Genomic DNA, 244,717 nt, shown 5'->3' with positions numbered 1-244,717 from the left:
TTAGACTTCCCTGGTGGTCCAGTGGTTAAGACTCCGAGCTTCCAATGCAGGGGGCTCTGGTTGATCCCTGGTCTGGGATCTAAGATCCTGCATGCTGTGCAGCATGTGTGTGTGGGGTGGGGTGTGGTGTGGTGGGGGGGAAGCAGGACTGTTTTGCAGCCAAAACTTATTTGGAGACTCACTGGAAACATAGTTGATCTTTTTGAGGCAATTAACCAAAATGACTTCCAAGTTCAGATTTTTGGGTTCAACTTGAATATGAATTTATTTTCTATTTTAAACAGTCTTATGTGTGTTTGTTCCTTTCCTGTTTTGGGTAATGTAGACTCTTCCTTTCTGGCTCTTTTAGTGCTAGTTATTTGTCAGAAGTTCTGCTTTAGTTCTTATCAGTACTGAAAATGTTTTTGGTTGTTCAGTGACTCCAAAAGAAAATCATTGCATGGCATCGATATAGTTAGGCTCAAATATCTATTTAACTTGAAATCTTTAGCTTTTCTAAAAAGTTGAAATTTCAGATGTTTAAAATTAATTATTTAGAATGAAAATATGGGACATTTAATTGAAAAAACGCTAGACCAGGTAGACTGGTCAGAGTAGGCAGTTCTGGGAGGCCCTCCTTCAGTTAACATGAACAATAACCTGATGTTTAGATGCACCCATGTAGAAAAGAAATGGGTAGGGGGAGAACCTGCCTTAAAGCACCCAGAGGCAAGAAAAGCCTGGAGACTTTGCACCCACTATACCCCTAGCCATTCCACTCCTAGGTATTTCCCGAAGATAAATGAAAATATACGTTCACACAAAAAAACTTGTACACGAATGTTCATGGAAGCATTTTTTTGGTAATAGCCCTAAACTGGAAACAACCAAACATGCCCACCACCTAGCTAGTGAATGGATAAACAAATTGTGGTACTACTCAACAATGAAAAGACTCGAAAATGGGTGAGTCACAAAAATAATAAAAGCGAAAAGAGCCTTGAAAGAGTACATGCTCATTTATACGAATTTTCTGAAAAGGCAAATCTAACCTAGGGTAATAGAAATCAGAATGAAATGGGGGGGGGTCGACCAGTGGGACACAAAGGGCACTTTTTGGGGTGATGGAAATGTTCTATGTTTTGACTTGGGTGGTTACACGGGTGTATGCATTTGTCAAAACATCGACTGTGGACTCGTTAAATCCGCATTTCATTGTATGTAAATTGTCAGTTAAAAATATTGGAAAAAAAGAAAGCAAAACAAACCCTAAGTCTTAACGCTTCTCACCAAGGCAGCAGTTTGGAGGAAAGTAGGGTCTTTAAACTCTCCCAAACCCGTCTCTGTTCTCCTTTTAGACACAGAGAGTGGTGCTTTTGAGGACGAACTGCAGCCGAACCCGCTCCTCCCGCGCCGGCAGCGTGGGGCGCCCGGCAGGGCTCTCGGACTTGCAGGGTTCCCGCCGTGGCCCTTCCTGTTTCGGCCGCGCCCTCTCCAGCGCCGGCCGGGGGCGGGGGCGGGGACGGAACTGGGGCAGCGCAGGCCGGAGTGCGGCCGATACTGGCAGCTGCGGGACATGACGGCAGGCCGCCAGGCCGAGGGTGAGGGTACGGACCACGCCTCCGCGCGGCTGCCCTCCCGGGTGGCCAAGCTACTGTCTGCACTCTTCTACGGGACCTGCTCCTTCCTCCTCGTGCTGGTTAACAAGGCGCTGCTGACCACCTACCGGTGAGGCGGGCGCCAGAGGTCCGGGCGGAGTCCGCGGGGGCCCCCGGCTGCTCCGCGGCGACCTGTCCCGGGACCTTCCCGTTACGGCGCCGCGCTGTCCGGCGGGAGCTGCCCCGACCCCCGAGGTCCCCGGGTGGGGGAGAGCGGCGGGGCTGCCTCTGCCCTCGGTGCACCTTGGCAGCGCCCTGGTCAACGGGCGGGCGGGAACAGCGAGCGGGGAGCCTCACTGCTGACTCCCGTGCCAATGTGGGCGGCTGTGTGCTCGGCACATGGACCACGTTTTCACAGGGTCGGGACCTTCAGAGTGTTCTGAAAACCAAACCACAACCTAGCAAAGTCATTCTACTCTCAGTGAGTGCGGGCACACCTCACCGCCACTTACTGCTGTAGGACATTCCTCGCAACTGTGCTTGTAGAGCTACCTCCCAGTGCTTTCACAAGTGCTGGTGAGCTGGAGCAAGTGATCTGAATGTGTTCTTCAAATGTGACTGTTCTTTATACAAATCAAGATGTTCAATCATCAGAAAAGTCCTGAGTGGATAAGTTTATTCGCATTGTTTGACCATTCATTCTCAGATTATCAGCATGTTCATGGAAAAATGGGGAAAACAATTAAAAATTCATATTCTATACTTTTTTGGATGAATGTGCAGTAAACCAGCAAATTTGTAGTTCCTTGAACCTATTTGTAAAGACTAGAAAATCCTGTTTAATTCTCCTTTCGTTGTATTGGCATTGAAAGAGCTGTGAATTTAGACCCAGCTCCACCATTTAATAGCTGTGCCTCTTAGGCCAGCCTCAGAGTCGTTTTTTCAGATGCAAAAGCTGGATAATTACAACTCTGTGAATTACCTCCCAGATCTCTGTGCGAGCTGTCAGAAGTGAGGGCTCCTTGTAAACTATACTGTGCTGCAAAAATGTAAAATCAGAATTTTATAAAGAGCCCAAAGAGACCTTAGAGTATCTTCAGCCCAAAGAGACTGTCAAGAGTATCTTCTTTTTATTTTATACTTGCAAAAGCTGAGACCTACATGAGCTTGGCTGGTTCCACCTGTAACAGATATTTACCAAGCACCTACTATGTGCCAAGCCCATCACTGGCACCAGGGAAGCAGCTGTGAAAAACGCAAAGCTCCTGCTGTGGAGATTCCATATCAGCGGTAGAGAGAGAAAATAAACAGGTGGGCTCATGAATAAGCAAGGTGATTTCAGGTATGCTATGAGAGTGCCTGGGGTGGAATGGTTGGGGCTAGAGCATTACACACAGAAGAAAATGTGCTGAAGTGGGCATGAGCTTCGCCTGCTGGAGGAACAGAGAGAATGTCATTCTGGCTAGAATGAGCAAGTGGTAGAAGGTAGGAAAGACAACGTGGAGGTAGGCAGGGAAGGCAGAATCAGTTCCTTCATTCATTCAATAATATTCACTAAGCACCTGTTATATGCCAGGCACTGTTCTAGGCATTTGCGATACAGAAGTGAACAAAGCAGATCAAAATTCCATATGTCGTGAAGCATCCATCCATATTCCTGGAGCATACCCAGAGCCTTCTAGTGGATCAGTAAATAAACTGGTAGAATTTATATTAAGTCAGATGCAGCTGTGTGGTCAGGAGAAAAAAATAAGGAAAGGGAATTAGGGACTATGGGCATGGGGAAGAGTTTTCAGTCTCAGCATGATCAGTGAAGTCTCATTAAGGAGGTGACAGTTGAGCCAAGGGATGAATAATGTGAGGGAGATGGGGGAAGAACATTCCAGCATGGAAGAGTAAGGAGTTTAGGTGGGAATGGTACTAGATTGTGTAGGGCCTTTGTGGCCACTGCGGAAGCTCTGAGGGAGCTTCTGGAAGGTGTCAAGCAAAGGAGTAACATGATCTAACTCCTTGTAGCTGCTGTGTTGAGAGCAGATATTGGGAGACCAGCGTGGAGGTAGAGAGACCATGATAAATAGTTTTCATTTTAGTCTAAATGCAGTTGGGAGTCCCTTGGAAGGTTTTAGCATGGGTAGTGACATGGCATCATTTGTATGATTAACAAGATTTCTTTGGCTCTTGGGTGGGTGAAAAACTGATGGTATTGGAGCCAGGAATGGATTGTAATAGTCTAGATAATTTTAAGTGGTGGCTTGGACTGGGGTGGAGGGTAGCAGTGGATATGGAGGGAAGGGATGGATTTGGGTTAGTTTCTGGTGTTCCTAGGGCTATTGATATTCTTTACAAGGTCTATTCGTGTGTTGCAGCATGCTTGCTGGTGTCCGTGGGGAACAGAAACCCTCCCTCAAAGAAATTAGAATGAATAGATACATAAACATGGATCATTTCATATACAATGCAAGCAAATGAAAGAAAAAGAAAACTTAAACACCTACCGTAAAAAACAAGAGAATGCTATTATAGGCTTTGGGGGAGTGTTGACAGTTACGTCAGTTGAAGTTTGAAGATAAGTCTCTGCTTTCTGCTCTTGACTAAGTAGTGTGCTCGCTGACCACGGCAGTCAGTGCCTCCAAAAACATATGTCTTCTTGTTGGAAGCAGGACCAGTGAACACTGGTTAAGTGCTGGGAAGATGAAGGATAGTGTCCGACCAGAAAGAATTTATATGAGACATCTCATGCTCTAGCCTTTTCATCTTTAAAATTTTGAGTTCCATGATTGAAGGAGGAAGTTGAGTTTTTATCTCAGCAAGGCAAAGCCCCTTATAACCTTATAAGCAGATATTTCACATTTCCGTAATGTAATATACAGTTGGAGGGCCCTGTTCAAAAAACATTGTTTATTCTCTCATTTCAAAATAGTTTAGGAGCACGTTTTTGAGGGGAAGAGGGTTGGGGTGATTTGGTTATAACAATAAACCATAGAAATCTGATCCAATCATTAGCTGTTTGAGGACAGAATGTTGTGTTGTAGGATAGAAGGAAGGACCTTTCTGTAGTCACCTAATTTGCAGGACTACGGGAATGTAGCTCAGGGGATGTTTTTTTCTCTTACGGTTTGAGTAGATTGTGTCTGGTTGGGGTACAAGACTGATGGGTGGTCTTAGTTATTTGTTAGTTTTAGGTCGTTGAGATGCTAAATTTACCTGGCTGGACAGAGAGAGCCTTTGAAGGACTTGGACTGTCAGACCCTGTTGGGGTGAGACGGAGAAGCACGAATCTGTGGCCACTTGGTGACACTAGTGGTTCTTCGGAATCACATTCATGAGGGTTGTGCAGGCAGTCTGGAGTTGTTATTTTTGTTGCTTTTTTTTTTTTTTTTTTTTTTTTGTGGCACGCAGGCCTCTCACTGTTGTGGCCTCTCCCGTTGCGGAGCACAGGCTCCGGACGTGCAGGCTCAGTGGCCATGGCTCACGGGCCTAGCCGCTCCGCGGCATGTGGGATCTTCCCGGACCGGGGCACGAACCCGTGTCCCCTGCATCGGCAGGCGGACTCTCAACCACTGCGCTACCAGGGAAGCCCTTGTTGCTATTTTAATACTGTTCTCTATGACATGTGAAGATTTACTAATGATGCTTAATAAAAAATATAAACTTAGCTGTATTCAATTCAACAAGTATTTGCTCCATATTTGCTGTGTGTCTACTTTTATGCAATCGAAGGCTTTAGGATCATTTCACACAGTGGTTTCCAAACTTGCTTGGTAATGTGAATCACTTGGAGAGTTTTTTTTTTTTTTTAAAGCTATTGAATCCGAGTCTCCAGTGGTGGGTGCTGGAAGTCCATATTAAAGAACAAAAACAGCCCTAATTTTCTCTTACTCTGATGAAAACCGGCTCTCTCCCAAAGATGCTGTTCCATTTGACCCCTGGAAAGGAGCTGGATCCTGGTCACACCCCAGGTGTGGCCAGGAGGTGGGGTTGAGTCCTCGTAGCTTCCCACTGCCCCTGCTCTGTGGAGAGTCCAGACTCAGCACTCACTTTCTGCCCTCTCTGTAATGGCTTCTGAGCTTCTGTGGCTCATTTAGTGGAGTCCTGGTATTCCTCTCCACTCAGACTCGCATAAGCCTTCAGGACTTTGAGATACGCACGCTGAATCATCACAGCCCACCTTGTCCCACATCCTGTGGTCACTCCTAGGGCCATGTGCTCAGTGTGACCCTGCCAGCCACTCCAGTTCCTGTGCAGGATTGTCCACACTCTGTGCTGCAACCCCGCTCATTTCTGCCACATCACCCTTCAGGCATCCCTTCCCTCCTGGTCCAGCAGGAGGGCCCCTGCGCTGGAAGCCACAAGGCTCCTTTCCAGCTCCCGTCTTGGCTGGTACTTGTCCTGCACAGCCTACCTTCTGCATCCTTCCTTCAGCATTGAGCAGCTCCGACTGTCCTGGGAGAAAAAACACTTCCGGGCTGGCTGGGTTGATGTTGAATTGATGATCACAAGCTTCAACCGGCTCTAGTACCACCTGCTCGTTCCTTCTGGGGGATTGCTTTCCTTGTCACAGAAAGGACTCCTTCCCATTTTCTCTTTTACCCTGAAACCTCCCACACCCCCATCCTCCACTCTCCTCTGATACTTCCTTGAGGAAATTGAAACCGTCAGATGATGTCCCCTTTCTGCTGTGATGGAGGGAGCATCTTGTTCCTGTGGAAGGTCCAGCTCCCCACTTCTGGATGTCCCCTTCTCCCGGCTCCTTTCATGATCCTCCTCTATTCTGCGTCAGCAAGCTCTCTCTACCGGCTTAAAACATGTTTAGGTTTCTCAAGCAAAAATAACCCTCCCTTGATCCACATGGGTGCTCATTTCTCTGTTCCTTTCAGAGTCCGACTCTTCAAAGAGTTGTGCACACATACTGTCTTTACTTCCTTGCATTCACTCCTAAAATAATTCAGTTAAAATTGGGAGTTATTTAAATACAGAAATGTACGAAGAAGACAGTAATAATATTGCATATTCCCACTACCTAGAATCAATATTTTTTTTAAAGAAAAGTCATTCTGTGTGATCATGATAAAGAATTCAAACAAAAGAAAAATATTAGGGTAAAATTTTAAAAATTACTAAATTGACATTAGGCAATAACTTCAGACATCTTTTTAGATAGATGGATGGATTGGAGAAAGATTAATAGACTGAATTACTTTTTATATAAAGTATATATTATAGATGCTACTTATTTACTCGTTTCTTTATAAATTGTTTTCTTTAATCCAAAAAGGAGTGGGAAATGGAGTGCGGGGGCTTTCATTTATTTAATTTTTTGAGGATCACCTAAGTCCCTCCACCACTTTTTTTTTTTCCTCCACCACTTTTTATTATGAAAAGTTTCAAGCACACAGAAAAGTGGAAAGCAAAGTACAATGAACACCCATACACATACCACTGAGGTTCAGTAATTAACATTTTGCTATATTTGCATTTTCCCCTGAATGATTGAATATAAGCTGCATACGTCATGACACTACACTCAGATATTTCAACATGCCTCTCCTGAAATATGGATCTTCTCCTACATAGTATCCTTTTTGTTCTTAACAAATTTAACAGTAATTTCCTAAAATAATCTAATACCAAATCTATAATCATTCCAATTATTCCCCAAGATGTTTTTATGGTTGTTTTAAACATTTGAATTAAGATCCAATCAAAATTCATGCAACACACACAGTTATGTCTTTTTCGTTTATTTTCATCTAGAAAAGTCCCCCGTTCCACCTCTTTCCCCTGATACTGAATTTGAAAAGCCTGGGCCAGGTGTGTTGTAAAGTGTCCCATATTATGGGTGGTCTCATTTATTTTTTGAAGTCTCACTTAACTTACTCTCTGTTTTTTAAACTGAAAGTTAGATCTAAAGGCTTGATTACATTCAGATTAAACAGTTTTTGGCAAGACCACTTTATAGCCGACCCTGTAAACTTCAGCTTGCCTCATATGAGGGATTGTGCTACCATTAGTCATGCTGGCTGTGTTTGAAGGCTTACTTAAGGTGAGGACTGCAAGTTGCATGCACGTATGAAATGTAGTTTAACTGAATTGAATGGAGAAAAGAGAAATTAGAGTTCAACAAAAAGAATTGTTGACGTTCAAATATATATATTTTTTCAATTTCTGATGGTATATATGGCTTCTCTGCTATGAATGATGACGTTTGCATACTTCTTCCCATGTTTCCACCCCTCCGTGTCTTCTTTTACAGTGTAGCATCCTATTGTGTAATTATAATCCCACAGTTGTTTGAATCTGTTCCATATTAAATGGATACAGTAGTCAGCACCCTTTTATCACAGTGCCTCCATTCCAGAGTTCATTATTTTGATTTGATTCCTAATTGGTTGATTCTGATGTATGGTAGTATTTTTATGGAGAGTTCATGGCCGCTGTATTAATCGTGTTGAATATTCTTAACAGCTTTTTCTACAAGTGTGCTTTTAGATCTGGAGAGTTTACTTATTCTCCCCGTGTCAAGGAAACAAATTTGCCTTTTATCTTTTAATCATTTTCTCTCTTTACTGAGAGAACAGCACAGCAATTAGCCCTCTCTGCTGGTATCTATCTTCTATATCTGTTTATGTTTGAGAGTTTGTCTTTTCCCTACTCATTCACTGTGATTACCTCATCTTGGTAATTCAGTTGAAAGCAGTGGCCATTTAGTTCTGTGTTGTTTCTAAATGGTTCATGTGGCAGTTATGTGTGTTTTTTCTTACATCTTTATTGGAGTATAATTGCCTTACAATGTTATGTTAGTTTCTGCTGTATAAAAAAGTGAATCAGCTATATGTATACATATATCCCCATATCCCCACCCTCTTGCGTCTCCCTCCCACACTCCCTATCCCACCCATCTAGGTGGTCACAAAGCACTGAGCTGATCTCCCTGTGCTATACGGCTGCTTCCCACTAGCTATCTATTTTACATTTCATAGTGTATATATGTCCATGCCACGCTCTCACTTCTTCCTAGCTTAACCTTCCCCCTCCCCGTGTCCTCAAGTCCATTCTCTACATCTGCGTCTTTATTCCTGTCCTGCCCCTAGGTGCTTCAGAACCTTTTTTTTTAGATTCCATATATATGTGTTAGCATACAGTATTTGTTTTTCTCTTTCTGACTTACTTCACTCTGTATGACAGGCTCTAGGTCCATCCACCTCACTACAAATAACTCAATTTCGTTTCTTTTTATGGCTGAGTAATATTCCATTGTATATATGAGCCACATCTTCTTTATCCATTCATCTGTTGATGGACACTTAGGTTGCTTCTATGTCCTGGCTATAGTAAATACTGCTGCAGTGAACATTGTGGTACATGACTCTTTTTGAATTATGGAATTCTCAGGGTACAGGCCCAGTAGTGGGATTGCTGGGTTGTATGGTAGTTCTATTTTTAGTTTTTTAAGGAACCTCTATACTGTTCTCTATAGTGGCTGTATGAATTTACATTCCTACCAACAGTGCAAGAGGGCTCCATTTTCTCCACACCCACTCCAGCATTTATTTGTAGATTTTTTGATGATGGCCATTCTGACTGGTGTGAGATGATATCTCATTGTAGTTTTGATTTGCATTTCTCCAATGATTAGTGATGTTGAGCATCCTTTCATGTGTTTGTTGGCAATCTGTATATCTTCTTTGGAGAAATGTCTACTTAGGTCTTCTGCCCATTTATGAATTGGGTTTTTTTTTTTTTTGATATTGAGCTGCATGAGCTTCTTGTATATTTTGGAGAGTAATCCTTTGTCAGTTGCTTCATTTGCAAATATTTTCTCCCATTCTGAGGGTTGTCTTTTTGTATTGTTTCATTGCTGTGCAAGAGCTTTTAAGTTTCATTAGGTCCCATTTGTTTATTTTTGTTTTTATTTCCATTACTCTAGGAGGTGGGTAAAAAAGGATCTTGCTGTGGTTTATGTCATAGAGTGTTCTGCCTATGTTTTTCTCTAAGTGTTTTATAGTGTCTGGCCTTACATTTAGGTCTTTAATCCATTTTGAGTTTATTCTTGTGTACGGTGTTAGGGAGTGTTCTAATTTCATTCTTTTACAAGTAGCTGTCCAGTTTTCCCAGCACCACTTATTAAAGAGGCTGCCTTTTCTCCATTGTATATTCTTGCCTCCTTTATCAAAGATAAGGTGACCATATGTGCATGGGTTTATCTCTGGGCTTTCTATCCTGTTCTACTGATCTACATTTGTGTTTTTGTGCCAGTACCATACTGTCTTGATTACTGTAGCTTTGTAGTATAGTCTGAGGTTCAGGAGCCTGATTCCTCCATCTCTATTTTTCTTTCTCAAGATTGCTTAGGTTATTTGGGGTATTTTGTGTTTCCATACAAATTGTGAAATTTCTTGTTCTAGTTCTGTGCAAAATGCCAGTGGTAGTTTGATAGGGATTGCATTGAATCTGTAGATTGCTTTGGGGAGTATAGTCACTTTCACAATGTTGATTCTTCCAATCCAAGAACATGGTATATCTCGCCATCTGTTTGTATCATTTTTAATTTCTTTTATCAGTGTCTTATAGTTTTCTGCATACAGGCCTTTGTCTCCCTAGGTAGGTTTATTTCTAGGTATTTTATTCTTTTTGTTGCAATGGTGAATGGAAGTGTTTCCTTAATTTCTCTTTCAGATGTTTTCATCATCAGTGTATAGGAAGGCAAGAGATTTCTGTGCATTAATCTTGTATTCTGCTACTTTACCAAGCTCATTGATTAGCTCAGGTGGTTTTCTGGTAGCATCTTTAGGCTTCTCTACATATAATATCATGTCATCTGCAAACAGTGACAGCTTTGCTTCATCTTTTCTGATTTGGATTCCTTTTATTTCTTTTTCTTCTCTGATTGCTGTGGCTGAAACTTCCAAAACTATGTTGAATAATAGTGGTGAGAGTGGGAAGTCGTGTCTTGTTCCTGATCTTAGAGGAAATGGTTTCACTTTTTCACCATTGAGAACAATGTTGGCTGTGGGTTTGTCATATATGGCCTTTATTATGTTGAGGTAAGTTCCCTCTGTGCCTACTTTCTGGATGGTTTTTATCATAAATGGGTGTTGAATTTTGCCGAAAGCCTTTTCGGCATCTATTCAGATTATCATACGGTTTTTACCTTCAGTTTGTTACTATGGTGTGTATCACATTGATTGATTTGTGTATATTGAAGAATCCTTGCATTCCTGGGATAAACCCCACTTGATCATCCTTTTAATGTGCTGTTGGATTCTGTTTGCTAGTATTTTGTTGAGGATTTTTGCATCTATCTCATCAGTGATACTGGCCTGTAGTTTCCTTTCTTTGTGACATCTTTGTCTGGTTTTGGTATCAGGGTGATGGTGGCCTCGTAGAATGAGTTTGGGAGTGTTCCTCCCTCTGCTATATTTTGAAAGAGTTTGAGAAGGATAGATGTTAGCTCTTCTCTAAATGTTTGATAGAATTTACCTGTGAAGCCTTCTGGTTGTGGGCTTTTGTTTGTTGGAAGATTTTTAATCACAGTTTCAATTTCAGTGCTTGTGATTGGTCTGTTTATATTTACTATTTCTTCCTGATTCAGTCTCAGAAGGTTGTGCTTTTCTAAGAATTTGTCCAGTTCTTCCAGGTTTTCCATTTTGTTGGCATATAGTTTCTTGTACTAATCTCTCATGATCCTTTGTATTTCTGCAGTATCAGTTGTTACTTCTCCCTTTTCATTTCTAATTCTATTGAGTCTTCTCCCTGTTTTTCTTGATGAATCTGGCTAATGGTTTATCAATTTTCTTTATCTTCTCAAAGAACCAGCTTGTAGTTTCATTGACTTTGCTATTGTTTCCTTCATTTCTTTTTCATTCATTTCTGAACTGATCTTTATGTTTTCTTTCCTTTTGCTAACTTTGGGTTTTTTTTGTTTTTCTTTCTCTAATTGCTTTAGGTTTAAAATTAGGTTGTTTATTTGAGATGTTTCTTGTCTCTTGAGGTAGGATTGTATTGCTATAAACTCCCCTCTTAGAACTGCTTTTGCGGCATCCCATAGGTTTTGTGTCACCGTGTTTTCATTGTCACTTGTTTCTAGGTATTTTTTGATTTCCTCTTGATTTCTTCAGTGATCTCCTGGTTATTTAGTAGTGTATTGTTAGCCTCCATGTGTTTGTATATTTTACAGATTTTTTCCTGTAATTGATATGTAGTCTCATAGCGTTGTGGTCAGAAAAGATACTAGATACGATTTCAGTTTTCCTAAATTTACCAAGGCTTGATTTGTGAGTCAAGATATGATCTATCCTGGAGAATGTTCCATGTGCTCTTGAGAAGAAAGTGTATTCTGTTGTTTTTGGATGGAATGTCCTCTAAGTATCAATTAAGTCCATCTGGTCTAATGTGTCATTTAAAGTTTGTGTTTCCGTTTTTATTTTCATTTTGGATGATCTGTCCATTGGTGAAAGTGGGGTGTTAAAGTCCCCTACTATTAGTGTGTTACTGTCGATTTCCCCTTTTATGGCTGTTAGCATTTGCCTTATGTATTGAGGTGCTCCTATGTTGGGTCCATATATATTTATAATTCTTATATCTTCTTCTTGGAATGATCCCTTGATCATTATGTAGTGTCCTTCCTTGTGTCTTATAACAATCTTTATTTTAAAGTCTATTTTATCTGATATGAGTATTGCTACTTCACCTTTCTTTTGATTTCCATTTGCATGGAATATCTTTTTCCATCCCCTCACTTTCAGTCTGTATGTGTCCCTAGGTCTGAAGTGGGTCTCTTGTAGACAGCATATATACGGATCTTGTTTTTGTATCCATTCAGCTGGTCTATGTCTTTTGGTTGGAGCATTTAATCCATTTACATTTAAGGTAATTATCAGTATATATATTCCTATTACCATTTTCTTAATTGTTTTGGGTTTGTTTTTGTAGGTCTTTTCCTTCTCTTGTGTTTCCTGCCTAGAGAAGTTCCTTTAGCATTTGTTGTAAAGCTGGTTTGGTGGTGATTGATTCTCTTAGCTTTTGCTTGTCTGTAAAGGTTTTAATTTCTCCATTGAATCTGAATGAGATCCTTGCTGGGTAGAGTATCTTGGTTGTTGGTTTTTCCCTTTCATCACTTTAAATATGTCCTGCCACTCCCTTCTGGCTTGCAGAGTTTCTGCTGAACGATCAGCTGTTAACCTTATGGGGATTCCCTTGTATGTTATTTGTTGCTTTTCCCTTGCTGCTTTTAATATTTTTCTTTGTATTTAATTTTTGATGGTTTGATTAATATGTGTCTTGGCATGTTTCTCCTTGGATTTATCCTGTATGGGACTCTCTGAACTTCCTGGACTTGATTGACTCTTTCCTTTCCCATATTAGGGAAGTTTTCAACTATAATCTCTTCAAAATATTTTCTCAGTCCCTTTCTTTTTCTCTTCTTCTTCTGGGGCCCCTATAATTTGAATGTTGGTGTGTTTAATGTTGTCTCCGAGGTCTCTGAGACTGTTCTCAATTCTTTTCATTCTTTTTTCTTTATTCTGCTCTGTGGTAGTTATTTCCATTGTTTTATCTTCCAGGTCACTTATCCATTCTTCTGCCTCACTTATTGTACTATTGATTCCTTTTAGAGTGTTTTTAATTTCATTTATTGTGTTGTTCATTATTGTTTGTTTGCTCTTTACTTCTTCTAGGTCCTTGTGAAATGTTTCTTGTATTTTCTCCGTTCTATTTCCAAGATTTTGGATCATATTTACTTTCATTACTCTGAATTCTTTTTCAGGTACACTGCCTATTTCCTCTTCATTTGTTTGGTCTGGTGGATTTTTACTTCGGTCCTTCATCTGCTGCCTATTTCTCTGTCTTCTCATTTTGCTTAACTTACTGCGTTTGGTGTCTCCTTTTTGGAGGCTGCCGTTTCGTAGTTCCTGTAGTTTTTGGTGTCTGCCCCCAGTGGGTAAGGTTGGTTCAGTGGCTCCCTGAGGCTTCCTTGTGAAGGCGACTGGTGCCTGTGTTCTGGTGGATGAGGCTGGATCTTGTCTTTCTGGTGGGCAGGACCACGTCCGGTGGTGTGTTTTGGGGTATCTGTGAACTTAGTATGATTTTAGGCAGCCTCTCTGCTAATGGGTAGGGTTGTGTTCATGTCTTGCTAGTTGTTTGGCATGGGGTGTCCAGCACTGGAGCTTGCTAGTCGTTGAGTGGAACTGGGTCTTTGTGTTGAGATGGAGATCTCTGGGAGAGCTCTTGCCCATTGATATCATGTGGGGCCAGGAGATCTCTGGTGGGTCAATGTCCTGAACTTGGCTCTCCCACCTCAGAGGCTCAGTCCTGAGACCTGGCTGGAGTACCAAGTGTCAACCACATGGCTCAGAAGAAAAGGGAGGAAAAAAAGCAAGCAATCAAGAAAAAAATAAATTAATAAAGTTATTAAAATAAAAAATTATTAAAATTAAGAAGGTAATAAAAAAAGAAAGAGAGCAACCAAACCAATAAACAAATCCACCAATTATAACAAGCATTAAAAACTAAATTAAGATAATCATAAAAATCAGAAATTAGTCATTCACATACAGCAAACCCCAAGTCTACAGTTGCTCCCAATGTCTACCTCCTCAATTTGGGATGATTCGTTGTCTATCCAGGTATTCCACAGATGCAGGGTACATCAAGTTGATTGTGGAGATTTAATCTGCTGCTCCTGAGGCTGCTGGGAGAGATTTCCCTTTCTCTTCTTTGTTTGCACAGCTCCTGGGGTTCAGCTTTGGATTTGGCCCCGCCTCTGCGTAGAGGTCGTCTGAGGGCGTCTTTTCTTCCCTCAGACAGGAGGGGGTTAAAGGAGTGGCTGATTAGGGGGCTCTGGCTCGCTTAGGTTGTGGGGAGGGTGGGGTACGGAACGTGGGGTGAGCCTGAAGCGGCAGAGGCCGGCTTGACATTGTAACAGCGTGACATTGTAACTACTCTGGCAGTGGTGGGCTGCACGGGCTCCCGGAGGGGAGGTGTGGATAGTGACCTGTGCTTGCACACAGGCTTCTTGGTGGCTGCAGTAGCAGCGTTGGCATTTCATGTCCGTGTCAGGTGTCCACGCTGATAGCTGTGGCTTGCGCCTTTCCCTGGAGCTTGTTTAGGCGGTGCTCTGCCCTCTGTGGGCAGACAGGCAGGGAATCCCCTCTAATCCCGTACCCGGAAACAATGGTCTCTTGCCTCTTAGGCAAGTCCAGCCTTTTTCCCGGACTCCCTCCTGGCTAGCCGTGGCACACTAGCCCCCTTCAGGCTGTGTTCACGCCGCCAACCCCGGTCCTCTACCTGCGATCTAAGCCCCGAATCCTGAGCCTCAGCTCTCAGCCCCCACCCGCCCCTGCAAGTGAGCAGACAAGCCTCTCAGGCTGGTGAGTGCTGGTCGGCCCTGATCCTCTGTGCAGGAATCTCTCCGCTTTGCCCTCTGCATCCCTGTTGCTGCGCTCTCCTCCCTGGCTGCGAAGCTTCCCCCCACCCCCACCCCCCGTCCCCACCAGTGAAGGTCCTTCCTAGTGTGTGGAAACTTTTCCTCCTTCACAGCTCCCTCCCACTGGTGCAGGTCCTGTCCCTATTCTTTTGTCTCTGTTTTTTCTTTTTTCTTTTGCCCTACACAGGTGTGTGGGGATTTTCTTGCCTTTTGGGAAGTCTGAGGTCTTCTGCCAGCATTCAGTAGGTGTTCTGTATGAGTTGTTCCACATGTAGATGTATTTTTGATGTATTTGTGGGGAGGAAGGTGATCTCCACGTCTTATTCCTCCACCATCTTGAAGGTCCTCCCCCAGTTATGTTGTTTTTTTTTTAAAGAAGATGTTGAGGGTAGGAGTTTGTTAATTAATTTATTTTTGCTGTGTTGGGTCTTCGTTTCTGTGCGAGGGCTTTCTCTAGTTGTGGCAAGCGGGGGCCACTCTTCATTGCAGTGCACGGGCCTCTCACTATCGCGCCCTCTGTTGTTGCAGAGCACAGGCTGCAGACGCGCAGGCTCAGTAGTTGTGGCTCACGGGCCTAGTTGCTCTGTGGCATGTGGGATCCTCCCAGACCAGGGCTCGAACCCGTGTCCCTGCATTGGCAGGCAGATTCTCAACCACAGCGCCACCAGGGAAGCCCCCAGTTATGTTGTTTTGATCCTCAGTTGCTTTCCTTAGATCTGTAGGTCCCCTTTTCATCTCACTTGATTGCTTTGTTATCTCAATTTTGAGCTCTTGTTTTATTGATATCTTCTTATTAAGGTGTTCCGTAGCTGGAAGCAATTACAAAGGGTGCCTTCTCTCTCTGTGTTATATTCTCTTCTAGGCTGATCTCTTTGTCTTCCTTCTGTAAGCCTTTTGTTGTTGTTGTTTGTTTATGTTGTGGTTTTATTATTTTGCTTCATGTTGCAGGTTGTATTACTGGGCAAGGAGACTCTCAGGTACAGGGGAAGTATACTGGGTGGAGCTCTTGGGACCCACCCCTGTTGGGGAGTGAGGGAAGCAGGATTAGGTAGAGGGAGAAGCTGGGCTGTGCTTTATCACAACAAAGCCTGATCCCAAGCCCTCTGGAGCTGGAAGGGCTCTACAGAGTTGTCTTGAATTGGGGTGAAAGCCCCTGGCTTTTATACCCCTGCACAGACACACAGGCTTGGAACACAGGCTGCTCTCAGGGAGTGGGGGTGCTATTGGCAAGACAGCTTTCTTCAGCTGAGGTTGCTCTTGAGCGACTGGAGAATGAGTGCTTCAGTCCAGAAGAGGGTGTCTGGTGGCACATCTGGCATCCATTAGAGTTCATTTTATTCTCACAGTGGTGCTGTCTAGACAGTCATTCAGTTTTCTCTGATAAGGTAGGTTGGTTCTTTATTCTTTTCTTACCCTATCTGAAATAGGTATGTTTCCCTCTGACATACAGATTGAGGGCTGAGGTGTTGCTGTTGGTGGTGGTGGTGGTGGTTTTTTAGGTGATATTCCCCCTTTTTTAGTGGCCTGAGAGAATGACTGGGAGCCAGTGAAGGGCTGGAAAATGAGTGAGCCCGGTGAAGTGATGTGCTGCCTTGTTAAGTATGGTATGAGGTAGGGGTTAAGATTCTGATTCCAGTTACCTAGGGCCATTTCCCTACTGCTTGCATGGTCATCTTTGTCATGAATCAGGTTTCCATAAAGCTATGTATCTGTCCCCATGTGTGTTCTCTTGCTTTGTCCTGTTAGACTATCATTGTGCAAATACTGCACTCTCTCATTTATTGTAACTTTAAAATGAATCCTGGGGACTCCACTGGTTGTCCAGTGGTTAGGGCTCCGTGCTTCCACTGCGGGGCACAGGTTCAGTCCCTGATCGGGAAACTAGGATCCCTGCATGCAGTGTGGTGCAGCCAAAAATAAATAAATAAAAGAATCCTGGCATCCAGTAGAGTCATTCCTCCAACTTTGTTTTTCTTCAGGATTATCTTGGATCATGTTTGCTTTTTGCCTTTGCATTCAGTCGTAGGATCAGTTTGTCAGTTTCCACAAAATACCTGCTCGTGTTTTTACAGAGAGATTTGATTTTATAGGTCAGTGTGTGGATAATGGTTCACGGCAATATTGATTCTAATCCATGAAATTTATTTAGGGCTTCTTTAATTTTTTAAATATTGATTTATAGTTTTCTATGTAGAGGTATTTCTTGGAAATCTTTTATTAGATTTGTACCTGGGTATATTATTTTGAAGAAAGGAAAACCGTATAATGGATCTCCATGTAGCCATCATCCAGTTTCAACAACCTTGTTAAATTTATATCACTCCTCCTCTCAATCCCAACCTCTCCCCCAAGATTATTTTGAAGCAAATTAAAAATGTATTGTCATATGCATTTCAATATGAATTTCTGAAAGACAAGAGGGACTTTTTTGTTAAAAAAAAAACCTACCACCCCAATATTATTTCATGCCTAAAAAAAGTAAAAATAATTCCTTATTACCATAAAATACCCAGTTAGTGTTATTTGATGTTTTTTGGGTGCTATTGTAAATGAATACCTTTAAAATTTTATGTTCTTTGTGTTTTTATGATATATAGACATAGAAATGATTTTTTTCGTGTGTTCATCTTGTATCCAGTAACCTTGCTAAAGTTATTTATTATTTCTAGTAATTTATCCCCAGATTACTTTAGCTTTCTACATATACAATTGTGTTGTTTGTTAATATGACAGTCTGCCTCAAGGGGCAATAGAAGTTTGCCAAGTTTAGCAATGATCAGTTTAAAAAATGGAAAAGAAATGAACAAATTTGACAATTTCACTAAGACTGAAAAAAAAGTCTAAGACTTTTTAATAACTCCTATCATTATGTGTTGTATATTGTCTTCAACTTTTTTTATCAGTTGCTAATATTATTTGTTATTCTATATTTTTTGTAGTTTCCCATCACCAATTGTTCTTGGAATTGGACAGGTAAGTGAAAAAAAAAATTACCCTCTTAATTAGTTGTCAGTACACATCATGAAATTTTAAGTGCTTTTGTTTAAGACTGTGATTTACGAATTTGTTCAGCTGGCAGAGGACCATGGTACTTTCGGTGAAACAACATGAAGTAGTGACACACATCTTATTTCATTTTACAATTTAGGAGCACTTGTATTTGTAGGAAAAAGCAACTAATTTTAACTTCCTTAATAGAATTTAATTACTCTAAAGCAAGGGGGCAGCAGACTGAAAGCCTCCAAGGTCTGCTGGGTAACAGATGAGTGTGCACAGTTTAAGCCACTGTGCCTGAGAAGAAAAAGGTTAGGGAGATGAGGTGAGGCCCACTAGGGATCAGAGAAATCTAATTTTTACATCAAACCCCCTAATTTGTAAATGGTGGCAACAGATTCATATTTTCATAAAACTCTCTACAGGCCAAACAAAACATGTTTGCACTTGCCTTCCTGAAGTTTGTGATGTTTGTTCTCAAGTGTAAGGATAAACTTGGATAAACTTTCAAACAATTTTCCATTAATTTGTGGCTTTTTTACTTTTTTGGTCATATGCTGATGATTTCTAGTAGGCACGTGGTAACACAGGCACCAAAGTTTTTTTGTTTTCGTTTTCCTTTAGTCTATAAGGAGAAAAACTTAAAATTATAAAAATTGTATCTGTTAACTAAATTTTAAATTGTGAATCTGGAATTTATATGATTAAACATTATTCTAGTTAAATGTTTTGCTAATAAGGTACTCTTTGCACATCATTTTAGGGAGACAAAAATCATGAGGGAACAATATCTTTCCTTAAGGTCAAAAAATTGATATCTTTATGGTGCAGTGTGAAAATATGTTAAAAAGTACTTTAAAAGATCAATAATATGTGGTAATGTGCCCTTTGTAATGCCCAAGGCAAATAAATTCACTGGATTGTACTCAATTAAGGTAAAAACGTTTATGATTTGCAATTTGTGGGGGAAGAAGCCAGCAGACCAAATTTTAAAAGTCTGAATTGCAGAATATTTTAAACAAGTGTTGGTATATTTCTGTAAGAATTATAAAGTAAGTCATATATACAAACTACAATTATAATTCAGGGTGGGCTTGTGTTATATAAATCTATTATAAGTATTAAGTTTGTACACTCGGGCTCAAGGTTTAGGATGATAATCATTTTGAAGGAGACCTTAAATTTTTGCATCCTAATGTGGAGAAAAGTAAGTTCTAAAATGTGTGTAGAAAGATGATATTAAAACTTTTTATTTTATAATAATAATCTGGAGTATTTCTGATATACCTGGTGTAATCCAGATTAATAGCATTTGAATGAGATGTTTTTGCAACACCGGCTAGATTGGAGAGAAAAATAAATCCCTTTTAAAGTTGGTTTTCCTCTTAATTTGACTTTTGTGTTATAGAAATATTATACTTTACAAAATATGTTTATGTGTGGAGTTTGCCTCCCTTCCCCCTTCCTTTCATCCCCACACTTACTTTCTGGGGTAAGGTGACCATATGCTCAGTACATAGGAAGGATGGTCTAGGATCAACAAGCAGCCTCACCGACTGTGGTCACTCTGGTCAGTTTTGGGGACACAGTTCCTTTTTCCCACTGTTGTCGTTCCTTGAGCCCCTTGAGATATCGTATATACGTTATATTTGATGTTATACTTTTTGCCTATAGTTCTGGTGCAATCTATACGGTGGCAAGAAAAACAATTTTAATATTTCAAGGAATAATAGGTTTTTTGGAACCTAGAAAATGGACTTTTCAGATATATATATATTTTTGGTGAATCTCTTTTCTTTTGATGATGTGTTTGTACCTCAAATAGTCTTTCCAGATATTTTGCTGAAGTTTTTCTCTTCCCTTTTCTTTAGATGGCAGTTACCATAATGATACTATATGTGTCCAAGCTAAATAAAGTAATTCACTTCCCTGATTTTGACAAGAAAATTCCTATTAAGGTATGTGATGGAAAGTACATAAAGCTATGATGGAAGATGTAGAAATGCTATAGAATTACAAAGTGATCTTAAGAGTACAGGTCCGTTTCTATACACATGTGCTTCCTGCTGGCAATGGGTAGAAACTTCTTAATAAAGTTTTCATATCATTCAGTGGTCCACTAATGTAACATAATAATAGTAAAAGTATGTGCTTAGCAATGGATATTAAATAAATACTATGTGTCTTCTGAAATGACAAAGCTTTCTAATAGGAATTGGCAAGCTTATCTGGTAAACGACCAGATAGCAATTAATTCGGCTTTGTGGGCCAGACCATCTCTGCTGCAGCTCTTCAGCTCTGTACCATGAAAGCAGCTGTAGATGATACATATATACATGAATCGGTGTAGTTGTGTTCTAATAAAACTATTTGCATGAATAAAAGATGGGTTAGATTTATCTCTTGGGCCCTCCCAATTTGTTGATCCCTGTTTTAAATTTTCATTTTTAGCTTGGATTGATAACAGTTGTGAGTAGAATGACGAATAAACACATTTTGATATACGTAGGTTTTTTTCCACGGTGGAACTAGAAACATGAGAACTGCCATTCCTTCCTGGGAATGTGGAATGGAACTAACTTTTTTTTTTTTTTTTTGCGGTACGCGGGCCTCTCTCACTGTTGTGGCCTCTCCCGTTGCGGAGCACAGGCTCCGGACGCACAGGCTCAGCGGCCATGGCTCACGGGCCCAGCCGCCCCGCGGCATGTGGGATCTTCCCGGACCGGGGCACGAATCCGTGTCCCCTGCATCGGCAGGCGGACTCTCAACCACTGCGCCACCAGGGAAACCCGGAACTGACTTTTATTGTACAGTTGCTGGGTGACATGCATGAGGCCAGACATTTCATTCCTAGAGCAATCCCATACGACAGGTGGTATTAAATCGATCATGGTGACATTTTTTGATTTAGGGAGGTTAAATCAGACTGCAGTTCCTAGAGATTGAGGACCTCACATGGTTTGTTCACTGCCATGTCTCTCAGGCCTGGAAAAACACTGGCATCTAGCTCTGGATTATTCATCAGGTCGACTAAGCACACGCTTACTGCATCAATAATCAGGGACATCCACAAAAAGAGAAAAACAAAATATTGAAGTATAGGAAAGATATTAACCCAGTCATCAAAAGAAAAATCAGAGTATTGTTGGGCTTGCTTACACTTAGCTTATGATATAATTTTTAAATACTTTGAACAATTGTGAAATATGATCTAGACATAGGAAAAAAGGCATCATACATGACTGTGTAGTTGAATGAATAATTACCCTTGTAATCATTACCTACGTCATGAGATGGGATCACAAAATCCTTCTTTACCCACTATTCTGACTTTTGTATTAATAATTTTCTTGCTTTCTTTGTAAGTTTTCTAAATTTGTATGTATCCTTGAATTATGTCGTTTAGGTTTGCCTATTCTTGGATGTTATATAAAGAGAATTAAACTCTATATATTCTTTTGTATCTTGCTTCTTTCACTTAATATTATGTTGGTAAGATTCATCCACATTGTTGTGTGTAGCCATATTCTTTTATTTTCATTGTATAAATATATTACAATTTATTTATCTGTTTTACTGTTTATGGTAGTTGGGGTTGTTTCTAGTTTGGGCCCTAGAAAAATAAAAAGTACTGTTCTGAACATACTGATAGCTGGATCTTGGTGCACAAGTATTAGTCACCTAAGGCTCCCATAACAAAATATCACAGACTAGGTGGCTTAACAGAAGTTTATTTTCTCACACTTCCGGAGGCTGGAAGTCCGAGATCAAGGTGCCAACAGGGTTGGTTTCTGATGAGAGTTCTCTCCTTGGCATATAGACAGCTGTCTTCTCACTGTGACCTCATGTGGCCTTTACTCTGTGCCTATGCACTCCTGGTGTCCCTTCCTCTTCTTATCAGGACACAAGTCCTATTGTATTAGGACCCCACATTTATTACCTCATTTAACCTTAATTACCTCCTTAAAGGCCCTATCTTCGCATGCAGTCATTTGGGGGCTAGGGGTTCAAAATGTGAATTTCGAGCAGATACAATTCAGTCCGAAACAGCACATGTGCGTGAGTTTTTTGGGAAGCTTATCAAGAAGTGAAACTACTGACTCCTAGGGTGAGCATATTGTCAACTTGAGTAGATAATGGCAAACTCTTCCCCCAAGCGGTTGTACCAGTTCCTACTCCTGACGAAAGTGACGAAAGTGCATGAAGGTCCCTATTGCTCCTTATTCTTGCCAATCCTTGGTATGCCAGTCATTTTAAATTGTGCTGATCTGGTGGGTGCATAATGACATCTTCTTGGATTTTATTTGCATTTCCCTGTTTATTAATGAGGTTGAGTGCCTTTTCATTTTTTAGTGCCCATTTGGATATCCTCTTTTGTGAAATACTTGTTCAAGACTTTTGCCCATTTTTCTGTTGGGTTGATGTCTTTTTCTTACTGATTTGTGTAGGAGTTTTAAAAAATATATTAATGATAGTCCTCTTGTTAGTTATATACAGCATTACAAATATATTTCCCCACTCTGTTTCATATCTTTTTATTTTCTTTATTATTTATCTTGTATTCCTTTATCACGTATTCCTTATCATGAAAAGGAATCTTAATTTTAAAACAGTTAAATTTTATCAGTCTTTTCCTTAATAATTAATCACTATTTTTCTTATTTAGGAAATTCTTCCCTACTCTGAGGTTATGAAGATATTTTTCTAGATAAAAGATGTATTGTTTTTCAGAGTTAGGTTTTTAATCTGCTTGGAGTTGATTTTTGTGGATGGTGTGAGGTAATGGTACAATTTCATTTAATTTTTTCATTTGTCGCAGACTCAACTGAAAAGTTTATCCTTAATATTGTGCCACTTATATCATGGTACTATTGTTCACATATATTTCTAAGCTCTCCATGCTTTTTCATTTGTCTATTTGTGTTTCTGCACCATTACCTCACAGTCGTAATTACTATTGCTTTATGCAAAGTCTTGCTATCTGGTAGAGCAAGTCTTTCCTCCTAAGTTCTTGGTTCTTCACATTTTTATGTGAATATTAGAAGCAGGTTTCAAGTTTCATGAAAAATAACCTTTTGAGATTTTGACTGGAATTGCATTGAAGCTCTAAAGCAATTTGGAATGAGTTGACATCTTTAAAGTATTGAATCTTTCAATCCATGTACATGGTATGCATACCCCTTCTTTAACTGCCCTCAGTAAAGTTTTATAATTTTCTCTATAGAGTTCTAACAGTTTTTGTTAGATTTGTTCTGAGGTACATCTTTTTTTTTTTTTTTTTTGCTATTGCATGTATCTTTTAAAAACAGGGGAATTCCCTGGCGGTCCAGTGGTTAGGACTCCACGCTTCCATTGCAGGGGGCACAGGTTTGATCCCTGGTCAGGGAACTAAGATCCTGCATGCTGCATGGCACGGCCAAAACATCCCCAGATTATTTGGAAAGTTAGAAGTATATCCACTAAAAAATTATTCACAATGTGAAAGTTGAGAGTTATGTTTTATACGGCGGGAACTTTTAGTACTTCAAGCCTGGGAGGCAGCATCTCAAGTAACTGTGAGAGAAGTGCTCTGAGGAGGTGAGGTGAGGAGCCAGGACATATAGGAGTTTTGCAACAAAGGGCAGGTGGTCTGAACATCAAAAGATTGTTGTTAATTAAAGAAAACCGGATATGTCAACTTAAGGAATTTAGAGCTTTTCTATATATGGGAAGATGCAAGAGTCTGGGCTCACTGAAATCATTCCTTTGAGATGCATCTCAGCTATCTGGGACCAGTATCCTGTGTTTTCATAACCTGAGTTTCCTCAGGGCTCGCCAGCTCACCATAGGCTGTGGCTGCAAAGGTGGTGGCTGCAATGGCTGGTGACTGTGACATCCTTTGTTTACTGATATGGCAGGACATATTCCACTTCTCAGATACATATTTTTATCTTTCTTTTGTATATTGTCTTTGTATCTGCAACATTCTAACTTTCACTTCTTTTACTTGCCATACTGTATAGCACAGGACCTACAGTGCAATGTTGATAGAAATGGAAATGGCATTTTTGTCTGATCTCAAAGGGGAAACTTTTAATATTTCGTCATTAAGTGTATTGTTTGCTGTAGGTTTTTTTGAGATGCCTTTTTTCTGTGTTCCAGTTGCCTTTTGCTGTAGGGACATAGACACTACCTCTGGATGGAAGGGAGTGTCAAAGTCACATTTTAAGAGTATGTGAGAAGAGAGATATTGCTACAGCCATTATGTCTGATTATGGATTTGTCTATTTCTCTTGGTATTTCTGCCAGGTTTTTTGTTTTGTTTTATGTATTTTGAGGCTGTATGATTAGGTGCCTAATTTTTTTTTTTTTTTGATTGCACCTCGCGGCATTCGGGATCTTAGTTTCTCGACCAGAGATAGAACCCGTGCCCCTTGCAGTGGAATTGCATAGCCCTAACCACTGGACCGCCAGGGAATTCCCATAGGTGCCTAAAATTTTAAATTAGTTAAATCTTACTGGTGAATTATAGTGTTTAATTGTGCACCGTGGAACTCCTCTGTTTCAGTTCTTTTAGTGTTCCCCTGGAATTCAAAACAGGCATATCTAACTTATCAAATTATAAAGTTGATTAATTAATGCATTGATTAATCAGCAGGGGAACTAGCACAAATAATTTAGCCCGTGGTTACCAGAAACTAGAAGTCAGTACTGTCTTTATTTTGAATTGTATATGGAAATGGGGCAACTGATTCTCTTCAACACCTAAGAACCTCTAAAGTTGTAATATCACCAGCTGTGTGATTGTTGAGTCAGTTGTACACTGTTAACCAGAATGTTGTTGACCGAAAAAAAATGTGCAACGCAAAAGTTGAGAATTATGTTTTATTTTGAGGACAAAACAAGGACTTAAGCCCAGGAGACAGTCTCTCAGATAGCTCAGGTGGCTCTGAGGGACTGCTCTAAAGAGGTGAGGGAAGGGCCAGCATATACAGGAGTTTTTGCAAAAAAGACCAGGTAGTTGGAACTTCAAAAGATTACTGTTAGTTAAAGAAAGCCAGATAGTATCTCAAGCTAATGAATTTAGTGCTTTTCTATGTATGGGAAGATGCAAGAGTCTTGGCTCATTGAAATTACTCCTTTGATGTGACCTTAGCTATCTGGGACCAGTATCCTCTTCCTTTCCATCCTGAGTCTCCTCAGGGTGCACCATGGGGGTGACTGCACTGACTGAGGGCTTGGCAGTGAGGGCTTGGCAGTGGGCAGCCCGTTTGTCTCCATCCTGAGTTCCCTCAGGGCTCACTTTCAGGGGGCTGTAGTGGCTATCAAGCCATCAGGCTGCAACATCCTTTGTTTACTGATATGGCAGGTCCAAACATTTTTCACTTACAATGTTGATGAATAAAAGGGAAGGTCCTGGATCTATTATCTTGCTTATGTTTCTTGAGCAAATTTCCTAATAAAGAAATTCTGTAACTTTTTTGCAGATGACACATAGTATTTAAAAATCTTTCAAAAGGGGCTTCCCTGGTGGCACAGTGGTTGAGAGTCCGCCTGCCGATGCAGGGGACACGGGTTCGTGTCCCGGTCCAGGAAGATCCCACATGCCGCGGAGCGGCTGGGCCTGTGAGCCATGGCTGCTGAGCCTGCGCGTCCGGAGCCTGTGTTCCGCAACGGGAGAGGCCACAACAGTGAGAGCCCCGCGTACCGCAAAAAAAAAAAAAAAAAATCTTTCAAAAACTATCTGAGTTGCACGCTTAGTGTCTTTTTAGTGGAAAAAGAAATGTTGGACTCATCTTGATAGCTATGGAGTACTATATTAGTTAAAAAGTTCTTAAAAGTTGTATGAGCTTATGAAGGGATTTTTTTTTCGTTTATGGAAGACTAGGTGTTACATTTTGTCTCTTTTTCAGTGTGTTCTGAATAATATTTCTCTTAACAATCAGAAAATAATTCAGGAGCTCAGAGCTCGATAAACCTAATTCAAGTACAAGCTACATTGTTTAACCTTGGTAGATATTTAATTATTCTAGGCCTTTAAAGCAAATAAAGTAACTCCAAAGTAATGTGGCCAGTATACACTTTTTGAAAGTGTATAACTTTTTGTATAACTTTTTGAAAGTGTCACCAACTGTGTGACACATCAGTGGGATATAGACCTTTGCCTTTGTCCAGAAAAGTGCATATATGCATAGATAACAGAAGTTTGCACACTTTTTCAATGGCCTTCTGAATCTCATTCATAAACTATATTTATATAGTTTATAAGCGATAAACACCCATCCTCAACTCACCAACCTGGCTAGGGGTCTCCACCTAAGATAGGTGCTTATTCAGAGCTTTCTTTTAGGGAAATAGTCTACTAATGTGGGCAAGGTCAAGATTTCCATTTCTATCCAGCCTCCACACCACCACCATGATTATGGATATCACTTCCTGCCTAACTATTTTTTGATCACATGGAGAAAGTCATGATGTGTTCTGGATTCTGGAAAATATAGTCATTGCAAGGAAAGGAACTCAGAATGATTTGCTTACTGATGCGGAGTGAATGTCACCGTTTTTATATATGAAAGAAAATGTTATTGGAGTACTAACCAAATATTCTTTCTTTTTTTATTGAAGCTGTTTCCTCTGCCTCTCCTCTACATTGGAAACCACATAAGTGGATTATCAAGCACAAGTAAATTAAGGTAGAGTGCAGGATAATGGTTGATCGGAGTCTTCAATCGTTTGCTTTTAGTGTCACAAAGACCAGCTTTGATTTTTCAAGATATTGCTTGGGCTACATATAGAAGACAATAATATTCCATAATTTAAGAAAATAAGGTAGAGTTTTGAATTTAATTTGGTAATGCTTTAGAAATGTTAAAAAGCTGATATATTTTTCTTTATGTTCAAGTCTGAAGATAGAATGTGAGATCTATAGAAATCAAGATAGAGAAGGTTTGATTTATTCAGGAAGATTCATTTATACGAATATGGTTCTGTGTAACTTTTGGTTTCATCACAGTTTTATAAAAGCAGGAATAGGGCTTCCCTGGTGGCACAGTGGTTGAGAGTCCGCCTGCTGATGCAGGGGACACGGGTTCCTGCCTGGTCCGGGAAGATCCCACATGCCGCGGAGCGGCTGGGCCCGTGAGCCATGGCCGCTGAGCCTGCGCGTCTGGAGCCTGTGCTCCGCAACGGGAGAGGCCACAACAGTGAGAGGCCCGCGTACCGAAAAAAATAAAAAATAAAAAAATGAAAAATGGTCCACGTCAAAAAAATCTTTCTTTAAAAAAAAAAAAAAAAAAGCAGGAATATTCTGTCAGATTTGGTGTAGGTCAGCCTTGGTACAAGGAAAAATAAATGACAGACGTTATTTTCACGTATGTGATATATACTTCTGAAATCTGCATTTGCATTTATTTTATGGTCCTTTGACTACTCTGTTAAAAGTCACTGCAAAAATGAAAATAGAAGTGTACAAAGACCAAGTCATCCTATAAATTGGAAAACGTGGTGTGAAATATGTAGACTAATGAACACACATTAGGGTGACAAACCTTATGAAAAAGATGTGAATAATGGGAAAATAAAGTCTGACCAAAGGGTGACAGAAATGGAAGGAAACCTGTTTGTATAGGGAGAGAAGAAAAGTGGCAGGTAGGAGGTAGACCAGAAGGAGAAAGTACATATAAAACTGAGAAATGTGAAATTAGGCCTGTTGCCTTTCACTCTTGTTTGGAAAGGACAGATTGTGGTTGTTGTGAAAAACAAAATGTCCAATACTGTTTTTAGTTACATATTTTAGTTGTTTTGTTGTTTCCTTCTGGGATTAGGACCGTCAATTTTCCTTAATTGTCTTAAATTTGTATTAAAACTCCCTGTGGTAGGTGCTATTGCTGTGTTGCTACATATCCTCTTGCCCTGTCTCTGAGCCCACCTGCAGCGTGGGGATGCCTTCAGTTACCCTCATAGCTGCCCAGCCGCACTGGGGGTCTCTGCCTCGCAGATGAGGCCTTCTTGTTTTAGTGATCTTACAAACATCTTTATTACAAGTGTTCTTCAACACTTCTCTACATGCATAGCAGAAGAGGTAAGATGAAGGCTTTCAGCAAGTGAGACTGAGGAGGAAGGCTTTCAGCAAGTGAGACTGAGGAGGAAGGAAGGAAGATTGCTTATACGTGGTGTCATGTAGTATGTTTCTCTCTCTCCCCTGTTTTCCATAAACTGGTAGTTGGTCCTAGAGGCTTGATCAGATTCAGATTCAATTTTTCAGGCAACATCAGTTTATTGGTGATGTTGGGTTCTTTCTACTGCATCACCTCATGGGATACATAATGTTTTATCCCACCTTTAATGATATTTAATGGATCAGTTCCACTTTTAATGATTTTAAGGGGTCAGTCTGGTTCCTTCATTAGAATGTTTCCCATCAGTTTTTCCCCTAATGGTTTTAGCCTCTATTGATGATCATTGTCTAGATCCATTATTTCATTTCAAATTGAAAAATGATGATTTTCTAACTATATCACCCCTTCTACATTAATTGTCTAAAGTTCCTCAATAAATACAAACTTTCATTCACCATATCATACAGGAAAGGCAGCATAAAGCTTTATTTATAAATGTTCAGAGTAATAAATTAGTGTCCTGTCACCTTCAATAGTGAGTTGTTGTTTATTGTTTGTTTTGTTTTTTACCATCATTATTAACTCATGCATTTTCATTTATTTGAAACAAGTCCCTCATGAGATATGCATTTTGCAAATATTTTCTCTCAGTCTATGGCTTGTCTTTTCATTCTCTTAACACTGTCTTTCAGAGCAGAAGTTTTAATTTTAATGAAGTTCCACCATCATTTTTTTCTTTCACAGATTGTGCTTTTGGTGTTGTATCTAAAAACTCATTGCCAAACCCAAGGCCATCTAGATTTTCTCCTACATTATCTTCCAGAAGTTTTTGTTTTACATTTAGGTATATAATCCATTTTGAACTTAATTTTTGTGAAAGGTATAAGGCCTGTGTCTAGATTCAGGTTTTTTTACGTGTAGATGTCCAGTTGTTTGAGCACCATTTGTTGAAAAGGCTAGTCTATCTCCATTGAATTGTATTTGCTCCTTTGTCAAAGATTAGTTGACTATATTTGTGTGGGTATATTTCTGGGCTCTCTATTCTGTTCCATTATTCTATTTGTTTCATTTACTTAATGTTTTAATTCATTATATAAATACTTCTTTTGATGTTCAAATTATATCATCGCAGGTCAGTGGGAGCCTCTTTGAGTTGACTCCTATGTTCTAGAGCCCCAGTAGTCTTTGATTACTTCCTTGCTTCCTGGTACATGATGTCCCAGATTTATCTGGACTTTTCCTGCCATTTCTCCAAGGATGCCCTGGTTATTTTTAGTGTGAGGTTGAGGCCATAGTCTGGGTGCTGGATATATTTAGAAGAAAGGGCTAACACAGTATCCTGATGAATAACATGTAGGGTATAAGAAAAAGAAAGACCAAGATGCCTTCATGGTTTTTGGCCTGATGAAGTGGAAGAACAGAATTGCTATTGATTAGGTCTATACCTAGGAGTAGGATTGCGGGGGGTATGGCCATTCTGTGTTTAACATTTTGAGGAACTGCCAAGCTGTTTTCCAAAGTGGCTGTGCCATTTTACTTTCCCACCAGCAGTGTACGAGGCTTACAATTTCTGTACCTTCTTGCCAAATTTGTTATTGTCTATCTTTTTGATTATAGCTATCGTAGTGGTTGTGATGTCGTATCTTATTGTGGTTCTGATTTGCATTTCCCTGATGATTCATGATATTGACCATCTTTTTATGTGCTTATTGGTCATTTATATAGCTTCTTTGGAGTAATGTCTATTCAAGTCCTTTGCGCATTTTTTAACAGGGTTATTTATCTTTTAATTATTGAGTTTTAAGTCTTTAGGTATTCTAGATACAGGTCCTTTATTATATATATGATTGCAACATTTTCTCCTATTCTGTGGATTGTCTTTTTACTCTCTTGATGGTGTACTTTGAAGCACAGAAGTTCTAAGTTTTTAAAAATTCAATTAATAATTAAGGTAAAATATACATAACATAAAACTCACCATTTTAACTATTTTTAAGTGGACAGTTAAGTGTCATTAAGTATATTCACCATCTTGAGCAACCATCACCACTATCTATTTTCAGAAATTTTTCATCATCCCAAACAGAAATTCTGTACCCATTAAACCGAATGCCCCATTCCCCCATCCCCCTGGCCCTGGTAAACTCTATTTTACTTGCTATGTCTATGAATTTGCCTATTCTAGATATTTCATACAAATGGAATCATACAATATTTGTCCTTTTATGTCCAGTTTATTTCAGTTAGCATAATGTTTTTGTTTCATCCATGTTGTAGCATGTATCAGAATTTCATTCCTTAGTAAGACTGTATAGTATTCTATTGTATATATCTATCACATGTTGTTTATCTATTTATAAAAGTTTTACATTTTGGGGAAGTCTGATATATTTATATTTGTTATTTTTGCTTGTGCTTTTGGTATTGTGTCTAAGAGAATTTTGCCTGACCCAGGGTCATGAAGATATAATCCTATTCTTTCATCTACGAGTTTTATAGTTTTGGCTCCTACATTTAGGTCTTTGATATATTTTTACATAATTTTTTCTATATAGTGTGAGGTAGGGGTCCAAAATCATGCTTTTGCATGTGAATGTTGAGTTGTTTCAGCATTACTTATTGAAAAGACTGTTCTTTCCCCATTGTATTGTCTTGGCACCCTTGTTGAAAATTAATTGACCGTAATTGGAAAGATTTATTTCTTGATTCTCAATCTTATTGCTTTGATTAAATGTTTATCTTTAAACTAGTACTAGATAATACTGATAATTGTAGCTTTGTAGTGAGTTTTGAAATTGGGTCCACCAACTTTGTTCTTCTTTTTCAAGATTGTTTTGGCTTTCTGGTTTTCTTGCATTTCCACATTGATTATAGAATTAGTTTGTCAATTTCTGGGGGAAAAAAGCCAGCTGAAATTTTGATAGGACTGTGTTGAATCTATAGATTTATTTGGGGAGTATTTCCATTTTAACAACATTAAGCCTCTGATCCATAACATGGAGTGTCTTTCCGTTTAATCTTCTTTCACCTTTTAACAATATTTTGTAGTTTGTAGTGTATTACAATTCTTACACTGGTTTTGTTACGTTATTCCTAAGAATTTTGTTCTTTTTGATGCTATCATAAATGGAATTGTTAATTTCCTTTTTGGATTGCTCATTGCTAGTGTATGGAAGTACAGTTGATTTTTGTATATTCATTTTGTTTCCTGTACACTTACTTCATTTGTTCTAATAATATTTTTTAATGGATTTCTAGGATTTTCTCTGTATATATCATCTGAAAATAGAGACAACTTTCTTTTCTTTTTTCCAAACTGTATACTTTTTTTTTTTTTTGGCCTAATTGTCCCATCTAGAACCTCAACTACCATGTGGAATAGATGTAGTGGTGAGAGTGGTCTTATTCCTGATCTTAGGGGGAAGAACATTCAGCTTTTTACCATTAAGTATCCTTGTCTGTTTTTATTTTTTTATTATTTTTTTCTTCTTGGCTATGCTGCATGGCTTATGGGATCTTAGTTCCCCGAACAGGGATTGAACTCAGGCCCTCGGCACTGAGAGCGCAGAGTCCTAACTACTGTACTGCCAGGGAATTCCCCTTATCTGCTTTTAAAAGGCATCATCTAAAAATACTTTTTGAATTTAATGGAAAATAATAAGACTTTTTTTTTTTTTGTCTTGCTTTGAAAAAGGCAGTTCAGACCAGTCTCATAAGACATTTTTAAGTGAAGTTCCTGAAAATTCTTTCTGCACTGCTCTCTGGTTGTAGTGTGAAACCCCTCCTCAGGTCTGGTCAGGAGGAGCTGCCCATCCCACCCCCCAGACGCTGTGGTTCTGGCTTTCCTTTCTTTGGTCACCATCTTCTCAGGGTCACATTGGAAGCAGATGGAGGTGGGTTTTTCCAGCCCTGGCAGTCTGTGGCTGTGCATTGAACTGTGTCCTGGAATCTCTGGGTTTTGAGAGTGGGTGAAAGGTTCATAAGTATTTTTGAAAGGCAGTGAATGTGGTCTCATTACATAAAGTTTTAGGGAAAAATTACCCATAATTTTATCCTCTAACATACTATTTTAAATACTCACTTTCAGTCTTTTTCCATATACAGAATGTATTTTATTACAGTTGTAGACTGTACATAGTTTTGTCACCTCCTTGATTTATTTAACATTCGTTTTCGAAGAGTGGTAAAGTTTTATATTATAGAATTAATGTATAATGTTCCCTCAAGTGGATTTATCATAATTTATTTAATCATTGCCTTGTCTGATATTCAGGTGGTTTCTGATGTTTTCCCCAAAGACATTACTGCAATGAACATGTTTGTGCACACGATTTTTTTTCTTTCCTTTGGGTTATTATCTTAGGGTAAGTTTCCCAGCAAGAAGTAATTAGGTCCTAGGTTAGGACTGTTTAATGACTGTCCATACATAGTCCCAACTTGATTTGTCAAAGGCTATATTGGTTCACACTGCATATAATCTTTTAGCACAAACTTTGTAGTAGTTGGATAGTATGATGTTTTGAATTGCTAGTAAGTAAAAGTGGCATGAAATTATTGAATCTCCATTTCTTTTTATTATTTAATATGACTTATTAGTAGCATGTGTGATAATTAAGGTTAATTCCTTATATTTAATTTGGAAAATTAATGGGCTTAATTAAAAATGTAAGGCATTAAAAAAGTACCTGGTGTCTGATGATATTATACTTGAATCTTTTCCTGACAGCTTGCCGATGTTCACCGTGCTCAGGAAATTTACCATTCCACTTACTTTACTCCTGGAAACCATCATACTCGGGTGATTTTTGTTTTTCTTCTTTTCCTCTGGTGTCCTCTCCCCACACCCCCACATTATTTTTACCTAGCAAATTCTCAACATCTAGTCATCTTTTCAAATAGTTGATTTGAAGTGCTAGTAGCAATAACTTAAGGGCAAATGGTTTGTTCACTTAAAAGCAGTCTCCTATTTCCATGATTCCCTAAGAATGTAATGAGTGTTTTTTAAAAACAATTATAATTTTACATTAGATAAATAAAATGTGTGTGTGGTCAAAAATTATAAAAAAAAAAAAAAACCAACAACCCAAAACAGATGTAAATCTGTTTCCTGAGCCAGATGGAATATACACTGATTTTGGAATGTAGAGGAAAAGTTGTCCACGTATATAGTATAGAATAGGAGTAGCAGAAAATCAGGGAGATTCATTCTGATGCAGTAATTATGGTGTAACATCAGAATAAATTAATTTTTATAATGTTGGTTTAAAAATTTCTCATAAAGATACTCAGGCTGACATCTAAAAAGGTGATTCTTGATTTTGCTGTGGAGACAATTTAATGATGAAATTTGGATGATGGCCCAATGTTTTAAGTTTTACTATTGAATTTTATCTTAATCTTTGGATGCTTGATAAAAGTACATACCAACTAGACCCACCAGCAGGAGCTCTTCTGCATTTTGTCCCAGCGTCTTTCTAGTGAGAACAGAGAAATACATTTGTAATTAGATTAAGACAACTACTTAAGAAATAAAGTAAATTTGGTCTGATTTCCTAATCCATTTAAGGTACCTTTAGTACTCTTTTTACATAAAGCACTGTCCGTTAGATTTTAGCTATAAAACTGTTAACAATGTCTATTTGCAGTTTATTTAAAAATATAATCTATATTTTTTCCTCTCCTCCTCCTTTCCTTATCTATCTATCCATCTATCCATCTGTCTGCCTACCTATCTATCCATCCACTATTTATTTATTACAGGAAACAGTATTCCTTGAACATCATTGTCAGTGTCTTTGCCATCATTCTTGGTGCTTTCATAGCAGCTGGGTAAGACTTTGGACTATTTCTGCTCAATAACTCCTTTGTGTCTTTGACAATAGGCCTGGCCCCCTCCTCATTTTTCATTTTCCATCTGGCTGCAGTTGAATTGAGTAGCCAAGAGACAAATCTGTTGATGTTAGTGGAATCCCCATGTGTTCCTGTGAAAGTCAAACTGGGTTCCAAGTTGGCCAGAACATTTCTGAGAAATATATAGAGTGAACATTACAAGGTATTAATACAGCTTTTCTTCATAAAAGGAGTAAACTGTATACTTTTATTACTGAATGTTTGTCTTCAATATAAAAATTTTACAAAGAATTTTGAAAAGTTCTTAGGCATTTGACTAAGAAGAATAACAGATTTATAAAGCCCTTGTAAGCTGATTTGTTTTATCATCCTGTGATGCCTTATTGGTCAATATTTCCAAGGATGGAATACTCTCATTAAATGTTTGGGACATGAGCCAATACCAGTGCATGACTACTATCTTATTCATTAATATACCTGACCAGGAGTAAGGACTCCAAGTTTGCATTTGAAAGCAGGCGCTCGGACTCCTTTTATAGCATAGTGGTTAAAGCATGTGTGCAGTTACCTTCCTTGGTTTGAAACTTAACTTCTGTCAGCTATTTCTTAGCCTCTCTGTGCCTCAGTTTCCTCATTTATAAGGTAAAGGATACAGTTGGCCCTGTGTGTCCAAGCCTTCTGCATCTGTGGATTCAACCAACCATGGATCGAAAATATATATTTTTTAAATACCAGAAGATTCCCCAAAGCAAAACTTGGATTTGCTGTGCACTGGCGACTATTTACATAGCATTTACATTGTATTAGGTGTTATAAGTAATCTAGAGATGATTTAAAGTATATGGGAGGATGTATGTAGGTTATATGCAGACGCTGCACATCATTTTATATAAGGGACTTGAGCATCCGTAGATTTGGGTACCTGCATGCAGAGGGCGTGGGGGTGTGGGGTACTGGAACTAGTCCCCCGTGGATATGGAGGGACGACTGTAATAGAAAAGAAAAACCTATGTGAATGAAAGGAAGAAAGAAAAAGTTGGAGGAATTTCAGTTAAACTAGTTTCATTAACTCATTTAGAAACAAGAGTTCTGGATCATTAATTGCAAATTAAATAAGGTGTGGGCTACAGAGCCAGGATGTCTGGAACCCTATTCTAGTCTCCTCACTTACTGGCTCTATAACCAAGGACAAGCTATTTAACCTCTCTGTGCCCCAGTTATTTTGACCGTGAAGTGCAGATTAGAATATCATCCACCTAATAGCATCACTATGAGAATTAAATGAGATAATAGTAAACCAGGATTTACACTAGTTCATGGTCAAGTTCAACAAAAACATGCTGAAGCATTTACTATATGCCAGGCATCATTCTATGTGCTGAGGAGTCCAGCAGTTAACAAGACCGAGAACAATCCTTGCCTTCATGGAGCTTTCATTCAGGTTGGTGGAAACAGATAATAAGCAAAAGAAATTGATTAAAGATATAGCATGCCAGCTGGTGACAGATATTAGCAATAATAATGGTGTTTATTATTGTTATAAATGTGTTTAGTCCCTTGCCTAGACCAGGGTTTATTATTTGCCTTTTTTATCTGTAACTTCCTCTTCTCCAGTTCTAGCTGTGGCTGAGCTCATCCCCCTTAAAGGTGGCCTGTTTGGTTTCAGTGCTGTGTTTCATGCCTGATATGGTACTGGTACAGACATTAAGCAGCTACACTTAGAGCCTGTTTTGATCATGAAGACTTTTGTTCAAACAAAACATATGCGTGAAGTAGCTAAAAAAGGGAGGTGCTCTGTTAAAAGTGCCTTCCTCCCACAGGGCTGAGGTCTCCCCAGGGACGCCTCTCTCTTCTAGGTTTCTTGGAGCTCAGTTTGAAAACCACTAACTTAGAGCCAGTTGAAGACTTGTACAAAAATTGGTTTATAAAAATGTAAGTCTTTGATGAGGCATGGCACGTCAGACCCTGTGTGTATGAAAGCACATCTCCAGAAGCAGTTAGTAGGAATTCAGCTCATAGGTGATACTCTAGTGAGCTGAAAGGGTAAGTAGTGTTTCCCAAAACATCTAACTTTTACCCAAGAGCCAGCTTGGAATAGTAATTCTCGGCTTTCCCCTTCCTCAGCACCCACAGAATGGAAAATATCCCTGTGGGTAACAAGCACAGTTCTTAGCTGCAGCCCAGGTGTCACCGCACCCTTCTCTGCTCTCACTCAAATTAACTCATCAAAGGCAGGTAACAGATGAGCCAGTTTAGGCAGCTGTAACAAATAGCCCCTACATCGTGGTTGTTTAACATACCAGGTATATTCTGCTCACACTCCAGATGCATACTAACATCAGTGAATGCTGTGGGAGTGCTCTGCCCATTGTAGCTACTTAGGGACCCAGGGGGATGGAACCTCTGCCTTAAAGAGGGTTTCCTTGCTCATCCAGAAGGGAAGAAGGCATGTGGGGAATTGTCTGCTGGCTCTCCAAGCTTTCCCCCGGAAGTGATGTGTTACTTCTTCTTACATTGTATTTGCCAAAGCAAGTCACATGGCCAGCAAAAGTTGAAATAGAATGTCTGCGAACAGCCCTAAATGACAATCACACGGGTTGACCATGAATCTGCTCCCATTTATAACACAAGTAAATTCTTATCAAACGTCTGTGCTTTCACTACTGGCCTAAACAAATGATGTTGGGAATTCCTGGCCCCCTCAAGTAGGAGACCTGAAGACTCCAAGAATTCCCCTTAGGCTCCCTGAGGAAGTGAGTAACACTTCCTTTCCATTCCTCTGGATGGAAAGGTACCTCACTTTTTTGCTCATTCATCTCTTTGCCATCTTAGGGAATGGCAGACACTTCTTAACACTGAGCTGAATGTGGGTAGGAAAGATCTGGAAAACCCTTATTTTCAGAGATTCTATTGTGATTGAGCCAGAGAATTATGATTTATGATGATCTAAAATTAATTTATATTCTCACAAATATATTTGTAGGTAAATAATGCCAGTGGAAGCCTCAAGCAAAATCTGGTTTAATTTGCATTCAGATTTTGATGCAATTTTTACCTATTTCCTTCTCTTTGGTTAGAAATAATCTTATTTTGATACTGAAGGGGATAAGGATATGCCACTCCAATATATGCCACTTTGGCATAAACATTATTTTGAGTTGAAGGCAATTGAGAATCAATAGATATGGGAAGAGTTCTCTGCCCTCCCTTTTCTGCCTAAAAGTAGACCATAAATTTGCCTTTGTGAAGGTGTCCCTTGGTCCTGTACTTGAAATAGGAAAGCAATTCTTATCACCAGAGACAGAGAGTAGGCATCTAGATGAATCTGCATAAACAAACCTTATTAAAATAACCCTTATCTTCCATTAGTTTCCCCTATGTATTTCCTAGTCCCTTTCCCACAATTTATTTGTTCCTTAACACCCAAACCCTCTTTTTTGTTAAAATGGTATCTAAGCCCCAGAGTCTGACCACTTCTTTGAGTTTCATTTCTTTTCTGTGAACTCCTGTGCATGTAAAATATTTAAAACAATTTGTATTTTTCCCCCTGTTATTCTGTCTGTTGTCAGTTAAATTCACAGGCCCCCAGACACTGACCCAAAGAGGGTAAAGGAAACCTTCTTGACAATATATACTTATGAATTTGGACATGGGTGTGGTACTGTTTGCAAGGTCAAGTGCAGGTGAATGCATCACATCTGGGCTTAGCTGTTGTTCACTCTCTCCTCCCTTTGCCATATTCCCCCCAAACATTTTTATACTAGTGTTATTTATTTAAAATGGAAATTGAAGAGAAGATGCTTCAAAGAATGGGAAGAAAGGGGCCTTAGAGGAGTTGCAGAGAAGGAATGGATCCCTGCCTTGCCTTTTTGATGGACAGGCTAGTGGGGGTGCTAGTGGATGACGTGAGTGGGGACCAGATGGAGGTGTCAGTTCCTCATTTGACCCCTTTACCATGTCACTGCTCAGCTGTCCCCAGAGGGCTGTACTCTGGGGAAGGCCCTATTTACTACAATAAGCCACAGGTGGGTTGAACAAATCATTCCTCTTTATCAGTTAGCAAAAGAATGGCTTTGCAGTCAAAGGAAGATGGTTAATGTCCCTCTGGTTTTAAGCGGTTGTGATTAAGTTTAAGCCTCCTGAAGGCCTGGTTTTGTTTTTGTCTGGGGACAGGGCAGAAGAATTAACCATTCATCACCATACAGGGGGAATATATGCCAAAGAAAAGGTAGTTACTAGCATCACAAATGGATTTGATTAGGAAAGATGAAACAGAGAGTGTCTGAGGCCAAGTTGTGAGTTTCTGAATAATCATACTCCTCTGTGTTCTCCCTACCAGTTCTGACCTTGCTTTTAACTTGGAAGGCTATATTTTTGTATTCCTGAATGATATCTTCACAGCAGCGAATGGTGTTTATACCAAACAGAAAATGGACCCAAAGGTACCAGATCTTCACTCCTTTAGCTTTTAGGCTTTGTCATCTGGCCACTGAAATTACATGAAAAAATGAACTTGTAAAGATGACATGTAATTTAATTTACATGTTATGATCTACAGATTACTAATTTCTTTTTAATTATCTTGTCTGCATAGGTTCTTGTTACTCCTTGTCTTGCAAAGTTTGGGTGAAAATTAGGTAGGAAGGGAAAAATGGGCACTATTTTAGATGCAAAGTCAGAATACTATATAGAAAGGGGATTATTTTGAAAGGCAAATTAAAATTAGAAGAAGTTTTTTTACCATCATCATCAGTGACCAATGGGAAGTCAGGAGTATTCTGAAAGCAGCTGTAGTTTGAGAGTCTGGAGATGTGGGTTACAGATTCAAGTTTTGCTGCTGACTGGTTATTGTGACCTGGAACCTTCACTTCTCCAAACCTCAGTTTCCTCATCTGTGGAATGAGATGATTGGAATGGATAATTTATAAGGTCCTGTCACGAGGGCCGGGTGGGCGTATGAGCTCTCCTTCCTTGTGTCTGCCCTCAGGTCAGAGCTCCCAGCCCTCACCACGCCCCCCCACCCCCACCCCAGGCTGTGCAGGAAGCTCTGGAGGATGGGCCAGGCATATGTTTCTTTGTTCCAAGTTCTTTGTGTTGAGTGAGGGTGTTCTCTCTGATGGACAGGCTTATTCCTATGAGCTGTTTTTTATCTGCGCTGTATTTTTCTGCACTACCATTTGGTTTTTAATGGTGGCAGTTTTACAAAACTGGTTTTGCTGTCTTTTGAGAATCACAGTGTGTCACCCTGTATGGAAAGTGGCGGATGTAGCCTCTAACGAAAATTAAATTTATGCAAGCTTGGAAAACAAGATACCTGGTGTTTTAACCCTGCTGTTCCTTAATAGAAAGAGCAGATGTTTTTAAGGACTTCTGTTTATATTAATATTGTTAATGCTGTTTACTTTGTTCCACATTTCCCATTTTGAATAGCATGCTTTTAAAAAAAGAACAATTAGAATGTCAGAGATGGATGGAACCTCGGAGTCCATCCATGTCCATCCACTTTATCTGTCATTTTTTGGATAAAGCAAATTTTTTTTTGGAAATCACGGTACACTTGAAATGAATCATTTTACATCAGAAATTTGCTGAAAATATTCCAATACAGAGCTGGTCAGAATGCATGTTCTAACTCTGCATAAGTACATGGTTGTATAATTAGCTTCAGGGGAAAATAAAATAAAATAAATGGCTCCAGGAAGTCTGATGCTTCATATTTCTGAAATTGAGTGGAGTTTTCTTGGTTTTTGCAGGAGTTAGGGAAATATGGAGTGCTTTTCTACAATGCCTGCTTCATGATTATCCCAACTCTTATCATTAGTTTCTCTACCGGAGACCTTCGACAGGTGAGCTGATGACAGTCATTCATTCTTACTTAGCAGTGTTTAAAATTTTAATATTTAACCTGTGGTACTTACTGAAATAAAAAGTGTATAAAGGTAACTAGGATTTCCGAAAGCAAGATTTTTGGTATGCCCAGTAATACCTTTGACACTTTCCTTTTCTCGGCATTTATCTTTAGAACTGTGGGGAGTAGCAGGAAGTAGTCAAAAAAACTCTGGTCTTGAAGCATTTTGCAAAACAACAACAAAAATCTGAGTTTGAGTCTCCCTTTCCCCTTTGTTGGCATGGGGATCCTGAGAAAGCTAGTTAACTTTGAAGGGGATTTTGATAGTTTTAAAAAATGGATTTACTTATTTATTACCCTTGTTATGGACATTTGGAAAAATACACACAAAATAGAATAATTTAATGAACTCTCATGTACCTATCACACAACTTCAATACTTTTTGGCATTTCGCCCTTCTTATTTCATCTATCCTCATCTGCTCTCACTTCACCCCCCCCCGCCACCCCCGGAATATTTTAAAGTAAATCCCAGACATCATGGCATTTGCCTCTAAATATTCCAGGATCTACATTTGAATTTTGAGAAGGTTTTGTTCTTTTGGTATTTGCCCTGTTCACCTTATCTGCTGTACACCTGTCAAAGACAAATAAAATGATAAGTTAGTAGAAGGATGGGAGGCCCAGTTGGGGGGTGGGTATCTCTTAGGAAGAGTGAATGTTCACCCCATAACATCCGCATGGCTACCTTGAAATGTGCGGGCTCAGAAAATTACCAGACAAACCACTTTAAGTTCATGTGAGAAACGAGGTGCGCTGGGCAAAATCCTGGTCTAGTGTGGCCTCTGGCCTCTCCCACAGACGTCCCCCTCCACACCATGGGCTGGGCATTAACCTTCATTAACCCTGTTGTTGTTGCTGGGCCGGGGGTGGGGTTCACAGTCCCCCACCGTTGCCCCCACCCCAGCGGCAGACGTTGACAGCATTTCTGTATTTAACAGTCAGCATGGTTGTGTGGTGCACACGGGTTGAGCGTCAATCCCATTTGTCACCTTTTAGGGGTTTGAATGACTTTAGAAGCTTTCAGATTCCGGGGCCTCCTGGGGTGAATGTCAGGGCTCGTTGTTCTTTCTCAGAACTATACCTTCTCCCTTGTACAATTCCTTTCTCAGAACAAGAGAAAGGTTGATCGGCTTAGCAGCAATGTCCCCAGGGGTAAACATCCATTTCCATATGTTTATATTGAAAACTACCAAGAAACCCCAGTTTTGATTAAAGGGGTCTCAGTGTGTGAACCTGGGCCTCACTGTTAGTTCAGAATATTGGAAGTTAAAGCAAGCACCCCGTATACCTCTAGCAATGATGAACAGGGCAGAATATCTAAAAGCACATTATTTATTTTTCAGCTACCATCAATTAAACCAATTTAGTGTCAGCAGCATTACATAAACAAGGTGAAATTATGAGCCCTCAACGTCCTACCAGCTTGTCTCTTTTCATTATCATAAAAATGAGTTTTTCTTTTGAGTCTCTGGAGTTTATCTGTTCTGAGATTCTGGTACTTTATAGCCTTTCAGATATATATTTATTTCTAGAAATAGAAATCTAGAAACTTCTAGGAACTCTTAGAACACCTGATTGAAACTAAAAGCACATTTCCCTATGGGAACAATGTTATAAATGGCGTAGTGACCAGAAACTGAATTTTAGGTACCTTTTGAAAATAGACTACATGTATTATGTTAATAATTTATAACAGCATTTCAATAGGAATATGTATTTCCACATTTAGATCGTTGACTTACAAACTTATAGCATGGTGCTTTCAGAAGTTGCCACCTGCTTGTAATGATTGCCATGCAGAATTATTATACTTTCTCAAGTAATAGTAAAAATAGCTAATAATTGTTGAGGAATTATTCTATCAGACGTTGTTTGAAGTATTCTACATGAACTGTCTCGTTGCATTCCCACGGTAGCTTGAGGAGAAGGTACTATTATTATCCCCATTTTATAGACAAGGAATCTAGGGCACAGTGTTTAAAAAACTTTCCAAAGACAGTAAGTGATAGATCCAGGAGGCTGTCTGGCTCTAGAAACACATCATCTGCTGTAATCTCAATTTAAAAAAAAAAAATTTATTTATTTATTTTTGGCTGCGTTGGGTCTTTGTTGCTGCGCACAGGCTTTCTCTAGTTGCGGTGAGCGGGGGCTATTCTTCCTTGCAGTGTGCAGGCTTCTCATTGCGGTGGCTTCTCTTGTTGCGGAGCACTGGCTCTTGGCTCATGGGCTTCAGTAGCTGTGGCACACAGGCTTCAGTAGTTGTGGCTCACAGGCTCCAGAGCACAGGCTCAGTAGTTGTGGTGCATGGGCTTAGTTGCTCTGTGGCATGTGGGATCTTCCCGGACCAGGGCTCGAACCTGTGTCCCCTGCATTGTCAGGCAGATTCCCAACCACTGCACCACCAGGGAAGCCCCTCAATTTTTTAATTTGTATCAGTATATGAAAAGTGTTTGTTTCTTTCCTTCACATATGATAAAAACTATAACCTATCACTTATAGCTTAGAAAGTATAAGAGGCCTAACATTTACCTTAACTTATTCAATCCTGGTGTTCTAGGAGAATATTATGCTCCTATTCTGGCTTTCGATGCTGGAATATCTCAGTATTTACCCATCTAGCCTCTTCCATTTGATCAGTCTCTTAAGATTTCAAACAGAAGTTACTATAGTTACCTGAGAGCCCCAGCAATGATAACTATTCACTGAAATTCCAGATGGATCAGAGCTAAATATATGGATTTAATTTAAAAGTTTATAAGAAAAATTATAATCAGAAAAATATATTTATTTTCTGTAAGAGACTGTAAGAGAAGGCTTTCTATAAGATGACAAAGATACGAAAACCATAAAGTTAAAAATTTGGCTCTAATTTAAAATTATTATATGATAAGAGATGCCAAAAGAGATAACACTGTAATCAGTAATTTTTAAAACTCTGTAGGAAAAAATAGTAAGATTTTTCACTACTAATGTTGTTTTGCTCTGTGTTCATTGAATCACTATGAATTTCTTCCAGTTGGTCACTTTTAACCATGGCTGAATCCATTTTAGACTGTGAACCAAATACAAAAAAGTAGTGAACTTACATAATTAGGTGTGTTAGTCTGCAATATAAAATTGCATTTTATTTGCCAAGTTTGGTTTGATTGTATTGAAAGTTAATTGAGGAATTCGAGTGAAAGGTTAACTTCTCTTGTTAATGGAAGGAGTACTTTGATGAGTCATTATTCCCGGTTGACTGTAGGGGGTCAGAGATTGTGTTAAGACTCGTGTGTGTGACTCACTGTACTGGGGGTTCACTCTTGGACCTTGGACTTACAGTCATCGACTTAACACAGTCAGCAGATCTGGTAATAGCACCTTGATTCTATCTGTGATTGACAAAGTCAGTAATGCCAGCTCCTCTTGTTAACAAATTAGGTCCCTGGAAAATAGTGGGTGAACTTTCTTTAGTTATTTGAATCATTGCAATAAGTTCAAGGTACATTTAGTGTGTTGCAGTTGATGAATAGGGATAAATAATAGGACTTTTTTCTGATTAAAAAACACATTAATGAAAAATGAAAAAGATTCACACTCCAACATATTTTCATAGCAATAGTGAGTCTAAAGAAGGAAGTACTTAATATTGTTACTCATCTTTATTTTCTATGTTTTCTTTTTTTTTTTAACATCTTTATTGGGGTATAATTGCTTTACAATGGTGTGTTAGTTTCTGCTTTATAACAAAGTGAATCAGTTATACATATACATATGTTCCCATATCTCTTCCCTCTTGCGTCTCCCTCCCTTCACCCTCCCTATCCCACCCCTCCAGGCTTATGTTTTCAAATAAATGTCATGCCACATGACTTTTTAAAATGCCACCAGCAGAGCCTCATGATTATTAAAGAAACAAAATAAAACTAAAATCTATCAAAATTTAGGCTGGCAATGAATCCAAGTATTTTTATGAAAATTACTACATAGCTCTCAATGGTTTATGTGGTATCAAGAATATATAGTTTTTGTATACTGTTTTCATAAATACTCCCAGTTCTTTGAGTAAATAAGTGTTTTCCTACCTTTGGTTTGAAGTTTGGGGCATATGCTTTTCTCTTATTCACAATCTTATTTAATTTTTCAGACACAGAATGTTTTCCATAAGTTTCTGTTTAGTTTTGTTCTTTGACTGTCTTGGTATAAACTGTCCTGGATGTTTTATGACCCTTTGATCAGCTTGGGGCTTGCCAGTAAGACAGATTTATATTTATTATATTTTTTATTTCACAAGTAAGTGTTAAAAAGAAAGTTTTATTATGAAAACTTTCAAACCTGTTCAGAAGGAAAGAGAATAGTATAACAAATCCCATGTACCCATCAACCATGTTTGGCAGTTATCAACATTTAATGTGTATTTTTTCATAAGAGGTGGTCAAAATGTTACTAATGAAACGGTGACAGTAAAGTGTAATCAGAGAAGAGAATTCCATTTTAATTGGTTTAAAAATTTGAACTATAAACTTAAGAAAGATTTAAATAGTTTTAAATCTACAAAGTTACTAAAACTTGGCTAACAAAGTATTGCTTAATAGAAAGTGAATAGAATTTATATTTAATCATGTTATTCAGCATGTACTTACATATAGTCTTGAGTCACCGTAAAGTCATTTTTGGACGCAGGCAAGGGACAAATCATGAATAAAATACTCCTTTTTATTGTTACCTGAAAAGGGTTTTTATTTTCTCACCTAAGAGCAGAAGCTGTCTTAAACTTCTCTGTCTACCAGCTCCTCTACCCCAATTACTTGATTGCTTTGTAAATAGCACACAATAGTTTATTTGTTCATGATACTTCCTAAGCATTTGCAAATTCTTTTTTTTTTTTTTTTTTGGCTGCTCTTAGTTCCCCAACCAGGGATGGAACTGGGCCCTGGCAGTGAAAGCTCTGTGTCCTAACCACTGGACCGCCAGGGAATTCCCTTTTTTTTTCCTCTTGTGCAAATTCTTGAAAACAGTTTATGAACTTTAAGTTTTCTTAGTCTTGCCAGCATTATTAAATTTATAATAAGCTTTCTTTTAATATTATTTATTAAAAACACAACGCTGATCTTATGACTACAAATTAGTAAAGATTTAACGATAGCCATAGCAATAATAGCTGTCATTTTGCTCTTGCCACCTGTAAGTTTCTAAACAATTTCATTAAATCCTCACACTGACCTTCTGAGGAAGTTTTTAAAAAAATAATCCCCATTTGTAAAATGAGCCTGAGGTTCAGGGAGGAAAAATAATTAGCCCAATGCCACACAGCTAGTATTACCCAGGATTTTTGAAACTGTATTTTCTGTTTGCGAAACTGGAATTTGTACTAGAGTGTACACACTGGTAAAACCAGTATTATTAATCTAACCATTAGTTTTCTTTCTTTTTGATAATAGGCTACTGAATTCAACCAATGGAAGAATGTTCTATTTATCATACAGTTTCTTCTTTCCTGTTTTTTGGGGTAAGAAGCCATAGATAAGAAGAAGCTTTGGTCTGTGGTATCTCTTAACAAGTCAAATCAAAATATACATTCCGTCTGCTCTGTCAAAATCCCTTTTTGCTTCTCCAACTTCTACTGAAAAGTAGCACTGCAGCAGAGGAGTGGATTGGGACCCATGCTAAATGTGACCTCCAAAATATGATGTTGCATATTGATTTCTGAAAGTTAGTTTGAAATAAAATCAGCAGCCCTATCAAATTCAAATGTGTTTTTTGTCTTTGTCACAATGTCCCAAGGTTCCCAAGGTTCTCACCTCACATAAATATTTGGAAATAACCATTTTCTGTAGTGTTGTACCTGTTATATTCAGGGTGTTTTCTGAGGAGAGATGCCCAGGCCATTATATTGCCCAATAATTTTAGGCTTTTGTTCTTAAAATTTCCCTTAGGTTTAGCTTCCTGTTGAGTGGCCATGCAGTTTGTCTTTTTATATGTTCCCCAAACTTGTAAAGTCCTTTTCATAAATAGATAATACATACAACTAGTAAATAATACAAAAGCTGCAAAAGGATGCATAGGGAACATAAGCCACCTTCCCTTCTTCCCTGCCTTGTGACACTGCAGTTTTCCTCTCCAGAAGCAACTGCTGTTTGGAGTATCCTTCCTGGACTGGGCTCCATGTATACACAAGCACCTGTGTCTTATCCCATAAGAAAGGGTCTTTGAATGACTGTCTTGGAATTATTTGTCAAAAGATTTTTCCTGTGAAGAAAGATGAATTCCCCCTTATTTTTTTACATTACTAGTACTGTAATTTTCATTGTGTGTAAATGAACTAAGACAATTCATGAGTCTTTGATCAACACTCTTCAATTCTTAAACTTGATCTTAGTTGCAGTAACGTAATCACATCAGTAAAAGTATTTTTATGTATATCCTCAAGTTCAGTAATTCTCTCTTTAGCTGTGTCTGATTTAATGTTTAACCTGTTTCTTGGAGATTTTTTTAAATTTATTTTTTATTGAGGTATAGCTGATGTACAGTATTATGTGTTTCAGGTATACCACATAGTGATTCACAGTTTTTAAAGGTTATATTCCATTTAGAGTTATTATAAAATATTGGTTATATGCCCTGTGTTGTACTGTATATCCTTGTACCTTACTTATTTTATACATAGTACTTTGTACCTCTTAATCCCCTACCCCTATCTTGCCCCTCCCTGCTGGAGTTTTTGATTTTAACAATTTTTACTTTATTTGTAAAAGTTCCACAGTTTGTTTTCAAACTTGTCTGTTCATTCTTAACATTCTTTTGTGGGTCATCTTTGAGACTGTACCTTTTATTTCTTTAGATATTACACACATAGCTATTCTGTATTCTGCATCTGATGATTCCAATATCTGCAGTTCTTGAGAATCTGAATATGTCGTTGGTTGACTAAATATGTAGTTTGTGAGTATCATTATGGTTTGCTTTCTTGTGTATTTGGTGACCTGTGAGCATATTATTTAATCTTAATCAGTCCTGTGGACTGAAAATTGGAATTTGAGAAACTTTCCTGCAGGGACAAATTGTTTTTAGTCTAGTTGGTAGCCAGGTGTGCCCCTGACCTGGACCACTCTGGCCTTTTTGAGGGTCTGGCCTCAGTGGGCTAGTGTCCCTTCTCACTTGGGGTTTGGCCCAGGGCTCAGTTTACAGACAGTGCTGTTTTGCAATGGCCTCTGCCCTGAAGCACCCTGATCCTGTACCTATTGTCCGCTGCTCTGATGCCTGCCTGGCTCAAATCCCCTTATCACTCTGTACCCAGTTTCTCCCTTTTCCAAAGGGGGGATATTAGGCAATCTCTTGTGCCTCTTTCAAAACCAATAGTCTCTCAAATAATGTGTTCTTTCAGGCATTGGTTGTTTGGCAGTGGGTGAGTACTAAGTGCTGTCAGTACTTAGGCAGCCATTGTTGGATGCCTAAGTGTAGTAAGATATTTGTAGTTTTCCCAGTTGTTGACTGAGAACATGTAACTTTGAAAAAAATCTACTAAGCTGTGTTTGTGAGTTACCCTTGGTGAAATCATCCTTTTCCCCCCATTACAATTAAAAAAAAGTCAACCCATATCACACAAACTCAGACCAGCATGTTTCCTTGCCTAAGCCCATGTTCACCTGTGAACAGCAGAGCCAAGTTTTAGTTTTATCTCATGTCATTATAAACTTGATAATATTTTTGTTTTGTTTTGTCTGTTTTTTTCACTTGCACTTTACTATTTACCCATTCCATGAAGGAAATCAAGAAGTAAACCTTTTTTTTTTTTATTATTTTTAAAAATTTTATTTTTGGCTGCATTGGGTCTTCTTTGCTATGTGCGGGCTTTCTCTAGTTGTGGTGAGTGGGAGCTACCCTTCATTGTGATGCGTGGGCTTCTCATTGTGGTAGCTTCTCTTGTTGCAGAGCACGGGCTCTAGGCACGTGGGTTTCGGTAGTTGCAGCATGCGGGCCCTAGAGCACGCGGGCCTCAGTAGTTGTGGCACGCAGTCTCAGTAGTTGTGGCGCATGGGCTTAGTTGCTCCACGGCATGTGGGATCTTCCTGGACCAGGGCTCGAACCTGTGCCCCCTGTATTGGCAGGTGGATTCTTAACTACTGTGCCACCAGGGAAGTCCCAAGAAGTAAACCCTTTGACGTCAGCTGTCTGCAGTGAGTGGTGGGGTGGGCAGTGCTTGAGCTGGCACTTCTGGGGCTTCTTTGTCAGAATCTTGACCCTATTGATCTACAACTACATGCCTTTTTTTCCAATTAATAATGTGCTTCCTAGAAAACAAATACTCTCTTGATAAAAGTTGTTAGTATTTTATCAGTAGTCATTTTGCATGTAAAAATGTCATAAAGGCATAGTAATTAAAAATAAATCAGTAAATGATGAAAACATTAATATTTCAGATTCTACAACTTTAAGGGTAAAACCTAGGTAGGTCTCAGTTTTTTAAGTGGGTCTTTTGAGGACACTAAAATCATGGCATCATTCTAACAGGTGCCTGTACTCTGGAATCAGATGGCCTAGATTTGAATCCTGGCTTTGCCACTTTTTAGCTCTGGGTCCTTGGACAAGTTATTTACCCTCTCTGAGCCTCAATTTCCTTATCTTTAAAATGGGAACAGTGATGTAATGTAGCTAATTTATAAGGTTATGTGGATTGAATGAGTAAAGAGCCCTTAGTGTGGACATATAGAAAATGTTCAGTAAGTGTTAACTATTGTTTTTGTTGTTAATATTTCTATTTCTGAGCCCAGCCTGTTCAGTTTGGCTGTCCTTTTTCACCCCAGACAGATTTGGTTCTGCCTATGGCCCATGACTTCAATAGTTTTTCTTCTGTTATGTCTGCTTCATCTTCAACCACCATGTTTTAATTCTGAAACTGCTCTAGAAGGAAACTTCCATTTTGGCATGGTGAATTTTTCAGAATCCTGCTTTCTTACAGTTTCTCACTCAGAGGACACGATGATTAGGTCACTTGCTTCTTTGCAGTAATAGAAACCATTGTAAGCTTCTGAGCATACCCTTGCTTTTCAGAACAACTGGAACTGGCTGTCCCTTCTCTTCGGTTCATGCTCAAGGAGCCTCAGGACTAACATGTGCGTGTTCCGACCCTTGACTCCAGAGAACTCTCTCTCAGCTTCTTTCTTATTTTCACTGCTTTCAAGTTTGCATTTCAAATTTGCTTTCTCTGACCACCAACCCTCTAACCGGAGTTGAAAATATAATTTAAAAACTATAACACTTTAGAACTGTATGTTAAGAAGCCAGTGGAATGGTGAAAAGAGCAGACTTTTCTTCTGAGTCATGGTGAATGATTCAGCTTTAAGAAATGCTATTTGTAATCAAGAGTTTGTAAATAAAGCATATGATGAAGTGAAATTGCATCAGGCAGGTAGACTGGATTGTGGGAGCCACGATAATTTAATGCAGGTAGAGGTAAAATAAGACTGAAATGTAAGTTGACAAACTAGATTTTAAAAAGCTAGTTCTGCTGTTCTTTTTAATCTTGCCGAGAAGTGACAGGTTCTGGTTCATTCACACCAGCATCTGGCACCAGCCCCTAAGCCCTGGAGGCAATTATCCTAATCTGTTTCTGCCCTAGTAGCAGCCTCTTTGATCTCACTGAAGCAGTAATATATTCCTTAATAGAAACACAAATGTATCAATTTTCCCTACTCACAGCATAAAAAATGTTCTATTCTTTGAACCTTCACTGATCCTGCCAAGATGTAGGGTCCAAGACAAAATAGGATTCTGCTGATTGCTTGGACACAGGAGTGACAGAACCTTCAAAGAGTGTAGATATTTCCATCATTTCCCAACAAACCACATTGTAGCGTAAAATCGATGCTCCAGGAAAATAGATCATATTTATCCCATGACTTTGGCTTCCCTGGCACACCACTGAGGTCTGGGGTAGGAGAGAGTTCTTACCAGAGATGGGCAAGATGAGATTACTTGAAATTCTTTGAAATCTGAAATAAGAGAGTAATGTGCTTGGGTACAATTGTGGTTGGTGGAAGGAGTGTAAAAGTCACATTTTATTATTTGAACATTTGTGTTGGACTTCTTTGTATGCATGTACATGGAATGGTAACCAGCAACAAGTTGTAAACAAGGCCATTTGAGTTCTGCCTGTGACTCCCACGAGTGTGCCGTCCAACTTTGGGTTAATCAGTTATTTTTTGTGTTATTTTTCAGAAACAGGAAGAAACCTTTGAGCAAGGGTTCTGGTTCAGGGGTTTTCACATGGGTACCTCCATCCCTTGGGGCCCTACAAGCCAAAACACCAGCTGGTATCTGTTGTCTGAATAAATGTGTATCTTTTGTATGTGCCATTAGTTTTCAAATGTACACAGATGATAAGTACGATTTTATACGTACGTAATGGCAGAAATGTACTGAGAATTCAGCAGTGCTTTTAAATATCTTTACATTTTATTAATTCACAGATGCTAAAATCAAAACTGTCATGTGGAGGTTGACATTTTTGGTGTTAAAAGTGGTTTCCTTTGCATTGAGTTAATGGAGGGTCTTTTAATTCAGAACCTTGGTCTTAGCCAAAGGACAGTGTAGGTGCATATTTGCGTATAGAAATAAATCATGTTTCTTAGAAAAAGTTTTAATACACTCCTTTGATCCTCGTCATTTTATAGTTACCCTCTCTGGGGACACCCAGGTGGTATACTAAGAAGTGCAGCCTTTCTGTCTGCAGAAAGTGGCTGTTCCTGTGTCAGATGCCATCTGTCACTTAGGAGGACTGCCGCTAATTCAAACTCCCCCAGGAGGCTGGAGACAGGGACTCCTCCCCTCGCTCAGCCCAGCTGGTGGGTGAGTGTCCTAGTGGCCCACACTCATGCTAGATGGATATTGGCCAAGGTGGTTTCGCTAAAATGTGGAATGAACAAAACATTGCATGATTGGAAACCCTGGAGTAGGAAATTTTAAGCAAAAATAGGACATAAAGGATATTCATGACTGTCTAAGTTTAAGGCTGCGCTCCAGTTTAGGAAGCCTGCCGGAAGCTTTTCTGTGTCCTGGAAATTGGGTTGGGCCCCTCCTGGGAGTTGTGATCTCTGTTATTTTATTAGACTCTTAGCTCCTCCAGGGCAGATGCTGTGGGTTTATATACTCTTACTACCCAGGCCCAGCAGGGCAGGCACCAAGTAACACCAGGTTGAGTTTTTTAATCTTTTCATTTTACGCATAAGTTGGATTATTTATAGTTCCCTGGGACTCTGAATTAATGTTGAATTTATTAAAATTGTAAAAATTTTAAAAAACTTAGATTTTCTTAAGCCAATTTATAAATATTCTTGCTCTATTTATAAAGCTAGTAATTTTTATACTAACATAAGAATATTTACTTTCATTATTTGATTAATGGTTTGTTAACCCAAGTTTAACTGATTGAAATCTCCTAAGTAATTTACTGTAAATCAGTCTTGTTTACAACTTAGTGAATTAAAAAAAGTTAAACATTTAAAATGTGATTTACAAATGTAATTTACCTGATTTTTCCAGCAATTCCAAGCCTTAATAAGGCCCTAGAGAAGCTGATGGGCCAGGTTGCTTTACAAGCCTAGCAACTCTTTGAAATCTAATAAACCAAACTTGGCAATGTGGTAAATCAGCTTCTTTTAAACATTTGAATACTGTGTACAGACTTAGATTTTCTTACCCCATTCAAGTGAAAATTACAAATTTAATATCAATTGCACATTTTAAATACAAGCCACAAAGACCAGGATGTTGGAGTCTCTAACTTGCCAAATTGTTGTAATTACCTTAATAACAAAGACAGACATTATTTTGAAGATTACAGAATTTGTTTGTAATTGAGTTTATTCCTCAGCTTGATGTATGTCATCGCTAATATTTTTTCTCTATCATCCCGGGTGATGAACATACTCAGGACAAAAACGGTTACTGTTTGTGATCTAGATTCTGTTATTAACAATCAGAAGTTTGGGCCTGGACCTGCGACTGGGTGCTAAATTGCCCCAGGGGGAGTCTCCCTAATGCTTAGGGGCTGAGCCCTTTCTTAGAGTACAATTCCCAAGCTCATGCCTTCTAACTGGTGTTTAGCTTTAAAATCCAATACATCTTACGCTCTCTCAGTATCTTTCCAGTCTCATTCTCAACCAGTTTTTATTGTAACCTCTTTCAACATTTAATCACCTGATTCCAGTGGATGAAATTTTGCACCTCACCTAGGTTACAGCTAATTTTCATTACTACTTGAGTGAAATGAATATATTTCTTTATCTCTGATTGAATTCTACATTCCTGTGTATACGTATATTTTCTTATCTGGTGTTTGGTCATGATTCTGTAGTCATTTTGTTGACAAGTGCCAATATACTGGTCCGTGTTGAATGCCTGTCAGATTAACTTTAGTAATAAGGTACAGGAGTACCACTGGCATGTGGAATCCATTATTTAAATCTTCTTTGTCCAAAGCTAGCAATCATTCTGCTGGTTTTCCCTGCTAACACCAGTGGTTCTCAGAACTGGCTGCACATTAGAATCATCTATAGAGCTTTGATATGGCATATGGCTGGGTCCCCACCTCAAACCAGTTGGAGACCCTCTGCCGGGCATCATGGTGTTAAAAGTGCACCAGGTGATTCTGATGCACAGAGAGGATTGAAACCCACTGTTGTAACATCTGTTAAACGAAAGATTTCAGATCATTTAAAAAAACTCATTGTCCTTATCCCCTTTTTGTGGAAACACTGATGGAAAATGCACAGACAAAATGAAAAGGACATCTAAGGTAGACAGTTTGGCTAATGCACGACTGGACCATTTTGCTGAAAATATCGAATTATTGAGATGTTTTAAGATGTAGGTAATTTTAAATCTTTATGGTGTGTTTTTCTTTTTTATTTGTTTAAAATGCCTGTGTGGGTCACTTACTGGCTCTTCTTAATCTGTTTATTACCCAGACCAGTAAGGCACACTCAAGTGTTTTCTCCGTTGCCCCAGGTTTCTGTTGATGTACTCCACACTTTTGTGCAGCTATTACAATTCGGCCCTGACGACGGCGGTGGTTGGAGCCATCAAGGTAAGTGGTTGAAGCCTTGAAATGCACAACCAAATTGGGGAGTTGACTGTTTGATTTTATTGTTGTTATTATCCGTGCTGTAGTAAGAAAGGAGGCTTGTGAAATTTTCAGCTGTGCCTGGGTAACCCCTCCTTACGTCTTCTAATCTCCTAATCCACAAAAAGAGGGAAGACTTGCTCATTTAAAAGGAAGAGACAAATTATGACTTAAATTGGGAATGGTGGGAAGGGATGGTCTGGGAAAACCAAGTGAAATAGCTGAAAAAAATACCAAATTTCTGTGCTAAGATACCTTGTGATCTACAGTTTGGTTTTCTGGGAGAACCTTGCTGACTAAGAAAGGGAATTCTTGTGAAGAACTGTTTTCGGCCTAGATCTATGCTCAATTATAAGGTGATTAACTCTGGGACTGGTGTGTATGCTGCGTGTGTGTACATGCATTTGAACACACGCTAATGAATAGGAGGGTGGAGGTGTTCTAAATTCTGTTCTGCAGTTGCTTTGTGTTTCTGTTCACGTGAACTCCTACCGTGAGTGAGTGCTTCAACAGGTGACTTCTCTGTTGGCTGCCCAAGGGCCTCTGAGAATACACTGGACAGAGTACTGCTTGTAATTTATCAGATGTCTTAGTTTGTTCAAGTTTAGGACTAATATGATTAAAATTCACTACCCAATGATGGTAAAGAGATGAAATCTGGAAAGCTGATTACAACCCAACTCTTACATCTTCTTCCTATGTATTAACTGGAAGAGGGTATGGATAATGCAGTTTCTGTGATTATGGTGCTGTAGTTTATTTCATTTTCTTTATAAAGCCGTATGTAATGGTTTTTATCCACTTACTCAATATTCCATGAACCCCTGCTATATGCGAGTCTCTTTGAAAAGTAACTAAAATATTTAGTTTCAGGTTTCACTATATATATGAGTTTTCCCCCTAAAGCCTTTACTTTTAAAATCATTAATCCTCTCTTTTTCTGCAGAACGTATCCGTTGCCTACATTGGAATGTTAGTAGGTGGAGACTACATTTTCTCTGTATTAAACTTTGTAGGGTTAAATATTTGGTAAGTGGGATTTTTAAATGAACTCATTTTAGTAAAATATGAATTTTTAAAAGCCTGATTAATCTGTTATAAGTGAAAGAGCAGGAGGTGTTTTGACTTTACAATTTCTAGGATAAAATTCACTTAAATCATTCAGTTCATCTCTTTTTATGACATACTCTTTCATGTGGACCATGGGGCCATGTAATGAAAATTCAAAGGGTTGAGATCTAATTTTCTGTTTCCCCCTCTCAGAAAAGCCCTTAAGTTGTGTGTCTTCCTTTTGTGAATGGGTCTCACTAAATCTGTGCTCCATTGAAGCACCATGTGCTAAGGATATTGGGAGGAGTGACTAAGATACTTTTGAAAGGCATTTTGGGGTCTCAGAGGTGGGACACTATTTTAGGATAATACTGTATAGTTTATTCAAGTAATAACCAAGGGCTTATTTTTTCTCCAAGTTTCTCTATCAGACTTGATCTGCTCTTTTTCTGCCCCCACAGATTTGTAAATAAGAGGGTTAATTCTCATCGATTAATACACAAATTTGAGGAAGTAAAACAGGGGGCTCAATAATTCCCTTCAAATTAAGCTGACTGCATTGTAAATCACCGATACTTCAATAAAATAAAGAAAAAGAAACAAACAGCCAAGTTATCAAAAAAATTAAGTTGACTGTATTTGTAAAGATGTCAGTAACTGTTGGTTGTATCATCTATGGAATTTATTTTCACTCTTTTTTATTCTCCTTTCAGCATGGCAGGGGGCTTGAGATACTCCTTTTTAACTTTAAACAGCCAGTTAAAACCTAAGCAACCTGTGGACGAAGAAAACATCCCTCAGGATTTGAAGGGCTAGAACCTGGGGCAGAATTGCAGACTGGCTTGCAGACTGGCGGGAATGAGGGAATATTCCCAGCTGTTTTGGTTGTGGCGCTCACCCCTGGTTAAGGCACAACAGGAATGTCTGCAAAATGCAAAGAGAATCTACATCATGTGCTGCCTGAGGAGCCATCGTCAGCCCTGAGATATGTATCCGGGCAAAGCCTTACCAGCTGAAAGTGAATCTTCTCAAAATAAACCACTGGTGAAAGGGATTGTTTCCAAGGCACTTGCGTGGACCGCACATCTGTGTGCTGTTCCAGGTACTGCGAGTGCTTCAAAGGAGGCCGATGCTGTGAGGGTGCTTATCTGCACCTTGGCCTTAATTTCAAAGGTCCCAGCCAAAGCAGAGTGCCAGCGGCAACATTTTTTTGGTTTAAACAGACATGTCTTTATTTTAATAAAATCAGCCACTTAACTGCCAGTAGAGTTATTTGCTAGCTTTGATTTGATCTTATATGTTGGTATCTTTTCCCAATCATCAAAGTAAAATAAAAAATAATTTATATGCATACCTCATACTGTGATATTATTGTAGACAGGCAGAAAAACAGTAGGTCATTTATTCAGTCTGCCTTGAAGGGTAATATTCCTTTCAAGGCTTATGTTGGGAAAGATTACAAAATAACTCAATGGAAAAAACAATACTCAGTGTGCCCTGTCAGCATTTAAGTTGGTCGTATTTCTCTCCTCTTCTCCTTCCAGGTTTGTTCAGGGGCTTTGAAATTCAGATCATAGGGACTTTAACCAAGGTACATTTTTTTCCTGGGCTTGCCTGACCCCCCAGACCAGTGGTGTGTGGGAAGGAACCCCGGTTTGGATGAGAGTTATTATCATCTCCGTTAAGAAACGGACTGTCCCCGTTGGGGTCGTGGTGCAGGGTAGGGCCCCAGTCTGGAGGGGGCCAGTCAGGAGCTCTTCTTTCTAGTCTTGTCTTCACTGCTAACATACCAAGACCTTCACAGGTCACCTTGCCACTGTCGCCTCCATTTTTTAATCTTTAAAATGGAACTATGTCTCCAAATCCCTGCCAGCTCTGACTTTGTAAGTTTATAGAAGCTGAGCCAGATGGACAGGGCAGCAAATGAAGGAATGATTCTGTTGACATGTTTCAATTTACTTTAAAATTTAAAAAATTTTAATTGTAAAATACACCTAACATAAAATTTACCATCTTAACCGTTTCTAAGTGTACACTTCAGTAGTGTTAAGTATATGCACACTGTTGTGTAGCCAATCTCCAGAACTTTTTCATGTTGCAAAACTGAAACTCTATACCCATTAAACAATAATTCCCCATTCCTCCCTTTCCCCAGCTCCTGGCAACCACCATTCTACTTTCTTTCTCTGTGAATGTGACTACTGTAGGTACCTCATAAAAGTAGAATCCCACAATATTTATCTTTCAGTAGCTGGCTTATTTCGCTTAGGATAATATCATCAAGTTTCATCCATGTTGCAGCATGTGTCCAAATTTCTTTCCTTTTTAAGACTAAATAATATTCCATCATATGGATATACTGCATTTTGTTTATCCATTCGTCTGTCAGTGGACACTTGGATTGCTTCTACCTCTTGGTTGTTTGTGTATAATCCTGTTATGAACATGGGTGCACAAATATGTCTTTGAGACCCTGCTTTCCGTTCTTTCAGATAGTAAAAGGAAACTTGTTTCCTCTATACACAGAGGACTTCTGATGCCAAATGTGTGGGATCTTTCCCTCACATTAAGCGATTCTCCAACTCTTTGGACACCAACTAGGGGTCCTACAATTAAATGCAGACTCTAAGTACCCAGAGTTAGCACAGAGCCCACAGGTTAAGGGCTTAGTTCCCCAAGACTGCCCCCTACTTCAGATGCCAAACCCAAGTCCCAGGTTGTGAATGGTGCTTCTGACCAACTAACCATCAATCTGGGGTCTCCACACCCCCTTCCTCGGGTTTAATAATTTGCTAGAATGGCTCACAGAACTCAGGGAAGTGCTCTACTCTCTATTGCCAGTTTATTATGAAGCATACAACTCAGGAACAGCCAAAGGGAAGAAATGCATAGGACAAGGTATGTGGGAAATGGTTTGGAGCTTTCACGACTCCTCCAGGTGTGCCCCGCTCCCAGCACATCAGTGTGTTCATGAACTGGGAGCTCTCCAAACCCCATCGTTTGTTTTTCACGGTAACACATGGACCACAGCTGCACCATTTTATATTCCCACCAACAGTGCACGGGGATTCCAGTTTCTCCACATCCTCACCACTTGTTTCCTTTTTTTTTTTTTTTTTTTGGTAGTAGTAGTAGTAGGTGTGCTAATGGATGTGAAGTGATATCTCATTGTAGTTTTTTTTTTGCGGTACGTGGGCCTCTCACTGTTGTGGCCTCTCCCGTTGTGGAGCACAGGCTCCGGACACGCAGGCTCAGCGGCCATGGCTCACAGGCCCAGCCGCTCTGCGGCATGTGGGATCCTCCCGGACCGGGGCACGAACCCGTGTCCCCTGCATCGGCAGGTGGACTCTCAACCACTGCACCACCAGGGAAGCCCGCTTATTGTAGTTTTGATTTACATTTCACTGATGGTTAGTGATGTTGAGCATCTTCTCATGTGCTTGTTGGCCATTTGTACATATTCTTTGGAGAAATGTCTATTCAAATCCTTTGCCCAGTTTTGAATAGGGTTGTTTGTTCTTTTGTTGTTGAGTTGTAGGAGTTCTTTATTTTTTCAGTTTATTTTTAAATTGGGGTATAATTGCTTTACAATGTTGTGTTAGTTTCTGTTGTACAGCAAAGTAAATCAGCTATATGTATACATATATCCCCTCTTTTTTGGATTTCCTGCCCGTTAGGTCACCACAGAGCACCGAGTAGATTTCCCTGTGCTATACAGCAGGTTCTCATTAGTTATCTAATTAGTTATGTATGTATGTCAATCCCAATCTCCCAATTCATCCCACTCCTCCTTTCCCCCCTTGGTGTCTATACGTTTGTTCTCTACGTCTGTGTCTCTATTTCTGCTTTGCTGATACGTTCATCTGTACCATGTTTCTAGATTCCACATATATGCCTTAATATACAATATTTGTTTTTTCTTTCTGACTTATTTCACTCTGTATGACAGTCTCTAGGTCCATACACATCTCTACAAATTACCCAATTTCATTCCTTTTTATGGCTGAGTAATATTCCATTGTATGTATGTGCCACATCTTCTTTATCCATTCATCTGTCGATGGATATTTCAGTTGCTTCCAAGTCCTGGCGTTTGTAAATAGTGCTCCAGTGAACATTGGGGTGCATGTGTTTTCTTGAATTATGGTTTTCTTAGGATATATGCCCAGTAAGGGGATTGCTGGGTCATATGGTAGTTCTATTTTTAGTTTTTTAAGGAACCTCCATACTGTTCTCCATACTGGCTGTATCAATTTACATTCCCACCAACAGTGCAAGAGGGTTCCCTTTTCTCTACACCCTTTCCAGCATTTATTGTTTGTAGATTTTTTGATGATGGCCACTCTGACTAGTATGAGGAGATACCTCATTGTAGTTTTGATTTGCATCTCTCTAATAATTAGTGATGTTGAGCATCTTTTCATGTGCCTCTTGGCCAACTGTGTGTCTTCTTTGGTGAAATGTCCGTTTAGGTCTTCTGCCCATTTTTTGATTGGGTTGTTTGTTTTTTTGATATTGAGCTGCATGAGCTGCTTGTATATTCTGGAGATTAATCCCTTGTCAGTTGCTTCGTTTGCAAATATTTTCTCCCATTCTGAGTATTGTCTTTTCCTCTTGTTTATGGTTTCCTTTGCTGTGCAAAAACTTTTCAGTTTCATTAGGTCCCATTTGTTTATTTTTGTTTTTATTTTCATTATTCTAGGAGGTGGGTCAAAAAAGATCTTGCTGTGATTTATGTCATTGAGTGTTCTTCCTATGTTTTCCTCTAAGAGTTTTATACAGTGTCCGGTCTTACATTTAGGTCTTTAATCCATTTTGAGTTTATTTTTGTGTATGGTGTTAGGTAGTGTTCTAATTTCATTCTTTTACATGTAGCTATCCAGTTTTCCCAGCACCACTTATTGAAGAGGCTGTCTTTTCTCCATTGTATTTTCTTGCCTCCTTTGTCATAGATTAGGTGACCATAGGTACGTGGGTTTATCTCTGGGCTTTCTACCCTGTTCCATTGATCTATACTTCTTGTGCCAGTACCATACTGTCTTTCTTTTCTTTTCTTTTCTTTTTTAATTAAGTAATTTATTTATTTATTTTTGGCTGAATTGGGTCTTTGTTACTGCACGTGGGCTTTCTCTAGTTGCAGCAAGTGGGGATTGCTCTTTGTTGTGGTGCACGGGCTTCTCATTGCAGTGGCTTCTCTTGTTGTGGAGCATGGGCTCTAGGCACACGGGCTTCAGTAGTTGTGACCACTCGGGCTCAGTAGTTGTGGTGCACGGACTTAGTTGCTCTCTGGCATGTGGGATCTTCCCGGACCAGGGATATCCCATGTCCCCTGCATTGGCAGGAAGATTCTCAACCACTGTGCCACCAGGGAAGTCGCTACCACTGTAGGGATTTTGATCACTGTAGCTTTGTAGTATAGTCTGAAATCAGAGAGCCTGATATTCCTCCAGCTCTGTTTTTCTTTCTCAAGGTAGCTTTGACTGTTTGGGGTCTTTTGTGTTTCCATACAAATCGTAAAATTTTTTGTTCTAATTCTGTGAAAAATGCCATTGGTAATTTGATAGAGATTGCATTGAATCTGTAGATTGCTTTGGGTAGGGTACTCATTTTCACAATATTGATACTTCCAATCCAAGAACATGATATATCTCTCCATCTGTTTGTGTCATCTTTGATGTCTTTCATCAGTATTTTGTAGTTTTCTGAGTACAGGTCTTTTGCTTCCTTGGGTAGCTTTATTTCTAGGTATTTTATTCTTTTTGTTGCAATGGTAAATGGAATTGTGTCCTTAATTTCTCTTTCCAATCTTTTGTTGTTAGTGTATAGGAACGCAAGAGATTTCTGTGCATTAATTTTGTATCCTGCAACTTTACCAAATTCATTGATTAGCTCTAGTAGTTTTCTGGTAGCATCTTTAGGATTTTCTATGTATAGTATCATGTCATCTGCAAACAGTGACAGCTTTGCTTCATCTTTTCCGATTTGGATTCCTTTTATTTCCTTTTCTTCTCTGATTGCTGTGGCTAAAACTTCCAAAACCATGTTGAATAATATTGGTGAGAGTGGATATCCTTGTCTTGTTCCTGATCTTAGTGGAAATGCTTTCAGGTTTTCACCATTGAGAATGATGTTTGCTGTGGGTTTGTCATATATGGCCTTTATTATGTTGAGGTAGGTTCCCTCTATGCCTACTTTCTGGAGAGTTTTTATCATAAATGGTGTTGAATTTTGTCAAAAGCTTTTTCTGCATCTATTGAGAGGATCACATGGTTTTCACTCTTCAATTTGTTAATACGGTGTATCACACTGATTGATTCGTGTGTATTGAAGAATCCTTGCATCCCAGGGATGAATCCCAGTTGATCATGGTGTATGATCTTTTTAATGTGTTGTTGGATTCTGTTTGCTAGCATTTTTGTGTATATGTTCATCACTGATATTGGTCTGTAATTTTCTCTTTTTTGTGATATCTTTGTCTGGTTTTGCTATCAGGGTGATGGTGGCCATGTAGAATGAGGTTGGGAGTGTTCCTTCCTCTGCACTTTTTTGGAAGTGTTTGAGAAGAATGGGTGTTAGCTCTTCTCTAAATGTTTGATAGAATTTGCCTGTGAAGCCATCTGGTCCTGGACTTTTGTTTGTTGGAAGATTTTTCATCACAGTTCCAATTTCATTACTTGTGATTGATCTGTTCATATTTTCTGTTTCTTCCTGGTTCAGTCTTGGAAGGTTATACCTTTCCAAGAATTTGTCCATTTCTTCCAGGTTGTCCATTTTATTGGCATATAGTTGCTTGTAGTAATCTCTTAGGATGCTTTGTATTTCTGCAGTGTCTGTTGTAACTTCTCCTTTTTCATTTCTAATTTTATTGATTTGAGTCCTCTCACTCTTTTTCTTGATGAGTCTGGCTAATGGCTTATCGATTTTATCTTCTCAAAGAACCAGCTTTTAATTTTATTGATCTTTGCTATTGTTTTCTTTGTTTCTATTACATTTATTTCTGCTCTGATCTTTATGATTTTTTTCCTTGTACTAACCCTGGGTTTTGTATGTTCTTCTTTCTCTAGTTCCTTTGGGTGTAAGGTTAGATTGTTTATTTGAGATTTTTCTTGTTTCTTGAGGTAGGCTTGTATTGCTATAAACTTCCCTCTTAAAACTGCTTTTGCTGCATGCCATAGGTTTTGGGTCATTGTGTTTTCATTGTCATTTTTCTCTAGGTAATTTTTGATTCCCTTTTCGATTTCTTCAGTGATCTCTTGGTTATTTAGTAGTGTATTGTTTAGCCTCCATGTGTTTGGTTTTTTTCTTTTTTTTTTTTAGGTATATATTTTTTATTTTTGGTGTGTTGCATCTTCGCTGCTGCATGCGGGCCTTCTCTAGTTGCGGCAAGTGGGGGCTACTCTTTGATGTGGTGCATGGGCTTCTCATTGTGATAGCTTCTCTTGTTGTGGAGCATGGGCTCTAGGGCACACAGACTTCAGTAGTTGTGGCTTGCAGGCTCAGTAGTTGTGGTTCGCAGACTCCAGAGCGCAGGCTCAGTAGTTGTGGCACACGGGCTTAGTTGCTCAGCGGCATGTGGGATCTTCCCAGACCAGGGATAGAACCCGTGTCTCCTGCATTGGCAGGTGGATTCTTAACCACTGCGCCACCAGGGAAGTCCACACCTGTCATTGATTTCTAATCTCATAGTGTTGTGGTTGGAAAAGATGCTTGATATGATTTCAATTTTCTTAAATTTACCAAGGCTTGAGTTTTGACCCAAGATGTGATCTATCCTAGAGAATGTTCCATGTGTGCTTTAGAAGAAAGTATATTCTCCTGCTTTTGGATGTCCTATAAGTATCAATTAAGTCTGTCTGGTCTGTTGTGTCATTTAAAGCTTGTGTTTCCTTATTAATTTCCTGTCTGAATAATCTGTCCATTGGTGAAAGTGGGGTGTTAAAGTCCCCTACTGTTATTGTGTTACTGTCGATTTCCCCTTTTATGGCTGTTAGCATTTGCCTTATGTATTGAGGTGCTCCTATGTTGGGTGCATAAATATTTACAATTGTTATATCTTCTTGGATCGATCCCTTGATCATTATGTAGTGTCCTTCCTTGTGTCTTGTAACAGCCTTTATTTTAAAGTCTATTTTATCTGATATGAGTATTGCTACTTCACCTTTCTTTTGATTTCCATTTGCATGGAATATCTTTTTCCATCCCCTCACTTTCAGTCTGTATGTGTCCCTAGGTCTGAAGTCAGTCTCTTGTAGACAGCATATATGTGGGTCTTGTTTTTGTATCCATTCAGCCAGTCTGTGCCTTTTGGTTGGAGTGTTTAATCCATTCATATTTAAGGTAATTATCAATGTGTGTTTTCCCATTACCATTTTCTTAATTGTTTTGTGTTTGTTCTTGTAGATCTTTTCCTTCTCTTGTGTTTCCACCTAGAGAAGTTCTTTTAGCATTTGTTGTAAAGCTGGTTTGGTGGTGCTGAATTCTCTTAACTTTTGCTTGTCTGTATAGCTTTTTATTTCTCTATCGAATCTGAATGAGATCCTTGCTGGGTAGAGTAATCTTGGTTATAGGTTTTTTCCTTTCAACACTCTAAATATATCCTGCCACTCCCTTCTTGCCTGCAGAGTTTCTGCTGAAAAATCAGCTCATTATCTTATGGGGATTCCCTTGTATGTTTGCTTTTCCCTTGCTGCTTTTAATATTTTTTCTTTGAGTTTAGAGTTTAATTTTTGTTAGTTTGGTTAATATGTGTCTCAGTGTGTTTCTCTTTTGGTTTGACCTGTATGGGACTCTTTGTGCTTCCTGGACTCGGGTGGTTATTTCCTTTCCCATGTTAGGGAAGTTTTCAACTATAATCTTTTCAAATATTTTCTCAGACCCTTTCTCTTTCTCTTCTTTTTCTGGGACCCCTATAATTCGAATGTTGGTGCATTCAGTATGTCCCAGAGGTCTCTGAGACTGTCCTCATTTCTTTTCATTCTTTTTTCTTTATTCTGCTCCTTGGCAGTTATTTCCACCATTCTATCTTCCAGCTCAGTTATTCGTTCTTCTGCCTCAGTTATTCTGCTATTGATTCCTTCTATTGTATTTTTCATTTCAGTTATTGTGTTGTTCATCACTGATTGTTCTTTAGTTTTTCTAGGTTCTTGTTAAACATTTCTTGTATCTTCTCAATCTGTGCCTCCATTCTATTTCCGAGATTCTGGATCATCTTTAGTATCATTACTCTGAATTCTTTTTCAGGTAGATTGCCTATTTCCTCTTCATTTATTTGGTCTTATAGGTTTTTACCTTGCTCCTTCATCTAGAACATATTTTTTTTGTCATTTCACTTTTTTTTGATGAGTGGGGCTGTGTTCCTGTCTTGCTGGTTGTTTGGCCTGAGATGTCCAGCACTGGAGTTTGCAGGCAGTTGGGTTGAGCTGGATCTTGGTGCTGAGATGAGGACTTCTGGGAGACCTCACACTGATTAATATTCCCTGGGGCCTTGAGTTTGCTGTTAGTCCAGTGGCTTGGACTCAGTACTCCCACCACAGGAGCTCAGGCCCAACCCCCAACCTGGGAGCCAAGACCCTGCAAGCTGCATGGCACAGCAAAAGAAAACCAACAACAACAACAAACAAAAAAGAGCAGAATGATAACAAAGAATAAAAAATAAAGTTAGAAAAATAAAAAATATATTAGAAAAAATAGAAATGAAAATGAAATAACAACAAGAGGCAAAACAGAACCACAATAGCAAAAAATAAAATAAAAAGTTAAAAGATAAGAATAAAAAAAATAAGAAAAAAAACATTCCCTGGTGCCTCTGCTCTGTGTCCTTGCCCCCATGGTGACACACAGCCAACCCCCACCACCCCAGTAGGCCCTCAAAGACCTCTAGTTAGGCCTCAGGACCCGGCACATCAACCCATCTCTGTGCACATTCCTTTCACCAGCGTCTGCTCCTGAAGCTGGCCTGGAGCACACGTGCCTGCACGGGCCAGCTGGGGTGCAGGCCTCCACAGGCATGCCCGCAGGGGCCAGCACAGCAGGAGGAGCCTTGGAAGGGGGACAGCGCTTGACCCTCCTGGACCTGTAGAGCCAGAGGAGGCCTTGGTGGGGATGGGGCTCAGGCCTGGGACTTGTATTGCCAGAGGGTGCTTTGAGGGGGCCTCAGGCCCAGGACCCATGTGGCCGGAGTGGGCTTTGGGGACACCTGGGCCTGGGACCCCAGCAGGCTTGCTGGGGCCTAAGCATGCAAGGGAGATCCTGGCCACTTTCCCCTCTGATCCCATGATCCCTCAAAGGTCCCTCTCCATTCCTGCTGATCCCCTCACTGTGAGTGGGCCCTTCTGAGTGGGGGAATATCTCTTCTCCTGCAGTCCCTCTATCAGGGACACTGGTCCAATCCTGCCTCCACCCTTCTTCCCCTTGCTTCTTCCCTTCCACGTCCTACCTGGTTGCATGGGGATTCCTCCCGTCCCTTTAGGTGTCCGAAGTCTCCCACAAGTGCCCAGTAGGTGCTTGCTTGGAAGGCTGCCTGTGAGGAGATAAAAACTCCATGTCCTCCTACTCTGCCATCTTGACTCTGCCCCCTGTTTCAGTTTACTTTTTTTTTTTTTTTTTTTTTGGTATGTAGGCCTCTCACTGTTGTGGCCTCTCCCGTTGCGGAGCACAGGCTCCGGACGCGCAGGCTCAGCAGCCATGGCTCACAGGCCCATCTGCTCCACGGCATGTGGGATCTTCCCGGACCGGGGCATGAACCTGTGTCCCCTGCATCGGCAGGCGGACTCTCAACCACTGTGCCACCAGGGAAGCCCTCAGTTTACTTTTAAAAGGCTTCTAGAGTATTACCTTGGGGCTCCCAAACTGTGTAACCACCTTCTCTTGCATCATCAACATCATTTCTGAAACCCAGGGACCAAAAGTGGTAAGACTTGAAAAATGTAAACATCAACTCATTTTCAGCGACAAAACAAAAACAGGGACTTCCCTGGTGGTCCAGTGGTTAAGACGTCACACTCCAAATGCAGGGAGCCTGGGTTCATTCCCTGGTCAGGGAACTAGAACCTGCATGCCCAACTAAAGATACCTCATGCCTCAGCGAAGATCCCGCGTGCCGCAGCTAAGACCCGGCACAGCAAAATAAATAAATATTAAACAAACAAAACCAAGATTTGCTTTCTTGCAAAAATTTTTTTTCTAATTTTCATTTTTAGAATTCTTAAAGGAAGATGCTTTTGTGTTTTTCTAAAGTCTTAACATGGTCAGTCTTTTGTTTTAATAGCCAGAATGCCTTGGAATGGGGTTCTTACTTAAATGTTTTTCTTTTACAGTCACTTCAAATACTTGGCCTTAAATGACCCTTTCTTTTTACCAGTGTGGAAAGACTTCTGCTTCTATGTGTGGCCAGCAGAGGGCACCCTAAGAACAGCCCGGCAGTCCTTGCAGCTGGGTTGAAACTTGCAGTTTCTGCTCTTCCTCTACAGAACCAGATTCCCGTGGTGGGAGGTTGATGGTAGTGCCAATCTGGCTTTTGAATTAAGGTTAGCTGAGAATGCTGGATGCAGAGAGGTGGTGCAAAAGGGATCCATGAGTTCCAAGGAGGCTAAAGAAGAAATGTAGCCCAGTGCCCCAGGTCTCTGGATTTCTTAAAAAAAAAACAAAAACATAAAAACTATTCTGGGGCTTCCCTGGTGGCGCAGTGGTTGAGAGTCCGCCTGCCGATGCAGGGGACATGGATTCGTGCCCCGGTCCGGGAAGATCCCACATGCCGTGGAGCGGCTAGGCCCGTGAGCCATGGCGGCTGAGCCAGCACGTCCGGAGCCTGTGCTCCACAACGGGAGAGGCCACAACAGTGAGAGGCCTGCGTACCGCAAAAAAAAACAACTATTCTGGATGGAACAAGGAAAATTAGTTTAATATTCTTGATATTTTGCTTACGTCTGGCTATTTTACTGCTAAAAACAGTGACATTTGTTAACTTGGACTTTTTCTTGCTGTTTTAATATTTTTCTATATATTAGATATATAAGTACAAGTACAGGGGCACTGGAGTTTTGTGACAGCTAAGTTTGCCTAAAGAATGAAACCTAGTTTAGAGAAGAGTTATATATTTTATATATTATTATTATTGTATATTTATATATTACATATTATTTTAATTTATATATGTTTTCTGTGCTCTCAGGAAAATGGCAAACGTACATACGTCAATACTTTCAGAGACTTTAGTGACATTTTTCCTTTTGCATCATCGCGTCAACTTTTCAGTCTTGGTGAGTCATTTTTATGACTTGTGAGTAATTTCTGTTTTCTGTGAATGGATATGTGTACCTGTGCATACATTTTGAGTGCTGGGACTTGCCAAGGGTCAGCGATTTAGCTGACCAGTAGCTGCTATTCCGTGGTAGCTTTGGGAAACTGAGGACACCCAGCGCTCAGAATGTCCAAGTTCTCTTTCTGTCATTAAATACTGAAGCACATGGTAAAACAAAGCATGCCTTTTTAGGATGAAACCAGAAACCCCAAGCCATTCCTGGGGACTCCCACGGTCAGGGAATACCATCTGTGTGCCTCTGACTCTCACCTCCACTCCAGGTTGGGGTCTCCCATGATAAGCCTCAGAACCTTTTCTCTGCATTGTGACCTGGACCAGAACATCGCATTACCTGGGGCTTGTGACAAATGCAGAATATCGGGGTGCACACACTGAATAGGAATCTGCATTTTAACCCAGGTGATTGGAGAAGCACTACCCCAGACTTTTGGCCCAGACCATATTTTTAGTACCAAGGGGTTCACAGAATTTAGTGGGCTGGTGAACTTGGATGGGGAAAGAATACATCTAGATTTTCCCTAACCAAAATTTAGCATTTCTTTTCATTTGAATGTAGGCAAGACCACAGTAATATTGGCTGTGCTTGTGACTTTGTTATCAATAGAAATTGAAATACTTTCATATCACTTTATAGTTTTTGTAGAAAATCATTTATGTGCTGCTCAGTATTCTGGTAGTTATTAGTGCCTCCACTAGTTCTTGTTATTTAATATGTTCATAAAGAAGAATATTTTTAGTACATCATATTTAGAAAATATTGCAGTAACTTTTTATGGTAACTGGTTTTCTTTATAATTTTATGTATCTTATTTCATGTATTTAAAAACATTATTTGGAGAAGGAGGCTGTAGCCATCCCTAGACTACTGTTGTAGTTCATGGCACTGAAAAAAGTAAGGACCCCTGCCTTAGAGAGAAAGAAAAAATTCCAGATTAATATGTTTCCTCAAGAAGTTGTTCCTTTTTTTTTTTTTTTTTTTTTTTTTTGCGGTACGCGGGCCTCTCACTGTTGTGGCCTCTCCCGTCGCGGAGCACAGGCTCCGGACGCACAGGCTCAGCGGCCATGGCTCACGGGCCCAGCCGCTCCGCGGCATGCGGGATCTTCCCGGACCGGGGCACGAACCCGCGTCCCCTGCATCAGCAGGCGGACTCTCAACCACTGCGCCACCAGGGAAGCCGGAAGTTGTTCCATTTTTGGCCTTAGTACCAGTGGAGGCTTGCTCCTAGATGGGTATAGATAAGCCTGGGGAAATTTTTACATCTGCTACCTGGTGGGAAGGTATCATCCTCCAGCCAGTGTGGTCAACTGTCTGCAGCTAGAGGGAGAAAGAGGGAGAGGGAAAGGAAGGGGAGGAGAGGGGAGGGGAAGGGGAGGAAAAGGGAGGGAAAAGGAAGGGAAGGGAGAGACAATGGGACAGGATACCTAGGCTTCACTGCCACATCCTCTTCACTCAAAGATCAGAACAGAGATGTGTCTCGTCAATTGTGTCACAGTACCCAACCTTGTTCTTCAAATTCTGCTTACCTGAAGCGTGATGTTAAGTCTATGGAAAGGTGGGACGGCAGCATGAGATGCTCTGTGGGCCCACTCTCCGGTGAGACGAGAGAAAGTAGAAAAAACTATAAAAACCGTTTAAGGTCTCTGGAAATTGTCCTAAGGGCAATTAGAGATTAGAGATATGTTTTATTTAGGTCTATGCAGTGTTAAAATGTTTTCTGAGTTTGTTGCTTTATATTGCTCTGTCATTTAAATAAAATTTTTTATAAAAATTGAGAAATTTCACATTAGAAACTAGATTTCTAGCATCAGTTGAAAGAAATCACAACCTGCCAGCTGGGCCAGAATTTCCACAGGACAACACTCAGCTGGCACTGAGGTCGAGGGGGCACTTTTAATTTTGCCATGTTCTCCACCATTCTCCGTGTCGCCAGTGGTGTGGCTGTGTTGGCCTTCCACCAGTGTGCTTGTAGTGTTGTTTCCTTCAAACAGAGTTGAGAGGATAGGAGGAAAATGATAGCTGAATCAAGAGAGCCAACGTTTGTTACTTGTTTGTGGAAATAGAAATTATACCTACTCTGTGCCTGTGTTGAAAGAATATTAAGGTGTCTGGCCTACTTCCTTAATTTGTGTTACTTCTCTGCCTTGACTGTAGGCATTTGAGTTTTTGATTCCAGTTCTAGAGGCCTAGTTCTCAAACTGTTTTATCTCCATACTATGTAGAGTTGCTAGACATGTATGGCAAGGAAAATTTTTTGGTACCATTTATTGAACTCTAAAAATAATGTGTTTACAGCCAACATGTTGGTGGTTGTCAAGGTGGTGGGGTGGGGGTGGGTGAAATGGGGTCAAAAGGTATAAGAACATCCAGTTATAAAATAAGTAAGTTATGGAGATGTAATGCACAGCATGGTGATTATAGTTAATAATATGGCACTGCATATTTGAAAGTTGCTAAGAGACTAGATCTCACCATAAGAAAAAAATTTTTGAAAATTTTGTAACTTATGTATGGTGATAGATTATTTTGCAATGTGTACAAATACTGAATCATTATGTTGTATACCTGAAACTAATATAATGTTATATGTCAATTATACCTCAATAAAAAAAATCAAACATTAAAAAAATTTGCTGATGTAAGTATACTTATGGTGACTTTCCAGCTTATACAGTTGTTTTTAAAATATAAAAAGTGTAATAAAAATTTTTAAAAGATAAAAAAAAGTATTTAAAAGCTTTACATTGAAGTTAATGTTTATTGCTATAATAACATAACACATTCAGTTGCATTTCTTCAGTGGGAAGAAAACAGCTAACAGACTGGAAAAAATAACAGGTCTCCACATTGAAGAATTTAATTTTCAAATACATTGAGGTACTCTTGTGAATAGTGAAATACGAATTTATTTTAAGTCTTTTCTGAATTCATAGTCAGATATTGACAGGTAATTTCTCAATCTATTAAGTGGAGTTGAATACATTTTTTGATGTTGAAAAGTAAACGTAGGGGAATTCCCTGGCAGTCCAGTGGTTAGGACTCTGTGCTTCCACTGCAAGGGGCACGGGTTCCATTCCTAGTTGGGGAACTAAGATCTGGCCCAGCACAGAAAAAAAAAAAAAAAAAAGAGTAAAGGTGGGAACTTTGGTTTAAAATCAAGCACACAAGTGAACTACTACATACTTCCATTTCTGGTAATATGGAAGGCTAAGTTATCCACCCTTTAAAAAAAAATGTAAGATAAAATTTGTTTAAACTGAGGTACAATTTACATTCAATAAATTACACAGACCTTAAGTGTACTGTACATGAGTTTTGATAAAGTTGTACTCCCATGAACACACATATCAAAATATAGAACATCCTCATCACCATGGAAAAGTTCCTTATGTCCTCTACCAAGAAACCAGTGTTCTGATTTATTTTACTGAAGATTAGGTTTGCCTCTAAATGGCATCATGTAGTATGTACATGTGGTGGGTAACTTCTGAAATGGATCACAATGCCTGCCTCTTATATTCACTTCCTTGTATAATCTCCTCCCTTTGAATGTGGGCTGCACCTAGAATGTGAGCTAGCTTCTCATGTATAGAATACAGCAAAAGTAATGGGTGGTTCCTTCTAAGATTAGGTTACAAGAGAGTGTGGCTTCTCTCTTTCTCTCTCTGACTCTTCTCATTTGCTTGATCTGATGAAGCAAGCTACCATTTTCTGAGCTGTTTTATTAAGAGGCCCACATGTCAAGGAACAGCTGTGTGTGTGTGTGTGTGTGTGTGTGTGTGTGTGTGTGTGTGTGTGTGGCGGGGATGGAATTAATCTGGCAACAAACATGTGAGTGAGCTTGGAATGCATCTTTCCTAGCTGAGGCTTGATTCAGCCACTGGGAAGATCAGGAAAGTTTTAATAAAAGTGCTATCATCTAACCGGTTCTTCAAGTTTTGGTGGACTTTAATTCATATTAATGATTTTTAGTCACAAAAGTAATACATGTTCATTGTGGAAATTTTAAAAATATAGAAAAGCACAAAGATGCAAATTTAAAAAAAAACGAGCTCATAAATCCCACCACCTCAGTATAAAAACATTATTAACATTTTGGTGTACATTCTTATAAACATTTTTCTTCTAATCATCACATCTAAAAGAACAATTGGGACCATGCTGTTTAGTCATCTGCATTTTTAAAATTAATTAATATTTATTTATTTAACACCTTTATTGGAGTATAATTGCTTTACAATGTTGTGTTAGTTGCTGCTGTATAACAAAGTGAATCAGCTATACATATACATATATCCCCATATCCCCTCCCTCTTGCTCCTCCCTCCCACCCTCCCTATCCTACCCCCCCATCCCAACCCTCTAGGTGGTCACAAAGCACAGAGATGATCTCCCTGTGCTATGTGGCTGCTTCCCATTAGCTAGCTATTTTACATTTGGTAGTGTATATATGTCAGTGCTACTCTCTCACTTCATCCCAGCGTACCCTTCCCCCTCCCCGTCCTCAAGTCCATTCTGTACATCTGAGTCTTTATTCCTGTCCTGACCCTAGGTTCATCAGAACCATTTTTTTTTTTTTAGATTCCACATATATGTGTTAGCATATGGTATTTGTTTTTCTCTTTCTGACTTACTTCACTCTGTAGGACAGACTCTAGGTCCATCCACCTCACTACAAATAACTCAGTTTCGTTTCTTTTTATGGCTGAGTAATATGCCATTGTATATATGTGCCACATCTTCTTCATCCACTCATCTGTTGATGGACACTTAGGTTGCTTCCATGTCCTGGCTATTGTAAATAGTGCTGCAATGAACATTGTGATATATGTCTCTTTTTGAATTATGATTTTCTCAGGGTATATGCCCAGTAGTGGGATTGCTGGGTCATATGGTAGTTCTATTTTTATTTTTTTAAGGAACCTCCATACTGTTCTCCATAGTGACTGTATCAATTTACATTCCCACCAACAGTGCAGGAGGGTTCCTTTTTCTCCATACCCTATCCAACATTTATTGGTAGATTTTTTGATGATGGCCATTCTGACCGGTGTGGTAGTTTTGATTTGCATCTCTTTAATGATTAGTGATGTTGAGCATCCTTTCATGTGTTTGTTGGCAATCTGTATATCTTCTTTGGAGAAATGTCTATTTAGGTCTTCTGTCCATTTTTGGATTGGGTTGTTTGTTTTTTGATATTGAGCTGCATGAGCTGCTTGTAAATTTTGGAGATTAATCCTTTGTCAGTTGCTTCATTTGCAAATATTTTCTCCCATTCTGAGGGTTGTCTTTTGGTCTTGTTTATGGTTTCCTTTGCTGTGCAAAAGCTTTTAAGTTTCATTAGATCCCACTGGTTTATTTTTGTTTTTATTTCCATTTCTCTAGGAGGTGGGTCTAAAAGGATCTAACTGTGAATTACATCATTGAGTGTTCTTCCCTTGTTTTCCTCTAAGAGTTTGATAGCCTTACATTTAGGTCTTTTACCATTTTGAGTTTATTTTTGTGTATGGTGTTAGGAAGTGTTCTAATTTCATTCTTTTACATGTAGCTGTCCAGTTTTCCCAGCACCACTTATTGAAGAGGCTGTCTTTTCTGCATTGTATATTCTTGCCTCCTTTATCAAAAATAAGGTGACCATATGTGTGTGGGTTTATCTCTGGGATTTCTATCCTGTTGCATTGATCTGTATTTCTGTTTTTGTGCCAGTACCATACCATCTTGATTACTGTAGCTTTGTAGTATAGTCTGAACTCAGGGAGCCTGATGCCTCCAGCTCCATTTTTCTTTCTCAAGATTGCTTTGGCTATTTGGGGTCTTTTGTGTTTCCATACAAATTGTGAAATTTTTTATTCTAGTTCTGTGAAAAATCCCATTGGTAGTTTGATAAGGATTGCATTGAATCTGTAGATTGCTTTGGGTAGTATGGTCAATGTTGATTCTTCCAGTCCAAGAACATGGTATATGTCTCCATCTGTTTGTATCATTTTTTAATTTCTTTTAGAAAGGTCTTATAGTTTTCTGCATACAGGTCTTTTGTCTCCTTAGGTAGGTTTATTCCTACGTATTTTATTCTTTTTGTTGCAATGGTAAATGGTAGTGTTTCCTTAATTTCTCTTTCAGATTTTTTACTGTTAGTGTGTAGGAATGCAAGAGATTTCTGTGCATTAATTTTGTATCCTGCTACTTTACCAAATTCATTGATTAGCTCTAGTAGTTTTCTGGTAGCATCTTTAGAATTTTCTATGTATAGTATCATATCATCTGCAAACAGGGACAGCTGTACTTCTTCTTTTCTGATTTGGATTCCTTTTATTTCTTTTTCTTCTCTGATTGCCATGGCTAAAACTGCCAAAACTATGTTGAATAATAGTGATGAGAGTGGGTAACCTTTTCTTGTTCCTGGTCTTAGAGGAAATGCTTTTGGTTTTTCACCACTGAGAATGATGTTGGCTGTGGGTTTGTCATATATGGCTTTTATTATGCTGAGATAGGTTCCCTCTATGCACATTTCCTGGAGAGTTCTTATCATAAATGGGTGTTGAAGTTTGTTGAAAGCTTTTTCTGCATCTATTGAGATCATCATATGGTTTTTATCCTTCAGTTTTTAATATGATGTATCCCATTGATTGTTTTGCATATATTGAAGAATCCTTGCATTCCTGGGATAAACCCAAATTGATCGTCGTGTATGATCCTTTTAATGTCCTGTTGGATTCTGTTTGCTAGTGTTTTGTTGAGGATTTTTACATCTATGATCATCAGTGATATTGGCCTGTACTTTTCTTTTTTTGTGACATCTTTGTGTGGTTTTGGTATTGGGTGATGGTGGCCTCATAGAATGAGTTTGGGAGTGTTCCTCCCTCTGCTATATTTTGGAAGAGTTTGAGAAGAAGAGGTGTTAGCTCTCCTCTAAACATTTGATAGAATTCACCTGTGAAGCCATCAAGTCCTGGGCTTTTGTTGTTGGAAGATTTTTAATCACAGTTTCAATTTCAGTGCTTGTGATTGGTCTGTTCATATTTTCTATTTCTTCCTGATTCAGTCTTGGAAGGTTGTACTTTCCTAAGAATTTGTCCATTTCTTCCAGGTTGTCTCTTTTGTTGCCATATAGTTGCTTGTAGTAATCTCTCATGATCCTTTGTATTTCTGCATTGTCAGTTGTTACTTCTCCTTTTTCATTTCTAATTCTGTTGATTTGAGTCTTTCCCTTTTTTTCTTCATGAGTCTGGCTAAAGGTTTATCAATTTTGTTTATCTTCTCAAAGAACCATCTTTTAGTTTTATTGATCTTTGCTATTGTTTCCTTCACTTCTGTTTCATTTATTTCTCATCTGATCTTTATGATTTGTTCTGCTATCTTTGGGTTTGTTTTGTTCTTCTTTCTCTAATTGCTTTAGGTGTAAGTTAGGTTGATTATTTGAGATTTTTCTTGTTTCTTGAGGTAGGATTGTATTTTTATAACCTTCCTTCTTAGAACTGCTTTTGCTGCATCCCATAGGTTTTGGGTCGTCGGGTTTTCATCGTCATTTGTTTCTAGGTATTTTTTGATTTCCTCTTTGATTTCCTCAGTAATCTCTTGGTTATTTAGTAGCGTTTTGTTTAGCCTCCATGTGTTTGTGTTTTGTACAGGTTTTTTCCTGTAATTGATATGTAGTCTCCTAGCATTGTGGTTGGATAAGATACTTGATACGATTTCAATTTTTTAAAATTTACCAAGGCTTGATATGTGACCCAAGATATGATCTTCCTGGAGAATTTTCCATGTACACTTGAGAAGAAAGTGTATTCTGTTGTTTTGGGATGGAATGTCCTATAAATATCAATTAAGTCCATCTGGTCTAATGTGTCATTTAAAGCTTGTGTTTCCTTATTTATTTTCATTTTGGATGATCTGTCCATTGGTGCAAGTGGGGTGTTAAAGTGCCCTACTATTATTATGTTACTGTCAATTTCCCCTTTTATGGCTGTTAGCCTTTGCCTTATGTATTGAGGTGCTCCTATGTTGGGTGCATAAATATTTACAATTGTTATATTTTCTTCTTGGATTAATCCCTTGATCATTATGTATTGTCCTTCTTAGTCTCTTGTTTTAGTCTTTATTTTCAAGTCTATTTTGTCTGATATGACTATTGCTACTCCAGGTTTCTTTTGATTTCCATTTGCATGGAGTATCTTTTTCCATCTCCTCACTTTCAGTCTGTATGTGTTCCTAGGTCTAAAGTGGGTCTCTTGTAGACAGCATATATATGGGTCTTGTTTTTGTATCCATTCAGCCAGTCTGTATCTTTTGGTTGGAGCATTTAATCCATTTACATTTATCACTTATCAATATGTATGTTCCTTTTACCATTTTCTTAATTACTTTGGGTTTGTTTTTGTAGGCCTTTTCTTTCTCTTGTCTTTCCTGCATAAAGAAGGTCCTTTAGCATTTGTTGTAAAGCTGGTTTTGTGGTGCTGAACTCTCTCAGCTTTTGCTTGTCTGTAAAGGTTTTAATTTCTCTGTGAAATCTGACTGAGATCCTTGCTTGGTACAGTAATCTTGGTTGTAGTTTATTCCCTTTCATCACTTTAAATATGTCCTGCCACTCCCTTTTGGCTTGCAGAATTTCTTTTTTGTTGTTGTTGTTAACATCTTTATTGGAGTATAATTGCTTTACAATGGTGTGTTAGTTTCTGCTTTATAACAAATCGAATCAGCTGTACATATACATATATCCACATATCTCCTCCCTCTTGCATCTCCCTCCTCCCCTCCCTATCCCATCCCTCTAGGTGGTCACAAAGCACCGAGCTGATCTCCCTGTGCTATGCGACTGCTTCCCACTAGCTATCTATTTCACACTTGGTAGTATATATAAGTCTATGCCACTTTCTCACTTCATCCCAGCTTATCATTCCCCCTCCCCATGTCCTCATGTCCATTCTCTAATTCTATGTCTTTATTTATTTGTCCTGCCCCTAGGTTCTTCAGAACCTTTTTTTTTTTTTAGATTCCATATATATGTGTTAGCATATGGTATATGTTTTTCTCTTTCTGACATACTTCACTCTGTGTGACAGACTAGGTCCATCCACCTCACTACAAATAACTCAATTTCGTTCTTTTTTATGGCTGAGTAATATTCCATTGTATATATGTGTCACATCTTCTTTATCCATTCATCTGCAATGAACACTTAGGTTGCTTCCATATCCTGGCTATTGTAAATAGAGGAGACTTGCAGAGTTTCTGCTGAAAGATCAGCTGTTAACTTTATGGGGATTCCCTTGTATGTTATTTGTTGCTTTTAATATTTTTTCTTTTTTTAAAATTTTTGATAGTTTGAGTAATATGTGTCCTGGCATGTTTCTGCTTGGATTTATCCTGTATGGGACTCTTTGTCCTTCCTGGACTCGGGTGGTTGTTTCCTTTCCCATGTTAGAGAAGTTTTTGACTATAATCTATTCAAATATTTTCTCAGACCCATTCTCTTTCTCTTCATCTTCTGGGACCCCTATAATTCGAATGTTGGTGCATTTAATGTTGTCCCAGAGGTCTCTGAGACTGTCCTCAATTCTTTTCTTTTTTCTTTATTCTGCTCTGTGGTAGTTGTTTACACTATTTTATCTTCCAGGTCACTTATCTGTTCTTCTGCCTCAGTTATTCTGCTATTGATTCCTTCTATTGTGTTTTTAATTTCATTTAGTGTGTTGCTCATCATTGTTTGTTTGCTCTTTAGGTCTTCTAGGTCCTTGTTAAACATTTCTTGTATTTTCTCCATTCTATTTCTGAGATTTGGATCATCTTTACTATCATTACTCTGAAATCTTTTTCAGGTAGACTGCCTCTTTCCTCTTCATTTGTTTGCTCTGGTGGGTTTGTACCTTGCTTCTTTATCTGCTGCATATTTCTCTGTCTTCTCATTTTGCTTAACTTATTGTGCTTGGGGTCCCCTTTTCACAGGCTGCAGCTTTGTAGTTCCCGTTATTTATGGTGTCTGCTCGCAGTGGGTGAAGTTGGTTCAGTGGCTTGTGTAGTCTTTCTGGTGGAGAGGACTGGTGCCTGTGGTCTGGTGGGTGGAGCTGTTTCTTGTCCTGTTGGTCAGCAGGGCTACATCCGGTGGTGTGTTTTGGGGCGTCTGTGAGCTTAGTATGATTTGGGGCAGCCTCTCTGCTAATGGGTGGGGTTGTGTTGCTGTCTTGCTAGTTCTTTGGCATGGGGCATCCAGCACAGGAGCTTGCTGGCCATTGTGTGGAGCTGGGTGTTAGTGTTGAGACGGAGATCTCTGGGAGAGCTCTCACTGAGTGATATTACGTGGGGCTCTGAGGTTTCTGGTGGTCCAATGTCCTTGACTCGGCTCTCGCACCTCAGAGGCGCAGGCCCGATATGTGGCTGGAGCACCAAGGCCTTGCCGGCCACACAGCTCAGAAGAAAAGGAAGAAAAGAAAAGAAAAAAAAAAAGAACAGATAGAAGTCCAAAACAAATAGTAAAAGCAAAACTAAACACACAAAATCACACAAAGAAAAATACACACACGCTCATAAAAAGAAAATCAGGGCTTCCCTGGTGGCACAGTGGTTGAGAATCCCCCTGCTGATGCAGGGGACATGGGTTCGTGCCCCGGTCTGGGAAGATCCCACATGCCGCGGAGTGGCTGGGCCCGTGAGCCATGGCCGCTGAGCCTGCGCGTCCGGAGCCAATGGGAGAGGCCACAACAGTGAGAGGCCCGCGTTCTGCAAAAAAAAAAAAAAAAGAAAAGAAAATCAAACAAAACCTGAATAACAAAAACTAAACAAAGAAAAGAAACCCAAACAGACAGAACCCTAGGACAAATGGTAAAAGCAAACCTAAACAGACAAAATCACACTAAGAAACTCACACACACACACTCACAAAAAGAGAAAAAAGGAATAATAATAATTAAGTTGTTTTTAATGGGAAGATAGCAACCATACCAATAAACAAATCCACCAATGATAACAAGCACTAAAAACTAAACTAAGATAAACATAAAACCAAAAACATCTCAGACGCAGAAAGCAAATCGCAAGTCTGCAGTTGCTCCCAAAGTCCACTGCCTCAATTTTGGGAACATCTGTTGTCTCTTCAGGTATTCCGTAGATGCAGGGTTTATCAAGTTGATTGCGAGGATTTAATCCACTGCTCCTGAGGCTGCACAGAGAATTTTCCCTTTCTCTTCTTTGTTTGCACAGCTACTAGCGTTCCACTTTGGTTTGGGCCTCACCTCTGCATGTAGGCCACCCCCGGGCATCTGTTCCCCACCCAGACAGGATGGGGTTAAAACATTGGCTGATTAGGGCTCTTTTGCTCACTCAGGCCGGGGAGAGGGAGGGGTATGGTAGTCACAATTGGAATGCGGGGGGAACCTGTGGCGGCAGAGGTCAGCATGACATTGCAACAGCCTGAGGTGCAACTTCTCCCAGGGAAGTTGTCCCTGGATCATGGGACCCTGGCAGCGGCGGGCTGCACAGTTTCCCAGGGAGGTGTGGGTAGCGACCTGCACTTGCACACGTTCCTGCACTTGCACAGCGTTCTTGGTGGCAGCAACAGCAGTGTTAGCGGTCCATGTCCTTCTCTGTGGTCCGAGATGGTAGCCGCAGCTTGCGCCTGTCTCTGGAGCTCTCTTAAGTGGTGCTCTGCCCTCTGTGGGCACACGGAGTAGGAATCCCCTCTCTTCGTGCACCCCAAGACAATGGTCTCTTTCCTCTCCGGCAGGTCCAGAATTTTTCCCAGACTCCCTCCCAGCTAGCTGTGGTGCACTAGCCCCCTTCAGGCTGTGTTCACTCAGCCAACCCCAGTCTTCTCCCTGGGATCTAATCTCTGAAGCCCGAGCCTCAGCTCCCAGCTCCCACCCGCCCCTGCGGGTGAGCAGACAAGCCTCTCGGGATGGTGACTGCCGGTCGGCACTGATCCTCTGTGTGGGAATCTCTCTGCTTTGCCCTCTGCACCCCTGTTGCTGTGCTGTCCTTCGCGGCTCCGAAGCTTCCCGCCAGCCCACCCCTGTCTCCACCAGTGAAGTGGCTTCCTAGTGTGTGGAAACTTTTCCTCCTTCACAGCTCCCTCCCAGAGGTGCAGGTCCTGTCCCTATTCTTTTGTCTCTGTTTTTTCTTTTGCCCTATCTAGGTACGTGGGGATTTTCTTGCCTTTTGGGAAGACTCAGGTTTTCTGCCAGTGTTCAGTAGGTGTTTGTAGGAGTTGTTCCACATGTAGATATATTTTTGATGTATTTGTGAAGAGGAAGGTAAGCTCCACGTCCTACTCCTCTGCCATCTTGAAGGTCTCCCCTTAACATTTTTATAAATGTTATTTCATTTAATCTTCACAATAGCCCTGCAAAGTAAGAAGTATTTTCAATCCCATTTTATAATAATAACTTGAGGGACAGAAAGTTTAGTTTGTCCAAGTCACACGACAAAGCGAACATGTACATCTGGAATGTCTTTCTCCAGAGCCCATGCTCACCTCCCTCCCAGCTGCATCCCAGACGATGGGTAGTGTTTGGAGATGGCAGGGCATGAAAAGGAAAGGAATCACTCAGAGGGGTTGTTTGTAATGTTGGATTTGGTGACCACTTCTATCTACAACATAAAGGAAAGGGAGAAATTTAAAATAACGAATTTTCCCAGCCTGGGAAAAGATGATGTCACAAATGATACCAATTTCATAATCTGTTCAATAGTACATGTGATTTCTACTAGTCAAAAAGTATTCCTTCAATTCAGCCTTACCTCAACCTCAGACACAGGGCTCTATGCACTGTGTGATGCAGTGAGGTCTTATCAAATCTGCAGTCCAGTCACTCTGTGCTAAGGAGATCTGGCCCTGGCTGAAAATCTTCTGGCTGATCTGGGAGCCAGCGTGGGAGCTGGAGCACCTCGTTTGTGCAAGCCTGGGCCGACCCACACTGCTTTCCCACGGGGAGGTGTCTTTGTAACCAGGGGGCATCCAGGACAGGCACCAGGCTAAAGCAGAATGGCCCCTCTCCACTCCACACTAAGAGCACTTTATATCTGCCCCGGCAGGGATGGGAACAACAAGTTTTTGCCAAAAGGAAAGAAGAAATCAAAACGTAAAATATACTTCTCTGGGTTGCATGTTTCTGGCTTGACTTATGTCACTTACACAACAACGGTTATTGTTTGTTTGAATGACACAGAGGGTTTTAGGCAAGGCCAGAAACGCTAGCCCAGGATTTGGTCCCCCAGAGTTCTGACACCTAAAGAAGGGGAAGGAACAGTGGGTGTGTGGAGTCAGGAATGTCTCTTCTGATTCCAGCCTTCAGCTGCCTGAGCCCTCAAGCTGCATCCTGCCCCACAGACAAGAAAATGTAGCCACAGACAACAGTGGAAGAGGGGCTTTGAAACAAAGAAGGAAGAGTGGGCACATGTTTCCTGGGACTCTTGGGATCCTCGAACTCTTTGAAGGTCTGTCTGACAAGTTCAGCTTTGACAGGAAATACTGATTCACCGGACAAAGAGTTCTGGTTCGACACTGGCTGAATACACAGCACCCAGCTCCACCATCCACAGCCCCCAAGCCCAGGATAAGTTGTTTTGTTTCTACTTTTCTCTCAGGTTTTCTAAACCTTGCCACTTTCAAGAAATCTACTCTCAGGGAGCTAATTTTTACATAATTATTAGCTCTGCTTTTCCTTTGTGAAAGCCACTCTCCATTTTTGGTTGACATTTGATGACCTGCATCAGTAGAAAAGTTAGTTTTGTCCTCTTTTACTGAAAACTTGGTGACAAAGTCAAATTCTCTTCAGGTCTCTCTAGTGTGAAACTTCTTATAATCCTTTCCCCTAACACATACCACAGCTCACTTACACAGATGCTTTAGGGAGAAGGCCAGGCCCTTATGAACATCTTAGAGAGCCTTCTTCAGGCCTCTTTCTTCCTCTGAATTTCTACAGTTTGCCACCCCCTTTGCTCCCACTTCTGCATCTTACCATATTGTGTCCAACCATTCTGTCCTCTATTGAGTGCTGGTACAGATAAACACACAAACATTTGATAATAAACACACAAACATTTGATAAATGGGGCAATTGTGAAGGAACCCCTTCCCATCTTTGCCTTTTTCAGTTTTTTTAAAATTTCCTCTTCATTAACTCCGTATGCTATAGGCTTCCAGTTGAGATCTATCCCTGCTCCCTGAGACCCTGCAACTTGCCCCTTACCTGTACCAGTGTCTGTCACCTCTTTACCAAAACTTCTTTAACGGGAACTTAACTTCATTGCTTCCACACCGATAAACGTTCGTTTTCCTTTTTCATTAAAGAGTGAATATTTATTGACTACTTACTTTTGCTCTAACAAAACAAAGTCCCAATCCAAAGGAGTTTACATTGTAGTGGCAGGAGACCCGACCACAAGCAAATAAGATAAGCCAATAAATAATACGCTCAGAAGAAAAATAAAGCAGAGGCATAGGACTGCAGGATGGGCATCGGCCTGGCCTTTTCCAGGCCTTAGTGAAAACGGTAATTGTTGTTTTCGTATCTATCAAACACCTCAGCCTCTCACTCCTTTGGGGACAGATGTGGTTGTGCTGAGAAGGCTGATCTACAATATCTGCTTTGCCAACCAACCCTCAATGGGGGGTAATCCTTGTAAAATGCTTAATAAAACGGCATGGTTTAGAGAGGAATGCAGGCGGAACTTGACAGTAGCTGCTATCTCTCAGGGAGCTGGGGCTCCTCTTAGCCCACAGGAACTCGGTCATCACCTGACATACAGGCAAACCTGGAATTGAGGGAGGTGATACCCCACAGGGCAACCTTGATCACGGAGCCGGGAGCCAATAGATAAACTACTGTACTTTTTTACTTAAGGCAGAAGAATCTGAGGTGCATTCTACATTTTCTCAGAGGCTTTTCCAGCAGATGGAGCCTCAGTCACTCACAGCAGTGACCAGCTCAATGACATATTCATGTCTTTCTGTCCTTTCCTGTTCAATCTCCTGGTCCCAACCCAACTCCTGCTCATTGGAATTACTTCCCAAAATAACTGTCTTCACAAGGTCCTCATATCAGAAAGAACCCCGGCTAAGACAGTCACACTATCTGTGCTTTGGTCTTTCCTTTTAGATTCTATCTCCCAATATTATATATTCCACATATATATGAAATTATCTATAGTCTCTTCTCTTTTTCATAGCTCTTTCAAGTTAGGAAGTTTCAGTCATCAGGGAACTCCACAGTTTCCCTACCAAAGATCTCTCAGGTTGTTCTTTCAGTATATATTCGGTTAAGTTGATCATTACTGTTTCTGTATATGCAAACAAAACCCAGGAATCACATCACTTGTTACAGAAATTCTCTTTGATCCACAGTGTTTACATTGCCTCCTCTATAGCTGGTGGAGACAAGATCTTAAATTTTTCCAAGTTGAAAAACTATCATTTGGAGGATTGCAATGAACTTCCGTATTTTAGGGAGCAGGCTGTCCTTTAATTTTGGAGGCAACACTTTGATGACTCTTTTAGTGATGCTAATACACCTACCATTACCCCTCCCCATCATGTATATGAAAATGCTTTAGGCTGAGACATTACCTATTCTGTTTGGGCATATAGATTGAGTATAACTAGCAGAATTATTGACCTGCAATATTAGATTTTTCCCCCTAAATCTAGATTAAGTTGTCTTATAACTAAATGTTTTTATTTTCCCTTAGAAAGAAGAAGAAGGATAGCAGCCTGGAAAAGGAGAAAGGCGGCAAGGAGTGACCAGCAGAGCAAAGCACTGTCCCAGAGCCAGAGACCAGATTTGCTTGGCTAGAATGGGAGGATTGGGGCAACAGGTTCCTTAACGGTTCCCTAAAATTACATGAGGAGGAAAACCTAATAAAATACTGAACTCTTTGATGGCAGTAGAATAGAGACTTAAGACTATTGTCATTTGGGTATTAATAATCTCTGAAGACTGGAGAAGATGGGAACATCTTAATTACCCATGGTTCCCAATACTCCTGTACATATTTCTCCCTAACCCCCTCCCTTTTAAAAAATTCCATCTATTTAAACCCAAAACAAAAAGACAAACACAAAAAGTGCACCATTTCTCCCACCCCCACCCCTTGCCTCTGGCAAACACAAATCTGTGCTCTCTAACTATGAGCTTATTTATATATACATATCATATATATATATATATACACATATATATACACACACACACACATCGTTAAAGGACTCCACATATAAGAGAGATCATATAGTATTTATCTTTCTTCTCTGACTTACTTCACTTAGCATAATGCCCTTGAGGTTCATCCTATCCACAGAGTTGTCATTTAAGTACTTATGACTGCTTTTGTACTACAATGGCCAGGGTCTGTTTTGCAACAGAGACCGTATGTCCCACTAAACCTAAAATAAAATCTTTACTATCTGACCCTTTAAAGTGAAAGTTTGCTGACCTCTGCTCTAGATCTAAATAGTTTAGAAGAAATATAGGGAACAAAGGAACATGTTAAGAAACACCATGGAGATGCAATCAGCAAATTCAAAACGTGGAAAATTCTATAAGATTAACAACTTAATTTCTTAAACAAATAAATGATAGTAAACATTTTTTAAAGGGTGGGAGAGAAAACCTATACCACTTATGAGACATATGACTTTAATGCAATGTGTAGTCCTTTAAGAAGAAAATGATTCAAAAGTCAACTTAAAAATATGTATGTAACAATCAGGGAAATTTAAATACTGACTGTATATTTGATGGAATTACTACTAATTGTTAAATTGTAATAACTGCATTATTTTTATGTTATTCTTTTAAAGAGTCCTTCCCATTATAGGGGTTTGGGAGTAGGGAAAATGAGTATATACAAAGTAAAAATGGACATGAAATGATAGTTAATTTTGTTATTAACTGTCATCATGGTTACCTATACCTATGGGTAAGTGAGGGTTCATTAAGTTAGTCTCTCTACTTTTGCATATTTTTGATATTTTTCTTATTATAAATTTGTATAAGAGCAAGAATTTTTAAGGAAATTATAAACGTTATTGAGAGACATTAAGAAGATCTAAAAGGAGAGATATGCCAGTTTGTAGGTTGAAAGACTCAATATTGTAAAAATAAATGTCAGTTTTTTCCAGTTGAGCCCCAGTAGGGCTCACCCCAGGGAGTTCAACAGCAACCCCCCCGCACCCCCCAGTAGCTTTCCAGCAAGTATTGTCAGCTTCCCAGTGGGGATTTCTGGTCCCAGCCAGCAGTTCCCTGCTAACCAGACTTATCCTCCTGACTGTGAGCAGCTCTGTCTCGGGCAACCCAGAGAACTTCATCACCAACCAGTTGGCTGCAACCACACTCTCTCCAGTGAGGTCTGAATCCCAGCCTTGGCTCCAGGAATTACCTTCCAAGTTCATTTGTTTCCTAAATACTCTTCTTCAGCCTTTGAGTATTCTTTTATGCCCTTTTAGTAGCTAATTCCCAACTAATTTTTTAATATTGAATAGTCCATGTTCAAATTGCTGTGTGGTTTGTCTCCTGAGTGGGACTGACACACTAGTAACATTGAAGTTGTACGTGTATAACATGTATGACCCTGCAATCACATGTATGTGTGTGTGAGAGAGACATGCACACGTGTGGGAAAGTACAAATACAAGAATATCCATAGCAATGTTGTTTAGCATAATCTAAAACTGAAAACAAATACAATTGTTGGTCAACAGGAGACAGATTGGCTGCAGGATGTGAGAGAAAGAGAGGAGTCAAGGATATCTCTAAGGATTTTAACCTGAACAACTGGAACATAAGAGTTACCATGTTCTGGGATAGGGAAGTCTGCAAGGGGAACAAGTTTTGACATTTGCTGGTAATATCAGAAACCAGTACTAGACTTAAGCATGAGATGACAGGCATTCAAATGGAGGTGTTAAGTAGGCAGGTGGAAATGCAAGTCTGGATGAACAGCCTGGGTTACCACTGGACTTATATATTTGGGGGTCCTCAGTGCACAGCGTCCTTAGAGTCAAGAGATTGGGTAATGTCACCAAATGAGTAAGTGTGGACAGAAGGAGAAGGGGGCCAAAGGATGAACATGGGGGCACTCTTCTCAGATGACTGTCATAGTCTCTCTCCCCCTGCTTCAGTGTCATGACCACTCTCCATCCCCACCTCCAAAAGGTCATCTTCTCTCAGCATCCAGAGTGACTCGGATTAGATAACACCATTGTCTGAGTCTCTTCAGTGGTTTCCTGTTGCTCATAAAGTCCAAACTCCTCACCAGGAGTATCTGGCTCCTCCCCATGCCTTCACCTTACTTTATTCTTTCCTTCCTTTGTTCTCTACCGACCAGTTCCTCTATGTAGTGCTGTTTATTCCTCAAATACATGTATCTTTCTCATTTCAGGTCGCTTGGCACTAGCTGTTCCCTCAGCCTGGAGGGGGGAACCTATCTTTGCAAGGCTGTCTCCTTTTCCTTCAAATTTCAGTTCAAAATACCACCTCTTCACAGAATTTCTTCCTGTGCTCACTAGTCACTCTAACAAGTCACTCCGTAGCACTTTTTCACGGCACTGATATCTGACATTATCTTATTTATTCGCACATTGACTGTGAATCTCAGCTCCCCCATGGCAGTGCCTGGCCATGTTTACTATTATATATTCCCAGCGCCTCAAAGAGTGATGCCACCTGTAGGCAGTCGATAAATATTTGCTGAATAAGTGAATGAATGACTTATAGGATTTTGCATACTTTTAAGTATCTTTTTTAGCTTCCAAATTCAGGGAGGGAATGCTGGGCTGCCATTTTTCTTTGTCCAGCCTTTATCTTTCTTTATGTCCACTTCTTCACCAACTCCCTTGTGTCACAAAAGCCCAACAGTGCTGTAAAGATATTAGAAACAATATTTTATTCCGAAGCCTGTGAATCAGAGGATTGTGTAAAGAAGTTACTCCAATCTGAAAGCCTCGACACAGTGACGCGTTGGAATGTGCCCAGTGACTCCAGAAGGGGACTGACTGACACTCCTCCGGAGGAGTCACGCTCGCGCCTGGAGGCTGTGAGGGCCCCAACCAGGTCCCAAACAGCATCTGCTGCAGTGCCATCATGGGGGAGGTTCTGGCACAGTTCTTCATTTTTGTAGGGCTGCTGGTGTGCCTGGTCCACCTGGTGAAATGCGTGAGATTCTCCAAATGTATTTTCCTGCACTTCTGGAAAGTTTCGCCAAGGTCTTTCTTGAAGTCCATGGGACAGTGGGCAGGTAAAGAAAGTTTTCCATCTCTTGTTTTTTTTTGTTGTTCTTGCTTATTATCACTCAGGTCTCAAAAGATATATTGCATCTTTTCCTTTTGAGAGCAAAGATGTAATTCCTTTGGGTTATTTTCATTTGGGAGGCTGGAAAGCACGAATGAAATTAGGATTGTCTGAGAAATGAGATGTGGGGCGTCAGGAGGATAATTAGGGAACGATGTGACTCAGTCCTTGCCTGGGTGCTTCTCCTCTCATTCTCACTAGTTGGGTTTTCTTATTTTTGGAGTTTCTGATGATACAAGTAATAGATGCTGCAGAAAATTATGTATCCTCTTCTTCAGATTTTCAAAAGCCCAGGGTGCCTCCATTTTCTTAAAGGGTGTTTCAACATTCTGAAGTCCAATAATTTAAATTCATTTTATTAAAAAAAATTTCTCTGAGCCCTTGCAAGAAGTGAGGGTAATACAAAATCAAGACAATAAAGATCTCTGTGGAGACATGTTTTTAAAATGGTTATATATGGAATCTGGGTCTGGTTTGTGTCCCAAGTAGACTGATTAATTGCTGCCTCCCAATGGGATTTAGCTCCTGGAACTGCCATGCAGAATTTCAGCTCCCTACTGAGTTTAAGGTGAAGGACGTGAGGCTATGGTTTCGGCATCTCCTTGAACGAAACGCTAAGTTTGCATTTCAAAGTTGGTGTTATGTGCTGGTGTCAGTCTATCAATAACCAATACTGTGGTCGGGCTGGCCCTTGTGGTTCTTACTGTGATTGCAAGGTGGTTTTCAGCAATAACCATCAGGACACTTTAAAAAAAAAATAAAGGTTTATTACTTTCAGGACCTGGAAATTATGTAGGACACCTGGTGCCACATAGCAAGGTCATGGGCGCAAAGAGAGAGAGAGAGAGTGAATGGGCCTGGAGTTCTGCTTTTATTTTATTCTGGGGTGGGGGCCTAGGGTTTCACACGCTCACTCTTTAATGGTGAATTTAAAACATACAAGCAGGAATTTAAAGCACAGGAAGAGAAAAAACAAGTGGTCCAAATGGTCAGTTATTGAAATCAATCAAGATTTTTAAAACAAAGGAACCTCATTTGGGGGAGATGGCCTGGCTCTTTACATGATCGTGTGGCCAGCATAGCTTTTTTTAGAAATCACCATCTTTAAAGTTGATGCCTCTTTGAAGTTGATGCCTCATTGGCAATCAGAGTCAGGCACTTGCATTACAAAAAAGAAAAAAACAAAACCCAAAACCCAACTGTCAGGTTTTACACTACGGTTGGGCACCAAGAAATCCAATGATTTAAAAAAAAATAAGAATTTGTGTGGCTTTAGAAATACAATGCCAGGCTAAATAGGAAAGATTGTAAACAACCTTATAGGGCTGCCAGGTAAAATACAGGATACTCAGTTATATTTGAATTTCAGATAAATAAAGAATCATTTTTCAGTATATGACACCCCCAATATTATGTGCGACATTCTTATACGAAAAAATTATTTGTTGTTTACCTGAAATTCAAGTTTAACTAGGCATCCTGTATCCTTATTTTCCAAAGCTAAAAAAATTACTATATGAAAATTGTTTGGCGTGAATAAAATGCGTTTTTAACTGTTGCTTGTTAATCTGGGGTGAGAGAGAGAGAGAGAGAGAGAGAGAGAGGATATGTGTGTGTGAGCACTCCCTCTCAGGGCAGTATGATGTCTCCAGTGAACTTGCTAAGCAGTTTGAACTTGAATGTTCTGGATCCAAATACTCTGCATCACACAGATCCAAATGCCTGTGCTCTGAGGGGCTTAGAACTCTGCCCATCAGTGTATGGCAAAGCCCTTCTGAGGACACACATTCTAAAAGAAGTGCATGTGCGGTCATATGTGGTTGATTTCCTAATTTTGTCACTGGTATTCTTTTTTTTTTTTTTTTTGGCTATGCTGGGTCTTCCTTGCTGCGTGCAGACTTTCTTTAGTTGCTGCGAGTGGGGGCTACTCTTTCATTGCGGTGCGCGGGCTTCTCATTGTGGTGACTTATTGCGGAGCACGGGCTCTAGGCATGCGGGCCTCAGTTGTTGCGGCACGTGGGCTCAGTAGTTGTGGCTCGTGGGCTCTAGAGCACAGGCTCAGTAGTTGTGGTGCACGGGCTCAGTTGCTCCGCGGCATGTGGGATCTTCCCGGACCAGGGCTCGAACCCGTGTCCCCTGCATTGGCAGGTAGATTCTTAACCACTGCGCCACCAGGGAAGTCCCATCACTGATATTCTTTATAGATTTGTGACCCTAAAGTCAGAGCCTGGGTTCAAATCCTGTAGTCATCACTTTTAGCAGTGTGGCCTTGATTGGGTTAAGAACTTTCTCTCCCTTAGCTTCCTCAAATATAAACTAAGGAAAATGATGTTCCCTGAATTATAGGCTTGTTTTGAATATCAGATGAGATGTGGCTGTGGGGTTGCCCATCCACATGGTCTTTCTGCATTTCTGTAAGCCGGACACGGAAGAGCTTTATTGGACCTACAATGCCTATTCCACTTTCTCCCTGAATTCCAGCAGCCTCATCTGTCACCCTCACCTAGACAAACTGATGCCTTCACATTCCCACCACCCGCCATGAAGAAGCTGCTAGTGGGAGCCCTGGTGCTCTGGGGTGTCAGAGCCAGAACCTCATTTCTGGCTTGGAAGCTGTGTTCCGAGGCCTGACTTGGACACTGGGGCAGAGGCAGCACTGAAGACTTTGCTACGCACCGAGGAGGGGGTGGAGGTGGCCAGGAACCTCAGGAGCCAGCTTCCTCCCCTCTTCTCCCTCCAGTCCATCTCATGCTGTGTAATTTAACTTGTAAATAATAAGGTCCAAGTGACTAAAAACAAAACCCAAAAATATAATGCACGGCAGAAAGTAAACGCTCAGTAGGTACCAGCCACTTATTGACATTATCTTGACTGTAGTTCAGGCCTTGTACTGGGTGAGTTTGAGGATGCCTGTGATGGAGGGGAAGGTGAGGCAGAAGACAACAACCCTGAGCAAAGTACCTCTACAGAGTAAAACAAGTCATAAATGTGGAGTCACTTAAAAGTACCCAAATAAACAAGTAAAATCACTGGTAATTATTACAGTGAGGGTGCTTCTGCCTGAAGCACTGCCTGAAGTTTTTTAGCTTGGTCTGCTCTCCCTCTCAAGTAAACTAAATGTATACATAGCTTTTGTACACACTTTTGGAAAGCATATCCTCCGATTGTTGGTGCAAAGGTAAACTGCAGATATGTATATACTGAATTGTACTGTGTTTTGAAATTGTGACATTCACACGAATGAAGTTTACCCTAGAGCTCAGTCATTAAATATGTATGTGCTGTTGGCTATAAAAGGACTAGAAGGCCCATCTCATTGTTATCTATTAATCAATAGATCCAGTGAGCACAAGTTCTTTAGGTTCCTTCATGTCACTGCATCCTCTTTTTGCATTTCTGTATTTTCCTCTTTGTTAAGTTCTCTATCTTCAATGGGCTTTGATTGCTGCTGTCCTGTGAGAGTGAGGATAGGAAGTGGGGACAACTCAACTTTTAGTAGGAACCTTGAAATGTCCTTACAGTGATAATTGGGTGTGTGGGTAGAGAGATAATAGCATACACTGCTTGTCCTTGATGAATTAAGGCTTAGAAATGTCTAAACCCTTCTGGGGTCTGAATAAAATGTTCGCTGGCTAATGTTCTTTGTTTCATTTTGGAGCATGTTTTTCATAGCCTCACCAACCCTTCCCCCCAGACCCCATCCAAAAAAAGAAAAAAATGCTTCATTTTGAACATTTAGTGAAGGGAGTCAAGGCTGGAAACTTCACAGTTGAGCGGAGTAGGGCTGGAGAGCAGAAGGGCAGTGCTTTGGAATATTGTGTCCTAGAGAGTAGGCCTGCAAGAACATGTAGCCAGCAAGAAAGGGGTTTAAAGATTAATTCTATCCTTTAAAACCATTTCTGCTTTTTGCAGTGATCACTGGAGCAGGAGATGGGATTGGGAAAGCTTATTCATTTGAGGTAAGTTGTGTCCCTGGAGACTTTCTCCTCCCCTTTTATTAAACACATCATAGTCACATGACTCCCACCCCAAACACTAGTTTTCTGATTATAAAAGCAATGGACATTCCCTTATGAAGGAAACTATTTTCTATAAAAAAGGAAATTTAAAAATCATAATCTCACCGCCTGGCTACCTTTTAAAAAAAAATACAATGATATTCAAAGGTGGCAGTATCTCCCCTTAGGAGTTGTTTTAGGAATTTATGGGGACACTGTTATTTCCTAGGGTAATTGTACCATAAGCATTTATATACTTAAAGCAATAAAAAAATTATAAACTACTTTCCTTTTATTTACCCTTTACATTATAGCTAGGGCATATGTTGATTTAAAAATCATTTGTGTAGGTAGGAGATATATATATATATATATATATATATATATATATATATAAAACTTTCACTTCAAGAAGATTAATGGGCATTAAAAAATATAAAGAGAGAATCTGATAGGGCTGAGAGTCACTGGAGTGTGATTAGTGTCCTTGAGTGTTTCCTTCCAGGGTTTTTGTTTCTCTGTAGATAGATAGATAGATAGATAGATAAGTAGGTAGTTACGCTTTTCTAAAAATGTGTTTACAGCTTATGTAGTTTTGTATGCCATTATTATTAGTATTATTACAAGTTCGACATTTTCACTAATGAAGTATTGTTTCCTGGAATTCCTATATATTTTCTTTCTTCCTTGTGCCTATTATACTAACCTCTAGCACCATGTAAAATACAATAGAAGAAATAGAATCCTAGAAATTATGAGGATGGCTGTTAAAAATCAACACCTTAAAAACATAATGAAAAGCACTTCAATTATGAAAACTACATTCAACAATAGTGTAGTACTCATGTGGTTTCTTGTTCCTAAAGGCCTGTGTCATGAGAGAGGTCAAATCATCTTCTGTGAAATGAACATTGCAAGGTATATTGGAGGTACCTGATAGATACTTCTGGTTTTCTTTTTAGTTAACAGAGCTGAACCATACCACTTAAAAGCTCCGAGTGCTGGTCTTTTGGGTCTACCCCCCATCCTCCATGCCCTGAAGATAATTTCTTTGGTACTGACATTCTACTTCAACTCTGTTTTTTAATTCCAGCTAAAGAGTTCATCTTTGCTCTTATCCTAATTTGTATATAGCAACTTTCTGATGATCAGTAGTGCCCAACACTCAGTAGATGAGTGGTTATATTTGAGTGTTGAGGTTGGAAAGACCATGTGCCAAACCCTTTCCAAAGTCTTGTATCTTCCATACCCCAAATCAGAAGGAAAGTTTTTCTAGCTATTTGTGTTAAAACTATATCACCTCTTATATAACTGTTTTTTCACCTTAGACCAGTTTTCTGGAAAGGGTCTTATCTTTCATCTTTCATTTTATCTCTCAGTTCTCTGGAGAACTCAGGTTATTTCTTTATGGTTTTCCAGATTCTTTCCTCAAATTCATGCTGACCTGATATACCTATGGCCCCCTTGATATCTTAAGACTCAGACACTTTTCTTTCTTCTTAGAGGAGACCCATGTGCGGATTCCCCTTGGCAATTCATTTCCTTACTCTTTCCAAAAGCAATGGCCTGGGGGTCAGGAGCTATGAGTTCCAGTCCTCATCCAGAAACTAACTGTCTGCAGATTTTGGACAAGTTACACATCCTTTCTGGGCTTCCAGGTCTTTATGAGCACAAAAGATGTCTCCTAAGAGTCTTCAAATTCTAAACTCTGTTTCTCTTCTAGACTAATTCTTGCTTTGCTCTTCTTGTAGAATCTTATTCTTTGTTTCCTTTTGTTCTTTTCTAAGGCTGTGTTAAACAATTTTCTGGGATCCCTACCTTTCTGTCATGCAGGATTCCCTCTCTCCCAGAGAGCCTGTTCTTGTCTCCCTGTTAATTGCTGCTTCAAGGAAAGCAGTTCAGAGTCTGGAATGCTATGGATTGTAATGGTTAAGAATTCGAGGTTGGGAATGGATCAGATGTCTGTTCAAACTCTGCCTCCAATATGCTCACTGCAGAATTTCCACATCAATAAACTGGAGGTGATGATAATTCCATCTGGGCTTTTGTAAAAGTTAAACGGGATGAGACGGGCAAAATGCTTTGCATAGAGCAAGCTCTCCAAGTTTAGCCACTATTATTATTGGATATTTAATCTGTGTTTTCTTTCCCATATATTGCTTTTCTCTTTCTCTTCTTGAGAAAGAAAATGTGTTGTACTTACCCATATTTTTACTCTTTCTATTCTTTCTTCTTCCCTGATGTTCCAAGATTTTTTCTTTTGTTATTTCCTGTCTGTTTAGAGAAGTTCCTTTAGTTGTTCTTCTACAGTAGCTCTGCGGGTGACACATTCTTTGTTTTCCTTCATCAGAGACTGTCTCCATTTCCCCTTCATTCCTGAAGGATAATTTTGCTGAATATAGGATTTATAGTTGGCAATCCTTTCCTTTCAGCACTTGAAAAATGTTGTGCCCCTTCCTTCTGTCCTCTATGATTTCTGATGAGTCTGATGTTATTCAAATCATTTTCCCCTATAGGTAAGGTGTTGTTTCTCTTTCATTGCTTTCAAGATTTTTTTCTTTGTGTTCAGTTTTCAGGAGTTTAGTTATGTTTCTTGGTGTGGGTTTCTTTGGGTTTATCTTGTTTGAGATTCACTCAGTCTCTTGAATCTGTAGGTTTATACCTTTTCACAAATTTGGAAATTTTTCATTCATTCTTTCTTCAAATATTCTTTCTGCCTAGCTGCCTAGCCCTCTTCTCTTCTTCTGGGACTCTAATGACACAAATGCAAGACCTTTCTTATAGTCTAGTGGGTCTCTGAGATGCTGTTCATGTTTTTTCAGTGTATTTTTTCTCTGTTTAGATTGGGTAATTCCTGTTTTTTTATCTTTAAGTTCATGGATTCTTTCCTTGGTCTCTCCATTCTGCTATTGAGCCCATCCATTGAGTTTTTAATTTCACTTTCTGTATTTTTCAGTTCTAAAATTTCCATTTCATTTTTCTTTATATCTTCTATTTCTTTGCTGAAATGTCCTATTTTTCATTTGTTTTAATTGTGTTTGTGATTGCTCTCTGAAGCATTTTTACGATAGCTGCTTTAAAATTCTAGTCAGATAATTCTAACATCTCTGTCATCTTGGTGTTAGCATTTGTCCATTGTTTTTATCTTACTCAGATTGAGATCTTCCTTATTCTTGGTGTGATGAGTTTTTTTTTTTTTAATTGAATCTTGGACATTTTTGGTTTTATGTTATGAGACTCTGGATCATATTTAAATCTTTTGGTTTAGGTCTGTACTGACATTGCTTCAACAGGGGGAGGAGGGGGTGCTTTTTCCTACCAGGTGAGGTAGAAGCCCAGCTTTACTACTTGGCCTCCTTTGGGGGGTGCTGCCTCCTTGTTACTGCTGGATGGGTGTAGGAGTTCTGGCTTCTCATAAGCCACTCTGGATTTTTGGGGCAAGAGTGCATCCTTACTGCTCCCCACAAGCAGTACTAGGAGGAGGTGGTCTCACTATCACTGCGGTGATGGTATAAGTCCTGAATCTCCACTAGGCTTCCTCTGTCATCATCCCAGGGGAAGGAAGAGGGGAGAGATCAGAAGGGGTGCTCTGGCACTGTCAGGAGGAAGTGGAAGTTCAGGTCTCTGCTGACATGGTGGGTGGGGTGGCTGGGATGAAAGTTCCAGCTCCCTGCTCATCCTTCTCTGATGCCAACCTGGCAGGGGGTTAGAGTCCTTGTTAGGACTCAGCCTCACCAGAGTGGAAGTGTCAGCTCCCCACTCAGCCTTTGGAGGCAGGGGTGGCAATAGGAACATAGATTTTTTTTTTTGAGTTGTTTGTCTGGAGTACGTCAGTTATTGTCTAAAGTTTTCTGCCTTGCTAGGCTGCCAGTTTTTGGTTCTTTGGTTAGAGAGAGCAGGCTTTTATTGGGACTTTTTATGTCTGCACTGTTGGTGTTTCTGAATATCCAGCTTCTCCAGCAATAAGTCTGGGATATATGAGGCAAAAAGAAAAGCCAGGAGACTCACCACCAGTTTCCTCAGGTCTCAAGGCCCATAGCTGATCTTCTCACTATCTTTTGGAGTCTTCTTATATTTATTTTATGCATTATGTCCAGGTTGCATGTTTTAGTTGCATTTCATGGTAGAAATAGGGACTTTGACTCCAACTTTCCAGTAGCCTATTCTATATTACATTTTAACCTAATCTGTATTTGTATTTAGAGTGGCAATAGTGACTTTGCCTCCTTTTAAAGGAATTTCAAGCATTATTGGAAGCAGCGTGAAAAAAATTGTGGAGAGGGATGGGCTGGAGGAGGAAGGACAAGAATGGGCCTGGTCTTCATGCCTCTGAAGCCTCTGCTTCACTCTGTATTTCACACCATTTCCATTCCTTTGGCACCTGAATTCAAGCCCTTTATTTTATTTACCGCCACACAGAAGAAGCCCTGTCTTCCCTGGCATTCCCACCACCTGTTATAGATTAGCAGCGACAAGCACCTTCCTTGACCTAGGTCCTAACACACAGCAGAAGGAAAATGGTCTATTCATCACAGCAGCAGCCATTCTTCTTTTAGCACAGTGCCTGGCAGGGAATTCTGGGACAGGGCGTGCTTCTGGGGCTTAATTCCCTGAAGGGGGGTGGTGGCAAAACCCACGTATGGAGCCTGTCAGCCTGGACATTCTAGAAAGAAGATTGAGCCCTGCTCAAAAGGACAAAGGGAACATGCTGGCCCAGACAACAAGTGTTCTCCGTGCCCCCCTCCCGGCTCAGACCACTTCACATGGAACCTTTAAAAAGTCTATGGCTCTTGGGCTTCCCTGGTGCCGCAGTGGTTGAGAGTCCACCTGCCGATGCAGGGGACACAGGTTCATGCCCCAGTCCGGGAAGATCCCACATGCCGCGGAGCGGCTGGGCCCGTGAGCCATGGCCGCTGAGCCTGCGCGTCCGGAGCCTGTGCTCCGTACGGGAGAGGCCACGGCAGTGAGAGGCCTGCGTACCGCAAAAAAAAAAAAAAGTCTATGGCTCTTGAGATAAATGGCACAATTCAGGAGAGGCTGGAAGCACACAAGGCAGAGAGCATCCTTTGTGTTGAAAATGCAAATTGTTTTCCATTTAATGGACAATCTCCCCATCTGGAGGCTGATGAAGTGAATTGTGAGACGTAGGTGCTTAATTCTTTAGCCATCCTTTGATAGATTCCCAGACTGAAAATGAGGGCTGGAGGTGGGGGTGGGGAATTTTCCAGGAGAGAAAGAGAAGACTTCATGGTATCACTGGCCTTAAAATGGGACAGTTCTTATTTTTTATCTTTTAATTTTCTATTTATTTTTAAAGTTTTAAGATAGACTTTATTTTTTAGAGCAGTTTTAGATTGACCACAAAATCTTGCAGAAGGTACAGCGAGTTCCCATATACCCCTGTCCGCACACACACCCCAGAGTGGGAAGTTTGCTACAGTGAACATACACTGGCACGTCATTATCACCCAGAGTCCATAGTTCACCTTGGGGTTCACTCTTCTTGGTTTAGTTTTTCCGTGGTGGTTGTTTTTCAGGGGAAAGTGTGTTACGGGCCCAGCTGAAGATGAGTTTCTCTTAGAGAACCTGCTTCCCACCTTCTCCTTTGCTCAGTCTGGTCTGAATTAAGCTTTCTTTACCTAGGGTCAGTCAAAACTGACACAAAAGTCTTTGAGACATTTTCTGTGGCTTATTTCTTTTCCATAACTGTGTTCCAGCCAAAATGTCTGAGTAAACTTCTTTTTATGTCATTTAAAAATATACTAGGAAATCAACAATTTAAAGGAACAACAGATGCAGAGTATCACCCCTAATTACATTCTATATATGTCTAGATATTGATTGATTGTCTTTTTACAAAGTGAAACCTCACTAGATAGGATCCAGGCCCGGGGTGGGACTTGTTATAACACTTTATGGCTGAAGATCAGCTGTTAGACTGAATATAATTTACTTTAAAATACTTCAGCATGCATCATATGATATGCACGGGAATCAGTTTTTTATTTTAAATAGCTTCTTGAGATATAATTCATGTACCATAAAATTCACCTGTTTTAAGTGTATGGTACAATGATTTTTAGTAAATTAACCAAGGTTGTCACCATCGTCACCATCCAGTTTTAGCACATTTCCATCATCCTAATAAGATCCTAATGAGATCACTCACAACTGGTCACAGTTAATCCCCCATTCCCATCCCTAGTCCTAGGCTGCCACTAATCTTTTCTGAACACTTCATATGAATGCCACCACACAATATGTAGTCTTTTGTGCCTGATTTCCTTCATTTAGCACAGGATTTTTGAGGTTCATCCATGTTGTAGCATGTGTCAGTGGTTCTTTCATTTTTATTGCAGAATAATATTCCATCGTATGGATATACCACAATTTGTTTATTCATTTACTAGCTGATGAATGTTTGGGTTGTTCCCATTTTTTGGCTATATAATATGCTGCTGTGAACATTCTTATGTGCTTGTTTTCATGGACATATGTTTCCATTTCTCCTTTTTTTTGGCTGCATCGGGTCTTCGTTGCTGTGCGCAGGCTTTCTCTAGTTGCAGCGAGCAGGGGCTACTCTTTGTTGTGGTGCACAGGCTTCTCATTGCCGTGGCTTCTCTTGTTGGGGACCACGGGCTCTAGGCGCACGGGCTTCAGTAGTTGTGGCACACGGGCTCAGTAGTTGTGGTGCACGGGCTTAGTTGCTCCACGGCATGTGGGATCTTCCCAGACCAGGGCTCGAACCCATGTCCCCTGCATTGACAGGCAGATTCTTAACCACTGTGCCACCAGGGAAGTCCCTCCATTTCTCTTGGGTAGATTACCTAGGAATGGAATACACCACCACACCTAGAGGTGATGTGTGTTGAGTTTCTTCTACTTGCCCCTCGGGATTCACCCTCCGCCCTTCTTCGCCCTGCTGTGTGCCCTAGGAGGCTGCTCTGCACCAAGGACCTCAGATGGCTTCTGGTTTCAGTGGGGTTTGGTGGGGGTTGGGGGATACTGGCAACAGGTAAGAGAGAGAGAGGAGTGTGAGGTTGGGTTCCTTTCTGCTCTCTCCCTATGGGCTGGCTGTATCCCTCTGCTGAAGGCCGCAGCTCTGTCAGGCAGCCCTCTCCACCCTCTGGTTCTGGTAACTGTTCATCCCCCAACCCTTTCAGGTTCACAGGTGACAACAGCTCTGCCCTTATTAGCTCCAGAATCTCGTGGGTTCTCTACACGTTAGTCACACTTTGTAAATCATCCTTTTATTAAACTCTCTTCTAGTTACCCAATTTGAGTGTGCTGTTTTTGCCAGGACCTTGGCTAAATCCAGGTTTTAGTTAATTTTTAAAGATGCTAAATTAGAGTTCATCAATATCTGTGCTTTAGCTAACCTGACTTTCATTAGAGGGTTTGCCCCTTAGCCTAAGAGATGTTATAAATAATTTTCCTGAGGAAGTGCCTTCCAAGATATGTGGATTAGCTAGAGATATTGCACAGGTACTTCTGCCCTCCTGTGAGCAAGGATGTAAAATCTGTGAGCGTCGCAGAGTGGTGTTCTTGGCCTTTAACTGATTTGGCCCCATGTCCTGCTGACAGTGGGGGATTCTCTCACCCTACCCTGCTAGAAGTTTGACTGCACTCTGCCCCCAGAACATTATCATATCTGCCTGGGATGAGCCTTCACAGAGTGCCTAAGGGACAGAAAGCTGGGACTCCACTGAGCTATAAGAATAGGTTCATGACTATTTAGATGCCAGCTTACTAACGAATGTTTCTGTTGGTAGGATTTGGTCTGAGGCTTGTTTAAATCTTATAACACACCATCTGCTGGCTGGTTGTTGGGGAGGAGATCTGTAGCCAAAATCTATCTCTAATTACTGGAGGCAACAAGAAAACCCAGTGATTATGAACAACCAAACAGGCTTAGGTCAGAGAAAGACATAATATTTAATGCTTCCCAGGGTTCCAGCCATTCAGGTTTCTAGTCAGCTCTGCCCAGTCCTTAGGAGCATGTGCAGCTGCTCTGGTCTGTACAAAAAGCAGCCCAGCTGACCCCAAGCAGCGCCAGCCCCTCTGGCCTCCCAGCTCATCTCAGCCCCAGCTAAGCACAATACAGCCCCATACAGCATCTACTCACTTCACATCCCCAATTCTCTTTTAAAAAGCACTGTTACCTAATTTTCCTGTATTTATTTAGCTTCCTTTAGCTTCTTTTTTAAAATTAAACTTTTAATTTTGAGATAATTATAGATTCATATGCAGTTGTAAGAAAGAATACAGAGAGATCCCATGTACCCTTTACCCAATCTTGCAAAGCTATTCTACAACATCACACTCAGGATATCAACATAGATACCGTCAAGATACAGAACATTTCCACCACCACAAGGATCCCTTGTGTGGCCGATTTATAAACACCCCCACCCCCTCCTTCCTTCTTTCCTCCCTCCCTCCCTCCCTCCCTCCCTCCCTTCCTCTCTTCCTTCCTTCCTTCCTTCCTTCCCTCCTTCTTTCTTTCATTATTTCTTTCTTGACGTATAGTTGATTTACAGTGTTGTGTTACTTTCTGCTGTTTAGCAAAATGATTCAGTTATACATATATATACATCATTTTTATATTCTTTTCCATTATGGTTTATTACAGGATATTGTTTCCAGTTTTGGGCAATACTTATAAAGCTTCTATAAACATTTGTATATAAGTTTTGTGTGAACGTAAGACTATTTTTTCTGGAATAAATGCTCAGGAGTGCAATTGCTGGCTGGTATGATAGTTGCATGTTTAGTTTTTTAAGAAACTGCTAAACTGTCCCCCAGATTGTTTGTACCATTCTCACCAGCACTGTATGTGTGGTCCATTTTCTCCACATCTTCACCAGCATTTGGTGTTGCTATGTTTTATGTTAGCCATTCTGAGAGCTGTGTAGTAATATCTCATTGGGGTTTTAATTTGCACTTCCCTGATGGCTAATGATGTTTATGTATACATTTTTAATTCAAAGAAGTGTAAGGAAGAAAACAGCAAAAAGGCCATCATCTCTTTGCCCAGATAATTTCTGTTAAAGATAAAATAATACAGGCATAAAATGAGAAAACTCAAGCAGCACAGAAAAGCATACAAAGGGAAATAAAGGCCTCTCCTCCCTCACCCCTGCCCTTACCTGGCCCTTCTCTGTAAAGGTCACCAGTGTTCACAATGTCTTGAGATTCTTTTCAGAAAAGGTAAAGGAAAACCATGGCTATATTCATACTTACCTGTTGACATGGATGTTGATAGTACAGAGTAACTTCAGCGTAACAATCCAGAGACTTTCCTGATTAGTGGGTGGCTCTGTCCAGTTCCTTCTGTCTTGCTTCTTGTCTATCTTATAAGCCTTTGCGCTACTCTTCAAGGTTGGAGCTGGGTCATAAGCATGTCTGTGTCCTGCAGCCCACTGCCAGCACTCAGTCCTATGGCCAGACATAGGGCAAGAAAGGCCAGGAGTGTCATCTAGTCACATGCCCAGGAAGAAGGAAAGTAATTTATAGTCTCCTAGCAGAATTCACACCTGTATGTTTAGTTTTTGCCCACATGAACACAGATGGAATCCTGCTTCACACAACCATAAACCCTCTTCTAAACTTTGCTTTGTCCATTAAATAGTGTAATATGGAGATCTTGCCACAGCAAAGGCATACAGATGGCCTTCATTCTTTTTAATGGTTTCAGGGTTATCCTATCCCAGGGATGTACTATGTCTCTTTTATCGGCCTCTTAGGGATGGGCACTAGGGTTACTTTTGGTTTTTGTAGTTACAAATAATGTTTCAAGACACACCCTTGAAGATAAACTTACACATATCCAAGTATACATCCCTATCAGTAAGATGGCTGGCTCAATGGGTATGTGCATTTAAATACTGGATACCATCGCCAGATGGTCCTCTATATGATTGAACCAATTTTAACCCATCTTATATTACTATAAATTTTAATACTTATATACGTATATATTTAAACATTATAAAACTTACTCTTTGTCACTTTAATATATATAAACATGCATTCTTGGCTATTAATGCCCACAGAATGCTAGAAGCAAAATATATGACTAAAGATTGTCTGGTTTAATTGCTCCATATCTGGGCAATTCTAGTGCCACCCCCAACGTCTGGGATGGTATGGATGCTACAAGCTCCAGTGTGACAGGCAAGGCAGTTAGAATGCTTCTCAAGGCAGCGCTCCTGTCAGTTACAGGTAATGGCACAGTGTGGCCCCTTGCATTAAAATCCCTTGCCTTAGCCCAACCCAAGAAAAACCAACTGCTTTGCTCTATTCTTGAATATTATCACACATTTACTGTCAATATATGATGGTGTCTTACGCCACTTCAGCAAGGAAATTCTTCTTCCTAATGTCTAAATTACCCTAGTCTAAATTACTCCAGCTGCACTCTAAGCTTATTCTCTTTCATCTTCCCTTAAATGAAAGCATCAGCTTTTAATTATTTTTATGTTTCCTTGGATTCACTGCTTTGTTCCTGTGTGTCTTCACTTCAACCCTATACTTTCTGAACCAGGCTTTGAGTATCCTCAGTTCATTGTAGTATGTCATGGTTGTGTGCGTGCATGCGCATGTGTGTGTGTGTGTGTGTGTGAGAGAGAGAGAGAGAGAGAGAGAGAGATGTATCAAACAAGAGTGTACATAATATCTAAGTGTGGTTACGAAAAAAATTAAAATGAGTACAGGGTCTCTTATCACCAAACTTAAGAAATAGGGCATCACCAGTTTCCTTGAAGTTTGTCATATAGGCACATGTCATGCCTTTGTGTTTCCCCTCCTCACTCCCACAGAGGTAAGCACTATTAAGAACGTTGTGTTAATAATTTCCTTACTTTAAAAAAGTTGTTACACATGCATGTATCCCTCAACAACATTTGGTTGCATCACTTGTTTTGAACTTAATATAAATTGATTCATGTCTTCTGTAATCTGCTTCTTACTGATCAATATTGTGCTTTTGAAATTCATCCATGCTGATGTGTGTAGAACCTGGTTCATTCATTTTCAGTATTGTATAGTATTCCATTATATAAACTGACCCCATTTAGTTATCCATAGTAATTTAATTCACAATGGCAACAGATAAACATAGGATATTGGTGGCAGGAACAGCTAAGTTTCCCCCCAAATCCCTATTCTCCCATTGTATAAAGTTGTAGCTAGTAAGTGGCTATCCAGCCAGGGAACTTCCCAGATTCCCTTACATATAGCTGGGGCTATGTGACATTTTTCCAATGAAATCAGGCAGAAACGATGTGTGTCATTTCTTGGTCAAGGTGGTTGAGGGAGGGGATATATCTTCTCTACCCTCTTCTGATCCTTGCACTGGCTGGATATCAACAGCTAGGGCAATCTTAGAAACCTGGTGTTGAAGGTGGAAATGCCTTTCTCAGCTGTGGGTCCTGAAGGGCTGTGTAGAATAGAGTCTGTTATACAAGACAAAAACCAAACTTCATTACGTGAAGCCACTGAAATTTTGGAGTTATTTGTTACAACAGCTTAAGTTATCCCAACTAATGCAAACTAACAAGAAATGTCCAAGATTTACATGAAGAAACTTCTAAAAGTTTTAGAAGAATGCATAAGATCTGAATACATGGCATAGTACGGATAACTGATTAATGCAAAGATGCAACTTTTCCCTTAAATATCTCTAATTTCAATATAAAATGTTAAAAAATATAATCTTATCATTTACTTGGAAAATTAAACTAAGAAGATAACACAAGAACATTTTGAAAGAAAATAATAAATCATAGGGACTTCCTGTATGAGACACCAGATATCAAAGCCTATTATAAGATTATCAGAAGTGGCACTGGCACAGAAGTTAACATATAGGCCAGTGGAACAGAACAGATAGATTAGAGACAGATCCACGTACATATGAGAATTTGGCATAAACATTGCACATCAGGAAAAGAGGGACAAATAGAAAATTGTTGCCAAAACAATGAGCCACCCATTTTGAAAAAAATAATGCTAGATGATTTCAACCTCACACTATTCTCAAAAATAAACAACAACAACAAAAATAAAAAAACTACAAGTGTTACAGGAAAATGTATTTATATCCTTGAAGTTAGGGAAAATCATAAAGGAAATTCTAAAAAAAAAATAAGGAAAATATTCACAAACTTGGTAACATTAAAATTAATATTATGTAATGTATGGAAAGAACACCATAAACAAAGGAGAAAATAATTACTGCATATATAGTAGGCAAATAATTAATACCAAGTATATGTAAAAATAAAGCTCCTACAAACTTATAAAAAAATGACAACCCAACAGTAGAATGGGCAACGGGTATATTCTGGTTATATCCAGACAAAACTATAATTCAGAAAGATACATGTACCTCTATGTTCATAGCAACACTATTCACAATAGCCAAGACATGGAAACAACCTGAATGTCCATCAACATATGAATGGATAAAGAAGGTGTGGTACATATATACAACAGAATACTACACAGCCATAAAAAAAGAACAAAATAATGCCATTTGCAGCAACATGGATGTGTCTAGAGTTGCAACATACTAAGTGAAGTAAGTCAGAAAATGACAAATATCATAGCATATCACTTGTATGTCTAGAGTTGCAACATACTAAGTGAAGTAAGTCAGAAAATGACAAATATCATACGATATCACTTGTATGTGGAATCTAAAATATGACACAATGAACCTATCTATGAAACAGAAACAATCAGGGGCATAGAGAACAGAGCCGTGGTTGCCAAGGGGGAGGGAGTTAGGAGAGGGATGGATTGGGAGGTTGGGATTAGCAGATGTATGCTTTTATATACAGAATGGATAAACAAGGTTCTGCTGTATAGTACAGAGAACTATATTCAATATTCTATGATATGTACCATGTCTTCTTTATCCATTCCTCTGTCAATGGGCATATATACAATGGAATATTACTCAACCATAAAAAAGAACGAAATAGTGCCATTTGCAGCAACACTGATGGACCTAGAGATTGTCATACTGAGTGAAGTAAGTCTGACAGAGAAAGACAAATATCATATGATATCACTTATATGTGGAATCTAAAAAAAATGGTATGAATGGACTTATTTACAAAACAGAAATAGAGTCACAGATTTAGAAAACAGACTTATGGCTACCAGGGGAGAAAGGAGGGTAGGGAGGGATAAATTGGGAGATTGGGATTGACATACACACATTACTATATATAAGATAGGTAACTAATAACGACCTACTGTATAGCACAGGGAACTCTACTCAATACTCTGTAATGACCTATATGGAAAAAGAATCTAAAAAAAATAGTGGATATATGTATATGTATAACTGATTCACTTGCTGTACAGCAGAAACTAACACAACATTGTAAATCAACTATACTCCAATAAAAATTTAAAAAAATAAACATACTGGGAAAATTTTAAAAAGAAGATGCACTTAAAAGTTCATTGATGATGAATGAATAAACAAAATGTGGTGTATGCATACAATGCAGTATTATTCAGCCTTGAAAAGGAAGGAAATTCTGACACATGTTACAATGTGGATGAAACTTGAGGACATTATGCTTAGTGAAATAAACCAGTCACAAGAAGAGAAAAACAAAAAACAAATGAACAAAATATTCTATGATAAACCATAATGGAAAAGAATATAAAAAAGAATTTATATATGTATAACTGAATCACTTTGCTGTACAGCAGAAATTAGCACAATGTTGTAAATCAACTATACTTCAACAAAAATTTAATAAAAAAGGGTATATGCTGGTAATTCACATATAAACATACAAAAAAATCAGTCCCACTGATAGTTGGAAAAGTGCAAAGCAAAACAGTAGAGAAATGTAATTTCTTGACTTTTAGGTTGAAAAATTTGCTAATATAATATATGGGCCAGAGTGTGGAGAAGTAGAAACTGTATTTTTGATGGTACAGTTTTAAGGGAGGATATTTTGCCAATACTGTGAAAATTTAAAAAGCATGTACCTTTTAACAGCATTTCCACTTCTCCTTGGCTATCTACTCTAGGAATTAATTCACTTGTATATACAAAGAGCAGTATTGAAGGGTTTTCGCTGTAGCAATATTGGTAATAGGAAAACTTCAAAACAACTTAAATGCTCACCCAAGAGTGAACTATAGAGCACTATGAAGCAATAAAAATGTGGCTCAGCATGGACTGACGTAGAAATAGATACAATACTTAGAGATAAGACACATCATTAAGTTAAAAAGACAAGCTTATAATGCCATTTATAAAGTGTGAAAAGAAAGAAATCCCACAAAACAAACTTCTATTTCTGTATGTACTTATAGATGCATGTAGATGCAGAGAGAAAGTTAGAAAGGAGGATCAATACCAAACTAAAGACAGCGGGAGCCTAGCGGTGGTGGGGAAATGGAACCGTGGGTGTGGCTTAGTGACAGCTTTTACAGTGAGAATGTGCTTGTGCATTTAATAGTATAATTTAATAAATCAAAATAGCAAAAGATGTAAATACTGAAGCTCCAGAGATTCTTAATTGGATGGTTGTGGTGGGAATTGGTGTTTATTTTTGACGTCTTCCTGAATGATTCTGATACCACAGGTTTGAATATTGGCTATTGGAGACCATATAGTAAAGTCCTCAGTTCAGCTTCTTATGTGTTTTCTATAATAGAACTCCTTGTTAAAATCTGGCACAGTGCTTGTTTTGGCAACATATACACTAAAACTGAAGTGATACAGTGAAGATTGGCATGGGCCCTGTGTGAGGATGACACACAAATTGTGAAACATTCCATAATTGTGAGACATTCCCTATAGGTAAATTTTATGTCCTGTGTATTTTACCACAATTTAAAAATATAACAGTTTCGTTTAATTAAAACCATAGAGAAGGATTTCAGTTAACTGGGACCTTTGTCACTAACTCAAATGTTGTCTGTCTCTGTTTATTTTATTTTATTTTTTAAAATTTTTTTTGTCTTTTTTTTTTAACATCTTTATTGGAGTATAATTGCTTTACAATGGTGTGTTAGTTTCTGCTTTATAACAAAGTGAATCAGTTATACATATACATATGTTCCCATATCTCTTCCCTCTTGCGTCTCCCTCCCTCCCACCCTCCCTATCCCACCCCTCCAGGTGGTCACAAAGCACCGAGCTGATCTCCCTGTGCTATGCGGCTGCTTCCCACTAGCTATCTGTTTTACGTGTCTCTGTTTAAATGAACATTGGGTTTTCCATTTGTCTTCAGGCAAAGCTCTATCTTTTCTCACCTGTAGCATTTTTAGGTGTGAGGAGTCTGGGCTTGTCCATGACAACTCAGCACACTGCGTTTACCTGTCTCCTATGCTATGTTCAAGCACACCACTTCTGCACACTGTCGCTCGGCTCCCATGAGTCGAAACAGTGTCCAATCTGAAGAGAGTTCCTTCTGATCTCAGGGAAGCATCCGTTTACCCTCCAGTTTCCTATTCCATTTTCTGTCCTGTTGGGAGCCAGAAAACAGAAAGAAAGGGCTCAGGTCCATGACTGTGCCCAAGTGAAGAGAACCACAGGAAGAACGTTCTTGTGAATAGGAGACAGCTCACAAGGTCGCTGCAGAAATATTGTTTTTTATTATGGGATGCTACTCTAGACCCTGTTACATAAATTATAGTATAAAATCCTCCAAATTCTGAATTCCACCACACATCTGATCATAGGTGGTTTAGATAGGAGGGCATTCAGATTGTGGATCTGTGCAAAAAAGCACTTAGAATAATAATTCCCGGCACATAATAAACACATGCAAATAAACTACTGTTATGTCACATTTAGCCTGGCCCAGTGTGGCTGTTTTACTCATAACCCAGAAACCTTTGTCACATTCTGCATATTTAAACTCAGGAGAAGCATGCACATCACCCTGTGACCAACTGAGTGATGCCCCAACTCACCTTTAATGTAATAAACCTTCCCTGTCTGCTTATCACCTCCTTTTTGGTTTTCCCGTCTCTACCCTCAGTTAGCAAGACAGGGACTCAATGTCGTGCTTATCAGCCGGACACCGGAAAAACTACAGGCCATTGCTGCGGAGATTGGTGAGTGACCCCAAGAAATAAGGGAGATGTTTGTGGAGCCCACCAGCCAAGTCTGCTCCTGTCCTGCCCGTAGAGACATCTGTCAGCATCCCTACGTCTGCTCTCTGGAGGCTGGGGTACCAGCCTCCTTAGGGCAGCCCAGTTTACAAAGTTAAGTGCAGGATATAAGTGGCTTTAGTTCACTTCAGTTTAGTTCACCAGGGGTTCTTCAGGCTGCATGAAGCAGGGGCAGACTCATCCCACAAACAGGTCTACTCTCTTCTCTGGTCTAGCGTCTCCATATCTAGAATCAGACTCCCTCATCCAGAGGCCTCAGCTGTCTGATTGCTTCTGCTACTCCCTTCAAAAGCAGGATCTGGGCTTCCCTGGTGGCGCAGTGGTTGAGAGTCTGCCTGCTGATGCAGGGGACACGGGTTCGTGCCCCCCGTCTGGGAAGATCCCACATGCCGCGGAGCGGCTGGGCCCGTGAGCCATGGCTGCTGAGCCTGTGCGTCCGGAGCCTGTGCTCCGCAACGGGAGAGGCCACAACAGTGAGAGGCCCGCGTACCACACACACACACACACACACACACACACATACACACACACAAAGAAAAGCAGCATCTGTGTTTGGGACTTCACTTCCCTATGTCTATGCTGTGCTCCTTGCAGTAGGGTGAGGGACAATGCTTACTGCTAGTTGTAGATTAAAAAAAAAAGATTTGATCCAGGGCTGCCACGTATGGTTTTGAAAGTTGTACACTATGCAACCCCAAGAGACAGCATTTATATTATAAAGCTTTATTATTATGATCCACTCTGACATGTTCTTAGTTAATAATGATCATCCTATCCCTTTCTGGGCATTTGCATTTTAATAATAATTACTAATTTAGTAATTGATAAATTCCTGAACTCCAAGGAATGAGTTTTCAACTATGAAGACTCGTGAAGACCATAGCAGGCTGTCTGGGGGAGAGCCTTATTTCTCTGGAGAGAATCTGGGCTTAGAGAAGGCTGTGGGAGGTGTGGGGTTGAGCAGTCGCAACGAGGAGGCTCAGTGCCCTTGAACCAGTGAATTCTGCTTTTGTTTTCTGTCTGGATATCAGAAATAACTTTGACCCAGGACTAGGACATTCTTCAGTGTTTCCCTTACAGTGCTAAAGTGTACTTTTTATCGTCCTTTTGAAAAACAAGTAGTGTCTTTGAACTGCCCCCAAACTTTGCCTTAAGATCACTTGCCCCAGAAATATTGGGTCTAATTGCAGAGCTAAGCAGGCAGCAGCTGGTGAGATCTGCCCATTGCTTTTATATCTAAGAAAGAGCTCCTGCACAAGGCAAGTTCACATAAAACAGTGGAAAGAGGGTTGAACTTGGAGGGAGCAGAGTTTGGGTGCCCTTGGTCAAGCTAGTAAGCTTCTCTGAGCCTTAATTTTCTCCTCTGAAAAATGGAGAAAATACCTACTTTACAAGGTTGTTGAGAGGATTAAAAAATATATTGTGAGGGCTTCCCTGGTGGCGCAGTGGTTGAGAGTCCGCCTGCCGATGCAGGGGACATGGGTTCATGCCCCGGTCCAGGAAGATCCCACATGCCGCGGAGCGGCTGGGCCCGTGAGCCATGGCTGCTGAACCTGCACGTCCGGAGCCTGTGCTCCACAACAGGAGAGGCCACAGCAGTGAGAGGCCCACGTACTGGAAAAAAAAAAAAAAAAAAAAAAAAATATATATATATATATATAGTACATGTAAATGTTTTATAAATGCTAAATCGTTGGACAAATACAAAGGGTTTCTGAGTGTATGTGACGAGGACCTGACACTCACTGAGCAGAGGCATTGCACTTTGCTCTTACAGCCTTTAGTCCAGGGGTCTGAAACTTGAGCATGCACCACGGTCACCCCTAGCACATGTGAAAACAGATCACCAGGCCATCTCCCAGGGTTTCCCGGTTCAGTAGGTCTGGGGTGGAGCCTGAGATTTTGTGTTTCTAACAAGTTCTCAGTGATGTTGATGCTGTGGTCTGTGGACCTTGCTTTGAGAATCACTGCATTAAGTCTGTTATAATGTCTTTACTTGTCACTGTAGTAACTCTTAGTATCCCATCATTCACAAATCTTTTAACACATCCCAGCATTTATCCGAGGCTATTTCTTTTTTTTTTTTGGCGGTACGCGGGCCTCTCACTGTTGTGGCCTCTCCCGTTGCGGAGCGCAGGCTCCGGACGCGCAGGCTCAGCGGCCATGGCTCACGGGCCCAGCCGCTCCGCGGCACGTGGGATCTTCCTGGACCGGGGCACGAACCTGCGGCCCCTGCATCGGCAGGCGTACTCTCAACCACTGCGCCACCAGGGAAGCCCCCGAGGCTATTTCTTGTTTCTAATTAAGGTGATGGGCTTGTGCTCTTAAGTGTCTATTCAGGTAGTATAGGAGCATTGGGAGGACATGGGCAAGAGGGGGATTTGGACTCCTGTTCATTAAAAAATAACTGTTGTCTCTAATGCAGAGTGGACGATAGGAAGTAGTGTGAAGATTATACAAGCAGATTTTACCAAAGATGACATCTATGAGTATATTAAAGAAAAACTTAAAGACTTAGAAATTGGAATTTTAGGTAAGTAAATTATAAAATGCAAAGCGTGTTGTAATAAATCAGTGAGACAATTATCTTAGTGATACTTGATTATTCAATAGTAGCTTAAACTTAACCCATGACTATAAGCTGTAGCATTAAACCAAATATTAAAGTTCAGTTCTTCAAGAGGAATTACTGGATTAACAAATTTGTACATGACTTTGGAATGTAGCAAATCTACATATTTCAATCTTCCCAACCATATTTCCTAGTATTAAAATATTTTTCTTTCACTGAACTGATATTGACATTTGGCAGGAAGACGGAAACTTTGGTCTAAAGGAATTAGTTTAGCAAACAAACATCACTGCAATTGATCCATGAAATAGTGAGTCAGTGTGGTTATCTGAGGACTGATTTTCTCTTTTGGGAAATGAGATACAATTTTTTTCTGAGATAATTTATAGACAATCTGTTTTGTAACCATATCACAGTACAGTGCTTGTATTGTACATAGAAAGAAGATTTTGATTTCTAGAATAATTACATTTTTACTGATAAAAGTGTAAAACATGTTGCAGGAAAACTGGAAAGAACAGATGAGCATGTAAAAGAGCTATGAATTTCTTGAAATCCTGACAGCCTGAGATAGCATCTTGGTATATATCCTTCCAGATACATACACACATATTTTCAAAATCAGGATTAAACGTATGTACTGTTTTGCAACATTAAAAAAAGTCATACATCACTAGTGTTCTCCCAGGTTTTTAAAACTCTGAGCAGTCATAGTTTTAAATGACTCCATTGCATCCCACCCCCATGATTCATTTTATGTGCATTGTATTATAGGACCACAATTTCTTTCTCTCCAGTTTCCTCACTGTTACCAAATGATGTTGCAACGAACAACCTTGTATATAAATCTTTTGTACACGTTTCCTTGGAAAACTTCCCAAGAATTCCTGGGTTGAATATGACAATTTTTAAGGCTTTCAATAGACATTTGCCATGGGCTCTTCTGACATCTTTTTATTTTGCCTCTTTTGGTCAGTCAACAATGTCGGCATGCTTCCAAACCTTCTCCCGCGTCATTTCCTTAACACGTCGGATGACATCCAGGTAGGCCTATACTCTTCTGTGGATGTTTTCCTCTCACGTGGTCCTGAGCACCCTGGCTGGGTAATCACCAGGGCCAGGAGGGGGTAATGGGATTGTATTCTGTATTCCAGGTGGATGACTGGAGGTCTCCCTTTCTTTTCGCCTGAGTACTTGATACACAGTCAAGGGTACTGCTGTTCACGACTATCTCTAGGATAAGGACATCTTCCCTCTTCTCCACACACCAAAATTTACCTGTGCCAGTCTTTCGGGGATCTGCACTTTGCTTTCTAAGGGGGTAATTCTGCCTAACAAATTCATAGCTTTGTATTCATGGCTTTCTTTGTCTTCCCAGGTAATAAGATTCATTCCACTTTCAGTGTGATAGAAGCCCCTCGCACAGACTCTGTGGTTGGGGTTGTTGTCAGTTCAGCCAGCTTGACTCGGACCCATGACTGCCCTTGCTGGCCATGAGCAAATTTACTACGCGTTTAACAGTCTTCGAAGGCACTATATTTCGACACTTCCTCAGGCCCTGACCTTTGAAGTAGTGGGGTTATAGCAATTCTGAACAGGCTAGCATGCTTCTATTCCCTGATCCCGCAAGTATTCCTAAGGTTCTGTGTAGGCCCCACGTCTACTGTGTGGACAAATAATGCCAGATTCCTTGGACCCTGCTGAACATCCTCACCGGCCACACGTCTAACTCCACGGTCCCTGTTTCTGGCACAAGTTGGTGTCTCTCCATTAAGCGGGTTCCGTTCTTGCTTCTCTTTATTTACGTCTGCATTTGTACTTGTCTATGTGTCTGACCCTCTTTTCCTCTGTCTGTCTTGGGTGATTCTAGCAGTTTCTTTAACTGCCCTCTGTAGCCGGGTACCTGTATACCTTGTGTTATACAACCATTCACCTTTCTAATGTCTATGCTATTGTCTTCTAGATCACATATACTAACCTCCCTTCCTTCAGCTGGAAATTAACCATCTCCCTTTGAAAAACTGTTTCCGTATTCCTGCTGAAATTTTCAAGGAAACTCTTAATTGTTTTTGTTTTTGTTTTTGCGGTACGCGGGCCTCTCACTGTTGTGGCCTCTCCCGTTGCGGAGCACAGGCTCTGGACGGCAGGCTCAGCGGCCATGGCTCACAGGCCCAGCCGCTCCGCGGCATGTGGGATCTTCCCGGACCGGGGCACGAACCCGTGTCCCCTGCATCGGCAGGCGGACTCTCAACCACTGCACCACCAGGGAAGCCCGGAAACTCTTAATTGACTTCTGTTCAAGATCACATTCTTATAGAATCATAGTTTGGATGTCAGATGTTTCCCTGTTCTAGTGCATTCTGAATATCAACTAGGAGCCTAATTTGCAGGCTGCGGCAACCACTCAGACACACACTTTTGCCCGCTTCATGGTTGTTTAGCCCTGAACACTTTTCAAGAGAAGTTCTCAAATGATCTGGCTGATTCATGATTGTGATTATTTATTACAGAGCCTCGTCCACTGTAACATCACCTCGGTAGTGAAGGTACGTGATCAATGTATGTGCTCAGTGCATTAAAATGTAGTGGCTGTTGGATTTGGCAACTCAGGAGAATTGGCCCCTTCCCTGTAGATGCAGAATTCTTTAAAATTGAACTGTACTTTAAAATTGAAATGAGAGACCATGTAGTAGCCTTTTAATTGTCTTGTCTGTTTTCATCAAGAAAATACAGTGGATTCGCTCTCCCTAGTATCTGAATCCTTTTTCTGCATTCAGTTTTGTCACATGTCAGAACATATCAGGCCTGATGATGATGAAACTTATTCAGGATTCCAAAGCAACTTAAAAAAAATAGTATCTTCTTGTGATTTGAGTCTTTGTAAACGGAGGAAAGCTCACTCAGTGTGGAAAAAGGACGGAGGGTGTGGCTTGGATTTTATGGACTCTTGTTGTTCAAAAACTATTTGTTGAAGTGAAGTTCAAGTTCATATGTATTCTGATCCCAGATCAGTTACTGGACAGCATTGGGCCTGCTGTTTAGCCCCTTTGAACTTCAGATTCTTCATCTGCTATTAAAAGAGTATTGAACTAATTGATGTGTCAGGTGCCATTCAGCACTCAGGTCCTTTTATTAGAATTAACTGCATACGCGTTTATAGGCATGAGTACCACAAAGCTATCCTATGCTGTGTCTTTGTGTGAATAAGAAAAAGGGAGACAAATTGTCTGTGCAGACAATTTGGAGAAAGGTGCTGCTTAAGAGTGGACATAGCCCCATGCGTGGTGAGTAGATGATGCTTTTGTGTGAACACAATATTTCCCTTCCCTCTGGATGATGAGAGTCCTCTAAATGGCTTGTGAGTGAACCTTGGGCTTTCAGCGCACACTCACCCCCACAGCTGGGCACGTTGCTCGGTACACAAAGTTCACAGCTGTGCCTGGCAGCCCTCATAATCACTCTGGATGGTCCAATGGAACTTCAGCAATGACTCAGGTATGACTGATTTCATGGAACCGGGACCCTTATTGGGGAGCAGCGGGAGGCTATCTCGTCTTCACAGCATGGACTGATGGGGAGAACTGGTTTCCCAGAGGAAAATAGGTTCCTATCAACATCAAAAGAGGGGATGGATGCTGAACAGACCAAAAAAAAATGTTTTTCATGTGGCTAGAGTTGAGCTGACAAAAATTATTTTCACCATTGGTTGTTCTTTTTGTTTTTGTAAGTATACTGGTATTTTATAGTTTCCTGCTCAGTTTTTATTGGTACATACATTCTTTTTATGCTGAGCAATCAATGGCTTTTTAAAATCCCCAGCTGATGTAATTGAAGGTTTTATACGTTCCACTGTCGTCTGCAGCCTTACCACTAAAATCTTTCACATTAATGGATACATTGATCTTTCAGTCTTGGTTCATTTGATCACAGGGTTTCCCAAATGTATTTGACAACCCTCTGACTCTTTTAGCAGAGAAATGCTTTGATTTTCAAAAAAATTATTTTATATCTTGGTAGACACTAACTTCCTTAAGTAACAAAGAAAACAAATTGAAGTTTAGCTTCTAAGTATGCAATGCCCAAATTGGCCACGCTGGTTGGAAGCATGACTAGTATCACTTAATTATTCCAAAGGAACCATCTGGAAACACTAGAGTTCTCTATCAAGCGCAGAGATGGGAGAATGAGTTTGAGGGCAAAGGGAACATGGGATAAGAGACTAAATACTGGAACCTTTGAGACAGGGACCCACAAAGTCCAGTGTTGTATCTCTAATTGGGATCATTCACCCAGTCAGGCTTTTGGGAGACTGAGAAATGCTGTTCAACAATGCTCCAACTATATCCTTAATGAAGTTGGGAGAAGCAAGGAAAGGGTGTTGACATGATCTACTCCTCATGCTTCTCTCACCTCCCTCAAAATCCAGGGTTTCAGAAGGCAGTCCAGTCTAGGAAGCCCTCACCACTCCCACCCCTGCCGCTTCTCCAGAGCAGTGAAAACATTATCTGGAGGCTCCCAGGGATGAGCTTAGGGGCCTTCCTAGGAAATGCAGGGCCCCAGACAGCATGAAAAATTAGGCAAACTTGTCTTCTGGTCCCCAGTGTCCTCTATTTCTCTGCCTCTCCCCATCTGTTTGGATGTTCTCTGTCTCAAACCTGCTCCCAAGACAGGGCCTGATTCCACTCAATTGTACTTTCAAGAACATTTCAGTCCATGGGTTTGCCTCTTTCTTAATTCTTAAAATGAGTGCCTTAAAATTATGACATGAAAAGCTTGCTTAATGAAATATTTAAGCTCCAGAACTGGCAGGGAAGACTGCTTCCAGGGACAGTAGGTTGGGGTGGGGAAGGGAGTTTTCAACGCTGTTGTAATTCCAACAGACCAGCAGACATGTTGTGTCTAGGGAGCTACTTCACAGACCCCCTGCAGGCCGCCAATGAGGCTGCTGTTGAACTGAAGAGATGTCCTTCTCCATCTCATACCTTGTATGTGAGACACTCATGGACACTTGTTAGGTTTCCTGACAGTCCCCTAATTCTAACTCCTGTGTGAGTTTTGTAATGGCCAAACTACTTTTGCCTCTCTCCCAGAATGAAGGGTATCTGGGGAGCCTGTGTTGGTCCCACAGACATAAGCCAATTTCCATAGTTTTTCACTCCCTTCATTTTTCCAGGAAGACTTCAGTTTTATGAAGGAGAAACCAGAGGCCTCTGAACTGTTTGCCATTTGTCTAAGTTGCCTTTTATGGGTTCCAGCCAGACTCTAGTGTTGTCAGAATTACCTCCAATGAGTGTCAGCAGATTTTCAAGGCCATCTGAGAAGATGAACCTGTTTCTCCAGTTTCCTCCAGCACCTACTTGCTAAGTCCCCACGGCACATTGCTACATAGTTCCTCTGTCAGGGCTTAACTTTGCCCTTCTCTTATAGATGACGCAGCTGATTCTGAAACACATGGAATCAAGGTAAGGTCTTTCCTTGGAAAAGCCATGGTCTGCCTGGCCTGGCAATCAGCTGACTTGGGGACCAGGGGCATAGGGTTCATCTGCTGCTGCTTTAACAAATGATAAAACTATGATGAAAAGACATGGAGATTATGGTTGGACCAGGCCAGCTTTGCAAGCAGATAAGCATATTTGCAGGTCAAATGTAGCATATACTGGAGGGAGGAAGAGAACAGCAGTTTCTGCAGACATTGTGTTCGAAAAATTAACTCACAGTGAGTATAAAAGAAACTTCAGAAGTTGGCCTGAGACCAAGACCATCTCTTTGTTATTATGCATTTCAGCTCTTGTCAGAATGAATACTCCAGTTTTGGGGTAAAAATCACCACCCCATCAGTGTCTCTATTTATTCCATGTTTTAAATCACCCTATTACAATGCCCATTTGGGAGCTGGTTTTTCTCAGGTGGTATTCACTAAAAGCAAATGGTCACTAGTTTTATCTTACCTAGAGAAAGAAGGGGCTTGGCCTTGTATTCCAATTTGCAGTTTCTTAATTTTTCTGGATTGAATCCATCTAGTTGGGAAGGATTAAGGATATTGAATTTCAAAAGGGTAAGTAAGAACCCCAGAGACTTGTGTAGGAGTGCCTGTGTGAGCAGATGATGGACTGTCAAATTCCACCCAAGACAGGATTCTGCATATGACATCTGTCCTGTTGTGGGTCATCTTTATGAGTCAGAAGGGACCTTGAGCTCAAGTGGTCACATTTGAGAGAGAAGGACCACTTCCCCCTTGAGTCTTGTCTGAGCTGAGTTGGTTCTCTGCATTTTGGTGGTGGACCTTTGCTGTAGCAGAGCCCCTGTTTCCATTCACAAGCTCTTGAAGTCCACTGACTGCCGAGTGGCATCACGGTGTGGTGTAGTTCATGACTGAGGTGAAGTTCCACTCACAGTTCTTGGAAGCAGAACACTTAGCACACATGGAAACCTAGAGAGGATGGAAGTTTCCCAGCGTTCCCATGAGCCCCTCTATTTTCTTCCTTCTCAAGGTGTCATCAGGCAGCAGAGCAGTTGAAACTTTGTTTCTTGCCCTTTAGGCGGAAAGGTCTCATCTTGAACATATCTTCCGGGGCGGCCCTCTTTCCCTGGCCTCTGTACTCTACATATTCGGCTTCCAAGGTGAGTGACAGATGTAGTCCAAGCCTCCTTCTCCTTCTTCCTTTTGTTTTTCCCATTTAGCATTTTCCTTTGGATCATCTGGCAAGGTGACGGACTGATTTGCCTAGAGACACTCTTCTAGGTACAGGGAGGAGCGAGTCAGCCAGTATCTGGGTGCAAATTAGAAAAAGATGCTGCCCCTGGGCTGATGAAGTCTCGCAGCAGCACAGCCGGGCAAGCGCAGCCCCCATGGAATTCCGGCTCCCACTCACTTCCTTGCCTGGGAGCCCTGCGCTCCTCTGGCCAGCAAGTAACATTGTAGTTTCCCTCCATCCCAGAGGACTCATCAGGTGTCCTCTTGCCCTAGCCATAAAACAAATCTTTGGAACTGTTTGCGCTCTAGACAAGGCAGAGCTTCCCCCGGGTAGGGTATCTATACGCAGTGGCCCTAGGTATGTATTTATTACAAAACTTATGTTCCTTCTCATTGTGGGAGCTCTTCCCAGACCAAGAAATGAAGTTCTAACTCCCATCAAGACAAACCGCTGCATTTTAAGGTGAAGAAGATAAGCTCCCTGTGGTGTCCTTTGAAATCTGAGTGAATTGGCTCTGACAGAGAATCAAGTCCTTAGGTGTTTCTCCTTCTTGCTCCAGGCTTTTGTGTGCACATTTTCCAAGGCACTGCAAGCAGAATATAAAGAGAAAGGAATCATTATCCAGGTAAGGTCAACAGTTCTGAGTCCTTGGGAATGGGAACTCTGGATCCCCATGGTGCCTGGGCCACTGCTTCCTGCAGGACAGGCTGTGCATGTGTGACCAGGAGAGGGGGTCTGGATGACACCATGTGAATTCCTATGACCATAGAGGTGGCAGTGGAGCCACCGTGGTTCTGCCTGCTGCTGCCCTCACCATGCCCTGGGTGCTGGAGAAGGAAATGGGGTGGGATGAGTGAGTGCTCAGAAACACTTGCTACCCAATGCTGCATCAGGACAGAAGTACGTTCTTGTCTAAGCATCCTTTACTCTCCGACCTAGATAGAGGAGACAGGCTCATGTGGGAGGAATTGTGGAGAAGGAACAAAAGAAACCTGAGCACTTGGTCAATGTTGGAAGAGGGGAGAGGGTGCTTCGCCTGGGGGCTGTTCATCTGTGATGGAACACAGAGGTCTCCACACCCTGGTTCTTGAGCACTTGGGGAAGAGGTGCTCTGCTCTCCATTTCCCCTACAATGACAGAGTGGTCATGGAGTTGACCTTGTCCTAACTGTAAACAAAGCTGGGTTGTCACTGCTGTCTGTAGGCTGAGCAATATGACGTGCTTCCTTCAGCAACACAGTTAACTCTAAGTGGTTTCTGGAACCTGGAATAAACAGTTTACAGAGGTTTTTGGTTAACTGTTTGGGAAGAAGTTCTATGACATACTATTAGGGATGAAAAAGGCACACTCGGTTATATTTTTAAAATTACTGCTGCACATACTGATTTTCAATTAAAATACCCAGGTGAGAGTATCTCAGTATAAATTAACCAGCTATAGGATGAAGCTTATTCAACAGGCAGATGAGAGTTAATAGCAGGAGCTTTGTAAATAACATCATCTTCCCAGTTGTAGTGAGTGATTGTAACAGACTTGTCAAGAGACTACAGTCCCATTCTCTGCCCTGCTGAACTAAAGTCTCACCTAAAAGAGATTCTTCCCTTCTGTCCGTTCTCCAACTCCCAGCTGAGGACGGATTCCTTTTGCAACAGCTCTACCTTATATATGCTAAGTTTTCTGCAGTAAAAAAGAATCCCTAAAATCTCATTGGCTTAAAACCACAAAGATAGATTTCTCATTCATGCTACACATTCACTGTGAACTGTCAGAGGGAATTAGCTCACTGTAGTGACGCAGGGACCCAGGCTGATGGAGCAGCCGCCATCTTGGATATTGTCAGTTGACATGTCAAAGAAAAAGTGGTAGGAGTTCAAGAGACTTGCTTTGATAATTAGAGGCTCTGACAACTACTGAGTCTGTACTTTAGAGCCCATGAGCCACAACTACTGAAGCCTGTATGCTGCAACTACTGAAGCCCATGCACCTAGAGCCCGTGCTCCACAACAAAGAGAAGCCACTGCAATGAGAAGCCCGTGCACTGCAATGAAGAGTAGCCCCTGTTCGCTGCAACTAGAGAAAGCCTGTGCACAGCAACAAAGACCTAACAGAGCCAAAAAAAGTCACATGTCACTTTTGCTCACACTCATTGGTCAGATCTGGTCACATGGTCCCACCCAACCACAGGGACCCAGAAAGTGCAATTCTATCATGCGTCTGGAAGAAAGAAGAACTAGAAATATTTGGTGAACAACACTAAATATTAGTGTTGAGTATCAAGTCTTAGCATCATCTCAATCTTGATAATTGTGGGCCCAGAGATGCTGTAGCTGCTAAGTTAGTGGGTTCTGTGGGGCAGAAGGTGTGGGAGGAGGTGAGGAAGGGGGAGGGAGCCCCTTCCCTCATGCAGAAGCCTCAGAGCTGCTCCAAGTCCTGGAAGAGACACTGTGACATTCTGAAAACCATCTGGTCTCTCCAAACACGCATGTAATTGGTGCTCAATAAATATTTGTAAAATTCCTGAGGAAGTATGGACTGTACTCTTGGGTTTGATTTTCAAATCCCAGTGCTGCCATCTATCATCTGAGTGTTTTGGACAGCTTGCTTAAACTCTGAGTTTGTTTCCCCATTTGTAAAAAGGGGTTTATAATAGCTGCTTCTCTGGGTTACTGTGAAGATCTAATGAATAAATAAGTATGCAAATTTAACCAATATTTATTGAGCCCTTGTTTTATACATAAAGGTGTTTTGTCAACCAAAACTCACTGTAAGAATGGAAACACTTTTTATTATTTCCCTATCTGAAAACTGGGTTTGAAAATACAAGCTTCTTATATTTTTCTAAGAATACACTTTGAGCTCTTTGGAAGAAAAGTGTTATGCAAATTAATAACTGCATTCATTTCCATGAGAACCAATTGAATTGAATTGACTGACATACATTGGATTAAATTATGAAACAACATAATTTCAAGTATGATGAGGAAAAAAATGTGATGTGACAAAAATTTCAAAGGTGATGTGAAGAAAAAGAAAACAAGCATGGATTTTTTTTTTTTTCCCCTAAAGATGCCAAGGTCTCTGTGTCTGGGAATAAAGTAAGAAACCCCATTATGAAACCTCATGCCAGGCCACAAGGTGGTGAGACCACCAGTGGAAACATGGTATTGGGTTTTCAGGGTACAGTGTGCTGTTGTTTATTTGTCTTACCATGACAGGAAAGATTATGAGGTATGTGCCACTCCTGGCTCCTAACCGAAGTGTGAAAGTGGGAATCTAAAATACTTGAAAGTGCTCCAATTTGGTTATATGTGTTAGAAATAAATTTCTGTGATAAGGTTGCCAGGTAAAACACAGGACATCCAGTTAAATTTGAATTTCAGATAACAAATAATCTTTTGAGAATACGTGTGTCCCATGCAATACTTGGGATATAATTAAACTGAAAAATTTTTCCATTGTTTGTCTTCAAATATAACTGGGTGTCCTGCATTTTCACTTTCTAAGTTGGGGAACCGTGCTGTAAGACAGAGCTCCTCATTCACCCTGTGTGCATTTGAACCACTTGGTGTTGTGTGGCTAAGGCCTCATCTTGAGTTAGTTGCCACGTTAAGCCAGAAACTGACCTTTCTGATTCCCAGCTCTGTGCTCGTTCTATACCTTTAACTGTTCTATTATCGTATAGTATCCTGAGACTTTTTAGGGGGAGAACAGAGTTGGAACATGAAGGGATGGTAAAATGGGTATTAGTTTCTCAGGGCTGGGCAGATTGCTCCTGTGTTACGGTCTTTATTTCCCATTGTAGGTGCTCACCCCGTATGCTGTTTCAACCCCGATGACAAAGTATCTAAATACCAACATGATAACCAAGACTGCTGATGAGTTTGTTAAAGAATCACTGAATTATGTCACGATTGGAGACGAAACCTGTGGCTGCCTCGCCCATGAAATCTTGGTAATTGATAACTTCTCCTTTCTTGAAGCAAGGGAGGACAGACAAGCAGGGGGCCCTAGCAGGGCTTAGCCAGCTCTCCCTTGCTGTTGGAGCGTTCAGCCGTTCTCTGTCACGCAAGGATATTGATGCCAGAGGTATACTGCTGAGGGTAGTCCAGCCTGTGAAAAGGTGTATCTAGCAAGGGGAAGGAGAAGCTGAAGCGCTGGGTGCCCAGCCTAGAGATAACTCTGAAGTTGGCAAATCTCACCCTTGGCCGCCTCACCTCTGCCCTCAGAAAGTAAGGCGGCTCCCAGAGCTTTGTGAAGGTCAGGCCAAAACACGGGGTGCTTCCCTGTAGGGGCTGTCGATGTCCTTGGCCCTCTGTGCCAGGAAATGTTTAACTCTCCAGGAAAAACCCCAAAATAAAACAAAACACCTTGATTTGTAGCGTTTGCTGATTTCCATGACTGATGTTAAGTTACCAGTGTGTTGGCACTGCACATGAATTCAGGAGGAGGGTTCACAATTGGCTCTCATGAGAAAGTACAAGCTGGTTCCCGTACACCACGGACTTCATCAAACATGGAAATAAAGTCTGAAGTATATGGCATGAGGAGTTCTTACCATCCCTGGGCTGCTTTTAGGAAAAAACACAAACAGGAAACAAAGGTAGACTTGAGTTTCACACTAATACTGAAAACAGACAAACAGTGTCAGGGTAGTTCTGTTTCCATCATCACCAAAGAATTTTAGACAGATCTTTACTTTCCCTTCATATGTCAACTTGCTCCTCTGCCTCATACGTTTTTTTACCTTGGGAATTAGGCTTCTTTATTTCTCTCTTTCTCTTTCTGATGCTAGAGAGATTCATGGGTCAATGCACTAAATTCTCCCAAAGCATTCAGCTGTCTCCTGGGACTCAGTACTGAGACTCCGGCAAGAGATACTGAATTGTCTTAGCTGATTACTTGCTACTTTTACTGTAGAATCTCAACAACGTGCAGAATCGCCGTTTGAACGCACAGTGCAAAGTAGACAAGCAGAAAGAATATAAGATCTTTATTTTGCCTATTGTCGATCTGGTTTTTCTTCAGACCACTACTTGCTGCATGGCACGAAAACAAATTAGTGGAATGTCTAATGAGTTTAAACTTAGTTTGATCTCATAATCTAAACTGTCCATTTAGGAAATAGGCTGTCCATTATTTAGAGAAAAATGTTCGGTCTTGCCTGAGTGTCCCTTCTTCTGGCCTCTCTCACTAAAATGACACTGGGGAAAGAGTCCCTGTGAATTCCTGCTGGTCCTTAAGTGTGTGTGGCTGGTGTCCCTCATCTATCTGATGGTTGCTCACCTTGCTGGTTTATGTCTGTGGGGGGTGTGGGGATAACTCCTTCTGTCCTTTTGGCTAGGCCAATGCATTCGCCAGCTACTGATGGCTGAACATGCCTGAATCTCTGCTAGCCACTCATCCAGCCAGAGGCCAGCTGTCCATCTGCAGCTTTGGTTCGCAGAGGCCCTCTGGCTCTCTACTTTGCATCAGCACCAATTTGAACCTGAGGGATGCTGGAAAAGCAAGTCTCAGCACTTACCTCGCCACGCTGAGATAATATTCTGTGGCTGCACTCCAGAAGAGTGGAGGCAGTAAACCCTCCTTTGCTACCATTACTTATTTATCACACTTTCCTATCCTTCACCCCAGGCCCCCAGCCCTCCAGCGTAAGCTCAGAGGACACACATATCAGAGGACACACATCTGGCCACGTCTTCCTCTTTCTCTCTTGTACCTCCCACCATCTCCAGGGCAGAAAAAGTACAGGCTTTTGTATGCTTTCCCAGGGTCACATCCTGTTCATCTCAGAGGGATTTAGGTAGTTCCAGTGGATAAGACATCCTCTTCTCCCCTTAGCAGAACTCTATACTTTTAGTCCTCCAGGATATTGATGTTTTAAATGGAATCCATTAATATTTAGAAAATGTTTTCTGGAGACAATAGCATGGCTTGCAAGACAATTGTCTTGCTACATACATACTGTAATCCAATTCTAGATGTCAAAAGTTGAATTTTTTTTTTTTTTTTTACTTTTCTCTTTGATTTCTTATGTAACAAATTCTAATCTCTACTGGTAAACAGATGCCAAAAACAGTAGGAAAAAGTCTTTGTGCCTGGTGAAGCAAAAGAGAAAACAAAGGAAAACACATCAATCATTAAAACCAATTTTGAATGTGCCAGGGTTTAGAAAGATCGTGGAATCTAAAGTTATGGGTAATCAAGTGGAATCAACCAGTAAACAAGCAAGTCTTCTATTTCAAAGAGGTGAGGCAAAGACAGGATGCTCTCTACCCTCAAGGAGTTTTGGGGCAGCAGTTGAGGTGAGACTGGAGCCTCTACCTAAGAATCCGTGTGGAACTTGGGGCTTCATAGTTACCTCATTTAATTCTCCTAAACATCTTGTGAGACAGGACATTTGGCTCCCCTTTTACATTGAGGAAACCAAAGCTCAGAGCTGGATCAGATCAGATGAAGCTTAGATGGATCAGATGGCCCAAGACCACCTGGCTGGTAAAAGTGATGCAAGGGTTTAAGTCCATTTTTGCCTGATGCCAAACCTTTTCTGTTTCCTTCTACATGGCGTCTCCAGGTTGGAAGAAGGTAGATAAAGATGGGGATGGGAGAGGGGGCCTTTTAGAACATTTTCTGGGGACCTGGGATTTCAGTTTATTTTATTTATGGCTGACTTCAGTAAGCCCAAACATTTAGTTCAAGACAAAGCTAATGGAAGGGCTTGATTTTGCTGCGAAATAAAAAAAGCTCTGTCTGGGAGAAAAATGAAGTTCCTGAAGAAGATGTTGCATTGATTCATAGACTTGGCCAGTGGAGGAAGAGCTCTACTCTGGTTCCCAGGAACCACCTTTAGTTTCCTGCTTTGGGATACCTCAGAGGACTGCAAAAATCTGAAGGTTCAAGCTGCCTACAAGGCTCAAGTTTTCCTCTAGTTGAACTTCTGTTGTTTTGTAGGTAGACTGAGGAATGTTGGATTAACCGAATCACACTGTGGACAAAATGATTACTTCTGGGGGCCTGGACCTGCCTTATAGGACACAAGTGTAACTTGAGGGCAAGAACCTTCCAAGGCCTGTGCCTCTTGCCTGAAAAGCATTAGGCATTTGTGCCTCAACTTGAGGCTTCCCCCCCTTTTCAAAGCAAATACTCCATGATAATAATTTACACCTTGCTATGACTCATTTCCATTCATTAGCTCTTTAAAAGAATTTTTTTCTTCCAGTTTTATTGAGATATAATTGACATACAGCCTTCTATAAGTTGAAGGTGTACAACAAAATGATTTGATTTACATGAAACGATTACCACAGTAAGTTCAGTGAACATTCATCATCTCATATGGTTACAAAATTAAGGAAATAAAAAAATTTTTTTCGTTTGATAAGACCTCGTAGGATTTACTCTCTTAACAACTTTCATATATAACATACAACAGTGTTAACTCTATTTATCTTAACAACTACTTAAAAGATTTGGGACTTAACTTCAGTCATCAGATATACATTTTTCAAGATGATGAATATAAATTGAGATGTTTTCTTGCAACTTCCTTGCTCTTCTTTTCTCCCAGACACTTATGTTTTTGTCTCTTAAAGGCAAGCATTCTGAGCCTGATCCCGTCATGGGCCTTCTACAGCAGTGTGTTTCAGAAGATGCTCCTGACTCGCTACATGGACTACCTCAAGCAGAACGCCAACATCACATAGTCCTGGTGGGCTGATGTGCCACCCAGCATTGCTTTCTTCACCAAGTTCTGCACTGGCCACAGAGGACCCAGGAACAGACCAGTACCTGTCACCTCCCTGAAGCTGGAGGGCCCATGTCACAGACCCAGTACTTAAAATTCAACTTTGTTTTGCAATTTTACTCAAGTCTGGAGATCTTTGGGAGAGCTGTGATGTAAAAACATGTGTTGTGCAATGGGGTTTTAATAGTTAGAGAAGGTGAGGGTGTCTATAGGTAAAACTGGAAAATTTTCTGTATGGGATTATAATATAATGTGGTGAGAAGAAAGCCTCTGATTCTTTGAATATTGGGAACAATTGTACCTAGTAATCTACTTTTATAGCTATATTAAAGAATGTTTGAAATTACTAAACTTTATCAAGACTGCTGTAGTCCTAGGGCACTCACTGGTTCTCAAACTGGCTTCCTCAGAGACCCAGGAAACTGTCTAGGAGAAGGGGTGGGGGCAACAGCTACATCAGGACAGTTTCTGGGGACCCCTCATTTCAGCTAATGCAGCACCAGATTTTTCTATTTCAATTTTATTTGGGGTTCTATGGAAGACTGTGTTTATAAAAATAAAAACAGAAAATATGTTGCTAAAAGTAGTTTAAAAAACCATTGCTCTAATACAGGAGTTGGTATCTGTAGAAATGAGTTTTTACAGGCCTCCAGCCCTTGGGTTGCTGGACTGAGGGCTTTAATTGTTAATGCATATGAGGTGGTGTGTTAGGGAACTATTGTCCTTCAACTCTTGAGGGAGTTGGGGGAGGATCATGCCAGCTGGTGACCCTGCATTGTCTGGCATTGGTCAAGAGTGCTTCCCCAAGACATCATCATGTTCTAGGCACTGCCAATGCTTCGTGGCACTTATCTTTTCTGAGAAGGTCGTTTGCATTTAGATTGCATTTAGCAGCAAAGATTATGTGCTGCTGCTCTAGTTTTAAAAGGGTTCTGGGGGCTTCCCTGGTGGCGCAGTGGTTGACAGTCCGCCTGCCGATGCAGGTGACGTGGGTTCGTGCCCCGGTCCGGGAAGATCCCACATGCCGCAGAGCGGCTGGGCCCGTGGGCCATGGCCGCTGGGCCTGCGCGTCCGGAGCCTGTGCTCCGCAGCGGGAGAGGCCACAGCAGTGAGAGGCCCGCGTACTGCAAAAAAAAAAAAAAAAAAAGGATTCTGGTATATTTGGTTGGAATTTATGGGACATTTTTATGTTCTGGAGGAAAGCAGAGGATAGAACATTTAAAACCTTGGTAAGCTTAGAAAGTGGACTATAATATCATAACTCTTATTAGACCTTCTCTGAGGAAAAGACTGGGAAAATTTGTCCATTTTAAAGTATAGATATCTACTTATATTTTCTCAGTTATGGGTAACAGTAACAACTATAATACAGGACGCTTTTATGTACTGATTATTAACCTGGTGTCTTTCAGTCCTAAGCTCCACCTTTTATGCTCTGATCTATGGTGATGGTCTGGGGAAGCTTCAAACTCGAGTCCTAAGACACTCACACCAGCTGGCTTTGGGTTAGATTCTGCCTAGGGGAGGCAAATTTGGGAGAGTAAAAGGAGGTAGAAGGGGCTAGGGAAATTTCTTCGTGTTTGTACTTCTGTTGCCATCACTCTGCAGAGAGAACAGCTTTAGCCAGACTCAGCACCAATCAAGAGGCAGCCTGGAAGGATCTGAGCACCAGCCCCACAAAGCCCTCTTTAGGTATCTGCGCATTACCATGCAGGGGTCCCCCTCTAAGCATCCAGTTCCCAGAAGCACCACCTCCTCCTTTTTGTTCCACCAGCCCTGCAGTTACTGATATCTGGGTTACTTAGTATCCTCTTTTTGCTCTTTCAGCCTTTCAACTTTGGTGTTACCAATTCCCTCTCTTAAATTCCCTCTGTTTGAAATACTCAGTGTGCTTTTGTTTTGTTTTTGTTTTTTGTGACTGGACGTAACTGAGCCTGGACCTGACATAGTCTGTCACATTGATTATTTTGCTCGATCTCTGAAGCAGCCTGGATGGGTGGAATCTCCATTTTACAATGAAGAATCAAAAACTCCTTATCAGTCAGTATCCCAAGAGGAAACAAAAGACATGTTTGAGCAATTCGAGGAATTCATTGCAAATGTGTGGGAAGGGTGCAGGTAAGTCATCAGAGCTAGTGCTGGAGGGGCGCTTTTACTACCCAGAGGCCTGAAGGGGCTGGGCAAGGGCCAAATACTAGGAGAGAGAGAGAGAGAGAAAGGGAACTAACTGTGTAAGAAGCACTGCCTCAGAGGAACTGCAATCTTTGGCTGAGAGATGCTGCCAGGTGGTGGCCACTCTATAGAGAGGCAGAGGGAAATTGCGATACTGTGGTTTAGAATGAGAAATATATATTTCATTTTCATTCCCATTCTTTGGAATTTCCTAAGTGATAAGAGCAACAAATGTGTCAATTGTTGTTCATAATGAGCCCCTTTCAACTGCACTTGAGTTTAAGTTAATGAGGTGGCTTTTAGAAAGCCCCTAAAGATGACAGTTGGTTGCCAGGGGAACCAATCATGTGATTAGAGCTGGAACTTTTAGCCCCGCTCTTCAACCTTTGGGGAGGGAAGAAGGGTGGAGATTGAGTTCAATCACCAATGGCCAATGAGTTAATCAATCATGCCTCTCGTGAAGCCTCCATAAAATATGAACTATAACCATGGGGTTTAGAGAACTTCCGGGTTAGTGAACGTGTGGAGGTGCTGGGAAGGTGTTGTGCCCACAGAGGGCATGGAAGCTCTACACCCCTTCCCACATACTTTAACCTATGCAGCTCTTTCTTCTGGCTGTTCCTGAGTTGTATTCCTTTATACATAAACTGGAAATCTAGTAAGTAAACTGGTTTCCTCAGTTCTGTGAGCCATTCTAGCAAATGATCAAACCTGAGGAGGGGTTGTGGGAACTTCTGATTTACAGCCAGTTGGTCAGAAGCCCAGATAACAGCCTGGACTTGCAATTGACATATGAAGTGGGAGCAGTCTTGAGGGACTGAGCCCTTAACCTGTGGGATCTGATGCACTCTTCAGGTAGATAGTGTCAGAATTGAGTTGAATTGTAGGACATCCAGTGGGTGTCCAAGAATTGCTTGCTGTGGGAAAATCTCCCTGCATAGTCGGTGATCAGAATTACTTGAGAGTAGACAGAGGGTTGAGTGGAAAAACAGGGGTGTTTTACCTTTACTGGAATGATACCCAAACTTCATTCTCCTGCTGTCTTCTGGGCCTCCTGCTGGTGCCTCCCATTGGTCACATCCAACTGGAAGCTCACTGATGTAAATCATAAGGTTAATCTCCTGAGATACCAAGTTTGGGGTGGGGAGGGGGAAGGGTAGAGGCTGGATCTGGAGAAAAGGGATGCAACATAAGCCCCACATATTAGGTGATTTGTCCAAGTCGTACCATTAATAGTTGGTAGCACCTGGATTGGGACATTGGGCTTCTTTCTTACTACACTTCACTCTATGTTTCAAAAGGGGTAAAACTTTAAGCCCAAAGAGTAAGTATCTCATTGTGGAATTTATGATATCAGCAAAGTGGGGGGTATTTTACAGACATTAAAGGCTAATCTACTTAAACGTGAGACAATCATGGTTGCTGGCTGTACCAGTTATTATTGCTGTGTAATAAGTGATGCCCAACTTAGTAGCATAAAATGACAACAATTTTCTTGTGCTTACAGATTTTGTGCGTCAGAAAGGGCACAGTGGGAAGGTTTGTTTTGCTCCATGATATCTGGGGGCTCAGCTGGGAAGACTCAATGACTGGAAATGATTCAGCTTCCGGAGCTAGAATCATCTGAAGGGTTGCTTAGTTACGTGTCTGGCAATGGATGGGAGTTGCTGCCTGGGACCCCAGATGGGGCTGCAGGATGGAAACCTACGCATGGCTTCTCTAAATACAGCTTGGTTTTCCTCACAGCATGGTGGCTGGGTTCCAAGAATGAGCATCCCAAAGAAAACTAGGAGGAAGCCATACTGTTTATATGACTTAACCTTGGAAGTCACATGGCATCATTTGAAAGCCCTCCCAGATTCAATGGGAGGGAACACAAATGCCACCTCTTGATGGGAGAAGTATCACACGTAATAGGAAATATTGTTGTGACCATCTCTGGAAAATACAACGAGCCACACTAATTAATTCTTGTTTGTCCTGGCCTATATCAATTATGGAGAGTTACTTGGCATTTCAACTACTGATGGAGCAACTCATAAAAGTGTAGATACTGTGTTTCAAAACCTTTACTTCAAACTCTGGTAAATTGGCCTTTGGGGAAGAACTTCTACAACCAACAGCTTAGGTGAGAAAAGGAATGCAGTTCAGCTAATAAAACCTGGGGCAGATGTTAGAGATAAATTTTTAGTTGTGTGATATAGGGGTTTTTCCAATGTATTAATTCTGGGTAGATTTGAATGATTGATTATCTAACAAGCTTTTTGAGGGTCTTTAAGAGAGCATTTCCTCATAGGAAAAGCCCTAAGATGTTGGACTGGATGAAATGAGGGTAGAAAAATTCTGTATTTTAAGATCTTTATTCCCATCACCACTAGCACTAGATAATAACTAACATTTGTTGAGTACTAATAATGTGTCAGGGACTATGTAAATCCTTCCTATATAATAACTTAGGAAGTAGGTAGGAAATCATATTATTATTGCCTTCATTTTACAGATGAGGAAACTGAGGCACAGAAAAGTTGAGTAACTCATACCGATTCACCTGACCAGTGAGTGACAGAGCTGGGATATGAACGTGCGTCCTCTTCCAGCATCTGTAGGCTAAAGCACTATAGTATAGCCCTAACTGTCTGGATAAGGTTCTTTAATTGGGAGTAAGGGCAAGGGGTGAACACTATTGCCCCCAACTTTGTATTTTTCACTTTCACATGTCCTGGAGAGAGGGGAGGAATTGGGCTTTGCAACCAGGCCCACGTGTCTCGATTTCAACACTGACCATTTTCCAAATTCACCATCACCTGGGAATCATTTGGGAACAGCGAGACTTGCCAAACTTCACAGAACTTTTGTTTCTGCTGAGGAGTACTGAGCTCTTCTTTCTTGCCTGATTCTCTTCTTTTTGTTTGGAGGTCTTGGGAGCCCGAGGAACGGCATCAGCAGCTGGTCATTCTTCCAGCCTTCCATCTGTATTACCTCCCTGGATGCCAAAGGCGGAAGAATCCCTCTGACAACACTTGGAGCAGGAAAATGAGGTGATTATGGGCTGCTGCTCTGGAAAAGTTGGGAGCTGTTGCTGGGGCAGTTCCCTGAGGCACCATCCATTTCTTGTTCTTGTGGGATGGGAACCAGAACGCCCCACTTCAAAAAGACTTTTTTAGCCAGAGCTTGCCAGAGAAAGCTGAAGACGGTCATCCCAAGGTCAGCATGATTTTAATCATGTTTGTCTGCTTCCGATGCCAAAAAAGATAATTATTCTCATTGTAGTTTATCCACTGTGCTTAGGGTGCAGTCTGTTTTAACTTGTGACTGCCCTCTAATGGTCTAGGACAGAGATTGTTGGGTTTTTTTTTATATATAAACCTATAGGAGTTTAGAACAGAATTCAATTTGGGGAAAGAAATCTCTCAAATTATTTTTACTTCTTTTTTTTTTTAAATTAAGGTATACTTGACATATAACACAATATTAGTTTCAAGTGTACAACATAATTCGATACATGTATATAAAATGATCAGCACAATAAGTTTAGTTAACATCCATCATCACAAGTTTACAAAAGTTTTTTCTTGTGATGAGAACTTTTAAGGTCTACTCTCTTAACCCCTTTCAAACATACAACACAGTATTGTTACCTTTAGTCACCATGCTGCACATTATATCGCCAGGACTTGCTTATTTCATAACCTTTTGACCACCCTCACCCCCCCCACCCCACACCATGCCTCTGCTAACCGTCAATCTGCTCTCTGTATCTATGAATTTGGGTTTTTAAAAAAGATTCCACATATACAGGAGATCATACTGTATTTGTCTTTTCTGTCTGACTTGTTTATCTTAGCATAATGCCCTCAAGGTCCAGCCTTCAATTCTTTCTTTTTTTGAGCTACTTTTGTGAGTGTGTGTGTTTGTGTATCTGTGTACGGCATCATCGAGAGAGAAAGAAGAGGAGAGAAGAGGAGAGAAACTGTTTCAGTTTCACACACTCTGACAAGATGGCTGACAATGGGCCAAGGCACTTAGCCTCTTCAGTAAAATTACCTCAGCAGTAAAGTTAGAAGTTTTTATCACATGATCTATAATTTTCAATTCAGCTCTTATAGTCTATGCATCTCAAGTAAGTTTTGCAAATAAACTTTCTTTCTCAATCCTTAAAAAATAATTTTCCTGATTATAAAATACATGTAGTATAGGAAATATAGAAACTATAGAAGAAAGAGAAGAAAATAAAAACCACCATTTATCCCACCACCCAATATTAGCCATTCTTCATTGATTATGGATTTTCTTTTATAAATTTTCTCTGTGTGTGTGTCTAAGTGCAGATTTTATATTCTGCCTCTCCCCTTAAGATTATAGCATGAGATTTCTTTGTGTTAATCAGTATTCAGAAAATGATTTACAATGGTTACTTAAATGACTCAACATCGTTTATTTTACCATCTTTTTTTTTTGCTTTGCATTTAGGTATTTTCTTACTTTTAAAATCTTAAAAATAACTTACACCTATATGCATCCTTTTTTTTTTTTTTTTTTTTTTGCAGTATGCAGGCTTCTCACTGCTGTGGCCTCTCCCGTTGCGGCATGTGGGATCTTCCTGGACCGGGGCATGAACCCGTGTCCCCTGCATCGGCAGGCAGACTCTCAACCACTGCACCACCAGGGAAGCCCCACCAGTATACATCCTTTATATGCATCTTTTTTACAGTTGTTGATGTTGATGTTTTGAGTATTTTTATAATGGCTTTACTAATTCACATACTATACAATTCACCCATTTAAAGCATACACTTTGATTGTTTTTAGTATATTCAAAAATTTGTGCAGCCATTGGCACAGTTAATTTTAGAACAATTGTTTTACATTTCATCACCCCACATAGGAACGCCATGCCCATCAGCAGTCACTCCCCATTCCACATGCCCCCTCCCCAGCCCCACGCAACCACTAATCCACTTTCTGTCTCTATGGATTTGCCTATTTTGGACTTTTAGTATAACTGGAGTCATATAATTTGTGGGGTTTTTTATTGGCTTCTTTCACTTAGCATAATGTTTTCAAGGTTTATCCATGTTGTAGCAGATATCAGTACTTCATTACTTTTTAATGCTGAATAATATTCTATTGTATGAATAATATCACATTTTGTCAGTTGATCAGTTGATGGACATTTAGGTTATTTCTACGTTTTAGCTATTATAAATAATGCTACTATGAACACTTGCTTACAAATTTTTGTGTGGACATATATTTTCATTTCTCTTGGGTATATACCTAGGAGTGGAATTGCTGGGTGGTGTGGTGACTCTATGTTTGACCTTTTGAGGAACTGCCACACTGTTTTCCAAAGTGGTGATACCATTTTTACATTACCACCAGCAGTGTATGAGGGTTCCAATTCCTCGACATCCTCACCAGCACTTGTTATTGTCTATCTTTTAAATTATAGCCATCCTAGTGGATATGAAGTGATAGCTCACTGTGGTTTTGATTTTCATTTCCTTGGTGGCTAATGATGTTGAGAATCTTTTTAAGTCCTTACTGACCCTTCACTTTCTTTGGAGAAATATATACTCAGATTGTTCGCCCTTTTTTTTTTTTTAATTTAACAACTTTATTGGAGTATAATTGCTTTACAATGGTGTGTTAGTTTCTGCTTTATAACAAAGTGAATCAGTTATACATATATCTCCATATCTCTTCCCTCTTGCATCTCCCTCCCTCCCACCCTCCCTATCCGACCCCTCTAGGTGTTCACAAAGCACTGAGCTTATCTCCCTGTGCTATGCGGCTGCTTCCCACTAGCTATCTATTTTACATTTGGTAGTGTATATATGTCCATGACACTCTCTCACTTTGTCCCAGCTTACCCTTCCCCCTCTCTGTGTCCTCAAGTTCATTCTCAAGTAGGTCTGCATCTTTACTCCCATCTTGCCCCTAGGTTCTTCACGACCATTTTTTTTTAGATTCCATATATATGTGTTAGCATACAGTATTTGTTTTTCTCTTCCTGACTTACTTCACTCTGTATGACAGACTCTAGGTCCATCCAACTCATTACAAATAAATAAAATTTCGTTTCTTTTTATGGCTGAGTAATATTCCATTGTATATATGTGCCACATCTTCTTTATCCATTCATCTGTTGATGGACACCTAGGTTGCTTCCATGTCCTGGCTATGGTAAATAGACCTGCAGTGAACATTGTGGTACATGACTCTTTTTGAATTATGGGTTTCTCAGGGTACAGGCCCAGTAGTAGGATTGCTGGGTCTTATGGTAGTTCTATTTGTAGTTTTTTAAGGAACCTCCATACTGTTCTCCATAGTGGCTGTATCAATTTACATTCCCACCAACAGTGCAAGAGTGTTCCCTTTTCTCCACACCCTCTCCAGCATTTATTATTTCTAGATTTTTTGATGATGGCCATTCTGACTGGTGTGAAATGATATCTCATTGTAGTTTTGATTTGCATTTCTCTAATGATTAATGATGTTGAGCATTCTTTCATGTGTTTGTTGGCAATCTGTATATCTTCTTTGGAGAAATGTCTATTTAGGTCTCTGCCTATTTTTGGATTGGGTTGTTTGTTTTTTTGATATTGAGCTGCATGAGCTGCTTGTAAATTTTGGAGATTAATCCTTGGTCAGTTGCTTTGTTTGCAAATATTTTCTCCCATTCTGAGAGTTTCCTTTTGGTCTTGTTTATGGTTTCCTTTGCTGTGCAAAACCTTTAAGTTTCATTAGGTCCCATTTGTTTATTTGTGTTTTTATTTCCACTTCTCTAGGAGGTGGGTCAAAAAGGATCTTGCTGTGATTTATGTCATAGAGTGTTCTGTCTATGTTTTCCTCTAAGCGTTTGATAGCGTCTGGCCTTACTTTTAGGTCTTTAATCCATTTTGAGTTTATTTTTGTGTATAGTGTTAGGCAGTGTTCTAATTTCATTCTTTTACATGTAGCTGTCCAGTTTTCAGAGCACCACTTATTAAAGAGGCTGTCTTTTATCCATTGTATATTTTGCCTCCATTATCAAAGATAAGTTGACCATATGTGCATGGGTTTATCTCTGGGATTTCTATCCTGTTCCATTGATCTATATTTCTGTTTTTGTGCCAGTACCATACTGTCTTGATTACTGTAGCTTTGTAGTATAGTCTAAAGTCAGGGAGCCTGATTCCTCCAGCTCCATTTTTCTTTCTCAAGATTGCTTTGGCTATTCGGGGTCTTTTGTGTTTCCATACAAATTGTGAAACTTTTTGTTCTAGTTCTGTGCAAAATGCCAGTGGTAGTTTGATAGGGATTGCATTGAATCTGTAGATTGCTTTGGGTAGTATAGTCATTTTCACAATGTTGATTATTCCAATCCAGAAACATGGTATATCTCTCCATCTGTTGGTATGTTTAATTTCTTTCATCAGTGTCTTATAGTTTTCTGCATACAGGTCTTTTGTCTACCTCGGTAGGTTTATTGCTAGATATTTTATTCTTTTTTTTGCAATAGTAAATGGGAGTGTTTTCTTGATTTCACTTTCAGATTTTTCATCATTAGTGTATAGGAATGCCAGAGATTTCTGTGCATTAACTTTGTATCCTGCTACTTTACTAAATTCATTGATTAGCTATAGTATCTTTCTGGTAGCATCTTTAGGATTATCCATGTAGAGTATCATGTCACCTGCAAAGAGTGAAAGCTTTACTTCTTTTCTGATTTGGATTCCTTTTATTTCTTTTTCTTCTCTGATTGCTGTGGCTAAAACCTCCAAAACTATGTTGAATAATAGTGGTGAGAGTGGGCAAGCTTGTCTTGTTCCTGATCTTAGTGGAAATGGTTTCAGTTTTTCACCACTGAGGACGATGTTGGCTGTGGGTTTGTCATATATGGCCTTTATTATGTTGAGGTAAGTTCCCTCTCTGCCCACTTTCTGGAGGGTACTTTTTAAATCACAAATGGGTGATGAATTTTGTCAAAAGCTTTCTCTGCATCTATTGAGATGATCATATGGTTTTTCTCCTTCAATTGGTTAATATAGTGTACACATTGATTGATTTGCATATTTGAAGAATCCTTGCATTCCTGGGATAAACCCCACTTGATCATGGTGTATGATCCTTTTAATGTGCTGTTGGATTCTGTTTGCTAGTATTTTGTTGAGGATTGTTGCATCTATATTCATCAGTGATATTGGCCTGTAGTTTTCTTTCCTTGTGACATCTTTGTCTGGTTTTGGTATCAGGGTGATGGTGGCCTCGTAGAATGAGTTTGGGAGTGTTCCCTCCTCTGCTATATTTTGGAAGAGTTTGAGAAGAATAGGTGTTAGCTCTTCTCTAAATGTTTGATAGAATTTGCCTGTGAAGGCATCTAGTCTTGGGGTTTTGTTTGTTGGAAGATTTTTAATCACAGTTTCAATTTCAGTGCTTGTGATTGGTCTCTTCATATTTTCTATTTCATCCTGGGTCAGTCTTGGAAGGTTGTGCATTTCTAATAATTTGTCCATTTCTTCCAGGTTGTCCAATTTAGTGGCATATAGTTGCTTGTTGTAATGTCTCATGATCCTTTGTATTTCTGCAGTATCAGTTGTTACTTCTCCTTTTTCATTTCTAATTCTATTGATTTGAGTCTTCTCCCTTTGTTTTCTTGATGAGTCTGGCTAATGGTTTATCAATTTTGTTTTTCTTCTCAAAGAACCAGCTTTTAGTTTTATTGATCTTTGCTACTGTTTCCTTCATTTCTTTTTTATTTATTTCTGATCTGATCTTTATGATTTCTTTCCTTCTGCTAACTTTGGGGTTTTTTGTTCTTCTCTCTCTAATTGCTTTAGGTGTAAGGTTAGGTTGTTTATTTGAGATGTTTCCTGTTTCTTAAGGAAGGATTGTATTGCTATAAACTTCCCTCTTAGAACTGCTTTTGCTGCATCCCATAGGTTTTGGGTCATCGTGTCTTCATTGTCATTTCTTTCTAGGTTTTTTTTGATTTCCTCTTTGATTTCTTCAGTGATCTCTTGGTTATTAAGTAGTGTATTGTTTAGCCTCCATGTGTTTGTATTTTTTACAGATTTTTTTCCTGAAAATGATATCTAGTCTCATAGCATTGTGGTCAGAAAAGATACTTGATATGATTTCAATTTTCTTAAATTTTCCAAGGCTTGATTTGTGAACCAAGATATGATCTATCCTGGAGATTGTTCCATGAGCACTTGAGAAGAAAGTGTATTCTGTTGTTTTTGGATGGAATGTCCTATAAATATCAATTAAGTCCATATTGTTTAATGTATCATTTAAAGCTTGTGTTTCCTTATTTATCTTCATTTTGGATGATCTGTCCATTGGTGAAAGTGGGGTGTTAAATTCCCCTACTATGATTGTGTTACTGTCAATTTCCCCTTTTATGGCTGTTAGTATTTGCCTTATGTATTGAGGTGCTCCTATGTTGGTTGCATAAATATTTACAATTGTTATATATTCTTCTTGGATTGATCCCTTGATCATTATGTAGTGTCCTTCTTTGTCTCTTGTAATAGTCTTTGTTTTAAAGTCTATCTTGTCTGATATGAGAATTGCTACTCCAGGTTTCTTTTGATTTTCATTTTCATGGAATATCTTTTTCCATCCCCTCACTTTCAGTCTGTATGTGTTCCTAGGTCTGAAATGGGTCTCTTGTAGACAGCATATATATGGGTCTTGTTTTTGTATCCATTCAGCCACTCTGTGTCTTTTGGTTGGAGCATTTAATCCATTTACATTCACAGTCATTATCGATATGTATGTTCCTATTATCATTTTCTTAACTGTTTTGGATTTTTTTGTGTAGGTCTTTTCCTTCTCTTGTGTTTCCCGTCTAGAGAAGTACCTTTAGCATTTGTTGTAAAGGTGTTTTTGTGGTGCTGAATTCTCTTAGCTTTTGCTTGTCTGGAAAAGTTTTAATTTCTCCATTGAATCTGAATGAGATCCTTGCTGGGTAGAGTATTCTTGGTTGTAGATTTTTCCCTTTCATAACTTTAAATATGTCCTGCCACTCCCTTCTGGCTTGCAGAGTTTCTGCTGAAATATCAGCTGTAAACCCTATGGGGATTCCCTTTTATGTTATTTGTTGTTTTTCCCTTGCTGCTTTTAATATGTTTTCTTTGTATTTAATTTTTGATAGTTTGATTAGTATGTGTCTTGTCGTGTTTCTCCTTGGATTTATCCTGTATGGGACTCTCTGTGCTTCCTGGAATTGATTAACTATTTCCTTTCCCATATTAGGGAAGTTTTCAGCTCTAATCTCTTCAAATATTTTCTCATTCCCTTTCTTTTTCTCTTCTTCTTCTGGGACCCCTATCATTCGAATGTTGGTGCATTTAATGTTGTCCCAGAGGTCTCTGAGACTGTCCTCAGTTCTTTTCATTCTTTTTTCTTTATTCTGCCCTGCAGTAGTTATTTCCATTATTTTATCTTCCAGGTCACTTATCCGTTCTTCTGCCTCAGATATTCTGCTATTGATCCCTTCGAGAGAATTTTTAATTTCATTTATTGCATTGTTCATCATTGTTTGTTTGCTCTTTAGTTCTTCTAGGTGCTTGTTAAATGTTTCTTGTATTTTTTCCATTCTGTTTCCAAGATTTGGATCATCTTTACTATCATTATTCTGAATTCTTTTTCAGGTAGACTGCCTATTTCCTCTTCACTTGTTAGGTCTGGTGTGTTTTTACTTTGCTCCTTCATTTGCTGTGTGTTTCTCTGTCTTCTCATTTTGCTTAACTTACTGAGTTTTGGGTCTCCTTTCGCAGGCTCCAGGTTCATAGTTCCTGTTAATTTTTGTGTCTACCCTCAGTGGGTAAGGTTTGTTCAGTGGGTTGTGTTGGCTTCCTGGTGGAGGGGACTAGTGCCTGTGTTCTGGTGGATGAGGCTGGATCTTGTCTTTCTGGTGGGCAGGTCCACATCTTGTGGTGTGTTTTGGGGTGTCTGTGACCTTATAATGATTTTAGGCAACCTCTCTGCTAATGGGTGGGGTTGTGTTCCTGTGTTGCTAGTTGTTTGCCATAGGGTGTCCAGCACTGCAGCTTGCTGGTCGTTGAATGGAGCTGGGTCTTAGTGTTGAGATGGAGATCTCCTGTAGATTTTCGCCGTTTGATATTACATGTAGCTGGGAGGTCTCGGTGGACCAATGTCCTGAACTTGGCTCTTCCACCTCAGAGGCACAGCCCTGAGACCTGGGTGGAGCACCAAGAGCCTATCATCCACATGGCTCAGATAAAAGGGAGAAAAAATGAAAGAAAGAATGAAAAAAATAAAATGAAATGATGTAAAGTTATTAAAATAAAAAAAATTAAAAAAAATTTAAAGTAATGAAAAAGAAAGAAAGAAGAGAGCAATGAAACCAAAAAAGAAATCCACCAATGATAACAAGTGCTAAAAACTATACTAAGAAAAAAAGAGAGAAAGAAAAAAAAAATGGGCAGACAGAACCCTAGGACAAATGGTAAAAGTAAAGCTATACAGGCAAAATCACACACAGAAGCATACACATACACACTCACAAAAAGAGAAAAAGGGAAGAAAAAATATATATCGTTGTTCCCAGAGTCCACCTCCTCAATTTGGGATGATTCATTGTCTATTCATGTATTCCAAAGATGCAGGGTACCTCAAGTTGACTGTGGGGATTTAATCTGCTGCTCCTGAGGCTGCTGGGAGACATTTCCCTTTCTCTTTGTTCGCACAGCTCCTGGGGTTCAGCTTTGGATTTGGCCCTGCCTCTGCATGTAGGTCGCCTGAGGTCGCTATGTTCTTCGCTCAGACGGGACGGTTTTAAAGGAGCCGCTGATTCGGGGGCTTTGGCTCACTCAGGCCGGGGGGAGGGAGGGGTACGGATGCGGGGTGAGCCTGTGGCCGCAGAGGCCAGCATGACATTGCACCAGGCTGAGGAACGCTGTGCGTTCTCCTGGAGAAGTTGTCCCTGGATCACGGGACCCTGGCAGTGGCGGGCTGCACAGGCTCCCGGGAGGGGAGGTGTGGAGAGTGACCTGGGCTTGCACACAGGCTTCTTGGTGGCTGCAGCAGCAGCCTTACCATCTCATGCCCGTCACTGGGGTCTGCGCTGATAGCTGCGGCTTGCGCCAGTCTCTGGAGTTCCTTTACGCGGTGCTCTTAATCCCCTCTCCTCGCACATCAGGAAACAAAGAGGCAAGAAAAAGTCTCTTGCCTCTTTGGCAGTTCCAGACCTTTTCCTGGACTCCCTCCCGGCTAGCTGTGGCACACTAGCCCCCTTCAGGCTGTTTCCACGCAGCCAACCCCAGTCCTCTCCCTGGGATCCGACCAAAGCACGAGTCTCAGCTCCCAGCCCCTGTCCCCCCCCGGCGGATGAGCAGACAAGCCCCTCGGGCTGGTGAGTGCTGGTCTGCACCGATCCTCTGTGCGGGAATCTCTCCGCTTTGCCCTCTGCAGTCGTGTTGCTGCGCTCTCCTCCGTGGCTCCAAAGCTTCCCCCTCCGCCACCCCCAGTCTCCACCCGCGAAGGGGCTTCCTAGTGTGTGGAAACCTTTCCTCCTTCACAGCTCCCTCCCACTGGTGCAGGTCCCATCCCTATTGTTTTGTCTCTGTTTCTTCTTTTTTTTTGCCCTACCCAGGTACGTGGGGAGTTTCTTACCTTTTGGGATGTCTGAGGTCTTCTGCCAGCGTTCAGTAGGTGTTCTGTAGGAGTTGTTCCACATGTAGATGTATTTCTGGTGTATTTGTGAGGAGGAACGTGATCTCCGCGTCTTACTCTTATGTCATATTGAAGCTTCTTTTTTGTTTGCCCATTTTTAAATGAGGTTGTCTTTTTTATTCATGTGTGTATAACTTTACTGATTATTTTTTTGAAGTAGGGTTTCTGGAGGAAAAGGTCTAAACATTAAAAAAAAACTCCTAATGCTTATTTCTAAGTCGTTTGTAGAAATGTTGTATAAATGTATACCTTCATCTTTAGCAGTGGTTCTCAACCGTGGGTGTGATTTTCTACCCCAGGGACCTTTTGCAATATTTGGAGACATTTTTGGTTGCCTGAAGTCAGGGAAGGAGGATACCCCTGCTATATCTCATGAGTAGAAGGCAGGGGTGCTTCTAAGCATCCTAACAGTGCACGGTATAGCCCCCTCCCTCCACCCAAGACAGAATTACCTGGCCCCAAATATCAATAGTGCTGATGCTGAGGAACTCTGATCTTTGGTTTATGAGGGTGTCTATCTCAAGGTACCCAGGTTCCTGCCAGCTTATTACTACTCTATTTCTAAGGTGTCCAAGACGGTGGCTGAATCTCCAGCCATCACATCCACACTTAGGTAGCAGAATGGAAGAAAGGGATGACAAAAAAGGAACAAGTGTATGCCCGTTTTGTTTTAAGGAAGATTCCTAGAAGCTGTCACATGATATATTCTTTTCTTTCTCATGGGCAGACCTTAGTTTCAGGGCCACACTTATCTACAAGAAAGGCTGGCATTCTGTGACATCACATGAAAATCTCAAGACTTGTATTACTGTGAAAAAAGGGTAACTGAAATGGAGAGACAACAGCAGTCTCTGCACAGTTTTTGCCCTCTTTTTACAGGTAGGGATATGGAAGCTCAGGGACATACATAAATGTCAGACCTGAGATTTGACCCTAGCTCTGTCTGATAACAAAATTCATGGGTTTTTTTTTCTGTTATATCATATCACCTTTCACTTAAAGTTTTAATGATGTATCAAGACATGAATCAATTATAAAACAAGGCAGATATTTTTAAAGTGTTAGAATATGTGTCAGAGAGCAGTAGACCCCCAGTTCTGGCTGTGGTTTTAAAAGCTCCCCTGTGCCAGCCTCATACCGGTGCTGTGACTCAGCCTTTGGAGAGAGCACATAGGAATCTGTGCAGCAGAGGCCCCTGTCTGGGGCAGGGAGTTGGGCAGCTCATCAAAAAAGTTGGTTAAACCTGGGAATCCTGGAGGATAACACATACCTTAAACATTTTAACTTAAAAAATTATTATGGAAAATTCCAAACACACACAAAAGCAATCACAATAGTTTAAGGCACCCTCATTATACTTTTCAACAGTTATCAACATTTTGCTCTTCTTGCTTCATCTATAACTTCATTTTCTTCCCAGCCCCTACTTGAGTTTTAAAATTCCATTTTCTTTAGGTTAAATTTACATAATTAAAATATACACATCTTAACTGTACAATTTTGAAAATGGCAGGTGTGTGATCCACAATCTTATCAAGATATCAAACATTTTCATTACCCCAGAAAGTTTCCGGAATTCCATCCCTATAGATTAGTTTTGTCTGTGCTAGAATTTTATATAAGTGAAATCATACAGTCTGGGTTCCTTTGTGTCTGGCTTCTTTAACTCAGTATCATGTCTGTGAGGTTCACCCGTGTTATCTCACTCACTCCTTTTTACTTTTGAGTATTATTTCATGTAGGAACATATCACAATTTGTTTATCCACTCTTCTCTTGACGGACATTTGGTTTTCCAGTTTGGGTTATCATGACAAATGCTGCTATGAACATCTTTGCCTAAGTACTTTTGTGAACATATGTTTTCATTTCTCCTCGGTTTATGTCCAGGAGTGAATTTATTGGGTCAAAGGGTTGCTGTATTAAACATTTTATTTTAACTTAAAACATATAAAAGTGTATTTCTTTGCCAATCTTTTGATGTAGGGCCAAGTCCTTTCCTTTAAATATGGGTCCACTGATTGGAATTGCAACTTTACTTTCTTACATAAATCACACAATATAATGCGTCAATTACAGCATATATATTTTATTTCTTTAAAGGGAAATGAGAACTTGACATTTAAAAGCAATCTGAATGCAGAATCCTTTTGGAGTTTCAAAATCCCCCCAACGATATTTTACAGTTATCCACAACGAATTCTACTGTAGTAATTTTTACTGATTTCCTCTTATTGAGTCTTTTCAAAGCATTAACCTTAGTTTCATAATAATAATAATTCTCTTTCTTTTTATACCAAGATTTTGTTGGTTTATATAATTTTTAATTCAATAGCATAATTATAATAATAAATACAACTGACATAAACAGGTTTGGGAACAACACAATGCGTCTTCATAAGCACTAAACTCAACTGGTAGGAAGAAATGAAAGGGTACTTAACAGAGAGGAGCTTTATACTTGGTAGTAAATGTTTAGTAAGCATACTCACTGATTTGCAGTCAGTATGTTTTTCAGAGAGAACTAAGAGTACCCGTTTGCTCTGGTTACTATTGCTGTGTAATGAATACCCCACAACTTAGCATAAAACTATTATGCTCGTGGATTTTGCAGGTTTTGAATTGAGACAGGATATAGTGGAAAAGACTTTTATCTGCTTCAAGATGCATGAAGCCTCACCTGGACGGTTTGATGGATGGAAGTGACAGCGTCTAGCAATTGGCTAGGACCTCGGCTGGGGCTGTAAGTTGAAGCCTCCCCATGTGGCTTGAGCTTCCTCACAGCACAGAGATCTTGCTTGGCAACTTAGGGTTTCAACAGTGTCCCAGTGAATTTGTAGAATAGGCATTGCTTTTTGTTTTCGTGTTTTTTGATCTAGTGTAGAGTTACTTTTGTTCGTTACAAATAGATGATATTGAACGTCTCTTTATGGACTTTTTTGACCATCTATATATCTTCTTTGGTGCAGTGTCTGTTCCAGTCTTTTACCCATTTTCTAATTGGATTTTTTTCTTATTATAGAGTCTAGAGAGTTTTCTATGTAGTCTGCGTGCAAGTCTGACATTTGCAGCTGTGACTTGCAACCCCGTTCCCCAAGTCTGTGTCTTGTCTTTTAATCCTCTTAACAGGGTCTTTTGCAGAGCAAGTATTTTTGATTTTGGTGAAGTCCAATGGATCAAAACTTTCTTTTGTGAATTGTGCCTTTGGTGTCATATCTAAAAATTTTATGCCTAATCCTAGGTCACAAACATTTTATCCTGTTTTCCTTTAGAAGTTTTGCAGTTTTACATCTCAATTTATTGTCTATTTTCAGTTAATTTTTGTATGATGTGTGAAGTTTAGGTTGAAATTCATGTTTTTGCCTATGAATGTCCAATTGTTCAAATACCATTTGTTGAAAAGACCCTTTTCCATTGAGCTGCTATTGCATCTTTGTCAAAAATCAGTTTGCCATCCTTCTGTGGATCTATTTCTGAAAATTTTATTCTGTTTCATTGATTTATGTGTCTATGCCTCTGCCAATACCACATTATCTTTGTTGCTATAGCCATAGTAAGTCTTTTTTTTTTCTTTTCTTTTTTTGTCTGTGGTGTGCAGGCTTCTCTCTAGTTGTGGCTTGCAGATTTTTCTCCCCCTAGATGTGGCATGCAGGCTCCAGGGTGCATGGGCTCTGTAGTTTGCGGCACACGGGCTCTCTCCTTGAGGTGCGCGAGCTCAGTAGTTGTGGCGTGCGGGCTTGGTTGCCCCAAGGCATGTGAGATCTTAGTTCCCTGACCAGGGATCGAACCCACATCCCCTGCATTGGAAAGCAGATTCTTTACCACTGGACTACCAGGGAAGTCCCCAATTAAGTCTTAAAATCAGGTAATACTTAAAAAAATCATTTTAGTGATTTAGTTACTTTGCCTCTTCATATAAATTTTAGATTTAGCTTGTCTGTATCTACAAAGAATCCTGTTAGGAGTTTTTAATAGGAATTGCGTTAAACTCGTAGATCAGTTTAAGAATTGACATCTTTACTGAGTTGAGTCTTAATAATCTATGAACATGTTATGTCTTTCCAATTATTTAGATCCTCTTTGATTTCTTTCATTACAGTTGGGCAGTTTTCAGCATACAGATCCTGTACATTTGTTTTTAGATTTATACCTAACTCTCTCCTTCTTTCTCCTCCACCAATTATAAATGGTCTTATGTTTGAATTTGTTTCCAATCATCCATTGCTAGTATAGAGAAATGCAATTAATTTTTGTGTGCCGATCTTGTATCCTGCAGATTTGCTAAAGCCACTTATTGGTACTAATAATGTTTTTGTAGATTCTTTGGTATTTTCTACAAAGACAGTCATGTCATTTGGAAATAACAGTTTTATTTCTTCTTTTCTAGTCTGTATGACTTTCTTTTTCTTGCATTATTGTACTGTCTAGGACTTCTGATACTATACTGAATAGGAGTGATGAAAGCAGACATCCTTGCCTTATTTCTGATCTTAGGTGGAAAATTCAGTCTTTATCATTAAGTAAAATGTTAGCTGTGGGTATATAACATCTTTTCTAATGTCTGCATAACATTCTGGTACATTTAGCCAATGCTTCTTTTGGCATTTAGCTTGTTTTTTATTTTTTGCTATTATAAACAATATTTCAATAAATATTCTTACTGCAAATCTTTATGCATTTCATAGTTGCACCCTCCTAAATGTTCACACTCTCTATTTTCCTCCTTTTACTATGGATGAAAGGTCCCTGCTCTTATCCAAGACCACTGGTCCTCTGGTTTCCCTCCCACCTTTCCTATAATTATCTCCACTCCTTTCTTTACCATCAGTTAATCTCCCACTCCTGGATCACTCTCATCAGTATACAAACAAGCTCTAGCATGTGCCATTAAAAAATGTTTCTTCCTTGTCTCTATGTCATCCTTTGGCTGCTGCCTCCTCTCTCTGTCCCCTTTCACAGAACTTCTCAAAAGAGTTTTCCTTTGTCACTGTCTCCGCTTCCTCACCTCACATTTTCCCTTCAACCCATTCCAATCAGCCTTTGTTCTCACCTCTCCAATGAGACTATGCTTGTCAGGGACAGCATTGACCCTTATGTTGCTAATCCAGTGTTCAGTTTCTTATTGTGATTGTCACCCATATACTCTTCTCGGAACACTTTCTTTATGTGACTTTATGACACCACACCCTAGTTTTCTTTTACCTCCTTGGTTGCTCCAGCACATGTCTGCTAATTAATCCTCCCACCAGCCATGGCATCAGGATTGTGTTCATTTAGTAAAATGAACCGGGAAATTTTTCATTTGTTTTTATCCTACAGGACAGTTTAAAAACCAAAGGCATTTTCAATTCCTTGAAGGTTTGAAAGAACTTGCCTCTGAAACTGTCTGGGCCAGCATATGTTTTTTGGAGATGATTCTTAGCTAATAACACTCAGCTTGTTCTATTGCTATTGACTCATCAACATCTTCCTCTTTTTCTTTTGCCCGATTGTTCCCTGCTTGTTCGATAATGACTTAAAGCGTGGACTATTAGATTAGAAGACTTTATTTATTCTTTTTACGTTTAATAGTCCTTATTCTTTTAATTCTAATTTATTTTATTTCAGATAGGTCTAGGGGATGTTGTTGTATAAGGAGAATGAGGACATTTGTAAGGTTAAGCAGTGAATTTGCCCCACACAGACTGTAGAATTAAGGGAAATAAGACAGTTGAAGCATCTCCGTGGTCTTCTTCTCTCCTCTTCCACCTGGCACAAGTTGCAGAACTTTTCAAAGTGACCCTAAGACTCTGCTCTGCTTTGCCTGGAGAATGAGCTCTCTGGGATCTCTCCTCTCCTGGCAGGAGGTGCTGCATCAAACTTAGTCTCCCACAGGATCCTTAGCCTCTTCCCCTCTACTGGTTGGAATGGCTACAACTTCCCAAGGTCCCTAGGTGTTGGGCAGTTGGCTTTCCCATATAACTCTGGCACCCAAATCCATACTGGTGCCCAAGTGGTTTGCACATCCCTTTGTTGAGCTGGTTCCTCTTATGCTTTCCCTATAACAGAGGGCAACGAGGTGGGAGACCTTCCCCTGGAATGCAAACCTACACCACGTCTCCAGCAGAGAGCGTGGCCCTGGAACTCACCTCATGGGAACAATGCTGCTCTTTCCTATTGAGTTTCCCCAGCGGTATGGGCTCAGTTGTGTCTCCCACATTTCATATGTGGAAGTCTTAATCCCTAGGAACTCAGAATATGACTAGAGATAAAATCTTTAAAGAGGTGATTAAACTAAAGTGAGGCCATTATGGTAGGTCTTAATCCAATCTGTCTGCTGGCCTTATAGGAAGAGGAAATTTGGACACACAGAGATCCCAGGGGTACTCACAAAGAGGGAATGACCATGTGAGGACAGAGGGAGAAGGTGGCCATCTTCAAGCCAAGGAGAGAGGCCTCGGTAGAAAACAAACCTGCTAACACCTTGATCTTGGACTTCTAGCTTCCAGAACTATGAGAAATAAATGGCTGTTGTTTAGTTGCCCAGTAGGTGGTATTTTGTTATGGCAGCTGAGAAGACTAAGACACCCAGTAAAGCCTGTTCCTTAGCCCATAGTATAGGGTGTGTGGAATTTATTCTAATTCTACTGCTTGACAGGTTGGTAGTGTCTGAAATGGGCCAGATTTGCATGACCTGAACCTAAACTTCTGCCTACTCCCACAGTAATGAAGCAAACCCACTGATGCATATCAACGGATGTCAATAGAAGATGTCAATATTATGAAGGTAGGAGGAGGAGCTGAGGGAAAGGGAGCTGCTACACTAATAGCATCAGCACTTTAGGGCAACCAGCCCAAAAGATCTCATATTAAATTTATAGATAAGAAAACTGAAGCAACAGAAGTTAAGCAGACGGCCAACGTTCTACCCTAAGTGTTAGAACCGAGACTGGAACGATTACAGCATGGTCTTGAATATGAAGGTGCTTTACTGAACACCCCCAGTAGGATCACATGTGCATGCTGGGAAGTTTACTATAGCTGAGAAGGACCTGTAGAGATCTAGTCATTACCCGCCCTGCTGGCCAATGGGTGCATGTTCAACAAGACTAAGAGATAATATGGGCAGGGTCCCAACATGAACTAGCTGGGGAAGGATGTTTTATTTCCCAGATGACTCATGGTCATGAACCACTGTGCAGTGAGTACGGGTAGGAGTGTCAACCACTAAAGAGGAAAAAGGACTTTGTGGCTGAGAATTTCTATTTAAGAGAAAGGCACTGGATGTGCCATTATACTTAGATTGTATGTCCCTGGGGTGGTTCAGGATGTAGAGAGATGGCGTTTTTGAAAGGCTCACTTTCCCAAACTGCCTTCTACTGTTTCCCTGTTTGGTGTTGCTTGTCAGGGAATGTGACTGTTGATTGTCCCCAAACATTTCAGAGAATTCCTGGGTGTGGACCACGGTGCTCGGTGTCAACATTGGGGTCTGCCCTGTCCTCTTTGGTCCACCTAAATCATTTGTTTCCAAACCTGACTCTGCACTAGAGTCATTAGGACAAGTTGGAAAAGTGAGATTTGCAGGCTCTACTCCTGACTGCCCGAATTAGCCTGTCTCTAAGGGGAACAGTCCAGGGATATGACGTTTGTTGCTGTTCTTTAAAATAGCTTTATTGGGTTAAAGTTGACGTACAATAAACTTGTTCATATTAAAAGTGTGTAATTTGATACTGTCACCACAATCAACTACAACCGCCACAATATTGATTGCCACCTGTTAAACTGTTGTTTTAGGCCCCCCAGTCTGTGGTATTTTGTTATGGCCGCTCTAACAAACTAGGCCCCTCAAACTTCCTTGTGCCCTTTGTAATCCACCCCTCCTGCCCCACCCAACCCCAGGAAACCATTGATCTGCCTTGTCACTATAGATTAATTTGCATTTCCTAGAAATTTATATAGATGGAATCATACAGTATATATTCTTTTTTCAGTCTGGCTTCTTCCACTCAACTATTTTGAAATTCATCCACGTTGCTATGTGTATAGATCATTCGTTTTTGCTGCTGAGTAGTATTCCAGGGATTAACTGTACAACATTTTATTTATTCATTCACCTGTTCATGGGCATTTGGGTTGTTTCCAATTCAGGGCTATTACAAATGTAGGTGTTATGACCATTTATGTTCAAGTCTCTGTATGGACATATATTTTCATTTCTCTTGGGTAGGCTTGGGTAGCCTAGGAGTAGAGGGGCTGGATCATATGTTAAGTATGTGTTTAATTTTTTAAGAAACTGCCAGACTGTTTTCCAAAGTGGCTACACCATTTTATATTCCCACCATCAACGTGTGAAAGGCCAGCCGCTTCACATTCTTGCAGGATCTGAGTTTTTTACTAACCCCTTCTTCCCCCAGCAATTGTGAAGCAACAGGCCCTCTACCACCCGAGACCGTTCTTTGGCCACTACAGATCCAAGCAATGTTTCTAGGGACCCCATCAGCTGGGAGGAGGCGGGGAGGGTTTCGACATAGAATGAAGTGTCTCAGACTGAGACATGATGAAACATCACATTACACACGAGCTTTAAGCTACTCTAAGACCCTGCTGTTTTCTCGTCAGACATCCCTAACATCTATGCCAGTAGAATCCTAACATCAAAGCCTATCTCAAATTCTCTCTTCTCACTCAGAACCTTCTTATCACTTGACACCTCTTCTATATGATGCCACACACAAAAATATAAGGTTTAGAGGCAGGTAGGTGTGAATTTTAAATAGTATTTAGTTTCTCATGCTCAGTTATCTGCAAAATGAAGATAAGAGGATGTGGCAGTTGGATTGTTGTGAAATAATGCAGCCAGGTGAAGCCTCCAGTACCTGGCTCATCACAGGCAGCCAACAAATGTCACCTCTTTCCTCTTTTCTACTCTAGACATTTATACACTTGGCTTTTTTCCCCTCAAGGGCAGAAACTGAGTCCACTCAACTTTTTTATATACACAAGACTTTGTGTTTCCACAGCACGTGCTCCATAAACATGTGCTGGGTGGAGGAATATATCTGAGGAAACTGCCTGGTCTTTCTCTCTTGGAAAGGACATTTTGGGTAACATTCGTTTGGGGGCCATTAGAGTCACCGAATGGGGTCTGCCCTCCTGGGAGTCGCAGTGTCGTGACTCTGACCCTACTCCGGAGGCTTTGTCATCTTGCTGAGATTTTCTTTTCTTTTTTTCATTCAATCAACAAGTATTTATTGTGTCTAATATATACCTGGCAGTAAGCAAGGCACTGGAGATCCAGCGTGAGTTGTTCTGGAGCTGATGGTCCAATAGGGGAAACAGACAACCAAATCAGTACAGAAACTAAGGTAGAATTACAGCTATGACAAGCACCGCAGAGAAGAGGGCCCAGTGCTGTGAAAGCCTCCTGGAGATTTCTGCTAGTCAAGGAGGTTGAGAAGCAGGTCTGGGACTAGAGCGAGGCAAGTGAGGCGCCCAGGGTACAGAGTGTAAGGAGTCCCCACTCTCAGTCGTGGCCTCACCGGCCTCTGCTCCAGGTGCTTCTTTCACATCTATTTGGAAGTAAAGGCCAGCCACTGTTTGGACACAGAAGAGCTTGCTGATTTTCTTTATGTGTGTGTGTGAGCGGAAACGATATGGAAAGAATGGGATTTAGAAAAAGATCTTGATGAATCAGAATCTTTTATCCGTGGTGAATGCATGCAAACTGCAAGGGGCGGAGGGTTCAGGTCTGGTTCTGGGGGGCTGAGAAGCTCGGTCTGTCCTCTCACCTCCCTGGCGGGGCTGAGAACACACCTGGCTGAGCTCTCCGAGGCGCTGCTCCTCTAGGGGGCGCCGGAAGGCAGGCCTGCCCCGCTCCCGGCTATCAAAGCTTCCCTGCTGCCCACCGCGCCTTCTGTTCCCAGGAAGGTGTCTGTCTCTCCGAGGCTCACAGAACTTTCGTGAGGTGCAGCGGAGCCGCATCTTTCACAGTCATGAAGCTTTGCTCTCAGGGTGCCTTTGTAGCTCCTGGAACTCAATGAAAATCAAAGTACAAAGCTTACAACGTTAGCATCCAAGAGAGGGGTGAGGCCTTCACCCTCCGCACCTTCTACCTGAGTCTTGGCCCAAATCACCCCACTGTTTGACTCATGGTCCTGCAGAAAGGCACAAGCATATTTTATGCAAGGTCACACTATTTCTCTGGTCCTAGATGTGGTGCATCTGTAGGCTGGTCAGTGAGGCCAGTGGCCCGGCTCTAAAAGATGAGAGGGGCTAAACACATTTCTCTTTCGGGAGCGTGGGGGTTGTACACGGAGAGGCTGAGGATAGTGGCAGTGTTTTGTTATGTGTGAATGTGAACGGGATAGGATACTTTGAACTGAGACACAGCTTCTATAAGCCAGAAGCCAGGAGCACAACAAAGCAGTGAGTCAGGTGGAGGAGGGCCACTTGGCAGAGGCCGTGATGTGGTACAGGCCCCAGTGAAGTGGACACTCAACAGAGGCTAGGCCTCCACTGCAGCTGAAGGACCGGGTCTGTCCTTGGATTTCACCAGCGCCCACTACAGTGCTACAGCACAAAACCCCACCCTGTCCTGGAGCCTCATGGAGGTGAGTGGAGAGACCTCTGTTCCTTACAGCCAAAAGATTCCTGGTGAGCCTGAGAGCTGGAGTTGGAGAAGTGTTTTGTTGAAAATCCCTGGTGGGGAGTGGTAAAGCCGGTACCAGACACATTACCTTATGCAATCTTTACAACAACACTGTGATGCAAACAACACAGCTTTAACTTATTTTCCTCCCTTTTCAGGGAACAGAGAATTCCAGCACCTTGTCCAGAGTTCTAGAACCAGACCTTAAGCCTATGGCTTTAAATCCCCATTTGGAATGTTCTTCCCAGCTCCAGGTTGACCAGTTGCCCATACACCAATCTTAGTTGTGATATAAGCAAGCTATGGTTACAGTTTAACTTCCATACCTTTACGAGGCTGAGGCAAGGAGTGAGAGGCCACGGTGGGCGTGCTGGCCCCGAGGGTCGTGCCCAGAGCCACCGCACGAGGGCACTGTGTCTCCATGCTAGCGCCCCAGCGGCCGCCTCTCAGAGGCGGCTCACTGGCAATAGAGACTTCTTCAGCCTCAGCGTTCATTCAGTTCTTTCTCAGGATGAGGGCAAGGTATTGGAATGGGTTTGATTCATTGGTACATCTTCCAGAAGTTAAAAACAAAACAAAACAAAACACCTCTGGGCTGCATAATGAGGGGCCCCAATTAAAGTGGGGGAGAGAAACATCTTGTGTCTGTTGTGATCACGGCATCTGTTTGCTCTTACTGATCCAGCTGGGGTCTGTCTGTCCAGAGTCCCACCTAGATGCCAAGCTCCAGCCTCTGCTTAAAGCGGGACCAGGCACAGACTTGACAGTGTTTCAATATAACACCTCCCTGGGACAACTACTATGTCGTCAGCCTGGCCTGGAAAACCATTCGTGGTTGATGTGGAGAATTTGGTCCCCAGGCAATCAGTCCTCTGTTCTATAGCAAGCAGCGTCAGAGGTCAGTGGCCACTGAGCTGGCTGCAGCATCCACTCAGGCCTGGTGGGCATTGCCCAAAGGCTGGCAAAGGAAACGTTCTTCCAGGTCCACTCTTCACTGGACTTGATGAGAGAGATGCAGGTTTAGACCACTGGTGAGTTTTTGTAGCTTATCTTTTTACTAAAAGTGATGTGGGGATTTTGTTCAGTTTCCTGAACAGATCCAAACAGAATGCCATCCCTGTAAATCAGGAGACTCTGGCTGTGACCTCCTGGCCTCTCTGGGAAGGGGCGCCAGCAGTGCCCCCACTCTGGCGGGCACCCCGTTGAAGGGCTGCTCGTACCCAGGGGGGAGCACCAGCTGCAGCTTTTGACTTGAAAGAAACTTGCTCTGCTCTGGCTTATGTCGGACAGAGCTCTGGAAGGGCTGGCCTCCTCTCAGCTAGCTGGGCGGCCGGCGGCTGACGAAGATGACCTGCAGGCCTTATCAGCACTTATCTCTCAGTAAAGCCCCTCAGAGCCAGCTTTGTGTGTGTCTGGCACTCTGACAGCTCGGGAGAGCAGGGTGGGGCTTTTGTTTCTTGTTCTTCCCCAGCTGTTGGGAACTTTGCTGACAGCAGAAATCTATCCCATGGGTTCATAGCACAGGCTATGAACATCGACACATTTTCTTTCTGAAAAGTTCTTTAAAATTTTTTTTAAAGTTAATGCGCATTTCGTTTTTTAACTTACTATTTTGAAATAAGTTTGGGCTTACAAAAAAGTGGAAAAATTATACAATGTGTTCCCTTCACCCAGACCCCCTCAATAATAGCATTTGAGAGTGAGCTGCAGACACGATGCCCCTTTACCTCTCAATGCTTCAGTCTGTATTACCTAAAATTATGACCAATCTAAAGGTCAAATCGAGAAGTTAACATTGATGCAGTACTATTATTTCGTCTACAGACCTTATTCATATTTCCCCATTGCCCCACTGATGTCCTTTTCTGGATCACACCTTGGGTTAGCTGTTCGGTCTCTAGTTTCCTCTAATCTGGAATAGGTCCTCGATCTGGCTTTATCTTTTATGACCTAGACATTTTTGAAGAATATAGCCCGGTTATTTTGTAGGAAGTCCCTGAATTTGGGCTGCTTGACATCCTTTCATGATGAGACGGGGTGGGATCCCACAGGACTCTACCCAGGGCATCCCGTCAGGAGGCAGATAAGGTCTGTTTGTGCCTTTACTAGAGCAGTTACTTTATCATGCGATTAAGGGGTGTCTGCCAGGTTTCTCCACTGTAAAGTTATGGTTTCCCCTTCCTAATTAATAAGTATCTTAGGGATATCCTGTTTTTCATATACATTGTACATTTTAGATAATTTGAAAAGGAGAAGGGGGGAAAAAATCCCTCACAGGCCCCCACCCAGAGATCACCACTATTTTCATGTTGAGTGTTTACTCTTCTTGCTCTCACTGGTGTCTCTGCTGCCAATCCTCTAATCCAGCCAGAAGTGGTGGATTCCTGTGGCTGACGAGCTCATGTGCCCTGGCCCGGCACCCTGGGCCCATTCCTCTGTGGGCATTTGGAGACTACCTAAAACAGAGGTGCGATTCTATTGAAGTTTTAGGTCTGGCAGTGGGAGGAAGAGATGTTTTAAGTAGGTGAAGCTTTTTATTCCTGCAGAACGGGGGCATCCCTCCAGGTGGAGAATGAAGGCAGCCACTCAGGCGACCTGGGCCCTCATCAATTGAGGACTACAGAGGGCTTAGAGTTGGCCTTGTGTCCAGGGGAAGGTGGCCAACAGCGGGTGAGCACTAAACACAGTGGAAGGTTGGAGCACAGTCCCATGGGGAAATTCGGGACACTCACATTTCAGAATTAGCCAACCCAGGGTGCAAGGGAGCCAGGGGACTGACATGTCAAACGTAAGAGTAACTAACTTAGGATCATTAGTGGAGGTGGCAGGGTTGTATTAATTCCCCAGGCCTTCCTGCCTGCTGTAGGCACATGGCAGGGTGACTTCTAAGGTTCTGGGGGAAAAGACTAAGACCAGAGATGCAGATACTGTCAGTGGGAAGCCAGAGACCCTAGGGATGTGGCTGGGGCAGTGAGATGTATATTGTTTATCAGCAAGTCCAGTGAGCTCTATGTCCAAAGTATATCCTTGTCCACTCATTTCTCTCTAGTTCAACTGCTATGAGGGCCACTATCCTAGCCTAAGGCTCTGTCCCTGCAGTAATCTCTCAATGAGCCCCACTCCCATGGATCATTCTCCACACAGTAGCCAAAATAATGTTTTTGTTTGTTTGTTTGTTTGTTTCTTTGGCTGTGCCGCACAGCTTGTGGGATCTTAGTTCCCCAGCCAGGGATCAAACACAGGCCCTTACCATATGACGCAGCAATTCCACTACCAGGCATATACCCAGAGAAAAGCATAATTCAAAAAGACACATGCACCCCAATGTTCATTGCAGCACTATTTACAATAGCCAGATCATGGAAGCAAGCTAAATGCCCATCCACAGACGAATGGATAAAGAAGATGTGGTACACATATACAATGGAATATTACTCAGCCATAAAAAGGAACGAAATTGGGTCACTTGTAGAGACATGGATGGTTCTAGAGACTGTCCTACAGAGTGAAGTAAGTCAGAAAGAGAAAAACAAATATCATATATTAACGCATATATGTGGAACCTAGAAAATGGTACAGATGAACCAGTTTGCAGAGCAGAAATTGAGACACAGAAGTAGAGAACAAACATATGGACACCAAGGGGAGGAAGCGGCAGGGGTGGTGGTGCTGGTGTGATGAATTGGGAGATTGGCATCGACATGTATACACTAATATGTATAAAATGGATGACTAATAAGAAAAAAATAAGAAATAAAAAATAAACATAAACATACAAACAAAAAAACACAGGCCCCTGGCAGTGAAAGGCCGGAATCCTAACCACTGGACCACCAGGGAATTCCCCCAAAATGATTTTCTAAGAATATGGTTCAGACTAGCTATTTCCTTGCTTGAAACCCTCTGCCAGCTTTCCATGGGATCAGGGTGAAGTCCAAGGCTTTGTCCTAGTCTTTTGTCCCTGTGTGATCTGCCACATTTGACTGTACTTTCAATGCAAGAAACTTGGGAGTGTTTGGATACCATTGTACAGAGAAGGAAAGGAAATACAAGTTTACTGAACATGTGCTAGTGCCAGTCCCTAAGCTGTGTTTTCACATGTATACATCTATTTAATATTGCTTCTTGTTCTCCTGCCACACCTCCCTCATTCACCCCCATCCAGGGCACTGGCCTCTTTTATGTTTCTTGGACCTCCTAAGCTTGTCCCTACCTCAGGGCCTTTGTACCTGCTACTGTTCTGCCTGGAGTCCTCCTGCCTTAGATTTTTGCATTCAGGTCTCAGCTGAGAGGTTAGCAAACCTAGCATAGATTCCCCCAGTGGGGGGCAGTGTTACAGTGATGGGCCAGGAGCTCATGCTGGGTAGAGAAATCAGCTAAAGAGAGGTGAAGGGGCAGGGTATGGAGTACGCAGTCGCTTCAGCAGTGGGGAGGTAGAAGGTCCCTGAGCTGCAAGGGGACGGCTGGAAGAGACCAGGGAGCCCTGCTTGGTTCTGAGAGGTTGAGGGCTAGTGGTGCCACGGGTGGTTGACTTGAGTGCTGGTGAAAATTGTCGGGGTCGAGAAAATAGAGGGACTATGGACCAGACCTCACGAAGAGAAAATGGTTATTCAGAAAAGACTGTCAGTATCTTGAGGTAGATAAGATGGGTTTTGATCACCATTAGCCAAGCTGGTCAGATTAGCAGAAAACGCATTAGTTTCCGTGGAATGAACTTTGGCCAGATTAATCTTGAGGGTGTCATGAATGAGGGAAGCCTTCCAGGTCTTGGGGCACCAAGAGCAGGCTCTGGCAGGTTACTTAAAGAAAGGAGGTGGGTCCATCATTCACGGAGGAGCAGAGGATGCTGGCTGTGGGAAATATAAGGAATGTGGCAGCTTCTCTCATGATTTAGGTGGGAGTGAAAACAGCAGGGGAACAAAGAAAGGGACAGAAGAACCTCCCAAAGCACATCTTTAATTTTCCAGCAATCTTAAATTTCAGGGAATCAAGCTACCAGTCGACCAGTGTGAATCTGTGTGTTGGGGACAATTCCCTGGTCTAATGCTCTGTTCTTTTATTGGCTCAGATGTTGCCAGGTCTTGGTATGGTTGGATGTGGTCCATGTGCCTCTTCTGTAATAGACCTTGTAGGCTCTAAATGAAAGCCTGGCACCTTGACTTTGTTTCTGCTGCCTCTCGCTCATGATGCCTTTGTCCTGGTGTGCTTGGTTATTTTTTACTGTGTTACTTTTTGCCCTTAGAAAAGTATCTGTGGGAATTCTTTGAGGCCTAGAATGAGGGAGTTTCTTCAGAGACCATCTGTACTTTTCTCTGCCATCTGAGGCCACTGTCCATCTGGAGCACTTTTTAAAAAATAATTAATTAATTTTTGGCTGTGTTGGGTCTTTGTTGCTGTGTGCGGGCTTTCTTTAGCTGCAGCGAGCAGGGGCTACTCTTTGTTGCGGTGCTCAGGCTTCTCATTGTGATGGCTTCTCTTGTTGTGGAGCACGGGCTCTAGGCGCGTGGGCTTCAGTAGTTGTGGTGCATGGGCTCAGTAGTTGTGGCACACTGGCTTAGTTGCTCCGCGGCATGTGGCATCTTTCCGGACCAGGGCTTGAACCCGTGTCCCCTGTATTGGCAGGCGGATTCTTAACTACTGCGCCACGAGGCAAGTCCCTAGAGCACTTTTAACTAAATTCACAGCTTGACGTTTTGCGTGTTTGGCTGCAAACACTGCTGAGGGCAGGCTTGTTGGTACAGCTTCTCCATGATGGTTCTCCCTCCCCCTGCTCTGCTCAGCACAGAGGCAACTTTTCTTTGATGTTCCCTGGGAGAGGAATGGGGCAGCCTCATGGGTCACACTTTTATACTAGACTTCCCACCTTGGGTGGTTCCTAGGTGTCATCTTCTTCCCCAGTGCTTCCTGGGGCTGTAAAAATTGGAGCTCAAATGTGCCAGGTTCAGCAAATGCCCCCAAAACCAAGAGCTTCAAATCACAGCTCTCTCTTGGGTTTCTGGTTTCGTTTAGATTTGGCCTGATAATGATCAATTCTTTGATGCTTTTAAAGGGTAAAACAGTCATCAGCATTTGGGGATGTTTTCAGGGTGTCTGTGTGTGTGGGGGGTGGTTTAAATACTAGCTAGCCACAGTACCAGAAGTCTTAGCAACTCCACCTTGAGACCTCATGCCGTTCACCTTTTACCCCTGGGTCTTGCCCTCTATCCGTAGTGTGGGCAGCGGCTATGAAGCAAAATGATGCTGCCCCAAATGGATTTCGCCTTCTACCTTCCACATCTTGATGCCTTTCACGGTAACCCATGAGCTGAGCGATTCCTAAGTGCTCAGTAGTTTGGGGCAACCAGTGTGTTGGGCCTGGTAGTTGTGGGAAACGGCTTTCTTTTCCCTCCACCCCCAACCCTGAGATGTTGTAAGTGGCTTGTTTGACACCCAAGGGGCTTCCACTCTAGGGATTTGATACAAAGCTCAAGAAAGACAATGTTCTTTTCCTGGGGCATGAGACAGACTCTAAACAAAGGACTTTATACTCTAAGGTTTTAAACAAAGATTCCATAAAGCATCTTTTCCTCAATCTTACTTTAAACCAGATTTAAAGAACTTGCTCAGCTCATCCCCAGAAAGGAGGATTTCATTTTATTATTACTGTTTTGTGCCTGTCACAATTATTCCTGGAGCCATTGGGTGATGATGGGTCCTTCATGTTTTGTGTGTTTGTGTGTGTGCATGAGTGTGTCTGTTATAGATAATGGAAGACTCAGAATTTCCCTGTCCATCTGATTTCTCACCATAGTCCCTGGTTAGACAAATTCTTTAGTCTTTGGTAGATGATGAACAAAATTTAGGACTCAGAAGTGCCCTACTAATTACTGAGTGAATTTTGAATGGTTCACTTAGCTTTTCTGTAAATTGAGAGGAATAACACACACTTCTCTGGGTTGTTGAAGGTATAATGAGATAGAGCATGTGGAAGGACTCTGATGCTCTCTCCCCTATGTTGTTGCCATTTTGACTGACTGTATTTCTGCCTGTACCAAGCATCTTCTGTGTTAGGTTCTCTGTTCTAGGTTCAGGGCATTCAGAGCTGAGTGGGAGATTGTTTTATACGTCAGGACACAGGTCAGCTCAGTGTGTTATAAGGCCTTGTAGTGTGACATGGGTACCGCATCTTCAAACCATGTGAGGTTTGGCAGTACAGCTTCTCACAATGATCATTAGACTTCAGGAAAACTCATAGACAATAAGAAGATAATAATACATTGCATTTGTTTAATACTTTAGAATTTTAATAGTATTGGGTTTTAACTCAGTCGATTCTCATATTAGTCCTGAGTGATGGGCAGGGACCTGTATCTCCATTTTACAAGCAAGGAAATTGAAATTCAAAGGAAACCAGGGATTTATGTGACAAGTGATCACCCAGGCCTGTAACTCAAGGTTTTTTTTGTTTTTTTTTTCTTTTGTTTTGTTTTGTTTTTTTTTCCAGTACGTGGGCCTCTCACTGCTGTGGCCTCTCCCGCTGCGGAGCACAGGCTCCGGATGCGCAGGCTCAGCGGCCGTGGCTCACAGGCCCAGCCGCTCCGCGGCATGTGGGATCCTCCCGGACCAGGGCACGAACCCGTGTCCCCTACATCGGCAGGCGGACTCTCAACCACTGCGCCACCAGGGAAGTCCAAACTCAAGTTTTAAGTACTGCCCGAGAGAGACTGCTGGTGTGCCAGTGAACATGCTATCCTGGGTTAGCCCGGTGGTCCAGTGTCATTTCTAACAAGAATATCAAATATTCTTTGATGAAAGAATGTGATCGTTTTCTCCTGCCATGTTAGCCATGAAAGCTTAATGACGCTTTCACCGTAGTCTCACGGAATCCATGTTTGGTTCTTCTGAGCTGGTGTAGTTGAGGATGCTGTTCATTACATGGGGTCTCCGTGAAAACTCAATGCATGAGCAGTCATTATTCTCTTGACAATGGGCAGAGGCTGATAATTTAACTTTCTCAAGGTAGGTTCTGTCTGGGTGCTCATATTTGAATAAGTGAACTAGTTTCCCCGTTTGTATTGACTACTAGAAAACTCAAGCCAGTTTTAAGGTCCACCCACCAAGAATGTAGGACTCAATACATGATAGTATGCGCTCTTATACTGGTTCCACTTTACATGTCTCCTCTGGCTTTTCCCTTTTCTTTCCTATACTCTTGTAATGTGTGTTAGTTATAATATTAGTGTGTTAGTTATAATATAATATAATATTAGTTATAATATTAGTTATAATATTAGTTTCTAAAAAAACTTTTAGAAACAAGTTAAAGAATGACTGCCTAAATAAAGAAATAAATAAGGTTAGAATATATGGTACAAGACATAGATGTTAGAAGAATTTGAGAACAAATGTTATTATGAGCTGAACCAGTCACTGAATACTTCATGAGGACAGTGATAGTTGAGGTCAAATTAATTCAATAAATGTCAGACTTGCAGTTCTAGACCATTTAAGGAAAGATTTCCCTAGTAAGGCCTCAAGAGACAACCTACAAGTTGTACCTAATCCAAGTGACTCCCCAAACCAGGTGCCATCATAGGGGTGCCTTCTGCTGGCCCCCACTCATGGTTCTGTCCCTCAGCAAATCAACTGAGGGCCCTGAGGGAGAGTGGGGACCCCGAGGGAGAGGTAGAAATGATGACTCCTGCTTTAAACTCACAAAACCTCACTGCTTTCACTACCAAGGGTGCAGAGGGAAGAATTAAGGCCTGAGACCCCTTCCGGTAAAATCTACAAAGGGGGCCCCAGCTGTGGCATCTTAATGTGGGATACAGCAATACAGCAAGCCTTGTGGGAGGCTTCGACTTTTTAAAACCTGTCTGTACCTGTTCTGGTACTTGCCCTGAGTATTTCAGGAGTTCCTTCCTTCTCTTTCCCTTCATTTATTTGTGCTTCAGTCCAAGGTGTTTCAGAGTGTGGTGACAGTGCACACTTTTTCTTTACAATGTATTCCTTTTTATATGCATATGGACTCATTTCAAAGACAGCATTAGATTTGGATATCAGTACATTTTTTTTCTGCTATAAAATTGAGGCTTATTCATGGGCAAAATAACAAGACCACAAGAGCAGTTCCAAGTTGAGGAGGCAGGAGGGGGTGTGGGGTTGTGTCTGGGGTGAGGATGGGAGTGGGAGGGCACACGATGGCCTCAGATGCCGATACTGGGAGGGGAGGAAAGGAAAAAGAGAGAAAAAAAGCAAAAAACAAGAAAGAAGAAAAAGATTGTGCTGGCAGATGATAGTTTTGTGGCAAGGCAAGCATTTCCCTACTCCAGAGCCACTTGCCACCCGTATGGGCCATCCTTGCCTCTGCCACAGAATGCTGTCATTGGGGATGGAGACATCCTAGGTATCCTGGGCTGGCATCTGAAACACATTGTAAGAACCCTGTCCTTGTGGCAGAGGGAGTGTTGCCATTTGACACACGTAACCATATATGTTTGTGTAAACAGCACGAGTGCCCCCAATTCATGTTACTTTCACCTGTGAGAAGTGCACAGTTGTTAGCTGAACACTAAATCAGATGCAGGTTTTTCAGAGCCTCTTTGAGATGGGGGTGAGCCCACTCTTTTGTTAACTGACAACACAACGGAAAACGTGAAGTTCAGTTCTGAGAGCCAACTCGGGCATCTCAAGGGAACAGCTCATGAGAAAGATGTTTGGTTTTTTAGCAGCCGAACTGGAAATGTCCTGGTAATCAAATGGGAAGCATCCTGGCCGCAGGTAAGTCTCTATGTTCTCAGCCAGGGCTCTGGGGTAGGCAGGTAATCCTCATACCAGAAAGACACGCCGATAAGCTTGGAACTGATTGAGAGGAGCAGAATTCTGTTTTCTTCATTAACCAAAATAGGCACTACTGTTAAAGGTTGATTTTTACCAATCCATTGCCAGAAAGATTAGATTACACACCAAGATGAAAGTTTTGGAGATAGAGCCAGATGACAAAAAAAGCTCGCAGGTGTGTAAGGCAGAGAGATGCTTAAAGAACCCACTAGGACATTTTGTCCAACCCCCTCTCCTTGCCCTAAATCGCCATCTCATACCCTTACACCACGATATCATTTGTGGGGAGATTTGAGACTTTTTTGTCTGGGTCTACAACTTTTATTTATTTCTGTCACAAACACAATGCTTCTTAAGCAACCTTCTTGTGGTTCCAGGCCTGGTGCTCTTCTAAGTTGTGAAAACCTAATGTGCAATTGGCTTTAATTAAATCTCCTCCTCCAGTTTTCCCTCTACATTTTGTTGCTGCAAAGGAATTTTTCCTACTTCCAATTGAAACTTCTGATACCTCACAGGTGTGTGAAGGGCATGGTGGTGGTGTGGGCCGGAGAGCGTATCAGTCAGGATACACTAGGTTTTGCTGTACAAACAGACCCCAACTCTCGGTGGTTTAAAAAAACCACATCATAGGGCTTCCCTGGTGGCGCAGTGGTTGAGAATCTGCCTGCCAATGCAGGGGACATGGGTTCGAGCCCCGGTCTGGGAAGATCCCACATGCCGCGGAGCAACTGGGCCCGTGAGCCACAACTACTGAGCCTGCGCATCTGGAGCCTGTGCTCCGCAACAAGAGAGGCAGCGACAGTGAGAGGCCCGCTTACTGCGATGAAGAGTGGCCCCCGCTTGCCGCAACTAAGAGAAAGCCCTCGCACAGAAACGAAGACCCAACATAGCCATAAATAAACAAATAAATTAATTTAACCCCCCCACACACACATCATAGCGTTATTATGGGTTGGCTGCCACTCGGCTCCGTGTTAGCTGCGCTCTGGGATTCAGGCTTAAGGATCATCTGTCTGGAGCTTGCCAGTGTGGCAGAAGGAGAAGAGATACAATCAACCACATATGGCTTAGAATGCTTCTGCCTGGAGCCAGCACATTTCATTTCTGCCTGCATTTCATTGACCAAAGCGGGTCACTTGGCCATTCCTGCATTCTATGGGAAGGGAATACCTAACTCTTCCTGGAGGAGGGTCACTGTAGGGGGAAACCAGAATACTCCATGGAGTCAGCAGGGGCTGGTACTGAAAAGGGGCTTTCTGTCCGTTCTTGGTCTGAGGCCTGAAATTACTGTGTATCTAGGTATACACACTTTCAGGAAAAGCCTGAAGTTGATTATTCCATTGCAGGAGGCGCCCTGCAAGCCTGACGTTCCTGTTCCCTGAAGGATCATTTGGAGCAGGGGTAATTGTGAAGAACATTTTCTTTCAGTTCCACCGTTGTCGTTGAAGCTGAGCCGCTCAGAAAAGCCCCAGCTCAGGCCTGGGCCTCCTCAGCCTGGGCCAAACCACACTCTCCTCCCAGCCCTGGAGAGCCTGCCTGTATACCCTGGGTGGCCCAGCCCTCTGGAGGTACCTCCCTCAGGAGAGCAGGGCCCCTCCATCCCATCTGGACCCCAGAGCACAACCGTCTTGGCCGAGACTGCCCAGGGTGTCTGTCAAACTCAAGAATATTCTTTTAATACTGAATTACCATGTAGGGCTGGCAGGGTTCCCTCTGCCTGACAGATGGGGAACACATGCCTCGGGCAGCCCAGCTCTCCACATCAATCTCTCTCTGCTGGCTTTCAGCACATCCTTTCAGCCAAAGCCTCTTTCTAGCTAGCTCACGATTGTAATGCAGAGTCTCTTCTGAGGGCTGGGGGGTGGGGTGGGGCAGGAGGGTGGAGAGGTTTTTTGGAGGAGGGGTAGGAAGTTTGGGTGCTGCTATCGGATACTGTTAGGTAGATAATCAGATTTTCCTCTGGCCAAATCTGGCTGGTTCTCTGCTGATTGGCCGCTGTAACAGCTCCTGTGTGGGCAGAAGGGCCTGGAAATCATGCCAGCAACTGGGAACCATTTTGGGTTTGTAAGATCAGACCCTTCCCATTATCACTAGGCTTTTCTTGTACTTTGGATTTCAAAATCAATCTTTTTTCACATCCTTTTAAGAAGCTTCGAGCCTGTTGGAAAAGACAGCTTGTACAATTTCTCAATGATTGGGTGAGAGAGAGGGGGATTTCTGTGAGCCTGTTCAGTAGGGCAGTAGAGCAGTTGTGGGCAGGGCGTCTGGATAAGGTCCTAGCATCTGAGCCCCCAAGCTGTTCCCACTCATTCCCAGGGCCAGAAGGACCATCTGCACTAGCACCTTCCAGGTAACTATCTCCAGGTCAGACGTTTCCACAGAACTCCAGCTCCACTCTTGCGTGGCTAACTGCCTTCAGGATGTCTCCATTTGGATGTCCCACGAGCATCTCACACTTCCCATATTGAAAATCAAAGTCATGATTTTTATCTTGAAACTCGTTTCTCCACCGGTATTCATGATCTCAGTAAAGCTTGCCACCTTCTTCCTCTGCTCAAGGCTGAAACCTGAGAGTCAGTCTTGGTTTCCTCCTTTTCTCTCCTCAGCCTACCTTACCCTTCACACATCTGTTCCACCAGTGAATGCTTTCCAATCTGCCTCCAAGATATATCTTGAGTCTGTTCACTTCTCTTTACCTTCATGGTTGCCAGTCATGTGAGCCTCCATCCCTTCACCTCAGACCATTACAATAGCCCTCACTTCTGCTCTTGTCCCATCCCCACCCTGTCCAGCTTTATTTTCCATGCAGTAGCCATTGGGATCTTCCAACATGAACTAGGCCATTTCAGCATTGGTCTAGGAGCCCCTAGAATGACTGAAGAGGCAACGCTTCTCTGTGGCATGTACAAGCTGGTCCTTGGCTCTCAACCCCACCCCATGTTGAGCTGCTGCACCCCCTCCCCCCTTTTTTTTTTGGCGGTATGCGGGCCACTCACTGTTGTGGCCTCTCCCATTGCGGAGCACAGGCTCCGGACGCGCAGGCTCAGCAGCCATGGCTCAGGGGCCCAGCCACTCCGCGGCATGTAGGATCTTCCTGGACCGGGGCATGAACCTGCCTCCCCTGCATCGGCAGGCGGACTCTCAACCACTGCACCACCGGGGAAGCCCAACCCCCCTCCTTTTTTATATAACTTTCCAACAATACTGGCTTCTTGCAGTTTGTTGCTTTTGCCCAAACTCTGTCTGGCCCCAGCGATTTTGCACACACTTTCTCTAGTGCCTGGAATGCTCTTGCTAGCTCTCCACTTGATCAACTCTTTTTGGCCATTTAGGTCTTAGCTCAAAAGTTTGTAGCTTGGGAGAGGCAGCCAAGATGACAGAGTAGAAGGACCCTAAGCTCACCTCATCTCAAGAGCACACCAAACTCACAACAATCTGCAGAACAACCATCGTTAAAAAGACTGAAACCTACCAGAAAAGATCTTCTACAACTAAAGACATGAAGAAGGAACCACAACAAGACTGGTAGGAGGCGTGGACTCATGATATAATGAAATCCCATACTCCCCCAAGTGGGTGACCCACAAACTGGGGAATAAATATATTACAGAGTTTCTCCCAAAGGAGTGAGAGTTCTGAGACCCACGTCAGGCCCCCCCCCAGCCTGGGAGTACAGCATCAGGAAGAGGATACCCCAGAGCATTTGGCTTTGAGGGCCAGTAGAATTGATTGCAGGAGCTCCAAAGGACTGGGGAAAATAGAGACTCCACTCTTAAAGGCTGCATACAAAATCTCACATGCACCAGGACCAAGGACAAAAAGCAGTAGTTTGATAGGAGCTTGGGCCTAGACATAGGAGCTTGGGCCTAGACATAGGAGTTTGGGCCTAGACATAGCTACTAGTCTTGGAGCGTTTCCTGGGGAGGTGGGGAGTGTCTCTGGCTCACTCTGGGGACATAGACACTGATGACTTATATATCAGGGAGCTTTCATCTGTGTGAGCTCTCCTGGAGGCTGACATCTTGACACCAAGACCTGTAGGCTCCAGTACTAGGATGCCAAACAACAAATTGGGCAGGGACACAGCACTACCCATCAGCAGACAGGCTGCCTAAAGATTTCCTGAGCTCACAGCCACCTCTAGACATGCCCCTAGACATGGCCTTGCCCATCAGAGGGCCAAGACCCAGCTCCACCCACCAGGGGAAGGCATTGGCTCCTCCTACCAGGATGCCTGCAAAAGCCTCTAGACCAGTCTCACCCACCAGGTGGCAGACACCAGAAGCAAGAAAACTACAGTCCCACAGTCTGCAGACTGAGTCTGCAAAGGCAGGCCAGACACTACCCTGGGATCAGCTGGCTCCTGGCTCTTGGGTGATGAGAGGGGAGTGCACTGCTGGGACACATAGGACATCTCCTACAGAAGGCCAATCCTCCAAGGTTGAGAAATGTAACTAACCCACCTGATATGTAAAAATACAAATAGCAATTTAGACCAAATGAGGCAACAGAGGAATATGTTTCAGATGAAGGAACAAGATAAAACCCTAGAAGAAGAAATAAGTGATGTGGAGATAGGCAATCTACATGAGAAGGAGTTCAGAGTAATGATCATAAAGATGATCAAAGAACTCGGGAGGAGAATGAATGCACAGAGGCAGAAATTAGAAATTTTTAACAATGAATTAGCAAATATAAAGAACAATAAAACCGAGTTGAAGAATACAACAACTATGAAATACACTACAAGGAATCAACAATAGACTAAGTGAGGCAGAAGAATGAATCAGTGATCTGGAAGACAGAGTAGTGGAAATCACTGTTGCCAAACAGAAAAAAGAAAAAAGAATGAGGACAGTTTAAGAGACCTCTGGGACACCATCGAGCACACTAATATTTGCATTGTAGGAGTCCCAGCAGGAAAAGAGAGAGAAAGGGCCTGAGAAAATATTTGAGGAGATAATAGCTGAAAAGTTTGCTAACCTGGGAAAGGAAGCAGTCACCCAAGTCCAGGAAGTGCAGAGTCCCATACAAGATTAACCCAAAGGGGAACACACTGAGACACATTGCAATCAAAATGACAAAAATTAAAGATAAAAAAGAGAGTTAAAGATAAACAGAGAATATTAACTCAACAAGGGAAAAGCAAAAATTAACATACAAGGGAACTCCCAAATGGCTATCACATGATTTTTTTAGCAGAAACTCTGCAGGTCAGAAGGGAGTGGCAAGATATATTTAAAGTGAGGAGGAGATTGGGCGGTTGGTGCAGCAGATGCTGAATGACTTTGGGCCATAGTGCTACATTGCCAACCTGGGCCATGGACTTTACCCTGACAGGGACCCAGAACATGTGGGAGCCTTTGTGGATGCTGTGCACAAACACTTATGCCTGCTTCAACAGAAAGAGAAAAACCTGTAACCAAGAATACTCTACCCAGTGAGGCTCTTGTTCAGATTTGATGGAGAAATCAAAAGCTTTACAGACAAACAAACAAACAAACAAACAAAAAGATAAAAGAATTCAGCACCTCCAAACCAGCTTTACAACAAATGCTAAAAGAGCTTCTATAGGTGGAAGAGAAAAGGCCACAACTAGAAACAAGAAAATTACAAAATGAAAAAGCTCATTGGTAAAGGCAAACATACAATAAAGGTAGGAAATCATCCACACACTAAGCTAGTAGGGAGGCTAAAAACAAAAGTAGTAAAATAATTTGTATCCACAATAAGCAGTTAAGGGATACACAAAATATTTAGATGTAAAATATGATATGAAAAACAGTAGTCATGAGGTTAGGAGAGTACAAATGCAGGGTATCTAAAATGCATTTGAAATTAAGAGATTAGCAAATTAAAACAAGCATATATATATATGTGTATATATATATATATATATATATAGAGAGAGAGAGAGAGAGAGAGAGAGAGAGAGAGAGAGAGAGAGAGAGAGAGAGAGGGACTGCTATACAAAAACCTCATGGTAACTGCAAACCAAAAATCTGTGATAGATATACACACAAAAAATAAAAAGGAATCCAAACATAACACTAAAGATAGTCATCAAGTCACAAGGGAGGAGAATAAAAGAAGAAAGAGGGGAAAAAGACCTACAAAAAAAAGTGTAAAACAATTAATAAAATGACAATAAGAACATACATATCGATAATTACCTTAAACGTAAATAGAATAAATGCTCCAACCAAAAGACATAGACTGGCTGAATGGATACAAAAATAAGACCTGTATGTATGCTGCCTACAAGAGACTCACTTCAGATCTAGAGACACAAACAGACTGAAAGTGAGGGGATGGAAAAAGTTATTCCACACAAATGGAAATCAAAAGAAAGCTGGAGTAGCAATACTCATATCAGATAAAATAGACTTTAACATAAAGACTGTTACAGGAGACAGAGAAGGACACTACATAATGATCAAGAGATCAATCCAAGAAGACAATATAAAAATTGTAAATGTGTATGTGCCCAATATAGGAGCAACTCAATATACAAGGCAAATGTTAACAGACATAAAAGGAGAAATGGACAGTAACACAATAATAGTGGGGGACTTTAACACCCCACTTACATTAATGGGCAGATCATCCAGACAGGAAATCAATAAGGAAACACAGGCCTTAAATGACACATTGGACCAGATGGACTTAATTGATATTTACAGAGCATTCCATCCAAAAGCATCAGAATACACATTCTTGTCAAGTGCACATGGAACATTCTCCAGGATAGATCACAAGCTGGGCCACAAATCAAGCCTTGGTAAATTTAAGAAAACTGAAATCATATGAAGCATCTTTACTGACCTCAATGCTATGAGACTAGAAATCAATTACCAGGAAAAAACTGCAAATCCACAAACATGTGGAGGTTAAACAATATTCTACTAAACAGCCAATGGATCGCTGAAGAAATCAAAGAGGAAATCAAAAAATACCTAGAGACAAATGAAAACAGGATGATCCAAAAGTTATGGGATGCAGCAAAAGCAGTTCTAAGAGAGAAGTTTATAGCAATACAAGCTTACTTCAGGAAACAAAAAAAAATCTCAAATAAACAACCCTACCTTACACCTAAAGCAACTAGAGAAAGAAGATCTAACAAAACCCAAAGTTAGTAGAAGGAAAGAAATCATAAAGATCAGAGCAGAAATAAATGAAATAGAAATGAAAAAAAATAGAAAAGGTCAATGAAACTAAAAAGCTGGTTCTTTGAAAAGGTAAACAAAACTGATAAACCTTTAGCCAGACTCATCAAGAAAAAAGAGAGAGTGCCCAAATCAATAAACTTTGAAATGAAACAGGAGAAGTTACAACTGACACCACAGAAATAAAAAGGATCATAAGAGGCTACTATGATCAACTACATGCCAATAAAATGGACAACATAGAAGAAATGGACAAATTCTTAGAGAGGTACAATCTCCCAAGACTGAACCAGGAAGAAATAGAAAATGTAAACAGATCAATTACCAGTACTGAAATTGAATCAGTAATTTTTTTTTTTTTTGCGGTACGCGGTACACGGGCCTCTCCCGTTGCAGAGCACAGGCTCCAGACACACAGGCTCAGCGGCCATGGCTCACGGGCCCAGCCGCTCCGCGGCATGTGGGATCTTCCCGGACCGGGGCACGAACCCGTGTCCCCTGCATCAGCAGGCGGACTCTCAACCACTGTGCCACCAGGGAAGCCCGAATCAGTAATTTAAAAACAAACAAAAGTCCAGGACCAGATGGCTACACGGGTGAATTCTACCAAACATTTAGAGAAGAGTTAATACCTATCCTTCTGAAACTATTCCAAAAAATTGCAGAGGAACTCATTCTATGAGGCCACCATCACCCTCATACCAAAACCAGTCAAAGATGTCACAAAAATATCTGCAAATCAATCAGTGTGATACACTGCATTAACAAATTGAAGAACAAAAACCATATGATCATCTCAATAGATGGAGAAAAAGCTTTTGATAAAGTTCAACATCCATTTATGATAAAAACTCTTCAGAAAGTGGGCATCATAGAGAGAAAATACCTGAACATCATAAAGGCCATATATGACAAACCCACAGCTAACATAACACTCAATGGTGAAAAGCTGAAAACATTTCCTCTAAGATCAGGAATAAGACAAGGATGCCCACTCTCACCACTTTTATTCAACATAGTTTTGGAAATCCTAGTCACAGGAATCAGAGAAGAAAAAGAAATAAAAGGAATCCAAATTGGAAAAGAAGAGGTAAAACTGTCACTATTTGCAGATGACATGATTCTATATACAGAAAATCCTAAAGATGCTACCAGAAAACTATTAGATCTCATCAATGAATTCAGTAAAGTTGCTGGATACAAAATTAATATACAGAAATCTGTTGTATTTCTGTACACTAACAACAAAATATCAGAAAGAGAAATTAAGGAAACAATCCCATTTACCATCACATCAAAAAGAATAAAATACCTCAGAATAAACCTACCTAAGGAGGCAAAAGACCTGTACTCTGAAAACTATGACACTGATGAAAGAAATTGAAGACAACACAAACAGATGGAAAGATATATGTGTTCTTGGACTGGAAGAATCAATATTGTTAAATTGACCATATTATGCAAGACAATCTACAGATTCAATGCAATCCCTATCAAATGGCATTTTCCACAGAACTACAATAAAACATCTTAAAATTTGTATGGAAATACAAAAGACTCCAAGTCGCCAAGACAACCTTGAGAAAGAGGAACAGAGCCGGAGGAATCATGCTCCCTGACTTCAGACTTTACTACAAAGCTACAATAATCAAAACAGTATGGTTCTGGCACAAAAACAGACATGTAGATCAATGGAACAAGATGGAAAGCCCAGAAGTAAACTCATGCACTTACGGTCAATTAATCTATGACAAAGGAGACAAGAATATACAATGGAAAAAAACCAGTTTCTTCAGTAAGTGGTGCTGGGAAAACTGAATAGCTACATGTAAAAGAATAAAATTAGAATTTCTCTAACAGTGTATACAAAAATAAACTCAAAATGGATTAAAGACCTTAGTGTAAGACCGGATACTGTAAAACTCCTAGAGGAAAACATAGGCAGTACACTTTTTGACATAAATTGCAGAAATACTTTTTTGGATCTGTCTCCTAGAGTAATAGAAATAAAAATAAAGAAATGGGACCTAATTAAACTTAAAAGCTTTTGCACTGCAAAGGAAACCATAAACAAAACAAAAATATAATCTATGGGCTGGGAGAAAACATTTGCAAATGATGCTACAAACAAGAGATTAATTTCCAAAATATACAAATAGCTCATACAGCTTAATATCAAAAAAACAAACAACCTAATCAGAAAATGGGCAGAACACCTAAATAGATATTTCTCCAAAGAAGACATACAGATTGCCAACAGGCTCATGGAAAGATGATCAATATTGCTAATTACTAGAAAAATGCAAACCAAAACTACAATGAGGTATCACCTCACACCAGTCAGAATGGCCATCAATAAAATGTCTACAAATAATAAATGCTGGAGAGGGTGTGGAGAAAAGGGAATCCTCCTACACTGTTGGTGGGAATGTAAATTTGTACAACCACCATGGAGAACAGTATGGGTTTTTTTAAAAAAGCTAAAAATAGAATTACCATATGATCCTGTAATCCAACTCCTGGGGTCATATATCTGTAGAAAACTCTAATTTGAAAAGATACACGTACCCCTATGTTCATAGCAGCACAAGTTATAATAGCCAAGACATGGAAGCAGCCTAAATGTCCATCGGCAGATGAATAGATAAATATGTGGTATATATATCTACAATGGAATATTAGCCATAAAAAGAATGAAATATTGCCATCTGCAGCAACATGGATGGACCTAGAGAATATCATACTAAGTGAAGTCAGACAAAAACAAATACCATATGATATCACTTATATGTGGAATCTAAATAAAATGAAACAATTGAACTTATTTACAAAACAGAAATAGACTCACAGACATAGAAAACAAACTTATGGTTACCAAAGGGGATAGTGGGGGGGGAGGGAGATAAATTAGGAATTTGGGATTAACATATACACACTACTATATATGAAATAGATAACCAACAAGGACATATATTGTATAGCACAGGGAACTATATTTGATATCTTGTAATAACCTATAATGGAAAATAATCTGAAAAAGAATAGATACTTATATATGTATAAATGAATCACTTTGTTGAACAGTTAAAACCAATCCAACACTGTAAATTAACTCTACTTCAATTTTTAAAATGGCTAATAAAAAATATAAAAGCTGGCACAAGGTAATATTGGATTAGTTACCAGATAAATGGCACATACAATAAATGGTCAGGGGTCAAAGAGGAGAGAGGTCATTTAAAAAAAAAAAGTTTGTATCTTGAGGGAGATGTGGAGATGACTCTGGAAAGGGTGATTGGAGGCTAAGTGCCAGGGAAGGATTTATAGAAAGGCTGCATACTGGGGGTGGCCTGGCTAAAGTGGCCCTATTAAGTATTTGGAGAGCAGGTTAGATTGCAGACATAGTCCAGGCCAGTGGACCAGTTTGAATGGTGATGCAATAATCCAGGTGAGAGTTTAAAAAGAGCCTGACTGGGGAGGTGGCCTAACTTCAGCAGAGTAACAGGGGACTAATAGCGGGTACGTGGTGGGTATTGGTCCATCTGGGATTGCTGACACAAAATTATCTGAGAACCTGTGTCTGAGGTAAAGGGAAACTCTTGTACTAATTGGTTTTCTTTTCTGAATCCCTCACTGAACACTCACCCTGGGGGCCGTGGGGTGGCTGGCATTTCCCATTTATATGATGCTAAGGGATCATTTTGCATCTATGGTTCTTGGCTACACAGACTGCCTTGCCTGGGATTTGGGGTAAATTACCATTGCTTAAGTTAAGCAACTCTGGTGTCTTGCACATGTGCTTGAAGAAAAGGAATCTTCAAGGGGGAAAGTGGCCAAGTCCCCTTCAAGGAAGGGCTGCAAGATTCCCATGAATATTTTCTGGGACACCCACTGGACGATTCAGGGAGCCTGTGTTCCCAGGGGCACCCTTGGTGAAACATCCTGGGACCATCTGTCTGACACTTCAGCCAAGTAAAAACCTTCCAGAAATCATGTGAATCATTGCTTACCAAAAATAGTAATGGTGGGAAGAAAACCTAAAGCAAGGACCAGCCCTCCTTTGTGTGCTTTTGCACACCATGTATTTAAAGTCTGTTTCCATGTTGTTGATTGACACTGAATTTTGCATTTAGTGATTTTCCTCATTGTAAAGGCTTGTCTCAACTCAGTGCATCGCCTGCCCTTTGTGTCCATGGTTTGTCCACCGTCTGGATGAGTAACAAGCTACTCCAGGTTAGTGCAGAGGCAAAAGTCTTACTTATTTTCTCCCTTAGCTTGAATCAATCTACTAAGGAGAGAGTTTCACTACTTTATAATTCTTCATTCACTCCTGAGCATGCAAAGCCATGTTTAGTGGGGAATGAAAAGAAAATGCTAGTTTTGAGGAATAGACCTAAGGCCTCTAGCAAGAAATAGAGATATAGGGATGGACAAGGAGTCCCTGGCCGCTGTCTGGATCATAATCCACTTAAATGGTTGTAGAAATGCAGAGTTTAGGGTATTTTAACTCTTCTGATGCTTAGACATGAAAAGAAACCACAATTAGATACTATGAAAAAACTAGTCACAGTGGTACTTTCTACAGATAATTTTTGTAGACAGTGAATGAGTTATTATTCCAGAGGACATGCCCAAACCCTGAGTAAATTCACATTTGAGCAGATCATTTTATTTTATAGAATGCAAGCCAAGATTTGCCCCCAAGAAGATCAAAGGAAGGAGGCTGGGGTTGATCCATCTGTGGTATCATACTCTCTCATCTTGTGGCTCAATTCTGTTGAGATGTGGAGATAATGTGAGGGATGTAGGGTTTTGAATGAGATTTACTTTGTAGATTCCACCCCCCCCAACACACACACACACACACACACACACACACACACACACACACACATTTTAATCTTTGTATGAAGCTCAGAAAATATCCATGAGTTTTTTCAAGGGCTTAAAATATTTTATCTATACTTTTCCTCTATCTCTATTTTTTAAATTGAAGTATAATTGATTTAATAGGTAATTAGTATACTATAAAAAATGCACTGTTTAAAAGGGTATACAATGAAAAGCTCTCCTAACCCTGTCCCCTAACCAACCTCTGTTATCAGTTGCTTTTATCTCCTCCAAGAGATGACCCCCACACAGACATATGTGCGTGTGTGTGTGAATATATGTGTCTTTATATGTGCTAAAGAATGTAGCTGGTAGCATGCTATAGCCACTGTTCTGCACTTTTCATTGTTTACGTAAACATATTTCTTTGGGATTGAAATTGAACTATTAAATAAATGAGCCCAACTAGGAAACTCTCTTCTGTGAACTACGTTACTGGTAGCAGCTAGTAAGGGCGTGGTTTGCTCTGCATGTTACATATTTCAGTTGCTGAAGACAAAGAACTGTTATGTGCATATTTCCCAACTTTCTTTTAGCTTTTTTCTTCAGCTTCTGTCTGTTATTACCTTCCATTTTCTTGTGTTTTTCAATGTCTCTCATCTTTCCTTCTTTTTGCTCCCATGGCTATTTTGCTTCTCCCTCTTTCCCTCTTGCATACACTCTATCTTTATTTCAGGTCGGCCCCCTAAAAGCTGTTCCTGCTCCCTCTGACATGTTCTCATTTCTCTCTGGTGATCTTCCTTCTCCCTAAAGATTTAGTCCAGCTTTGCATGAGGCAGCCCCTTCATGGCAGTGATTGACACAAGATGCTCTTTTTGGCAACTGAAGGTCTTTCCTTTTGGTAAAATATATTAATCCAAGAGAGTTCTGCTTGGAACTGATGTTACTTCTGCTGTGTAGTGAAGGGTTGCTCATCCTTGCAGCTTTCCAGCTGTGTGGAGCGGAAGGAGGTTGAAATGACTTAGCCAGCATGTCAGAAAGGGAGTTAGCGATCGAGATCAGTATTTGTCACCATCCTGTCCCCCTTATGCCAACAACAAGCAATTGTCTGTGAGAGACAGAGAGACAGAGAGAAGGGAAAAGCAAATGGAGGAGGAAAAAGCAGAGAAGATGAGAGACACTGAAAAAACGTGAGAAAATGGATGCTAGTAATAGAAGGAACTTCTGCAGGAAGGCCCAGCAAGCAGGAGGAGGTCGCTGCAAATAGAGAGGACTCAGCATACTCCACGTTTAGGCCTTGAGGAGGAAGGATTGCCCCTCTCTGTCCTTGCATAGACCCTGCGTTCAGATATCAGTTATAAGTGCCGTGTCGTGGGCCCAGGGGTGGAGAATGACGTGGACAAGAGGAGGAGGCTGGCTGGTGGAAAGTGGCGCAAGTGGGAGAAGCAGGACCCTGGGGCGGGAGAAAAGTCGGAGGGGGTGATTCCGTAATATTGAAGGCAGGGCACTGTACTTGCTGCTCTACTCAGGACCTTCCAGAAGGCAAGAGGTGCTGGGTGGATGTGGATGCTTCTTCTCCCCTTGGGTGTAGCCAGGAGAGAAACCAAGGGGTTCCACAGAAGTGGTTTGGGCCTATCCTTCAGGCTTTGCTCGAAGGTCTCCTCCTCTCTAAGACCTCCCCTACCCACCCTGCTCCCCACACCAGTATTCCTGACCCAGTCACCCACTCAGCATTGTTTTTCTCCTTAGCACTTGTTACCTGCTAACATGCTATTTTCCTTGCTATTTTGTTGTATTTTGTAGAACTTTTCATCTTCCCCCATTAGAATATAAACTCCACCAGGGCAAAGCTTTTAGTCTTTTTTTTTTTTTTCTAATTCCCATTTTGTTCACTGCAGCACCCCTAGTGCTCAGGACATGGCCCGCACAGAGCAGGTACTCATTAAGCATTTGTTGAGACAGTTAATATGAGGACACTTTGCGATATAACCAGGGCAGGATGGCATATTCCCCTAGCAAAATTATGCCAGGCTTATTATGACATAAGAAATATGGCCAACATCACATTAATGAAGGAGCATGAATCTCTAGTACAGATTAGAAAGGAGCATCTTAAGAATGAAATCAATCCTCCCTGAAGCATGACATGTTTGTTTTTGGATATTTTGAGAGCAAACCAGCTGCAACTGAATGGAAGCTGCTGGCTGTTCCCCTGGGCTTTTTCCCCTACCCAGAGCTGTATCCGAGGTGCCTCAAGTCCTGGGACTTCCTCACCGTAAGGGAGGGATGACTCTTCTCAGGGAAGAAGAGAGAATAGGGCAGGGAGTGGGGAACAGCTCAGAAGCTCTGCCTTCCTCCCAGGAGTGAAGCCTAAGGGGGCGACCCCCACCTGATCACACCCACTGTACTCACCACTCCTGTGTGGCCTTGGGCAAAAGCCTTCTTGAGAGCAGTTCCTCAGAGGAAAGCGTTCTGGGTCACAAGTTTGATTTTCTCATCTTCCTCCCAGACCCACGACAGGCCTCATATTCTGTTTACCTCGGGCACCGCAGCCTCCTCAGTCACGCTCAACCTCCAAGGCTCCAAGCCTTCTCTCCCCCACACTCTGGGGGACTCTTGGTCTGGCATGATCTGATCCCCCCCACATCCCCAGTCACCTCCGAATGCTGTCCTGGCATCTGGCCTTTGGGGGTGCCTGCTTGCCACAGAGTGCTGGGTGTCACACTTGCTGTGCTGGGGCAGCTTTTCTCCTATATTCTGGGCCCTCGGGGCAAGAGATGGAGCTTGTGGCCTCCTTATTCCCTGTTTCTGCCTCTCGGGTGTCTCTGTCCCTCTTCCTGCCAAAATCCCTGCTGCTTTGAAGATCAAGCCTTGCAGTCATGTCTCCTCTGGTTCCTCCTTACAGTGATGTTGGGATTCCTGGTACTGGCCTTCCGGTTGGTTCCTCCTGCATACAGATGGGGGCCCATAATCTTCTCTTTCACCTCATCTCATGCTCTTTCTCAGGGACTTCAATATCCACATAGATGACTCATCTGACCCCTTGGCCATTTGTCCTTGACACTTCACTGCTAATGAGCCTTTCTTTACCTCCACTTTAACCATCCACTCCCAAGGTCACACCCTGGGTCTTGTCCTTTGCAGAAGCTGTTTTGTCCAAATCTCATTTTCAAACATCCCATTCTCTGACAAACATTCCCTATTGTTCTAGTCTTCTTGCTGCTAAAATACCTCCTTCTCACAAGACTTCTAATCCATCACACCATATACCTTCTACCTAAAGTCTGCCCACAGGCTTTACTTAACTCACTACCCACTTAGATTTCATGGTTAGATGTGTAGTCATTCCCTTGCTCTGTGAGAGTATCCCTTTGGAATGCTCTGAGAGGCAGATGGTATTTTTCAATCCAAATAGCCCTTCCACATGCTCTCCTGTAATGTGACCTTGTGATTGCCAGTTGAGAGCTGGAATCTAATCCCTTGCCCTTGAATTTAGACTGGCTCATGACTTGATTGTAACTAAAAGGATGCAGTAGAAATACTGAGTAAATTCCAAAAGTAGCTTAGAAATGGCCATGCAGCTGCCCCATGGTTCTTTTGGGATCTTCACTCTGAGGAAGCCAGCCAACCAAATAAGGAGTCCAATTACCCTAAAACTTCCATGCTGGAAAGACCACCTATGGCTCTTGCATCAGCAGTCCCTGTAGACCCAGCCTTCCAGATACCCCCACCAAGGTGCCAGACATGTGAGTGAAGTGGTCATGGACGCTCCAGACCAGCCTATTTGCCAGCTGAGTACCATGGAGTGACCTCTGTCATGCCCTGAGGAGCAGAAGAATCATCCATCTGAGCCCTGCTTGAATTCCTGACTGTGAAACACAAAAAAATCATTGTCCTTTTAAGCCACTAGGCTTTGCAAGATTTTTCATGCAGTAATCATAACAAGCTTGAAAACCGCAGGCTTGGTTGAACCCAATCATATGCCTCCTGTGTTCCTATACCTGAGCCACTGGAGAAAATTACAAAGTAGGGATGATTGGCTTCACTTTAAACATCAAATGGACACCATGTTTCATCATGCTCCCAAGCTCTAGTGAGCTTGTCTCTCCCAGAGTCATCAGTTTCATATATTCCGTCTTGCTTCAAATCTCTTCCACTTCCTTCTTCTTCCCCAAATCATCAGAGGAGAGATGTCAAAGAGGCAGCTGGATGTATGAGTCTGGAGTTTAGAGGAAGGGTTGGGGATAGAGATAAAGATTTGAGAGTCATCAGGGTATAAGTGACATTTGAAATTACAAAACTGGATGATATCATCAGATGAGGGTGTGCCTGGGTAAGAGAAGGGAGTCCAGCTCTCCGACATTTAGAGATCCAGTAGAGGAGGGCAACAAAATAGACTGAGAAAGATGGCCACGGGGGTTAGAGTAAAACTAAGAGAGGGTAGTGTTCTAAAGATGGAGAGACGAGAGCTTTTTCACAAGGCAAGTCCCGAGTAGGTGAAAAGAGATAAGGGAAAGAATGGAAATGGAGGGATTGGCCTTTGACATCTGGAGCTTCCTCCATGGCCATGGGAAGTGACAGGGAGGTGTGTGCAGATGTTTCTGGATTCTAGATTAGATGGTGGGAAGGTGAGAGTGCTCCCAGCTCATCTGTTTAATTTCTGTGAAAGGATCCATGTTTAATAGAAATTTCAGCCCTAATATGCTTAAAACACAATTCCTTCCTCACCTCCAGTCCCTCTCCTACCTCAACCTTTCTCAGCTTAGTTAACGGTACCACCATCCACCCAGCTGCTTTGACTAGAAACACTTGTTTCCTCACTCTCACTCACACCCCTTATTCAATCCAGCAGCAAGTCCTTCTGGCTCTACCATACAAACATGCCTCACATCTGATCCCTCCCCACTGTTTCTGTCACCCTTGTTCAAGCCTCCCTTGTCTATCACCTGATTACTGCTCTTGCTTATCTCTCTTCCTTCTCCCAAATCCATTATCCACAGTGCTCTTAAAAGGGAGAAATTTAAAAACCATAAATCATATTTAACAGCCCCCACTTAAAACCCTCCAGTGGTTTCCATCACACAAAATAAAATCCCAACTCCATGGGCATGAATAAGCATTGGTTTTGGATTTGGTAAATAGATGACTCAGCAGGAGAAGTAGGAGGCTGAGACCCTGATAATCACCTCCCCAGAATGGATAGGTCTTAAAATCCAGGTTACAATTGGAGTTGTTTTTGAAGTTGTGGCTATAGTTTAGGGCTGTTCCAGCCACATGAATGAGGTCTTGTAAGATAATGGGACAGGCTCACACTGAGAAAATAGTCCTATGGCCTAGTAGTAAGGCTATCACTTACGCTACCCCATCATCAGGCCTATGTGCTCACCAGCAGAGGCCACGGAGTCTCTGGCAGGATGAACTATATCTAAATTTCAAAATTTAGGCTCCCCACTAGGCTTCCACTGATACCACCCTAGCTGGGGAGTGTTGCCTTGTTACTGCTCCCCACATAGCCTCCACTGACCGTTGGGGCCAAGACCTTGTAACTGATGAGCGGTGGTGAAAGCCCTGACTCTCCATTGGGTCTCCAGATGCCACCCCAGTGAGGAGGGTTACTGCTGGTGGGGGCTGAAGTCCAGGCTCCCCACATGGCTTCCACTGATGGGGTAGATGGTATGGGGGTGTAGGAGAGGGGCTTGTTACAGCCCAGTAGGTTGAAAGTCTGGGCTCCCCTCTTGGCCTTCTCTGACACCCCCTTGGTGACAAGGTTGGGCACCTTGTTACAGTTTGGTGGGGATGGAAGTCTAGGCTATTCAGCCTTTGCTGGCAGAGGTGTTAGAGGGTCTCAGTTTTTTCTGTGGTGTTGGCTGGAGGAGAGCCATTGTTGTCTAAAAGTTCTGTCTTTGTGGGCTGCCCCTTTTCTGGTCCTTTGACTAAAGACAAGACTTGCAGATTGTTTTTGTATGTGCCCATTAGCATTTTGGGATTGGAAAAAATTGCAGATATCCACTACAGAATTAAAAACTTGCTGCTGATGGAGGCAGAAGCTCAGACACTGACATTTTCAAAATAGTTTTAATCCTTACCTAAAGGTATTGAAAAAGAAGTATATTAGAGGCCCTGAAAGATACTTAAGTATAAGAACAGAAGACTGTCCTAATTATCCATGGGTATTCAGAAAGTTTTGATGAATTTGATGTGCAGGATATCTACACAACAGGGCTCCCAGCATCTTCCAGGGATGCCTTAGAGTAAGTTGTGCTGCTGGGCAAGTGATAATCAAAGGAAGAGGGCACTGAGTTTAGCAGCAGTTCTAAAATCTTAAAAACATTTATGAAAATCAAAAAACAGAAAACACCACCAGTTATATGCTAAGGCAGTTGCCCAATTCCACCAACCGCGTTTTGCCTCAGAATATTCCAACCACACTCCTGTTACCTATTAAGCCTCTGTGTCCTCAAAACACAGAGAATACTCCCTCAACAGAGAAGCCTCTGCATGGCTGTGGTCTCCCAGTCATTCCCCAAGTTAGCACTTCTTTCTTGAGTTGGCAGCTGGCTGTCCAGCTGTTGAATCTTCACTTGGGGATTATAAGTATTTCTTTTTATAGGCTCAGACTGTTGGGTGGTATGAATTCTTTGCTTCATCAAATCACATGAACCCTTTTAGCTTTAATTTTTAAAATCAGATAAGTGGAAATCCTCGAGTCAAGAAATTGACAGTAAATATAATATATTTTCCCCACTCTGAGGATGAATTCTGGGAGACTGGCTATTTAAAGATAGATTTTGGGGTCTTTGGAGCTGTCAGCATGAACCTGTTATTTAAAGACAATCTCTTCTGATTGGACTTGAAATTTTTAATCGACCTTAAGTTTTATTAAGGCTATTAGTCCAGTTGTGCCTAAAACCTACTGGACTAATCCCAGGTAGCAATCGTGGCAATTCCAGGATGATGGTCCAAGTGCCCACCCTCTAGCAGGTCCAGTAGCAATGTTCTCAAGGAGACTTAGTCTAGCCAAGGAGGTGGGACCTCATCATCTAAAAATCTGAATGGCAAGAAAAGATTTAAATAATTTGAAACCAACGCGTGCCACATGATTAATCAAACAATGACTTGTACATATCATGCTTTGCAGGAAGGACAGAACCCTTTCCCGTCCTGAGGGGTTGGAGTTTGAGCTAGTTCAGGGTGAAAACAAAGGTGGGATTTGGAAATGTGGAATGGCCAGAGGAGTCAGCCCTAGGTATGCAGGAGGCATATTCCCAGCAGGGGCAAAAGCATAAATGTTGGGACCCACATGGGGCCTTCTCAGGCAGCGAGAAGACCAGTCTAGCTTGGGCAAAGTGTCAGCTAAACTGAGCGAAGGAGAGAAGATTTTTATCAGTGTAGGATAGGGGCTTGGTTGTGAAGGACTTTGAAAATCAGGTTAATAATCAGTTGATACTTATTGATCACATCCCAGGTGCCACAAAATGTTCTAAGACTTTTACATGTGTTTTAATTCTCCTATTATTATTATTGTTATTGTCAACACCAATGTATAGCTGAGAAAACTGAAAAACAGGGAAGTTAAATGACTTTCCTAGTTGGAGTAAGTTTGAGGAGCAGGTGTGAACAGAAGCCAGCTCTGCTCTACTGCCTCTTGTTACCACTGAGCAGTTTAACCAGCCCTCTTGGCGACAGGGACCCATTGACCAATTTGGTGCACAGGTTCTCAGCAAAGACCAGATTCACTATTAGATTACGGTGCATATTCACCTGGGAGTGCTATTGGATGCCCAGACTTTTCCTGGGACTGCATTTGCATCTTGTTCCTGTGGGACCACCGAAAGGCATTACCAAATTGCTTGGATATCTGAGTCCAGGCATCGCAGGAAGGGTGAGATGGGATGATCAATTCCTTACAAGTGATTTTGGAGGTGGAGGGCTCTGATCCATTTGTGCAGAATCTCACACTGAGCCCAAAGGAGTCTGTGTCCTGCCATTGGAGTTGAGAAGTCAGTCAGGGGAATACAATTCATTTATTCTTTTCTTTATTCACTCAACCACTACTAGTTAAGTGCTGTCCAAGTGTCAGGAACTGAGCTGGGTGTAACAAATATAGGCAATCCAGTCTTATGTAGATTAACATTAATTAATGAGATAATCTTAGATGTCTGTGTGAAGTCAATAGAATAGAGTGATGAATGAGGAGTAAAATAGCTGGTAGGGAAAGGCCTGAATTCATGACATGTAGGATGGACCTAAAAGATTCAAAGGGGACAGCCATGTGAAGAGTGGGAGGCAGACATTCTCAGCAGAGGCAACAGAAAGTACAAAGACCCTGAGGGGAGAATGAGCCTGGTGAGGTGGAGAAAAGAAAGGCCAGTGTGACTGGAGAGGACAGTTGAGGAAGAGCTTGAAGAGAAATGAAGGCTTGGAGAAGTGGCAGGTTCAGGCCAGCCAGGGCCTTTAGAGTCTGCAGTAAGGAATTTAAATTTTATTCTGTGTGTGATGGGAAGTCATTGAAGTTAATAAAGAAGACTCATTTCATTAACATGTGTCTGGAGAGGTTTGAACAAGTTTTGTCAAATTGCCCTTCTGAAGAAGAGCCTGGCCCGGGTCACTGGTGACACATACCTGCTGTTACAGTTAATGCTTGGGTGGGAGGTGAGCACACTCCCATAAGACGTCCTCTAAGGTGGGACAGAGGGTGAGTAGTCCTGGACTCTCTAGGTACTGAGAAGACCAGAGAAACCAGAATTCTGAGGAAGCAGCTCTCAGGAATAGCAGAAGAGGCCTCCTGTAGGTTTTGGGCATACCTCACACAGAGAGGTGGGATCTGTGTCCCCGTCTCGTGAATCTCGGCATGTTTGTGACTCTTTTGGCCAATAGAATGTAGTAGAGCGATGCTATGAGACTTCTGAGGCTGGGTCATAAAAAGCAATACATAAAAAGCGTTCTTGGAGGCCTGAGCTGCCATGCAGGGAGTCCAGCTTTCCTTAGTTCCAGCCCACAGGGGCCATAGGGGTGACAGTCCCAGGTGAGCGCAGCCTTCCAACCATCCCTGCCAAGGTGCAGGGCATGACAGTAAAGCCGTCTGCTAGCTGAATACCATTGAGTGACCTTCGTGGCTGTTTCATGAGACTGAAGAATCGATCTTCTGAGCCCTGCACAAATTCCTGGCAATAAAACCTTACCCATAAAATCATGTGATGCAATAAAACGGTTGTTGTTGTAAGCCACTAAGACTTGGGATAGTTGGTTAAGGAGCAGTAGTTGGTTAAGGATCGTATGAGGACAAGAAAGAATAGCCAGACCTTGGGGGGCCAGGCATTCTGTCTGCAGAAGGCCGGGTTCTTCAACCATGGCTGACATGAGGGTTTTACCAGTCCCCAGGGGAGGCCAGAGACGTGCCCAGTGTCCATTCAGGAGGGACCTCAGACATATCTTTCTTAGGATCATTTCCTCAGGGACTTGCCATGAAAACACAGCTCACTGTGTTTAAAAAATCCTCAGCTACCTTTGGAGGCTAATGCCTTAGGCCACAAATCAAAAACAGCAGACTACTAACTCCAGAGCTGCTGAAAGACCTCAGTCCTGGCTTCTGTGTCATCTTGGTTTTGAGAACTGATTCCATTCTGAGACAAATATGGGCGTTGTTTCCAAATAAAAGAAATCAAGATTCATAGTCTTTCTTCATAATTAAAGTTTCTGAAAAGAAAAATTGTGTTGGTCTCAGGTCTCTGGGTTGGTAGGGTCACCTCCGGTTTGGCTTCTTTTCTATGTGTCACAAAATGAATTTATAAATGAGTGCTTAAGAAAACCCCAAAACAAAAGAGAAAAACTTCTTTGGAAAAATGATAGTGAGAATGGAGATTTCTTGCTCTGGAGCAAACTTCTTATGAGGATTCCATGTGGCTATCCCTAGTCGCAATGTGAATTGGATTTTCTTTATTTCATTTATGTTTTATAAATGGTTCTTATTGGCCATGGGGCCTTATTCTCATTTCCAAAGGTGAGGAGCCTGAGGACAAAGGCAGGATGACTGACTTAAAGTCAGAGGTAAACAGTGTCCACACAGTTCTTCCCCTGGTAATTGGTTAAGAACCACGGGAGATAATTCAGCCTGTCTCAGACCCTGAGTTCCATAGTCACTGTAGGTCACTCCACCATATCTCTAACAAGAATGAGGTAGTACCAACAGGTAGAAACTAACAATGGGAATGCAGATTTCCACTCTGCAGAAGTCATTGACTATACTTTGGTCTTTTTACATTTAATCTCTCTTGCAGACTATTACTTACTGTTGAATACTTTTGAGAACATATTTCAGTTATGTCTATTAAATTAGCTTTTCAAGAACATTCATATATATATATATATATATATATATATATATATATATATATATACACACACACACACATATATATATACACACACATATGTGCATGTATTCCTATCTAATTTTTGTCTAAATTTTCTGTTGTTCACTGATTCCAATTTGGAATCATTTATTTAATAGTTAGCGAGTGTCTACACTATGAGGATTCTTTGTAATTAAAAAAGATGAAACTAATAACACGGGTTTCCTATCTCTTGAGTCCATACTTATCATACTCCCTTAGGGGATTACAGTTATGATCAACATGTGGATGCAAATAGTTTTAATGTAGGCAGAATCTCTTAGTTAAAAGAATAATTCTGGACACTGAAAAACAGAAAAATCAACAGAATGCTAATTGTTGTTATGTACTGAGACCTTAAATTGTTAGTCTTCTTGTGATTCATATAATTCCATGAATCAGAAACCCAAACTCAGAGATGGAAATCTAATTTACAAAATGTTCTTCTTTAAGGATTTTATATGAGGAGATAATGGATCTTTCCTCTTTCCTGCAAAAACTTAATGAAACAAAAACTTAAATTAAAAATACTAAGTATTTGAAAATCAATTTACTTAGAACAGTTGTGCTGTGAGTTAACACACATCCTGAGTAATTTGCCTTCATTTCATGTTTTAATATTTTGGCTCACTGGGTCACAATTGCGAGAATCCATCCTGTTCTCATTTGCCTTCCCATTCCTGATGCTCCATCACAACGCCGCTACCCTGTACACAGTCTCACCAGAGACGCAGTATTTGATGTACCTTTTTTATGAAGCCACCTGGAACCCGCTTTTGGGGAAGGGTCAGCATTCCCTTCCCTGGACAGGTGAAGCTGCTGCACGTAAAGGTTAAACGTCTTGGACAGATTCAGCCAGGCTGCTGCCTCCTGAGCGCCGCATGTTGTTTCGTTTATTATTTCTCTTTATTGCCTCTGTGCTGGCAATAAAGTTGGGTTATAAAATTAGAGTGCGGTCGCCACGTCCGGTTCCCAGATTTCCATGTCATCTTGGGAAGCCCCAAAGTTCCTGATTGGTGCCACTGGGTATTTTCATCTGTCTTATTGAGGGTTGTGGAGACTGACAGAGCATAATTTTTAAAAAACGGGGACAGGGAAGCAAAGCTAAAGTCGACATTTTGGAGCAAACTCGTATGAAAGAAAGATTAGTTATTCAAAGCAAATTCGCCACCTTGAAGGCCCTTCTCTTGCATGAGGACCATGTAGGTCGCAGGCAGCCCCAGGAATCCCCAGCAGAGTCCACACAGAAAGAGCCCGCGACCAGCGGGGTGACCACCCACAGAACCCAGGGGAGCGCCAGTCTGCCGGCCACCCCGAGAGCGTGTGCGCGGGAAGCTCAGGTTCCGGAAGGGCGGCCCACCATCTCTGTCCCAGCACAGCCTCTCCAAGCTTTCAGCTAACCTGACGGTCGTTTGACTTTTGTCTCCACTGGCCACTCCTTTCTAAGCGAGAAGGAGTGGCTCTCTTTGAAGAGGGGAAACTCAAGGAGGTCTAAACACAAAAATTATCCTCAGAGAAGTTTTCTTTGCTTTCTTTCTTCTAAAGCATGGAATCGATTTAAAAAAGAAAAGGAAAAACAAACAAGCAAACACTCCCCGTGCCCCTGCAAATATTCTCCCGAGACACACAATCTAAAAAAAATATCTGTTTTATTGCGAGGAAAACTAGCTAATGGTATTGATAACTACCTTTGGATGAGGCCTACCTGTATTTGATCTCCTGTGATTTTTACAACCACTCCATGAGGTAGGAACTGCAATATCCCCACACTACACAGAAGAGGAGCTGGACCTACTCACCCAAAGTACACAGCTGCTGACTCCAGCCTGGGTCTGGCTGACCCTGGAGCTCACGCCCATGACCCTCAAGCAGTATTTTGCCCTTGAACTTAATGCTCCTGGCTGGGTGACCATAGCTGCCTCCAGAGAGGAGCTCCCCCAGGGCAGTGGTTCTTAATGGGGAGCGAGTTTACCCCCTAGGGGACATTTGGCAATGTCTGGAGACATTTTTGATTGCTGAAACTTGCAACTGGCCAGGGATGCAACTCGACATCCCATACTTCAAAGGATAGCCTCCACAACAAAGAATTATCTGGCTGAAAATATCAAGTGTCCAGGTGGAAAACCCTGCCATAGATGCGTCCTTCTATTTTGTGACATTTAAGTTTAATGTGGTTTACTGTGTTGTGAATAATTGGAAAGAGAGGAAACTGTAGGGTGAAAATGAAACTGTTCCCATAAATCGTCACCCATAGCAATATCAGCTCATGCCGTTATGCACAAAATGCTGCAGAAATCACACCAAAGCCACAATATTTTCTCCTTAAAACTTGGGCAAAATGTGCCCACTTATGAGACTCAGTGTAATGGACAATTGATGGTTGCCGTCCTGCTATTGTTGAATCCATTCTTTCCTCCCTCTTTGGGACAGCCGCGTCTGGATCTCCAGGGGATTCTGAAGAGCCAATGTCACCCCAGATCCTGGGGTGGAGCTTGTTGCTGAGAGGTGGGCATGTGACCAAAACAGAGAGAACGTCTGGCTGTTTTCTGGGAATCCTGGGACAGAGCTCTCCTCCTAAGGGTGAGTGGGAGTGAGAGTTGGAGGTCAGGAACAGCTCTGGCCATTTTTCTACCATGAGGGAAGTTCTGACACGGGTAACAGTCCTGCAGCTGGCTGGTACCCGTGGTAACCAGGGGCTCATCTTTGTCAGTGGCAGCCTGCTTCCTTCTCCACCTCCAAGCCTTCGCTTAAGCAGTTCCCTCTGCCTGGAATAGCCTCCCAGGGCTGTTTCCTGACCTCCTTCAAAGCTCAGCCCCATACCCTCTCCTCGATGAAGCCTTCCTTGAATACTCTAAATTTGAGTCTGTTTATTGACTGTGAGAGCTGAGTTATGTGGTGTATTTTCATTATCTACCCAGATAGATGATAAGCCCCTGGAAGGCAGGCTTGTGTCCTATAGTTCTCTATATTCTGTGCTTATTGTCTAACAGGCCAGAGGGCTGCAGACAGAGAGCCACACAGGCTGTGTGACTGGAGGTCCCATTTTGCCTGGCTTTGTTTGGAAGGTGAGAACAGACAGGTGGTTGGGGGAGACAGGCTTTGTGATGCTACATTTCTAAGTCCCCTCTGCCAACCTGGGACCCACACGTTTGTGTGATATTCATGTCCTCAAATGGGTCTAGCCGGCTCAGCCTATTGCCTCTGTCCTCTTTTCTGCTCCCTCCTTTATGATCCTTTCTTATGCTTCATCCGCTCCCCCACTTCTCAGCTAGGGAACCGCCAACTAGTTTTTCACTTCCTGCGCCTCCTTTCCTCACCTGAACCTGGCTTATAGGGAAGTTATGAGGCTTAATGGAGCCATCCCATGCACTGTGTGTACTCATTGAATGGTAGGTGTTATGAAGAGCCATGGGTGAATGCAGATGAAGAAAGGGAAACAAACAGTTTTATCAGCTACTTACGCAGTTTGTCAGAGTTGGGGGTGTCTTTTTTTCTTCAATTTTCTATTTTATTAAAGTAGAGTTAACAAGTTTTGAGTTTTCTACCTAGGAAAAGACTGGTCGACTTTGGCTGCTTCATAGAAAAGTTATCATTCAAAAAAAACAAATAAAAATCCATAGTTGCCTTTGTGACTTAAAAGAAACAAACAACTATTTTAAAAGTTACCAAAACTCCAACCATATCTGAGACCATTATAAATTTCAAACAGTAGATTTACCACACATATTACATTTTCATATTCTAACATAGCAAAGCATAAACACATAATTTGGGTACATCTAATTGTTTCAGAAAAGTTAAACAAGTAACAAAGTTATGACTATAAAACTTTGGTAGTTTTTTTCTTTAAAAAGTAAAAAACCTTAAATCTTTAATAAAGGAACACAAAACAATCCTTAAATTTCTTAAATTTCTTTCAAGACATATATTACCCATCTGCTGTAAGCTTTCTTTACATGAGAGAATTTCCCAGGATACTTCACCACAAAGGATTATCTTCAAGAATTCTTCCAACATTTTACTCACATAAATACGATTAAACACCTGCAGAAGTAGATGTGGATACATGCATTCTTTTTTTTTTTTTAACATCTTTATTGGAGTATAATTGCTTTACAATGGTGTGTTAGTTTCTGCTGTATAACAAAGTGAATCAGCTATACATATACATATAACCCCATATCTCCTCCCTCTTGAGTCTCCCTCACACCTTACCTGTCCCACCCCTCTAGGTGGTCACAAAGCACCGAGCTGATCTCCCTGTGCTATGTGGCTGCATCCCACTAGCTACCTATTTTGCATTTGGTAGTGTATATAAGTCCATTACACTCTCTCACTTCATCCCAGTATACCCTTCCCTCTCCCCGTGTCCTCAAGTTCATTCTCTACATCTGTGACTTTATTTCTGTCCTGCCCCTAGGTTATTCAGAACAATTTTTTTTTAAGATTCCATATATATGTGTTAGCATATGGCATTTGTTTTCCTCTTTATGACTCACTTCACTCTGTATGACAGACTCTAGGTCCATCTACCTCACTACAAATAACTCAATTTCATTTCTTTTTATGGCTGAGTAATATTCCATTGCATATATGTGCCACATCTTCTTTATCCATTCATTTGTCAATGGACACTTAGGTTGCTTCCATTTCCTGGCTATTGTAAATAGAGCTGCAATGAACGTTGCGAACAATGAATCCTTTTGAATTATGGTTTTCTCATGGTATATGCCCAGTAGTGGGATTGCTGGGGCGTATGGTAGTTCTATTTTTATTTTTTTAAGGAACCTCCATACTGTTCTCCATAGTGACTGTAACAATTTACATTCCCATCCAACAGTGCAAGAGTGTTCCCTTTTCTCCACACCCTCTCCAGCATTTATTGTTTGTAGATTTTTTGATGATGGCCATTCTGACTGGTGTGAGGTGATACCTCATTGTAGTTTTGATTTGCATTTATCTAATGATTAGTGATGTTGAGCATCCTTTCATGTGTTTGTTGGCTACCTGGTATATCTTTGGAGAAATGTCTATTTAGGTCTTCCGCCCATTTTTGATTGTTTTTTTTTTTTTTTCTTTTTGATATTGAGCTGCATGAGCTGTTTGAAAATTTTGGAGATAAATCCTTTGTCAGTTGCTTCATTTGCAAATATTTTCTCCCATTCTGAGGGTTGTCTTTTTGTCTTGTTTATGGTAGCCTTTGCTGTGCAAAAGCTTTTAAGTTTCATTAGGTCCCATTTGTTTATTTTTGTTTTTATTTCCACTTCTCTAGGAGGTGGGTCAAAAAGGATTTTGCTGTGATTTATGTCATAGAGTGTCCTGCCTATGTTTTCCTCTGAGTTTGATAGTGTCTGGCCTTACATTTCGGTCTTTAATCCATTTTGAGTTTATTTTTGTGTATGGTGTTAGGGAATGTTCTAATTTCATCCTTTTATGTGTAGTTGTCCAGTTTTCCCAGCACCACGTATTGAAGAGGTTGTCTCTTCTCCATTGTATATTCTTGCCTCCTTTATGAACGATATGGTGATCATATGTGCATGGGTTTATCTCTGGAGTTTCTATCCTCTTCCATTTATATTCCGGTTTTTGTGCCAGTACCATACTGTCCTGATTACTGTACCTTTGTAGTATAGTCTGAAGTCCAGGAGCCTGATTCCTGCAGCTCCGTTTTTCCTTCTCAAGATTGCTTTGGCTATTTGGGGTCTTTTGCTTTTCCATACAAATTGTGCAGTTTTTTGTTCTAGTTCTGTGAAAAATGCCATTGGTAGTTTGTTAGGGATTGCACTGAATCTGTAGATTGTTTTGGGTAGTACAGTCATTTTCACAGTGTTGATTCTTCCAATCCAAGAACATGGTATGTCTCTCCATCTGTTTGTATTGTCTTAAATTTCTTTTACCAGAGCCTTATAGTTTTCTGCATACAGGTCTTTTGTCTACTTAGGTAGGTTTATCCCTAGGTATTTTATTCTTTTTGTTGCAATAGTAAATGGGAGTGTTTCCTTAATTTCTCTTTCAGATATTTTGCTGTTAGTGTGTAGGAATGCAAGAGATTTCTGTGCATTAATTTTGTATCCTTCTACTTTACCAAATTCATTGATTAGCTCAGGTAGTTTTCTGGTAGCATCTATAGGATTCTCTATGTATATTATCATATCATCTGCAAACAGTGATAGCTTTACTTCTTCTTTTCCAATTTGGATTCCTTTGATTTCTTTTTCTTCTCTGATTGCTGTGACTAAAACTTCCAAAACTATGTTGAATAATAGTGGTGAGAGTCGACAACCTTGTCTTGTTCCTGTCTTAGAAGAAATGGTTTCAGTTTTTCACAATTGAGAATGATGTTGTCTGTGGGATTGTCATATATAACCTTTACTACATTGAGGAAAGTTCTCTCTGTGCCTACTTTCTAGAGGGTTTTTTTCATAAATGGGTGTTGAATTTTGTCCAAAGCTTTTTCTGCATCTATTGAGATGATCACAGGATTTTGCTCCTTCAATTTGTTAGTATGGTTTATCACATTGATTGATTTGAATATATTGAAGAATCCTTGCATTCCTGTGATAAACCCCACGTGATCATGGTGTATGATCCTTTTAATGTGCTGTTGGATTCTGTTTGCTAGTATTTTTTTTTTTTTTTTTTTTTTTGCTGTATGCGGGCCTCTCACTGTTGTGGCCTCTCCCGTTGCGGAGCACAGGCTCCGGATGCGCAGGCTCAGCGGCCATGGCTCACAGGCACAGCCGTTCCACGGCACGTGGGATCTTCCCAAACTGGGGCACGAACCCATGTCCCCTGCATTGGCAGGCGGACTCTCAACCACTGCACCACCAGGGAAACCCTGTTTTCTAGTATTTTGTTGAGGATTTTTGCATCTATGTTCATCAGTGATATTGGACTGTAGTTTTCTTTCTTTATGACATCTTTATCTGGTTTTGGTATCAGGGTGATTGTGGCCTTGTAGAATGAGTTTGGGAGTGTTCCTCCCTCTGCTATATTTTAGAAGAGTTTGAGAAAGATAGGTGTTAGCTCTTCCCCAAATGTTTGATGGAACTCACCTGTGAAGCCATCTGGTCCTGGGCTTTTGTTTGTTGGAAGATTTTTAATCATAGTCTCCATTGCAGTGCTTGTGATTCGTCTGTGTGTATATATATATATTTATTTATTTATTTATTTATTTATTTATTTATTTATTTATTTATTTATTTATTTATTTTGTGGCACGTGAGCCTATCACTGTTGTGGCCTCTCCCGTTGCGGAGCACAGGCTCCAGACGCACAGGTTCAGTGGCCATGGTTCATGGGCCCAGCCGCTCCATGGCATATGGGATCCTCCCAGACTGGGGCACGAACCTGTGTCCCCTGCATCGGCAGGCAGACTCTCAACCACTGTGCCACCAGGGAAGCCCCTGTTTATATTTTCTATTTCTTCCTGGTTCGGTCTCAGAAGGTTATGCATTTCTAAGAATTTGTCCATTTCTTCCAGGTTGTCCATTTTATTGTCATACAGTTGCTTGTAATAATCTCTCATGATCCTTTGTATTTCTGCAGTGTCAGTTGTTACTTCATTCTCATTTCTAAATCTATTGATTTGAGTCTTCTCCCTTTTTTTTCTTGATGAGTCTGGCTGATGGTTTATCAATTTTGTTTATCTTCTCAAAGAGCCAGCTTTTAGTTTTATTGATCTTTGCTATCGTTTCCTTCATTTCTTTTTCATTTATTTCTGATCTGATTTTTATGATTTCTTTCCTTCTGCTGAACATGGGGTTTTTTTTGTTGTTGTTTTTCTTTCTCTTATTGCTTTATGTGTAAGGTTAGGTTACTTCTTTGAGATGTTTCTTGTTTCTTGAGGGAGGATTGTATTGCTATAAACTTCCCTCTTAGAACTGCTTTTGCTGCATCTCATAGGTCTTGGGTCATCGTGTTTTCATTGTCATTTGTTTCTAGGTATTTTTTGATTTCCTCTTTGATTTCTTCAGTGATCCCTTGGTTATTCAGTAGTGTATTGTTTAACCTCCATGTGTTTTATTTTTTACAGATCTTTTCCTGTAATTGATACTAGTCTCATAGTGTTGTGGTCAGAAATGATACTTGATACAATTTCAATTTTCTTAAATTTATCAAGACTTGATTTGTGACCCAAGATATGATCTATTCTGGAGAATGTTCCATGAGCACTAAAGAAAAATGTGTATTCTGTTGTTTTTGGATGGAATGTCCTATAAATATCAATTAAGTCCATCTTGCTTAATGTATCATTTAAATCTTGGGCTTCCTTATTTATTTTCATTTCAGATGATCTGTCCATTGGTGAAAGTGGGGTGTTAAAGTCCCCTACTATAATTGTGTTACTGTTGATTTCCCCTTTTATGGCTGTTAGCATGTATTTGCCTTAAGTATTGAGGTGCTCCTATGTTGGGTGCATAAATATTTACATTTTTTATATCTTCTTCTTGGATTTATCCCTTGATCATTATGTAGTGTCCTTCTTTGTCTATTATAATATTCTTTATTTTAAAGTCTATTTTTTCTGATATAAGAATTGCTACTCCAACTTTCTTTTGATTTCCATTTGCATGGAATATCTTTTTTGATCCCCTTACTTTCAGTCTGTATGTGTCCCTAGGTCTGAAGTGGGTCTCTTGTGGACAGCATATATACAGGTCTTGTTTTTGTATCCATTCAGCCAGTCTATATCTTTTGGTTGGAGCATTTACTCCATTTACATTTAAGGTACATATAGATATGTATGTTTTTATTACCATTTTCTTAATTGTTTTGGGTTTGTTATTGTAGGCCTTTTCCTTCTCTTGTCTTTCCTGCCTAGAGAAGTTCCTTTATCATTTGTTGTAAAGCTGGTTTGGTGGTGCTGAATTCTCTTAGCTTTTTCTTGTCTATAAATGTTTTAATTTCTCCATCGAATCTGAATGAGATCCTTGCTGGGTAGAGTAATCTTGGTTATAAGTTTTTCCCTTTCATCACTCTAAATATGTCCTGCTACTCCCTTCTGGCTTGCAGAGTTTCTGCTGTTAACCTTATGGGGATTCTCTTGTATGTTATTTTGTTGTTTTTCCCTTGCTGCTTTTAATATTTTTTCTGTGTATTTAATTTTTGATAGTTTGATTAGTGTGTGTTTTGGTGTGTTTCTCCTTGGATTTATCCTGTATGGTACTCTCTGTGCTTCCTGGACTTGATTGACTACTTCCTTTCCCATATTAGGGACGTTTTTAACTATAATCTTTTCAATTATTTTCTCAGTCCCATTTTTTTTTCTCTTCTTCTTCTGGGACCCCTGTAGTTCGAATGTTGATGCATTTAATGTTGTCCCAGAGGTCTCTGACACTGTCCTCAATTCTTTTCATTCCTTTTTCTTTATTCTGCTCTGTAGTAGTTATTTCCACTATTTTATCTTCTAGGTCATTTATCCGTTCTTCTCCCTCAGTTATTCTGCTATTGATTCCTTCTAAAGAATTTTTAATTTCATTTATTGTGTTGTTCATCACTGTTTGCTTGCTCCTTAGTTCTTCTAGGTACCTGTTAAACGTTTCTTGTGTTTTCTCCATTCTATTTCCAAGATTTTGGATCATCTTTACTATCATTACTCTGAATTCTTTTTCAGGTAGACTGCCTATTTCCTCTTCATTTGTTAGCTCTGGTGGGTTTTTCCTGCTCCTTTATCCGCTGTGTGTTTCTCTGTCTTCTCATTTTGCTTAACTTACTGTGTTTGGGGACTGCTTGTCACAGGCTGCAGGTTTGTAGTTCCCTTTGTTTTTGGTGTCTGCCCCCAGTGGCTAAGGTTGGTTCAGTGGGTTGTGTAGGCTTCCTGGTGGAGGGGACTAGGTCCTGTGTTCTGGTGGATGAGGCTGGATCTTGTCTCTCTGTTGGGCAGGACCATGTCCGGTGGTGGGTTTTGGGGTGTCTGTGACCTTATTATGATTTTAGGCAGCCTTTATGCTAATGGGTTGGGTTTTGTTCCTGTCTTGCTAGTTGTTTGGAATAGGGTGTCCAACACTGTAGCTTTCTGGTCGTTGAGTGGAGCTGGTTCTTAGAGTTGAGACGGATACTCCAGGGAGCTTTCATAGTTTGATATTACATGGAGCTGGGAGGTCTCTGGTGGAGCAATGTCCTGAACTCGGCTCTCCCCCTTCAGAGGCACAGACCTGACACCCGGCTGGAGCACCAAGACCCTGTCAGTCACATGGCTCAGAAGAATAGGGAGAGAAAAAGAAAGAAAGAAAGAAAAAATAAAATAAAATAAAATAAAAGCATTAAAGTAAAAAATATTAAAATTTAATAAAATAAAAGAAAGAAAGAAAGAAAGAGGAGAGCAACCAAACCGAAAAAGAAATCCACCAATGATAGCAAGCACTAAAAAGTTTAGTAAGAAAACAAAAAGAAACCAAAAAAACAAAAACAACAGTCAAAAAAAATAATGGACAGACAGATCCCTTGGACAAATGGTAAATGCAATGCTATACAGACAAAGTCACACAAAGAAGCATACACATACACACTCACAAAAAGAGAAAAAGCAAAAAAAATCTATATATAAGAAAACAAAAAGTAAGAGAGCAACCATTCAGTAAACAAATCTACAAATGATAATAAGCTCTATATACTAAACTAAGATAAACATAAAACCAGACACAAATTAGATGCAGAAAGCAAACCCCAAGTCTACAGTTGCTCCCAAAGTACACCGCCTCAATTTTGGGATGGTTTGTTGTCTATTCAGGTATTCCAGAGATGCAGGCTACATCAAGTTGATTGTGGAGATTTATTTATTTATTTATTTGCGGTACGCGGGCCTCTCACTGCTGTGGCCTCTCCCGTTGCGGAGCACAGGCTCCGGACGCGCAGGCTCAGTGGCCATGGCTCACGGGCCCAGCCGCTCCGTGGCATGTGGGATCTCCCCAGACCGGGGCACGAACCCGTGTCCACTGCATCGGCAGGCGAACTCTCAACCACTGCGCCACCAGGGAAGCCCTGATTGTGAACATTTAATCCAGTGCTCCTGAGGCTGCTGGGAGGGATATCCCTTTGTTTACTTTGTTCGCACAGCTCCCGGGGTTCAGCTTTGGATTTGGCCCCGCCTCTGCATGTAGGTCGCCTGAGGGCGTCTGTTCTTCGCTCAGGCAGGACGGGGTTAAAGGAGCAGCTGATTCAGGAGCTCTGGATCACTCAGGCCGGGGGGAGGGAGAGGTACGGAGTGTGGGGTGAGCCTGCGGCGGCAGAGGCTGGCGTAACGTTGCACCAGCCTGAGGCGCGCTGTGTGTTCTCCCAGGGAAGTTGTCCCTGGATCACGGGACACTGGCACTGGCGGGCTGCACAGGCTCCCGGGAGGGGAGGTGGGGATAGTGACCTGTGCTCGCACACAGGCTTCTTGGTGGCGGCAGCAGCACCCTTAGCGTCTCATGCCCGTCTCTGGGGTCCGCGCTGATAGCCGCGGCTCGCGCCCGTCTCTGGAACTCCTTTAAGCAGCGCTCTTAATCCCCTCTCCTCGCGCACCAGGAAACAAAGAGGCAAGAAAAAGTCTCTTGCCTCTTACGCAGCTCCAGACTTTTTCCCGTACTCCCTCCCGGCTAGCTGTGGCGCACTAGCCCCCTTCAGGCTGTGTTCATGCAGCCAACCCCAGTCCTCTCCCTGCGATCTGACCTCTGAAGCCGGAGCCTCAGATCCCAGCCCCGACCGCCCCGGCGGGTGAGTAGATTAGCCTCTCGGGCTGGTGAGTGTTAGTCGGCACCAATCCTCTGTGCGGGAATCTCTCCGCTTTGCCCTCTGCACCCCTGTGGCTGCGCTCTCCTCCGTGGCTCTGAATCTTCCCCCTCCACCATCTGCAGTCTCCGCCCATGAAGGGGCTTCTAGTGTGTGGAAACCTTTCCTCCTTCACAGCTCCCTCCCACTGGTGCAGGTCCCGTCCCTATTCTTTTGTCTCTGTTTATTCTTTTGCCCTACCCAGGTACGTGGGGAGTTTCTTGCCTTTTTGGAGCTCTGAGGTCTTCTGCCAGCGTTCAGTTAGGTGCTCTGTAGGAGTTGTTCCACATGTAGATGTATTTCCGATGTATTTGTGGGGAGGAAGGTGATCTCCTGTCTTACTCTTCCACCATCTTCCTCAACTCCCAGGTACGAAGATTCCGGCCCGCAGTCCCCAGGACTGTCACGGCTTTGGCCGCTGGGCCCCCTCCAGAGCCGGCATCCTCAGTGAGGCCGCCCTCCCCTCGGGTTCCAGGGCAGTTCCGTGAGGGCGGAGGGAAGAGACCCCGAGCCGGGAGTTCCAGCTCTGTGGAAAAGCGAGCTCTGTTCTCCAGATATATTTTTAAGGTTAGAAAAAAATATAGCACTCACCTAGCCTTGTTTTAATCCCCTCCTCCAATTTTTCCCTGCCTCTAGCAGGTTCTGAATTTTTGGGTTTGATCCCAGTATCCCATGTTTTATCCTCTTTCCTTCGTATACCATTGAGATGTCCAGAAGTCTGAAAATATCAGTGTTCAAAGCACATCTCCCATCCTGTCTCTTGTAGCTGGAAGTTACCCCATGGGTCTGTGTTGAACCATGTTTCCCAGTTAGGGATTTGAAAAGATGGTTATCATAACCACTGGACCCTGAACTCACTCCCAGTGACTCTGGGAAACGGTGAAGGGAGGAGGTGATGGGAGGAGGTGATACCACCAGGTGGTACAAGGAGAGGCCTGAGGCTGAGCTGCAGTCAGTCCATCAGCCTCTCCAATATCAGTGTGGCAAACGGTGCGGCGTCTACTCTCCTTTTCTACACACCCCTTGGGATGCGTCTAAGTTTTATTTTCCCAGGAAGGCTTTTTATGACCTCATTAACGTGATTGACTGCCTATAATTGTGAGTGTGCCTGTGTGTGTACGTATGTGTGTGTAGGTGCACACACACAATGGCCTCACCCATGGCTCTGGAAGAAAGATGCCACCACTATGGAGCCCAGGGCTCATGGGTGGGATGGAGAACTCTGGATGGAGATTCAAGACACCTGTGTTCTACTGTTCTACTTCTACTCAAAGTTCCTCCTTTGCCATCAACTTGTTTTGTGCAAGTCACTGTGTCAGCTCCAGTTTCCTCTTTGATAAAGTTCAGAAGCTGGTCAAAATTATATCTGTGGGGCTTCCCTGGTGGCGCAGTGGTTGGGAGTCCGCCTGCTAATGCAGGGGACACGCTTTTGTGCCCTGGTCCCTTAGGATCCCACGTGCCATGGAGAGGCTGGGCCCGTGGGCCGTGGCCGCTGGGCCTGCACGTCCGGAGCCTGTTCTCCGCAGCGGGAGGGGCCACAGCAGTGAGAGGCCCGTGTACTGCAAAAAAAAAAAAAAAAATTATATCTATGGCTCTCTCCTCTTGAAAAATTTAAAAGGGGCTATTTACAAAGATGTGGGCACCCTGTAGGGAAACCACAAGGCATAGTGCAGGACCTGAGCCTGGTAACGGAGACCTGATGTATGAGGATAGGACCTGTTACAAGAAACTAGTGTGCTAAAGAGGGGCCCTTCCTGACAGGAGGCTGCAGCTGTGGGGAGTAGACAGCCTGAAGCAACCCCATTGGGGGGAGGTGAGAATATATGCCAAAGCTCACTCTCTTCCCTCCTGCCAGCCCCTCTGGGGCTCCCCGTTACCCAAACCCAACAGCAACTCTAAATCTTGTGTTGCCACAGGTCAGCCTCCAATGGAAGAGGCGCAATGGAAGGGCTTGTGCCCAGCGGGCCTGTCACTTACTATCTATAAGTCCACTGGGAACTCAAGGTTGTTTTAGCTTCCTCACCAGCCTCTGCTCCCTCCCACCACCCTTTTTTTTCCTATCCAGAATAAAGAAGATCTGACTTCAGCCAAATAAATCAATTTTAAGGTCCTCACTTTTGTATCCTCCTATATGCATGTACCCCTGTTAATAATCCACAGCTAATCAGGCTTCAGAATGTATTGATTCTGCATCTCATCCCTCGTTTTGGTCCCCACACCTAGGCCCCTAACTCAGATTCCCATGACCTCTTCCTTTTACTGTGGCAAGAGCCTCCTAATTAACTTTTTTGATTCTGCTTCCGGAGTCAAATTCTAAAGGCAGAACTCTAATCCTTTTCCTGTTCAAAACTCTTCCATGGGCGCTCTTGTCTGAGACTATGATCTGAAGTCCTGAGCATGGCCTCTGATATCCTATGATCTGGATGAGATTCCTCTTTTCAGTCTTATCCTCGGGCCCCCCTTTATGGCCCTGTGTTCCTGCAAACCAAACTGTCCTGCAGCCCGTCCTGTCTCCATGAGGATAATCCCCAGTTATGGAGCACCTAGTGTGTGTCGGGAGCTCTCCTAGGTACCTCACCTACACCATTTCACTTATTCCTCACAGACATCCAGTTCACAGTCCCCTCCTGCTGCCTAAATATAACAAATTTAACACAAAAATTTATAGGGAGCTCAGAAGTTTAGAAAGGGAAATCCCAGCTGCTAGAAGCAAAGCCAAAGTGGTGAGCAGGACCTAAATTCTGGGTCAATGAGAGGACTGGACCCAAGAATGCTCCATAGTGGGGAGGGCCTTAGGTCCAGGCAGGGTTGGGAGCTGGAAGTGAGCCCCTGCACCAAGCCAGACATCTCTAAGGACTGTCCTCCACCACTAGAGAAAAACTCTATTCCCTGGCTGAGGGCTGTGACAAGGAAAGGTTGCTCATTCAAGATGGGGGAGTAAAAAGAACCTTTGGCAAAAATTTCAACTCCAGTCTGCCCCTGCCTGTCCTGTTGGGCGTCCACATTATTCATGCACTGTGGGAATCCTGAGCCCCTAAGTTAATATAAAATGTAGGCTAGACATGCACAACTGCATCATGTTTTTAACAGAGGCAGTCGTTCTACTGAAAAGTTCCTTCTGAAGATGATCCCTCACAAGAAACTTCAAGTTGCAGTAGGAAACAAGCACTCAGTGAAATAGTGTACAGAGGTAACACCTAAAGATTTCACACCCTAACAATGCAAATAGTAGGACATTTTGAGCACCTGGCTTAGGGAGATGAGAGCAGTAACGATCCTGAATAAGGCAAAACTGAGGTTTTTATTTAAGAATAACAGAAACATTTAGAAAAAGAACCAAATAAAAATTCCAGAAAGAAAAAAATGTGGTATTCATATAAGGGTAAGGATTAAACAGGAGGTCAATCTCAGTTGTGAGGTAATAAATTAGAAGGCAGATCTGGGAAAATCATTTAAACCTCACAATAGCACTTCAAGGTAGGCGATTGTTTTTCCTTGTTAACACAGGAAGAGTTAAGAAACTTCATCAGGAGAGCCTGTCTTTGAACTCAGATCTGTCTTATCCAGCAATATGCTGGGGCTGGTTTGTACCACCTGTGAGAGCCCTTTGTATGTATCTCTTCCCAACTCCACTTTCAGTGACATAACCTTAGTAGCTTGAAATTGACCATGGTGAGAGTATTTATACCACAGAAATTGCCAAGTACTACAATTGGGGCTTTTTTTTTTCCTTAGAGAGTCTGCGGTTAAACATTTACCAGCATACCACTGGTCTGACCCGTGCTCACACTTTAAATTGGGAATCACAAGGTAATCTCCCACAGGGGACTCACGGGACACATAAAGGATGAGGTTGGCTGAGTGGGCTCACCGTGTGGGCTGTGTGACCTTTCTAAAGTGAGCAACTGCTGCAAAGCTTTTGGTATTATGTGGGCTGTGGACCCAGTGTTAACATCTTCTGATTTCTTTAAAAGCAGCTGCAAAATCCAGAATTTTACGTGAAATCTCAATTTTATTTATTAGCATGATTTTTTAAAAATATATTTTTTAATTAATTTATTTATTTATTTATTGACTGTGTCGGGTCTTGGTTGCGGCATGTGGGATATTTCATTGCGACACGCAGGCTCTTCCTTTCCGTGCGCGGGCTTCTCTCTAGTTGTGGCACGTGGGCTCCAGAGTGTGTGGCCTCAGTAGTTTCAGCGTGGGTTTGGTTGCCCCGCAGAATGTGGGATCTTAGTTTCCTGACCAGGCACCAGGGAAGTACCTGAAATCTCAATTTTTAAATGCTGGCAACAGATTCAAAACATTGCTCAGGTCAAAAAATAAAATAAAACCCACATCTGCTGGCTGAATTTGGCCATGGGCTGCCAGTTTGTAATATCTAGTTTTAACCAATAAACTCCATTGCTTTGTGTTATTGTTCCTTACTCTAAACGCCCTCCTACTTGTCAAAATCCAGCTTAAATGACAGCTTCTCCATGTTTCATCCCTGAGCCGCCCATCTAAAAGTCATCTTCTGAACACATAAGTATTTTCTTTAAGGGAAATGTATGTGTTATAAGAATTTTTCCTTAAAGAAAATAGTTATGTGTTTGATATTATTTGTGCACACATTTTTCTTCTCTGGTAGTTTGTAACTTCCCTGAAGATCAAGATCTATGTCTTGGTCATCTTTGTTTCCCTGGAAATGTTCAGCAAGTCTCCTGTATATAGTAGACATTCAGTAAGTATTTGGTAAAATTTAAAACTGGAAACTCAGTACATGTTTATTTGAATCACATTTTATACTTGCCTTCAGAATTGTGACTTGTGTGTTTAACCAGGAAGATTAGGAATTTAGATAGGAAATTTCAAAGCCATGTTGATAGCACAGAGGATGGTTATCATTCCTAGTTTTATGAGACGTGCTCACGGGAAACTTTTATTTTCCTGTCTGTGTTGATGCATGTGAATGGGTGTTTCTGCACTAAGCTTTGTGATTCAAAGAGACGACTTCCCATAGTCATGGTTGACTGAGATGTTAGAATACAGAGCATTTTCCTATTTAATGAAACTTTTTTCCTTAATCAAAATGAAACTTATTAAGACCAAAAACATAATGTTTACTAATATTTGTACTTAAAAGAATTTTCAAGACTTTTAAAGTATAATGTATTATAGAGCAAAATTTAAAGGAATACAAGTACTTTGGTGCAAAACTCAAATTAAAATTTGAGAGTTACTACTTTCCCCCTTCACTTTCCTATGTTGGTTAAAATAAAGACTTTTTAGTTCTTTCTTTCACTTTCAATGCAATAGATTTGTAAAGCTTGCAGCTCTTCACCTCTTAAAGTTCCCTTGGGATCTTCAAATGTCCTTAGATAATCTTTCCTTGACTGCTTGCTGCTAATTTTAGAAAGGAATTAATTAGTTATCTCTAAATTCCAAGAATTACAAGGGTTCCTTTTCTTTCCTAGTTACATACCCTCTGTTTCCTTCTATAGTATTGTTTTCTAAGCAGGACAAATAGAGCCTCCTGCTCTCAACTGGTTTCTGTTTTCTGTTAAAGAGCTTAAAATTAGGAAAACCTCAACCTTATCAGTACTCTATGTTAAAAATAGATTTAAACAAAATAGTAAAATGATATTAAAAGCAGAGCCAAAATTTTTCTCTTCCCATTAATGCTTAACTTTATTATTTGCATCCTTTGGGACAAGGTGGTAAAAATGAAAGTATAGGCTGGTCATTCTTTTCAAACCTACTCACAAGTGTATTTTAAACATTGGGTCTACTTGGAGCTATTACACAATTTTTTAAATTGTAAAAATTTAGTCCGAAAATGGCATAGAAATAATCTGTAAGTATTGTTTAAATATAGGTTGACTTTTCTTCTCGTAGTTCAGAAGTTTTTCACTCTGCTAGCCACTCAACTTATCCTATTTCTAAAGCTTTGGAGAGTCATGTGCATTGTGCACAATTTTGTAAAACTAGGTAATGCATTCATTCAACAAATATATGTTGAGGATCTGCTCTGTGCAGGCACTAACTACACACGGATGAACAAAACAGACAGTCCTAGGCCCTACTCTGTGCTCTCAACAGCGTGTGGCCACACAGGGACTGAGCCTACAACTTGGACACTCACTACCACATTCTAACTTCAATGGTTAAACAGCTTTGAGGTATAATGCATTTGCTTTCAATTGCCAGTGAGAGGTGGTTGCCATCGCAGCCAAGACCTAAGTTATTAAAGTTTGACAGGAAACTTTTCATAACATATACCTTCATCATCAGTGTCAGTTCACCCTGTCAGCTGAGGTCCCCGGTCTCTGCTCTTTACCCGTTATTTTCTGCTGTACAATATTGGACCATCCATAAAACAAACAGACAAACACTGCATGTGTGTGGTGGAGGCAAACCTGTCACCCCAATGGGGATGATTACCTTTTGCCTTTGCTCCTCTTAGGTAAGCACCTTGAACTAGACGTTTGGGAGGTTTCCTTCATCAAGGCTGGAATTAACTATTTTGAAAAAGTGTAAGTTAAATGATGAATTTTGTTGTCATTTATGTCATTATTGCCCACCCCCTCATGTACCTTCTCACTATTTAATATTGTCTTTCAAGACAGTCATGGTGTGTACATAGCTCCAGAAAGTCACAGACTGCAGTTGGGGAGGGACAGCCTTAGATGAACTGAATCCCATCCCCTCCTTTGACTGCTAAGGGATCTGAGGCTCAGACAGGTGAAATGGATTCCCAAGGGCACACAGCTGGTCATGAAGCAGGATCCTACCTCTTGGTCTACATAAGAAGAATGATGCCCTCAATATTCCGATCCCATATTTTATGGTTCCTTATCATGTTACTCTATTACAGTTATAGTTGTAGAATATTAACTTCACTATGCAATATGTTTACCAAATAGGAAAGTTTCAGGTTTTATTCCATGAAGGACACTTTTCTGCTCAGCTCATGACTGTTTTTTTGGCGGTACACGGGCCTCTCACTGTTGTGGCCTCTCCCGTTGCGGAGCACAGGCTCTGGACGCGCAGGCTCAGCAGCCACGGCTCACGGGCCTAGCCACTTTGCGGTATGTGGGATCTCCCCGGACCGGGGCGCAAACCCGTGTCCCCTGCATCGGCAGGCGGACTCTCAACCACTGCGCCACCAGGGAAGCCCTCATGACTGGTTTTGAGTTGGTTCATCTTAATGGACTAGCCATTTGAGCATTCACCAAAAGAGGTATCCTGTTTACAGCAGTTGATTTTTCAGAGATCAAAGGAAAAGGGCAAACAAAAGGAGCTTGGAGTTAGGACATATTGTTTCTCACCTATGATCTGTGAGATAGCTGATCTAGGGCCATTACATCTCTTGGTTTTGTTCCACTGAGGAAATAGTGGTCACATGGCTTAAAGGAAGTGGCTGGAAGTAGAACTGCCCAGATTCTGGGAAAGGGAATTTGTATATACCAGATGGGTCAGTGCTTCTCCTACCTATTAAGTTGAACCACATGAAATTGTCCCTATCGCAGCACTTTTGACCTACAAAAATGGTAATTTTTTTTTTTTTTTTTTTTTTTTTTTTGCGGTACTCGGGCCTCTCACTGTTGTGACCTCTCCCATTGTGGAGCACAGGCTCTGGACACGCAGGCTCAGCAGCCATGGCTCACGGGCCCAGCCGCTCCGCGGCATGTGGGATCCTCCCGGACCGGGGCACGAACCCGTGTCCCCTGCATCGGCAGGCGGACTCTCAACCACTGTGCCACCAGGGAAGCCCCAAAATGGTAATTTTTTATGACTTAATCTAATACAATTTTTTTCTCCTTTCCCCTTTTATCCTTCCAAGCCCTGGCATGTATTTTTCCTTGGCCTGGTGTAGGATCAATTCTTTGACTTACTATCAAACTTGCACTTATTCTCTCCTCTTGTCATTAAAGACTTTCAGGCTCAGTGTCAAAGATTTGCTCCTTGGAAGGCACAACTGGATTCAACCTAGGTTGAACTGGTTAGAAAATCAATAGCTCAGTGCTATTTCATCACTGGAAATGGTTCAGCCCAATAATTGGGGTCAATATGGTTAATATAAACATATCTTGAGGGAAGATGCATCTCTCTTCTTGCCTGGGCAGGTGGAGACATGGCATCTCTGTCTTATTACCCAGAAGAATATTATGGTTGGATCTCTGCCACCCATAGGTCTGAATGGGGCACCCTGTGTTTCGTCAGAAAAACAGGATGCCTAGTTGTACTCATCAGGTAAACAAACTTCTGTGTAACTAATGAGCATCAGGCCAACTGTTGGGAGGATTATTGGTCTTGGAGAGGCAGATAATCCTACCACAGTCATGTGAGTGTTCAGTTCTTAGGATAAATCTCAAAATCTCAGTTGACTGCCTCAGTCCCTTCATCCTTAGAATAGAGGAGCCAAGGAAACTTGCCTAAAATCAGAAATGAATGCAAAGTTGTATGTGAAGACCCATAAGGCCTTGTAATGGAACTAGTTCTTGGTTGTAGAAATAGAACAGTAGGATGACAATTCTGGATAAGTACTCAGGGTCAACTAGCATTGGGAAAGGGAAAGGCAGGATGGATTGAAAAGTTACTGGATGCTCTTCCTTTTTTTTTTTTTATTGAAGTATAGTTGATTTGCAATATTGTGTTAATTTCAGGTCTACAGCAGAGTGATTCAGATATAAGCATATATATTTTTTCAGATTCTTTTCCATTACCGGTTATTACAGCATATTGAATATAGTTCCCTGTGCTACACAGTAAATACTTGTTGATTATCTGTTTTATATATAGTGGTCTGTATCTGTTAATCTCATATTCCTAATTTATCCCTCCCCACTCCCACCCTTTCCCCTTTGGTAACCGTAAGTTTGTTTTCTATGGCTGTGAGTCTGTTTCTGTCTTGTAGCTAAATTCATTTGTATTATTTTTTAGATTCCACATATAAGTGATATCATATAATATTTGTCTTTCGCTGTCTGACTTACTTCCCTTAGTATGATATTCTCTAGGTCCATCCATGTTGCTGCAATTGGCAATATTTCATTCTTCTTATGGCTGAGTTATATATATATATATATATATATATATATATATATATATATATATATATACACCAAATCTATATCCATTTATCTGTTGATGGACACTTAGTTTGCTTCCATCTCTTGGCTACTGTAAATAGTGCTGCTATGAACATTGGGGTGCATGTATTTTTTCGAATTAGAGTTTTCTTTTTATTCTGGATATATACCCAGGATTGCTGGGTCATATGGTAGCTCCTATTTTTAGTTTTTTAAGGAAACTCCATACTGTTTTCCATAGTGACTACACCAATTTACATTCCCACCAACAGTGTAGCAGGGTACCCTTTTCTCCATACCCTCTCCAGCATTTATTATTTGTAGACTTTTTCATGATAACCGTTCTGACCGGTGTGAGGTGATACCTCATTGTAGTTTTGATTTGCATTTCTCTAATAATTAGAGATGCTGAGCACCTTTTCACGTGTCTGTTGGCTATCTGTATGTCTTCTTTGGAGAAATGTCTATTGAGGTCTTCTGCCCATTTTTTGATTAGGTTGTTTGTTTTTTTGATATTGAGTTGTATGAGCTGTTGTATATTTTGGAAATTAAGCCCTTGTCGGTTGCATTGTTTGCAAGTATTTTCTCCTATTCCATAGGTTGTCTTTTCATTTTGCCGATGGTTTCCTTTGCTGTGCATTAGGTCCCATTTGCTTATTTTTGCTTTTATTTCTTTTGCCTTAGGAGACTGAGCTAAGAAAATATTGCTATGATTTATGTCAGAGAATGTTTTGCCTGTGTTCTCTTCTAGGAGTTTTATGGGGTCATATCTTATACGTAAGTCTTTAAACTATTTTGAGTTTATTTTTAATATGGTGTGAGGGAATGTTCTAATTTCATTGATTTACATGTAGCTGTCCAGCTTTCCCAGCACCACTTGCTGAAGAGACTGTCCTTTCTGCATTGTATATTCTTGCCTCTTTGGTCAAAGATTAATTAACCATAGGTGCGTGAGTTTATTTCTGGGCTGTCTGTTCTGTTCCATTGATCCATATGTCTGTTTTTGTACTAGTACCATGTTGTTTAGATTACTGGAGCTCTGTAGTATTGTCTGAAGTCTGGGGGGGTTATGCCTCCAGCTTTATTCTTTTTCCAGATTGCTTTGGCAATTCTGGGTCTTTTGTGGTTCCATGTAAAGTTTAGGATTATTTGTTCCAGTTTTGTGAAAAATGTCATTGGGAATTTGATAGGAATTGCATTAAATCTATAGATTGCTTTGGGTAGTATGGCCATTTTAACATTAATTGTCCCAATCCAAGAGCATGGAATATCTTTGCATATCTTTGAATCATCTTCAATTTCCTTTATCAATGTTTTATAATTCTCAGTGTATAGGTCTTTCACCTCCTTGGTTAGGTTTACTCCTAGGTTTTTTTGTTTGTTTTTGGATGCAATTTTAAATGGGATTTTTCTTTTTTTTTTAACATCTTCTTTCTGATAATTCATTGTTAATGTAAAGAAATACAACAGATTTCTGATATCCTTGATGCTCTTGTTTTTCTTTTAGGCACTGAATAGATTTGATAAATAAAACCTGGCCCTATGGAAATGTCTACCTTGGCTGCGGTTGGACCAATGACCTTTAAGATTCCTCCTAAGTTCTAGAAACTCTGCAAAGCAACCCAAAGCACTCAGCCTTCTCCACCCTTCACTGTCAGAAACACAATCCAAGACACTGCCTTTTCATGAAACCAGCACATATTTATTGAGGACCTGGTATGCACCAAGTCTTATTCTATGCCAGTGGATATCAAATGTGGTCTCCAGACAAGCAGAATTAGCATTACCCAGAAACTTGTGAGAAACCCAAACTCTCAGGCTCACCCATGACCTGCTGGACAGGAAGCCCTGGGAGTGGTGCCCAGTGTCTGTGTCCTAACAAGCCTTTCAGGTGATTCTGGAGCAACCCCAAAGATGGAGAAGGACTTTTCTGGATGTGGGACATCCCCAAGCTAGCAACACTGTTGGGCATGGCTTCGGTGGCTTTGTTCCTGTGTAGTAAAGATCATAAAATGTGCCTGACAAACTGCTGCTTACAAAAAATTTTTTAAGGTTGCCAACCAATGAAAAGGAGGCCACATTGAAGAAACAATTTATGTTTTGGTGAAATGTCATCATTTCCTCTGAAGCTAGGCCACATATTAGGAAATTCTGGAATTGTTTAGCTGTGATGTAATGTTGCAATTTTGCTGTGAACAACTTTAAGAGCCTTGATGAAGATTTTCCCTCTTTCCCATGGTTCTTAACCATAGCCTGTAATGGAGTTTTGATACTAGAAAATAATACTCCTTGTCACTGCCTCCACCTAAAAACTGAGGGTATAGCTGAAAAACTCTTCTGTCAGTGCTATTAAAAAAGGATGGCCAGTTACATTTTGGGTTTCCTCCCTCCCTCTCTTCCTCTCTTCCTTCCTTCCTTCCTTCTTTCCTTCCTTCCTTCCTTCCTTTATTTTATATCAACAACTTTAAATCTGTTGAGATGTCTCTATCCTCCAGCACTCATTTAAATACCTGTTTCTTTTATAGAAAAGAAACAAAAAAGAATAAGTTTGTTGTATAAACATTCATCATAGTGAAGGAAGCTTTATAGATACTTGCTTTCTACATCTTCACAAGATGTGCCTTCTGACTATTCCCCTTTGCATGTAGGACACCAAGGTTTGGAGAGGCAGAGTAACCTGTCCAGGATCCAGTTGATAAATGGCAGTGGAATTGTAGTCAATATATTGCCCAGAATTTCTGCCTTCTAACCTCATGTGTGCCCACTAGGTAACATATGTGATATGCCATAGTTTCACATTTTGCTTCTTTTCATTTGTATACAAGTAGAACTGGGTCTGAAGACTACTCTGAGGTAAGCCAGGTTTATTGCTGACCCCACCCTTTACCCTCTTGGTGCTGCCTCCTACTCCATCTCTGCAGAGTCAGCATCAAATATGCTGCTAGAGGAGGCTCTGAAGGTGTGCCCTGACACATTCATGGCATGGAAGAAAGCTCTGGTAGTAGAATTTCAAGTGTCAGTAGTCAGATAGGGCACTGGGGGCTCCAGGCCATCCTTCTTAGAATTGGGTGGACCTGGTAGACCAGCAGGGCCTTTGTGCCTGAGCTTCCACCAATGACTGGGACCTGAACTTCCAGTCCAAGTGATGAGGGCAGCATGTGTCTCATGCTTCCCTTCTGGGAAATGTCAACTGCACTTATTCTAGCAATGGAAGTAGCTATTGCCCTTCTTCAAACCTTTTAAAGTTAAAGATTAGACAAAAAAGAAATTTCTCTCCTAATAGATGAGTGGCATATAAGTGCCCAATAGGAGATACTTCATATACTGAACTTGATTCTCTTTGAAACATAGAATTTATCTAAGTAGAGCACAGAGAGAATTTTTAGGGCAGTGAAATTATCTGTATGATACTATAATGATGGATACATGTCAGTTATGTCTATCAAATAACATCTGTCAAAACCCATAGAATGTAACAGATTCAGAGTGAACCCTAGTGTAAAGTATAGACTTTGGGTGATAATCATGTGTCACTGTAGGTTCATCATTGTAACAAATGTACCACTCTGGTGTGAGATGTTTTTAGTGGGGGCAGACTCTGCATGTCTGGGGACAGGGGGTATATGAGAAATCTCTGTACCTTTTGCTCAGTTTTGCTGTGAACCTGAAACTGCTCGAAAAATATTCTATTTTATAAGTTGAATTTATCTTTAGCGTATGGAAACATGATTTTTAAGACAAACCTTTTCCCCTTCAGTCTGTGTAGCACACATCACCCTGCAGTTGAGAAATTATTAGAGCAATCTGGATATCAATCAGATATCATTTTTAAAAACATAGCTGATTTAGTGGGTAAAGGATAAATGAAATAGATGAGAAGAAAAGGCCAGTCAGACTGACCCATCTAACTCTGCACATGTCCATTTACCTAAGTTGAGGAAGCTTTAGAAAAATGAAAAACAAACACCCAACCCTCCCTCAACTTTGCAATAAGAAAAAAATCTGGTCAGCAATTTCTTATTCAAGGCATTGGTGATCTGTCAGAAAGAAAGTAATCGTATAGGACATGCTAGAAAAAAGGGAAGATAATAAAAGGCTTGTTTTATTTCATCCCGTTTCAATGAGGTTTACGGTTTCCAAAACCGCCTACTTTTTCACAGGCAGACCTGTAGGGTTTAGACTCCTGATCTAAATTACCGACGGTCCACACCCCCTCCCCTGCACACAGCCCCGGGCCCAGCCCTCCCCCCACTCCCGTCCCTCTGCTGCTCCCAATGCAGCCCTGTGGCCGCAATCGAAGGCTATTTCCAAGTCCATCTGGTTCTTTGAGCAATAGTCTTGTTTGTTGTCTTTTCAGTGACATTCTGTTTGTTCAACCCCCTTTTTCCCTTCTGCGGGAGACAGCCTAACATTTTTTTCTTCTTCTTTAAAAAAAATGTTATTTGCTTTTCTTTATCAGCGTCGAGAAGAATGAAAACTCTGAAGGCAAAATAAAGGGAGACTTAAAACCGGGAAGAGAAAGGCGCGCCGCGGAGGAGGGAGCCTGCCTCGGGCCACTGCAGCGGCTCGGCGTCACCCACATTCCTGGGCCGCCGCGACGCCCCAACACAGCTTGTCGTTTCCTCCGACGGAGGCCGGCCGTGAAAGCCTCCCGGCGACGTGGGTGGGCTGCTGCGAAGACGCAGCGTCTCGTCCCATTCAGGAACTGCCCCGGGCCTGGCCCCGCGGAAGGCGGGCTGCGTGTTGTTTAAGTAAATAGACTGGTCGGAGGCCGGGCTGGCCGGGCCCCCACCCTCCCTCGCCGGCCCTGACCGGGAAGGGCCACCGGCGGGAGCCACCGCCGCCACCCACCGTGCAGGCGGGACCGCGGGCCTTCCCTGGACTTTCCAGTAAACAGAGAAGGTCTATCTTTGTCCCGTGCCACAGGGAGGCACTTGGGCCCGTTCAGCTTGTGTTTTCAGATGTTCCCTTGGGTCCTCTTCCTGGCCCATCTACTGCCCCAGACACTTCCCAGCGGCCAGTTAGCATCTTCTGTGCGGAAGCGGGAATCCAGGGCGGCTCAAAGGGTGGTCCTGGGACGGCAGCGCGGCCTCAGCTGGAAGCTTGTCAGGAATGCAGTTCTCAGGCCCTGCTCCGTACCTGCTGAATCAGAAACTCCGGAAAGGGGGCGCAGCCGACGTTTCTACAACTTCTCCAGGTGATTCCATGCACACCCAAGCGTGTGAAGCAAGGAGCCTGGCTGCTGGCTGACCCCGAGCAGGGCTTCTATCTGTTCTGTGCAGCTGGGTCCCCAGGCCCTGGAAGGCTGTCCAGCCTTGAACAGGTGCTCAGTGCGCATTTTACAGATGAACAGGTGATGCATGGGGTTGGGCCAGCTAATGGATTTGTTTTTGTGTTTTTTGGCGGTACGCGGGCCTCTCACTGTTGTGGCCTCTTCCGTTGCAGAGCACAGGCTCCGGACGCGCAGGCTCAGCAGCCATGGCTCACGGGCCCAGCCGCTCCGCGGCATGTGGGATCCTCCTGGACCAGGGCACGAATCCGTGTCCCCTGCATCGGCAGGCGAACTCTCAACCACTGCGCCACCAGGGAAGCCCCAGCTAATGGATTTGGATGGGTGTTTTCCTCTTTTCCTTCCCACAAGTTCACCTCTGCCCCTGCCCCACGCAGCCCATCTATCTCAGTTGAGGGCCCAGGGTTTGTTATTGGGTTTTGCCATCCACTTGTCTTTTTGAGGGGATTAAGCACAGACGAGTTCAGGGATGGAGGGATGGGAGGGCTGTGGGACAGAGAAAACGTCTCTTCCAGGACTGCCTCCGAAATCTTCCCTCCCCACAAATTTCCTTCATATTGCTGAGCTTACACACACACAGACATGCCTCCCCTCCACTCTGTCGCAAAGCAGATAGATATTTTAAATTGAAAGTACTGCAAAAGTCCCTGACCATGTACAGTCAAGCATTCAGGTTGGCCCAGTTCACCTGATTACCACTTAGTGCCTGAAGACACCTGGACAGGATCCCCTTCAATGTCCTCCTTCTCCTGCCAGGTCTGATCCCGTGCAAGGCTGCCCCTGATAAGTACTAAGCACCTACTGTGTGTCAGACACTGGGGGTAGACGTCTGTGGTCAACAAAACAGAGTCAGAGCCTGTGCTCATGGCATTTCCATTTCATATTAAGGAACATAGATAATTAAATAATTTCAATAAAATACAATGTTACAAGTGTTAGGAAAGTGTTATTTAAGATCCTTTTAATTACATACCATCTTGTGACAACTCTTGTTATCTTGATCTGTTATTATGTAACTATTTCACTGATTTAGCATGTTTACTTCTTTCTAGCTGGATGTTAAGTTCCTGGAGGATAAGAACAACGTCTTACATGCTTTTTCTCTTCTGCAGTTCTTAGCCCGGTAAGCTTGGTGTACACCAGTGGTTCTAGCTTGGGCGATATTGCTGGGGCAACGTCTGGAGACATTTTTGGTTGTTACAACTTGCACAGATCGGGGGCAAGGTCCTACTGACATCTAGTGGGTAGAGGTTCAGGATGCCGCTAACATCCTGGTGCACGGGGTACTCAAACTTCTCATCGTCAAGAACCTTTCGTCACACCAGTCTGGCTGAGGCCTCAGATGGAGCCACACTGGTTGATGCAGGCTGGACCTGGAGAGAGATATATATATCTTCTGGACCTTGTGTGCTAACATACGGTGCACGGGACAGCCCCCGCCCCCAACACAGAATCACCCAGCCCCAGATGTCAACAGTGAGAGGCCAAGAAGCCCTGGCCTGGGGAGACCCTTTGTGTTCTCCCCACAGCATCCTCTTCCTAACAAGCCAGTGCCTGGTAAACCAGAGGAGCTACAACAACTCAGCATGACTGTGGGACTCTCCTCCTGCCTTCTTGTCCACCAGTCAGCCCGGCTCCTCCTCTGCCTGCCAGACACCTCTGCTTGTCATTCCCTGTCCTTGTTTGTGACAATAAAATCTGACCTGACTTATGCAGATGGAGACATGGACTCACGCCTCATTTTCTTTAGCCTTTGAGACCAGATTTCTAGATACCAGATTCCGAGGTCCTCATTATTCTGATTATAATTCAGGTCATCGGTACTTAAGGTGTGTCCAGGGGCTCCAGGTCCAGCCTGCATCAGCCTGTGTGGCTCCATCTGAGGCCTCAGCCAGACTTGTGCAACGAAAGGGTCTTGACGATGAGAAGTTTGAAAACCACCACTGGCTCTAACTTGGCTCTTTGAAAGTGGCAGAGTAAGGATGTTCCTGGAATGGTGATGAGTAATTGCTACTCATACGACTGGTGTACCCCATGAGGATGATTCTATGGGGCAAAGATCAAAACTGGAAATTTCGTGGCTTTTTAGCCCCCCAGCATTGAAGTAATTAAAATGCGAAGTCATGTTTTCAGCCTGCATCAACTTTGATTCTGGTCACCGGTGCGATGCTGAGAAGGAACAAACCTGAAAGATCGAGCAGTGCGCGCTGGCTTTGTAACCATTGCTTCATGCGGCTCATGAGACTTGGTCTTTGATCAGGAAGTTGCACCCGAAACACCTGCTCACTCTCTTTGTGGGAGTCCTGCCCAAGGAAGTGTCCAAATGCAGTTGGTTCACACATCAGGCTAGAAGGTTCAGTATTTTGTTTAATGAAGGGCAAATGCTGGCCTTCACTGGGGCGGGTGCATCTCTGCAGGAATTACTGACCCTCCTGGGGTGGGGAGTGGCAGCGGCAGGGAGGAATGTGCTAGGCTGGTGGTTGAGGAGAGACCAGGGGGAGATAGTCCAATACAGAAACGCGGTCACTGGTGTTTGGGAGCTGTGAGGGCTAATATCTAATGCCTATCTCTCCTTTTACCTTGTAAATTCTCAAGGTTGCTAGTTAACATCATTAAGCGTGACCGTCTCCTTCTATTATGGCTTAGAGAAGAGCCTGGTTGGGCTGAGTGACATTCTGGAGCAGCAAGGCAGTAACAAGAGGGCTAGGGGAGAGTGGGAGAGCTGCTATCTGCAGAAATGCCCAGGAAAATGTATTCTTGTCATTCCTCAGGAAAGGCACTCAGATTGCAACAATCTGAGCATTAGTGGGGAAGGGCAAACTTGAATTGCTAGGAAGCTCAGTGACATCTGTATTACAGGTGTTTTCAGACATGCAAGAGTTTTAGTATCTGAAGATTGTGTTGAGAGACAGACCCGGGGGGATGAGGTATGCCTGCTGCCTTGGGGGAAAAGCAGCTCGAGGCCATCAGAACTGGCTGGGCTTCACCTGACTAGGCCAGTGGTTCTCTAACAGGATGATTTTGCTTCCCAGGGGACATTGGGCAACGTCTGGAGGTGCACTTGTTGGTCACAGATGGGGAGGCGGGTGCTACTGGCATCTAGCGGGTAGAAGCCAGGGATGTTGCTAGATTTCCTGCAGTCCACAGGAAAGCTGCATGACAAAGAATTATCCAGCCTAAAATGTCAATGGTACTGCTGTTGAGCAACCCTGGACTAGAACAAGGAGAGAGAGAAGCTTCTTGAGAAAGACTTGAAGATAAGGTTCATGTGGGAGAGCCAGAATGGTGCAGGAGGTCTGCGCGAGATTCCATTCCGCTGAGGAAAGCATTGCAGACACAAGCCACCCGAGTCTGCTTGATATGTGCTGGCCTGTGTCCTACTCTGCAAATTTAGCATCAGGGGAGAGCTAAATCCTAGAATATTTTCATGCATGTGTGATTCTGAGCCAGTCTCTCCCAGCCAAGTCTTTTGAAGGAAGATTGGATGATTTTCTGTACTGAAGGGAAGTGAAAATCCCCACTACTTCCTTGAGGGACCTGGAAGAATACCTTAGCTGGAACGCTGCCAGACTCCTGCTGAGTGTGGCTGGACCTAGAGGCCTCGAGGATCAGTCCTTCCTTTGCCAGAAACATCATATTCAAAGCACAAAATAGCTCTGTCAGTGCCCCTAGTGGTGTGTTGCCGTGATAGCCAGGGAGAAAGTGGATTGGCCTTTACTCAGGCTGTTCCAGAGGCCCAGACTTCCAGCCACTAGACCTGAATTCGGCGGGGAGAGTTCAAGGGGAAGGCAGATGGGAGAATGCCTCCCAAAGGGAGGGCTGGTCTAGATGAGCAAGAGAAAGACCAGGGGGGCCTCCTCTGAGGGAGGTGCCTTCTTCTATGTCTAGTCTGGCTCAGCATCTTTAGACTACCTTGCCCACCCTATCCAGAGTCTCCCGAGATTCCCAGCCAACAAGGAGGTTTTTCTGTGCGAGCTCATTGGCAGGGCATCTGTGGACACGCTCTACCTAATCCCTTTAATCCTGCCATGAGACATGAGCACAAACACCGGCAACACGAGTTGGCGCCTTCTTATGAATAGTTGCGTAGGACTCAGTACCAAGCCCACATGGAGCAGCAAGGTGACAACTATTAATTTGATGTATCTGCATTTGAAAGAGCAAAGGTCTTTGGAAATAAATGTGCTCAATTTGACCTCAGTTCTGAAGGGCTTCTAATGATCATTTCATTTTTCTGAGCCTTGGATTTCTTATCTACAGAACTGTTAGAGGATTGAAAGAATCCATGTGACACAGTTAGTACATTATCTGGTCCAGAGTAGGTACCATAGGGAAGGGGCTTTTATTATTGCTGTTGTTATTTCCCAGGATTCATTCAAGGCTGGGGAAGCCTGAACTGATACGATATTTTTGCAGCTGGTCAATAGGGTCCATGTAGTTAGTTACTGTTCCTTAACCACAGCTGCCTTAAAGCTTCTTAAAATTTTGGTAGTATTTGTTATATCTAATATAAGTAGAGGTGGATTAATCAACACATAAATCCAACTATTGACTAAAATAAAATAAGATAGTTTCTTTAATAAGTACTTGAAAATAAATTCTCTTTGAAAAAGAAGGTACACTAAAACTCCTACTCCTAAATATAGTAACATCACCTGGATCAAAGTGTTGCCAAAATTTTTGTCACTTGGTAAATGGCTCAGTGAATTATTTAAGATGTTATCACCATAGATTGGTACCTAAAAAGGTAAGTTTATCATTATACTTTTATATTTTAAAGTTTAGCTTTAAAATAAGATGGATGTGTGTGTGTGTGTGTGTGTGTGTGTGTGTGTAGAAAGATAGCTGGCAAAAGTCTCATCCATTTAAATAATCTCTTAGGGTAACTTTTCTAAAAGTTAGTAACAAAACCCTTTTAGATTTAGGACCCAGTAATTGGAAACTTTAAATTCAGTGTTGACGTAAAGAAACTCAACATTATCTTTGGTTATTTTTGGCTTCTAAAAATGTCCACACATATGTTCTCTTACTCACTAACACCTATATCTATATATTAATTCTTTAATATTTTAATTTTAATATTGAGTACATTCGAGATACCCAGGTTAGATAGGCATTGTGGGGAATACAATGTGTGGGGCAAAGTCCCTTTATTCCAGGAGTGTAAAAGAAATGAGAGAAAATTCTCCCCAATTTCTCCTTGAAATAGTTAAATGTGGAAAGAGATTGCTAGTTCTCCAAATACCCATTCTCATCTTGCCAGTGGGATATGTTCAAAGTAGAGGGTGAAACCTTTAAAAGGAAAGAATGTGTCCTCCCTTCCCCCTTCCCCATTCTGATGGGGATGCAGTGGTGGTGAGCCATCATAGAGAGCGAGGCAGAGCAACAACATGGAAAGAGCCTGGGTCCCACACTGTGGGGTGTTGTGTCAGCCCAGGGTGCATGTGCTCAGACAATTCTTGAAAGAGAAATAAACTTGTATCTTAAGTCATTGCTTTAATCTCTGTTCTGGCAGTGGAACCCATCTGCTAATTACCATGGGAAGGGACAGGGCCTGAGTGAGCATTACACATGGTGACAGAGTTAGCAGTCAGAGGAGATTTTATGGAGAATTCACACTCGACTTGGTTTCTGATGCTAGAATTTGCAGGAGGAGAAAACAGATCTCACTTCAAATGGTTCAAAGAATGATGCCTATTTGGGGATGACAAGGACGGCAGGTCAGCTGGAAGGAATGGGGTTATGGAAGGAAGGCCTGTGTGCATGGGGTATGGAAAGGATTTGGGAAACCTGGAATTCCCAGTGCAGAATTTCAAAACTTATCCTAGAAGCAACAAGAAACGTTGGAGTTTTGGAAGCAAGTTGGAAAACATCTCTGGAGCTGGCAACTTTATCGGTGGAAAGAGATCAACTAAAGACTGTTAAGCGTTTTCTAACTGTGTTCCACAGAAGCTCCAAGGCTCTGCAGAACCTTCTCAGGCACCGGGAAGAGCTGAGTGCAGGTGGGACAGGGAAGAGTCTTTGCTTCTCCATCTGATTAAACCTTAATTTTATCTATTGAATATAGATTTGGGGCTTCCGTGCAAGGTTTTACTTGAAGAAAGGAGCCCATGTGGTTAAACATTTTGAAAGCCACAGGACTGTGGGTGGTCCGGGAGAGCAGCAAACCCAGCCCAAAGTCTGTATCTGATGGAGCATGCTTAGTGTTTAGATGTTCTGTGTTTATGAGGTTAGGAGCTCTGGAGTCACTGCCTGTAAGCACATCTGGCTCCCTGGCTAACTCGCTGAGTGATTTTAAGCCTCAGTTTCCTCATCGGTAAAATAAGACTAGTTCCTTCTTTAAGGAGATGTGGTGAGGCATGAATTAGTATATATAGAGCACATAAAATACTGCCTTGCCCATATTAAATGCTCAATAAACATTGGTTAATATTATTGTTATTACTATTATTACCATACTTATAATTATCTTATAAGGATGAAATTTGCAATAGATTATCAAGCTAATATTAACATGTGTAGAACAAAAGGTTGAGAGTGGCAGTTAGAAATTTGTAGCTTTCACTGAAAATTCTCACTGGGAATTAATTCTAATTTGGGTGAATTCAGGTATTGTTGATGTTACTTCAGTGATAACTAACAAGCTGTCCTGAGAACCTGAAGTATGACAGAAAACTACTGTAGCTCAGCTCTGCATAATCCAACATATGCTTAGCGCTCAACGAAGTCTATCGGGAAGTTTCTATGACTTGATGTCAGGAGGAAAGTCACTATCACGGAGGTAAATTCCCTAGAGACAGTTCTCCCCAAGGTGAATTTACACTTTCTCTGTTTATTTTTCTCCCAGAGGACTTAAGGGGTTGCCTTTCTTTCTAATCTGTTTTCATCTGCTTTTCTCTCAAGGTTCTTTTCCTGATAGTACAGAAGAGCAATGAAATGAGATATATCTCTCTTGCTCTCCAAAATAAATCTCATAGCCCTTTTGCCATTTTTGCTTTGTTTCAAGATTTGTTACTGCTTATAACTATAGGGAATAGACAGGTATTAAAAATAATAATAAACAGTGAGAACATTACAAGTTCTTAAGAAATCTATAAAGATTCTGTGCAGGATTTCTGGCCTCCATTTATGTGCAATAAGGACTAATTTTTTTTTTTCATTTTATCGTCTTCTCTGACTTCCTTCTTAGATGTGCCCCTGGATTTCTTCTAATTCTTATCCTGAAAATGGATCTGCCCAACTCTGTGTAGGTGGGGTCTTAGATCAAACAATGTAGGCTTTAGTTCAAGAACCACAAAAAAGGTGTGTCTAAAAACTCCATTAGAAATAAGAAGATGCAAAAAGAGAGACATCACCATTTGGAATGCAAGTTGTGTAAAGATAACATGAGACAGAGAAAGTGGGATCACTCATCTCTTCTTTACTGTTTGTCTCCCTTCCTTCTCTCCCTCCTTCTCTCCTTCCTTTCTTCCTTCCCTCCCTTCTTTTTCACTGGTGGTCACAAGTCCTTGAGGGTAGATATTCTCACCTGAGAAGTGGGCCTCCTTTCATCTTCTTCCTGCTTCATCTTGTTTTCCCTCCATCCTGGACATCTCGGCAAGTTCCTGTCTCTGCTTGGAAGCATGCCTGGGCTCTGTGGATATAAATCATTTGTGGCCCTCCTCTTTCTCCAATGCCCCATGATGAAGATTCTCACATCCAGAGGTGTTTGCCCATCCTCTTGGCCATGGTCTTTATTACAGAGTCATCAGTCTAATTGTGTTTCTCTGGGAGAGTTCTACCTCAAAAGACATATAGGAGCCATTTATTCAGAGTCCCTCAGGTGACTTATTGGCGAGAGCAACTTCACCCGCCAATGCTAACACCAGAGGGAGGGCAAGGTTGGGGGAAATTAGACAGTGTATCAAGAGATGGTTATTGGAATAACTACTTTTATCTAAAAAAAAGTAAATCAACCTATTTAGCACTTAAAGCCGTAAACATGTGGTGAAAATAAGGTTTAGTTCCCAAGGGAAGAATAGATTTGTTGCTTCTCTATTCGTAATGATGTTCATAACTTTGTATAACCTTGAGGTGATGAGCCGGATTTCAATGTGGCTTAAACCTGGGGCTCAGGGGTTAATATGGCACAGGTACCAAGGTCTGTGCTTATATTCCCAGAGTTGGTCATGTTTAAAAAACTACATTTATTGAAGTGAATTAACATTTAATAATCAACTACCCAATAATTAGAGAAGTTGCTCTAAGCAGAAGAGGAAAAGATTCACTGTAACCAATAAATGTCTTTGCAGTTTCCTCCTGTCGTATCTGAGCTTAATTTTTTTTCAGAGGAAACCACAAAAAATACCTAGTACAATTGTGTTGAAGGTTCTTGAGGCAGATGCTAGGAGTGGTGGTGGAAGGGCTCTTGTGGAGGTGTGATTGAATCACCTCCAGGACCAGTGGGAGGTCACCAGCGCTTCTTGCCTTAGAGACATTTATTTCTTTTCTAATGTGATCTTAAGACGTCCTGCCAGGGTGAAACAAACTCGAATTGCTCCTGGCCTGTTGCTTTAATTTTTTTTCCTGTTCTTTGCGAGTGTGGATGGTCTGAGTTGTGCTAATTATGTGAAGACCTCATCTGCTGTTATTTGTGGATTTTCATGAAAACCAGGATGCATCTCAGAGAGCCACCCCCTGCATGCAGTCGTCTTCTTTTTTTTTAACATCTTTATTGGAGTGTAATTGCTTTACAATGGTGTGTTAGTTTCTACTTTATAACAAAGTGAATCAGCTATACATATACATATGTCCCCATATCTCCTCCCTCTTGCGTCTCCCTCCCCCCCTCCCTATCCCACCCCTCTAGGTGGTCACAAAGCACCGAGCTGATCTCCCTGTGCTATGCGGCTGCTTCCCACTAGCTATCTATTTTACATTTGGTAGTATTTATAAGTCCATGCCACTCTCTCACTTCATCCCAGCTTACCCTTCCCCCTCCCCGTGTCCTCAAGTCCATTCTCTAGGTCTGCGTCTTTATTCCTGTCCTGCATGCAGTCTTCTGAAACAATGGGGTCGATGAATCCAGGAGTGGGAAAGCTTTGCCAAAGGAAATGCATACATCCTCGGAGAGTGCTGGGGTCGCGAGGCCATTCAGCCAACTCCAAACATTTGTGGAGCATCTTTTGTACACCTGAGCTCCACTAAGTGTTAGACGGGTCACAAGCAATGGGTAGAAGGCAAAAAGAAACCCAGGTGGAGTCTGATTACTGATCTAGGGAACTCTGAAGAAGACCACAGCTGTGGTGGTAACACAAGACCAGTTTTCCAGGTTTTGGAATTCTTCGAAGGGGGACATCCGGCCCGAGCTGGTAGCATCCCAAGCTGACAGAAAAGTCATAACTTCTCCCTCTCTTAGCTTCAACTTCAAATGGGTGAGTGCTGCTGTACCCACGTGTGCAATTTCAGCACGACACAAAGGGCCCCCAAAAGGGGCAGGGGCTAGAATTCGGCCTGCTCTGTTTGCCAAGCTGTGTGCTCTGGGGAGGGGCTGTGTCTGCTCATAGGGTGAACTTTTTTCTCATTCTCATGGAGGTACCCCACAGGTGTGTGGCTTTGAATTTGACCCACTGAAGTTCCCTGCTAGACCAGCTACCTAGTGGACAGGGAGATAAAGGAGCAAATGATATCTGTGTGTCGCCTGAGGCAAAGGTGGAGACCTGAAGACATTCCTGGGTTTTCTCACAAGCTGTGCTGAGGACATACGCTGCCTGCACACGCACGTGCGCGTGCGCGCGCACACACACACACACACACACACACACACACACACATACACTTTCCTTTCTCTGACTTCTGGCTCTGTTTTTTATTTGGAAAAGCATCTAGGTTTTTATCTCAGGGAGAACGATGATAAAGGCCAAAATGTATAATATCTTATGATAAAAATTGGAGCTGTCAAATACCGAGTGCTTCTTTTTTGCTCCTGAGACACATTGCTAGATTCTCCACATGGATCTTTCTCTCGAGTTCCTGAGGTTTGAGGTGCCCGACACCACTTCCTACACACGGCCTTACAGAGTCTACCTGCTCAACAACACATGCTTCTCCCTTCCAAAAGAGCTGTAGTTCTGAACAGATAGGGGTTCCAGAGAGAACCAGGGCTGAGCTCCCCATCAGATAATTATTGAGGGATGACACCTGGGCAGCCTCTCAGAGCTGGTACACCTGGACCCATGCAGAGAGGTCTTAGCTCTTAGAAAAGTTAAAGGAGGAAGCTCCCGTATTAGTGGAGCTGACGTTGCAGACATCTGGGGAAAGAACAAGAAAACAGCGTTATTTAAGCCTCCATCCATTTCTTGAGAAAAATAAAATCCAGCACTAAACACTGCAAACAAAAAGAGAAACAGGGTTTCCCTATGGGACATGATCCACATACCCAGGGAAAAATTGAGGCCCGATTCTCTTTCAGCATAATTAACATTTGCGCTAATTACAAATGCATTCCCGTCTTCAGGACTGGTGTTAGGCTTGGCTGCCCCTAGCTCCGGCTTTGGCATTTGACTCCTGCCTTTGTTAGAAGCAGAGGAAGCAAAGACCCATAGAACCCACCCTTGCCTTCCCTTCTGCTCCTGCCCCTCCAGACACACACTGAGCCCCTCTCATATTCAGAGGCGCTAATGGAGGCTGGAAGCTTCAACACCTGTCATTTCCAGTGTCAAAAACTTCATCAGATGATGCCCAGCTGAGCTGTCAGCGATGTTATGATTTGGCCATTTTTTTTGGAAAAGGAAATGGACTATTCTCGAGCATTGATTTCAGTGATCAATAAATGTACGATATACATTGGTTTGCGTACACACGTATGCGTGCACACACCCGCACCTGGGCACTTAAGCCCACCTGCTGCTGTCTCAAAACCCTCGTCAGTTGCACTTTCTCCAGTAACAGAACTGATTACTCTGATGGGAAATGCAAAATTAAGCTCTGGAGTGATTTCCTTAGAAATCAGTAAGAAGGGTTTACTGGAACTTTTTTTTAAAGATGAAAAGCTTGTTTTTCTTAAGGGTTTGCTCCAAAAAAAGCAGTTCTCACCATATGTTTTCCTGGAGGGAAGAAGGAGGGGACAGAATGTACAAGCTGAATGCTGACTAAATATTGCAGCCTTGGATTCCACTGGCAGCTAGTCACTAGGATCCTGGAAAGACCTTGGCCAGCCTGTCAAGTTGAAGGCTATTTAGGAAAGTCCTGGGCAGACTCAGTGCCTCATGAGTATTGGAGTGGCCAGTAGCTAAATGTATGATCAATAAGTGCAACTTTTTCCCTGGGATAAGTGACCGGGGTGGGGGGATCAGTCTATAACAAGTTTTTAAGATTTTCTGAGCCAGAGTTTTACACATTTTAAAGGAAGGCTTTGAACCATGACTTGAACATGGTGAGTGGCCAGGCCCAGTGGAACCAACACTGGATAAAGAGGCATAAAGCCATAGAATCAGGACTCAAAGTAACTGTTAGAGTTCAAAGTAACTGTTAGAGTTCAAAGTAACTGTTAGGACAATCCTCTTGTCCTCCAAGTAGTTGTATCACTTAACTCGTTTGGATAGGGTGCTGCCTGCCCTTGTCTTAAAGTTTTCCAGGGAGTAAAATATTACAAGTTACACTGGTAATTCCCCAGAGGGATTATCATAAATTCATTCAACAAATATTTATCAAGGGGTCACTCTGTGCCTGGCCTTTTTCTGAGCTCTGGGGATACAGTCATTAATAAAGTGCCCAAATCCCAGCCTTCCTGGGTCTTACATTCTAATTGGGGGCTGGGGGAAATTGGGAAAATGTGAGGATAGAAAAGAAACAAAAATAAGTCAAACATAGAGTATGTTAGATGGTGAAAAGTACTATTATGAGTAATTCTAATCTGCCTTACGATTGCATGAGGCTTCATCATTTCCATGTGCCAGACATGTATATTCTATGTGATCTTCATAAGAATAGACAGCCTGGAATGTTAAGGAAATCCCTCAGGGTCACATGAGTAAAAGTGACTTTTCTGGAATTAGAATGCATGTCATTGGATGCTCGGTGTCCTTCCCTTCTATCCAACTTAAGAAATAAGTACAGAAACTCAAACACCTGTCTCTTCTTGGTACTCAGTGGAGACTGGATGAGAGCTGCTCACTTTCCTGCCCCAGGAAGACTGGGAATTCCGAGGGAGAGCTGGCGGCGAGGCAGCCTGTTTTTCAGTTTGAATATCAGGGTCTTTAATAATGGTGACTTTAGTTGCAAGGGCCCATGAGGGCTAGACGGAAATAACAACTGAATGATGGCATCAGAGAGGCACCACCCAGGAGGCCAAGTGTGTCCTCAGCCAGGAAGAGTCCTGCTGGCGAGGAAACAAATGATTACACTCATTCAAATGTTTTCAAGTGGGGACATGAAAAGACAGCCTGGGCCAGGCTCTGCCCACGTCATGTCGCTGTAACACAAAGCTGAAAACAAGAGGGGTTTTAAGAGAAGAATGAGTGACCAAGTGTTTCCTGTCATAATGTGCTGTGATTCCTTGCACTAGGAAATCCAATTCCCCTTTTATTCCCACCTGTTTTTCCCTACCATAAAACAGAGGAAAAAAGAGAACCAGATGTTCAATAGTCATCAAAATAATTAAATAATTTCAGTAGCTTTCTTTGAACTCAAGTTGGAGAGAACCAGGGGCTTTTCATTCTCAAGGGGAGGAAGGAGTCATGAGGGAACATGAATATTTGAGACTGATATTGGTACACCATATGGTATGGGAAATAAAAGAGTAGGGATTTTGGAATCAGGCAGAACTGGATGTGAATTCCAGCTCTGCCACTCAATGGCCTTGGACCTCAGGTCCAATTTTAAAATCTCAAGTCCCTTATTCACAACATAGAGATGTTACCTTCCTGGCAAGACCATTTCAGAGAATGAATGGGATCATTTGACATCCATGAGACATGGCAGCAACTCAGTAAGTATTACAGATCAGTGATATCACACACGAGTTAAAGCTTTGCAAATTCAACTACTCACACTTGGCAAGGAAAGAGTTGGGAAGACACAAAGTTAAATATGTGGGTAGTTCCAGCTTGTTTAAATACCTTGTTCAAACAAGGCAGCTTGAAAATCTCCTGAGTATATTCACTCTTCCACTCAATGAACTTATATTTGGGGGTAAGTATCTGCTGCTCCCTGACAAAGCTCTGTTTCCTCATCCCGGTCACTGTGAGCATCTCACCAGGCCAAGTGTCAATCTAGAGTTTAAAGCTGTGTACATTTCATACCTCATGCGCCCTTACTGCAATCCAACTGTGTCATCAGGAGCTCTACTAAAGAACAGTGATTGATGGTCGTTTTGACACTCTGCAATTTTTGTTGTTTTTCTTAAACCAAAGAATTGTGAAATAATAAAAAGAAGATATGATGTCCCCCTATCATATTAATAAAGATCTTTGAAAATTTTATAACACCTAGGGTCCACCAAGACACTCATTGCTGACAGTATGAAGGAGGACACAATAATAGGTATAAAAAAACATAAAACTGTTCAGGCCTTTTGATGCCATACTTTCACTTCTAGAAATGTTTTTGAAGGGAATAATTAAATAAGACCTCACTGCTTTCTAATTAAGAAAGTTCATCACAAATTCATGTATAAGACCAAAATATTGCAAACGACTTCAATGCTCACCCACGTAGGACTGGCCAAGAGAATCATTTGTTGAACACCCCACTGCGGTGCCCACTGCCTCTGGCCTTGGTCCTGCTTCAGGAAGCTTCTTCTCAGACATGTGCTCTGAATGTGAAGTTTGACCCCATGTTGAATGCACACATTTGTAAACTGATATTCTGTCAAAGTCACATATTGCCATCTTAGAACTTCTGGGTTACATGGATACATCTGAAATTTTATTTAAAAATGTAGGTAACATTTCAATGTTCACTTACGAACTTTAGTAGTTAAATTTTTAAAGTTTGATTGTATACTGTAACAAGGATGTCTCAGCACCATCAACCGGCAGAGGGCCCCTGGATGCTGTGCTTATACCTGTGAGCGAAACTGAAGCCTATTTCCAACTGGAATTCGTGGGAAGTGTGGTGTGTGTGGCATCTTTGTCAGTGTTGGGTTCCGAAGAAGATGCTAGGGGCTGAACAGGGTTCATGGCAGCATCTTTACCAAGGGTTATCACGTGCCATTAGAAACGCCTGTACTGTTAAGGTTTCCTTCCTGTAAACGAGTGGTTCTCAGGGTGATTTTTGATTTTGCCCCCTAGGGGACATTAGAGAATGTCTGGAGACATTTTTGGTTGTCATAACTGGGGGAGACACGTTACTGACATCTACTGAGTAGAGGCCAGGGACGCTGCTAAACAACCTGCAGTGCACAGGACAGCCAGCTGCTCACAACAAGGTGTTACTGACTCAAAATGTCAAGAGTGTAGATGTTGAGAAACCCTGCTCTAAACACTAATAACCAACTAAAGTCAAGTGTTTTCTCCTCTTCTTCTCCTGCGCTTGAAGATTGGGTCTATGGAGCCGAAGCAACACTCAAACCAAAGCTGTATGTACTGCTTGGAAAGGCTTTCTTGATGTTTCAGAAGCAGAACTCAGATCGTTGCCTTCCCTTGGTCATCTTTATTTCTAATATTTTTGCATGGACTCTAGGAAAATTTTGTCCTTAAATGTTTGACCAAAAACTTGAATAATGTATAGGCATCCTCGGCTCTTCCAAAGTTCACTTTTCACCACTTTGCTTTTATAAAAGACCTACATTAGCACCTGCTTTGGCTCACAGAAAGGAATCTGAAGAGGATTTTCAGTTTTACAGAAAAAGGTAAAAATTCAAACTGGCATCAGAGTTTGTTTTGCAGTGAGCTGTCATAGAGTCAGCACACACCCCAAGCCACGGTGAGAGAGGTGCTCCAAGCTCCTCCCCAGGGAACTGCACTCAGCATCTCAGCCTCAAGTTGCTATAGCTTTGAGCTGTGTTGTATCTGTGCTTTATCTCTATTTATTCTGTGCCTCCGTTAGCAAGATGTGTCCTGAGATAACTGCTTCTTATCTTCACTCTAGAAAAGTTTCATAGGAATGCTCTACTTTTGGATGGGGTGGGGGGACCTGTAAGAACTTGTAATTGGCTTTTAAGATAACACTATTATCTGGGAATTTCCACCTGTTCCTCAGCTTCCCTTGCATGCATGCCAAGTCCAGCACCTTTTCAGCAGTGGGAACATAGGAGGACCTTAACGCAAATTTAAGAATGAAATAGTTGCCTTCTCAAAATCCATTAGGTGATTCACTTCGTCAGCATGTTTCACAAATGAACTACTTTCTCGGCAAGCAACATTTGGTTGTTAGTACCCCTGCTGAATTGGCATTATTTTCTGCGTGGTACAATTTAAAGGCTTTTTTGGTACAAGCAGCCTTTGAACATGTAATGGCTGCTGTTCTAGTTTGTTGAAACGTTTTGTAAAATTACATAAGGCAGTTCCAAAATCTCTTCTATGTCACGTAGTTTATCTTTGGATGAAAAAGAATGATGAAAAGGGGTGCATCCCTGGTGACTACAGGCAGCAGTTCTGTGCCATAATAGCTTTCTCAATATGCAGCTGAAGAGTGTGAACAACGTGGAATGTTTGTGATCCTTAAATCACTCATAGCCGTCACTGTGTTTGTTACGTTGTCAGAGACAATTGCCCAACACTTTTCTTGATGGACTTTTCGTTTCATAAATATTTCTTCAATCAGATTCACTATGCTGGGAAAAACCAGAGCCTCTTGGCACCGAAATAAAGATGAAGTGCACTTGACGTCACCATTAATCCACCATGCTGTCAAACTGCTGTAAACGTACAAAAGTAGCATGTTTGATAGCACCATTACACTTTGTGCACACAGCAAAATATAATTCAGGAAAAAGAGCTTTTTAATATTATGTTACTGGAAGGAAATTTGTACCTAATCACTTGAGCAAGTCACAAAGTCTTCTGTCTTCGTCTACTGAAAACAGTTTTCGGTACACTCTTCATGGTTGCCTGGGTGCCTGTGAGGGTGGGTCACTAAGCCGTGGCTTTGGAACGGCAGCGAGGGCCTTCAGGGCTCAGGCAGTGGTCAGTGGGGAGGACCATCCTGGTACAATCTGGGGCAGATGTGCCTACCCATGGTGAGGAAATGCTGTCCAGTGGCAGCAGTGCCTTTAGCTGGTGGTGCATAGTAACAGCAGTGACCACCCTGCAGCAAGGACTGTGCCTGCCTCTTTCTCCAAAAGCACAATAGCCCAGGGTTCTTAATTGATCCAATATAAGGCATAGGATAGAGCCCCAAAAGGACTGTCATTGGCCTTCCCACCAGGCTCAGCCAGAATGAGATTTGGTTTAGAAAAAATAATGTGATGTCTCTAGTACTCAAATGTCATGGAATTGTTAACACTTGACAGGTAGTATGTACCTACACAAGCAAAACCACACTGTGTATATATCAACAGAATGACACTAGTTTCTCTGAGTAAGATGGTCAGGGGAGATTTTAATTTTAATTTCTAGAATGAATTCATATTAATTTTACAATCAGGAAAAATAATTCTAATAAGCCAGCAGATGCCTTTAAAACAAAGAAAATCTACAGGTAATACAGAATGGCAAGAATTATGTCTTACTATTGCACCTCTTTGTTTCAGCATTAAAACAATGGCTGTTATTTTTCAAGAGCTTTTTATGAACCAGGCACTGTGCTAAGCATTTAATGTTAGTTAATTTAATCTCCACAACAATAAGATGGGTCCTATCATTAGCACCCTTTTAAAGATGAGGAAAAATTATAAAACATTATTAAGAGAAGTAAAATAGGGTCTGAAGAAATGGAGAGACATTCAAAGATCCTAGAATGCAAGGGTTGGCAGATTGTTTTCCATAAAGAACCAGATAACAAATATTTTAGGCTATGCGGGCTCTAGGTTCTCTGTTGCAGCTACAGAACTTGGCCATTGCAGTGCAAAAGCAGGTACAGGCAATATGTAAATTAATGAATGTGGCTGGGTTCCAATACAATGTTATTTAGGAAAGCTGACAACGGGCTGGAGCTGACCCACCGGCCGTGGTTTGCTGACCCCTGCTATGGAGAAAGACAATATCATAAACATAAAACTTCCTAAATCAATACCTCATTTAATGCAATTCTAATCAGGAATTTAAGATAATGTTTTTCAACCTTTCAGAGAGGAGACCTTTTTAACCAGGACAGGAAACCAAAAAGTCTTAAGGGAAAAATCTGACGATTCTGACTCCATAAAAATTAAATATTTTTGCACTGCCAGAGACAATACGAAAATATTGACAGAAAGATGACGGTACTAGAGAAAATATTTGGAACACGTATGATAGAGTATTAATCTCCCTAATATCGATAACCTCTTATAAATTATTAAGCAGAAAAAAAAGTAGGAAAGTGAGCAATCCAATGAGGTTGAAATGAAAATGAATATCAAACAATTGAAAATATGCCCAACATTACTAGTAGTTGGGGGAATGTTATATAACAATAAAGAGAGCCAATAGTTTGCCAATCAGGTTGGCAAAAATGAGTGATAATATTCAGTGCCAGTAAAGGTGTGGGAAACTCCTCTCTCACGTTTTATGATGCTGGTGGGGCCTGGACTGGCACACAATTTGGGAAGATAATCTGGTGGTACCTATTAAAATGAAAAAAGACAAATTTAAAATGACAAATTATCTACAGATTAAGGAAAAGAAAAATACTTCCTATCAAAAACTATGAGTTATGGTCAGGCCTGTATGCTGAGGAAAATCTGTAGTCTCCAAATGATTTTTCAAAAGAATATTGTGCTCCATTTCTATTTTATATGTATCATAGTTAAGATTGCTAGTCTCTTTGTGACATCAGGAGGATGGCTACTTCCTGACTTTGATCAAAATGGGGCTTTCCCAGGGACACTTCTTTTAAAGTATTTTTCTTTGTCTCTCATGCCCATTACGGGGCTTACTTTATGTTGTGCCTCGTTGGTCTATCCTTATGTAGCTCTGTTGGCGGTGTTGGCTCACAACGTTACCTGCTAAGAGTTTGTGCCTCTCTACCAGGACGTACCCAAGGGTTAATGTCCAATCACTTCTGGTCTCATGAATGGCACTCATTATGTGAACAACTCTGGGGCATTTTATCAAAAAGGGGTCCTATAAAAGTCCAGGCTGAAAGTTAGTACTCAGAGGAGCAGAGGTGAGGATGGAGTCGGGGGTGGTGGGCAAAATGACTTCTTAAGGTCTCTAGAGCCCTTTGCTCCAATAATTATGCGACTTCAAGGCATGATTGATTACGGTAAAGAAGTGTAGTTCGTATTCTTCCAAATCAGGAAACTTCCAAATCAGGATAGTGACAGACTCTCTATGAACCTAGGCTAGAAGCTTCAAAAAAATAAATGCAATGAATTTATGTTATGTCTTCCTGTGTCTTCAAAGATGAGCACACATCTGGTGGCCTCTTAGCCCACCCATATATCCACAGCCGAAAGTCGCCTGCGAATCCTGCTGAGTAATCTCCCACAACCAGCTAAATGTGTTGCAGGGCCTGAATCAAACAGAACCCCAATGTGAATTGGATAGAACCGAGTGAGAAATAAGAATGGAATTTTCTCCATATGGCTCTGTCTCTAGAAATGTCACTGGGCAAAAAAATGAGAGATGGCAGGAAAAGGTTATGGGCACAAGGCTTGGAAGTTTGATTCAGACTTGCATATCATACTCCAGCTCTTATCTGAACTTCTTTAATAGGAAAGGCATTCCCTTATATCTGCTTGTCTTTCCCAATCATCACATTAGTGCTGTGCTTCCACTCCCAGAATTGCAGTAGGGAAGTGTCAGACCTTGTATAGGTTATTTTAATTTTATTTCTCATGACTATTTAATACCATACCCTCCACATGAAGAGTTAGAGGTCCAGTCCCATCCCAAAGTGAGAAATGGGCGAGGCTTGGTTCCAACAGATCCTGGTGCGCCCACCTTTCACTCCACTGCTGGCCAGTTTTCCACCCCACTCCTGGTTAGGACCCACCCTTCCACCTCTGGTTTAGCAATGTCCCAGGAGGATGCTAAGTGGGAACTAAAACACAGAATCACTCTTCTTTTGGCCTGAGTTTCGGGGGGGAAATTATTCATCACGGATGCATCAAAATGTGAGTTTTGTTTGGGTCACACATGGCCCAGGACTCTGTTTGCAAACGTCCATTTGGGTGCCCCAGGGCTGCCTCCCTTCCTCCCGGAGATGGTCTGCGGCAGGCTCCGGGTGGTGTGGTGCTTTAGATTCCATCAGAAATCTAAAACCTGTAAACACACTGACAGCAGTCGGCCAAGGGATGTGAGAAACTCGCAAATGAACAACAAATGCAGGGAGAGAAAGGCCAGACCAAATGGACTGATGTTTTTCACAACCGTGGAGGGTTTAATCCACTGGTCTCAAACCATATGGCACGCTGAACACGAGCCGGAGGAGGCTGGGAGGTACTTGGCGACAGCCCATGGAAACATAAACGCAAGGCATTTTGTTTCCTTGTGTGTGCTTTTTTCCCTTTAAATATTTACTTTTTGTGTTTTGCCAGGACACAGTTTCCATCCCATATGCAGAACAGGCTGTTTTTGCAGATGGGGGTGGGGTAGGCAGGGGACAGCTTGGTTCAGGGGACCTGTAATAGGATACTGATTCTGTCATGTCCAGGTTGCTGGCTTTCCTCCCCAGGGTGGCTCTGAGTAAAAACCTACAATCTTTGTGTCTAGGTCTGGTGCCTCCTGGAAAAAAGAGCCCAGACCCACACCCACACGGTTATAGCTGTGCCCCCACCGGGAGAAGGCTGGCTGGCTTGTGGAAAAGGCGGGCCTTTGTTGGGCCAGCAGTAGGTGGTCTCTGCCTGTCAGGTCTGAGGCTGTGGGTGGGAACGTGCAAGTGAACCACAGTGGCAAAGAACAGAGTCTCTGGCTTGGAGGCTGCTGATGGGACACCTTTCACAAACTTTCTACCCGATGGGAGACAGGAGAGGCAGGCCCAGGAAGCAGGGTGGCAAGGGGAGGGGTAGGTGGGCGAAGGGAGAGCAGCTGGAAGAGAGAATGGGGGGTGGCAAATTCCCAAGTGAAATAGAAATGTACCATACAAAAATAAGTAAATTAGTCCTGGGACGTGAGCCATGTTTGAACCAAAATAATGTAAGCAATCAAATGCTTACTGTCTCTGATTCACTCAAGCTTCCAAACACATTACTTAACAGAAAATGTCATAAAGGAGTGCAGTAGTTGCACAATGCCGGCCACGCGGTTAAAGGCGGGCTCGGAGATGGCAAATGCAGACGTCCTGAACTAAAAATACACAGCCCTGGCATTTTTTCATTGGTTATGAGGGATGAGGGCTGGAAGAAGCATCCTGACATTCTCAGGAGGTCTCTGAGGGATTCCATTTGTTCCGCACGCAACCAGAGGAGTGGATGTGAGAGATGCCGTGTAAATACTTCTATCGGGGAGGGCAGACGCTCCTCCACCGACATGCAGAGTGAGCCCATGGAAACAAGACTCTTGCTAGGAAGAGGGAGATTAGTTTGCGCTTGTGAACTGCGTTTTAGTTTATAACATCTTCTCACGGTCACCACCCAGAGACATGGACATTATTGTCCTTATATTCTAGTGCAGTGCTTCTGAAGCTGTAGTGTGCAAAAGCAGCAGGATGGACTCAGGGGCTCCGCCCCCGGAGCTCCTGATCTAATCCGTCTGGATAGGACCCAAGAATTTACATCTCTAACAAGCTCCCAGGTGATGCTGATGCTACTGGTCATGGACAACACCTTCGAGCTGTACTGTTCTCAATGAGCTTAAGTGACAAGAGCCTTTATTCAACCAGGGTAGCTGGACTCTAAGTCCAGGTTTCCCGCCAATACTATGATTCTTCTTACTCCTCATGTGCTTTCCCTGCCACATGGTGGCCACATCAGCTGAGCCTGGACTTGTACTCAGAGTCCTTCCTGACACAGTCTTCTTGGTAGCCACCAGCAATCAACCAGAGTTGATATATGTATAAAGTTACTTGTCACCTTTGAGTTGGTGGAATGGGCACTGGTCTAAAAGTTAGAGAACCCGGACTTAATCGTGACTGGGCCATTAACTGGGTGTGGGGACAGCATATGAGGATTTTAACCTGACTAAATATGTACAGATTCTGAAATAATGGGTGGACTTTCGTGTTGAATGATGTTGAATTCAGAGAGGTGACAGAACTTACTAAAGTGGATAAAGTGAAAATTGTAACCTGTGATGGTAAAAATACTGACTCCAATACTACAGAATAAATAGGAAAAAAAGGCTTTTTTATGCCATCTTCTGTAATTGTTCATTGCTTTTTAAAGAGAAGCCTAGAAGAGACTTTCTAAAAAGTTTTTCTAGCATTGCAGAATGACTACACTATGCTGTACTGTCAGAGAATTTCGTAGAAGGAAGCTTGTAACTCTGTGCTCTCTTACATTATCTTCATTGTATAGTAGGAAGAAACAGAAAATTTTAAAAATAAATCAAATGTTGTTGCCTTCCTAAGATCATTCTTTCATAAGTTCATTTTAAAACTCAAAAAAAAAAAAGTTTCCTCACCTGTCAAATGAGAAGGCTGGATTGGGTCAATGGTTGTCAATCGGGATGATTCCAAGAACTATATTGTATTAGTCTGCTTGGGTTGCCGTAAAAAAATACCATAGACTTAGTGACTTAAACAACAGAAATTTATTTCTCACACTTCTGGAGGCCGGAAGTCCAAGATCAAGGTGTTGGCTGATTCAGTTCCTGGTGGGAACCTTTTTCCTGGCTTGCAGACAGCTGCCTTCTTGCTATGTCAGTTCTGGGGGCTAGAAGTCTGAGATCAAGATGTCAGCAGGTTTGGTATCTTCTGAGGCCCCTCTGCTTGGCTTGCAGATAGCCAGCTTCTCTCTGTCCTCACATGGTTGTTTATTTGTGTGTGTGCATGTCTGGTGTCTCTTTTTATAAGGGCACAAATCCCACCATGACCTCATCTAAACCCCATCACCTTCAAAAGGCCCCACCTCCAAATAGCATATGAATTGGCGGGGGTTGGGGGGACACAATTCAGTCCATTGCACAGATGGACAGTTTGTTTTAAAATACAGCTTCCTGGGTCTTTCCTCCAGAGGTTCTGATTTGGTCTGTTTGGGGCAGTATCCAGAAACTTATATTTTTAGCAGCCGCGTGACTCTCAGACTCACTCAGGCCTGAGAAGCTCCGGGTGAGTTGGTCACTAAGTTCCCTGATTCCTAGGCAGTGAGCTTCAGGCCCTTACAGCTGCTTGCTCACCTCTCTGCATAAGCACTTCGCCCACCTCACTCACAGCTGCTGACACGGGATGGAGAGCCTGGCTTATTAGGATGCAGATCTCTAACCCAGGACCTCTCCTAGAGCAGGGCACACAGTAGGCACATAATCAATGTTTATTGAGAGACTTGCCCAGGACCAGGACCATTTCTAACGTTAGAAGTCTTTGAAACATGTAGATCATTTTTGAAGCTCTCTCAAAGGGGCTATGTGACATTATTTAGGAAAAAGGCAGTAGGGCTGCCTTTGTTTTACTGTCCAGGAGGCTTAAACAACAGTGAGTACATTTCCATTTCCCTCTCTCCCCAAGCAGGGGAAAGCAAAACAACTTGAGCTGTGACTAGAAAATGAATACACACAGGCACAAAGAACAGGCCCCGCCTCCTCGCCCTCTGGCCAGCTGCTTCCTTCTTTTATTCCCCGCTGACTACAAGGCCAATGTTGAAAGCAAATGAAAGATGATAAAACTGATCAGCCTGGAGGGGTGGGATAGGGAGGGGGGGAGGGAGGAAGACGCAAGAGGGAAGAGATATGGGAACATATGTATATGTATAACTGATTCACTTTGCTTTAAAGCAGAAACTAAGACACCATTGTAAAGCAATTATACTCCAATAAAGATGTTAAAAAAAAAAAACTAAAAATAGAGAAAAACAAAAAAAACCTGAGGCTTCGTTAGGACAATATAATCCAAGAGAAAATGAGGAGTCTTTTCGACATTTCTTTAGTCCCATGAGGAATAATGAAGTAAGGAAAGGGAAGGGAATGTGGAGTTTTCACTATTAAAAATGAAAGTAAGAGGAAGAAGATAGCAATGCAAAGTAGTTGAACTGCTATATAGCAAATTATAAATCATTCCTGAAAAATTACAATGAGGTATGACTACACACCTGTTAGAACACTGAAAATAAAAAACAGTGACAATATCAAATGCTGGTGATGATGCAGAGAAACTGGATATCTCTCAGACATTACTGATGGGAATGTAAAATGGTATAGCCATTCTGAAAAATAGTTTAGGAGTTTCTTACAAAACTAAACATACCACATGATCCAGCCAGTGCACTCCTGGGCATTTATCTCAGAGAAAATAAAATTTATGTTCACACAAAAACATGTACAGAAATGTTCATATTAGCTTTGTTTGTTGTAACCAAAAATTGTAAACAACCTAAATGTCTTCAATGGATGAATGTTTAAACATACTGGAACATCCATGCCATGGGATACAACTCAGTGATAAAAAAAGCGCTATTGATCCATGCAACAACTGGGATGGCTCTCAAGGGAATAATGCTGCGTGAAAAAAGACAATTTCAAAGCATTTTATACTGTACGATTCCATTTATATAATATTTTTGAAATGGCAAAATCATCAAGATGGAGAAGCGATTAGTGATTATAGTGGTGATTACAGAAATCTACACATGTGATAAAAGTGCATGAAACTACACACACACAGACAGATGCATGTAAAACTGATGAAATCTGAATAAGATCTGGGATTGTACTAATGTCAGTTTCTTTGTTTCGATATTGCACCACACATAGGTAAGATGTACCATTGGGGGAAACTGGGTGAAGGGTACACAGGACTTCTGTACTATTTCTGTAACCTCCTGTAAACCTATACTAGTTAAAAAAATTTTCTGAAGAGAAAAATAAATATCTAAAGGAATGCATTTTCTCACACTGGAAATTCGTTGTAATTATTGAGAAAAGCAATTTAATTTCTTTCTCTTTTGGAGTAGCGTACACCATCTTTGTTCCTTCAACACAACTGTTATTATTAGTTTTTATTATTAGTCACCCTAAAAGGCAAATATTATATAGAATAGAGAACCCAGAAATAAACCTTCTCAGATGTAGTCAAATGATTTTCTACAAGGGTGCCAAGACCACTCAATGGGGAAAGGATAGTCTTTTCAACAAATGGTGCTGGGGAAATTCACATGCAAAAGAATGAAGTTGGATCCTTTCCTTACATCATCTGCAAAAATTAGCTCAAAATGGATCCAAGGTCTAAGTGTAAGAGCTAAAACTATAAAACTCTTAGAAGAAAACATATAGAAAAGCTTCATTTGGCAATGATTTCTTGAATATGATGCCAAAACTAGAGGCAATAAAAAAGAAAAATAGATGAATTGAATTTCATCAAAATTAAAAAGTGTTGTGTGTCAAAGGACACTATCAACAGAGTGAAAAGGCAACCCACAAATTGGGAGAAAATATTTACCATATATCTGATAAGGGATTAATATCCATAATTATTAATTATGGATATTATTAATATCCATAATCTGTAAAGAACTCTTACAACTCAACAACAAAAGACCCCACATATCCAAGTTTAAAAAAATGCACAAAGAACTTGAATAGACATTTCTCCAAAGAAGATATACAAATGGCCAAAAAGCACATGAAAAGATGCTCAACATCACTAATCAGTAATAAAATGCAAATCAAAACCATAATGTGACACCACTTCACACCCATTAAGGTGGTTATTAAGAGAAAAACAAAAGATAACAAAACTGGAACACTTGTGCTTTGCTGGTGGAATGTAAAATGGTGCAGGCACTGTGGAAAATGGTATGGTAGTTCAAAAAAACTCCAAAATTAAACATAGAATTACCATATGATCCAGCAATTTCACTTCTGGGTATATACCCCAAAGAACCGAAAGCAAGGGCCTGAACAGGTATTTGTATACCCATGTTCATAGCGACATTATTCACAATAGCCAAAAGATGAAAACAATTCAAATGGCCGTTGACGGGTGGTAGATACATACAATGAATTCAGCCTTCAAAAGAAATGAAATTCTGACATATGCTATAACATGAATGAACTTTGAAGACATTATGCTAAAAAACTAGACATAGAGGACAAATATTGTATGATTCCACTTATGTGAGGTACCTAGAGTAGTCAGACTCATGAAGTAGAACAGTGGTTACCAGAGGCTGGGGCGTGGTAGTGGGAATTATTGTTTAATGGGTATCGAGTTTCAGTTTGGCAGGATGAAAACTTCTGGAGACAGATGGTGGGGCTGGTTGCCCAACAATGTCAATGTACTTAATACCACTGAACTGTACCCGTAAAATGGTTAAAATGGTAAATTTTATGTAACGTATGTGTTGTTAGTACAATATTTTTAAAAAGTATTACTAGAGATAATAGGTCACACACACACAAGTCAAACTTGGTCAAATTTTTCTCCTCATTCACTGTATTCTTTCTTTCAGTCCTCAAGAAGAGTCTGTTTTACCACAGGCTCAAGTAAAATGATAACAGGATTTATGACAAACTGCAATGATGCCAAGCAACAATTAGAAAAGTTAAAACTTTCAGCTTGGTATTTGCAGTCCTATGCATTTCAAGTTAAAGTCACTACTCCTGTTATATATATATATATATATTTACATCTTTATTGGAGTATAACTGCTTTACAATGGTGTGTTAGTTTCTGCTTCATAACAAAGTGAATCAGTTATACATATACATATGTTCCCATATCTCTTCCCTCTTGCGTCTCCCTCCCTCCACCCTCCCTATCCCACCCCTCTAGGTGGTCACAAAGCACGGAGCTGATCTCCCTGTGCTATGCAGCTGCTTCCCACTAGCTACCTACCTTACGTTTGGTAGTGTATATATGTCCATGCCTCTCTCTCGCTTTGTCACAGCTTTCCCTTCTGCCTCCCCATATCCTCAAGTCCATTCTCTAGTAGGTCTGTGTCTTTATTCCCGTCTTATTCACGTCTCCCCCTCAAAGAACTCAGTCTGGCAAGGCTACTCGTGGTGCTCTGAATGCAACTTATTCCGTCCTCATTCATACCATTTGTCCTTCCTAGAATGACCTCTATTCTCTTTTTCTTCTCTATCTGTCCAAATCCTATCCAGCCTCCAGATCCTGCTCACATTCCACCTTTACTGTGACAAGTTCACTCAGTGACTTCTCCCTCTCTTCTACTCACCTGTTACACTTCTTGCCCAGAACCATTTCTTGGCATCCGTATTTTTTAGTTAGATTTACGAGCACAAATTTCAAATTCCTCCAGTGTGTAAGATCCTCAAGGCACACACCAAATCATTAATCTTTTTTCACCACCACGTCATGCAGTGCCGTGAGTTTCAGAGTGGGTATTGAGTTGGGACTAGGACCCATGTCTCCTACGTTCCTACTTTTTCTTTTACTTACCACAGCTGCCTAACAGAATCATTTTATTTATGTGTGAGATATACGGTATGCAGAAATGATAAACAATAAATGTCAATTACAATATTCCACCTGTGGATGAAGTGTATGAAATTAATGGTAGAAGTAATGTTGCATGGTTCGAATTGGCAGGTCTGTGGGTTGTAAACATCTTCCTGCTGGATAAGCGGAAATGTAGATGACTGTTTGTGGTGTGGAAATAAACAAAGACCACCCACCGAGAACACACAAAGGCTATTTATTCAGAACTGGCTCCAGCGAGGGAGGCAGCCTTTATCACTGGAATTTGGCAGAGACTCAAAGGCAGGCAGAGGAGCTGGAAAGCTTTATAGTGGTGGCAAAAAGGGAAGGCTGCAGGTGTGCCCTGTCTGGAGGCCGTGGGTCTGGGGAGGCCAGAAGAAGAATAACTAGAAGTGGGGCCTCCTGTGTGGTTGGTTAAGGGTGCAGATTGGGCTTTTGCCTCTAAGACCTCTTTGGTCTTAAGCTGGAAGCAGAGACAAAAATCGGGGAAGCTGTCAGAGTCCTGGCTGTTTTGAGCTGACTTGTACAGTTTACTTTTTGGCTTCCTGGACCAGTGGCTAGAGATAGGGGGTATGACTTCCTGCAAGCATTATAGACAGCAGGCTGGCTGTGGGTCAGTTTCCTAAGTGGGTGGTGCAGATTGTGGGTCAGAGTTCTATTTTTGTATATGGTCATTGCCTGCTTGTGTATTCAGTCTCTCAGTGGTTATACTTAGGGAAATTGACCACATCTTGCTCTCTGAATAAACATCACCCTCCTTTCCCAGACTGAAATGAAGAGGCACATTCAGGAGCCATGCCTCCATCTTATGGAACAGCAGATCCTGTGCTGTATACTGTGTCCCCACAGTCTTCCTTAAAACACTACTTTTCTTACGTTAGTTCCCTACTTTAACAAACGTGCACTAACTCTGGAATGAGTTCATCCTGCTGCATCTGCCCTACTCACCCAATCTTTGTTTCCCTCCTCCTCAGTGCTTTACTCAGGAGCAAGGGAATCCTTGCCTCTCCCCACCATCCCCACGCTTAATCTTACTTCCTTGCCCTTTCGCCCATGGCCTCCCACTTCCTGAAATGCTTTCTGCTCTCTTCTCCAAATACTGCCCATAGTTCAAGTTTCAATCCCGAACCCACCACCTATATGAACCATCTCCTCACGACTCTGGTGATATTTGCATATTTTCTGAATCTTGAGAGGATGGACTTGCATTCCTCACGGGGGGGGGGGGGGTTGCCAGTGGCTTTGCATCAGAGTCCCACCTGGGGAAGCTGGTTAAAATGCAGTTTTGAGTCCCCTCTCAGAGATTCTGATTTGTTGGCTCTAGGTAGGATGGGAGAGTCATATTCACACTGGCAAGGAACAAGAGGAAAGAGTGCTTTGATTAAAAAGAAACACGTGCAAGGGCATATGGGTGGGAAAACACACTCAGGTGTGTGTATGTGTACATATTACATATTAGGGAAAACTTGTAAGAGACTTAGAAATGAACCAAAATGATAACTGTCTTCAAATGGAAAACCAGGCACTGTGTGGCACACTCTTTCAGATGATTGGATTCTATGGGGTCTCTGCTCCTCTCACTGTCTCTGAGCTTTTCAGAACTCGGTAAATTGTAGATAACTGATAGCAGTGCAAACGAATTTTGCACGTGGGTGGAGGTCCCGTTGATTTCCCTCCCAGCTGTGGAAGGAGTCACTTTTCCATCTATTGAGCAAATTCATTTCAGTATTCTTGATGGCCTAGATATGTGTCTGTTCTTTGGGTTCTCCTTTAAACCAGTTCTAACATCTCACTGGCTCTCTCATTAATCAATGAGTTAAATAAAGCCCTTGACACATGTCCATTTTACACAGGTTTCCCCTGCTATCTGAAAGTAAAGCGTTCCTTATGAAACATTTCGTAAGCCGAAATGGCATAAAATGAAGCATCCTGCTAATGGATGCATGAAATAAATCCAGATAAAGCACAGAGGCTCACAGACACAGTCCCAAGCTATGAGGGCTTGATGCTGAGATGCTGAGTGTCGTTCCTGGGGAAGGAGCTTAGCGGCACCACTCTCACTGCTTGGGGTTCACACCGCCTCTATAACAGTTTGCTGTGAAACAAACGCCGAGCACTATTTTTGCTTTTCACCTTTTTTGGTAAAAGCCAAAATCCTCTTCAGATTTCTTTCAGTTAGCAAAAAACAGGTACTAATGCAGATCTCTCGTAAGAGCAAAGTGACCTCAAGCAAACTTTCAAAAAGTGGGGGATACCTGTGGTTCCATAAGTCTTGGTTTTACCTTGTAAAAACTTCTCTCTCTCACATACACATACATACATAGGCCGTACTTGGCTCAGTCACCTCACCCTGGTTAAATGGTTTAGTTTCGTGAGAAAGGTAGGTCAGGAACTGCTGAAAGGCCAAACCGTGCAACTGGGACTTTATTGGGTAATTTGCCTTTGAAATGGTCATTCAAAATGCTGGCATCATCATTTTGTAATTATTCATCCCTCCCAGATGCCTTTGAGTAAGAATGAGTGGGTAGCATTACTCTTAGCTTTTCCATATGTCTCTGGGAACTTGCCTCTGGAAGTCTCAAAGTGCCACACAAGGGCAAGCATCAGACCTTCTGCCTGCCGGTTGCTCTGAGTGTAGTCACAAAATATCTTGACTCTTTCATCTGTAGGAAGCCAGGGAAATTCTGCCTCAGGATGCCTCCTGGAATGCTCTCCTCCTCCTGGATCTCACCTGGCCAGGCAGCTGGAGCCACTTTGTCATCCAGAAGCCAGTAGTGCACCAGCCTAGCCACATGCACACCATAGAGCCCCACCTCTCCTGGCCCATGGCTGCTTCATTCCTTTTCTGGTCCTTGTTTTAAGAGCATTAGGCAAAATGTCCAGGTGCTGCCTGCACATTTTTTTTTTTTTTTTTTGCCATACGCGGGCCTCTCACTGTTGTGGCCTCTCCCGTTGCGGCGCACAGGCTCCAGACGCGCAGGCTCAGCGGCCATGGCTCACGGGCCCAGCTGCTCCGCGGCACGTGGGATCTTCCCGGAGCGGGGCACGAACCCGTGTCCCCTGCATCGGCAGGCGGACTCTCAACCACTGCGCCACCAGGGGAGCCCCAAAGACTCTTCTTGACCACACTTTATATTCCTCTGAAATCTCTTCTTGACTAGGCCTCATCCTTGGGCCTGTCTTTGGCCTGCCTCAGGCTGTTGTAGCAAGAGTCCTGCTAAATCAGTTTAGGGAGAATCCCACCACCCTTGGTATCTGATCATCCTCAGTATCTGATCACTCTGGCCTGCCTTCAGCAAGAATCTTAAGTTGGTTGAGCAAGAATCCCCCTACCCTTGCTGTCTCCTCTGAGTGCTTTTCTATCCACTGATCCCCCCCCTCCCTCTGCTCCTTGGCTGGAAATCCCTAGCTGTCTTGGCTGTATTCAGAGTTGAGCCCTATGTCTCTTCTTTATTGCCGTAATCATGAAGCTTGTTCCCTCAGTCCTGAATCAAGTCTACTATATTAACAAGCGTCAGAATAATTTTTTTTCTTTATCGTCACTAGGGTCTGAGCTCAAAGGGGTGACTTGTCCCTGCTATTCTGACCCCGAAGTAAAGCTGACTTGGGCTGCCTTTTGCTTTTGGAGACCCACCCACACCAAATCACCGTCTCTTCATCTTCCAAGGCATCCTGTCATGCATTGGCAAGGGGACACCTCTAGTCTGCAGCCCTGGAAGAGAATCACCTGTTCCTCTTTTGCCCTCGAAAACCTCCTAATGTGTAGACCCTTGTTTCAATTGCTAGGGTTAAAGGCCAAGTGAGAGCGTTTTGACAGCCGGGCATGGCTGAGGGCTGGGCAGCCAGAAACACACAGGCCATCCTTCTATGTGCTTCTCCATGTGGGGAAGGGACCTGATGATTTTGTAACCCACCTCGCAGGGCTCCCTGGGGAGATGTCTGATTCTTTAGAAGGAGAGAATTCTACATGCTTGGGACACTTAAAACATTCTCAGCCTCCTAGAACCCAAACAGAAGTCAACCCCCAAAATGTGCAAGGACAAAAGGGGGTAGGAAACGTGCCTAAACGGCTGAAACAACAAACCATTTTCATAAAGGGCAGAGAATGATTTCCTACGTGGGAAAGAATTTACAACCTTGGTTGCTTTCCTTTCTTTCTTTTTTCCAGCTTCCTCCTCCTTGTGCAATAAAGGCGATCAGTTTGTCCAGGCGCCCCTTCTTTTTGATGAGAGCCTATCTCTGGGAAAGGGATTGGGCTTCAAGGAACACATAAAAGAAAGTAGTAAAAAACACAGCACAACCCAGCGCAGTGCCGCGGCATCGCCTGTGACGGGCAGGGCTGTCCTTGGTGTCCGAGCTGCCCTGTGCAGGAGGAGAGCGTTTGTGAGTGAGGTCAGCCTAATTAGCCAGGCTAATGTCTGGTTTCCTGGGGAGAGCTTTTGTGAAGTAATTGCCTGCCTTGGGGTCAAAATGCAGTAATTACAGGTCTTTTTTTTGCCAAATGAGATAAACAGCCTTTGAATTCTTCCAGCGAGGAAGCCAATCACACTGAGAGACTTCTCTTTGTGCCCCACAGTGAATATTTTGACAGGTGATTTCAATACCATGCAGCTATTTATTTATTCGGGGCTTGGGACATAAACACAAACATCTTGGCCTACAGTTCTGTACATTAAAAGACTATCAGACTCTGTTAGAACCGAATGTGGGGATTTTGTGGCCGAGAGTCCACTTAAAATGCTGACGTTGGAGAATAAGGTCAGCAGATATTTTGAGCTAAAACAGAAATTCCACCACAATTTTAAAGTTAACAGAACAGCAGAATTATCCATGTAAACCAGCTTCCTTTCTCCTAGTTGTTTGCTTATTTTCTCTGTTAAAATCAACAACGAACAGTCTGGGAGGACCGTGCAAAGCTAATAAGGTAGGAAAAGTCGTTTCCACCTCCGGAGGTAAACAATAGAGGCATGAAGACTGGATTCATTCCGAGCACGACAGAAACATATTTTTACCAGTCCTGGCTGAGGTGAAGGTGACTGACCCCAGAGTGTGAATAAACTGGTGTGGAGACCCGGAGACAGGAAATGGGGATACGTCTTATACGTCTTATAAATAAAATGAGCACCATTTCAAGGATTCTGTTGCCTCCTGGGGTCCCCCACACCCCACCCCACAGGCAGCCAGCTGGCTAACCCTGGTAACCCCAAACCCATGTGTTGCTCATAGACCAGCAGCATTCATACCACTGGGGAATTTGATTGAAATGCTGAGTCTTAGGCCCCACTGCAGACCTTCTGAGTCACAATCTGCATTTTTGTAAATTGAACTATAGCTGATTTATAACACGGTGCTAGTTTCAGGTGTACAACAAAGTACATGATCTAGAGTTTAACATGATTCCCAGGGGATCGCTACAATTAGTCAAGATTGAGAAGCCCTGGTTTAAATTACCCTGGCATAGGGTTTGTTCCAGATAGGAGTAGCTCATTTTGAGCAAAGACATTGACAAGGCCGCAGTGTGGAGACAAACATGAGAAGGAAAGTACCAGGGTGTTGACATACAACATGCTGGTCTCTTTAGAAGAAAAGTGATTTTTACATGACTATATCCCACTTTTTAAATGTCAAGACTCAGTTGCACAAGGGAATTCCAGCCACCACCACCCATCTCCCTCCCTGCTCTCCCTAGGAAACGTGACACCCAGAGGTGAAGGAGATAGGCTCACTCCATCCCTGAGTCTATCAGTGCAGCTTAACACTCAAGGTCAACTACTTTTTTGAACATGTGGCTGGGGCATGTCTGTTATCGCTTCTCCCCAAACATCTTTGAGGAAGGGCCATTCGTATGGAAGCCTGGTAATGAACCATGTGGGCAACGCTCTCCGCATCACCACAAACCTTAATTAGAAGGAACTGCCTGCTGGGGTGGGGTCTAGAAGGCAACACATGGCGTAGAGCATGGATGTTTTCAACCATTTAAAGATGTGGGTTGGGCCCAGCTCACTATATTGTGTAGCTTGCATCTATCCACTAAAAACCAAGACCTCAGCCAGCAGTCAGGAAGGAATTAGATTGCACTACAGTATTTCCATTCTTTTAATTGTATTTGAGAACTTGAAAACCAAAATGCTCCTAAAGCCTTCTGAAAATGTTCCTCCAAAATCATCACCTACCAAGAAAATTCTAGCTGATGACAAACATTCTACTCCTGAAATAAAAATCCCTTCTCCAAACCATCCTCAAGGGATTCCGTTCTTAATTCTGCACAAAATACATCAGCGTTATCTAGCCGGGACTCTGCCTGGCTTTGGAAGGCTAGCATCACTAAGTGCAAGCTGTTGGGCATATGCAAGCCACAATACTAGGCAGGATAAAGAGTGTTCTTCATTCAACAAGAGTTTATTAAGTACATAATGTCTAGATACTGGTCTAGAATGAATAAATATAATAGCAGTTAAAATTCTGAAAATGTCTGCTATATATTAGGCAATGTTCTATGCAGTTCTCACTTATTGTCTGATTTAACTGAAAAATAATCCCCTGAGATAGATTTTGTAGATTTGGAGGCTGAGGCCCAGAAAGTCCAAATAATTTGCCCGAGGTCACATATCTATTAAGTGGTGGAGCTGAGGTTCAAACCTAGGGACTTGTGAATTGGTACTCTTAATCCCGATACAATCCACAACTCCAAGAAGACTGCCACTTGCTCTCAAGGGAACACAGATACTAAACCACTAATTGCAAGTCTGACAAATTTCACAAAAGGTTGCTATGGAAGCGTATCAGAGGGGGACCAAAGTCTTCCTGAATAAGTCATAAATTTAAGTTGCAACTGAGGACTCCACGGTTAGGGTTTCCAAAGTGAGGCCAGAGCATGAAGCTGGAGCCAGATTAGGGGAAGCCGGGTGAGTTATGGTAATGATGTTGAATTTTATTTGAAGAGTAACAGAAAGCCTTTAAACTAAGTGAGAGAGTGACACAATCCAACTAAAACAACAGCAGGGCTGGGGCTTGGAGATGGGTGGTTTGGAGGTGGTAAGGGAGGCCTCAGCAGGAGGCTGTTGCAGTAGGGATGGTGATGGCTGGGTCAGAGTGTTGGCCATGGGGATGGGATGCATGATCGTGAGATGGGATCACCGAGGCTTGATTTAACTTGGGGAGCAAGAGAAAAGGAGTTTGGGTTCCAAGACATAAAACATAAACATTAGAGCTAAATATAGACTCATGGACTTGATAAAGTATAATCAGGTATTACAAATCACGCTGTAGAGTCCCTCCTTCATATTTTATCACCCGCACTATGAACCAGGCATCCTGCAAAGTGGTTTGTATGCATTTTATCATGAATCTTCATAACAACCCTGGGAGACTAGCACTGCTCTGATTCCCATTTTACACATGAGGAAGGTGAGGCTTAGGAGGATTCAGCGGAGGGCCCCAGGGCATAAGAAAAGTGGTAGGAGCAGCACTAAAGTTCCAGCCTATCTGATTCCACAAACTGCAGTCCTCACGTCTCTACTTCCCGAACTGGTCTGATAAGACTCAACTGGGATACTTGTTGAACAAACATGCTGCTGGGCTCCACCCCTGGACAGCTGATTAAATGAGTCTGGGCCCCAGGATCTGTATGTTCACAAGCCTGTCACCAGGCCACGCTGGGCAGCACTGACCTGTGCTGATGGAGAAGCAGAAGGTGGGGGTAGGAGGCCAGCATGGCCACTTTTTTTTTTTTTTTTTTGCGGTACGCAGGCCTCTCACTGCCGTGGCCTCTCCCTGCCGTGGCCTCTCCCATTGTGGAGCACAGGCTCCGGATGCGCAGGCTCAGCGGCCATGGCTCACGGGCCCAGCCGGTCCGCGGCATGTGGGATCTTCACAGACGGGGGGCACGAACCCGTGTCCCCTGCATCGGCAGGCAGACTCTCAACCACTGCGCCACCAGGGAAGCCCAGCAGCATGGCCACTTTCTAATGGGTCCCGGTTCAGCCATTTCTCTCTGCTCTGATCAGTTTTTCTCATTTGCCTTCTCCTTTGCCCTCACTCTGCTTAGTGCTATTCACAGAACTCATCACAACTTGGAATTTTATTGTATTATGTATTGATTGGTTGTCCGGCAGCCCCTCTACAACATAGACCTCAAGGGGGCAGGACCTGGCTGGCCCCTGGAACATGCCAGGACCGACCACCCTCTTCCATGCCCTCCTCTCTCTCTGGACCGTGAGAGCCGCGGGCTGGTCCCCTTGCTTCCACCTTCCCCTGGCCGGCCTCCACCCTGAGCCTGCATAATCTCTGTGAGACTCCCATCAATCCCGTGCGCTTGGTCCTTAGAACAAGACCAGCGGCGCTCTGGCCCCAGCCTCCCCTTCCTTCCTCCCTTGGTCCCTCGGCTCGAGCCAGGCACACTGGCCCCCAGTCACCCCAAGTGATGTTTTGTAGTCACCCCAGGTAGTCTGAGCCATCAAGGGTCACGTGTGCAGCTCCCAAAGACACCTTCCTGGGGGTGCCAGCGCTGGCATCGGTCTGTGCGCTGTGGAGGCAGCAAGGCTGGACGCCACGCCCTCAGGTGGCCACTCCTCCACCCACTTGCTTTCCTGTGCTATTGCTGAGCCCTTCAAGAGAGGGCTGATTGCTCGCTGGCTCCCGCAGAGGCCGTGCTGCTGGCCTGGGGTGGAAGGCTCCAGAAGGTGTCCTGAGCAGGAGGTCAGGAGGGCTGCTGGCCGCCCCGGTGGAGAGCCCTGGCGGGTGGGCAGGGGGAGGGGGGAATGCAGGGAGGCCTCCGCATGCACGCACAGAGCTCTGCGGTGCCTGCTCCCTGGGTGGCCCGGCCGGTGGCCTGCTGTGCTCTGTGGAGTTAAAAGGAAGCTGCGGGTAGAGGGACCTTGCCGCTCAGGGCCTCCACCATGGCTTAAGCCACACATGGCTAAAGTACACAGACGATTAGCAATCAAGGGAAGGACCTCCCTGTGAGGGAAAATGACACAGGGGTTACTTCTCTGTAAACAGCTCCAGAAAAAGCACCCGTTCCTTTTACAGGCTCGTTACTTCCTTTGAGAAGCTACAAATGTACCCACTGAGTGCTTTAGCTCTCAGCTGTCCAACGGGGGGAGGAGGGACACAGACACACACACTCACTCACAGACCTACACAGCCTCCCAAAGAGAAGAAAACCCCAAAGGCCATCAGGGCTTCTCAGCAGCCTGTGCCCTAAGATTGGATCCCCTGATTCACAGAACCAGTGGTGCCTGAAACAGAACACGGATTTGCCCCCGGGTGATGCAGTCCAAGTGGCTGGCGTGGTGGCATTCTTTGAAGGTGTGTTGTCCCAGCACCTCCATTTCACAGGTTACTTGTAAGCAAACAACATAGAAAGTTTGCACGTTGCCTTTGTAATTTATTCCAAATTTAAATCACAGGGGTAGTCTGTCAGGCCCTCTTGAGCAAAGTTGGGACAGAGACTTATGGGGTTTTAATGCTTACATTAAGAACTTCAGATCCTACTCACATCTGTGAAGCCAGAGCATTTTGGGGGTCTTTGCAGGGGAGTGATTACAAGTTTCCCTTTACCTTCTACAGCAGGGAAGTGTGGATGGGCTCAGGCACTCTGGTGAGACTGGTGAAAGTGAACATGTATTGAGCCCCGAATGTGGAACGCACGAGCCCAGGCACTTAACTCTCCATTCACCCAATGACCCAGGCTCTAGCCTCATCTCATTTTCAGAGGGACAGGTTGAGGAGCAGGACCCAGAGCTGGAAGGCGGCAGGGTCTGGACGGGACTATGAGGGCGTAAACAGCTGAGTCCCTAAGCACGACTCAGTCTTGCCTCCAGTGTCCCAGGTGTACTCTTGCCCCTTCTTGGACCTGCCACCCTCCGAATTTGTCCCATTCCTCCCTACTGGGCACAGGCTTCCTCCCTGCGTGAAGAAGCCCTCACTGGACAGCTTCCTTGCCTCGGGCCTCCAGGCCAGGGCAGTTTCTCCCAGTAGCTCTAGAGAGCGGAAACTGGGTTAGGCAGGAAATAGAACCCTGTGACAAGGGCTATGTGCTGGGCGCGGTGACAAACTGAGATTCCACCACCAGCCGCAGCTACTTCAGGGATATGGCCCAGGGTCACCAGATCCTCCAGTTTTCAAGAAAAGCCTGAAATCTGGATTTTTCTCATGTAAATTTTTCTGCTTTTGAAAATGCTATGTAGGCCTAAAAAATATATATCTTAGAGCCATCAGTGTTCAATCTCTGCTCTCCAAGAAGAGTCTTGGAGAACCAGCCTCAGCTGTTCATTCGTGAAGCAGTTACTTTGGCCAGGCCAGTGCCTGGGATGCTCCGGACATCTGGGACCTGGTCCACTGCCTGGTGGAGGAGGGGTCATAATGGACAGCCCCACCGAGACCACCCTGCATGAGGACGGAGTTCCCGAAGGAGAAATGATTGAATAAACTTTAGAACTTCCATAGAGCTGCTTGTGTGAGTCCATAGGGCCACAGAACAAAGTGTAAAAGAAAAAATATATTCCATTCAAAAGTTAAAGTTCGTTATTTTTTGGAAAAGCTTCAAAGCAGAGGTGAATATACCAGGCTAAGAGAAGGCTGACATAAGCACTAGTGATGTTTCTCCAGCCTTTAATGAATGTGTTTTGGTCAGAAATTAGGGGACCCGCTGAGGTTGAGTTGGAAGCTTGGTTTCTATTTCCTATTCAAATTTTGGCCTGTCTGATGAGATGAATACAAAGGAACCAGATGTGGTCCCTTTGTAACATTTGCTGATTATACTGGAGACTTTGCCTGCAAGGCATTTCCACCTGGGGCAGGGTCTGGAGTATGATTAGCAATTTTTGGGACCTTTCTAACTCGGGTTATAACTGCCTAGGCCATCTAGAGGAAAAAATGTGTGTACATATGCCTCATGGTAGACTTCAAATTCATAACTGAATAATTCTGCGGGCATGAATCTGAATATTCCTTGATAGGAATCATCATTTCACTTGGAGGTGAAACAATGTGATACAATGAGCTGAACACCAGCAGGGGTCCCTCTGCACTTAGTCCTCATGTCCCAGTCTCCTTGTCACAAAGCCTAAGATTATACCAGCACAGTCTTTCCTCAGGCTCAAAGCATTGTATGTCTATGCTAAGTTTAAATGGTTTAACCTGGAAGGATGGTGTGTTAGTATATATAACATGACCTGCTGTGTACTGTGTCTGCCCTGTTTCAGGTGTTATACACACCCTTCCTATTAAAAGTATTTAATAATTGTTAAAAGATTTTAGCCCAATTTTTCAAAGGAGGAAACTGAGCCTCCAGGAGTTGGAGTGAAGCTATATATATACAAATTATAGTTATCATATAGCTAATAATTGGCAGAGGCAAGGTGCCAGGAGTATCATATAGGACACTTTTGGCTACAACTAACAGAAAATTCCAACTCAGAATGACCCCGTGAGGGGCTTCCCTGGTGGCGCAGTGGTTGAGAGTCTGCCTGCCGATGCAGGGGACACGGGTTCGTGCCCCGGTCCGGGAGGATCCCGCATGCCGCAGAGCAGCTGGGCCCGTGAGCCA

The 244,717-nt window shown here is 41.8% G+C and overlaps 2 protein-coding genes and 1 non-coding gene across 3 annotated transcripts; all 3 read left to right on the top strand.

The window, feature by feature from the left end:
* The first annotated feature begins 1,528 nt into the window (after nt 1-1,528).
* On the top strand, nt 1,529-55,272 carry SLC35D2 (solute carrier family 35 member D2). The gene is made up of 12 exons (XM_060013518.1): nt 1,529-1,707; nt 17,940-17,973; nt 19,866-19,952; nt 26,599-26,666; nt 32,818-32,889; nt 33,852-33,920; nt 38,281-38,383; nt 39,695-39,787; nt 45,273-45,340; nt 52,840-52,918; nt 53,901-53,983; nt 54,718-55,272. The coding sequence occupies exons 1-12, from the start codon at nt 1,556-1,558 to the stop codon at nt 54,818-54,820; spliced, it is 1,011 nt and encodes a 336-aa protein (XP_059869501.1). The 5' UTR covers nt 1,529-1,555; the 3' UTR covers nt 54,821-55,272.
* A 30,119-nt stretch (nt 55,273-85,391) lies between these two features.
* HSD17B3 (hydroxysteroid 17-beta dehydrogenase 3) lies at nt 85,392-123,023 on the top strand. The gene is made up of 11 exons (XM_060013517.1): nt 85,392-85,545; nt 89,511-89,557; nt 105,622-105,697; nt 108,180-108,287; nt 109,303-109,370; nt 110,837-110,872; nt 113,754-113,788; nt 114,866-114,947; nt 115,581-115,646; nt 118,824-118,973; nt 122,611-123,023. Exons 1-11 carry the CDS (start codon nt 85,392-85,394, stop codon nt 122,719-122,721), a joined length of 933 nt encoding a protein of 310 aa, XP_059869500.1. The 3' UTR covers nt 122,722-123,023.
* LOC132427742 (U6 spliceosomal RNA) lies at nt 104,318-104,419 on the top strand. The gene has a single exon (XR_009519957.1). It is a non-coding gene; the product is annotated as a U6 spliceosomal RNA (small nuclear RNA).
* Nucleotides 123,024-244,717: the final 121,694 nt, after the last annotated feature.

Source organism: Delphinus delphis, chromosome 6 (genome assembly GCF_949987515.2).
Source record: "Delphinus delphis chromosome 6, mDelDel1.2, whole genome shotgun sequence".
Taxonomy (NCBI): domain Eukaryota; kingdom Metazoa; phylum Chordata; class Mammalia; order Artiodactyla; family Delphinidae; genus Delphinus; species Delphinus delphis.
Note: the sequence above shows the minus strand (reverse complement) of the source record. Positions and strands in the feature narration are given on the sequence as shown.

Excerpts from the sequence above, each read along its gene's own strand:
- SLC35D2 (XM_060013518.1), top strand. The coding sequence starts at position 1,556 with ATGACGGCAGGCCGCCAGGCCGAGGGTGAGGGTACGGACCACGCCTCC. Across the intron at positions 1,708-17,939 it reads GCGCTGCTGACCACCTACCG|TTTCCCATCACCAATTGTTC; the intron begins GTGAGGCGGGCG and ends TATTTTTTGTAG. Across the intron at positions 38,384-39,694 it reads AACAGAAAATGGACCCAAAG|GAGTTAGGGAAATATGGAGT; the intron begins GTACCAGATCTT and ends TGGTTTTTGCAG.
- HSD17B3 (XM_060013517.1), top strand. The coding sequence starts at position 85,392 with ATGGGGGAGGTTCTGGCACAGTTCTTCATTTTTGTAGGGCTGCTGGTG. Across the intron at positions 113,789-114,865 it reads CTGAAACACATGGAATCAAG|GCGGAAAGGTCTCATCTTGA; the intron begins GTAAGGTCTTTC and ends CTTGCCCTTTAG. Across the intron at positions 115,647-118,823 it reads AGAAAGGAATCATTATCCAG|GTGCTCACCCCGTATGCTGT; the intron begins GTAAGGTCAACA and ends TTCCCATTGTAG.